Source organism: Notothenia rossii, assembly GCF_949606895.1.
Source record: "Notothenia rossii genome assembly, chromosome: 6".
NCBI classification, from domain to species: domain Eukaryota; kingdom Metazoa; phylum Chordata; class Actinopteri; order Perciformes; family Nototheniidae; genus Notothenia; species Notothenia rossii.
The window spans coordinates 25,937,977-26,223,413 of record NC_136909.1 but is presented as its reverse complement, the minus strand read 5'-3'; the positions used below and the strand labels follow the sequence as shown (position 1 = coordinate 26,223,413).

Below are 285,437 nucleotides of genomic sequence, written 5' to 3'. Positions count from 1 at the left end.
CCCCCTTTGAACAGGGAGCTCGTGTGAAGGGATAACCAGGCCTCCTCAGACACAGAGACGGAGAGGCGGAGGCAGAGTTGGATTTACTCCACTACCAGCAGGTTAATCCTGCCCCCACACTGAGTGAACGGAGGGAGGCGTTGTGTGTACGTGTGTGTTTCTGTCCGTGTGTGTGTGTGTGTGTGTGTGTGTATGTTTGTGTGTGTATGTTTGTGTGTGTGTGTGTGTGTGTGTGTGTTTGTGTGTGTGTGTGTGTGTGTGTGTGTGTGTGTGTGTGTGTGTGTGTGTGTGTGTGTGTGTGTGTGTGTGTGTGTGTGTGTGTGTGTGTGTGTGTGTGTGTGTGTGTGTGTGTGTGTGTGTGTGTGTGTGTGTGTGTGTGTGTGTGTGTGTGTGTGTGTGTGTGTGTGTGTGTGTGTGTGTGTGTGTGTGTGTGTGTGTGTGTGTGTGTGTGTGTGTGTGTGTGTGTGTGTGTGTTATTGGCGACAGTTAAGAATCGGCTCCATCGCAGTAACGACTCTGGGGGAACATCAGCATCTGGTGCTCAAAGTCATCCAGACCCCCAAAAGGAGCATGCAGATTGCTGCCATTTCTTTATTAGATTATAAATGGATAGAAGCAAGTGTTTGTGCTGATAAAAACCGAAGTAGCACACAGCAACCAGAACACAAACGGGCCGAGACACTGAAGACAGAAAGAGGGAGATAGTCCTAGAAGAAGCTCAATTAATTAAAAGGCAAGCAGTGATGCGAGAGTGAATGAAAAAAAGGAATCCCAAGGGCCTAAGTAATGCAGCGAGCTAATCATGACACCAGTTTGTGGCAGACATTGTACTTGTAAGTCGTAATTTAATTATGAACGGATATAAGGGCATTCATTTTGCTAAGGTAAAGTATTTGTTAACAATTAGAACTTCTTCTATGAAGACAAATTGTATACTCAATGTGTTTAAGAATGAGCCTCCATATATCCCACTGGAGGAGTTTGAGAATCCCAATACATTGAAAAACACATATCTGCTTACTATTACATAATATTGTATCATGAACAATATATTACTAGTGTATGTACTTTTGTAATTGCTAGAAAGGCAAACAAATCAGGAGGCAGTCTGTTGTGCTGAAAAATTAAGCAAATGCAAAAGTGCCCCTCGAGGCTGGCTCCAAAAGCGAGTCGCTTAACAGCAAAAATAAATATGCATGGGGAAAAACGAGAGGCTTCTATCCTCAATTCCCTGTCCTTTACAACTACGGGGATGAATGAGGGTTATACATAACTAAGGGTGTGGCCACTTTGTGTGACAGGTGGGTGCCGTCACAGGTTGCTAGATGCTAGCTGTCTTTTCTGCTTGGTAACTCGGGCCAACCTAAGCTATAGGCGCTTTCACACCATTACTTTTCCCAGGAATAGTCCCCGGAACTTTTATTTACTGGAACTATCTAGTAAATCGCGTTCACACCGAAATAAGTCCCCGAGGGAGCCGCTGACGTCACTCCTTCTTCTTCTGCTTTGGGTTTACTGGCAGGCCGCAAACAACTTCACGGCGTATACTGCCACCCAAAGACCCCGGCCGGAAGTCCCCGGAGTTGGAGTAGAGTTGGGGTAGAAGCAGGGGCGGACTGGGGGGGGGAAGTGGCCCTGGGATTATTTGACAGACAGGCCTACTTAATGCGCGGCATGTATCGGTCGGCCGGCGATAAAAGTATGTTACTTAACAAAAAAACCTATGCATTTAATGTTATTTTGGACCATTATTCATATAGTAATCACAATACCTGAGCCCTTGAGTTGCCTAGACCAAAATAGTTACAGCATATATTTAGTGATTTTAATGTTAACAGATCATTGATGCAATAACATTTGGACCCAATTTGCCTGACTTGACACATGGAATAAAACATGGGCGTAGGAAGCATCCTTAAAGTGGGTGAGTCAATGTGACAGGGGGTGTGGGCAGGTGGTGGACCTCACCTCCTTTAGGGGGGTCCGGGGGTATGCTCCCCCAGGAAGATTTTTTTTTAAATGTTGATGTTAAAAGCATCAACCTGTGGCACTTTGAGAGCAAAATTAGGGACCGAATCTATGGATACATCTCTCAACACCCATAATAACAGAACTGTAAACAGATTCACTTTTTCTTTCAACATTTATTTGAGGCAAGCGGAGGCAAAAGTGACTGCACCCAAAACAATAAACCTGCTAGCTAACTAGCCTAAACTCAGTAACAGAATGTGGGCAACACGTTCTCCTCCACAGCCGCGCGACCTCTAAATCAGACGTCACTTCCCCCTCTTCTATCCAACGGGTACAGCCACTCCCCCTGAACCCCGTTTCCCTGCCTCTCTCCGTTGGTGCGCTGGGCTATGCTATTTCTGGGAAATGTACTCCGGCGTGAAAGCGCCTTATGATGAAGATCCACTTCTTAGCCCATTTTTGGACATGGCAGTATAGTTCAGTATAATCTATCACATTCACAAGGCCACAACAAGGCTGCTAACTTTTCAATGTAAAAAGTCCTTGCCTTTGTCTGCTGTGCATAAGATTCTCGGATATGCAGTCAGACATTAAACATTCTGTCCCCTCTTCAGTCTAAAAGACTAATCAGACACTCTGCAGGGATCTGGCTGCTAACCAGGACTAATTCTGCCTCCTGCTGGCTGGTGACACACACTGGGACAGCCATGATTGGCTGTTTAGCACCAGGGGGTACACCTCTGATTGTCTGCTTAGCATATTTTCTCCCCTCATTCTGATGGCACATGCTAGCTCTGATCTGCATTGCATGGCACAAAGCAATCGAAAAGGGGAAGGTATACAGTAGATGTCCATGTTTGTATGCGTTTGTGTATTTGTGTTTTACCTATCATGCCACACGATTGTTTGTGAATACAAAACAAATGTCACCAAGCTGCACTTTCATCCTCCCATTACATGTTACTTGTTAGATGCTTTTATCCAAAGTGACATACTCAATACTGTGGACAATCCCCACAGGAGCAATTTGGGGTGAAGTGTCTTGCCCAGGGAGACAACGACATGCTGTCTGCAGTGGGGTTTGAACCTGTGACCCCCTGATCCGAACACCTACGGACAACCCACTATGCCACGTTCCCCTTTCCCCCCTCTTTCATTGTTCCCCCTCTTTTCTTTCTTCCTCTCTTTCGCTGCAGCACAGATCAGATAGAATGTCACCTCTACAAACTGCCGCGGGCTAATTAGCTGTTAGCCATGTTTGTGTTCTTGACTGATGACAGGATCATTTACTCTGGTCTCCAGCTGGCTCTGTTTGTCGGAGCCATCTCATTAGCATGGCAAATTAGTCCCACTCAGTCAGGGTCTGCCTCACCCAATGAGAAGTGATTGGAATGCAAATCAATCAAGGGGGCGGGGAAATGGAAATCACTCAATTGTGGTGAAGAGGGAAGTATAAATATTGTGTTAACTTTTATTTTGCAGTAGATTTACCAAAATGATGAGGACTTGTTTGCTGGAAATTAGAGACAAGAGTGGCAAAGGTCAAGAAGGAGCCAATTATCAGCTACATTATTAGAGAGAGAAACAAGATGCCTTGCACTGTTGCATTTGATTGTTATAGCCTGAGGAAATGGACAATAAATTGTAGGACATTATTTAGAATTTGTGAGTTTAATTCCCGTAAAAACTTCACTTCATTTCCAATACTGATGCCCATATTTATCAACAGCAGCCATTTATCAAATCAATGCCAGACCAACCAGGTACAGTATAAGTCTGGATTAAAAAAAATGAACCAATCCTGGGGGGGAATTTATATATATATCAATAAATGAACAAGGTTCAGCATATTAACAAGCAGCATTGCCTGGCAAAGGAACCTTGTTTGTCATCATTGCTTCGTAATTCTGCTAAGTGAGCCGTTAATACATTCCCGGCGTAAAACAATCTCTTTAATTTAATATTCTGTCATCAGGTTTTTCTCCTCCTCAGCAGGAAGTTATTGATCACGCTCAGGGCAGCTTTTACAACAAGACAGCTGCAGTTTTTTGCAAATCTGTAGGTGCATTTACATTCTCCTGTGCATGTAGACAGGGTTTACTGTATGACTGAAGTTGGAGAATGTTTACAGGAAGCATATAGCTTATGTAGGAACCCACACAGTCTTTTTTCTGTCCAACATAGAACAACAGATGATGGAGCCACTGGGGTTTTCTCTGTACATTTATGTTGTTAGAGGTGCAGGAGGTGTCTGTCTCGTCTCTTTTTTGTGTGTGTTTTACTCCTTCCAAGTCAATCTCTGTGAAGCTGCTGCTATCTCCCGTTTCATTTGTCAACAGGCCTGGCAGCAGGGAGGGAGGGAGGGAGGTTCGTGGCGGAAAGAAGGATGGAGGTGGAGAGAAGGAGGGGAGCAGTAATGTAAGAAAATTGGAGGATTAGACGGCGAGCCCTCTTCCTGTCTGCTGCAACCCCCCCTCTTGTTCCTCCTTCTCATGCCTCCATCCAACCCTCAGACTATAATAACACAGGCTGACATACTGACGCCCCCCCCCTCACCCTCCTCCCTCCTCTCTCTCCGTTATCCCTAACAGATCTATCATTCCTCCTCTTTCCCCTCTGCTTCGTTTCCCTCCTCTTTTTGCAGGTATCTAAATCTAGACTTTCTACCTCTTACTACCATCTTTTTTCAGATAAAAGCAGGATTAGCTCAATTTGTGTGTCCCTTAGCCTTTATCTCACTTTCACTCTCAATTACATTGCTCACCTGCTACCATCATCAGCTTATAGTCCCTGCCAAGACCTGTCTTTGCTATAAAGGATGTGTAAGATCTCTATATCAAAGTTTAAGGCAGATTGTCACTCTATGTTTGCAGTAAAGAGAGTGGAGATGTGGCGCTGACACGAAACAAGGCAAAGGGGTATAGGAGTGGTGGTGCTGGGGGAGGTGGAGGGGCGGATGTGAGCAATGAACGGGAGTTTCAGAGTGTACGTGCAGGGGTCTGAAAGGGCCTAAATGGATCTGTGACTGGACTCTCTGAGGTCGTCATCAGCCCAGATTGGAGGCCATTAGGGCCTATTTAAAAGAATTACTTCCAGGATGCAATCAAAAACCCTGATAGGTAATCAATGGCAACTAGATCAGGGCACAAAGGCAGTCCATGTGTCTCAATCAGCCACCATTCAGCAGGACAGGGAGATCAGTACTGGCCAGAAACGGCATTCATTTTCTGCAGTGCATGCACATGCACACGCGCGCACACACACACACACACACACACACACACACACACACACACACACACACACACACACACACACACACACACACACACACACACACACACATTATACAATACCTGAGATACATGCATGCACATAAATACACACTGTTTGAAAAGCTTACAATCACTTGGACAACACTATGCATTGCCAGCATATCAGCACACGCAGGTGCGCGCGCACACACACACACACACACACACACACATCACGACAGAAAGTTTATCTAGGAATGTTACTCTGATCTGCTCCCAGACAGCTACCAGGAGGCATATATGCCTCCAACACCACCCCCTGAGCTTTAGAAGAAGAATTACAAGACATAAAAGAGAAAAATGGAAAGAATGATAGAGAAGGAGAGAAAGAAGGGGCAAAAAGGCGAGTGAGAGGAAGGAAGGGGTAATGGGGGAATAGTAAGAGCAAAGGAAGGAAGGAGGCTGTGGACACAGAGGTTGATTTATTAGACCTTTCTTGTTAACGGAACCCTCACTACACATGCACACACATATACAGACACACACACACACACACACACACACACACACACACACACACACACACACACACACACACACACACAGCATCCTGTGAAAGTGATGAGTGGGGAGAGGTTGGTAATGCTGCTCAACGATGCGTATGGCGTTTAGTTCAGTATGAGTGCACCTGTTTCTCCAGCCATGCAGGCTCAAAATAGAGAGAGAGAGAGAGAGAGAGAGAAAGGGGACCAATGGCACAAATGTGGTCAATATGCCTTGTTCATAAGCAGAGCACCCGACACACTGAGGTACAAAATTAGCACCCACGTTCAAGCTGGAGGGACCTCAGGGTGCACACATACATATGCAAACAGAGACAGTCGCTCAAGAATGTGCAATAACTCAATTTATTACATTTTATACACCAGCACATATAAATGCGGGAACACATATACCAATAGGAACAATAATAGTCCTGACATGATAAAACACCATCAAGAAGAGGAGATGAGACACACTGCGCTCTCTGCAATAAGATTACAGCCCTCAGTAGATTTGCCAACGGGAGTCCCCAGTATAATAAAATCAGATTAAAGGACAATCATATTTATTTCTAGTATATACAATATATCAAGGTTGCTCAGTAGCTCTTATTGTGATAGGCTGTGAAAAGGCGAGCCTCTGTGTACTCTCCTTCTTCTAAGTTGACGTTAGGCTGTGTTTAATGAGCTTCAGGTGTCAAGGAGTCGGGAATATAACAGGATCTGTTGGCGAGGCTTATTGATTTATTGTTTTCAAAGAAGTTTTTGTACTTTTGTTATTGCCTGGCTGTCACCCGTAATGTCATTTCACAATCATTTCAGGTGAATAAAAGTTGAAGGACGGTGTGTAAATGTGAGCGTGTGATTGCTCTGCCGCTGGATAAAATATTAGAAAATAACATGATTCGGGGAGGTTAATCTGACTTCTGGCACATAAACAGATCTCCTGCTCTGGGAATAGGAAGAGGTGTGGAAACATATGCAAAGATTGTAATTCATAGGGATTCAGAGGCGCCTCGGAATGAAATTGAATCATTTTTGCCACCATTAAAACTACACAGGTCTACATTTGCCAACCCCCATACACACTGTACACAATTATGAAGGGTAAACAAAAAAAACATTAAACTGTTACTATAAAGAAGTATGTCATCACACAAGAGCTGGAACTACAAACATAGCAGATCAAGTAGCCTGAAGAGGTTAACTGTTGTATATAAATGCATGAGTAAAAACATTTTGGGTACAGATGTGTTTTCCTCATTAATAAAAAAAAATTAAGATAAGCTTCAATATTACAAAAAAATGGGATGCAAAACATTTCTATATCTTGATCAAAAATAACTTTTTAAAAACAGTAAACATAGTTTTAACTGAATGCCAGTAATTGCTCATGTGGCAAAGAGGCTAAACACAAAAGCTACTCAGCTACTCCTTTCAGAAGAATGAAAGTATGAAATCGAACGTCTAAATTACAAACATCTTTTATAAACACTGATGGCTTTAAAGCACCGTCACCAGCCATATAGGCAGATGGTGTATGCAGGGTTATTTCATCACTCTAATTCTGCACTGCAGTGTTGCAGGTCACCATAGAACACATTTACTCCGTTTGGAACGTTGACTGAGATTCTCTTTTCCCTCACTACTTTTGAATTCACTGAATAGAGGCTCTGTGCACTCTGCCCCCAGCCAGCTTTGAGCTTATGCAACCAGCTGTTTGCCTGCTTTGCTCATCCTGTCCAGGGGAACCAACTGTCTAAACAGCACTTGTATCATTGGACTGTTGAGGTTGTTATCAGAGCCTGATAATACAAAAGAGGTTAAAAGCCCAAATAGATTTGACTGATTCCACCGGAGGTAGGCAGTTTTTGCTAATCTAGGGTTCCCATGTCCAACCAAAATGTCTATCCATTTAGCTGCAGAATGCTCCATCATGTTCACAATCTAAGCGTTACCTGTGTTTGCTACTTTATTGTGCCGAGCAGCAGGAAGGGTTCAATTGGTAGTAGAGCTGACTTCTGCTGGTAGAAAAGAAGCAGATGAGAGTGCTAAGAATGAAACAAAACAATAGGGCTGCAAAAACCAAAACACGCTGAAAAACACTAAAACGCATAGATCTAAAAGGAGTTGCAGAGGCTAAACACTTAAAGCAACCATTTACACATGTTGATTTTACCAATGGTTGATTACAGCAGCTACGTATAACTATAATTTCCTGGTGTTTTTCAGGATTATCTGCAAATAGAACATGAAACAGCCAGAGGCGATTGTATTTATATCGAAATGTACAATGCATCTAAACTTAATATTATCAGTGCACTTCAAGTTCAGGGTGATTTCAACTACACTAATTATTCTCAAATAACTCAAATGCTGAACTGAGAGCTCAATTTTTCAGCGGTCCTCTCGCCCACACGACTAGATGTCCCTTCCCTCTGCGTAAATGCCACATAATTATGAGTGGCTCCAGGTTTGGCAGGCCAAGATAGTTGGGGGTTGTTGAAGAGTGCAATTCCATGCGTGAGTGCTGTGTGTTGGTGCGTGTGTACATTGTGTGAACAGAGAAGTCATCTTATTTACCCACCTTGGTGTTAGGGGTGGCCATCGCCCGCCCAGCTAAATGCCATGCAAATGCTGCCGTTGGCGTCAAGCTGCCAATCATAACGCTTTTGGCATTCACGGCATGCCGCAGGAGCATTTACAGCGTCTGTGATCTTTACTAAATGAGAAATAACCCTGGCCTGTCCAAGCTGGCCGCAGCGTTTAAACTACGCAATCCCCATATTCCCACTGGAAAAGTGCTTTGAAGTGAAGACATCGAATTGTGTCAGAGGAGTGATAAAGAAAACAAAGGGGGCTGGAGGGAAGGTGGGTAGATGTGTGGGTGGTAAGGGAGGTATCTTACTCCCATGGTACAGCCTCATTATGATGATGTGATTTGGTGGAATGGCAGCAGCGGCTCTCGTCACTAATACCAGCTCCCCTGAGCCACCAAACAGCGTTTTATTAAACTTTATGAAAGGCTTAGTTGTCCAATTTATGAGCCTGCCTGCTGAGGACAGGAGCGTGCAGAGACAGAGGAAACACTGCAGCACTACATCAAATGAGATTACACAGAACAAAAAGTTTTACCCCTGACAGTTTTTCTCTCGCTTTATTCTGAAATGCAAACACAAGAAATTATGTCAGATTGTTCTTACAAGAAGTGAAGGAATTGGATCAGCTCGCTTACTAAAAGGTGTTCCTTTCATCATGTATTTGTGGAAACACTTGGGTTAAATGAAAGGATCTCAATATCCTTTCATAGAAGTAGAAACATAAGACAAAATAATATGAATGATGTACACACGTAAGTCAGGATGATATTCAGGATGACATTACTGCATTATTATCAAAGTACTTTTATCCTACACATCAGAAATCAAGATGGTGATGGTTGTTTAAGATGAGCTGATACCCTGCGCTCTGATGAAGGCTGTATTTGGGTTTTTCAGAATTGTCTACTACTGTATGTTTGGCGAGTTAATTTTGGGTTTACCGACGGTGGTTGCGTCTCGGATACTGCATTATGGCTGCACAGATTACACATCAATCCTGATTACACACAGAAATAATGCCCACAGAGCTGTGTGCAACCCACGCCTGGTGACAAAAACGGGCCTCGTTAACTCCTGTGTCTTTTCTGACATTCTGTTATCAAACGCTGACAGACACACACTGATAAACAGGTGCATTAAGTATTCACTAGAGTGTTTACGTTGGCGAAGAGACAGCAAGGCAAACACACACACACTCACACAAACATTAACATAAATCCCCAGGCAGTAATTAGTCCTGCCCCCCCTCATGTCACTGAGCTGAAGGTGAAAATTCAATTTATGTGAATGCACTGTCTGGTCTCTCATCGTACATTAACATGTCGGGGTCACAGACAAAGACAGGTGTGCTCACTCACACTGACATACACATTGTGCACCAAAAACACAATGAAGAGTGGGTTTGTCCTCAAGAACCTTACAAACAGTGATTGACATGACTGAGGTTATAGCAAAGCTACAATCTGTAAGTGGGAACAGGAAGATTTTACACTTAGATATATGATTTGGTCAATGTAAGACCAATTAAGACAGCCTGCAATTACTTGGTTAATGTTTGATTTTCATTTTGCGGCATATCAATAAATATAATACACATTTAATTGTGTCGTACTTTTTGAACAGGTTCAAATAAATGGCTAAAAATATAATTATTAGACAGGTATTACCTTGTCTTTTTTCCTTATCAAGACCAGATAATGTAGGTCTTCTTCAGAAGGTTGGGCAAGAATCTAAATTGGTTGAATTAAAAAATGTTGCCTTCAGTCAGCTGATGAATGCAGGAAAGGTAGAAGCTTTAAACAAAGTAAGCATTAAGACAGCCCATTGATGAAGAGACGAACTGAAAGAAGATGTCACGATCACAGGTACAGATCAGAACCCAATAGCACGACTCAGATACAACCAGTTTTTAGCAATGTTCAGTTTATTCAGGTCTGGGACAGGCAGGGTCAAAACCAGGAAATCCGTGAGACAGGCAACCAAAACCAGACAGGGAGCAGGCAGGAACTCGAGATCCGTATAGAGGCAGGCAGGGATCAAAAACCAGGCAGGACAAAAATCTAGGCTAGAGAGTAACACTCACTGGAGAGCTTGGCGGAAACGACAAGACAATCTGGCAAAGGACAAGTGATAGTGAGGTGGTATAAATACTGTGGAGTGATGAGGGAATGAGTAACAGGTGAGGGGAAGGGCTGGGAAGACCAGGTGAGGGAAGTGAGCTGATTACAAGGGCCTGGAGGAAGGCGGGATCTGAAATGACAGGAGAGTTAAGATGAGCCAAACCAAACAAACAACAATAGATGTGTTTAACTTGTGACAGAAGAGCCTGAAGAATAAATATGAATGTAATCAGTAAACTGTGCGAAATAGAAAATGTTAAAGAGATATGTCAGGGGTCTTGAACCCCATGAACATATCATGAACCCCATTGTGATATCATGGTGTTTGATCCATTTTGCTTTTCTTTTTTAATTGAAAAATCCATCATCAAACAGGTAGGCACCTACTGTAAGCCTAATTATACTGAAAGGAGAGTCAAGTTATATTATGAATACACTGAAAAAACTGAAGCGTTGACTTGTTGACTAAATGGATTATGTCAACAAATATCCCATAACTTTATTAGGTTAGTTGAAAGCAATAATAATAAGTTTAACCTAATGTTTTTTATTTTTAGCTTAATGTTATTGCTTTTAACTAACCTAATACAGTCATGTGAAATCTGTTGGCATAATACATTTAATTAAAGTCAATGTTTCAGTATTGTCAGTGTTCAGTAAGCATAGTCAGTGACTCAGCAAAACACACAAAAAGATGGTGCAGTGATTCAATGCCACCTGAATCAGTTAAGCACACTTGTACCACAGCGGCGCTCAATGAATGAGTGTCAGTGGTGGCAAAATGACAAGTCAAATCAATGGCACTCTGCTGCTAATGAATGACAAGGCTAATTGCGGGAACGGCTTGTTGCTCTTTGGTTTAGATAAATACTCCGACAAGTGAAGTGCTTTAATTATCCCCAGTGTGTTTGTGCCTGAGCGCCGTCGCCACCACTGCACTCGAGATGCCTGCCGAATGAGACAAGCTAATTAAGAGCGATTTCCTCGCTCGCTACTCATTAATAACACAACAGCAATTAAAAGCAGCTAGCGGAACATGGTGCATTTGGTGCTAACAAGATTAGCCTCATGAAGCAATCAGTTTACAAGAGAGACAGACAGACACAAAAAGGTGAAGCTGTGGATTAATTGAGGGAGGGAGAAAATCAGATGGTGTTGAAAGGAAGGAGAAAGATAGTGTGCATGTGAGGAATTGAGAGAGATGACAAATGAGACAAGAAAGAGGTAGGTGAAAGAGAACAAAGCTAAATAAGAGTAGGAAGCGCAAGGTACAGAGAGGAAGGAAGAAAGAGACAGAAGACATTGGTGTGTTAAATGATGCTCTTCGGATTCAAACATCTTTTTTTCATTTCCCTGGTGAATCACCAGATTGGCCTTTAAATGAGCTGTTGCATAAAGGACATTCAGTTTCATGAGCTCACTGAATAATAACGGGGCAAGGGAGAGGACTGTGTCCCTCTGATTGTGACAGCGTTTAATTACCAACAATACTTGAGCCTGTGTTAGAGAGATTACAGTATGGAGGGCAATAAACACATTTATGATTCAGGATGTACAGAAAATGCAGTATGTAGGTTATGCTTACACTCAGGTACCAGTCTATTACACATAATCAGTAGCATACATGGCACATTAACATAGTGAATTAGATCACCTATGTGGTTTACTATAAAAAGCAGGCTGTGAGGCTTAAAAGGGATTATTTGCTAAATACAATAATTTAGGGGCCTATTCGATTTGGAGCAGGGTACAAATGTTGTTGATGATGAATTGCATGGGCTAAGAATAACAATCCATAGTCTGCAGCCATGCTGTCTCTTTGAAGCTGCATAAAGTTCCTTTTGGCTAAATGCTACAATGCTACTGTTATAGCAGGTACAATGTTTACAAAATGCACTATCTTACCAACTAAGTTTTTTAGATTAAAACGAAATACTAACTACAGTTAAGTCTTATGGGATCGTCATTAGTTTTTGCATTATCCATTTTGACCTGATATTGGCGCAAATAGGAGTTAAGTGAGCATCAAAGTTACTATAATTCATTGTTGAGGCATTTTACAAAATAAATAATCTATTTTTCAACCTCATGATGGACTTAGAGGGGCAATCATTGTGATTCTTCAACTGGAGACAAGGCGTGAAGATCCATCCAATGGTTAGTCATACCAATGTGGTGGACAGACCAAACGAACAACATGGCCTCTAGAGTTGCTAAAAAAAGAAAACATTTAAAGTGGACCTATCATGCTATATTTGAAAAATATATTGTAGGGCCATACCTATACAAAACATGTCTGTGAAGTATTTTTTTCAAAATACCAAACAGATCACCCATTGTAGCCATGCCTCATACTGCTCAAACCCCTCTTTTGCAGCCCTGTTAGAGAAACGCAGATTTTGGGTCCTTAGCTTGAAAAAAAAGAAAGAAGAGGAGGCGGAGCTAATGCCTGATCAGAATTCGAACGGAATTAAAGTTAAATTTGGTTGTGATAAAACGCCATCCTGTTTAAACCACGTCAAGGATTATTTCTGAAATAATATGAAGCTCAAATGCTTTTTCTTTTGCAGGTTTATCACAAGGTGAGTTCTTTTTTTATTTCCTGCTTTTTAAACCCATGTGCTCTTCAGTACAGGTTGGCTCTGAGTGTTAGCCAGGCTTGCTAATGTAAACAAAGACGAGATTACGCCCAAAACGCGTCAGGCATTGTTTCTGATAGCAACTTTCTGTGGGTCCGCCGACGTCAGTTCGGATGGACACGTCAATTCGGATGGACACGTCAGTTCGGATGGACACGTCAGTTTGGATGGAAATCTGTACACCCGTTTTTATAAAATTTGGGTACGGAAGAAAAGAGAGAGGGTTTTATTTTCTGACGCTGCGTGAGTTCCCCGACGCACCGGGGACACACATGTACTGTATAAAAGTCATCACAAAGTGCATTTTGCATGATAGGTCCCCTTTAAATAAGATAAAGGTATGTGGCTTTTTTTATGCCCACAGCATTGGAAATACATTTCAACATGAAACTCTATTCATGACCATTGTTTCTGAGTGGTTGAAGAAGTTCCAGCATTACAACATCTCTGAAAGTATTTACCGTATTTTATGTTGAAACTATAGTTGCAGTCTAAGTGTATGAAAGCTCTCCGCATATTGCTTGTGTGATTTCAAATGTCTTTGTAACAAAATCATAAACCTGTGTTTTTTTTTTTACTGCCTACCATGTCCCCTGTTGAACTAACCAGCTAATTTACAGTATGCCGACATTTTCAGGTAAGTGATGATGATCATGAATAAGGCTTTGTTGTAGAAAAAACTGAAACTTTTGTGTCCATAAGTAATAATTCTTGCAACAAAAGATGAATTGCTATGCAACACTCACAAGGAAACGAAAATGAACACGTATAAGAAGGAAGTCTGAATTGAGTATACAGTATATACAGTATCAATAGAAAACAGACAGAGAGCCAATGCAAACTCTATGTGTGTGTGTGTCTGTGTGTGCATGCGTGTGTGTGTGTGTGTGTGTGTGTGTGTGTGTGTGTGTGTGTGTGTGTGTGTGTGTGTGTGTGTGTGTGTGTGTGTGTGTGTGTGTGTGTGTGTGTGTGTGTGTGTGTGTGTGTGTGTGTGTGTGTGTGTGTGTGTGTGTGTGTGTGTTTGTGTGAAATAGACTGTATATAGGATGTCAGTCACAGTAACTTTTCTTACTGCAAGCATGGAGCCCTTGACAAGAGACTCAATCAGCAGCACTAAAGCCTGCTCTGCCTCTGCCACACTACTTTTGTGTCGACTAATCTCCACTGTAGGATGTAGAGGAGCCATTTGATATTGTCTTCCCCGGTGTTTTTCATTATCACCGTCTTACTGCAGCCTGCTGGTGGCATTACCTCCACATTAGTGAGCTTGACGGGACTAGAATCACCACACAATCCTGTCACAACCTCCCATCTCTGCTGTAACACCTACTCAAATTTCAAAGCCCCTCTGCTTCTTCTTATTTTTGTTCTGCTTTGAGGAGGATCTGCAGCAGGGTCATGGACAATATGATGTGGGAAATTGCAGATATGCCCATTGCAGTTTAACAGAATCCAAATTGCATTTTGGCTGAAAATGGGGTATAAAGAACTTGTCATAGACACAAAAGCAACATTTCCATTAGAAGACTGAAAATAAAATGCTCTATGTTTTCTCCTAAATCTTTTTTACTAATACCCCTCTTCTCTAAAATATTGAAATCAGCTTTATATCTCCACTCTTTTAACTTATTGTGAACACAATCCTTTTTTATCATCTTCCCTAAACACAATGGACTGTACAACAAGTCCAACAGCTTCAAAAACACCAAAATCAAAGCAGAGGGATTAAATGTTTCCCTATTAACCCTTCTTCTGAATTGTCCCTGTTCTCTTCTCTTTCTAGTTTTAGTTCCTCCAGGTCTCTTGGCCTTGTATTGAGAACTGTTCAGTTTTTCCCGCTTCAACAATACTAAGCTATGTAGGCTAAACATTATTTCTACTTAACTTTAACATGTTAACAGTGTTCCTGTAAAAACATTAGCATGATGATGTTAGAATGTAGTCCAGCTAAGCTTCACAGAGCAGCTATCATGGCTGGAGATATTGTTTTACAGTGGCGACCGGCCCATAGGGGCGCTAGGGGCGCCGCCCCCCCTCTTCCCACATGTCCCAAAACAGCAAAATGTATCCACCCTGTCATGGACAAAATGCAAAGAGCAAATACATTTTAATTACATAGTGATTATAAAATGTACATTTTCAGAAAGCTATAGTTCCTTTCTCAACAATATATTTCAGTTAATGGAAAAAGTATTTGGATAATAATGACATTTTGGCAAACTATTTGTACCAAGAGCAATACAAATACTTCTTTTATACATGTGTCCCCTCCATCGACTGTATAGAGTGGCGAAGTCACGCCCATGGGACCTTATTTCGGAAAAATTATTAATTTAAGTCAATCAAGAGAGAAAACGTATCTTTCGATCCCGTTTGAATTGTGCCATGGATTACACATATGATGTTTGTCAATCTTAAAAAATCATTTCCATGTCAAAAAAGTCAGTTTGTCTTAGACTATGAAAAATACGCAACTAGAAAGACTACAAATCTCAGTCGCGTAAGTGATGTCATAACTGTTTTCCTCCACTAAGAGATAGCTAAGATCAGCGCCATATAGATAGAATCTATCCATATGGCGCCATATAGATAGAATCTATCTATATGGCGCTGGCTAAGATAAGATAACTTTAACAAGATGCCTGTGTGCTTAGTACCAGGTTGTTATCATACCAGCAATAGGCTAGTTGCACAAGATGGCGTCTATCAACTTCCGGTTCATTGAGTGTGCGGTTGTAAACTTCCGGTCTACGGGTGGTTGAGCGGGTAGATAGCGATATACATACGATAGATAGAGAGAGAGAGAGAGAGAGAGAGAGAGAGAGAGAGAGAGAGAGAGAGAGAGAGAGAGAGAGAGAGATAGATAGATAGATAGATAGAGATAGATAGATAGATAGATAGATAGATATAGAGAGAGAGAGAGAGAGAGAGAGAGAGAGAGATAGATAGCAAGATAGATAGCATACAGATAGCGATATAGTTAGCGATAGATAGCATAGATTGATAGAGAGATAGATAGATAGAGAAAGAGATATAGATAGATAGATAGAGATACAGATAGATAGAGAGATAGAGAGATAGAGAGATAGATAGATAGCAAGATAGATAGATAGCATACAGATAGCGATATAGTTAGCGATAGATAGCATAGACGATGAGCGGTAAAGAAAAGCGATTGGCCTTCCTGTGGGTAAGAAAGTCGGCACGACATTGCTGTGTGACCCTTTGTACAAATTCGTCCCATTATAATCGGGAGATAAGTTTCCATTCATTTCCTATTGATGCTGAGGTAAAGGCTCAGTGGCTGATCAAGGTCCGTAGGGACAATTTCAGCCCCACAATCGAATTGGACATCATTCATGTTATCCAAAACACGTAATAGTACATCATTAAAATGCTTTACACTGTATCAAGACTGTCAAGTTGTCAAAGTTAGCCAGTAACTACAGCTTTGTTTGTCACTTACCTTCATAATTCTCGATGTAACTGGATATGTACATCTTGAACCCCTTTTCTCTTTTGCTCCTCGGGGCTGAGCTTGCTGCTTGTACCAGCCGATGTACATCACTGATGTTAACCTTCGGTAGGTCTTGGAGACATCGAGTGTAAAATAGTGCCATCACGTTAACGTTAGCCTTCTCACTTTGCTCTACCGCTATCTGTATGCTATCTGTATGCTATCTGTATGCTATCTATCTATCTATCTATCTATCTCTCTATCTATCTATCTATTTATCTATCTCTCTATGCTATCTATCTATCTATTAATCTATCTCTCTATCTATCTATCTATCTATTTATCTATCTATCTATCTCTCTATGCTATCTATCGCTAACTATATCGCTATCTGTATGCTATCTATCTTGCTATCTATCTAACTATCTATCTATCTCTCTTTCTCTCTCTCTCTCTCTCTATCTATCAATCTCTCTATCCATCTATCTATCTATCTCTCTCTATCTATCGTATGTATATCGCTATCTACCCGCTCAACCACTCAACACCGTAGACCGGAAGTGTACAACCGCACACTCAATGAAGCGGAAGTTGATAGACGCTATCTTGTGCACAGAGCCTTTGGGTCTTGCTCGTTCTTTCGCTTCCCGTCTGATGAGAGGACCAGGAGTGGCTGGATCAAGTTAGCTACCTATCTAGTAGCTAGCACGTTAGTTAGCATTACAGCCTTGTCATTTTTATTAGCCTTAACATGAAGTAACATTAAGTAACCCAACATGTTAAACAGTAAGAGTAGTAGTCATATTACGTGAACCCTTTGAAGAGTACTGTCACACCGGTGTGATCATTCTATAATACACAATTTAAGCCCGGGGGAGAAATGCTAACGCCACATTAGCATCTGCGATCTTTTCTACTTCACGCTATCTGCACAAATGGTTGACATTAAACATTCAAAAGACCAGGCAGTTCAGAGAGAATCAAAGGAAGGCAGGCAGCCAGGCAGGCAGCTTTGTATGACATTCTTCTGGACGTGTTTCCAGGGCTGCCAACACTCACGCATTGAGCGTGAGAGTCACGCAATTAACCCATATCTCACGCACTCACGCTACACATGCCTTTACTCACGCTAAGTTTTCGTACAAAATAAATGTATATAAAAATAAAGTGAATGAACAGCAAACCGAGCGGTCTACGAAATGAGACGGTCTTCTGGCTTAGTTCAGTAAAGTTGGAACGATATAGGGAGATTCGGATTTCACGGATCAATAACTCATGAACAAAACGTTATTCAGACACAAATGAGTCTCCTAAGTACCGTGGTAAGGTTGACAACGAACTACAGTCACCCTTTGATCCAAAAAAGCCAATACGCGCTGTCCACCGAGCTGGACACATTACATTGGTCTCTATACGCAGCCGGAGAAGAAACGAGTGCTCAGGGACCGTCTGCAAAGTGCAACTCCGAAAAAAGAGAATACAATAATATTCAAACACTATTATACAGCTTATTACTACCAAACTCACTACACACATCAATAGTCTCCTGTGTGTCATACTACAGCAAGGAGTTTGGAAGAATATGCTTTTGAATAATTTTGGGGAATATTTATCATGTAAAATCTTCAATAAATATGGCATCATCTTCAATAACTTTACTATTATACAGTATATTTCTACCAAACTCACTATTTGCATTGTTGTTGTTAGCATCTGGTTAGCTTAACGGATATTAAAAGCTGTTTCTGAAACAAGAAGAGGGAGAGCTCTGTCCTGTCAGTCTGAGAGAGATACAGCTCAGTGAGGTAAGGGACTCTCTGTTTAGATAGTTAACTTTAGTCTAGTTATCTCAGTGGGTCTCAAACGGTTTGGTCATCATTTATGAGAATAAACAGGTATGAAATACTATATGACAGTGAAACAAGAATACAGTTTAAAAGGGGAGTGATTTGTAAAATATCCATAAAGAAAAAGAAAATCTGTTTACAGTTCTGTTTCATATGGGTGTTGAGAGATATATCCATAGATCTCTTAATGTTGCTCTCAAAATGCACCAGGTTGATGCATTTAACTTCAATACAAAAAAAAAAATCTTCTTCCTCTTTTATATGCACCTCTGCTTACACCTATATGCCATTTTATATGCTGTGAGCTGATTATCGAGCCTTCATTGTAAGAGTCGCGGGTACACTGTGTATGTGCATATTCCACTGTGGCGCCCAGTATATTAATGGGAAACTCTAGTTTGTACATGTTCAATACATTTGTAACACTGTACAAATGAACGTTTCTTTTTTCGGTTCACCAAAAAAAAATCTCACTCCAAGCTGAACTCAAATGTTGGCAGCCCTGGTGTTTCATTGTGGTTATAGTAGAGGTTTCCCAATACTCTAATTTCCCCTCCTCGACTCCTTTCCTCGACTCCTATCCTCGATACTTAGTCCCGCCCACAGGAGATGCGAGCGGAGGACTGAGGAGGGGAACCGAGGAGAGAGGAGGGGAAGCAGCAGGCGGTTAGAGAAATGAGAACTCCTTTCCTCTCCTCCTCTCATAATAACGTAACACAATCAGAGACTGGATATATATATCCCCCCTATGGTCGCTGAAATGGGGAATTGAAATCACGGGCCAAAAGTTGTATTTACAAGTATTAAAAGTAAGCATAGGACACCAAACGAACTGAGACCCGTCTGTCCGCCGCATCTACGCATTGTACAACACACACACCTACACACTGTAGGCCTACGTGTTGTACAGTCTGTACCACACACACACACACCTACACACTGTACCACACACACCTACAGCTCCTAAAGCATAATCAGGCTACAGCCGTTGTGTATTTTATTATGTGAAGCACTAAATGGTCTTGGAAAAATATCGCGTCTTTTTTTGTAGATATCTACTTAACTACAGTATACAAATACAGAGAGTAATGTGGGCCTGTTATACTTAAGCAATAGCTCACGACAGGCCGTGGTATATGCTCATTATATCACAGCTAAGGGGCGTGGTTCGGCCCGACGCGAAGCGGAGGGTCGACAACCCCCTTAGCTGTGATATAATCACGGCCTGAAGTGAGCTATTGCTTTTATAAAACGGTTACCAAGTGTGGCAATATGAAAGAAAAATACACACTCTAATTTAAATAGTTTGTATTAGTAAATAATGATGTTCAAAATAAAATAGTCCCTCCGTTGCCTTCTGCACAAAACATAGTGCAAGGTGGTTGCTAATGCAACAACACTTGGCCCGTCTACTCTACAGGCATCGAAAAATGCTTTCAACGCTTCGCCCATTCACTTGAATGGGGTGACGTAGAAGATTTGTAATCTTCGCCGAACTGCATTGTGGGGAGCATGGCATGGCTTTGCAAGCATCACGAGCATCTATCGGCATCAAAAGTTGAACAATGTTCAACTTTTGAGTTGAACAATGTTCAACTTTTGAGGCTCGATGCTTGGCATCAGCCAATCAAATCCCGTTTATGCAAATCCCGCCATTGCAAGCGCTAGCCAATCAAACCGTGTGCAAGCTGGGAGAGCCAGATCACAGTTAATTTCCTCATATTCCAAACGAGATATTACGGTAGCAAATCACCCGGTTCTTTACGACCAGAACTATTTACCGGGATACAAACCGGAGGAACCAGGCATGGAGGGAGGTGGCAGAGACAGTGGGTGAAACAGGTAGGTTTTTCGCCTGTTTGGAGAGTTTATATCCAGTTTACTTCGTTTTAACATTGCTATTGCTTTGTATGTCGGGGGCGGGAGATTCACGTGATTGGTTGTTGGTCGAGTTGCTCGCAAAAAATCGCCAAGCTTCAGACACCCCCAACTTCAAGATTTTTTGATGCCTGTAGTGTAGACGGGCCGTACGTCTACACTACAGGCATCAAAAAATGCTTTCAACGCTTCGCCCATTCACTTGAATGGGGTGACGTAGAAGATTTTTAATCTTCGCCGAACTGCATTGTGGGGAGCATGGCATGGCTTTGCAAGCATCACGAGCATCTATCGGCATCAAAAATTGAACAATGTTCAACTTTTGAGGCTCGATGCTTGGCATCAGCCAATGAAATCCCGTTTATGCAAATCCCGCCAGTGCAAGCGCAGCCAATCAAACCGCGTGCAAGCTGGGAGAGCCAGACCGCAGTTCATTTCCTCATATTCCATACGAGATATTACGGTAGCAAATCACCCGGTTCTTTACGACCGGAACTATTTACCGGGATACAAACCGGAGGAACCAGGCATGGAGGGAGGTGGCAGAGACAGTGGGTGAAACTGATCGTTTTTTCGCCTGTTTGGAGAGTTTATATCCAGTTTACTTCGTTTTAACATTGCTATTGCTTTGTATGTCGGGGGCGGGAGATTCATGTCATTGGTTGCTCGCAAAAAATCGCCAAGCTTCAGACACGCCCAGCTTCAAGATTTTTTCATGCCTGTAGTGTAGACGGGCCGTAACAGCAAGCGAACATATTAGACAGAGAGCGTTGATCCATTATTTGGCTGTTTATTTACATTAATGTGTATGTTGCTGTTTATTGTGCATCCACTGAAAAACTGTCCAGCATCAGTAGCATGGCTTACGTGGTCACTTGTATAGGTTGAGGTTGTTCGAGGCTGTTGCTTGGCGTGGCGAGAATATTGCTCCACTTTCTCCGGTCCCCGAGATTGGGCTTCCAGTAGCTCTGGAGAGAGCTTTCGCACGTGTGGCCACTAACGGTCATAATTTCTCTGCTTTGTTTCAAGACCCGCATCAGAAAGCTTTTGAATGGTGGTACTTTTCCAGTTGGTCTACCTGCTCTTCACGTAGCTCCCAATGTCGTAGTTTAGGTGTTTTTTTTCTGGAGATCGGCACTGCTCAATCCACTCCTCAATACTATAGTAAGACCCCCCCAGAGGTCGAAGTTAATCTTAAATGTTTCCATTTTATGCTTTGTAAATTTGTTTCGTAACGGAAGAAATTTTTATATATTTATAAAACTGACAAGTCAAATCAAGCAATCTGATTGGTCGATAGCGTTTTTGCGGACCTCTTTGATTACAGATTTGAAAACATCGTTGCTTGCTTTAAAAGTAGCACAATTCATTATGTTAAACCTTCAAAAGTATCTAGATATCCCTGCCCTAAGGCCAAAGGAACTGCACACTGAATATGTTTTGGCGTTTGATGTCTATGTCTGGACCGCTGCGTCAAAAAGGAGGGCTTCTGCCCCGTTGCTTCTCCGCTGCTTTCTTGTTCCAGTCTGAAAAGCAAACTGCCTGCAGAAAAGCAAACTGCCTGCAGTTTGCTTTTCAACCCAACAGTATGTTTTTCTCAGACGCGGAGGGATACTGACTTGTTGTGAAAAGTAACTTAGAATTCTACCCGTGGTATACGCTTAGTATATCACGGCTAAGAACCAATCAGATGGCTTGATTTGACTTGTCCGTTTTATAATGAGTGATATATATTTTAAACACTGCTCTGCTTTCTGCACGGACCTCACAGCTGTTCTCACTGTAAACATCGCGTCGCCGTTCAAGCGGTTACTAAAATAATATCCAGGGGATGCATGCAGAGCTGTCATTGGCTGAGATAAGTCCGGCCGTGCGTAACGCTTCACCGCATCCGTGGAGGATTTATTTTTTTGACTTGCAAAATTATCTTTTAAATTGACAAACATCATATGTGTAATTCGTGGCACAATTCAAACGGGATTGAAAGATAATCTTTCTCTCTCCATTGACTTCAATACATAATTTTTCCGAAATAAGGTCCCATGGAGGTTCACCGGAAGGGGAGGGACTTCGCCACATATATAAATGGACGTCGTGTCCGTGACGTCACCCATAGGATTCTGCAGAGATGCCGAGAAGCCTGTCCACACAGCGGCGTGCGTTGACGCTTGGCGGTGGGCGTATCTGAAGCTTGGGGATTTTTTGCGGGCAACGCGACCAACAACTAGGGCTGTCAAGTTAACGCGTTAATAAAAAAATTAACGCCACTAATTATTTTAACGCGATTAACGCATGTGTATTTTTTGTCCTCGGCCGCCCCGTAGCTTCAGAGCGTATCGAGTTTAAAATACCATCTACAAGCTGATGCTGACACTTCCAAGGAGCTGTTTAAATGAAAACAGAGGAGCGACATTTCGCCACAACTGCGCCGAGCACTTGACTTTATGCAGGCAGCCAGACAGTGGGACATTGTCAACCTGATCTCACCAGAATGTGTGACTCCTCCACGACTCCTTAACACCGCATTGCGTGGTGGAGTCACGGAATCGTGGAGGAGTCACGCATTCTGGTGAGATCAGGTTGGACATTGTACGAAAAGTCAGCACACTCAGCACGGATAGTGCGCGCAACATGATTGCAGCGTCCAAGCAGCTCCCGTTCGAGCATATGCCTTGAGTTGCACATAGCTCCAACGATCCATCACACACACACACACACACACACACACACACACACACACACACACACACACACACACACACACACACACACACACACACACACACACACACACACACACACACACACACACACACACACACACACACACACACGTGTATTGTATTATTGAATGAGAGAGGTTCCAGGTTGAATTGAGGCGAATATTTGTAATGTTCAGAGGTTGTTGTGTTTAATATTCATGAGAATATTTGTCATTGTTCAAATGATAATAAACATAAAGCATATTTGTCCACTCATATGTTGATAAGAGTATTCAAAACTTGAAAAATATTCCTCTAAGGTACATTTAAAACAGATCAAAAATGTGCGATTAATTTGCGATTAATCGCGATTAACTATGGACAATCTTGCGATTAATCGCGATTAAATATTTTAATCGACTGACAGCCCTACCAACAACCAATCACATGAAACTCCCGCCCCCAACATACAAAGCAATAGCAATGTTAAAACGAAGTAAACTGGATATAAAATCCCCAAACAGGCGAAAACCTAAAAGTTTCACCCACTGTCTCTGGCTCCTCCGGTTTGTATCCCGGTGGATGAACAGAGACTGATCATACAGCACCGGGTGATTCACTACCGCTATAATGAATTTTTCCTCAATTTTTGGGAATATGAGGAAATGCCCTGCGTAGTCTCTCCCAGCATACGCGCGGTTTGATTGGCTAGCACTTGTACTGGCAGATTTGCATAAACGGGATTTCATTGGCTGACGCTTCTGCCGAGGCCCCAAAAGTTGAACATTGCTCAACTTTTGAAGCGAGCAACGCCAGCAACTATGCAGTTCGGCAAAAAGTGACGTCACCCCATTCAAAGTGAATGGTGAAGCTTCAACGCACGCCGCTGTGTGGACAGGCCGTTAGTGGCGGAGTCAGACACTAACGTCTCGACAGTGACGTCAGAGTCTAACTCCCGCCTGCTCCAGCCTGATCCAAATAAGGGCAAAGAGGCGGAGCCGAGGCGGGACCTGCTGCCACCGAGCTGGAAGTAACAGAGCTAGCTCAAGCTAAGAAGCTAAGCTAACATGAAATACATGCATACCAAGTTACTGCGTGGCACTTTGGTTTTGATAAAACAGTGTAGTTCCACTATATAAACGTTACATTCATAATGAAACGAGACAATCTGCAATAGAATTAGCTATTTTTTGTTATTCTTAATGCTTGTCATTCACACGTTAATAAAATAAAAATAAGCACCGATACATAGCAGAACAATTGGGGCGATGTTCAGCTTAATAAGACTTGTTCAACATAATTTATTTAGCTACTACTACAGCGAGCTGCAGGCGAACCAAGTCAGTGTTTCGCTGCATTCCTTGATCTCCAGTTATAACGCCGGACTCCGCCGCCCGGAGCTAACGGAGCCGCAGGGGGCTAGCTCCGGGACACCGGCTGGAGCTAGCCCCCTGCGGCTCCGTTAGCTCCGGTGGCCACCACTGGGATAATTGGGTCCCCTTTTAACATTTTCTCCCGTTTAGCATTATGGGCGTCATAGCCATAGACTATAAAAGTCTTACCCAAGGCTGAATCATAAACTAAACTGTATATGTATATACATGTATAAAGGGTTATGTCCTTAGCTGGCTAATAAGCTATATAACAAGCTAAGCTAACAAGCAAACAAACACCTGCTAATGGGGTTAACATGTATAATATTAATATTTTAGACTTCTTGAAAGTTGTGTTAGTACATTCAACCGCACAGCACAACATTTTAATTCTCTGGTATTTGTAACAACATTCCCTAAAAGGCACAATCACCACGAACACGGCTAAAGGGTCAAGTACAGTAACTACAACTAGCTAACGTTGTAGCCTAGCAGAGTGGACAAGTTGATGTTCGCTGACAGTGAGGCACGTACCTGTACAAAGTGACCACGCCCTAATTTATGCAAAAACGTTAAGCCCTTATATTAAAAAAGGGTTTCGTTATAAAATAATTCAATCAACAATTAATAATCATTGGTGGAATCTAACTATATCCCGAATAATTTTTATTGCATCCAGGGGTAAAAACATGTTTATTTCTGCTGTGAAGTTGGGCATTTTAACATGGGGGTCTATTGAAATTAATCCTTTCTGCAGTCATCGCCTATCGGCCAATAGATGTAATGTAGTTTGGGGCACTTCCTTGTTGGCCTCCCGGCTCTGCCCCAGAGTTTGCCGCTTGGTCCCCTCTGTGTAAATAGATTCTGAAAGTTTCAGGAAAAAAGATTCGCTCACTTTTTGTCCTGATCCAATTATATAAAAACCTGTCTGAAAATGAGCTGATCAGTTATTGGCCACTTTATGATGTCACAACGACAGTGGCGAGCCGTGACTTTTATAGCTAGGCCCTATGAATTTATTATCCAAAATCCTATGGAGAAATCCCATTGCTTTTCTGTCTTTATAATATAATTTTGAACAGTAATATGAACAATTAACATATATTTTTAGCATTTTTGAAGGCTACTTATGCCTTAATAATATTACATATAATATGCAATAGTAATATTAACAATAAACACATTTATATTCATATATATAAACATCAATATTTGCTACATCCGTGCTCTCATCCAGCTGCAGAGCGAAATATTCACTAGCTCTCACTGGCTCCAAAAGCTGAGTAGATACTCAGTTTCATTCTCAGTAGCGGCAGCTCGATTCTGATTGGCTTGAAGGGCGGTCGTGAGATTTAAAAACAATAAAATAAAATATTAATAAATAAAAAATATTAAAAGATTGGCATCAAAGGAGGACACATAGATTGATAGATATGCAGTTATTAATAACATCTAAAAAAAAATTAAAAAAAGGAAAAAAAAAAGACAAAAGATTCCCCTTTCCCTCAAACTTTGCGTGACCCCCCTGGCACCTCCTGGCGGGCCCCCGGGGGGTCGGGGCCCACACTTTGAAAAACACTGCCCTAGCTGGCCCTCTGTGAATTCATTGCTGGACCACCAATCAGCTCCTATCTTCTCAGTAACTCGCAGAGATGGCCAAAAGGAGCTTCTTTCATTTAACCCTTCACATTCCAACAGAAACTGAACAGGCAGATTCGAAGGATTTATTTCTTTGGAAATGTTATTTTAAATACAATTAAATCAAGTTATTTTGGTAAAACTAATGAAAAATATAACAACAAATATTTTCAAATATTATGTTTTAGAATATCTTAGGCCCTCCATAACGATTTGTTTGGCTTGTGTAACCATTAGCCAATAACCAACCAAGGTAACACCCCCCACCTTATCACCTGAATCTCCTCCGAGAGCACCATTGTGTTCTTTTTAACCAAATATCTCTCAGAGGGGCGTGGGGAGTAGCTCCTTATTTTTCATCTAAAGTAACAGACCCAGAATCAGCGCTTTTGAAACAGGGCTGAAACAGAGGGGTTTATGGGATGCTACAATACATGATCTGTTTGGTATTTCAGCCAAACACTTCAGAGTTTGTATATATCTGAGACCTATAACATATTGATGAAAAATAGTATAATAGGGGACCTTTAACATCCAAAGTTGCACTACACCTTTTTTCAAACACAGACAGTTGCTGAATATGCAGACAGCCTCATGTCTTGACACATTGTAGATGAGCCACTAAATCATGCTTCAGGGGAAATGGAGGTAAAGGAGCTCTAATGTGTGCTTAAGCCCCTGTGGCTCTAATGGGAGGTGGCAGAGAAAGGTTCACTGATGACTGAAGTTCCTGCAGCTGATGGAAGCACGAAGGCTTTTAGGTCCACCGTTAAAGACGACCACAAACTAACAAAAGCGTGGTACTTAAAGACTTAGAACTTATCAGATATTAATTTAGAGAAAGTGATGAGGCAGTTTCTTATCGCATGGACAGGAAACTCATCTGGCTTAAAGCAATACTTCAGTCTGGCAGAACATTTTCTCCTTTCAGCACACAATCTTCGCAGCAGGTCCAACCTCTCCCGCTCTGGGGATCCACAGTCAACACCAACATTCAGACTTCCCCCCCTGCTCTTGGTATTGATATTTGCTAACAGCCAAAATTACTTTTTGGAAAGAACCTTCTGGGATGTTATATAAAATAATAACTCTTGGATCAACTTTACCTTCTGTTTCATTACATTTCAAAATGAAAGTAAGAAAATAGCAAGACGTATTTTTTTAGGCTAAAAACACCCGTCTGTTTCAGAGGTAGCACTCCGTGATCATCTGTCATCTAGATATATTTCACAAGGTATATCAAATCTATGCGGTGAAAAAATTACTTTTTCACTTTGACTTAAATAATTGCAACATAATTCAGATATTTAGCCTGAAAAGATTTTGTGATGCAATGAGAAACAATATTCATTACCCTCTAATTACACCCATTCAACCATTCATGAACAGATATTTGTATGGCAAGAACGAGAAATGTGCTGACAAAAGAGTGCATCTTATGCATAATACACTAATAGCCTTTTTACATCTGTCTACATCAGGAGAGCTTTTATTTTAAGCATCAAAAATGTCGAGCTCCTGGAAAATGAATTATATCAAAAAACTATAAACAACATGCGGTTTCTGTGTGTGCGTTTTTAGTGCCGGTATTTTATTTTGAGAGGAGTAAATGCTAAAGATTGATAGAAAATGAAAGGCTGTTATTACCAAGCCCTGTCAAAACATAATGAGGGAGAGATGAATATTTTTATAGAGGATACTGACTTTGTTCTAAAGAACATACCATTTGGTGGCGAGTTGACCTTATCATGGGAAACCACACAAATCAGTGTATGTGTGCTTGTGTGTTTGTGCCATGTACATATACATAGACATAATACAATGCATTTGAGTCATTTGGAGACATAAGTATTTAAAATACATGTTTTGTCAATTATGTTTGTTAGGGGGAGGGTTTCCATACTAGATATTATTGGACAATTTGATCTACCATATGCTGTCAATCAATGATTGCATTATGCTAAGGCAAAATGATTAAATAAAAATGAGATGCCAATAAAGCCTTACTGAATAGGGCAGGCATGCCCACACATCACTGACAGGAGTCACCTCACCATATTGCAAACATGCGTTTCTTGAGGAACACTTCCACCTAGAGGTCTTTTTGCAGCCAAAAAAAAGAAGTATTTTCATCTTTTGTTCAAACTTGTCAGCAGCACATGTGGCTGAGACTCAAATATTTAGATATCTTATGGTTAATGCGTAAGTGGTTGAGTCTACATAGCATCCTTAAACAGTAACCTCTATTTTTTATAGAAAATCTATTCTTAATCTTAAATAACTTTCTATTCATCTATCTATCTTGTATTATTATTGTGACAAATGCCGGCCACAGCACTGTATACGCAGTGTATGACTTTTAAAAATACACACCAATATAAAATGTGAGGTGGGAAATGCCATCCCAACATACCAAAATGTGAACAAATTAGAGTTAATCCGCACGCAAGCAGTTGGTTATGTGGAGAAAAAAGTGCTCATATGATCTATGAGTCATACTGTAATCTGTCAACACCTTAAAAAACCTTTGACTGTAAACCAGATAAATGTGTTATGCTTACAATCAGTACTTACTACCTGTATTTAAGGAAGTGATGTCAGCTCCTACAGTAAGTGATGCTGTTCTCCTCTGATGCTCTGTGTGAGGCGAGACACTGAGATGACCTGTAAAACAGCAGATTGAGTGTTACATTATATTGTCAAATAATACAATCCATGTGTGTAACAGGAGGAAAAGGTTACGTTTTTTAAGTTATGAAAAACAGCATAAAAACTGTTAACGAGACATCTCACTTCATGTTACTCTGAGAACTGGGGTTACGTAAGTAACCTATAGGTTTATCAAATATGGAGGAAGAAATTGATTGTAAGAACATTTATCTTTCAGTTTGACTTGCGACTACTAGTAGTCTACCACTACCTAAAAGGCACAAAGCACATCAGCATTATTTCTGAAATGGCTTACAGTTTGAGCTTTTGAGCTATCTCTCCCAACTTGCTAAATGCAGTGCTTGTGGGGGGAGGGGGGGGTCTTATTTATATATGAGCATGTGTATCAGCAGGGGCACCGCCAGGGATTTTGTGCCCTAAGAAAATATATCACATTGGGCCCCACCACCAGGCACAGGCCAAGCCAACCAAGAACATTTGCTGTAAGCACACCTCCAGAACACAACCGACTCATTTATGCTTTAAATACCTCAATAGGCTTGCATCTATCTTGTAGTCCAATACTAACCTACACAATATTTACTGACACTGAGCTGTGAAAATATATGACTGTGCAGACGTGCAACATTCTGCTGCAGTATAATTCACAATTTGATATAAGACTAACATTCCTGACAATAGACCTCAATAGTCATCTTTTATGGTGTAAATGCCTTTTTAATAATAACATTTTTGAATGGAACATTCTCAACACAAATGCATCAATTAAAATGAATATAACTTAAATATGTGGAAAAATACTGTGTTTGAAATGTACAATTGAAATTAGATGTTAGCTTTTTGTTTTTATATATATATATATTGTATTCCAGTCTCCCTTCCCAGTCTCCCTCCCACATGTTAAGTGGCATGTCATTCAACACAAGGCTGCTCACCTCCTTCAGTTGGGAGAAAAGCTGGTTCAGGTTCAGCATTATGGGGGGACAGGGCTGCTGAGCCTAAAGATGGATCTGTTGGTCCTGGCACCAGGGGGAGGGACAACTGATTTATTATGAATAGCTGCTAAAAATGTACCTGCATTTATTAAATGTCAGCTAAAAGAGCAGTGGAATGAAAAACCTCTGAATTTTCTTTGAAGATATTCACAGTACTTAATGTCAGTTTAGTACAAAAAAACATTACAATTATTATTTACAATGGACTACACTTAGCTAACAGTCTAATTTCCACCACTCATGGACCACACCCACCTTTTATTTAAAAAAAACTGGGTGACATACTGTCGCCCTTTAGTCCCTCACTTGTCTTTCTCTCCTTTCTATTCTTTTTTGAAAGCCTGACTTTGTTAGTCGTTGAGACATCACACACGTAATAGGCTACTGCCAGTGACCACCAACTGGCGGCCCGCGGGCCACATCCGGCCCGCACGACGGGGGTGACAGTGCGTTGGCGGAGTGGTTACTATGGAAAGCCTAAAGTGCCACCATTCGCCCGTTTAAAACGCGTGTTCTTGAAACGCGCGTATATTCGCGCGAAAAACGCAAAAATACGCCCGTTTTACGCGCGTAAAAAGCGCGAATATACGAGCATAAAACGGGCGTCTTTTAATATGATAATGAGCCCCTCCTTCTGATTTCCATAGCCACTAAGTTTAAAGTGTCTGTAAGCAATCAGTGAAGAGTAAAGCCAGACCAAAGCAATCTGTAGATGAAAAGTTCCTGAAATTTTTAGGCTTTGCTGTAAATTGTATATTATTCCAGATTCAGGGGACCAAGTATTAATTTTCCTTTGAATATAATCAATAAATCAAACAATATAAAATATATATATATAAAAAATACAATTGCCTTACGCTTTTCCTTAACCCTCTGGAGTATAAGGATATTTTCTCGATATGTAGACGTCTCCTTAAATCACCTTTTAAATGTACTTCTTATAACATGGCACCATTATGTTACTTATCGAAATATTCAGGACACTCTCTGGTCTTGCTAGAGATGCAAGTCACTCACCTTAGAGCACTGTGAGATACTTATGAGATACTTAGCTGAAAATGAGAAATCCGATTTTTGGAAAACCTAAAAACTCTTGTGAAAACACATTTACTCATCTCGTCTATTTTTTGGGGCGTTTTAGATTTGGTTTACAAAAGTAGTGAAATAATTATATGAATTACACTATAGGCCTATATAGATGAAATGAAATGTTATTCATGTGTAAAATAGTTCCATCCCCCTGCTTTCACCACAGAAAAGTTACATCAGGACTGATTCATGACTTCATATTCCATACCAAGGTTCATGTGATGTGTACAAATACAAATTGAGCATTAGAACTTTTTTTTTCAACCAACAATTTATGTTAACATAAGAAACTGTAAAATCTCAATATTTACAATATCAGAACTTTTTCAACCAACTATTCATTATAAATGTAAAGACAGGGGGAGCAGTGTCATGGTCTTTGTCTGTCTTCCAGGACAGGGGGTCTGGCTGCTGTGTAGGTGATGGTGCATGGTCTGCTGGTGGCTGTGTCGGAGGGAGGTAGGTGTGATTGTCCCAGGTTGATGCTGGTGGCCGTGTGGGAGGTACGTCTCCTAGGCAAGACTTCTTTGCTGGCTGGGTTGATCGTGATGGCTATGATGGAGGCCTTTGTACCGAGGTGTATCTTAATCTTGTGGCAGATGGAGATGGAGGCCACTGTAGTGGTGATGGTCCTCTGGTCCTTGGTGGTGATGGCTCTGGTGAAGGCCCTTGAGCCACGGTAGATCTTGACCTGGGGGCAGGGACAAATGGAGGTTCTTGTTGCTGCTAGGCCCAGGCAGCTGTGAAATCTGAAAAAATATATAGGACAATAATTACTACTAAGTTTGTTAAAATAAAGTTCAAGTGGAATGTTTCTCAAGCACAAATAACAATGCACAACTAAAAATAAAATTATTTCTCTCTCTGGAGGAGGAGGAGGAGGAGGAGCGTGTGAGAGATAGAAAGAGAGACGTTGTTAGTATTTGGTGCTAGCTCGGAGCTAACGGAGATTAGAAGCTGTTTCAACAATAAGGAGAGGGAGAGCTCTCTCCTGTGGGACTGAGAGAGATAAGGTCAGCTCAGGGAGGTAAAGGACTATTAGATTGTAATCTTTAGTCTACGTTATCTCAGTGGGTCTCAAACGGTTTGGTCATCTTTGTAAACAAATATTTCCATCTATGTAATATTAGTTGTATATAAAATGAATTAATAAATCATTCCACTGTGTGCAATAGGTCAGTACAAAATAAAAAACACAGTTTGAAAGGGGAGTGATTAGTAAAATATGCATAAATAAAAAGAAAGAAGGCAGACTAGGTAAGATAAAGATAGGAGAGAGGAGTTGATCAAATATGTGTTATTGCTTGTGAGCATATTCTAATGGATTTTTGATGATTGAAATATATACTAGTAGCCCCCCTAGAGGATGTGAGGTCATCACAAATAAAACAGGTATACATGGATAGGATACTAGATAAGTGTGCACACTCATTATATATACACTACACATTTTTCTTGGATTTGTTAACACTATAATCCCTAATATATTTGTAGAAAGGCAGGAAATGGAATTAAATTGAGAAAATGTTTCATTGCAGAGGACCCCTGTTTTGTGTCCCCCCCACTTCTCAAACCAAAGTTACACCCTTACACCCACACAATGCAAGTACACTATTACTGTAATATTTTATTTTTTATTTTATTTTACAATTGTGCTGACTCCTTACAGCAAAGTCTACATTTCTGTCTGCTTTACCAAAGCACCACCTGGTAAATACACTCCCTTCCTGTCTACATACGTTTGTGTTGATGATAGTGAAAACTGGGTAATGATCACTTCCTATGGTATAGTCACTTTTACATTCCATTCACACGATTTAACTAAACTATCCGTCACAAGTGTGAGGTCCAAACATGATTGTGTCCCCCTATTCACGTCTATTCTTGTTTTTTGTCCATCATTAAGGCAAAACAGTGATCTTTCCTCTAACATTTGTTCTACAACATCCCCATTACTTTCTGTTTGAATGCTTCCCCATAGGCTGTTGTGAGCATTAAAATCACCACACCACACTTCCCTTCTATGACTCGTCCCTGCTATTGTCTGTAAAGTTTCAATGTGAAGATTTTTACACGGGTTATAGAAATGTACAAGCTTTATGCTTCCTTCTTTCATTGGGCTGCACATTTCTACTATGACACATTCCTTGTCTTCAGGGGATGGAAATATGCTATTGGGTAGTACATGTGCTTACAGGTCCTGCCCTCTGGCCATACACACCAGGGATTTTGGGCCCCATGAAAATATATCACATTGGGCCCCACCACCAGGCCCAGGCCACGCCAACCAAGCACAATTGCTTTAACCACACCTCCAGAACCCAATCGACTCATTTATGCTTTAAATAACTACCTGTACAGGCTTGCATCTATCTTGTAGTCCAAAACTAACTGCACAATATTTACTGACACTGAGCTGTGAAAATATAACACTTATGGGGGGACCGGGCTGCTGAGCCTAGAGATGGATCTGTTTGTCCTGGCACCAGGGGGAGGGACAACTGATTCTACGGAGCCCCCAAGGGGACATGGGGAAGAAAAAATAAATAAAAATGTTTTGCGAGATATCGCAAAACCTTTGCGATATCTCGCAAAAGTATTGCGAGATCTCGCAAAGGGGTTTTGCGAGATCTCGCAAAACATTTGCGATATCTCGCAAAACATTTTTATTTATTTTTTCTTCCCCATGTCCCCTTGGGGGCTCCGTAAGTTTATCCTTACCAGTATCACATGTGCTCGTTTTCCAAGTGTCAAAGGCTGGATAGAAGCGGATGAAGTCTGCTGGTTACGACGGTTACCTCTGTCACTAACCAATCTGCCTCCCTGCCCGATCTGTACTGCGCATGTGCGAGATGGACAACTACATACGGCAACCCAAATGGGACAATTGACACAATGGCCTTTGGCCAAGCAGAAAAAGAACACCCGACAATATTAATCTGAACGAGAGAGGTTAGTTAGTTAGTTAGTTAGTTAGTTAGTTAGATTAGTTATTGTTATTACAACGTGACTTCATATTACAACGTGACTTCTCTATTATTTAACAACTCTTGTTATTGGGTTCTTTTATTTTGGGTTAAGTAGATTGTCAGAATAAGTGAGAAATGGATTTAACTTCTGTTAGACAGCTATCATGCTGAGTAGTACGGAGCCCCCAAGGGGACATGGAGAACAACAAAAAAAAAAAATGTTTTGCGAGATATCGCAAAACCTTTGCGAGATCTCGCAATACTTTTGCGAGATCTCGCAATCTCGCAAAAGTATTGCGAGATCTCGCAAAAGTATTGCGAGATCTCGCAAAAGTATTTGTTGTTCTCCATGTCCCCTTGGGGGCTCCGTACTACTCAGCATGATAGCTGTCTAACAGAAGTTAAATCCATTTCTCACTTATTCTGACAATCTACTTAACCCAAAATAAAAGAACCCAATAACAAGAGTTGTTAAATAATAGAGAAGTCACGTTGTAATATGAAGTCACGTTGTAATAACAATAACTAATCTAACTAACTAACTAACTAACTAACTAACTAACTAACTAACTAACCTCTCTCGTTCAGATTAATATTGTCGGGTGTTCTTTTTCTGCTTGGCCAAAGGCCATTGTGTCAATTGTCCCATTTGGGTTGCCGTATGTAGTTGTCCATCTCGCACATGCGCAGTACAGATCGGGCAGGGAGGCAGATTGGTTAGTGACAGAGGTAACCGTCGTAACCAGCAGACTTCATCCGCTTCTATCCAGCCTTTGACACTTGGAAAACGAGCACATGTGATACTGGTAAGGATAAACTAATGTTAATATATATATATATATACAGGACTGTCTCAGAAAATTAGAATATTGTGATAAAGTTCTTTATTTTCTGTAATGCAATTAAAAAAACAAAAATGTCATACATTCTGGATTCATTACAAATCAACTGAAATATTGCAAGCCTTTTATTATTTTAATATTGCTGATTATGGCATACAGCTTAAGAAAACTCAAATATCCTATCTCTAAATATTAGAATATCATGAAAAAGTATACTAGTAGGGTGTTCAACGAATCACTTGAATCGTCTAATTAACTCGAAACACCTGCAAGGGTTTCCTGAGCCTTGAAAAACACTCAGCTTGGTTCAGTAAACTAAATCACAAGTATGGGGAAGACTGCTGATCTGACTGCTGTCCAGAGGACCGTCATTGACACCCTCCATCAGGAGGGTAAGACACAAAAAGAAATTTCTCAAAGAGCAAGCTGTTCACAGAGTGCAGTTTCAAAGCACATCCACAAAAAGTCTGTTGGAAGGGGGAAATGTGGCAGGAAACGCTGCACAACCAAGAGAGATGACCGCAGCCTTAACAGCATTGTGAAGAAGAGTCGCTTCCAGAATTTGGGGGAGCTTCAAAGACAGTGGACTGAAGCTGGAGTCCAGGTATCAAAAGTCACTGTTCACAGACGTGTCCGGGAAATGGGCTACAATAGCCGTATTCCCATGGTCAAGCCACTTCTGAACTCAAGACAACGGAAGAGGCGTCTGACTTGGGCTAAGGAAAAGAAGCACTGGACAGTTGCACAGTGGTCCAAAGTCCTCTTTTCAGACGAAAGCAAGTTTTGTATTTCATTTGGAAGTCAAGGCGCCAGAGTCTGGAGAAAGGCTGGAGAGGAGCAAAATCCAAGTTGCTTGAAATCCAGTGTGAAGTTCCCACAGTCAGCGATGGTTTGGGGAGCCATGTCAGCTGCTGGTGTTGGTCCACTGTGTTTCATCAAGCCCAGAGTAAATGCAGCTGTGTACCAAGAGATTTTAGAGCACTACATGCTTCCGTCTGCTGAAAAGCTCTATGGAGATGAGGAATTCATTTTCCAGCATGATCTGGCACCTGCCCACAGTGCCAAAACCACCAGTAACTGGTGTACTGACCATGGCATTACTGTCCTCGATTGGCCTGCAAATTCCCCTGACCTGAACCCCATAGAGAATATGTGGGGTATTGTGAAGAAGAAGCTGAAAGACACCATACCCAACAATGCTAATGAGCTAAAGGCCACTATTGAAGCATCCTGGGCATCCATAACACCTCAGCAATGCCACAGGCTGATTGCCTCCATGCCACGCCGCATTGATGCAGTAATCCGTGCAAAAGGATTCCCAACCAAGTACTGAGTGCATTAATGGACATTTTCAAATGTTTGATTGTGTTTTGCTGTTATAAATCTTTTTTTTTTACTTGGTCTGAGGAACTATTCTAATTTTTTGAGATAGGATTTTTGAGTTTTCTTAAGCTGTATGCCATAATCAGCAATATTAAAATAATAAAAGGCTTGCAATATTTCAGTTGATTTGTAATGAATCCAGAATGTATGACATTTTTGTTTTTTTAAATTGCATTACAGAAAATAAAGAACTTTATCACAATATTCTAATTTTCTGAGACAGTCCTGTATATAATATAATTTCACATACCGAAACGTTAACGCTTGTCTGAGTATATCTTCCGCTGACTCTGGCTGTGACTCTGACCGGCTGTTGATAGCCCTTATAAGCTAACGCTAGCATGCTTTATTCAGACATTAGCTTTAGCCCGCGTGGAGTTATGGGTGGCTAACGTTACTACAGTCCGGTAGCTCAGTTAAGAAAATGTAACGTTATTTATGGGAAACGTTAGCCTACGTGTGTCTGGCCGTGACTCTGACTGGGTAGGCCGTAAAAGCTTGCGCTAATGTTTAGCATGCGCTAACGTTTAGAATGCTTTATTTAGACCGCGCATTATCCAGTGAAGAACGCTCAGCACAGCAGAGCATATATTTCTCAACACAACATTAACTGTAACGTTAAATGTTCTTAACTGAGCTAGTGGACTGTAAAAACACTACCCACCCATGACTCCAATTCGACCAAAGGCTAAAGTCAATGTCTGAATAAAGCATGCTAGCGTTAGCGTTAGCGGCCTACCAGCATGAGTCATGGCCAGATTCAAAGGTAGATATACTCAGACAAACATTAAGTATCAACTTTACCTTTTCTTAAAGAGCCTGTGACACGATTTTCCCCCACCATCCAAACCCATCAATTTGAGTAAATATTATCCCCTTGAAAACCGTTACTGAACTGATTTTGGATATTTGTACTTTGATAACCATTAATCTGCCCTTCAATGTTGACCATTTCCTGGATCTTCTCGGGGATTCTTCAAGTCCCGCCAAATTATGGGTGACGTCAATGCGGGCAAAGCGCTCCAGCTGCACCGTTCAGGATCCCAGCATCTGCATGTAAACGCACGATGGCGCACACAGCAGCAAGCTCAGACAGCGATGACAGTTTAATTTTGAACGTGTCTGAGAGCTCATATGAGGCTGAAGGATCGGTTTATTTTGTATCTGTTAGAAGTTTAGGAATTAGGTGCGTCAATATGGGCGATCATACGGTCATGTAGCCAGTGGTGGACTGGGACTAAAAATCAGCCCAGGTCTCTCGACCGGCCCACTTCGGTACAACTAGTAAATTGTCAACGGGGGGAGTGGGGGATGTGCTAGTGACTTATCCGACCGGCCCACTTCGGTACCGGCCCATCGGGATTCGTCCCGATGGCCAGTCCGCCACTGCACCCAGCCCAGCCCACGTAAACTGTCAACGGGGGGAGCCTCGCTGCGGGGAAACGGTGGACCTAGTGTCCCGATCGGAGTGGGAATAATAATAATAATAATAATAATAATAATAATAATAATAATAATTCGTGCATTTTATCCATTAATTTCCCCAACATTGTGGTAAAAAAAAACATGTTTAATCCATGTTGGTGTACTACTACAACCAGTGGTGTAGTGGGGATGTTTAACTGGGTGGACGGGGTGGTGGGTGGACGGGAGACACTATGGATGTGCTCGTGAACTGTCAAGGGGGGGGGGGGGGGGCTTGGGGACCTCTGTGTCGCCTGTCAGCGCAACTTACATGATGCCGTTTAGACAATATAATAATAAAGGGCGGTGCCGGCTGTCAGCGAACCGATCCGGCCTTTCTGCGCGACTATCACTCAAATGCGGGACATAGTCTCAATGTGTGGGACGCGGGACAAATAATAAAAAGGCTGTGTGTGCAGTCCCGCACAGTGCGGGACACCTGGTCACCCTACAAACACAGTTCTGCCCCTCACACACACACGCTTCAAATCAAGTTGCATAAATGCTTGAGCTACGTTTTTATTATAATTACTGTGAAATCTGCCTATTATGTTTTCATCATTATTACAACAAACACACACTTGCAACTGATAACACTGGCAATGATTTTAGATGTATTAGACTATTTAAAAAAGAAATCATGCTTCAAATAAGTCCAACGCCCACTACACCACTGAGCAACTACAAAAAGCTAAGGTTTGTTTTCTCATCAGGAAATGCAGACCGGCTCAAACAAAAGATTTTTACATCATCATCCTCACGATCATTTAATGTGTCATATGTTCGCCGAATTGACATGAAAGCACTAATAAATGTAGTTTCATCCACTTGAGTTTACAAAAATAATCGATTTGTTTTTATATCACATCCGACGGGAGGAAATTCAGCAGCTCTCACTACCGATTTTTAATCCTAATTTAATCATCATCTTCACCACGATCATTTATGTTTATGTTCGCCGAATTGACATGAAAGCACTGACAAATATGAATATACTGTAGTCAACTTCATTAAAACGTTATTAACGTGCCTAAACTCAGTAATTCACCATTTCTACGCATGACAACACACTTTGTCTGTGTTTGGCTCTCTCGCCGCACAGTGAAGCGTTCCCGCATTGACGTCACTTCCGGCTTCCCCCAAAACCTCAAAATGAGTCGAAGGAATTTTCCCGCGATGTTCGAAATTATTGATATTTATCGGAACGGTATCGCTTTTTCTTTTTTAAACTGACGGTTCGAGATTACTAGTAGCCCACTATTTCATTGCACAACAGTTGTTGGGTTCGTGTCACAGGCTCTTTAACTGAGGCTTGGTGGCCTGTAAACAGTATGAACACCCCCTCAAGGCGGCCCCATGCATAGCGCGCCGTAAATAGCTGCTTCTTATTTTAAGTTTCATTGCCTTGCCTCTGTGGGGGTGGGGGGGGGGGTCCCAAGGTGGGTGGACCCCAAGGTGGGTGGACCGGCATACGCAACGCTCTGGGGGTCCAACGGCTCCGTGTGTAAGCCCAATATGATAATTTTCTGATAACGATGAAATAGCCCGCCTCCCCTCTCCCCACGTCTCCTGCTGCTGCTGGGCTGTCAGAAGAGGGGGAGAAAAAGAGAGGCAGGCACCGTTTATTACATATTATTATACAGAGAACAGAGTCGTTATCAATTTGTTTTAAAGCTCAATAAATAACAAAAAAGACCTCTGATCTGCACTTTTCTAATTTTGTACGGAAGATTTAAACTTTAACGGACATGTTGACCGACGGAACATTTTTTTTAACGGAAACTGCCGCACGGTTCCCTCGTCCCTTGGAAGAGGCGGAGAGGTGGGTGTTTTTCATCTGCTGGTGGACCATCTGAGAGATACAGCAGGAGAACACGCCGTCCACCGTGGAGAATAAACAGAAGGGCAACCAGGGCAACCATGCTCCGGGGTCTTCTTCACTGCTTTTGGTGTATTTTGTGGCGGCAGCAGCGCCACTTACAGGCCTGGCATATGTACTACAGCGTTTCCAGCATTTCCAGCGGACTAGTGTGAACGGACACATTAATGAATCTAATGCGTGTGAACGGAAGACTTTTTTGCGTTTGCGTTTTACCGTATGCGTCCTCGTGGGGCCGGGGTCTAAGCCAAACTATATCCGGTCACAGAGATCTGCTATTTTAAAGTAAAGTCAACACATATCGACCCTAATATAGTCTATATTAAGAACGAGAAAAGTCTTAACATATATATCCTTTTTTGTAAACATATGACAAATGTGTGAGGGTGATGACGTCAGAGCATCGTCCTATGTGCCAGGGCTCATCCCCGGACAGCCCCAGCCCAATTTAACCCCTGGGTATTTGTGAGGAAGCTCCTATATGGCATTGCCCCGCTGAAGCTCACCAAAGTTTAACATATTTCATAGTTCAAAGTTGTGTCAATTGTTTTGTTTATTGGTCAAATACTGGTTTCTAATGGTTTCTGAGGAGTTTTACTGGAATGAAAGAGCAGAGTACAGAAGCAACAAAGCAGCATACTGCATTAAACCTGACCTTCACAGAGAGGTTGAAGTTCATGTGGAGAGGAGGCTTCAGTAGTCTGTCTGCACTCTGTTTAGTTGTGCTATCTTAAAATCAATATAGTAAATGTGAGGTAAAGTGTGTAGCCAATGTAACCGGTTAGAACTCAAAGTTGCGATGAGGTCTTAAAATGTATGGAAAGGGTCTTATAAAAGGTATTAGATTTGACCTCAGGATTCCTGCATATACCCTGTAAAGATATTGTAAATGTAACTTTAGTTTACAACATTGTGTCTTTATATTTTTACATCACCAAAATGTTGACCACTGTCCTAAAATAAAGTATAGGCTTTGATTAACGAATTTAAGTTTAATGTTTGATATATTTTGAATATGTCAATGAACTTTTTGTAGCTTAGACACTTTGATGGCTAATTAAATACTAATGAAAGGTTTTCTCTTTTAAACTTCAGGGAAGCAGCCATCTATTCCTACTGTTCTACCCATGTGGATGATCCTGTGAATGGGCATTGCTTGTGGTAAGTTTAAAAAAAAAAAAAAAAATGTCATGGGGGTATGAATTTGTAAATTGTATGTTTTCTGGTTGCTCATACAAAACAAATCATTACGGAGCTTTCAATACTGACAAATGGAGGAAGCATACCCCACATACACTTAATGGTTTAAAGCCTGGAATTGTTGATGGGTATGATGTTTTAGAATAATTTGAAACGGGTACTACTAATCAGTTGAATTATGATTTGCCATCTTAAGAACTTCCTGATGAAGAATCAACAGTTTCAACAGATTTTGAATTAAAACTTGTCTCAGTCCTACTTAAATTAGAAAATGATTTTCTTGTATCAAGTGCAGCTGTGAATGAGCTTCGAGAAGAGCTGCAATATTTAATTGGTACTGCCTCTGTGCCAGTTACTCAAAAGACTATAATCCACTTCTTACAAGATCGCAATTGCCAAGTTGATGAATCAGTTGTGAAAGAGTTGGCCACTGAACTTTGCACTTCAAATCCCATTCAAGCTGCAATAGGAAACCGTGGAATTCACGGAAAAAATCCAGATGATTGTTATCAAGAATAAGCTGCTTTTCATCGTCAGAAAGCTGAGTGCATGGTATAGGGAACATTACAGAGCCTATGAACTGAAACTGTGTGCTACAAAGAAGGTGGAACTTCTTGACTCAAATGAACTGACTGATCCATACCTATTGGCTGACTATACAGTTGGGAGAATGCGGCTAATAACTCTTAAAAGATACATTCATGTATAAGGTCAGAATGAGTATATATATATATTAATGCTGTCAAAATTATCGCGTTAACGGCGGTAATTAATTTTTTGAATTAACTGCGTTAAAATATTTAACGTATGTGCAGAATGGCCCGCCCCATACATCCCACCAGTGGCAGCGCTGGGGTAGGCTACAGCCATGCCAAGAAATGGCTTAGCCCCACCATGAAAAATGATGTTAAAGTAAGCAAAATAAAGTCCGCCGAGTAAATTGCACAGACAACAGTTAGTAAGATTGATTTCAGTAGCCACTTGTCTGGAAATACCGAAGACCAGAAACGGTTTTGAAAACTTTTGTCACGTAGTGATCGTCTTCTCAATAGAACATCTTTGATAATGTCTTCTGGCCAATCAGAATCAAGATAACGGCGTGGTGTTGTTGCAGGAAGTCCTGACGGAGAATAATTTTGCTGTAGTACATCTCTATATACAACGATATAACATTACGTGTTGATAGAAATCAACACGTAATGAAATAAGACCCCACGGTTTGATGATTGATAGGTGTGTGGGCTGTCTTTCATTTTGACACACAGAACAATGTTATAATAAACATACATACTGTATGTTAAATGGATATACCCGCCTTCTTTAATTTATCTTTCCATTCCCACAACAATATACATAAAGAAATTGCATATTTTGGACATAGTTCGAATGGTGATTAATCATGATTAATTAATTTTTAAGTTGTGATTAATCTGATTAAAAATTGTAATCGTTTGACAGCCCTTATATATATATATATATATATATATATATATATATATATATATATATATATATATATATATATGAACTTTGTATGTAATACTTTGTAAAGTACAACACAATGCAATTTGAAAAGAAAGAATGTATTGAGTGTACGCCTGCATTTCATTAATTCCCTCTTCACATCTCTCTTTCTCTTAGAGCGCCATGGCTGATATTGGACCACCTGTTCGATTGCTGATCATCTTGAACGACCACAACAGCGTCAGACTGGAGCTTCGAAATGGGATTCCCAACTCAATGGAAGAGCTCGTTGAGGAGGTCAAGAATTCATGTGGATTAGAAGGTTACATAAGGCTACAGTACAAAGACACTGATTTTGGGAACACATTTGTTAATCTTACATCTACACTTGCGATTAAAGATTTAACAATGATCAAAGTTGTCAAATTAGACCCGGATTCTACAACTGTGGTCTTGTACCCAGTTGAGATACCATTAAATAGTACCCCTACAAGTGGACTGTACAGTGAAGACTCCTCCTCTGGATCTTTGAATACAGATGACACAGTACTATTTAGCGGCTCTTCCTCGGAATCATTAAGAAGACAGCGGTGGCCTAAAGTGTTTCCAATCCCGGTCTTCTCCTATGAGACAGAATGTCAGACAGAATGTCAATTACAGAGAGGAAATGCAGAGTACACAAACAACCAATCTAGACTGACACCAAGCTCAAATCATCTGCAGAGCTTGCTGTGAACTCGTTGAAGACCAAGTCTCAAGAAGAGTCCTACCCTGCGAAGAATTTAAAGAGAGCCAGGCGAGCTGAGGCCAACCATTTTCCATCCTTGCCGATTGGTGAGACTCCAGAAAGCATGCAGCAAGAGACAATTTCCCTTTTGGCAGAGCAACAGAAAAGAAACAACCGGCAATCAATAAAAGAAAAGATGGCGAAGGCGTTTGGATACCGAAGACAAGAAATAGTGCATCAGAGGCCAAGCATTGAAGGCCTCTTGGAGCGGTGGCCTGCACTTTTTCACATGGAAGAGGTCATTATTTTGATGTAAGCCTGTAGTGGAGAAGAAATGAGGGCCCAACTAACTAACAACTATAGACAGCCAAGGCAAATATGTTGACGTTTTATTTTTACAATATCAATATCACAATATAAGCTTTACATCTATTACTCTTAGTATCTTTATTTGGTGGTGGTTTTCAATAAATATGTGGATTAATTTAAATGTTACATTCATACAAGCTGACTTGGAGTAATTTTAATCAAACCGTTGGCTCTTTATAAAAAATATGTGTATTATAATTTCTCATTGTTTTTTGTTTCCTATGCTGCTATATTTTCTAGGTAAATGCTGAGTTCATAACAACAACTCCATTGGAGACAAAGTTCTTGGCGCAGTTGGACAAACACTCCACCAAACTGCTGCAGCTCATCAGGAGCAGGGGAGGAGTTGTGAAACAGAAGACCACCGGGATCTTGCAGGTTTTGGATGAGGTATCTATGAATGAGTTTATGTTTGGGATCAGTGGCTGAATCGTCCTTTTTTTTTGCATTTGATTTATATATATATATATATATATATATATATATATATTTAAAAAAAACTGTTCTTACTCAGACTGGACATCGCCATCAGAAGAGAATGCATCCACAAATCTCTAATGATCTACCTGGGTGAACCTGTTGACCATCTCATCAAAGAATTCCAGGTAAGACCTCCCACTCACTCACAAGAAGTTTTTTCATAAAAGAAAAATAACATATTTGTACTGCATGCAAATAACTGCTTGGTTAGAAAGCTAGTCATTTGTGATGACCTCCTGAGCTTTCCTCTTGGGCCGACTGAACTGAGAACTTTCCTTTTTTCATCTATCCACTATAATCTTGTATTTTTAAAAGGTAGCTGCAAACTTGGGGAAACCTTTGCGCCTCAGGCCTGTTGAACTACACTATGTGGTCCTCATCCATTTCCCTTTTTGTTTGCATGATATGCAGGACGCTGAGGCTGGAGAACTGGAGCAGGCAACAATGGCAATCTTTGTCATTGGGAAAGAGGATCAGTTTCATCGACCCAGACGTCACGGTTTTCATCAAAGGAACAGAGGTCCTCAGCGGCATGCCCTCGGTTGCGACAGCTTTTGCCATGCTCTTCGAGCTCATATACGCACTGAACTTAATATATCCGAAATAACTGCAATCCACTTTTGAAGTTGTGGAAAAAGTCCTGATGGAACTTGAGGGGGAAAAGATGAGCCCAAAAGTGAATAGACTGAGAACCCAGCTGTTCATCCCAGAGTAGACACTTTGTTGCACTCACTCACAGTTACCATTGTTACATGGTAAGGTTTCTAAAACCAAGGTTTTATAATAATTATGCATTGTAAAACATTTGCGAAAAATTGTTGTGTTCAGAAGTTGCACTTACAGTATGACCGATTTTCACTGTAGAAGTTATGCATGTCTAATCATTTTCAGAGATGACATGTCTCACAGGCGCAAGTTCTCAGTGTTGCTTTAAAAAAAAAAGTGTGCAGTAAATAATAAGGACACGTCTTTTTTCTAAGAGTTTGATGTTTGGAAGCGGCACATATTACTGCAACTAATAACTGTGGTACTTATTAACATGTCTAAGATCAGGTAATGGCTGCCTCAGAGGCCGAAGCTGGTTGTGTGAACAACTTGTTTTTCTTTCAAATAAATGTGCTCTGGAGTTAAAATATACAGATTGATCTGAAGAAATTGACTGTTTTACTTTTATTAGTGTACCTTTCAGTTGCATTGCACTCCTTAAATGTGTTTGAGACACTTTAGGTAACAATGTGGCTGTCATTTGATTAACTCTGAAAATACAGTTTTAATGAATAAATCACATGAAATGAGTTACAGGTGTCCCCTCAGCTGTGCAGATTTATTTAATAATACGGTAGGAAATTGTGGAGTAAAATTAATATCTATCTTGTACACACACTTTTCCTCTACTGATGAGAGGAAGACAGAGGGGACTAAAGTATTTATTTTTCTACATTGACCTGAATGTATTCTTTATTCTGTGTATTTGTGGACTGAAATATAAGTTTTTATAAAGTTTGTGATACATATATTTGCAGTCACTTTATTATACGTTAAATACATTTAATTCAAGCTAAGATACATTAGCTAGTTAGTGCTCTTACCTGTGTGCCTCCTTCAAACAGCATTATAACCAGACTGTATCTTCAAACGATAAGTACCAGTTATAGCTACTTGATTTTAGATAAACAATTGAAAAGACAAAATCAACCAGCTAATGTATTGAAAGACCAATCTTTATTTTAAGGTGCCTTTTCTTTAAACCTTCAGATGTGAGATATTAGTTATGCAGTAATAGTATTGACAATACAAAAATACTGAGTTAACTTTATATTTCTTATTGTCTAAAAAGCATTTATTACACATTTTTCCCACTCATATTCACAGTGTGTACCAATTGACTGTATTTCCCGTCAGGTGTCATCTCTAACCGGAGTACTGTTTTGGATGAAGCGGCTCCGGCACAAACATTACAACATACATCAGATTCCCCAATAGTAGGTGTAGCAGTACGTACAGCAAGTTGCATTACATAGATTGTTTTGAACACACCCTCTAAATAGCATTGTGATTATATTACTGGATGGAATCTGAAAGCACGGGAACATTAATAAACTACATAACAGAAAGTATGAATAACAATAATGAAATTGTGACTGTAGATATGTTTATACTTTATATTATTTACTGTACATGTTTAATTTAGATGTAATTATTGTGATTATTCTTTATTCTTTCTATCTATCTAAATCTCACAATGGGGTAGGTTACAGGAACTTTTCATCAACAGATTGCTTTAATCTGGTTTAACTCTTCACTGATTGGTTGCACACACTTTAAATGTACTGGCTATGCAAAACAGAAGGTGGGGCTCATTATCATATTAAAAAACGCGCGTTTTTTACGCGTCAAGAACGCGCGTAAAACGGGCGAAAAGTGGCACTTTAGGCTTTCGATAGGTTACTGCTTTCGCCCCCCAAACGTCTCGTGAGTAAGGTGCAGTACCGGAGTCCAACAGAGAGGCAGCAGCTGCGGGACAGTAGACTGCGTACTGCGAAACCTTCCCTTCCTTGAAGAAGTGATCCTTCGTTGTGAAAAGTCTGGTTAATGCGCTCCGCACCACAGCGTAGCCCCGCTGCGACAGAGTCCAACAGAGAGGCAGGAGCTGCGGGACAGTAGCCTAGAAGCAGGGTTGGGTTGTAACGGAATACATGTAACGGCATACATGTAACGACGTTACGTAATCAGAATACAAAAATCAAGTAGGCTAACTGTATTCAGCTGCCGTTACATTTGAAAAACGAGTAACCTGATAACAGTTACTTTCGTAAACCTGAAGTGAATACATTTTGGAATACTTATTGGAATTATTGGTGGAAAAGATTCCTCACAAAATGTAATATTCATTACCGGCAGGCACACTGCACAGCGCTGCAGCATGTCTGTGAGCAAGAGAGAGATGCAGCGTGTCTGTGAGGCCCCGCCCCCGCACGCAGATGAGAGAGAGAGATCTCTTTTTAAATATATTGAAAGTTAGAAACGGAGATGGATAGATAAAATGTACAAGATAACGTTTATGTAGCATTTCTTTATTTTCGAAATGATGACATTTCATAACGGGATAAAATCAAAGTGGCCTGCTGCTGCTGAATGCATGGGGCAAGTGACTGGAAAAAGTTTAAAATGTTTTTTCAGATAATAAATAATAATGATAATTCATTCTATTTAGGGGCGCCTTTCAAAGCACCCAAGGAAACCTTACAATTCATAACATATTCCAAGGAAAGGTTTTAAGACAGTACAAAGAATGCATTCCGGGTGATGTTTTTTATGCGGGGTGCAGATGAGAGAGCTGCCAGAATGACACCAAGATGTTGTATTTGAGTTCTTGATAAGCCATTAAAACAGTAAAATAAGTGTCTCCTGTTCAACGAAACATACCCATCTGTTATGGAAAAATAAAGTATTCTAAGAGTAATCTGAATATGTTACTTTTTTAAGACACGTAACTGTAACTGTATTCTGATTACTTTCAGAGCATGTATTCAGTCAACAACTTCAAAATTCTGGGCTATATAAAAATCGCTGGCCCGCGATAGTGTTGGATACATTTTGGCCCTTAGACAAATGTAGTTGGTGATCCCTGCTACTACCATCCCTCCACACATGCTCTCACTCTCTGCTAGAAAGCAGTGTTGCTAACTCCATAGTAAGGAAAGTAGCTATTGGCTGTCCGAAAATTCACCAGAAGTCCCTAAATGACGTCATCGCCTAATTTGCATATTGTGGTGCCGAAGAAAGGGAGTCGGAGGCGGTGTATTAGGAATGGAGTTCCAATCTTTATTATCCATTAATCTCCAAGAGGTTAGTACATGAACTGCCCTGTATAACAAGCTAGCAGGAATGGCAGCTAAAGCCACTCGTGTTCCCACTAAAGGGTCCGTGTGGCAACACAATAAGAAAAGTGAATTATGGTCCAACATGGTGTCACCACACAAGCCTCCCCAGAATTCACTCAAAAACAAAATCCGTATGGCGGGGAGGAACAACACGCCTACCCCCACGAGTCCTGCGCAACGGAGCCGGTACAGCGACTTCCGCCTGTGCAGCCCCCGTCAGAGGAGGGACCGGAACAACAGGTCCGCACTCCCTGACAGGAATCAAAGCCGTGGGGCGGCCCCATCTCGGCGGTCGAGCCAGCACCACCGGCTGGTCCACGTCCAAGTGAGCAGCCTTCACCCGGTCAACCGAGACGTGCTCAGCCCTGCCGCCCATGTTGAGCACCAGGTGCTTGTCACCGTGCTCCAAGACCCGGAAAGGTCCGTCGTAAGGGGGCTGCAGGGGGCCTCTGTGTGCGTTGTGACGGACGAAAACGTGCCCAGCCGAGCGTAGCTCCGCAGGAACTTGAGACCTTGGCGCACCGTGCTGAGTGGTCGGAACTGGAGCGAAAGCCTCCGCCGCGTCCCGTAGGAAAACCTGCTGGGCCGTGGCAGACCAAGGAGCTGATGCGTTTGGGAGGAAATCACCTGGAACTCTCAACGGCTAACCATAGACCATCTCCGCTGTAGAACACTGCAGATCCTCCTTAGGCGCGGTCCTCTGGCCCAGCATCATCCAGGGCAGCTTGTTGACCCAGTTACCGTCTGTAAGTCCGGCCTTGAGGGCCGCCTTCATGGAGCGATGGAAGCGCTCGCAGAGGCCGTTAGCCTGAGGGTGGTAAACGGTAATCCTGTGCAGCTTAACCCCCAAACCGCCTGCCACGGCGTTCCAGAGTTTGGACGTGAACTGAGAGCCCCTGTCTGAGGAAATGTCCGACGGGGTGCCAAAACGACACACCCAAGTTGCAATGAAGGCCCGGGCAACATCTGCGGCCGACGTCGAAACGAGCGGGACCGCCTCCGGCCAACGGGTCGTCCTGTCTACCATGGTGAGGACCACACACATCCCTGAAACTGGCCCTCCCGCTGTACTTCTCGGAGACTTCAACCTCCAGACAGGGAAGATATCTGAACTAACATCTCTTTTAACCACCTTTGCTTTCTCACTGTCTCCATCCCCACCACCTCATAACGCTGGCAATGTCCTTGATCTCATATTCTCAAGGAACTGCACTACTTCTAACCTCTCTGTAAACCCGCTTCACACATCCGATCACTTCTTCATTTCATTCTCTCTACCCCTTTCCAAACATAACAACCTAATCTCTTCTATCTCTGCACCTGTCCGCCGCAAACTTCGTTCCCTCTCCCCCTCTACCGTTGCCTCATCGGTGCTCTCAGCCCTCCCTTCCTCTGATTCGTTCCAACTCCTGCCTCCAAACTCTGCTGCAGAAACTCTCCTCTCTACTCTCTCATCCTCTCTGGACTCTCTCTGTCCTCTAACATCTCGGCAGGCTTGTCAGTCCCCTCCTGCTCCCTGGCTAAATGACGCACTGCGTGCTAATAGAACCATCCTTAGGGCAGCAGAGCGGAAATGGTGGAAATCCAAACACCATGACGACCTCCTAACCTATCAGGCTCTCCTCTCCTCTTTTTCTGCTTCCATCTCTCAGGCAAAAAGAATTTTCTTTCAAGATAAGATCCAATCTTCCTATTCCAATCCCAAAAAACTATTTTCTATCTTCTCCACCCTCTTGGACCCCCCCCCAAAGCACCTCCCCCCTCCTCCCTTCTGTCAAGCAACTTTGTTAACCACTTTGAAAGAAAGGTTGATGATATTCGCTCTTCTTTTTCTGACTCACCTTTTCTCACCGCTGGGTCACCAGACCCACCTTTCACCTACACACTGACCTCCTTCTCCCCTCTCTCTCCAAGTGAGGTTCTTACCCTCATTACCTCTGCCCGTCCTACCACCTGTCCTCTGGACCCTATCCCTTGAAACCTCCTTCAGACTATCACTCCTGATATTTTACCGTTTCTCACCCATTTCATCAACACTTCTCTAACTTCTGGTCACTTTCCAAACAGTCTCAAGGAGGCAAGAGTAAACCCTCTCCTAAAGAAACCCACTCTCAACCCGTCTGATGTTATAAACTAAAGGCCTGTCTCTCTCCTCCCGTTCCTGTCTAAAACACTTGAACGCGCTGTCTTTAAACAACTCTCCTGTTATCTCCATCAGAACAACCTTCTGGATCCGCACCAGTCTGGTTTCAAGGCAGGTCATTCAACGGAAACTGCTCTCCTTGCTGTCTCTGATGAACTGCACACTGCTAAAGCAGCATCCCTCTCCTCTGTCATCATCCTTCTGGACCTGTCTGCTGCATTCGACACGGTGAATCATCAGATCCTCCTTCGCACTCTCCAAGAACTTGGAGTTTCAGGCACTGCACTTTCCCTCCTCACCTCATACCTCAAAGACCGCACCTACAGGGCTACTTGGAGAGGGTCCGAGTCCGACCCTTGTCAATTAACTACAGGGGTCCCTCAGGGCTCTGTTCTTGGTCCCCTCCTCTTCTCCTTGTACACAAACTCGCTCGGGTCCGTCATTAGCCCGCATGGTTTTTCATACCACTGCTACGCTGATGACACCCAACTAATTCTGTCCTTTCCCCGCTCAGAGAACCAGGTCGTCGCACGCATCTCTGCTTGCCTAGCAGACATCTCTCGGTATGTCTGCTCATCACCTCAAGCTCAACCTTGACAAGACTGAACTGCTTTTCCTTCCGGGAAAAGATTGTCCCACTCTTGACCTAACAATCAACATCGGCACCTCTGTTGTTTCCCCGACTCAGACTGCAAGGAATCTGGGTGTGATCCTAGATAACAAACCGTCCTTCACTGCAAACATTGCTGCTACAACCCGCTGCTGCAGATACACGCTTTACAACATCAGGAGGATACGTCCCCAGCTGACCCAGAAATCAGCGCAGGTTCTGGTCCAGGCTCTCGTCATCTCACGCCTAGACTACTGCAACTCCCTCCTGGCTGGTCTACCTGCATGTGCCATCCGACCTCTGCAGCTCATCTAGAGTGCAGCGGCTCGTCTGGTCTTCAACCTTCCAAAATTCTTCCACACCACGCCGCTCCTCCGCTCCCTTCACTGGCTTCCGGTAACTGCTAGAATCCACTTCAAGACACTGGTACTTGCGTACCATGCTGCGAATGGATCTGGCCCTTCCTACATCCAGGACATGGTTAAACCGTACACCCCAGCACGTGCACTCCGCTCTGCATCAGCCAAACAGCTCGCTGCACCCACACTGCGAGGGGGACCCAAGTTCCCATCAGCAAAAACTCGTGGGTTTACTATCCTGGCTCCAAAATGGTGGAATGAGCTCCCCATTGAAATCAGGACAGCAGAAAGCTTACACATCTTCCGGCGCAGACTGAAAACTCATCTCTTTAGACTCCACTTCGAGCGATTGAATTACTAACAAAGCACTTATATACTAATAAAGGGCTGGCTTATCTAAAGCCAGTTGAGTAGCACTTGAAATCTTTGGCTCTATGAAACCTGATGTACTTATATGATTCTGTTTTCTTCAAGGTTGTATCTTCCTGGTCGAATGCACTTATTGTAAGTCGCTTTGGATAAAAGCGTCAGCAAAATGCAATGTAATGTAATGTAATGAGGAGGTAGGAAAAGCCCTGAGAGGAGGGCAATGGACCAACCAGGTTGATGTTAACATGGTCAAACCTCCTCTCAGGCACCAGGAAACGCTCCAAAGGGGCCTTCGTGTGGCGGTGCACCTTAGCGCGCTGACAAGCCACGCACTCACCAGTCCAAGTCCTCACGTCCTTTTTCAGCCCATGCCAGACGAACTTCGCGGCCACCAAGCGCACCGAAGGCTTAACGCCGGGGTGTGACAGTCCGTGCACAGCCTCGAACACAGGACGCCTCCAGCTGGCGGGAACGACTGGCCGCGACAGGCCCGTGGAGACGTCACACAGGAGGGTAACGCCCGCGTCGCCGAACACCACGTCCTCCAAGCGCAGCCCCGTGCCCTCCACCTTCAGAACCTGGACGCCGGGGTCTGTGACCTTGTCCGCCGCCATGCGATTATAGTCCAGGCCCAACTGGACGGCACCGATTACGACTCTGGAGAGGCAATCAGCAACCAGGTTCGACTTGCCAGCCACGTGCTTAATGTCTGTGCTGAACTCAGAGATGTAGGAAAGCTGCCGCTGCTGACGTGCCGACCAAGGCTCCGCCACTTTAGACATGGCGAAAGTGAGCGGCTTGTGGTCGACACACGCTGTAAACTCCCGGCCTTCCAGCATGAAACGGAAGTGCCGCACGGCCAAATAAAGACCCAGGAGCTCACGGTCAAAAGCGCTGTACCTGCGTTCTCTGGGCGTCAGCTGGCGGCTGAAAAAGGCGAGCGGCTGCCAAGCGCCCTCCACCCACTGCTCATGCACTGCGCCGACCGCGTAGTCCGACGCGTCCGTGGTGATGGAGATGGGAGCCGTAGATGATGGGTGTGCCAGCAAAGCCGCCTGAGCCAACGCAGTGATGTGCGCGGCCTGGGCGATGAAACGGTGGTAGAAGGTAAAGTTAACAGATATTGTTCTAAACTGTATTAAAGTAAACATGTATTATTTTAAACTGTATTGAAGTGAACATGTATTATTGGTGACTGTTTTCAAGTAATCCTATATATATAACCTTCTCACTTACACTCAGTGACCCAGATACCAGCACACACACATATTCTTTTCAAGGTTCTTTCTGGGGCCAATATAATCTCAAGCACCAATATATCTGTGTTCAATGTTTGATTGTTTAGGAAAGAATAGTTTGTGTGAAATATTCCTTGGGAAAGTAAAGGAGTATATCCAGATGCAAGATAAATGATTGACTCTGTCCTTGTTTAGTTCCGAAGCTCTCCCGCTCTGTTCAGAAGTAAAACACTTTTTTTGCCCCAGGAAATCAGACACCCCGAACTGGCACTTTGCTGGATTGATGATTAATCCGTGTTCGTTGAGCCGGGTGAAAAGGGCTCGGAGGTGGGACAGGTGCTCCTGCACTGTATGTCGTCGAGGTAGACAAACACAAACGGCAGGTCCCGCAGCACCGAATCCATCAGGCGCTGGAACGTCTGAGCGGCATTCTTGAGCCCAAAAGGCATCCGCAGGAACTCAAAAAGTCCAAAAGGTGTTATCACCGCTGTCTTGGGAATGTCCAGGGGGTGCATGGGCAACTGGTGGTATCCACGCACCAGGTCCACCTTGGAAAACACCACCGTACCGGCCAGATACGCCGAAAAGTCCTGAATGTGCGGCACCGGATAGCGGTCAGGCGTAGTGGCGTCGTTGAGTCGGCGGTATTCCCCGCACGGGCGGAACCCGCCGTTCGGTTTGGGGATGACGTGCAGGGGGGAAGCCCAAGGGCTGTCGGAGCGGCGGACAATGCCCAGGCGCTCCATGGTTGCGAACTCCGCCCTCGCCACAGCCAGCTTAGAAGGGTTCAACCGGCGGGCCCTGGCGTAGACAGGAGGCCCCTCGGTAGTGACGTGGTGCTCCACGCCATGCTTAGTGGAAAGCGCAGAGAAGGTGAGCAGCGACAGGTCTGGAAACTCGGCCAACAGTCTGAGAAACGTGTCTGCCCCCGACAGCGAGCCCGACAGCCCGTCGTACGCTGCGCTGCCAAGTGTGCACACGAGGGAAGAAAACGTTAAGGCATCAACCAAACGCCTATTCTTAACGTCCACCAAGAGTCCACGAGCACACAAAAAATCCGCTCCGAGGAGGGGAAAAGAAATGTCCGCCGTCACAAAATCCCAGCTGAAATGCTGTCCTCCGATGCACAAACACATAGGCCTCACGCCGTACGTGCGAATGGGACCGCCGTTAGCGTTCGTCAACCGCGGTCCGTGCCCACCACGGGCGATGTCTTCACTCGACGCGGGAACTACGCTCCGTTGAGCGCCCGTGTCACACAGAAACAGCCCCTCCATAACGCTGTCGCTGACGAAGAGGAGCCTGCCCGTGCCGCCGACGCTCAGGGCCACTACTGAGCGCCGGCCCCTCCGTTTCCCGGGGGTTTGTAGCTGCACGGAGCGATGCATTTCTTAGCCATTGTCCCGAAACGTGCGTGGTAAAAGCACTCTCCGGTGTCCCCACGCCGGCTCGAAACTGCCGTGTCCGGCCTCCGCCATGGTTTCTTGCCTGCAGATGGGCCACTGAGCGTCGCGGCTAACGTCTCTGCACCGGGCTGTTGTGTAGCCAGGAAAAAACCAATCCGCTTCCTCAGCCAAGGCACGGGACTCCGTGACAGGCGTGTTGGCCAGCGCCGTCTGGACCCGGGAAGGTAAGTGACGCAGGAAAATCTCTGTGAATAAAATCCGGGGATCCTCCCCCCCTAGCAGATTTAGCATCTTCTCCATTAGCTGAGATGGCTAGCTGTCTCCTAGGCCTTGAATGTCAAGAATCTGGCGGGCCCTCTCCTTAGCAGATAAGCTAAATGTCTTAAGGAGAAGGGCATCATATTTGCCATGGTGTGGGGGATCTGTGATAAATCCAACCAACCTGGACGATGTGGAGCTTCCCAGCGCTGCTACAACATGGTAGTATTTCAGGTCCCCGTCACGGACCTTGCGGCAGGCGAAGTGCGCCTCCACGAGTGCAAACCACGCCGCCGCGGCATTCTCCCAAAACTCCGGCAGCTTTACGAAAACATCGCAATTAGCCATGTTCATTGAGACTTCGGAAACTTTCTCGAAGCCGTCGGGGTCACCAGTGTGGTGCCGAAGAAAGGGAGTCAGAGGCGGTGTATTAAGAATGGAGTTCCAATCTTTATTATCCATTCATCTCCAAGAGGTTAGTACATGAACTGCTCTGTATAACAAGCTAGCAGGAATGGCAGCCAAAGCTACTCGTGTTCCCACTAAAGGGTCCGTGTGGCAACTGTTAAAATGTGTTCTTTAATCTCGCGTCCAGGAGAGAAGCTTTAAAATGAGACTAAATGGAGTCTCTGAAAAGATTCAAATGGGATACTTTAATTAAAAAAGGCGCAGTAGTGTTACAGACAGAATATTGTTCCGTCAGACAAACAGCTGTGGTCCGGTTCTCCTGAGCAAGAAGAAGACCCCGGATCTCTCCTCCGGCGCTGCTATATATATCCTCTGCTGGCTCCTCCCCGCCAGCCGGCTCACCTCGTCTCCAATGTCCGTTATTGCATTTAAACAGAGGATAGGTTCTTTTCACATTCAATATATGCTTAACACGCCGTTTCTCCTCATATTCTCTTTCATCACTTTTCATTTAACACATTCTAAACGCTGTAATCAATACTCTAAACAATACTTCTCGGCTCGTTTGGTTGCCGGTCATTCCGGATGTTGTCACATGCTACTCGTCTGTAAACAATAATGTATTCAAATAAACTGTACCTTCATTTAATATTCAGCATGGTAATATCTCGACATCTATCGTTGTAGTGTTAAATCAGTAGGTTTCGGTTTTCACCACACCAAGTCATTTCGCTCCTCAATTCACCTCTTTAGGAAATCGTATATTAACCACATGCTACATGCTAACCGTAGATGAAGGATTTTCAGAATAAAAGCTTAACTGCTTGTGCACAAGAATTTCTGGTTTTTCAGTATAAAAGAGCGTTTGAACTGACGGTATGTTTAAGCTACATTATACCATCAAAACATTGATTTTAATTTCTAACAGTCCCTCCTTACACACCTAAAAGGTGTGTATAATACTGAAATCAATGAGTTCTTCATCTGAACTTTGCATATCTCATATTAACAAACATACAATCAAATGGAATGGTTTCACAGCCGGCTTTACAAAAATACAAAATAAATTCTTGTCTGTGTTCAAACATAAAAGTTTTCCCTTGTGCATAACTTCTAGTGTTTACATTCAATATCATTCTTCAAAATAGCAGCAATGGCTTGGTATCAGAACATTTCTTCCTCCCTCCTTTCTCAGAAACCGTTCTCATACCACGCTCAGTGTTAAGGCACTTGTTTTTACAAAGTGAAAAGAAACAAACCATTTCAGAATAGCAATGATTTATACAACATGAAATCTACCATATTAGAATAGTATAAAGTAATAAAGTCAAATAAAATGGACTATCTTAGAATAGTGTAAAATTAATTGGAATAATAAAAATATTAAAAATATGCTATCTTGGAATAGTATGAAGTAAATTGAAATGGATTCACTCCATTTTAATTTTGCTCACTTCTTCACATGATATCATTTAAAGAATCACATCGGCTGGACATTCATTGATCAATCTCATCTCCGAACATCCATATCATTTAAACCAGGGGTGCCCACACGTTTTTGGCTGGTGAGCTACTTTTGAAATGACCAGCTAACCGAGGTCTACCAACCAAAAATAAAAACCCAAATTGCAAGGGTTGCTGAATAACACGTTTTATTTTTACATGGGATAACTACAATAGGGCTGCAACAAACGACTAATTTGATTATCGATTAATCTATAGATTAATGAAACGATTAATCGACTATTCGGACTACTACTGTGTGCCTTGCACAATTTCTCAAACGCTCTTATTTAGCCATCAACTTTTAGATTTAGTTTGAGGTTGTTTTAGGCATGTGGAAACTAACAATGAAGACAATAAAGATTAATACTTGATTCAAAAATACATATATTATTAAATTAACTTAACAAATTGTGAACAAAATTAACATTGCTTTTTATTTGAATTAAATAAATAATATTTCAAATCAAAAGAAACAACAATGTTTTAACAAATCTTATTAAATAATCTGATGACAGAACTGGAAACAGAATAGCTGAAACTTTAACAAAAATAAATAACTCAGTTACCTCTAATCATTAACCCATGTTTGTATAATGTAGTTAACTCTGTGTGTTGCTGCTAGCATACATAACACCTGACGTGGAAACGTTACTCGTGGATGGGGCTACAGTGCTACTCGAAAGACAGTCGAACCCGGTGCATTCCTCCGTCTGAATGTGGTGCACTTTTGCTAAATGTTTAGACAAATTGCTCGTGTTACCGCCCTTACATGCTAAACACTTTTGGTGACGAGCATTGTCCACCTCAAGACGGGTAACATGTAACCACACCTTGGAGTGCTTCTCTCCACCATCTCCTCCGTGTGTTGCTGCATGTAGCAGATGCGTGTGTGTAAACTGCCCCGCCCCCTTGCAAACAGACGGGGGAGAGAGAGATCTCTTCTGGATTGGAAAGATAGAAAATACGTCTTTTTGCATGTTAGAAAAGAGTTGGCGACACTAAGGCTAAGAGATAATGTTTGTGTAGCAATAATACATGACCTTTCTCTTTCTCAACTCGCTACTCGGAGGGAAGTCGCTGTCATATGCCTTGTGAACACTCCGATAATGCCTCTCCACGTTACCTTTCTTTGGCAGAGCGACGCTTGCTTTACAAATAAGGCAAATAACCTTTGAATGTGACATCACAAAAAAAGATTCTCCCTCCCATTCTGTGTGTAAGTGGTATGTCTTTAGCTTTTTTTCGCTCGTTCCCGCACTCATTTTGTTGTTTGTCTCTCCCGGCACTTGACTGATTTTGTATCGCTTTGCATTCTGTGTTAACAGACTGGAAAGCAATAGGTCGCTTTTTCTGTCAATCAAGTCAACTCCTGAATTAAGTGGCAGGGAGGCCAAAGGAGGAGGGATCAAAACCTGTTTTGTCTATTTTAACGGAGCTGGATTTTTTTAAATGTATGAATGACTCGCGATCTACCAGCATTGCCCCCGCGGTCGACCGGTCGACCGCGGTCGACGTACTGGGCACCTCTGATTTAAACTAACTCATCATTGTCATCCACATCTGTATACGGGGTGGGTCGTCTTGTTCTGCTAGCATTTGTAACCGTCTCCTCCTGAGAAATTTACCCTCCCTCCTTTCATACCATTTAAGGTATGAAAGTAATATGTTCTCTAGAGGGGGCCGTTGTGCGTTCTACTCTGGGGTACGGCATTCTAGACAGTCATTTCTGGGAGAAGATTTTGGTCAGTTACAACAGTTGTAGAGTTTCATCACTTAAAGGTTCCTACTCATTACCTTTGGGTGGTCTGTTCTAATGCAGTGATAAAGTCCCTGAAATGGTGTGAAAACCGGTGGAATATCAATAACTCATTATACTAATTTATTTTCAATTATGGTCTACTTAAATAACTATGCTAACCCCTTTTACAGTGTGTGGAACCTTGGGTGCCCGAGCATGTGATAATTACTCCCTCCTTTAACAAGGATTTTAAAAACAGAAGTCATTTCATTAATGGTTTGTAGTTTAATTCAGGAATTTACACCTATGGCAGATATGTTTCTCCTTTAAATAACATCTCTAAACGTCAGGTCATCTGGTGAATGGATGACCTTTAGGAGCTGGTGGCGCTTGTCTTTTAAAACTCATACTCTGGTGCCGTGCGCTCCCTCTGAAGCTGCAAGTAAGATTTAAAACATCTGCAGGGTGGGTTGAGCGACCCCTTCTCCCTAAACGATGTTTGTTGTAACAAATATGTACCATCACAATGAGTGATCCAAGGCCCCGCATGTATTACTCCCAACTACATTAGTTTTTTTTTTTTTAAATTAAACTTTGCTTTCGCTCTTTGCCCAGTGTCATTTTAAAACTCTACATCTTGGACGAAAAACAAATGTTATTTCCACCTTAATCTTCCCTCCTGAGGTAATAACCATGCTACAATGGAGAAATCAATACTCTAGATTGGAACACCATCTTTGGCTTGGTACTAGCTCTACCTTTAACATTTTCCATACAAATAAAGATTTGTCTGCTTTTATAGAGTGGTTACTAAAACCATCCCTTTAAACTGTAGGTCTATACTGTAACAAATTAAATCTTCCCCAAATTCACACATGAATAAAAAAACTCTTAAAGAATAATTTGTTCATATGATGAAAAGATTGAATAATATGTTCTACCCTCAGTGTGTTTTTAGGGTTATTTAATAGTTTCCTCTTTTTTCTTTATAAATTCACCAATTGATTAATTCATGGCTGATAAATCTTTTTCTTTACGTATTTCTCGTTGGTGAATAAGTGTGTTTATGTGTAAACTCACTCACTCCCGTTTTCCTTCTCTCCCCCTCTGGTTGTCGCCACGACCCCCTCACATTCTGCCGGACCATGCCAACTCCTCCGTTCTTTCCTCTCCTCCGTCAACCTTCTCCTCAGTCCATCCGCTCTTGGATCCTTCCGCTGTAACTCTTCTCAGTGTCCCATCTGCTTTGCTTTTCATCTCCTCCTTTACAGTCTCTACTTTGTTGCATGGAGGGCGTATTCCGCTCTCATGTCCCACACTCTGCTCTTGTGCCCAAATCTTGTGGCTCAGCTTGGAACTTCATGTCCTGTGGGGGACCGATGAGAGTGTGCCTTTTTATGTCACCTGGTTTTGGTTCTTGGTGCCTCAGGTGGAGATGGTTCTGGATGCAGCGTTGGAGTTGTTGGTTCAGCTCTGGTTCTCTGTCTGTTCTATGGAGGAGGAGGAGTCTTCCGTGGTGAGGTCTTTTGTCTGCTTGGACGATGGGGTCGTAGCGTTCTGACAGGTGGAGAGAGAGAGATCTCGGGAGGCATTACGTATAGTTAAATTCTAACACACTGAGGTAAAATAAATCCAACCTTTTCCACTCTATTTTCCTAACCATACTATCCATCTTAGTTGTTAAATGCCATCTAAACACAATTCATGTCTACTAATAATTTTACCATATCCCTAAACATTGCCTTCACCCACTGTAACATGTTTATTCCAATTAACTCTTTCAGGAAACCATTTTCTTCTATACATTTAAATACCTAGATGTTTCAAGCACCACATATTTCACACACTATAAAAGAACGTCTCCATATTTTCTCCATCACTTTAAATCTCACTGTTATTTAGAACCGTAGTAACTTTTGTGACTGGACATATCTGCAATGTCGCCACTATCTGCTGGGGAATCTTGTTCATAGAGTTTGTACGTACAAAGCTGTACTTGTGGGTTAGTAGCCTGTGTCTAACAATCATTTTCAATAATTGTGCTCAGGTCACCGATCGGTTGTTCATAGCTTAACAGGGGGTGTTTCTGGTACAGACTAAAACATGGATCCAGTGTATTTAGAGATTCCCCTAATCTGTAAATCCCCATCACTTACATATCCCAATCACTTAAACCCATCTCATCATTTGATACAAGAACTGCATATAAGGGGGTGAATCATCTTGATTATAACCGCCTCTTGTTTGGGACCGAGTATTTCTAACTCCTCCTCTTGTTGCTCAGCTGATCTTTTGGCTCTGGGGATAAGTGAAAGTCTCTGAAACCCAGCTGGAGTCTTGTTAGTGATGTGGGCATTCTATGAGTGAACTAATGGATCCATGCCTTACATAATATTGTACTCCCCTTCCAACCAGAAAGGTGCCAAGTGTAATGAGCACAATCAACAATGCTATTCTGACTCTTATCCCTAGGGGACCCCACAATTGGTTTGGCTTTGTTCTCATCATCTCTATTTTAAACCTGGTTGTGTCCGTTACAGAATTTAAATAATGAGTACAAAAATAACATAACAAATTGGACTCTTTTTACAGATGTAAAACAAAAAATAGGTATTCACATTAATGTACAATCTATAAAAATCTATAGACAATTTGTCTTTTGAGCTGTTTCTATCTTTATCTTATTTCTATTTATTGTTTTGTTCCAGCTCTGCCAAATCAGTCCTAACTCCCAATAATGTTCTGGAAGTTGCCAGTGAAGGGTGACAATGTGTGAGGTGGTGTCAATTTGCTCCTTTTTCTTTACCTTTAAACCGGAGCGCGTGTGAAGTTTGTTACAACCTTTCACGCTTCCGTCCACCGGGGATCAGCCCACTGTCTTTTGTGAACTTTCACCCTCACCCAATCACCTGGCCGAACAGGAGTCTCTTCTGGTGTCTCGTCTGGTATCTCTGTAGTTTTCCTAGCCTGTGTAGACAAAACTTGCATAATATTACTCAGAGTTCTGACATATTCATCCACTTCTATTTGTCTAATATCTAAAATTGGACCACTCCCTCCTTGGAGAAGGCCCGAGCTTCGGCATACCTCTTGTTGACTACATGTTATTATTTATTAACTACAACGTCACTGAAATCAACATATCTGTATAATCATGACACTCCCTCCTTTGAGCATAAAATGCTCAATTAATATTGCAATGATTACCCTATTCTGTACAGGACATGTAAAACTCATAACGTTGCATTAAATAAATATAACTTCTCCGTGTACCCACAAGGGGTACAAAAATATCGTATGATTTATGGTTTTCTGATGGTATAAATGCATATTCACTATAAAAAAAATCAGCAATTAGCACTTCTAATAGTTTACTTGTTTCAATAATGGCTTTTGTAATGGTATTATGCGTCATCGTTGCTGCGAAAAACAATACCCCTGGTGTCGCTAATGCGTCTCAATAACTCTAGGATTAGAGGATTGGTTGACACTGCTGAACTAACATATGATAAAATAATATTTCTCCAAACTGGAGGGAAAATATGAACTATTCTCTCAGAGAGTGACCTGCATGAAGGGCTGGTGCCCCTCACTCAAATGAGATATTGCCTTACGCACAACACCACAAATCAGTAAAGTTACTCAAGAATAAATAAATAAAGACTGATTCTTGAAACTGTTAAAGCATCGGATCTGATTTTTACCCTTTCCTTGATATCTGCAGTTGAGCCTGGCCCTGCGTCTAGTCTCAACTTAGTTTGTTTTGGTGACATGTTCTCTAATTATTTATTAACCTATCAAAGATGAAGCACTAATCTTCTGACTAGCACCGTCGTTGCTGTTCGTCCGAACTTTAATTTTTTTTTTTTTTTTTTTTTTTTTTTTTGCTCAAAGTTTTATTATTTTTATAGATGTCTTTTTTTTTTTTTTTTTAAGTTTAAGGTAAAATATTAATAAAGTTAATTAATATATAAAAAATATGCAAAATTAAAATATGAAATGTTAAAATAAAGTTGTACCGTGTATGGTTTTGACTTTGAAATATGAATTTGGTTCAAAATCACAATGTTATGGTGTTTCCGCTATTTGGGTAATAATTCTGTACTACCACCAGAGTGCGCTATTTTAAATTCCAGCTTAATCCACTAGGGAATAGCTGTTTCAAAACTGACTCGTTTTTGACAAAGGAGAAACGTAGTTTCCTCAAAAATATCTTTAAAATAGGAATTTACACTATGGTTAAACAACACAACACATAACCGCCAAAACACATTTGCAAAGAAGAATATTCACAATGTTATGGTGTTTCCGCTATTTGGGTAATAATTCTGTACTACCACCAGAGTGCGCTATTTTAAATTTCAGCTTAATCCACTAGGGAATAGCTGTTTCAAAACTGACTCGTTTTTGACAAAGGAGAAACGTAGTTTCCTCAAAAATATCTTTAAAATAGGAATTTACACTATGGTTAAACAACACAACACATAACCGCCAATACACATTTGCAAAGAAGAATATTCACAAAACCGCCAATACACATTTGCAAAGAAGAATATTCACAAAACCGCCAATACACATTTGCCAGCAGAAGTACTTCCAATAGTTCTAACTCTAACAAGAAGTATGATGTTCTTTAGAAGATGGAATGCCCAGCCTCAGTGTGTTAAAGCAAACAGAGTACTTCAATTAGCATTTCATGAAATGGTGACTGCCGTGGCTCACCGTGAACATGAGGTCAAGACAAAATGGCAACTGGTTTTCCAACCTTTGACCTGAAGAACAAAGGGATTTGAGAAAACACCTGGAGTTGAAATTGGTGAGGTGATATTTTGTCTAGTAAATTCAACACACAACACTGTAGTTTAAAATAACATTTCCATTTAGTTTACAATGATAAATGGGCCTCATACCCTTACGTCATAGCCCTCTACCCATGTACGTAAATGTTTTGACTTTAAGAGCCAGTATGGTCATTTCTTCTGTTTAAACACGCTATTTATGGGACAAATAGGACGCTAAGCAAACACAATTAGAAGAATATCGTCTATCTAACGCACGAATGTCGCACTTCCTGCCGTAATCCACAACGCAATGTCTTGAAAAACAGAATGGTGTAACCACTGAGAGCTTCAAACTACTCAGGCCTTTTCCTTGAAATAGGACTTTTTTAAAACAGCCTCACGCTGTTGTTACACAAAACACTCACTCCAATAACCTTAGCTTCAAACTTTGGCTGTGTCTTTCCCTCAAGCAGTCCCGACTGCTTAATGGCCTAAAACCATTCACGTAAAACGTAAAACGCCACAAAAGACACATATAGTGATTGGCCTCTAGCCGACATGTACTAACAGACAAACGAATAGCATGCAGGGTTAAATAGAAAAAAAGAAATTGAACTCACCCTGCCTGTAACAAAGCAACGCCACGTGGTAGGCTACCAATATTTATCAATTTAGGCTTGTTTTAACTTAAATTGCACAGCTATTTTCAGGATCCGCTGGCCGCCGTCAAACACACAGAACTAACATTGTCCTACATTAACTATTGAAGAATTCGATATAACAGGTTTCTCCATACCTAGTTGATTTGAGCTCTCTGTGTGCTGAACGGATGCCAGCGGGTCCAGCAAGCAGCCTGCTGTAGTCTCTCCCGGTTTTGCGAGATCCTGGCTAGCTCGCCAATTGTTAAAATGTGTTCTTTAATCTCGCGTCCAGGAGAGAAGCTTTAAAATGAGACTAAATGGAGTCTCTGAAAAGATTCAAATGGGATACTTTAATTAAAAAAGGCGCGGTAGTGTTACAGACAGAATATTGTTCCGTCAGACAAACAGCTGTGGTCCGGTTCTCCTGAGCAAGAAGAAGACCCCGGATCTCTCCTCCGGCGCTGCTATATATATCCTCTGCTGGCTCCTCCCCGCCAGCCGGCTCACCTCGTCTCCAATGTCCGTTATTGCATTTAAACAGAGGATAGGTTCTTTTCACATTCAATATATGCTTAACACGCCGTTTCTCCTCATATTCTCTTTCATCACTTTTCATTTAACACATTCTAAACGCTGTAATCAATACTCTAAACAATACTTCTCGGCTCGTTTGGTTGCCGGTCATTCCGGATGTTGTCACATGCTACTCGTCTGTAAACAATAATGTATTCAAATAAACTGTACCTTCATTTAATATTCAGCATGGTAATATCTCGACATCTATCGTTGTAGTGTTAAATCAGTAGGTTTCGGTTTTCACCACACCAAGTCATTTCGCTCCTCAATTCACCTCTTTAGGAAATCGTATATTAACCACATGCTACATGCTAACCGTAGATGAAGGATTTTCAGAATAAAAGCTTAACTGCTTGTGCACAAGAATTTCTGGTTTTTCAGTATAAAAGAGCGTTTGAACTGACGGTATGTTTAAGCTACATTATACCATCAAAACATTGATTTTAATTTCTAACACAACACAATAAGAAAAGTGAATTATGGTCCAACATGGTGTCACCACAATATCATGTAATGGCGGATGTAGGAGAGACAGCATGGGAGAGAGGAGTAAAAAAAACGTTCCACCCCCTTCAAGGATCAAAACTTGAAACCACCAGAGTAAATCCAGATGACAGTAGATCAGAAATGTCTCTATTAGAAAAAGTAGAAATAGTTTTAGTAGTTTTTAGTAGAAAAATCTCCCTTACAATAAGGGCAATATGCCTGTTTGTCCTCTCCAATAAATGGCTTCAACCATCCTTTAAACTCAGGGTTTGATTCCCACTCCTTTCTGTACTTTTGTGAATACAGTTAACTTTAGACTTTGACATGATGACCTACGTGGATGTTTAGCTTGTCTGGCACACACACAGTGGACGAGGTGATTAAGTGACTGAGGCTGTGTGAGGCAAAGCAAAGGCAGTTATTTATTATAGTGTGAAAGTGAAGAAATATTTACATTTAAATCCCGCTCAAAACCAGGACGGATAATTAACGTTTGGAAGAAAATAAGTTAAATTAATCGTAAGTTTAGTGAATACACTATCAATATAACTACTGTTAATTACTGATGAATGATGAAAGGTTACTAAAATTGTTTGGGCCCCTGTCAATCACGGGCCCTTAGAATCGTCCTAACTTTTCACCCCCTTACGGCGCCCCTGTGTATCAGTAAACCATTATTACATGTAATAAGAAGCAACATCCCTCTCAGTCTGCTCTTGGTTTAACTACTGCCCTTTATATAATAGAGGTCAAGCCCTTCACAACTTAAATCAAATAGTGTAGTGCGTACAAAAGAGATGAAAAGATTAGATCAACTATATCATACTCAAAGTTAGCATACTTAAAATTAATGTTACTCAAGCAAAACAAAAATGTACATAGAGAAAAGTAAAAACTATACATAAAATAATTCAGTTTTAATGCACTTCAAGAGTTGTGATGAGGTGCTGATCTGGAAGTAGAACTTATTTATTTGGATCTGTTCATTTTTGAGAAGGTCTGGGTCCTACAACTGATGATACATTATCAAGAAATGCATTCCTGAGTAATTAATTAACTAAGCATTAGGCTACTTGAAGAAAAATAACCTGCCACTTAAACAGCAGAATAAATAAAACATCAAGGTGGCAAACACAGGTATAAACAATATAAGCCCCATTGCACCGGCAGCCATAGTCTATGCCACAAACAGTCTTTGCAATACTTTTCTAATAGTCTTAGCCTAATACTAAAGCTTCTATGGTGTTTTACCTCCCGGTAATGACTTGGCTGACGCGTGATACTCTACTCCTGTGTGGATATTGTGTTGTTGTTTTAATGGAGAACAAGTATAGGCTCGTGATCAGGTGCAGCAATATAATCCATTTATGGTCAATTGTGTGCATCGTGAAAGTATGAGTACATCTAACAATCAAAAGTGAACAACCGGCTCTCTCTGAAGATACGTGCATCGTGGGCTGACCCAGGCCATTTCACAACACAGTTGGTGATGGCAAGGTCAGCATCTCCCACAAGTTGCACATTGATGCTGTGCCTCCCTTCCCTGTTGACATATTCCCACTCCCTCTGACGAGGCGCTTGAATATGTACATGGGTGCAGTCGATCACCCCAATGGTGTTGGGCATGTCTCCCAGAAGAGACTTCTGCTTCACTTTGGCAATCTGGCCATCAGTGGCAAAAGTCACAAAGTGATCCAGCAGGCGAGCCAGTGCATCAGACACAGCTGTCACCACTTCACCCACTGTTGTCCAGTGGACTCCCATGCTGTCAGCTATAACCTCATAGAATGTTCCACATGCGTAAAAGCGCAGGGCTATGAGGACCTGTTCCTCTACAGTCAGAGCATGACTCCACCAGTCATGACCAGATCAGCAAAGTAGTTGATGTCATCAAGTCCAAATCGAAAACAATTGTACAGTTCTTCTGTTGTGTACTGTTGGAGAAGTTTGGGGCGCTCTGTGTGGACCCTTTGGCGGTAACCTCTCCTTCCAGCATGGAAGATGTGAACAATCCCTGCCATGACTGTGTTCTGACTGTTGTTTCAGTCAGTAGGCCTACATTAGTCTCTGAATAAGAACTAATTGCAAATAGACTCCTGGGGCCGTATTCACAAAGGATCTTAGGGCTAAAAGTAGCTCCTAACTGGCGAATTTAGGAGAAACTCCTAAACATAATGGGCGTGTCAGTCTTACATTTATGAATCCTAATTGTATTCACTAAGAGCAATTCACAAAGTATTTTAGGCCTAAAAGTAGCACCTAAGTTTAGGAGAGCTTAAAAGTCCTCGAGAGGACTCCTAACTCAGTAAGACCTATTCACAAAGAATCTGAAAATGGCTGCGAGACGAAATGTTTTGGAGACAATGGAAGACTGTGAATTGATCAAGAGATATAGGCTAAATCGTGAGGGTATCACACTTGTTGTGGAATTAGTGCGGGATGCAATAACATCCCCGACTAACAGGAATAACCCGATTAGTCCGGAAATAAAAATGTTGGCAACACTGCGATATTTAGCAACAGGGAAAATGCAACTTTGCAATGCCGACGATTTAGGAATATCGCAACCATCAGTCAGGCGTGCCATAAACCAAACCATCAACGCGCTCTCTAGACCACATATCATCCAACAGTTCATCCGGTTTCCTTTGGACAATCAACAACTACACAGGATCAAAGCCAACTTCATGGCAATTGCAGGTATGCCCGGTTTGGTCGGTGCTATTGACGGAACGCACATAAAAATAATTGCGCCATCAAAAGATGAGGACGTGTTCGTCAATAGAAAGAAAGATTGTTTTCCTTCATCATGATAGGGGGACTTGAACGGCGGTATGGGCTGTTATTGAAAGTGTTTAAGTGCTGGAAATATGCTCATTGGATAATAGTTTGCAGGGTGCTTTTAATTGTCTCCTTGATTTAATGCAATTTACGTATTTGTATTATTTGCTCTCTCTCTTTAACGTGCATATACAACGTCATTATCGTGGTCTGCACAAACTTGTCATCATGCGTGTATTCTGCTAACTGCACTGTCCATAACTATTTGATAGGAATACATTTCTAGCCTAGGCTATTTCCTTGTTTTTCGGTGATTTGGTGGGCTCGTTTGTGGGATGTTGCGGATGAGTTTCACAGAGACCGCCTGCTCTGAACAACCAATCACCGTACTGACCGCTTCTAAACTCATGCACGAGAATCGACGTAATCCATAGCAACGGCGTCGGCGCGTCACTCTTAGTTCACTCTTAGTGATTTATAAACCAATTTGAGACATGAGCTTCATCCCAAGTCTCATAAAAATTCATCCTCACTTGTGTTTTTTCCTTGTGTCTTAGTCCCTCCAAGCAGGGAGTTATTGAGAGATGCAACTGTTTGAAGAGCATGGAACGTCCTTTCCTCTCAGGCAGGGGTGTCCAAACTTTTTCCACCGAGTATATAAAATATACGAAGGGCTGGGCCACTCACTAAAGGTATATTGCCTCATAAGTTCAGTTATAAGTTAACAAAATCAATCAAATGTAGGTTAATTGTGCTTGCGAGTGTTGGCAGATCATCCCTTAAAACAGAACCCTCAGATTGATTATAATACGGAGAAATAGGGAGGGTGTATTTCAAGCTGGTTATATGAATAATTCATTGGGCTATTCAACTAAGATATGTTAGAAAATGTTTCCAACTTTAATTGACTGAATTTATTTGAAAAGTGGTCTTATTAACACATGAATACTATGTGTAATATATTTTTACATTTATAGTTAAAAAGTACAATACAAGACAAGCACAAGTTTCATTTGTGGGCCATATTCCATTATACTTTTTTAATTTGCTGAGGGCCGATTCAAAATGGTCTGCGGGCCGCATTTGGCCCCCGGGACGTAGTTTGGACACCCCTGCTATAAGGCGTCAGGTTAAGCGACTTCAGTTTGTGATGACAGCCGCAGCTGACCCCTGCTGGTTCGGCTGTCAGTGGCTTGAACAGCTGCAGTCTTGATGGAGTTTGTGTCTGCAGACATGTGAGCTGTTCATACAGTAGCCTATTAAACCCAAGAATTAGCCTGAATGAAAATTACGATAAATATAAATGGGAATATAAAGTGTGTCTTGCATAGACTGTTTGGTTTCTTGCTGACAAACTCATACTCTGTCTAAATTGAATTGTTTAATCAAAGGTAATGGGACAAACAACAGATCATATAATAGCGATTAACAAGTCATTTAGACCTTTCTGTTTTTAATTATTAAGTTGTAATTGCATACGTTTTGATATATTCATCTTTGAGATATTCTACTTTAACCCCTACCAACGATGTAAAACTGTTAATCACATTTTTTTTTTTTTTTGGGAAGGAGAAATTTCAGCCATTGATATCTTAAAGCCTGGGGAAAAAACAATCGTAACTGTTTGCATGGCTAAATGCCACTAGAAATGAGAAAACATGTTTTCATATGTTTTCCCAATATCTGTGACGTCACCTTTCCTAACATAAATTCTTAATCAAACAAAAAAAAAGCAGGCCAGCCTCACACAGCTCAGTTTCGTTGAGTTACATTGCCTCTATGTTCTTATAAGTGAAAAAACTATCACTCTTTGATATACATTATTATTATTGAAATAACAAAATGTGGTCCATAAAACAAGAATTCACACTGCAAATGTCAGTATTGCCAAATTCGATTTACTGGAATGTTAATACAATTTGAACAAGTAACAAGAATTACCTAGTGTATGTACATCAACGTACTGTTAGTCAACATGTTCATTAAAATAATAACAGATGGAATTAAGAAATAACTGGCAACAGGAGTTATTAATAACGAAAGGGTGATACAAAACATGTCTAAAGGTGCACCTTCCAGATCCAACATGGATCTCAACTACAGATAAACCAGAGGTACTGCAGTAATGTACTGCTGTGTGCCATATCAGCTAAATGTAAGCATAGCCGACTTATTAGTGCTCTTTCATGAATGCTTTCATATAGGTGCCCAGGGCTTCAGCGTCCTCCAGTGTGACAGCGTTGTAAAGAGAGGCCCGAATTCCTCCAACTGACCTGCAGGGGGGAACAAAGCGCCATTTTAAAAGTCTAAAAACCTTACATCACAAGAAAAAATGTGATTAGGTATCAAACTGCTGTTGTTCATTTGTAACTTGACCATACCTTTCTTGTGGGAAACTATAGGAACTATTCGCTGTAGTAAACCACAAAATACAGCAAAAGGTAGGCATTAATGCAACAACAGGAAGCTTGTTTCACTAACCTGTGTCCTTTAAGCGATATCATTCCACGCTTTGAAGCGCCAGCCAGAAACTCCTTCTCCAAGCCTTCATCCCCCTCTTTACTCCCGATGTGAAATGGTACATTCATGTGGCTTCGACAGGTTTCATCAACAGGACACCTTCACACAGTGATAAAACATTCTAAGTATTTCATTGAAATCTGATTTTTTGTTTCAGTCATTGTATATAAATAACCTTTAGTATGGTCCAGAAGCCTAGACTCAAGGGTTTTCCTCTTGTTATTATGTTTTTAGTTCCGATAGGATACCAAATCATGTTAATGTTTTTGTCTTGTTTTCTTATTAGCTTTTTAACATTTATCTGAAGTTTTGTGATACATACTCATAGAAACCGTTAGAGGCGTTGATGATGTCGTAAATCATGGAGGACTTCTGCTTGTTGAGGGCCTCCATAGCAGCGCTGCCGCCATTGTTCTTGATCCACTCCAGAACCAGACCCATGATGTAGATGCTAAGCGAAAAACATTAAGTAATGAATAATTTTTCAACAAGATGATTGTGACATGTTATTAAATATCTGTAAAGAATATTTGGGGAAATACACTTTGCTTTCTTGTTGAGAGTTAACGTCTGTGACATGCATCAAGGACAAAATAGCATTTTACATATCTCACATTAATATATTGAAATCCCTCACTCTGTATTGAACATGGGAGCTTCTAACAGTAAACCTAGGTGAGTCTGTACCTGAAACATGGCGGTGTGTTGTAGAGGGAGTTCATGTCAGCCTGCACCTTGTAGTTCAGCACAATGGGACAATCGTTCAGAGCGTGGCCTAGCAGGTCCTCCCGCACGATCACCACAGTCACCCCGGCACAACCCACGTTCTTCTGGGCTCCGGCGAAAATCAGCCCAAACTACACAATGCAAGACAGCACATTGAAATATGCCTGTGCATAACCACAGACTTGAATGGATCAGCAAAATATATGGCTGTGTTTATAATCAAGTCAAAAGGGCTTTCTTATGTAGTGGACATGTAAAGTTAGCATGCTGTTAACAGGTCATCATTTGGTCATTTTTCTGTTATAACCTTTTATTTTGTAGTGTTCTTTTTAACATCAGTATATCTCAGGACCTGTTGTGACTTCAATGGGTGAACTTACAGTATATTTAAGTATTTTTCTCACAAAAAAATCAGATTATTATAAACATTTGGAGGAAGAGGGCCCGGAAGCAGAAGAAAATGTATTGGGTATCCTTCTTGTCCTCACCTTTGACACATCCACAGGTCGGGACAGGAAGTTGGAGGACATGTCGCTGACAAGGGTCACCCCGTTAGTTTCGGGGGTGAAGTTGTACTCCACGCCGTGCACCGTCTCGTTGCAGCAGTAGTACACGTAGGAGGCTGAGGGGTTCAGGGTCCAGCTGCTGGGGTCGGGGATTTCTGAGGCGGGGGAAAAGCAGAACAAAGTTAAACCAGACTACAATGGTAGAGGTGATTAAATCTTACTTTCAACATAAAAAAAAGATGAATTCATGAATTTGAAATGTGTCATGTATTCTAAGAGATGTCTTGATTTACTGATCACCTGACCTGCTTGTCAATGCAGTTTTCTTCTTTTGTTAGTACCAGGGGTGCGATCAACTGGAGATTCCCAGTCGATCGCGAGATGTGTTTAAAAATAGAACAACAATATTCTGTTGTATCGTTAATGTCCTATAACATAATCTTCCTGTGCCAGAATAATGCACTTGAACGCGTCAAAGCTTCGTGATTGGCATGACCCCATGTGTCTGGGCGTGGCTGGTGGGCAGTGGGTACTAGTTCGCTGACGTTGTCCGTGGCAACAGGAGTGACAGTTCGCACACACACAAGACCACGGCAGAAGCAAAAAAGCCCAAAATATATCATTTTCACTCCGAGTGGGAGGATGATTATTTTTGTATCTATTCCAATTGAAAGTCCATCCGTGTCATCTGCAATGCGAGCGGCATTTCAAAACAGTGCACTAACGCTACGAGACGGAATTCCCTCCTAATTCTGCCCTACGCTCCCAAAAGGGGAGGGACCTGAAAGGACAGCTAAATGCACAGCAGTCCATTTTCACCAGGCCCAACAACAATAGCAAGGCTGCTACCATAGCATCTTATCGTGTCAGTCACGTTCTTGCCAAACACATGAAGTCTTTCAAAGACGGCAAAGTTGTGAAAGAAGCATTCCTGGAGGCTGCCGACGCGCTTTTGGGGGAAAGTAAAAATAACAGTAGCATTTCAACAGGTTTTTGATTTAATAAAAACTCAAGTTGGATACCGTTATTAAATCAGCTGTAAGTTTTTGTTTGTTTGAACTTATTCATTATAATTATTGTACAAAATGGTATAAGAATGCAAACTTAAATTGATTATAGTCTATTATCAATTCAGGTTAAGAAAATAGTGTTGCTTTCATCCTATTTTAAAGGCATTTATTTGTATACTCTACTAAAATGCAACAAAAAAAGGGTTTGATTCTATTTTTAATTTTGTCTTTTTTATTGCACTTTGGCAGCAGATTCCTGTGTAGCTTCAGATCTGAGTTGTCTTATTAGTAAGCCTAATTTATACTTTTGTAGCAACACTATTTTTATATAATGGCAAAGAAAGGGTTCAGTGTCTTTTCTTTTTTTCCTGTGTTATGTGTCAGCACTGTTCAATGCTTCTTGAAAACATTACCCACTGTAGTGTGTGACGTGTGAATAAACTCCAACTCTTTATCAACAACACTGTTGTGTAACTTCAGTTAAATACTTGTATGTGTGTAGATTATAAAGAGGTAAGATAAAGGACCTGCAGTATTTTATGAAGTATTCATCGTATAAAGGTCCGTTTTATACAAGTAGAAGTGTGTATTTACCTGGTAGTAGGCTGTCAGTAATGGCTACGTCTCTCTATTTGGACTGGTAGATCTCGGCAGACTGGCAACTTTAAAAGTAGCTCTCGGTTCAAAAAAGGTTGGGCTACCCTGGTATAGACAATAAAGACGAATTGGACTGCCTCAGCAACAACACAACATTCACACAGACTTACTCGTGTAACTGTCCAGCTTCGGGTGGACAATGTTGACTTTGCCGTATTTCTCCGCTTCTTTTGCTGCTTTTTCTGACCATGTGCCGGTCACCAGGTAATCAGCACATGTGTCCTCTTTGAGTCCAATCAGGTTGAGAGGAACAGCACTGAACTGCCCAGATCCCCCGCCCTGTAGGAACAACACCTTATAGTTGTCCGGGATGGTTCTGTGTAGATGAAAGGTCACTTTGTTAAATACTGGTCCCTTGCAAAGTAGTATATCATTATTTGACACATTATTAACGCTGCACACTATTTTCCATTGTTAAGCTTTCTGGTGTACTAAATTCAAGTGGTAAAGTACATACATGTTAGTAGATTACAACTCATTTGAAATATAATTCATAAATTGTGGAGAGAGAAAATCACAAAAATGAGAAACATTTTGACAAAAAATATAAAAAGTAGAGCAAGGTTGAACTCTTCTTGAATAATCTGATGTTATAACTACTTGGAGAACATGCCTGTTGATCGACAAAAACTATGTTTGCAGCACGGCCCAACCCTAAACCCTTTTTGGCATGCAGCCACCAGTAGTCTAAGAAACAGACAGTTAAAGTGAAGGACTTGAAGGATCATGAAAGAGAATGAACCGGTATACTTTATGTGGCAAATAAATTATTCCTATCATATACTCTGATATTCTTCTGTACATAGGTTTTGGGTGTGTCGGTTTCCCTTGGTGATGCTCTATTAAAAATAAGTCACCACAAAATTCCTAGCCACCTAAAGCCAAAAAGTATGTTACAAATACTGTACATATTGTAAATATTGAAAGTAAAGTAAGCAGGATGTAAAAATATAGGTAATACAGTAGATGCCATGTGAAACAACAAAAGCAGCACTTACAACAACTCCCGCAAGAGACTCTCTGTTTTGGTGAGGATTTTGTTAAAATCCGCAGATCGGTGACTCATCTCTGTAACAACAGAATCACATTTTTTTTTAAATGTACTAACCTTTAACGCACATTTTTTTCTATAATATCTAGATTCTATAATAACATTTAAATGTGGAGAACATCTCTCAATCGGATGGGAACCTTTTTGAACAAAGAGCAGACTGTGGATTTTGTATCTAAGCACTTCCACTGAAGGCCCATTATGAATAGACCTATCAATGATCAGTATGAAAAGCTAAATTGCAGAAAAAAATGCTTTAAAGCAACATTGTAAGCAGTCTTTTAATGCGTTAAGATTTTCAATTACATATGTATCGATCACGAGTAATACAGTAATTATTTCCTCATAAAAAACTGAAATGCACCACATTTTTTGTTTTACTCACCGAGCACGCTTATACCCATACCACTGTAGCTGAGGAGCTCCTTCTGTGCTTGAAGCAGCACCTGCAATATAAAGCAAGGTGTTCAGTTTTTCTTTAAAATGTTAAAACAACCATTAACAAAAAAAGTCTACAAGTAAAAGTGTAAGCAACAACAAGAATTAGAAGTGTCTACAGCCATTAGGGTTGCAAAGGGGCGGAACATTTCCGGTAAATTTCCGGAAAGTTCCCATGGGAAGTTAAGCGGGGAATTTTGGAAATATTCAATGCAAATTATAATTATTATTATAATTATTAAAAAAACATGACATTTCAACAGATTTATTTATTTTTTAACTTTTTTTTTTAAGTAGAACAGAACAAGTTTTAATTATTTTATTGAACAATTATTTGTTTCATTGAAGAACGAAAACAGGAATGTTGAGTAAAATATGACTCATCCCCCCCAACCCCACTCATTAAAAAATGAACAAAAATGCACCCCCCATCCAAAAATCCCCACAAAATCCCATTCAAAATATTAAATGAAAAGATGTGGCTTCGTTTGTCTTGTGCTTTGGGCTCAAAAGTGTGATTCACTCTTCTCGAAATCATTTGTGCATGTGATGGAGGAATGCACAGTGCATGTTGGGTGTGTGGTCTAGGGAGCTATTTCAGGGTCATACATTTTGATCATTAAAAAAAATACAATTTACAATTGAAAGTTCAAGTTTTTATCCTGAACTTTGAAAAATACAATGATGTATTCAAAATAAAAATCAGTATTTGAAATCATTTTTCAGGTTTCACATTGCTTTTCACCTTCAGATCGTTTTTCACAGAGCCAATGTCAACTTCACAGATGTGAATGAGACTGAATTAAGCAGTAGGAGCCTGTGACTGCTACTCTAACTAGGATAATAAAACACAGAAGATTGCTTTTGTTATAAAATCTGAAAAGTGGGATTTATTTCTGACATGTAAGATGTTTTACTGCCATCTAGGGGATGCATCTGCTCCTGTCATGAAGCACAAAGGAGCTGTTTTCCACATCAATGAACGAGGCTGATGCAACTCCACACACAATTGTCATTGTAGCCTGTTGGAGCTGCAGACAGCAGCACTGTCAGCCAACACACATTATCTCACATGACTGCTTGCAAGCCTCTCATTGCAAGGAAAAAAACTGGCCAACAGATTCATTCACAGTTAAATATGTACATGCTGAGTTTTCATGTTGCATTGCATTACAAGTTTTCTCGTCTTATGCAACGTTTTTATTAGACTAATAAAAGTGAGTATTTTTAACTTACGGATTGGGGGAGTTTTGCAGGTCCGGCACCAAAGTTGATGGTTTGTTTCTGCTCCATGATGTAAAACAATGTTTATTGATGGATGCTTGCTCAGTTTGGTTCAGCGATGTGAATGATCTTCCCTCGGCCTCAGTTATACTTCTGCTCTCTTCCTGCACTCTTTGGCTTGTATAGCAATTATTTCGCTGTGTATAAAATGCTGCGTTCAAGTCCTCCTCGTAAACAATAGAGATCGAGGAATGAACATAGCGAGTGAAAACTGCAGAATGCAACTTTTGAAGACGTCCAGACTGCTGAAGCCTCATAGTTTATTCAGATGAACTGTGGAATAACCTTATACACAAAACAACACGTTGTATTTTGTCCCCCCTCACTTCCATTGAATGCAAACCACGAAGGGTTAATGTGTGATGTGTGCAGGACAGGAGGACAGGAGGAATGGTTACAGCTAGGAAAACCTGTTTCAATGTTTATGGCACATGCCTTTTGTTTTAAGAAAACTACCCTTTAACCCAGTTTTACCCCGTTGATAATCCAGGCTTGTAATAGTTTGCTTCGTAGTGTTTTATTCATTCATGAGCACGCAGTGGAAATACTACCAAAATCGGCATTTCCTGAAGGCAGCACAAGGATCCCACATTTTCTGAAAGCCATCTTATTGGCTGGTGTCACATGTCTATTTGGTAAACGGCTGTCATTGGTTAATATCGATTGAGATCTGGACTGATTGGCTCCACTGTTACGCCACAACAATGTGGGCGCGGGCCTGACACGCACGTGACAGACAGACAAACAACTTTCCTTAGAAACGGTTTATTCAAATAAATGTAAACTTCCATGAGTGAATGAAACTCTGTACCAGATGGAGGCGTGTGGTGCAGTGGGTTGTGTGTTGGTGTTCGGATCAGGGGGTCACAAGTCGTTGTCGTTGTGTCCCTGGGCAAGACATTTCACCCCAAATTGTTCCTGTGGGGATTGAGAGGCGAAGTCCCTCCCCTTCCGGGAGCCTCCATGGGACCCCGGAAGCGGAAAATTATACATTGAATTCAATGAAGAGAGAACACGTATCTTTTGATCCCGTTTGAATTGTGCCACGAACTACACATATGATGTTTGTCAATTTAAAAGAAGATTTTGCAAGTAAAAAAAAATAAAATGTGTCGTAAAACTGTGAAGTAACACATTTTTTTGTGTTAAGCCGCTCAGTGAACTACATGTCTCTGGTCCCGCACAATACGCGTCACCAACACAAAGATGGCCGTCACGTTTGCACATTTCACCTCATTCTTTCAGAATGAGAATAAAAGTATAAATCGAGGTGAAAATCACTATAAGTCTGGGCACGTTGAGAGCTGTACATACACGAAAGGGGAGTTAGTCGGTTCTGTAAGAGCCAGCATGCAGAACCGGCTTTACAAGGTTTCGGTGAGTAACACAAGTGCAATGTTTAACGTTAATGTCAGTCAATAAGGAGGAGAATGAAAAAGAAGATGATGAACCACAGACCCGGCATATAATGACTGCAGTGTGCAGGGCTGTGTTAATTTATGTTACTGTTATCAATAGCATTAGTTGACTGAGAAAACCGTCAAGAAAAAAAGTTTAGCGATGTTACGAGTCGACTAGTATAATATGCCCACGGCTGTGATTGACAACCTGGACAGCCAGTCAGAAGCTAGAATGCCAACCTAGAGAGCCAATCAGAACCTAGAACGGGTGTACTGTATACGGGTGTGTATGCTGTGGATAACATTAGTGTTCACAAGAACAAGGTACACTCCCGTGTTTTGTTTTAGTTGCTCTTCAGATTGAAGCGGACAGTTTTATATCGACTATACTGTATGTGTCCTTTTACATCTCGTTGTGTCATTTGAGTTTATTTGCTGTGTGTAGATTCAAGGATTTTGGTTATCTTGTCAATTTGTTTGGTTATCTAGGCACAGCTGTGTGTGACTCCCTCTGGTACACTGGTATGTGTTTTCCTAATGTAGAGAGCATTGATTAATTCATAAACTACACACTGAGTCTAGATCCTGACCAAATCCTTTTTTGTTGATCAAATGTTTTTCAAAAATGTAATACACATTTAAAAAAAATACAATGTACAATCACAACCAATACAACACAAATTACAAAAAATTCAGAAAAAACAAACAATAACAACAATCAGACAAGAGGACAAAACTATGGGAAAATAAACCCTCCCACCCTCAGATCTGGACCATCCTTGTATTGCTCATTCAATCTATTATAGCATGTTAACAAACATGGTACTTACTTTATTTGTACAGATCTACATGGGAGAGGATGGCACGATGCAGAGCGCTGTCTGGTTATGGCTAGAAAGGATCCGTCTAATGTAAATATGACGTCACGTTCTCGTTCTAACTCTCGTTGTAATCGGAGCGGCTCGGTTGTAATCGGAGCGGCTCGGAAGCGCAGTCACGTGGCTGAATGTTTACGTTTGGGATGGCGAGAAACTAAACTATATTAAATATGTAAATACTTGTTAGCGGTCTTGCTGTTGAAAGAAGAATGACAACACTGTAGATCAGCAACACTATGGTTTATTTTGTATTCACAGGCAAGTCAACGTTGTTGCAGTAAAAGTCCCAAGATAGCTCCTGGTGCAATAAAATGTATGTTGCATGTTACTGCTGTAGATGTGTTTACCTCTTTTATATCCCGTTGGGTAGTTTAATCTGCAGCAATGCACCATATTCTATAATATCATCATATATGTGTAGCTTTGTCTCGTCATATCTTTCAAAAGTAAAGTGAAACAGCTGTTTTCAGCTTTGTGATGATGTATTTTCCAGCTGATCCAAGAGGCTTTTTAAACACCTTACTTGGCTTAAGAGGGAGGGGAATTTTCTCAACACATAAAGGAACACTTTATCCTTCAGTTTATCACAAACATTACATCAACACATTTGGAGATCCTAATTTGAATCCAGTCTGTAATTTGATATTAAGGTTTTAATAATGAAATGAGGTCATGAATCGAGTTCAAGGTTAAGATCATCTTTATTATCCTATGTACAAAAATGAACATACAACATTAATATAACAGTAACGAATAAAACAAAATAACATTATGCAACTCTGATCTTCTTGCTGATACTTTTCAAAGTTAATTTGACATTTGCTCTACTTCTCCTGCTACTGTTTGCTCTGCTTTCAACTTCTCTTTCAACTCTGCTCTTTACTCTGCTTTCCCTGTTTCCTCTGTTCTCCTCTCCTCATCTTCTCCTCAGACTATCCTCGTTTTGCTGTATCCTCTCCTCTCCTGTTCTCCTCTCCTCATACTCTCCTCCTTTTGCTGTCTCCTCTCCTCTGTTCTCCTCATCTCCTCTCCTCCTTTTGCTGTTAGATATTTAGACTGTAATGACAGCTTATGATATACTTTTTATAACTACATCAATCACATTCAATGGATTCAAAAGGTTGTTTTACTTACCACCTCTTTACAGCTCCATTCATCTCCAAGCTTCCAACATTCACCTGGCGGTGGTGCCTTGGATGAAAACAACTTTTGATATGATACAATACAACAACAATAGTTAACACCTATCCACAGCAATAAGCACAATGAGAAGACTAATGGTCTCTTTTATATCAGGTTCTATTGGAGTGAAATGAACTGTGCCATGTCACATAGGATTGGAATGGATGATTGGCTGTGTTTTGTGAATATAGAGGAGATGGCAAAAGTAAATATACTTTGTTCTTACCTAAAGCATCTATCCTCCTCTTCGTACCCCTGCCTGCTCCTCCCGCATTAGACTGGGGACTTAGCTTTTCAAATCTTGTTCAAGCTGTCCACTCTGTAGTTGGATCTCATGACCTCAGCTTTATGACCCACCCGGCCTGAAAAAGGGTGTCTACGATGGCTGGTACTGAGAGGTGTTATGGTCCTCTTCTGCCTTTTGTGTTTGGGGGGGCGTGAAGGTGAGAGGAAGACTACTGTCATGTGGGGTGTGTTGCTTTACGTCCTCCAAAAGATCATTTAGTCTTGATATCACTGTACACATGAACGTCTCATCCTGTAGGTGGTATGTGTGCTCAGTAATTTCCCGCAATAAGGTCCCACACTGCTGTCGTTTCCTATCTCTTGAGGACTTTGAGTGGTTACCACTGCTCTGATTACAACAAGAGTTAGAACGACGTCTCTTCTCGATGTTCCCGCGATCTTCCCGCGTCCCGCCCACCCCGACCCTTTCCGATTACAGCCGAGCCGCTCCGATTACAACGAGAGTTAGAACGAGAACGTGACGTCATATTTACATTAGACGGATCCTTTCTAGCCATAACCAAGGAACCGGAAGTCTCACAGTAAGGTTTCAGCATGTGTGTTGCAGGACATGTGTTGGACACACAGACTGTGTGGTTGGTTGGACTCTGTCTCACAGGCAGGTTGCAGTGTAACATCAGAGGAGACTGGGCCAATTGTACATTCTCAAACTGCACCACTTAGAACTAACTAAACAATGCAGAGATTATTTTTATATAATTTTATTCAATAACCATAAGAAATTAAACAGCATTAAGTGATTTGTAAATAGGAATACAGATTTGACTTAATGTTTTCATAAATATATTTTTCTCCCTGTTTGTCATGGGACTTATTTTTACCCTCTCAAAGAACCGGAATCGAGAACCGAAAATAACTGGAATCGAAAAGCAGAACCAGAATCGTTAAAATCCAAACGATACCCAACCCTATGTGTGATGCAGTAAAATATTACCGCTCACTTATGTTAGCGGGGTCGTAAAAACCGTGGGAAAATGTAAAATACGATGGCGAAGAAGAAGATTCCAGTGGTCCCAATTCTGGACAAGTGAAAAATGTATTCGGACAAGTAAATTGCCAAACTCACTTGTCCATGGACAAATACTCTCTAAAAACTTTTTCTCACACTGGTCATACGTTTTACAACATTTTTACACATTTTACAATACAACATTATATTTTTCAAAGTTCCGGATGAAAACTTGGACTTTCAAATAAATTGTATTTTTTTGAATGATCAAAACTTATGACCCTGAAATAGCTCCATAGACGAGGTGATTAAGTGACTGAGGCTGTGAAGCAAAGCAAAGCAAAGGCAGTTGTTTATTATAGTGTGACAATGAAGAACATTTACATTTTACATTTAAATCCCGCTCAAAACCAGGACGGCTTGGCGCATGCGCAATTCATTTACAGTCTCGATGCGGGAGGGTGTGGCTGTCTCCTCTCTGCTCTGACTGCAGCTGAGCTGCTGCGGGAGGCAACTAGCGTCTGTGAGTACTATAGGAGGGCAGCAGGGGTAGAGGAGCTCACGGCAGCACCCGCGGCTCGTTAACTGCTGAACAATTCGTGAATCTCCAAACACCAGAAAAGTCCCTAATAATAGCATTACAAGTCTTTAGATTAGTCGTTAGTCGCTTTTGACAAAAATAGGTAGCCGGAGGTTTTGGAAAGCCGCCGAATTTAACGACAAAGTCGCCAAGTTGGCAACACCCCTCTGCTCTCCTCCTGCACTCTTTGGCAATTATTTCGCTGTGTGTAAAATGCTGCGTCCAAGTCCTCCTCGTAAACAATAGTAATCGAGGAATGAACATAGCCAGTGAAAACTGCAGAATGAAACTTTTGAAGACGTCCACTTGATTTGTCTTACCCAGACTGCTGAAGCCTCATAGTTTATTCAAATGAACTGTGGAATAACCTTATACACAAAACAACACGTTGTATTTTGTCCCTCCTCACTTCCATTGAATGCAAACCATGAAGGGTTAATGTGTGATGTGTACAGGACAGGAGGAATGGTTAGAGCTAGGAAAACCTGTTACACTGTTTATGGCACCTGCCTTTTGTTTAAAAAAAACTACCCTTTGACCCAGTTTTACCCCGTTGATAATCCAGGCTTGTAATAGTTTGCTTCGTAGTGTTTTATTCATTCATGAGCACGTAGTGGAAATACTACCAAAATCGGCATTTCATGAAGGCAGCACAAGGATCCCACATTTTCAGACAGTCATCTTATTGGCTGGTGTCACATGTTTGTTTGGTAAACGGCTGTCATTGGTTAATATCGATTTCGATCTGGACTGATTGGCTTCACTGTGGGCCTTTCTCACTTCTCTTAATTTTCATTTCCTCGCTCCTGGGTCTCACCGGAAGTTGATTTGTCTGCGCCCTCTTGAGTAGCGCCTTATTTTTGTCGGAGGAGCGAGGAGCGATAATGGAGGAGCTATAATCGAGGAACCACCAGACCATCCTCCGATGAAATCCTCAGATACTCGCCCCGCCCCCTTACTGTGTATCGCTCACTGATTGGACGATGCAGTGCATGCACTGATGTGATGCTTCTTGACATGAGAGCAGTTTCCAGCGGAGTGAAGAAACTACATGAACCTCACGGGAGTCACTCCTCAGCTTATACCGTCTTTTGTGTCAATTAATGTATCATTTAGTTACAAATGTGATATATCTGAACAACAAAGTGGTCAAATATCATTTTATTCATTTTTTGGAAACATTTTCATGATAGCTTTTTTCGTTTTACATTTTCATTTATTATCATTTCCATTCAGTCAGTCATTAAGTGCTATTTAAAATGTTAATTTGCTACATATCCAAACAAACAAAAAGTGTGCAATCCAATGAATGTTAATCTAACTGGGTTTTGATAGATAACACATCTCTTTTTCTTCTCTCTTATTTTATTTATTTTGTGCACTCAATATCAATCAAACTATTGTTCGTTTATACATTTTAAGAATGGCGTTTATCTTTTTTGAGAATTAGTTCTTATTTTATTTTTTATTTATTTGGGTTAACAGATGATACAAATGTTTGTGTCAGTAAATGTGTACTAACAGAGGCGGGTGTGTGTGGAAATAACGGGGACAGAGCTGGCTGCTGTCAGACGATCAGCTGTGCAGCGTCATCACAAACGGACGTCGCTTCACGACGCTCCGGAGGAAAGGACGTCCCATTGCTCTTAAAACTAATTTCCCTCCTTCTCGTGGTTTCCTTGCGTCCCTCCATGCTTCCCTGGTGGGAGGGACTTGTCACAGGGAAACGACGCAAGGAATCCATTTAACCGAAGTGAGAAAGGCCCTGTAACGCCACAACAATGTGGGCGCGCGCGCCTGACACGCACGTGACAGACAGACAAACAACTTTCCTTAGAAAGTGTTTATTCAAATAAATGTAAACTTGATTGAATGAAACTCTGTAGCAGATGTAGCCTTGCATTGTTTTTCTTCTTTTAAAAAAAAATTGTGTTCATGTTTATGGATGCCATCGTGTAAAATGAACAGTCTTAAGCGAGCTATTTCTGAAATAATTCCTTTGTAGGCTACCAACCTATACTTAACACTGGAAGAAATGCATTACATCCTAACTCTGACATTGTCCTTTCTCTTACAAGTAATTCAAAGTAAAGTAGTAAATACAAAATCATCATTTCAAAATCAGTGTTGTTCAAAGTGTTTCTGTAAAGACACAGGTTGCATGTTTAGTAAGAAAAGGAGATAAAGGAGAATCAGAGGAGCAGAACAATCTCACAAAGAAAATCTCAGCTTCATATTTGGCAATCCAGTTAACTTGCCAGAGTCAGCAACACTGAATTTAACAAAACAAAAAATGCAAAAACATACCAACTCATAATATAATTGTTTTATTATTTACTTTATAAACAGTTTATATCCATACTTAAAAGCCTGTTGAAGTACTTACAGATAGAAAGGTAAAGCTCAACTGATGGTCCCAAATATATACCTAATACCTAATATACCAGTGGTGCAGTGAAACCAAGTTAAAGAAACAAAAAAGACCAAGCAGAACTTGAGCAGGCAAAGCATAGTGTTTATCCCAGATTCTTCATACATTACTAAATCATTATATTCAACAAGGCTGCTGTCCATAAAGGACAGTTATCTCCATGAAATAATGTAAAGACAATAAAGCCAGAGCACAAACACGTTGACCTTCAATAAAATAAATTGGAAACTAGAAACGTGTGACGTGTTTCAGCAGCTTGTGAAAGTCACAATATGCTCCTGACTGCTCTGCTCCTACGAAGAGATTACATGGCAGTTATTATGGTTTGGATGTGTTGGTTTAAACCTGTTACTTACTTTTGTTGTTAGTATTTTCTATATGAAGCCCACATTGAGTCAGGATGACCAGTGTACATCCAGGGTGCTCTCATCTCCAGAACAAACTATAAATAAACAATGAGGGCACAGTGTAACCTTTAGGACACAGATGAAAGAAAGTTCAGCTCTGCTCCTCCTTTGGGTGCCTGGCGACCCATGTCTCCCCTGTCCTCTGTGTCCATGTTTCCCACCCTGACTCGCCCCCTTGTGCGCCACAGAAATACGGCGGGGAAGGCGTGCTTGAAGGCCTTCCTGAAGTTGTTGCCCATGAAGGCGTAAACGAGCGGGTTGACGGAGGAGTTGGAGTAAGACATGCAGTGACCCCAAATCTTCAGCTGTGGATGCAGAATTGAGACTGACTGAGATCAAAGACAATCAATCTGTGGCCGTTTTAGAACCAAGACAAGCATCCATTTCTGTCCCTAAAGTCTTGTCATTCACTGTCACTACCAGGAACTGCTCAACTCAGATTGATTCTCAGTACCTTTCAAAGAACATTCGAACATTATAGATCAAGGCTGCCCAAAGTGGGGCCAGCTGGCCGAAAAAGTGTACAACTATAAGGTTTGATTCAGCCTGTTGTTTCGAACGACAACAAAAAAAGGATTAAACCAAATTAAAATAGACTATATCATAATTTGAGAATGGCACACAAACATGACTTTGCACAAGACAGCTTGAGGTGAGCGAGGTAACAAGGAAATGGAGAGGCAGAGAAAGTGGTACACAGATTATAAGGCATTTCAATTTAGGGATGTTGGGATCCTAGTGTAATTTTGCATTTTAGCAATACGCTCAAGTAAAATATGTATTTGCTTCTGCCCTGTGGCCAAAGATTAGGATTACATTTATTTTCATCGTTTGCATTTTCAAATCCAGGTTGCACAATGAGGGGTTAAATATGACTGCACCATTTTGGATTATCTGTGCATATATAATAAGTCCCAAAATATGAATACCAAATGTGTCACCTTGTATAGAAGATAACTGCGGAGGCCAAAAGCTTGCAGGAGGATGCAGACCTGGATGGGGCCCCAGCAGATGAGGAAGAGAGCTACCATCACCACCACCATCCGGGAGATGCGCGCCCGTACGGCTGCTGCTCGCTCTGCATGAGCCTGGAGCTGGCGTTAGAGAGGCTTTGTAATTATTTGTATCACAATTTCTGTTTTGGGATTAAATAAGAAAAGTAATTCCTATATCTTTCTCTTACTTGGTAGCTGCTGTCGATGGGATTCACGCTGGCTTGCCCAATGCGCTTTAGCATGAAGGCGTAACAGGCGGTGATGGTGAGCAAGGGTAGAAGGTAGACGGCCAGGAAGCTGTAGATGATGAAGGCTCTCTGGAGGCTAGCAGAGGGGAAGACCTCACTGCAGTACGTCTGAGGGCCAAACCAGTATCCTGCCTCCAAACGCTGGTACACAGCGACAGGGATCGACAGAAGCAAAGAGCCTGGGCACGACAGAGGACAGGACAGTGTGACTCATCATGGTGTTCATAAAAACTTTCATTACTGCCACTAGATGCTTAACCTGTTGTTACACAAAACCATCTTAGAAGCTGTCGTTAGGCACTGTTTTAAAAAGGGCTTTCAAAAAAAGGAAGGAAAGGGAAAATGTGTGACTTTGTAGTTATTTTAAAATGTCTTATTTCATTAAGAAGATATTAAGCTGACAAGATGTTGATAACAATTTAACCTAAGTTAAAAACGTTTAAAATATCCTTTTATACACTTATACCTTACAGTCAGTCAATCAATGTCGATATGACAGCAAGGCCTAAAAACCCAAAAGAAAGAGAGGCTATTAAAAAATAAATGTATTCCGAACAATAATCCCAAATAAATTGCAGAAAGAATGTTTACTCCAGTCTGCATTAAATGTTTCTTTCATGATTTTTTCATTTTCAACACAACAGCAAAGGCAGCAAGCTCAGCTGCTTCAATATTTCGACTTAAGTTCAATACAGTGAATAAACTGTGGGGTTTTCTCCTTGTACGATATGAGGGTCTAAGGACAGAGGGTGTCGTTTTCTCATACTGATATTCTGCACAAACTGTGCTGCTGTATTAACTAGGTTATTTTTTCATTATATGTACAGCACTTTGGCTCGACCAAAAATCGTTTAAAAATGTGCTATATAAATAAAACTTGATTTGATTTTGATTTGATTTGAATAAATAATAACAATAATAATAATAATAAGAGTGATTAGAAGGTAAACAGAGCACCGTTAGCTGATCTGACTCTCCCATTGTCATTGTGTGCATAATGTGTTTGTTTGAGTGATACCTATCCAGATAGAAACGGAGATGGCGAGGGCCATGCGAGGCGTGCGGTGTTGCAGCGACTGCAGAGGGTAAACGGTCACGTAGCAGCGGTCCACACTCATGGCTGACAGAGTGATACATGTGGCCTGAGCAGTCACCTGAAACATGAAGGTCACAGGGAAGATTTGTTTCAAGGACACAAACACTTTTCCCCTTTTTCTCTGAGATTTTCAAGTAGGTTTTATGTTTTGCATCTAGGTTGAGTCGCATAGTTTATACAACTTAACATCTAAAATTGTTATTTTGCACATAATAGAATGTCAACATGGGATACAATCAGTTGTTATGCCTTGATAATAGAAATAATGGTCTCCAGAGGTTCCAGACCTGTTTGAGTTTGTGTGTTTATTTGTGCATATCTCTCACTTGCTGCAGGTAGTTTACCAGTCGGCACATAAACTCTCCAAAGATCCAGCTGGGCAGTGGGTACAGTGTGGCAGTGAAGGGTACGCAGCACACCAGAAACAAGATATCACTTGTGGCTAGGTTTACTGGAAGAGGAGGAGAATAGCCCAAACAGAGACATTTAATTCAAGACATGTCAAGTAGAAATGCACTCTTTCAAAAGTTCCCCAGCGCACCTGTGTTCAGCAGTTTGCTGCTTTTATTGATAAAGGTATACAATAATACACTTTCACTATGAATCTTATAAACTGACTAAACTAAACAAACTGAGAGCTTTACGGTTCCCTGTGGAGGGTTTGATCTTTTAGAAAGACTGTGGAACGCTTTTCTGTGAGTAGGTCACAACGATGAACGGATGGAGCATTATAATATTGTACTAACGTGAAAGTATTGTACAACCAGCAATGTGCCAACAAAGGCAGGACAGAAGAATACCACTTTTAAATTGAAAGTACCTAAAAAAAAAAAAATCAGTATTGCAAATCTTACGAGGCGGAAAATGCACTCAACATGTTTGTCGGACCTTAAACGTTTTGGTGAGTAAAACTGATTATGAATAAAACCTTTACTTATTTAAAAGAAAACTAGAAGGCACCTTACATTTTGTGCATTACATTACCGCCTTGCAGAAAGAGTCCCCTCATCTCTTTAGTTATCTTTTGTTGGGTTTAGATTTCCTTTTTGTACACAATCTATCGTGTTGGGCATCCCTCTCCCACATTTCTTTCACTTGACACTGAAAAGACACAATAAAAGAGCTGCTGTGCGCATAAACAATGTTACCTATGTAAAAGTTGGTGACGGTCTTCATCTGCTGGTGCTTGGTGACCACATGGATGACCAGCGAGTTCCCGACCAAGCCCACCAGCATGATGAGGCTGAAGAAAGTGGGGACCAGCCAGGAGTCCACCAGCACCGGGGGCCCCTGGCCCTCCAGAGCTGCAGACTCGTTGCACACAGACTCGCAGTCTCCCAATGTCATCTTCACAAACCACAGCCAGGTGGAGATCTGTGGTACAGACAATATTTAAATGTGGTCAAATCTGGGCTGATGTTATTATTATAATCTAAGCAAATGTAACAAAAAAATGATGACATCAAATTATAAAGACATGTTATGCTTTTTCTGAATTGCTTCTCTTACCTGTGCTGTTTGCTTCCACAGTGCTCCTCTCTCTGCTATACAAAGCTTTTGTCCCGCATTGGTCAGTGATGCGCTGCTCTTCTGTTCACTGCAGGTCTGAGATGAAAGCACTGTAACCCCCCACCATATATGGGGAGGGGGGGGGGGACTGGGGACATTTTGCTCTGAGAGTGTTTTTGAGAGCAAAAGAAAGAGCGACTGAGGTAGCTTTTAAACCTAACCTCCTTAATTAGCTGTAATTGCCCAGGGCCCGGTGCCCTGTAAAGTGACTGCAGCTAGATTGGAATCCTCTGAGCATCCAGAAGTTGCAATGTGTCTGCAGCTGAACAGTAAAATAGTGTAATGTTCAACATTGATGTCACAAAAGCCCCAGTTTATCCTTAACTCTTTTCCAGTTAAAGTCTGTCTGAATAATTAATTCCTTTGTCTTCCACTTCCTCTTTAAATGTGCGTATGTCAATCTACTAAAGGTACAGCCTAGAGGCTCCCGTACCTTCGCAATTAATTTCATCAATACTGAAACATAGTGGTTCAAACAGGGAAATCATAAAAACAGGTACTTACCTGCAAACAACATGAACGTGAATCAGTCAGCTGGAGGTTGTGGTGACCGCCAGACGCCACAACAACAACAACAACCCGTTTTTATAGCTATCATTACATCCTTCATGAGATTTGCTGCAGAGTAGCAAGTGCCAATTACACAGCGGTACACAAGTGGAGATAAAAAGTGTTAAATTCAATGTTTACAGTCTGTTGTTTTTTCGATGTATAGCTCTGGCCTTTAAACAAATAAAACATGTACTTTAGAGAACCTGTCTGTGCATGAACAAATATATATATTTAGGTTAAATATGTTGAGAGCTGCATTGCCATCCACGGCTTATGAGTACAGTTGCTCCTACCTATTCTTTCCCTTTGGTAAAAAAATAACAAATCTAAAAAAAGTTAACTGAATGTTACAAAAAATGTACCACAAATAAAAAGAAATCTGTTTTACATCTCTGCAAAATACCAAATTTAGACAGTGCCTTTAGTTTGGATTTGCGTTAGACTTAGATTATTTTTTACATGCTGTGTTTCTAATATTTGAACGTATGTCTCCTTAAGAAGTAACCATGTGTAACACATGTTTTGACTTTGTAAGTGCTATGTAAAAAAGTTAAAACAACAGACAAACTATCTCTTCTGGTTCCAGTTTGAGTTTATCGTTTCTGTTGGTTTGGATTAGTCGTCGCAAGCCTTTTTCCCAGCTGCTGCAAAGTTCCTTGCGACTCCAGACTTCTTTGAGGCACCTGAAAACAGCTTCCTCTGGAGGTCTCTCAAGTCCTCAAAGAACCATGCACTGGTCGGCCCTGGATCAGGATCAACATGAAAATAGTTATAGAAGGATCTACAAACGATCTACTCAATGGTCTATGCACTAAAACATGGTCATTGTTTGAATTGCATTTGCTCCATATTGTAGTAGCTTTGTTTGCCATGATCATATCATTATGCAACCCCAGGAAAATGGTCTGTCTTCAGAATATTTATGTGTATTTATGAATGTTACGATTATTATTGACCGGATTGGGCATTCTGGTCAGGCAGTGTCCTCCTGGTCCGAACCTGCCCCCCGAGGATGTGTGGATGCATCTCTCGCTCTTCAAGTCGCTCTCCAATAGAGCCGCCAGAGTCAGAGGGCAGCCTCTTTTCTACCAGGTGAGCAGGAAAGACACATGTCGAGGATGGTAAGCCTGGCTGCAGATGCTCCTCCTGAGAAGAGGCCACTGCAGTGCTGATGGGCTCAGGAAGAGGGATTGGTAAACTCACTTTCAGGAAGTCCCGACTCTTAAACTGCCGCCTCGACAGCCGCCTGATGTTTTCAGGGAGGGTGGCTCTGGATCTAAAGGTCCCATTGGTTTTAGAAGGGCCTGCCCCTGTGTTGGTCAGGGTGGAGAGGGAGGTGCTGATGTTTCGGGGGTCTAAAGATGGAGATCTCCTCTCAGCCAAAGCCGCTAATAACTCTGACATCTGAGAGAATAGCAGACACAGGTAGAGGGGGAGTTTCACAGAAATCTGACATAGAGATGAAATATTTAGGAACATTCTTCTGAAGCACATCAACCTCCAGCGACTTTTCTACTGTAATTCATACATCATAGTTCCCACAGAGGGTGGCTGTGTGTGTGTTCTTCTTCTTTTTTTTTAAAGCAAACTTGATCTTATTGTCTTTGTCAACATATTGGACTTCATAGCTCAAATTGAACAAATCTAAATATATGTAAAGTAAAAGGGGTCCGTTGTAGTGAAAAACCAACATAGGACTATGACCGACTGTGCATTTCCAGTCTCAAGATCTTGAACGTCTTTGAGTTGTTTTGGTTCTCCGGCTGCAGCTTTACTCTTTTGGTTCACTTTCATCTTTTTATGAGCACAATTTCTGCAAACAACTGTTTAGTTTTCTGAAAGCAGCTGGTTTAGTTTCTGCAAGTGGCTGGTTTAGTTTCTGAATACAAGGTTCTGGAAACCACCTCTTATCACTAAAACAAAGTTAGTGAACATGCTGGAGCTTTTAGCTGCTAGATAGAGCTGTACGTGTCCCTTAGGAGTTGGTGGAGACCAATTATAGTGATACATTTAAATAGATAACTGGAATGCCAAGAATCAGATGGAGAGTGCTTCTCTATCTTTAAACTTTACATGAATGCTAATATTACTTGGATGCAGCTGTAACTAACATCTCCATCTTAACACATGTCAAAGTTGCATTCAAAGCCTGTTCAGCAGTCCTTAAGTGGAAAAAGCAAACCTAATAATATTATTTTCTAGATAACTTAAGCCAACACAACAGTATAACAGTTAATATTAAATAAATCTGCACATCCTTCTTTACTCTAATTGATGATATCTCTCTAAACTACATTTTAGAGTTCACTTGAAAATGTGGCCAAATTATAATATAGCAATAAATACTGTGTGTTCATTTTTTAACTACCTTGAGCTCATTAGGCTCTCTGTTGTCCAGCAGATCTCCATCCTTGTTTTGATTGTCCATGACCCCGAAGGACCTTCAAACATCGAACAGAGCAGCCACATGTTACTTCAGTGAGATGAACACCCTAAAATATGGGTTATTAACATATATATTTGAAAACCATGATACCTGCTTGTCCTTAGTTACTTCCCTGTTGACATTTCCATTTGGTTCCAACACTTGTGCTCTCACCATAACAACTGAGCCATCTCCATGACAACTGGCCTGGTTTCTCCAATGATTAAGTTTTTTCTGGCACAAACTCAAAAGTCACCCTGTCTCTTCATCCAACACTCTCTCTTTAAATAAATAAATAAACTCAATTTGATTTGCAAAAGTAAATGCCATGATTTAAAAAAGGAACTCAGGTTGGAGAAGTAAATGTGGCATGGAAAAACTAGATTTCATGGATGTGAACGTTACCTTCAATTTCAAATAAACAAAATAATGAAATGTTGCAGAATATTTTTTGCGCATAATACCACATTTTTTTATTAGAAAGACTAGCCTACATATAATTGAACAAAAATAACCTGAAAAGTTGTTTTAAAGTCATGAAAGGGTATTTTCAGCAGCAACAATATTCTTTATCCACATTTTCTCCCCAAAGAATTATTATATGGAACAAAAACACATAACCATCGCAGGAATCTACCATTGTTAATACCAGAATAAATATTTAAAGTTAAATAACTACTAATTAAAATAAGGATTATTTTACTTGTTACATTTCACATTAACAAGCTAAGCTCCCAATTAACAGTTCATCTGAATAATGAAAAATAACAAATTTATCATTAATATAATACGCTATGAGATTTTTTTTAAAGAAATGTGATTTTGCCTAACTTTTTTAAAACTATTTTATATTATTTGTCACAGTTCACATTATGTCCATATGCTACCCCCTTTTTTAATGTGTAATCTAAAGAATAGAGTATAATCTCATATAATGATCTCAAAGGTTTTTTCGAGTTAGCTAAAAATCTGATTCAAAACTTAAAAACAGCGGTCACACAATTTCACATGACTGTATTTAGCTATTTATTATCACATTTGTACAGAGACATATTGCACAGTACAAACACAAAGTCCTGGCTTTGCTCAAATAATGAAGAAACCAACATAAACCTCATGTACTCCTATATGAGGGAATAATGTATTTTGTGCGTGATTTTTTACTTGTGTGCGTGGTTCAAGGGAGATACATTATTTATATTTACACAGAGAGATAAATATACACTTTACAAACTCATAAAAAGCTTTTCCACTTTTGCATACTGCTGCTAACTTGCCACTGGGTGATAGAATACTGTCTTACAGCATGAAAGTTTTAAATTGTAGCAAATCACTTTTAATTAAAAAAAGTCCTGCTATTGAGGTCTTATAAGGTTTTTTTTAGACTCAGAGCCAAGCGAAAAAAGAGAGGTATCTGAACCTAAAATCAACAAGTCAAGATAGTTTAGACTACTACACAGATGGTATTAAAAACCTCCTCTAAAAATGATTATGCAATACTTGGCCTCCTCAAGTATGTGTGTGTATGCGAGTAGTCTGCAGTCAGAGCGGTATAAGAGGAGCGCAGGCACGTCCACATCTCAGATGTCCTCATGTCCCACTTCCTCGCCAACATTCAGTGTCTCAGTCTTTATGGGCAGGACAGGGTGCAGGAGCAGGGAGGTACAGGAGCTCCACCACGCTCATATGTTGAAGCTCTCTCCACAGCCACACGTGCCCTTTATGTTGGGATTGTTGAAGACAAATTCACTGGACAGCTTGGACTCCACATAGTCCATCTCAGTGCCCAGAAGGGTCAGCTGAGCCTTCTTCTCTATGAACACCCTAACACCTGCAAGAGAAGCACATTACAGCCGTCACAACTCACAACTGCTTACCTAAATGTAGTATACGATACGACGTTACAATACGATGATATTTAAGACAAGATAAAAGGAAACAGACATTAACATAATAGCAAAGTCTAGTATATAGACTGAGTATGACACGTTCCCATCAGTAAAACAAACCTTAAAATTCAAAAAACACAATTTGAAATAAAACCTCTATGTGTAAGAATGGAAATAGGTCTGGCAATTGATTAAAATAAAAAACAATTCTAGTGAAACTCCAAATGTCTCAATCCCCTGTTTAATACCAAATAAATGAGTGTATATTCATTTTAATATTTGATTTCATAAAGAAAAAAAAAAAACATCTCCCTCACACAACTGTACATATTCAAGTTCCTCCAAAAACTACATTTTATATTATTACGTTAGAACACATCATTTTAAGATGTACCTATGATTAGTACTCTTTTTGATTTACTGTAGACCTTGAAAGCCTCATCATGTTTCACCATGGCAACAACAGCTCATGTTAACTCATTCTCCTCTGCCCATGCCAATGAGTCAAACAATACAGCGGCAATAAAACGACTTGCAGACATTAAAGGGTTGCCTTTGACAGCCCTAATTTGATCATTTCCATCTTTAGCAAACCTAGTTTTAGTATAAATAGAAAAATTACGGTGGCAAAAAGCAATTTATGCTGTAATTCATTGTAAAAAAAGAAAGAGAGTTTAATGTATTAGATCTTTGTTCTGCCAGGCTTCCTTACCCCAACTTTTACATTTTATTACAAGGATAGCAAAACAATGACATAAGGCTCACCATCTTGCAGTACTTCCTCATCAGATTTGTCTTTTTCCTTGGTGTAGTCCAGTGTGTACGTCAGTCCATTACAGCCACGCGTTCTCACTCCGACCTTCATAGCAATCTATGAAGAACCAAACACAACGACATCACCATTCATTGTCAGGTATCCATTATGAATCACTGCTTACAGTACCGCATGAGACATTGTCTGACCACTGGCGAATGTGGCAAAAATAATAAATTCAGTGTGGAATAACAGATGTTTAATGATCATCTGCTGCCACTTGATATTACTAAAGTTCTTTAAAATCCTACTTCAAGAGATATGTTGCCTAAAAAACACACATAGGAAGGGAAAAAGGTGATTAACCTAATTATTCCATTATATATAAGGTTAAGATAACACAGTCCGATACAACTATTCAAAGAAGATAAGTATACATTATTATTTTTGATTTATTGTAAATTGAAAATGTAATCCTAAAACCACACAGCGCCCTGTGGCAGCACTGTTTGTCTGACAATATGATGTTCAGGGTCAGTTACTTACAAATCCAGGCTTGTTCTTCAACAGAAGACTGATCCTGTTCACAGCTGATGGAGTCTAAAGGAAACAGAATAGAAGATGAAAGGTTAATACAATATTGGATTCAGATGGAAGCAGTGCTTTGTTTAAAAAAAACTAACTGTTTTTTGTTTGTCATACTTTTGCTCAATGTGCTTCATACAGTCCATGGTGCAGGTGTAGGTTTCTATGATTGTTTTGAATAGTTTTGCTCCCCACTGTGAGAATGTTCTATTGCCCAGGCAAGTACCAACACTATAACAATATAACACACACCCCTGTAGCCCCTTGTGCAATTGAGTGGACATTATGTAAATCTATTTAACATGTTCATACAAATGCTCAACTTTTTAGTCTGATATCTTGTTTCAATAGTTACTTTCTGTATTATTATTTGTATACTATGTTATCTTTACCTTGTGTGAATCCTGTTTTTCATTCTGACACTGTTGCTGCTATAAACAAATGAATTTCCAAGGGGATAAATAAAGTTTCATCTTATCTTATCTTATTAGTCACACAGTGCTAATGAATCCCTTAAAGCTGAGTGGAGCTGCTGATGCAAATGTACAGCAAATCTCAAATGTGTGACAGCCAGTTGTATAATGACCAAACTGTCAGCCAGTATTGAAAACCTAAAATCTCATTGTATACATGAGGTGTAATATTAACCATTATATCATGTGGTATGAGTATAATTATCTTTAGTCCCTGACAGGTAAAGAAAATAACAACAGGACCCTATAATAAACACATGCTCTGCTGTGTCATTGAGGGACTTCTTAACAGTTACCTCGGCACTCTATCTTTTATCAGCTCGGACCACCAGTGCACACATTATCTGGCAACAACACCAACAGCAGAGCTCGCCAGGCTGATATTCAACACCAGAACAGTTTCATCCCGCCCATTATAACATTAATGTAACAAACGGTCACTGTGCACTGACAAATTGCTACCCTGAATCTATTCGTTTACATTTAAAAACAACATTGTGTGATCTGCCACAAACGATTATTTCCTTTAGTCGTCAGCTAACAACAGTGAAGAGTGACAGTAAATGTGGGTTTGATGAGGGCAACATGCAATGATTGAGCGGTTTTTGTTTTTATTTTACTTAACCTTTATTTAAGAAGGAAGGTCTCGTTGAGATTTTCAAGAGAGTTCTGGCCAAGATAGGCAGCAGCACTGTTACATAACAAACATCTAAACATCGTAAAAAGCATCTACAGACAGCATTTTCTTCTTCTCGGTCATTAAGCAGCACTTTAAAAGTGTTAAGAGACACCAGCTCCATGAGTTTACCATAGGATTAACATAATATTGAATATTGAGGAAGCCCTTGTGGCCCATGGCATCTGTGCCTCAACTCGTTTACTCTGAAATTTAATAAATCACCCATCAGATCTTCTCACATCTATAACATATTGCCCACTTGGATGCCACAAATGCCCTAAAGATTTATATAGATGTCAAAATATTAATATGCGGCTAACTGTAGCTGAACAAAGGTGTCCAAAGTACATTACCCAACAACTTAGCTTAGCAAAGGTTAGCATCTAGTTCAGCCAAGGCCAGTTATATTCTTAGGACCGAGTGATTGTATAACCACCCTTGTGTGAACATCAGCTAAAACAGATATAGGAACATCAACAAGCTGACATGTGTTATGTTGCAGGAAAGCTTGGTAAAGGTTGTACTTTACTGCGTGGAGCTTTTAAGTGACAGAAGGTTAGCTAGCTTACCTAATGCTGGATCACGTAACGTTCACGGGCGCAGGATGTTAACGCCACACTTTGTGTATTAACATGTATTACATGAAGAAAACTGTTTAATGTGCGTTTATTAACAAAGCTAATGACTTACCAGTGTCAGTGCGGCTCTTGTAGGCAGAATCTTTCTTTTGCTGACCGCTCGGACGGTCGCACGCACCATGGAGGCAGACATGTTGCTTCAGTACAATCACAACATTGAATTGCGTAAGCGCGTCAGAAAATTACCAACCGTCCAAAATAAACAGACCGTCAACGATTGGCTAAAACTATGACGGACAGATGTTTCAGCCAATGGGCTCACTGATAAACATCTATTCGTTGTGTAACTTACTTATATGCTACTTTATGCGTGTCTGAGCACTTGAATGGATCGTTTCGTTCAGCGCCATATACAGGACTGTCTCAGAAAATTAGAATATTGTGATAAAGTTCTTTATTTTCTGTAATGCAATTAAAAAAACAAAAATGTCATACATTCTGGATTCATTACAAATCAACTGAAATATTGCAAGCCTTTTATTATTTTAATATTGCTGATTATGGCATACAGCTTAAGAAAACTCAAAAATCCTATCTCAAAAAATTAGAATAGTTCCTCAGACCAAGTAAAAAAAAAAGATTTATAACAGCAAAACACAATCAAACATTTGAAAATGTCCATTAATGCACTCAGTACTACTTGGTTGGGAATCCTTTTGCACGGATTACTGCATCAATGCGGCGTGGCATGGAGGCAATCAGCCTGTGGCATTGCTGAGGTGTTATGGATGCCCAGGATGCTTCAATAGCGGCCTTTAGCTCATTAGCATTGTTGGGTCTGGTGTCTTTCAGCTTCTTCTTCACAATACCCCACATATTCTCTATGGGGTTCAGGTCAGGGGAATTTGCAGGCCAATCGAGGACAGTAATGCCATGGTCAGTACACCAGTTACTGGTGGTTTTGGCACTGTGGGCAGGTGCCAGATCATGCTGGAAAATGAATTCCTCATCTCCATAGAGCTTTTCAGCAGACGGAAGCATGTAGTGCTCTAAAATCTCTTGGTACACAGCTGCATTTACTCTGGGCTTGATGAAACACAGTGGACCAACACCAGCAGCTGACATGGCTCCCCAAACCATCGCTGACTGTGGGAACTTCACACTGGATTTCAAGCAACTTGGATTTTGCTCCTCTCCAGCCTTTCTCCAGACTCTGGCGCCTTGACTTCCAAATGAAATACAAAACTTGCTTTCGTCTGAAAAGAGGACTTTGGACCACTGTGCAACTGTCCAGTGCTTCTTTTCCTTAGCCCAAGTCAGACGCCTCTTCCGTTGTCTTGAGTTCAGAAGTGGCTTGACCATGGGAATACAGCTATTGTAGCCCATTTCCCGGACACGTCTGTGAACAGTGACTTTTGATACCTGGACTCCAGCTTCAGTCCACTGTCTTTGAAGCTCCCCCAAATTCTGGAAGCGACTCTTCTTCACAATGCTGTTAAGGCTGCGGTCATCTCTCTTGGTTGTGCAGCGTTTCCTGCCACATTTCCCCCTTCCAACAGACTTTTTGTGGATGTGCTTTGAAACTGCACTCTGTGAACAGCTTGCTCTTTGAGAAATTTCTTTTTGTGTCTTACCCTCCTGATGGAGGGTGTCAATGACGGTCCTCTGGACAGCAGTCAGATCAGCAGTCTTCCCCATACTTGTGATTTAGTTTACTGAACCAAGCTGAGTGTTTTTCAAGGCTCAGGAAACCCTTGCAGGTGTTTCGAGTTAATTAGACGATTCAAGTGATTCGTTGAACACCCTACTAGTATACTTTTTCATGATATTCTAATATTTAGAGATAGGATATTTGAGTTTTCTTAAGCTGTATGCCATAATCAGCAATATTAAAATAATAAAAGGCTTGCAATATTTCAGTTGATTTGTAATGAATCCAGAATGTATGACATTTGTTTGTTTTTTTTAATTGCATTACAGAAAATAAAGAACTTTATCACAATATTCTAATTTTCTGAGACAGTCCTGTATATTCCTGTACAATGAGGTACTTCATCATGACACAGTGACTAGCTTGGACTAACTTTACTACTTCTGACAAAAATATAATAAAACTGAATAATGAAATAATTACTCATGTAATAACACAGAACCAGTCCATTGTAAAATATATTATTGTGACAGTTGTGGTGTTATTTAGCTGCTGTATTGGCGAAAATGTAGTAAGCAAAGACGTAAGGAAAAACAAATAGTTACCATGGTTCGATATCAGTGTTGCCCGTTTTATCAGAGGTTGTGTTCTCCAAATGCATTGACAGTTTGATATCGAATAATTTTTTTGAGATAAAACAATTTTATTCAAAAAATATTCCACACTGGGTTTGGATTTTGAGTTTAATGAGTTCTTTGAGACACAAACTGGATTGCAAGCCGACTTTTCCTGGCAGGATTGGGGTTACTTAAAAACAAACTAAACCTCTCATTGAGTCCCAACAAAAGATATCCAATAAAGATGGCATTTAAACAAAGCTACTTTAAAATGAGAAAGTTTGATTACAATACCACCAACAACACATTTCTTCTAATAAAATTTAGCCATTATAGGACAACAATAAAGCCAGATAGTCCATCTTTGAAGTTGAATGATAAGCAGGTCTTTGAGACATTAAACTAGCAGCAACATAATTGAAGGGCATGTACCCTCACACAGTGCAGCTACCAATATGTGGCACCATAACAACAAAATGAAGCTTTTGTGGTAAATAAATACATGTATGTCTTCACTTAACTGAGATTGCCTCTAGTTTTGTGTAAGCATGACACTTTTTGTCATGCTCTCTCAACGTTATGTTCTTGCACTAATGTCACAACGCTTCCTAGCATTTGTGGTGGCACATACAGGTCAGGATAAGCAGAGGACAGCACGGTTTCACTGTCCTTCTGTTAACATGGGCAGTTGGGGGGCATGTATCTATGTAATAGGGGTGGATCAGCAGTCACCAAAAATAAAACTATGATCCTGAAAAAATATGTACAGGGTGGTTTCTCCAACATAAAAACTTTCGATAGATTTGCTAGGCTGAAGGACAGACGGACTGATGGACGCCAGTGCAGGACAAATAAACAGGATTTCAAAGAAAATGTGGTTAAAAAAATAAAAAAGATCCTTGCCACTACGTACACTGCCAATGAACATTTTCACATAACCTTTACTGTAATTTTTTTGAGTTGAATCTCAAACATTTGAGGTGAGCTAAACTGAGCTTAAGTCGCTTTAAGGTAGCAGTCAAAACACTAAACCATGACCATGATGTTACAGCTGTATCAGTGCTTACTTACTTGGTCTTACCTTACTGTGAGGAAATGCCAATACTGACAAAAAAAGGTTAGCATCAACTATAACACAAATGTATTGTAGTCTGCAAAATATGGACTATTACGTTGAGAAAATTAACTATTAGACATGAACTTGACACCTCTAAATAACTTACTTATTATAATTTAAGAGATTCTAAAAACTAAATCCGCAAAGTAACTGTTTGAAAAGTAATAAGTATAAAACAAACTTGACTGGCAGTGTAGGCAAACAGACATGAGGTGCATGCATAATGGCTTCTCTTGTTAAAACGAAAGCTTTAAAAAGCTCCTCCAGGGAGGACAGCTTTGGGGTGGGGTAGGGGGGGTGAAACACATAAAAAGGCCCTATTTGGCTTCAAGTCAAGGCGTCCTGGCTTTGGCTTTTAACAGGCTCCCATTGGCCCAACAGTCCCATTGAGATTCAATGGTTTCTGAGACTTTGGGTTGCTTTCTGCCTGGACAAGAGTATAACCTTGTGGCTTGTGTAGCCACAGCTGCAGCTCATTCCACCGGACTCTTCCTGTGACCAGAGCGACCCGCATTTCGGGAGGCTAAACTACCTGAAACAGACCAGAAAGCAATTGTCAAAATTGATTCAAAAACATATTTTCAACCTGCACCAGAGCACCCGTTATGAAAAAAACATCCATCTTATGACATCTTAAATAACAAAACAGAACATAATGCCTCAACCTAATAAACTGAATGCTGGATTTTTGTTATTTGACGCTTTATTTGCAAAAAAAACATTTCAGGTTACAAGTTAGATCGCATAAAGAATATGTTGACTATATAAAAAGCAACTGAACACAACAGGAACAAAAGCCTAATCTTTAGCAACTGGAGTTCAGAGGAAGATAGATAGACCTGAACCTGCTTCAAACAATTCTTGCTTTCATTTTCTCTTCTCAACAGCCCTAAGAAAGTGGACCAAAATAAAAAACCAAACACTGTCAACAGTTTTTATTGAGACCAATATCTGCTCAAAGTACGTCTCCCTAAATTAATCACCGGGGGTGTAAGAATAAAAATAAAGCAAATATGGTCTGACAATTTGTGCTCAAGAGAAAGCAGCCCCATAATGTGTTCTGATGGAAGAGGAGTACTTCATACATTTTCCAATCACTGTTTAATTAGTTAGCCTATGCATTCACACATTGGTACCATCAGAATGAAACGTTGATTCCCTAAGGATCTAAACATGCAAGCAATTTCTTTGTACATACCCGCTTGTGGACTTAATATCACATTCTGTGGTTTTCTCTTATTTTTCTCTTCTTGTAAAGGTGAACCCTGCAAAAGGGGAGATAAACAGAGGCACAGGTGTAGTAGTGGACATAAGCTGTCTCTGTTAGAAGAAACACGTTTCAAGAATATGAATCATTGGCTGTGACAAACTGATATCATACCTGTCTCTCCTTTTCTCTCACATTCCTCAAGTGGCCTGAAGAGGTGGAAGAAAAGCCATCCATCCTGGCATTTCCTACCAAATGAAAAGAAGAAGCGTAAATTGCGCCCTTTCAATCTTTATTAACCACATCAATGCATAAGATTTGATATTTCTTAATGCAATAGAAACCAAAGGACATTAAATAACAAGTTCAACTATGGAGTTAAAACAAAATGTATTTTGGAAGGCCTTAATGCCATAGAAAAAAGAATCATACCTGCAGGGCTTCTGTACAGCTGACAGTCTTTCTTGATGTGGGAACTTGATCCACACAGGAAGCAGCAGCGCACTTCCTGTGCATCCCTTTTCCTCCAGTGCTCACCCCTGTGTCTGCCCTGGTCCTTGCCGTCCTCAGCTGTGTCTCTCATGTGATCTGGCCTTTTCTCAGAGTCTCTTCTGTGCCTGGACCTGGGATACAATTATCCAAAATATTATAAAAACCATGTAGCATGATAGATGGTGAAGAAAAAACATTTATCATCGCAGGGCCAAATCAGACATTACATTACATGTCACTTGTTAGACGCTTTTATCCAAAGGGACTTACATACTGAATACTCTGGGCAATCCCCACAGGAGCAATTTGGGGTGAAGTGTCTTGCCCAGGACGACATGCTGACTGCAGTGGGGTTTGAACCTGTGACCCCCTGATTCGAACACCAACGCACAACCCACTGCCCCACACGCCTGTGTAGACATGTGATTATACATACTTTTTGCGCAGGGGACAGTCTTTCATGAAGTGGCCGATCTTGCCACAGATGCGGCAGCAGCGGTCATTTGGAGCCACTTCTCCCTCAGTGAGAACTTCAGGATCAAAGAAATACTCCTGGGAGGAATAAGAACAAATCATTGTGAGACAAATCTGAGGCAAGTGCACCAAAACCTGCAAATGTGGTGTTCAGACAGCAAACACTAACCATCTTGCTGGGGTACGCAGGAGGGAAAGCTTTGACTGGTGTGCCAAACACTGTCCTGCCGTTGATGAAGGCCTTCATGATGAAGTTAGTCACTGATTTGGTGAAAAAAACCCATTATATTAGATAAGCACCCAGAGACAAAGACATTGAGACAACAGTAGATACAAACAGACAGAAATAAGCGTACTTTTCCTGGACAGGCCAGCACCGAGATTATGATTCAGGTCAAACGGATCTGGGATTTGAACAGAGAAGGGAAAGCAAAACAAATTAGAAGACATTTCAAAGAAGCCTCTAGAACCTTTGAATTCAGAAAACAAACTCCACAATACTAATAGGTAATAGTGATGTGGAGTTAACAAATTGGATAGACAGCAGGATGCATTAATGATTCCAAAGTGACAAAACTATTATTTACACTTGATGGTGTTTAAGCCAGGATAAAAACTCCCTTGTATCCTCCCGGTGGAATAATACTCATATGATTCTGTGTTATAATTTAATTGTACAAGTCTGGACCCAGAGCTGACCTTCAATGACGATGTATTTGGACGTCCACTGCTTGTTGAAGGTGGTGAGGCAGTTGTGCAGACGGTTACATATCACTTGCTCTCGGAAGTCGAAGTCCTCGGTGTAAAAGCGGAGCAGGCCGAGCCACAGCTCCCCCACCGTCTCAATGTTCCTCCCACCCTGTGGCCAGCGACTGGGCTGCAGGTGGCAAAGGACAGGACTGGTCTATATTTAGGGCACGCTGCGATATGCATATTGACAAAAATGTTCACAGAGGCACTAAGACACAATATGTTAATATCCAAAACACTCACAAGCGTTTTTAAATCGTCAAAGAAGTACACGTTCCAGTCATCAACTAGCACCTCCGGCTTCTTCTTTCCATCGTAAATCTGCAACAAAAGTTGAGGAATTGAAAATGTAGAGTGTCTTGGGAATAATGTAAGAAATGCTTCAGTCTAGCTTGAAAAAAAGCCTGTGGCTTTTGGGATGCAAAATATCAAATGATTTCAAACGTGTGATTAAGTCTACGATTTGAGGTAGTTTAGATTCCTACACATTGATCTAAGTTTGTGGGATAGGGTAATAAGTAAACATACATTTTAACCCATTTCTTTTTTTTTAACAAACATGTCGCTTGTACCTCTTGCAGCACTGGTATAACTGGTGGGTTTCTCTGCTGTAGAAAGAACAGCACCATGAGGGTGTAAGCGTAGGAAGAGAGACTGCCGCGTGAAGCATCGCCAATGTCACACATCTGTAATGGGACAAACAAAAAAGTATGGTGATACAGTAAAACAATGTCATATTAATATATGACCCTGGAGACATACAAACACGTCTTCGGCACACTCACCTTGGCGAAAACCTTCATGACATAACAGAGGATCTTCACTCTTCTGTCGATGGCAGCATAGGAAGCCAACAGGTGTGTGTTGTGCAGGGCCTAAAGAAAAAGGTTGGCAAGCCATTATTTCAATATAAAAGTTATTCAATAGCAAATGTATACAGGAAACAGATGGAAAGAAGAAAGAGCCCCACCAGAGTGTTGTAGAGGCTGATGTCGCCCTCCAGGCCGGTGCGGACATGGTAGAACTTCACGATGGGCACTTTTGCTGTGGTGATGGGCAGGATGTTCTTCAGGCCTGGTGACGGGGTGCAGATATGGAAACGTGTAAAAGGATGCATTGACACTCTGCATTTTGAATTCTGAAAATGGTTTGTTAATATAACCTCACAATAGAAACTAAAGTACCGTAATTTTCGGACTATAAACCGCGCCTTTTTTCGACGCTGCGGCTTATATAACGGTGCGGCTAATCTATGGATTTTTACAGCTAACGGCCACTAGGGGACCTCCTAAATCTATGGATTTTACAGGTTACAGTCCACCACCTTTAACTCTATGGGCTCTATGGCCGGTCCGCGCCCCCCACCTTTAAGCGGCGGGCTCCAGCAGGAAAAGCTGGAGGCCGGAAAAGAGTGAGACAGGTAGCGCGCAAAAGTGGAACCGAGTGGTACGAGAGACAGAACGAGAGCAGGACAGACAGACATTACGAGAGCGAGACAGTTTGTCCCCGTACCACTGGTTGAAAACCACTGCTGTCGATCACTGCCGGTACGTGCGCTGGGAGCGCACCGTTTAAGTTTAAGTCTGAAACGCTATGTGATACAGTACAGTTTACACAGCACAGTACATGTTCTGTAGCTACTATTGCACTAAATGGTAACACTTGAATATGTTATGCAAATATGCAACTTGTTTGAGGAAGCTCCCATTTATTAACATTTCAACAAACAGCCATCTCTTTCCCGACAAGCCCCTCTGTGCACGAACCCTTACATATGGTAATTAAACATTAAAACACCTGCGGCTTATAGTCCACTGCGGCTTATATATGTACACATCATTCAATTTAGCTGCTGCGGCTTATATTCAGGTGCGCCTTATAGTCCGAAAATGTCAGTACTTTATTGACCAAATTAAACATAATAAAATAAATTAGCATCTTTCTAACCTGGGTGTTTCCTCAGCATCCTCGCCAAGCTTTCGATTATGCTGATGCAGTCAATGTCCTGTGGAAGCAATTGATGAAAATCATTACTTTTTGATGGATTTAGAGATTACAATAAACCTCATGACAATTCACTATTACCAATAACTTCAACATCCACCAACCTCATCGTGTTTATTCCTCAATGATTAAAGCAGAAACACTGTATACCAACCAACATTATTTGTTCTGTTTCTATCCATTAATGAACTACACTCATGCAAGCATCTGAAAGTAGGACATTTGTCATGTCACCACACTTAAATAACTTTCAAAAATGACATCCCATAATTAAACAGATAGCTTACATCCATTGTCTCCTGCCCCTCCAGCACCATGCAGATGTCTAGGTCACTCTGCCTGAAGCCATAGCCATTTTTTGATGATCCGAACAGTTGTAGCCGGGCTCCTGTCCATCAGAAAACATGTTGAGTTAATCGTCAGTGCATTCTGATCCAAAATACGAGTTGTTAATATGAAAGTAAACAAAATGCAGTGTTAAATTGTAGAAAATGAAAGACGCTGAACAGTAAAGACGGTGGTTTCCTTCACCTGCATACTGCCGCCTGACAAAGGTCTCCAGGTCTTGAAGGATGTGCTCTCTAACACCCACTTCCAGCTCATCAGGGGCGAAGTCAGCTAAAAATTTTTTTTTTAAAAAAGAGTCATCCTCAGATCGGACCCAAGTCCTACACTTTATTTGAATGATTTCCCCAAAGTGAAATGAAGAAGATGTCATAGGAAACATGTGCAAACATCAATAATACGTTTGACTTATTTTATATGAATGCAACTATTTACTGAATCCGACTCAAACCTCACCCAAAAGAAGACAAATATTTGGTACCACAATCAAATCTATCCAATAATAATAATAATCTCATCATCTCTTCATATTTCTGAAATCACATAATACTCACTGAGGCACTGTTCACAGACTTTGTTGAGGACAACAAGAAACTCTGGTGTCATTGAGGGCAAAGGATCCAGCTCCACTTTCTTGAAATCTTCGGGACAGTCTTTCTTCAGATGTCCGTCGCGCTTGCACAAGTTGCACACGACCATGTGGGACTAAGGGAGATTGGGAGAAGTTAAGCCTAGATGATGGACACAAGCTCTTAAGTTTGAAAAGTTCCATTGATTTTCATACATATTAAGAATGTTGCTTGCGAAAGTGGAATGTATTAATACAAATGTAAGACCTACCTTTCCCCTGGTGAACACTTGCTTGGTAAACACATAGGTCTGCTTCTTCTTCTGTTGGTTTTTATTTTCTGCGCTCTGATCCTTAACTGCATCCTCTGATAAAGTTGCTGGTGAGGGGCTCACAGGTTCCATCTCCACCTCTTCGTCATCCATTGAACCCGGTGTGTCCAGATCCAGACCCTCCTCATCAGACAAAAGCTCGTCCCCTGAGATTTCGTCCACGGGGAAAATGTCCTCATCCTCTGTAGTGAAGCTGTCCAGGTGATGTCTGCTATGTGCGCCCTCATTGTTATCCTCATCCTCCTCAGAGAGACTGCTCTTACCCTGGTCAACTTTTTCCTTCTCTCGTTCTTCATCCGAGTCACTGAATTCTTCAACTTCCTCTTCTTCTTCAATAATGCAATCGGAGTCTTCAGGGCCGTTTTCTCCAGCTTTAGGTTGATCTGCAGGTTGTGACTGGACGCTGAGCTCACTGAAATCTGATGTGATATCCGATGCATTGGAAGCCTCTGCGTTTGCCCCTCCACGCTGTGCCTTGGTCTTGACATTAGCAGCTGGCGTGTTGAGTGGCAGGGCAAAGTACTTGTAGGTGTTCTTGAGGCAGTGGACGATGTACTCGTACATTTGCTGACTGTTCACGGTACGAGCCACATTCCTCTTCACAGAAAATGGGTCTGAACACAGAAACAGAAATAGTACTGAAAGTTAAACCTTGTAAGAGTTATAAATAGTAAACACAAGAGTTGTTAAATGTTATAGAATCATAGTAACAACTCTAAAGTCAACAAAATCCCAGAACCACACTAATAATCCACAGTGGAATATATTTTACTCGCTGCTTCTTTATTTCAACCACGGAATTAGCGTAGCTCTAATAGTGATTTTTGTGCAAAAACCTAAATTCAGACTACAAAATAAGAAAGATTCTGACCCTCCACGGCGATACGTTTCTTTGGCCAGTCTTTCAGCTCTCGAGAGAGGACAGGGCTGGTCCGCACACTGATTACTTTATCAGCCAGGTCGAACTCCAGTGAGTAGAAGCGGAGCATTTCCACCCAGAGAAGCCCAACTTCCACTGGCGGGTGAGGGCTCTGGAACACCAGGGGAACCTGCAAGAAATCACAGATATTACACACTTTCAGGTGTCAGTGAGAGCAGATTAAAAACATCATACTATGAAACCCATGGTTATATAAAGTTCTAGCCTTTACAGTAGTGAAACAATGATAAAAAAAACTTATAGGAACAGCATATTCATCATTAAAACTATACAATTGTTATCACAAACTTCAAAAAATAAGGAAGTGTTGTCATGATTACCTTTCCTTTAATACAGGAGCCCTCTGCTGGCTGTTCTTTAGAGGCAGGGGTGTAAGTCCAGTGTACGTGACCATCCTCTGTGTGTGTGAGGTTGAAGTCCGACAGCCTGCTCAGTGAAAACACCTTAATCTAACAAATGAAGAAAATCAGGTGATTAGATTAAACTACAAAAATGAACAATACTGATATTATTTCTCTATATTCCATTTCAAGCTCAAGATGAACATAAAAGCAGACCTCTTGTTTCAGGTAGGTTGGCAAGAGGGACTCTTTGCGCTGCTGTAAGAAGTAGATAACCATGAGGGCGAAGACGTACGGGGGCAGCCCACCTTCCTCTGCACGGTCGATATCACAGATCTAAGCCAGAAGAGATGTGATGTTTTACCAAAGAATCTTAGGCTTAAAACACCATTATTTTCTGTTGTGTGTATAATATGAGCCAACAGTGTCACAACTGGAGACATACCTTTGCCCAGCGTCTTAGGCCCAGAACCAGTGGGAGGAGAAGGGGCTCCTGACTGGACAGAGCAGAAAGATAGGAGGTGGTCTGGAACGCGTTTTCATTCCCAGCACTCACTCTGCAGGTCAGGCCACTGTTGAGAAAAGATTAACAGTTTCAATGTACTGCTCATGTGTGTGTTGTGATGTAACCCTGATATGAACAGTTGTCAATCCATTTTTTTTCTTTCTTTACATGTAACAAAACGCATTCCTGTAGTTTCTTAACGTCCTGAAAAAACGGAATAACAAAAGATCATTCAGAGTTTAACACATGAAGTGGACGAGCAAATCTATACCAACCTCTTTTTCTCTTTGCACACGACCACAGGCACCCTGGCATGGAAATCAGCTTCCATATCAATGAAAATAGCTGAGGACACAACAAGACATGTTCCATTTAAAACTTCCATGACAGTCTGGCATTACATTTTATATGGTTTTAACAAAGACAAATATTGCGCTTAAATAAAAAAAGAGGTGACTCACGGCTCACAGAGAGGCTCTCTTTGACCAGCAACAAGACGTCTGGCTGATGCATCTGCAAATACATTCCACTTTAAGTCTTAATACAGATATACAATATAGAAAAGGTGCAAAATAATAGCGATTTAAATATTTTCATAACCATACAATTCTCTAATTCATTATCATGAAGTGGTGTTAAATAAATATCCAACAGCAATATGAACAATTCTGAACCGCTGCAGTCTTTTCAAACTGCACACACAATATTCATTCCACTAATTTAAAGTGTGAAAATAAAGTTAGATCATTTTCTTATCATTTGAATTGTGTATCTTTATATACATAACCACTATAGAGGACATTAACAACATTAAGGATGTTGGATAATATTTCAATTTTTGTACACAATTTGGGATAGTTTCATTTTTCAGGAAAATTCTTTAAAGGGTTATTCTAGAGACTTGTTTAGCAGCCTTCTATGAGCTGAGCCAAAAAACTGAAAGCTAAACAAAAAAAATGCAACATGACCCGTTGCACTTCTAATTCACACTGTTGAAATCACACTGGGCTACTCACATGAGGCGGATACTGAATGTCAATATTGACATCAGCATCCTTAAATCCAAACTTGGTGCAGGAGGATCCATATAGCCTGAGCCTGATCTCTACAGATGATAGAAAGAGAGGGAATACAGTTGTTAACATTAGAATGTAAATCACAAAATAATAAACTTAAGTAAAGCATAAGAGCCAACAGCTTGCTTTCTACAAAGCAAAATCCCCACTCATGAAGGAATCAGGTCACGTCTCATGGCTACCTAAGACATATTTCATCCCCAGGTGACCTACCAGGCAGGACGGACAGAAGGAGGTCTTGCATCATGGAGACAACACATTGTCTCATCTCAACATCCTGGTCATTCATCCCATGTTCCCGGACAACCTCCTCTAATGCTGCACTCACTGCACTGATCAGCTCTGGACCAGGAGGCAGAATCTCAGTGAGCATCACCTGCTCTTGCCTCTCCTATAAACACAAACAGGAAAAAAAGAGCATCAACACAATTTTAAGGGCAAAAGAATATTGTCCCATGAGAGTACATCAGCATCACCCACCTACAAACGTTTACTGTTATAATCATCACTGTGATTTGCATAATAACACTTTTTCTTACCCTGGCCCTCTTCTTGTGCCGTTTGTCTCTGATATGTCTGTAAGCGTCAGACACAGACTCCAGCAGAACGTCACACAGAGAGCAGGTGTAAAGTGCACTGGGGTTGCTGTGGGACCTCTGAACCATTAGAAAGAAGGAGAGAGATCAGACAAAGGCTGCAATAGTTACACTTTCATGGATATTCTTAGCTCATCTGTGCCCCATAAAGACTTCACACATTCTTTATGAAACAATTCAAATAAACTAGTCCTAGTCATGTACAAAAAACAAAACTATCAAAGCACATTATTGCTGCAACTTCTGCATTGCCTGTTCGTTTGGTATAAATCATCACAAAACAGGGAAATACGCCAAAACACAACTTATGTTAAGGCCTGTCTGACCAACAGTTTAATAACCATACATATCAAAATGTGCAACTCTGCAATATCAAGAAAAGCAGCAAATTCTCACATAAGAACTGGGGAAACCCCATTTTTTTTTGTCACATCCGCTCAAATTCTGACTGGAGCATAGAATCAATCATCAAATATTTGCGGATACATTTTAATCTATTTATAATTTCAGCGAAAGCGTATAAACATAACACTTTATTTGTGGGTTAGCACACAGATCCTGTACCTTCTTCAGGCTGTAGATCTCATCTTTGTTAAGCCGCTTCTCTGCCTGTCGAAGGGTTTGCAGCTCTTTGGCTGAGAGTGTGGACTCGTCAATCAGAGGGCCCATGTTCTCTTCAGCATAAGCTCTATTCTTGTTTCTGTTTCTCCGTCTCCTCCCTTTGGAAAGAAAAAATACACGTGGTAAACAAGTTTCGTGGAACTTATCATTAATGTGTACAGTACATCATTGATGATGGAGTACTAGCCTTCAGTCAAACTCAAGCTTTATTAGCACTGATCATTCTTAACTGGATCAGGAAGCACCTTATGTTAAGGTGTCAATAGAGACGGCTGCTTTATAACTTGGTTAAGTGGGGATAATCTTAAAACTGTCCCACTCTGGCTTATTAAACCACACCTGCTTTATGAGCATTACCATCATTTTCATCTCTCCCTCCCTGCTCCCGGTCGTCCCTTGGCCCTTCTCCCTGGTTACTTCTCCTCCATTGTTGCTGGGAGCGCTCTCTCCAGTTTTCTTCTCGTGTCCCACCACTGTTCTCAGGACCCGAGGACCACCGAGGGTCATCCTTTTGTGAGGGGCTGTGACCACCTCTGAATCCACCAGGGGAATAGCCCATGGGCCCCATTCCTCCCTTCTTGGGACTGGCCCGGTAGGGTCCGCCCTGGTTCTTGCCTCCCTCCGATCTGTAATTCTGTCCTCGACCCTGGTCCGGGGTCCTCCAGGGTTCTGCTCTCTCTGCTCCTGGTCCTGATCCTCTCTCCCATCCGCCTTGCCTACCCCGGTAAGGCCTGCCTGAATTTTCCATGGTTCACTTTTGCTAAAACTGCTGGAAGAAATGTTCAGTTAATGAGAAAATCCCGCATTTTTTAAAACATTCCGACATGCACTTTATTTTGGAGAAGAAGCCAGTATTAGTTGCATTTGTATTTAAACTGCTCAAAGCTTTCACATCACATCGTGTATTTCAGACCAGACTGTTGCACAACTTTGCAGCTAAATAAAACACAGATACAATTTCAAGCTTATTAAGTGGAGCCAACAGATATATCTGATGATAGATTGTGTCATTTTAGCCCCGTGTAACTTGATTGTCCCACTGAAAACTCAGGTTAACCGTTAACTAACTTTTATTGTAGCTGTGACACATGACAGTACTAAACTACGGATGTGAAACCCGTGGAAAACCTAACCTTAATAGCATGAAGATTCTCATGTTACCAAACATCTATCTTACTTGTATAACATCACCGCAGGGTTGATTGAGGTGACTAAAGTTACATTGCAAACACTAAGGTTAGCTAACTAACTTAACACAGGCGGACTTCGGAAGCTTGTTTTGCATGGTGTTAGCTCAAGCTAGCTCACTAGCGTATGCATTCTGATTTCCCAGTAACCTTACTTCTTCTTATTTCTTTAATTAACGGCGTATCACTTCATCACGCATGTCGCTAACCCACCGTCAACAAATGAGTGTTAGTCACCTTATTTAACGTTAGCTTACATATAAAGCGCAACCAGCTCACGTTACCGTTGCATATTTAGCTTACCAGCTAGGACAGCTAACGGTAGCTACACAGCTAACAACAGCTAGCATTAATGTTGATTTCATAGTTTCCTTCAAACTGCTCAATCTGCAACGGCGTCAAATGCAGCGATTAGTAAAATATAAGCTAAAATGATCTGCAACGAATAATAAAGTCATTAAAATACCTTGTGTACGTCTGCAGAGGGCATACTTGAAGCGCTCGTCTTGCACTGGAGTTTGAAAGATGACGTACGTCTGTTTTGTAGTCGTTTTGTAATTCCGCCCACAGCAAACCCAGGACAGGTCGCTCTGAATTTTAGTAGACAATATAATTTTAACTGTTAGGAGTATCACTAATATTTAAGTAGGCCTACATCTCTTCAGCAATCTGAAGCAAAGTCCAGAAAATGTCTGAAACCAGTTGTGGACGAGGTTACTGGAATGCCATTGTTATGGATAAACAATGACACGGTTGTTTTCCACTTGGCTACTATTTTGAGAATAATAACTCTGAATAAGATAAAATAGTTTGGTACAAAAATTGTAGGAAAACCATATTTTTACAAATAATACATTTCAATTATTTAACCACATGTGGAACACCTCAACATATTTATATCATGTGCAAGTAGCCAATGACACTACAACACCATTTCACGTGTGTATTATGTGCAACTAACAACACCATTTCACTGAATCATAATAACAATCTGATTACAGCGCAAAAAACATTGTTTTGGTTTAATACATATCAAAAAACCTAGGCCAAAATTAATGCAAACAAGTAAAGTAGCCTACATTTTAAAATAGCCTACATTTTAAAATCCAAAACATATAGGCACATATGGTTTTGAGTTATTTATTGAAAAATATGAGATAACTCCTGTAAAAAAAAAAAAGCACAGCATTTCATATTTCAAAAAGTCACACAGGTGCTACATTTTTGTGAATGTACATTTGATATTCATGAAGTGAAACATCAGGGTATAGCCAACATGTGATGCATAGTTGTTGTATTTTTACATTTTGACATTGCCCAATCCTTTGTGTAGCATGAAATAGGCCTGCAGAGAGCAAGCAGTAACATATGGTTCAAGGTTTAATTAACTCTACTTGGAATAAGTGATTGTTTAGCCTCGGTTGCCCAGGCGACAGGAGAAGGGTGCGCTGCAGGAGCGGGGATGGCCCCGGGAAAAGTGATACGCAAACCAGACTCCCCTCACCCAACACCTCCATCCCACAAATAACATCCAGGAGACTGCTGCTCTGTCAGACCTGGCCTCAGTTATGCAAAGCCAGTAGAAGCTCCAGTTAGAGATCGATTATATTGGACATGGTGTCATTTGTGAACGGATCCAAGACTGTTTCGAAACGGAGACGCACCATTTGCGCATCTCCTTCAAAAGAAGCGCTCACAGCGGCCCATCAGAGGCAGCCTGCCCGCCACAGGAAGCAGACATTCATGTACAAGTTGAGTGACTCCGGGTTCGAGGAAGATTTAGGGTCCTCCCCGATTTCATCCCCGGCTCGGATAGATGTGTCTCCTCTGCGTTCAGACGAGCCTACTTCTGGTCGGCTGTCTAACTGGTGCATGCAGTACGGGGACATCGGTTTCAAGATTCAGATGGACAAAGAGGCGCGGTTTTATTCCTGCAAAAGCTTGGCACACCAGCCACAAGTATGCTATTACACATGTTTGACTTTATGCACTGTTAGTATATTTTTGTCTAGCATATTGCACTTAAATTCAGCCAGTTATGGAAACCATTACTCAAAACGTGTAATTTATTTAACCAATTGTATGAGTTACTTGTCTGTCTCTATTTATTTTTATTTGTTTCTAACAACCACATGGTAAGCCTGTATTAACTATTAACACCTGCAATCCTAAACAAAATATGTTGCCATCTGGCTCATATGCCCCTGAGATAACAGCCTTTAAGTTTGTTAAGACAGACAATATGTCAACGTTATATATAAGTTTCGTTATGTGGCACCAACTTTGACAATTGAGATTACTTTTTCATTGCAAACCATAGTTTACCAGGCTACTTAATATCTCTGATTATGCTGTCAGTATAATCATAGTCTCCTGAAATGAACACAAAGTTGCTGAATGCAGGATGAAGACTTGTATTTAAACTAAAGCTACAGAAAAGGTTTCAAATACATTTATAAGGGACAATCAGATGCAACTTCAAGTCACGCTCACTAAAATCCTATTTTCTTTCAGTTTCTAAAGGAGTCTGTGTTTTACTTTCAGTTGACTACAGAAGCACGCTGTAAGCTTGTCAGCTGGCTCATCCCCGTACACAAACACCTCCATCTGTCCTTTGAGTGCTGCTGCCTGGCGGTGAACATCATGGACAGGTTCATGGTTACCACACCAGTGGCTGCTGACTGCTTCCAGCTACTGGGTGTCACTGCACTCCTCCTAGCAAGCAAACAGGTGTGTATTTTAGTTGTAGAAGCTTTAAGAACTAAAACTTGGGGATTTTGTTTTATTTATAACATTTATTTTCTCCGTGCTACCCAGGTAGAGGTGTTCTCACCGCGGATCAGCCATCTCTTGTCAATGTGCTGTGACGCCTTCACTAAGGAGCAGCTATGCAACCTGGAGTGTCTCATCCTCCTCCGTCTCAACTTCCGCCTCTCTGCACCTACACTGGCCTTCTTCCTAGACTATTACACCAACTGCATTGAGGATGCCCAGCTTGAGTCTGAGAAGACAGGTGGTGGCAGATTTGAAAGAACAAATACAGACACAAAGAGATCCGGGCAGTGCAGCAGCCTAGCACAAAAAGTGTGCGAATTAAGCCTTGCAGACTATGCTTTCAACAAATATCCACCATCTTTGACTGCTAGCTGTGCACTGAGGATAGCCAGTGAGTTATTGACAACAGAACAAGGGTTTTTTGAGCATGCAGCCATCCAGCTACAGGACAAGTGGGGCTATTTTGTTGATGAACTATGTACCCAACCATCTGACAGCCCTGATCTATCTGAGGCAGACTCTCTGGCAGTAAAGGGCCACTTCTTGTATGTGAGTCAGGGGAAGCACACTCTAGCCCAGGAATGCAAAGAGAACCTGTTGCTGTTGGTGTCATTAAACCAGGAGACAATGGAAATGATGTCTGCCATGTGACAAGTGTGCCACCAGTCAAATGTTACCAAAATCACTTATTCCCCTCCTCATTGGGATTTATATTCTCCGGGCGGGTTGTATGAAAGTTACTATTTCAAAAGTGAAGTCTGATGTTTATACAATCAAATCATCATGTTTACCTCATTATGTTGATCTGAAGGAATGTTAATGCAGCATAATAGTTTGATTTATTTTACTGATACGGGTTATGTTTACCAATAAAGTATATTATTATATTCTGTTCATTTTTATTCTATCAGTCACCGTTTACTGTGTCTTTTTGCTATTGAAGATATGTTACTGTTGCAACATGAAGGATCTGGAAAATTGTACTGTGATTCATTGTTGTGTTGTATTATGAAATAAAATATCAGTAATTTTATCTGCGTTTTGTCTCTGAATGGATTATAAAATGTGGAGCCATAACTCACATATGATGAAAAACCACAAGGCATTTATTTGATATAACTCTGGCCATGGATGACACTGACTGGCATGAATGAGAGATCATGCAATTTAAATATACAATCAACACTTAAAATGGAAAGTTGATGATGTCCACTTTATCTTGATTAGGGGGTAAACTCACTAGCATAAATTATTGCTCTGTAACATTTATGATCAGTATGACAAGAGCCCATTATATCAGATTGACATATATCCAAATGCAAATCTTGTCTATTGTAACTGTTTGCTCGGACCCCAGTTTACCATCCTCTTTACTTGACGTTGCATCACTCTTTACTGACCTGTGCCAACACAGCCTGGTCAATTGAGGGGGCTTTCTCTGATAATCCATTACGCGTGGCATCTCGACCTGCTGACACAGAGTCGACCACACAGGTGCATTCAGCGTTAAGGGTCAACAAGGCTAGTCTTGTTTGTTTACTAATAGAGGTATTTGTCACGAGTGTTTACTAAGCTGTCTGCTATAAATGTCCTTTTCCTTTTTCCACTTTGCTTTAAATGTTGCAATAGACCTTGACCTAAATACATTTTACGCACAGCGGAATAATAATTACGCACTGAATTATGTAGCTATAAGAGACAAGGCATTGGTCTCTATTGTGCTGGCGGGCTGGTCAGCCTTGTGAGGCAGGCAGCAGTGTGTTGTTGTATAAAACAGACGTGGATAAATTAAGCCAGGCACTATTTACGCCTCTGGCTCGGCGCAGGGTATATTTGGCCGCAGGAGGAGGGAGAGCAGGTCTGTAGAGAGCACCTGCTGTAATGGCGCCGTTACGCGCGGTACCAGTTACACTTCACATCAGAAAAAAACCGTTAGTCGGCACCAATTCAGTCTCCGAGGACGCCATCGCTCCCTGGAGACCAAATAAGTGCATTTGATTGGGCCAAAACTATGAGGCCGCGGCATGGAGAGACACAAACCGGGAGAATTTCGTCTATATTAGCTTTAAATCAAACCACGAACACTCAGTCCTGCAGAGCTGAGCTGATGAAGATGCAAAGAGACATGAAGTTGTTCGGTGCTGGGTGCCCAAACCAAATGAGCCAACAGGGGAGGAGGGCAGCAGGAAACAGAAAGGTATGACATTCTTCTCTTTAGAATGATGCACACAGCTCTTGAAAGTGGCGTTAACATACGTTCTATCCCTGCAGGATAAGATGGTGCCAAGAAGCAGCAGTCCAATCAATGTGTACGTCGAGCTCCCCTGCATCATTGAACAAGGTATATGCATCTCTGTTTAACTTCATGCACTTCCTTAACACGTGTACTTATAATTACATCAGGTGCTCTCGAGAGTTCACTCATGGATCATCCCTTCTTTTGTTACAGCTTTATCCACAATTGCATGGAATGATTTGGAAGACTGTGCGTCTGTGGTGAGACGGCAGAGCGACTCCCTCTGCTCTCAGGTGAGGAAAAACATAGTAAATAGTATCAGAAATATATGCGTTATTGTTATTTAGAAACCTCATGGTTTTGTGACACCTCATTTATCATCGCATTTACCACCACATCGATCATCCAGAGAAGGTTGATAAATCAGATGCAGATCTGCATCAGGATACGTCTGTTAATGTTTGACACGATGTGCTGGAATTATGCACGAATGAGATTGTAGTTTGCTCATGACACGCAGACTACCGCTAATTGGCCGGACCTCCCATATTTTGTTCACATGCTGCCTCTTTGCCACAGCTCAACACTAAAATCACAACACGCGACGGAACACTTACCGAAATGATGAGCTATACATGTTCTGCCATACCGCCACATTACCCTGCTTGGTCGTGGTGGGACTTTCAGGTTAGGGGCATGAATGATTTCTCTGTCGACTATGTGTTTAATCTACAATTTGTCATTTAATCGTACATTTCAATTGACAACAGGTAAATGAATCTGATGCAGATGACCAAGACTTCGGAGATTATGCACTGGATTTCATGGCAGGTAAGCAAAGAAAATAGTGTGTGGAGATGCAGCATTTATATATAATCCTAAATATGTGCTAGTGTATTTTCATCTTAATCCTCATCATTATTATTATCGTATTTTTAAAATTGAGGAAATCCTTAAAATTCTCCCATGTTGTGTGTTTTTCTGTCAGATTCTCCTGCCACGCTGGAGAGTAATCTGTCTCCAGCTGAACTGGTGCCATTTCTGGGATGTGTCATACCTCTCCTCACCCCTCAGCAGTATTTCTCTCCAGTGGAGAGTCTGAGCCACTCTTTCACAGAAGCGAGCGACCCATCTGTCCAAGATGGAGCTCCCTGGCAAGGCATCACCCAGTGCCAAGGCAGGGCGTTCGGAGACTCTATGGAAGTCAACAATCAGGTAAAACTTCACTGTGGCAACTATATGCTCCTTTTTTACTTGATAACTGTGGTGCACATGATAAGGTAATAGTCATATGTGATTTGTGTTATGGTGGATCTAAATGGTGCAATGGTAATATTTTAGATTTGATGGATGATTACACACAGCCCTGCTAATGAACATGATGAAATAAATCAATTGACAGGTTTCTACTCAATCATGGTCCTTCTGTTGTGTAAAGACTTTATAACATGATGCTAGGACAAGACACTATTCTTTTTTTATTTTTCCCAGTTGGTTGATATGTGTTTACAGGAGAGTTTGTGTAAACCAGCAATGAGCAAATGTTATGATTCAAATTACATAAAATAAACATCAATAAGGCAAAACACAACAAAATGCATATACATGCACAATTAAGTAAAGACCTCTGTTTGAGTAATGATTCCCTTCAGCATGACTCAACATATGTGTCTGTGTGCCTGCAGCTCCACGAGACTCTACACCGGCAACAAGAAGAGATTGACTGCCTTCAGGAGAGAAACCTTCATCTCAGACAGCTGGCCAGCCGAGCTAAGCACCTGGCCTCAGTGCTTGAGGTGAGTTCATGGCTGAGACAAGCACAGCCAAGCACCCTTTGCACAGTTTCATCCTGGACCCATGTTTAACCCTGTAGTAATTAATCTCTATATACGTGTGTCTTCAGAAACTGATGACAGTCAGGGACCAAAGAGAACAAGTCATACCTTGCGGTGATAAAACTACACTGAGTCCCTGTAAGCGTCAACGACTGGATGAAGGATATGACACAGAGTCTTCTGACACAGTGGAGGACATGCTGAGGGACGTCAGCACACGCTGCAATGCCGTCCTGCACAACGCTGCTACTGGAACAAGACTGCCACAGGAATCAGAGACAATACGCATGTTTGGTGCATTCTCAGGCCTAAAGACTTCTATGTCAAAAGACAATAGCATGACGATGGATGCATCAAAGCTTCAAGAGAGTGTCTCATCCTTCAGAACGTCTGTGAGAGAACACAGCACCATAAGGACTCAGGTGTTTCCTCATGGACGTGCTTTCACTTCGAGGACTCAGCAAGGAGGATATCGGTTCCGCTGGCTTCCCAACGACAGCTGAAATGATGGTTAAAAGATATACAATTACATCCATTAATGTTTCTAATTAGTGATGGAAGGAAGTGTGGGTGGCAGTTACTGTTAATGCCTAACTTATAATCTATAGGGAGATCTGTAAATGATTCAATGTCTTTCTCAGACAGATTTGGCCTGTCAGCCAATCAGTCAGCTGCCTAACAAAGGAAATGATACTGCCACAGCTTTTGTTTTCATTGTGTTTCTGTTTACACCACTCAAAATGTTATAATCGAGCCAAACAATGCAGCAATTCAATTTTTTCTACACTTCACAACATGTTTTGTCTTGAAAATAACAAATGATTTTATAAGCTTTGAAATAAAAGTTGTGTATTATAAAGCTGTATTGGAGGGATTTTTTATCACAGAAGGAGGTGATGTTCAAACAAATGGAAAGAAACTGTTTTCAATGTGAACTTACCTTGTTTGAGCAGTGAAGCAAATATGACCCTGTGACCTTAAGGACTTCCTTTCCTTTTGTCTGTGTCTGGGTGACTGTGTGGTCTGAAAAAGGGCACATGTCATGATGCATTGCAGCTAACATCCTTGTTTACATCATTCGTTCCGGAAAGAAAAATGTCTTCTGAATTCATGACTTCTAAATCTTGTTGGCAACAGGTGTATAAAAAGTATTCCCCATGAGAAAGGTTCACAAAAACGTTGATTATAAATCATAATTTAGACAGTTAAAGGAAATAAGAGGAAATCAAAATATGAAGAAGAGATTCAATTATTTTAAGAGTATGTGACCTTCTGACCTCTGGTATATGTAGGCTGCATGTGATCCTTCTCTAACCTTACAGTTGAAGGCATTAGCTGTACAAAAAAAAATGGGATGGTGCGAGGCGGGCCAATCCAGAGGATAATGTCAAACCTCAGGTCAGACACCTGTTTAAACTCCCCCAAACCTGAGCCTTTTTACTTTAGAGCATGAAGGCAGCACTGCAGCCCTGGGATGGCAACACTTGACAGTACTGTCATGAAATAGGATGTGACAACATAAACAAAGATAAGAAGAGCCTGATAAGAGTTTGTGGCCTGATCTATCTGAATTAACATACAGCTTATGTCAGAAGAAAGTCTTTGAAAGCTGAATGACTGATTAATTAAACTGTGCAACATGTAGCAGTTTGGTTTATAGGCTATTGAAAACAACTGTGTAAGTCCTGAAGTACTCAGCTCTTACAAATGCACAGTGTAAGAAGGTTCTTCAATAAAATATTGGTCAAATAAGATAACACAAGGATTAGCACCCCTTTACATACCAATATTAAAGCATTCATGCTTAACTTCCCATTTCAGTTTAATATATATCAAAATACTGTATATATGAGGCTTTACTTTATTGTGCCAGCTGACAAAATGTGTGTGGGGGGTTATTTTTGCTTGGGTAGTTTGTGATTTATTAAGGTCTTATCTTGATCAATAGAATTCAATTGTACCATCATAATTGTATTTATTTAACTGAATCTTTGAAGTTATAATATATAAACGTATACTAAAGTAGCCTATTAAAAAGTGCAATGTTTCATTCTGAATTGCAGTAGACTATACAAGTAGCTACAAGTACCTGAAAATGCTAGGCTACTTGATTAAATAGTAGGCCAACTTTCCACCCATAAAATCGAGGTACAATGGTCAGACTAACCCTGACCACGCTGGTTGACCCGACAAGATTATTGTTAACCATTTAACTCCCAGCTGCCAACGTAAACCACACTGGACGCTTGTTGTCATACCTCAAACCTTCACACCCAGGCGCTCCTTGAGCCACTTTTACTGCAAACAAACAGGTCCGCGTGTCACTGACCAGCAGCGCCGGGGAGAGCGGGCAGGCCGGCCTTTGTTAAACTGGTTGTGACACATTTGACCGGTTAAGCTACCGCCAAACTGCGGGGGACAATAAGGGAGGGGAAAGGGAAAATACACACACAATGAGTTTCTAAGGTGACTGAAGCCAAACCTAGAGGGATTGGGTATACCATTCAGACAAAGTCCCGCGGGTAGAAACATATTCATATTAGTTTTTCTGTGGAGGGAGGGATGTTGTTGACTGCTCAAAGTCTCTAGGCAAATATAACTGGAAAAAAAAGAATTATTATTATAAGTGTGTATTTTTAACGCAAGCTACAATAGGCTATACTTTAAAGTCATAAAATGAAGAAAACATGCCATATGGGCAATTAAGACAAACAAACTGCTTAACACACCCACAAATAAAGCAGCATTTAGCAGTGTTGTCTGATTATATTAAACAGCACTATACGATTGTTTATAATATAGCAATACTTTTTAATAAATGTATGATCAATCTAGATGTGAATAATGGCCTTTAACATTATACATTGATCTGTGTGGATAAACTTAAGGTGGGACAATTTCAAAAGTAGACTTATGTGATTTGTTATGACTGCATTGTGGTTGCCTGTTGAAGTAGCTCTGATGGATGTGCGTGTGCTGCTTAATGCACGCACCTCTCGCACAGTCAGGCTCGAGCCCGGTGTGGGCGCATATGGAAGTGGCAGATGGCGCGAACGTGCGTTCCTCGCGCCGTTCAGCCCACTTAGCGCCAGAGCAGATCATCATTAAAACGTGTGGCCCGCGGACACACAGCCTTTTCCCGCAAAAACAGATTATTGTAAAAGAGTAGTTCCATGTCTTGTCTATCCAAAACATACTAATTTACCTGCATGCATTATTTATTTTGTTGTTGTTTTTATTCTGAAAAGTTACACATAGCCCATTTGTATTATTATATTTGTATTGTTAAGTAAAATGTTATTCCACTTTATAATTGTATTACCTTATAATTGCAGTGAAGTTGTAATAAAACAAAAAATATTTATCCACGAATTTTATTTTATTTATTACGTTTTTACCATTTGCAACCTATAAACTGCTAAAATGTCTATAATTTGTTAACAAGACGAAATAAACAATACTAGAATATATTGTTACTATAAAAGGATTTATTTATTTTTCCCTGCCCATTATTGAGGAAAATCTTATTTTGAAAAGGCCTATAGCCTTCCTTCGTATTTCCCTTTAAATATTTTATCACGATTCATGCTTTAAATGGCTTGCCATCAATGTATTTCCCTTATAATAATACCAACTCATTAATCATTATTTTTCTCACGACATAAATCTGGCAGTTAGGTTAAAATCTGTAGAGGTTGACAGACCTAAAGAAATAAGTTTGTCCTTGTCCGGGTCATTAACTGATAACATGTTGCCGCCTCCACCTTGAAAACATTACTGCGTTGTTCTTTTTCAATGTGTCTATTGGTATCCAGTAGAAACCAGGACGCGGAGGGAATCCCTGACAAGAACTAATGAAAAACAAACTCAAACCTGAAGCGCCAATAGCAGAGCAGAGGAAGGGGCTTCCCGCTCCACCGTGCGCCCGGGGAGAGTATTTAGGAGCAGTCCGTCCAGGAGAGCAGCAGCAGGTGCACCAGGCAGGACAGAGACAGGACCTGCTGCTTTACGCAAAGTCATTACAACTGGAAATGAAGCCAGCAAGCGAAGAAGCGAAAGACTGGGTGAGTACAAACTAATATAAAAATAGCCTGATACATAAGCTATGTCCTTAATCACATTATGCTCTGTTGCTACCAGGCAACCCCTTAAAACACAGGGCTCTAAACACAGGGCGGTGTCTAAAATTAAGCTTTTCTTTCAATATTGATTAAAAAAACACATTGACTTTGATCCATTGTATAATACAATAATCCACGACTTTATTAATAATGGATTGAAAAACAAACAGATTTCACCTAAGGAAGTTAATCGAAAGATATTGTTTTAGCATCACCTTGACGAAAGTCTTCTTGTTTTTATAACCAGGACAATATGAGAAGAATGCTGCGAGATTTTGCCAGAAAGAGAAGCCATTGTCCCTTCAAGGTAAGAGGGGAAATGTTGAAGAAATTAAAAGGTTACATGTTGTGGCAGCCTCTGATCTGGTGGTGACAGTGTGGCAGTGTACTGCTGCTGGCTGTGCTACTGACTGACAGCTGTCAGCTACACTCCTCACTGCTGCTGCAACTCAACTCAAACAGCACACCTCATTCACCGGGGAAATGAAAAGTCAACAGCCGGGGAAAGGTTGGAGGCCACTGAATGAAAAAACCCTGAAATTGGACATTCAGCACAATGTCAAAACATTCAACTCAACATCACTTCAACCTAGTCAAATCTATTCATTTGCATTTACAGCAGGATGATTGGGGAGTGGTGGCTGGTCGGGAGGCAGTGTAATGTTAGCTGATGTTGCTTTCAACAGCTCACACTGCTCTGCTACCTTAACAGTTACATTTGACTACGTCTATCACTTGTTCCCTGAACGCTCATGCACTTTATGTTAGCAGATCAGGATTTTAGGAAGCTTTGCACAGGAGAGGATGTCCAATAAATGTTGGTATTTTTATACTTGAGCTTCTGGAATACAATGAGCTAGAAATAAATGATTAAGGAAGATACAAAAAGAAAAATGCTCATATTGTGGGTGGTTGGTAGGCAGTGTCTTGTTAGCTGGTTTGTTCTTTGTGTGCCAGCTTACCTGCTGCTGCCCTCCAACTTTCCATTCAAACCCACACCAACAAGCCAGGAGATGCTGCAATTAATGTACTTCAATTTTAAACAGCAAGTTGGGATTCAAAGTTGCAGGTGTTGATTTGTGACTTATAGCAGACATTCAAAAAAACTGTTTTAAGTAATGTCAAATAACAAAATCACCTTTAGAATACAAAATAACAGTGACACTATGCATTTCTATTGCAATACTTGCAAGTTAGCATCCAACTTGGCATCACCATTCTGCATTCAAAATGTGGATTTATTTAAACTGAACAAAGTATCTTCAGCTCCCCAATCAATTAACTATGATGACGTAATCCTATCACATTACGTCATCAATGGGTGATTTACAATTTGAGGTCTCAAATCAGTCAAAAATCGGCTAAAAAGTTATGCTTCACTTAAGAATTTGATTTTAATGTAAACATTTGAAAAAGATGGTACAAAAACGCAAACTGAACATTTGAAAAATCAAACACTTCAATGGCTAAGCAATCCTTTGGCTGCAGCAGTGGTCATTATAAGGAATGTTCATCATGATTGTCATTATTATCCGATGTTTCCCACGCACCAACACACACTCCAACTACCTTTGAATGACTGAAAATTGATATTTTCATTCGGCAAGTTTCTGGAGCCAGACTTCACTAACCACCCTCACTGTAGCAGCTCAGCGTTCAGTCATTCATTGCTATCAAAGCAAAGGGAATATGGGCACAACACACTTAGATTTGTCCCGTATCCATCTCCATCATAGCTCCACCCGTTTCTTTACGATGATTTCTCGCACCAACGCCGTGGCCTCTTCTCGAACGCTCTCTATAGGCTCGTCTGTTCGCCAGAATCGGACCACGTTACCCTCTGGATTTACTAGAAACTTCCAGAAGTTCCACCTGGGACTTTTCTGCACAGAATCTGAAACACAACACATTAGTATGCACTCATTAATGATGCATCTAACCTAAATATAAGCAAGGAACGCTGATGACGCTCTTCCCTGTCCAGTGCTTCTTATTAATAAACTGTAAAATATAGATTATTGCTCCGGATTATGTCACACTGACTTAATTTAATGTTGTAAAGTATCAAATAAAATCACACCTCACAACAGCAACTTTGCCACATAAGTAATTGTTCTCAACTCAAGACACCTCATTGCATTGATTCAAAAATCAAAGATAATAAAGTGACAGCTACTACAATATAAACGGTTTGACAAATAATTGTATTATCGTAAGGTCGATATAACTCACTTCACACACTGAATAATCAGTACAGTTTGACATAGATCTCTCTGAAGTGAATGGAATATACAATGAGTAGCTGCTTTATTGTTATCTATCATTACAATAAATTAAACATGTATACAAATTAATATTAAGCCCAAGTCTATTTAGTTTTTATAAATAGGTAGCAAATACATTTCAATAACCTCAGAAGTTCACAGGCTAGTTTTCCAGATGTTCTTTAAGATGCACGCACGACTACATATAAACTTAACCATTAGGTTTTCCCTATGAGGAAGCATAAATATGTTTTAGTTGTATATTTAGTTTGGGACATGACAGTTATCTATAGAAGTCAGGTGTTAAAACTTGTTGCAGCTTCATAATGCAAAGGCTTCCATTATAAACTGAATACTATTGACTAAAATTGAGTTGCAGCCATGGGTCATTGTGTTGCAGTGAAAGTAAGGTCCAGATTGCACTTCCTGCCAGACAGCTGGTAGGGTCATTCCATAAATCATTCAATTATCATCTTAACCCAAATAAAATGTGATGTGATGTGACAGATGTGGTTATGCCCACCTGTGAGGAATTTGAAGGCAGGGTCCGCCTCTGAGCCCATTATTTTGATCCTGCTGAAGAAGGGGAAGGTGACTCCGTAGGTGGACTTGGCAAAAGCCTCAATGTCCCGGCTGGTCCCGGGCTCAGTGTCCCCGAACTGACCGCAGGGGAAGGCCAGCACGTTGAAGTGAGAGGTGCCCAGCTCCCGGTGCAGCTCCTGCAATGAGAGGTAGTTCATCTCCGTCTGCTCGCTGAGACTCGCCACGTTTACAACCAGAGACGCCTGTACACAGGAGAAACACGGTGTAACTGTTATGTGCTAAAACTACAATTTCAATGAAAAACACAACAAACTGACACTGGATAACTTAGAGTTTGCACAGATGTTGTTTCAAACTGAAATGACTGGTGATGATGTGGACTTACTTTCCCTCGGTACTTCTCCAGAGACACCGTCCTCCCCTTCGCGTCTTTCACCTCAAACGAGTAAAAATCAGTTGTTTTCCTCGGCTTCACAAGCTGAGTCTGCAGGAGAAACAAACACCCGACCCCGACTGTCATGCTCAATAAAACCGTCAACTTTTTCGCATTTGGGTTGGAGGACTTTGTGCGGTAGCCCCCTAAGGCCTCCATCTTGGAGGGGGAAGAACAAACCGAGGAGGGTTATGGCTAGAAAGGATCCGTCTAGTGTAAAACTCTCGCGAGAGTTTTCAATAATGCTGAATGTTTAAGTTTGACAGGCAGCCTTTCAGTTACAATCGTTAACATCAGTGGGCCACAGTAAATGATGGTGAGAAGCTAAACTATCTAATAATTATGTCAATTACAGGGAGTGTGATTGTTGAAATAGGGTGTTAGCGGTCTTGCTGTTGAAAGAAGAATGACAACACTGTAGATCACCAACACTATGATTTATTTTTTATTCACAGGCAAGTCAAAGTTGTCGCAGTAAAAGTCCCAAGATAGCTCCTGGTGGAATAAAATGTTCCCTTTCAGTGTTTCACTATTATCCTGCTGCATTAATGTGTATGTTGCATGTTACTGCTGTAGAAGTGTTTCCGAGCCGCTCCAACGAGAGTTACAACGACAACGTGACGTCATATTTACACAAGACGGATCCTTTCTAGCAATAACCACCGAGGAGTTAGCGGGGGCTCCTGCATAAAATCTCGGGGCGGACCAGCGGAAAAGGAACACAGATATAAGTTATAAAACACTAGCACGATACCGGAAGCCAACAGAACCGCAGTGACGCGTCCAAAAACCCGGAAGTAAGTTAGCATTTTTAGCACTTCCGGTTCCTTCGTCAAAAAGCAATGCATTTTTTCCATAGGGTTTTGGAAAATAGCTCGAAATAAGGTCTGTGGTTGACACAAATTTAAGAGATAAATCACGTTTTGTTCTACGACATTAAATACATCAGCAGTGACCCCACTGTTGATTTTTGAAGAGTTTACGTGTCTGAAAAACGATGGTTGTTACCGAGTGGCTGAATAGGACTACAGAAATTGTCGAGGCCGTTGTAAGTCATTACGCCTAACACGTAAACACTCCCGCTACATTTGTTTTCCCCTGTGTTCTGCTTGAAAGCAAGTACATGCCTATCTTTAGTATCTGTATATCTATATCTGACCATTAGAATCTGTATTTTTGAAATTGTCGTTTTAAACACCGTAGTTTTACAAATGATAGAATAATTAATTACCAATGTTTTCCAATTTTACTCGGCAGTTCGTTACGTTAGCTAAAGCTAGCGCTACTAGTTAGCTACGCAATGGTTTGTTGCTTTGCTCCGGGTTGCAGCCACAGGTCTTCGCATGAAACGTGCTTGTTCTTTCGTTTCCCGGCCAATGTTTTCCAAAGGAGAGTCTGGATTCGTGCCATGAGGTAAGCTGACGTTACATTTTTGTCCATGTCACGGTGAAATGTAAATGATGGGTAGTGACTGTATCGCCGTTTTAGAGATGGCGCTGCTGAAAAGACCGCAACACAAGTAAAGATAATGAATACATCCTATTAAAACCTTTGTGGCTTATATGATAAGTCTAATTAGTACAAGCAGCATAACGTTTCACCATGTAACTAAATATTTTAGTCAGGGAAATCAGTTTGACATATTGAACTAATAACAAATCACCTCTGGCTGGCAGAGAACTCTGCTCCATAGCTTCTCTTGGACGTAAAATCACATGTACATTTTACATTTATATTCAATTTAATAATCCCATCCCTCACATACTTTTGTATATATAATAACTTATATATTTTGTTTTTCTTGTTAGGCTGCTGCAACACAAACATTTCCCAAATTGGGATCAATACAGTAATATCTTATCTTAATTAATTAAGAAATATAACTATTATAATTAGTGTAGCAGCCGACACCTATGGATTAATCTACCACTTATTTCTTTAGTTCAAATTTGATCTATAAAAATGTCAAAATAGTGAAAATGTTCACGAGATTTATCAAAGTGCAAGGTTATATCTTTAGATGTTTTGTTTTAGCCTATGTACTGTATGTCTTAATGCTCTTATATGTGACGGGGGGACTTCCATGAAACTAATATTTTATATCTTCCCAACAGACGAGCTGACAGGAAACCTAACACTCTAACAACCACAACATTGCAAAGGCGAGTAAATGTTAATTAAAAACGATTCACAATTTTTTTATTTCTTCTTCTTTCTTGCAGTGAGGTGAAAATACTGCTGCTGTTTATAAAGCACTGAATGGTTTAGGCCCAAAATACATTTCTGACCTCCTGCTAAATGATGAACCATCCAGATCTCTCAGGTCTTCAGGGACTGGTCAGCTTTCTGTCCCCAGAGTCAGAACTAAACATGGTAAAGCAGCGTACAGTTATTATGCTCCAAATATCTGGAACAAACTCCCAGAAACCTGCAGGTCCGCTGCAACTCTGACTACTTTTAAATCCAGGCTGAAGACTTTTCTTTTTGTCGCTGCTTTTAATTGAACTATTCATATCTTAGACTGCACTGTAACTTTTATCCATGTATTTTTTCTTTTAATGTTTCTTTTATTGGCTTTTCTTTTTAATGACTGATTTTAAATGCCATTTTCTTAATGTCTTTCATTTTTTGTAAAGCACTTTGAATTGCCTTGTGTTGAAAAGTGCTATATAAATACACTTGCCTTGCCTAATAAAGATTTCATGTGACCCATAAAATGGATTTGTTGATGGGAATTAATGTGAATAAATTAACTCTAGGTTAACGGTACTCTTGCTATCACTACTCACCGACACTATAAACCTTGTCCCTCGTGCTAGCCCTGACAACACCGGTAAGCACACCTTCATCTAGGCTGCACTGTTACGTGTCCTGACTTGTAGTGGTTCTCTCCTCTATCTACACTCTTCTTGTCATCTTTGTAAAACGATATCAGACTGGTAATTGACACAGCCATGACTTCTAGTTAAATTCAGTGTGGCTAAAAGGAAAAGCTTTGTTAAAATATGCAAGCACACGAAAGTCAAATTCAGCTTTATTGTCAAAAATTCTACATGTGTTTATAAATCCAGAAATATCTAAATATCGTTTCCAACAGTGTGACATGTATACATAAAACAAATCAAAAAGGGCCTTGATAAACGTGGTATACATTAAACAAAACAAAACGGGCCTAGATAACCGGGGTATACAGTTTAATTTAGTTAATATATTTAAAGTGTTCAAAGTGCAGTTTCAGTGCAATCAGTTGAAATGATCTTAAGTTGGCGTGACGTTGAAGTCGTGCAACCCTGTTGCTGTACTGGCTTGTAGTTCGTCTATAGCATAACGTTAGCATTTCGCTTCTGGCGACTAGATTTATGATTCAAAAATTATAAAAGTAGGGTTGACATGTGGAGATTATCCGGCTGAACAAAACGTGATCCCTCTCTTAAATGTGTGTCAACCACAGACCTTATTTCGAGCTATTTTCCAAAATCCTATGGAGAAATTGCATTGGTTTTTGACGAAGGAACCAGAAGAAGTTTACTTCCGGGTTTTATGACGCGTCACTGCGGTTCTCTATACCATTCCAAATAAGAACAGTAAACGTGATCCACTCAAAAAGCATTGTAAGTGCCATCGTAAAGGTAATGCGTTTCCATTGCGACATTAAACCTCTCAATCCAAAATAGTATTTTCATGATTCCGTTTGGTATGTTTTGCATCGTTCCCCCTAAAATATGAAAAATCATTTCATTTTCATTAGTATTAACACATTTGTGCAACTCTTTTTATTAGGGTGTTCCGAGTAAGATACTGCTGAACATTAGGTTAGGCTACATTTATATATTAAATAGGCGTAAAGCAGAAATTAAACAAATCAATAGCTCTAAAAGTTAAATTAGCCTATGTGCTTACAATAATGTGTTATAAATGGTCGCCGAAAAGCGGACGCTTATAACCTGACTGCGCCTCCCAGCGTGAGTAGCCTTCTTATTTCTTCTTCTTACACTATATTCGCAATTAAAAGGCATTTACCATGCTTTTACTTGGAAACGTAACCGGACGTCATGTTGTGAACACTGCCAGCTTAACACTAGTAAAGTTGTGGTATTTTGAGTTTGCAGAAGTAGGAAGTTGGTGTCAGTTCGCAGTATTTGAGATGTTTAAGACTTGCATTTATTTCTGTTAAAATCATGTTTCTGTCTCTCCAGGGACCAAACGATGGCCATCACGTCTCGTACAGGCGGTTCAGGAGAAGGATCATCCAGAGGAGCAGCAGTGAGGGTCCAGCTGCGAGCACACCTCTGGCCACTGGGGGGCAGAGGGAGCCCAGGTTTGATCTGGAGGCAGTCTGCCAGAGACTGGAGCTGGACTCCCCTCCGAGAGACCATGAACCAGCACAGAGACATCTGCAGGGAAACATTCATGGTATTATTCAAACCCCAAGCTAAGAATGTATAAGACACACACAAATACTTATATCAGCTTTTTCCCCTCTGCTACCGGCCTCACGAACAAGGCCCATTGACAATGACTTTTATCCACCCCACAAATGTTATGCATTACAAAACTGTGAGCCATGTTGATGCTCAGCACTCTGAATATATTTTTGCACAATTCTGCACAGCCCTCCCCTTTAAAATATAATACACTGTAGTTTGTCACATAGTTGTTGTCCTTGTTTTAGGTCCAAAGGCCCAAATGTTTGTTTAGGGCAACACACACACTCATGTATCAACTCTTTGTGGTTTTCACCATTATGTTTATCAGTCTCAAATGGAGTGTGGATTCAGAGCAGCATTTTTTTGGTGCTTTTATGTTTTCTGATATCATCTTTCCTATTCAGAGACAGAGCTGGCAGGAGGCGTATCGTACTGTGGGGGTGTCACATCTCCAAACACACAACACACCTTCACTGCCAGGAAATGGACTGCTACAAAGAATGCCCCAGAGCAGGTTTGTTTAAGGAACTTGTACTACTGGAGTTTGATTTTTTTCCAGTGGGTTGTGAGACTTTTTAACCTATACTTTAAAAGGTTCTATGTAAATAAAGTTATACATTTAATTTGGGATTTATTATACCAATGGAAATGTTGAAAAGTGAGCAACAAGGCAGGAACCCTAACAATGAAAGTTATTTGGACGCTTCAGTTAAAAATGGCAAAAACAAACATTGTTTTTTTGCTAAATTGATTGAGGTGGAATATGAAGCCATGAGATCACTAGGTCAAACAAAAAAAGACTGTAAAAGACTAAATATTGTAATAATTCTAACTTTTCTTTTGCAGGGATTGGTCTGGAGAGCAGCAATTCATGAACATGGAAATGTTCAACAGGCTGGTACAGCATTAATTTTTTCTTTGGCTTTCACTACATTACTACAGCACTTCAAGGTCTACAAAAAGATCTGATCTGAATGACTTGTAGGGTGATGCATGCTGCCATACCAGTAAACAAGAAACGTGCAGAGATGTTTTTAAGTAGCAGAGACTGTGTGCAGCCTGTGGGAGGTCTGTTTATGTTCCTGTTTACTGATATCATTGTATCTGTACATCATCACTAGTCCATCTTGTAGAGTTTATGAAGTGATTTGATTTCAGTGAGTGAAAATAAATGCAATGGACATTATCAGCAGTAAATCAAAGTAAAATGCTGTGTGTGTGTGTGTGTGTGTGTGTGTGTGTGTGTGTGTGTGTGTGTGTGTGTGTGTGTGTGTGTGTGTGTGTGTGTGTGTGTGTGTGTGTGTGTGTGTGTGTGTGTGTGTGTGTGTGTGTGTGTGTGTGTGTGTGTGTGTGTGTGTGTGTGTGTGTGTGTGTGTGTGTGTGTGTGTGTGTGTGTGTGTGTGTGTGTGTGTGTGTGTGTGTGTGTGTGTGAACTCTGTTTTTATGTAACATTTTTCCATGCAGGTTCTGATGAGAGGATACATGCTTTGCAGCCATTTGCTGTTCTGGACAGTACTTCTGTCAGTCAGTGTGGAAAGTCAGTGCTGAAGTTGGCGACACCGTCACTGCTGAACGACTACTGTAAGAAAACATACTAATCCTGCGAAGTGTTATTATTTCCTAAAACACTAAGACTGTAGTTTTTAGCAAATGATAGGAGGAAATAGTGTATTTGTTGAGGTACTATTTGCAACGGTGGATTAGCACATGGTTCGCCATTGAGTTTTCACTTCACTTTTGCCCAAGTAAACTGTCATACGTCAGTTAGCATTAAAGACACTTCAAGTTTAAGCAACAGTATGAGCTTAACACATATGACCACTTTTGGGCTATCATAATAATAAAGAATAAAGTCGCCAACATTTACTACTACTACTCTTGCCAATATGAGGACTTTTTTGAAACATGATATTCACCCTCAAGTTGGGAAATAAAAACAATACAACAGTTAAACCAGTAAACACAATGTGAAAAATTAAAAAGGGAACTTTTAGTGTCCGGTCTAAATTATCTGATGGTGTGTCAATCAGCAGTTAAGTTTGTCAGTATTACTCCTCAGTAGCCCTTCTCTCTTTTTTCCATCTTTTCCCTTCAGACACTAATCTTCTCGACTGCAGTTGTGATGGTATAATTGCTTTAGCACTGGGCTCTTCTGTTTACCTCTGGAATTCAGAAACTCGTGCTCTGGTGGGACATTTGGCCCCGAGTCCACAACCAGGACTAGCGTACCTTCAGACCATCTCGTGTCTGAGCTGGAGCAGAGATGGCAGAACTCTCTGCATCGGTACCAGGCGAGGGGAGATGCAGGTAAATGCCTTGGAGCTTAAAGTAAATGAGTACATTTGGCTTAGAAACTGGTTTGTACAAATTGTGGTCTGGGGGGGCCTGTATGAGGGAAATGTCACACCTAGTTGAATCAGCAGAATGACTGTTTGTGGTGTCTCTTTGACTTTTTAGTTGTGGGATGTTGAACAAAGGAAGAGTATGAGGCGTCTGTGGTCACATCAGTCTGTGGTGATGGCTCTTTCTTGGAAACAGCAGTTACTCAGCAGGTGTGTGTTTTAAGTACCCAAAATGAAAGTTAAGGACTGAAAAATAACGTATTATCTTTAAACTCCAATAAAGAAGGAATGACATTCGTATTCAAATCTATATTGTTTTAATGTTTAAGCAAAACGAAAATTAGCTGTTGTAAAAAAGGGAATCACAGTTTATATCAATATTAAGTGTGTAGTATTCACGCATTAATGACAGTTTCTACAACCCTACAGCGGCTCAGTTCTCGGGCATATCCATCACCTCGACCCTCGGGCTCCTTCACCTCTCGTGGGTGCCGTTGTGCAGAAGGAGGCGATCTGCAGCCTCCAGTGGGCCCCAGGAGAGGACTGTCTGGCCAGCGGCTCCACAGAGGGCCTCCTCTGTATATGGGATGGAGACATCGCAGGGGTCACGAGGTCACACCAGCCAATCACTACGATGACACAGCCCAGCGCTGTAAAGGTCAGTGTAAGCTAAACTCCTGCCTGTCAGATGGGAGGAGAAGCCTGATTATTGTAGTGCTTTTAATACTTAGTAATTCATTTAGATCAATGTGTAGAGTTGTATTTTGTAACTTTGACACTGGCATTGGACTGTTCACTGTAAAAAAAGAAAGAAAAAGGCTTGTATATAATGTTGTAAAACAATAAAACATGAATACTTTTTATTTGCACTGTATCTTATCTACCTAATGAAATAGGGACGGAGGACACATCTTCGTACGCTTTTATAATATAACGATGACTACAAGTCAACAGCCATACTAGTGGCTCTCTGATGCTTAAACCCAAAAGTTAATGGCCGGTTGTTTAATACGCTCAAAATGGCAATGTAAACATGCTAACGTTTAGCAGGTAATGTTTTATCTGTTTTCCAACTTCATTTTGTATGATTGTATGATAACATTGCAAGTATTAGGCCATAAAGTATTGGAAATTGAAATGTTGGAGTGATAGTATCACGAGACAAAATGTCATAAGACAACCAATGTTAATGTATCCTTAGGGATTCATAAATGTCTGTACCAAATGTCACTTGCAAAAGAATACCTGCATCATTTACAGGTGGAAGACGGGTTTGACACAATCACACTCGTACATTGTCAGCAACTGTGTGTTCTGCTGTATGATTTGAGGATGACTAATAATAGCTTGTGCAAACTTGAGCACCATGCTGCTAGTTAAAGGATGTTGTTGTTACAGAGGTTTCAAAAACACAGTTGATCCTGCAACCATTCAATAGTTGGTCTGCTTAAACAACCAGACAATCTGCTGACCTTTGTGTGTGCTTTCTTATATCTTGTATTTGTATGTTAAGGCAATGGGATGGTGTCCATGGCAGAGAAAGATGATTGCCACCGGAGGCGGATTGAAAGATGGAGAGCTGAGAATCTGGGACACAGATTTGGGGACATGTGTGACATCAGCTAACACAAAGTCTCAGGTACTTAACTCTCAACGTGTAGCAATTGACTGGGTATAAATATTGGACAGACTGTTTTTAATGGCTCAAATTGCAGATCTGTTCTCTACGTTGGGCTGAAAAGAAGAGATATCTGGTCACAGGTCACGGTCTGCCTCATCACCAAGTCACCTGCTGGTCGTCAGAGTTTCCCTCCCTCAGCCCCCTCTACCAGCTCAGAGGTGAGAGAATATGAAATATGATTAATGTGCAATAACATCCATAAACACATTTACGACAGCGACATAAGAATACATGTATTGCATCAGATGCTGAGTAATATAGCAGCATCAGTGTGACAGTTGGACCTGCAGCTCTGTCATCTATGGCTGAGATATTTAAGAGCCATTTTGAGTCATTCATATCCTGGGTTTCCAGTCAATGTGACATTTGAAAACCATTCTTTTAAAATCCAATAAAGATTCTTTTGAATTTCTTTGTTTTCTAAATGTTAATTAATTGTTATTTATCAACTTATCTGTTTGTGATTTATAGCCTGAACATCTTTGAGCTGCCAGTCTGTTTCACTTCATTATTCAGTAGCACTTTATGTTCATTTTGGCGTTTTTTTGTTCAGAAACCAATCAGTAGTAACTGACATTTCTGGTATGAGTTTTCACATCAATTGAAGATATTAGGCATTCTTTGAAACTACTTTAAAAAGGTATAATGTTCCAAACTACACAGTGATTTACTGTTAAGTGAATATGCATCTTTGCATTGATGGCTGCTAAAATATTGTACTATGTGACACAAATTATGACATGCAATTGAAACCAGACGTAACACCTGTTTATCATAATAACGTATTTAGATGTCCTAGTTTAATACCGTTTCTGAATTTTTTTCAGCTCATTCTGATCGAGTCTTGCACTTGGCCATAAACTCTGACAGCACTCCGATTTTCTCTGCTGGAGCAGACCAGCACTTTCACATCTGGGACATGTGAATATTCACGTCACCAAAAAATGGACATAATGGTGGTTGGCAGGTGGTTGGACCTGTTCTCTTTTTATTCACATCGTGTCAAGAATTCACATTTCCTGTTCCCTTTCCTAAATCCACCACAATAAGAAGCTGGCAAACCACAATCAAACCAAGGTGGTTCATACCTCACAATTTAAGGGTAGAATAAAACACTTGGAAGATATTCTCATTCTGTACAATATATTCCTATCTTTTTTTCATTTTCCAGATACCAAATATGGATACCAGGGCAGTTATGTGATAATATTACAGATAATATACCAAAACAGGCTGCTGCTGAGGACTCTCTAGTTAGTAAGAGATGACCAACCACGCCCCTAAGAAAAATGTTTTAATGTGATTAGTTGTTTTGTCTATAATTTTGCAAGAAGCGCAGTCCAAAGTCAAATACTTTGCACATTAAACATGTTCTGTTATGTATCAATGTAACTTGTGATAAATGACATTTAATGTTTGTTCCATGTTTATTTTCTTTGTTGCCTACACTTAAATAGTTACCTCCAGTCCTTAGATATGCAACTCGATAACAAATTGTTATATAGAACAATTTAAATTAAGGCTGGGTTTATTCTTTTCTCTATTTATCTAGCTTATGTATTTTAACTTGACATTTGATGATGATGTGTGTAACTTCCTATGTGGAGTGTATACTCTTACTGCCATTACTTTTACTACTTCATTTTAGCCAACAGCCAATTGCGCATTTTACAAGACAATAGATGCAAATAAAGGTACTCTTCGCATATACCTGTGGGTTGAAAGCTTGGATAGTAAAAGTATGCGACTAGACAAGATATCGGAGAAGTGTGTTAAGACTTCCTTTTAAATGTTCACATGCACAAGTTTTTCACAAGATAATGCACCATGTGAGGTTTGTCACCACAGATGTCTGAGGACTGTACCACAGCAGTTTAACAGGTTATAATACAATGATACAGATTGTCATATAGGATTTCTAGAAAGGGTTAATTTGCGAAAAACACCATCAGTGTGCTAAAAACTTTAAACTACACTTTAAACTCCAGGCTTATGAATCATGACATGCAATGACAGTATGTAATGGAGGCAAAGTCTCAGCTACGTTTGAGTAGAGTCTAATTATTGGCGTATTTCTTAAAATGCTTTTAGCTCCCTCCAGTAATAGACACAGGGCCGGGGTCTTCATTAATATACAGGGTTTATTTTCATACAAATCCAACCCGTGAGAACTGGGTTGAAGAACAGAGAGAAATTGAAAGTAAACAATAAATAGATATGTATAAGCGATGAATTCCGGCAAACTACACAATAAACACCACAAAGCTAACGCATAGCATGTAGCACACGCTCAAACAGCTAACGCATAGCATGTAAATACTTGCCAACCTTTAGACCTCAGAAATCGGAAGCATTTCAAAATGCAAAATTGGGGGGGGGGGGGTTCTAGTGGATCGCTGGAGCTGTTAGATTAACATTAACATGCTTATTGTAGTTGTAAGTGCACTGCCTTTGCGGCCTGTAGCACCGTCCTTGATGGAGCATATGCAGGGCTCTCAAGTTTTGAACAGAGCTCAGAGTGAGATTTTGGCAGCGGTGTTTGGTACTCCCAACTTCTGGCTCCCCTCAAAGTTCCCATGAAGCCCTCTGTACCGCGAATGTCAACGGGGGGGGGGGGGGTGCTAGTGGAGTATGAAGCCCTCTATCGCGAATGTCAACGGGGGGGGGGCTAGTGGAGTGCAGTGCACGCGTCTCAAACAAGCCTAGTACAACATTGCGGCGCAACTTGGTGGGCGGTACCCTGGAAAGAAATCTCTGCGTGAGAAATACAAGGTGTGGCGTGTGAACGTGTGAATGGAGTGAAATGCGTGTGTCTCACGCCAAATGCGTGAGACTTGAGAGCTCTGCATATGTGTGGGCTGGACCTGTATTTTACAGGAAAGGAGTGAACAGAGAGTAGAGTAGTTGTCGATTCTTGTTCTGTTTCCTGTGAATATCTGCCTCACCCTCTCAGACTTTGAGTTGCGCGCGCTACTAAAGAGACGTGTTACCATGGAAACCAAACAATGGTGTAGCTGTATTAAAGTCCGAGTGGAAACAGTCGTGTGTAAATCGGATTTTGTCAGAAATCGGGAGAAATGCGGGAGAAATATGACCCCGGGAGGAAACCGGGAGAGGGCAATGAAATCGGGAGTCTCCCGCGAAAATCGGGAGGGTTGACAAGTATGAGCATGTAGCATGTAGCAGACGCTAATAATAATAATAATTAAAGCTGTAAGCAGCTTTGAGCGGGTCTTCTACGTTCCACAGGCTGTTGTCCGCACGTCGACGTGTGTGTCTAGGTGTCTCGAGGACTCGGACGTTGGCAAACGTGGGAAGTTTCAGGCCGATCGGACAATGTCTTTGAGTTACAGCAGTAACACAAACATTGTGTTTGATGGCGGGTGATCTGTTGCCATGGCAACGGCATTTGATGACACCCCATAATACGCCTGGATGTGTTGAGGGCTGCATCGTTATCAAACCTGTGAAGTTTTGTAACGTTTGGAGCATGTTAACTGGAGTTATGAGAAAACCGTGTTTCATGGCGAGAATTGTGTTACCATGGCAACGGCATTTGATGACACCCCATAATACGCTTAGATGTGTTGAGGGCCGGACCATTAGCCATCATCTGAAATCTGGTGCCGTTCGGACGATTTTCCATTGAGTTAGGACAACACCGTGTTTCATGGCGAGGGATCTGTCGCCATGGCAACAGCATATGATGACATCCCATAATTGGCATAGAGCTGTTGAGGGCCGGACCATTAGCCATAATCTGAAGTCAGGTGCCGTTTGGACGTTTTTCCATTGAGTTAGGACAACACCGTGTTTCATGGCGAGGGATGCGTTGCCATCGAAACGGCATATGATGACATCCCATAATTGGCATAGAGCTGTTGAGGGCCGGACCATTAGCCATCATCTGAAGTGTGGTGCCGTTTGGATCATTTTCATAGGAGTAACAGCGACACCGTATTTCATGGCGAGGGATCTGTTGCCATGGAAACGGCATATGATGACATCCCATAATTGGCATAGAGCTGTTCAGGGCCGTACCATTAACTGTCATCTGAAGTCTGGTGCTGTTTGGACGATTGTCCATTGAATTACAACAACATGGTATTTTTTGGCGAGGGATACGCATCCCATGGAAAAGGCATACTGTGAGATCTCAAATTTCACGTAGAGCTGTTGAGGCATGGACCGGTGATATAAAAGTGAAGATTGGGGGACGATGGGACCGTGTCCATTGGAGTTACAACGACAACGTGTTTAATGGCGAAGGATCCATTGCCATGGTAACGCCAAATTAAGTAACATCAGATTTGAACCTAGAGCTGTTCAGGGCTGCAGTGTTCACCATCACGTGAAGTTTGGTGGCGTTCTGAGAATGTCAGTTTGAGTTATGACATCATCGTGTTCCATGGCTAGGAACCGCCTAGCATCGAGCGAACGCGAACGTTGGCGCCAAATCACGGCTGTGCCGTGCGAAAGAAAAAAGTTTGCGTGATAACTTTAAATTGCCCATGTCTCGAGAAGTTACCAGACGAATTTCGAATCGTAGGGATAAAGTCCCTAGGAGAAGATAGATTTCGTACGGAGGACGAAAACGCCAAATTCCAAATGGCCGACTTCCTGTACGTTATTTTATACCCCTCCAAGAGGCTTTTTGGTTCGTCTCCGCACCCTATATATGCGTAGCGAGTTTCGTTCGTTTACGTGAAAGTTAAAGTAGGGGGAGTTTACGTTAAAAATTGAAGTAGGCGTGGCCTACGCAATTTTTTACGCAAAGTTCCGGAACCAATTACATATTTCAAGTACGCCCACCTCACTGTAGTCGCATGGGCTACCTACTGTCATGATTTAGGCCACTTTTAATGTGCTTTTGCCCCTCGTTTTCTCTGTTTTTTGTGGGTTTTGCATGGAGCGACTAAATTGATCGTAACGATATCAACTATGGAAGTTATGAGTTACGTGACTGGGCTCGCGCGGCCTATCAGCCGTCATGATTTCCGAACCTTTTCTGTGCTTTTGCCGATCGCGCGACCGATTTCAATAGGGTCTTCGCCGACCTAGGTCTCAGACCCTAATAATGGGTTTAATTTATAACGCACTTCATATCTGAGTGCAGTTCCATGGATACACTGGTGGGTGAGGAGGGAGAGCTTGCTCCCCCGGGAAGATTTTTTAAATATTGAAGTTAAATGCATCAACCTGGTGCATTTTGAGAGCAAAAATGAATTTAAGGATACATCTCTCAACACCCATATGAAACAGAACTGGAAACAGATTTTCTTTTTCTTTGTGGATATTTTACAAATCACTCCCCTTTTAAACTGTATTCTTGTTTTACTGTCATAGTATTTCCTAACTGTTTTTCATGTATTCTCATAAATGATGACCAAAACGTTTAAGACCCATTGAGATAACTAGACTAAAGTTAACTATCTAAACAGAGTCTCTTACCTCACTGAGCTGTAGTTATCTCTCACTCTGACAGGAGAGAGCTCTGACTCCCTCTCATTGTTTGAGAAACAGCTTCTATCCGTTAGCGCAGCTAGCTAACCAGATGCTAACAACAACAATGCAAATAGTGAGTTTGGTAGAAATATACTGTATAATAGTAAAGTTATTTAAGATGATGCCATATTTATTGAAGATTTTACATTATAAATATTCCCCAAAATTATTCAAAAGCATATTTTTCAAAACTCTCTGCTGTAGTATGACCACCGGGAGACTAGTGATGTGTGTAGTGAGTTTGGTAGTAATAAGCTGTATAATAGTGATTGAATATTATTGTATTCTCTTTTTTCGGAGTTGCACTTTGCAGACGGTCCCTGAGCACTCGTTTCTTCTCCGGCTGCGGATAGAGACCAATGTAATGTGTCCAGCTCGGAGGACGGCGCATATTGGCTTTTTTTGATCAAAATGTGATTGTAGTTCGTTGTCAACCTTACAACGGTACTTAGGAGATGTCATTTGTGTCTGAATAACGTTTTGTTCATGAGTTATTGATCCGTGAAATCAGAATCTCCCAATATCGCTCCAACTTTACTGAACTAAGCCAGAAAACCGTCTCATTTCGTAGACCGCTCGGTTTGCTGTTCCTTCAATTAATTTGTATATACATTTATTTTGGACGAAAACTTAGCGTGAGGAAAGGCAAGTGTGGCATGAGTGCGTGAGATATGGGTTAATTGCGTGACTCTTACGCTCAATGCGTGAGTGTTGGCAGCCCTGGTTAAACACAATACCGTAAAATAGTTCCACCTCTATTAAAATTGTACCTTAAAGGTACGAACCAAAATCAGTGCTGTATTACGAACAAACAGGGAAAGTGCTAGTGTAGCCTCGCAGCGGCAATACTGTAGGTGCGCCGCGTTTGGGGATGCGGGTGCTATTGGAGCCTCGCAGATGGGGGTGCTGCAGCCCCCTCTGCACCCCCCCCTTCCCGCGTCCATGGTTGTTGTGATGATAATTGTGGGGAGTGGTTGAAGTCTATCAGCTAGAAAGTTACTTGGCAGTTTACGCTTAAATATTTTCACTGATTAAATAAATTAGATATAATGTTATTGAGCTTTAGAGGTACTGGAAAATTGACTTTGTTACCTTTAGAGTCCCAGGGGTCGGCAACCTTTTTGATATGAAGTGCCATTTAAAAAAAAAATCGATCGAGAATTATCAACGGGGGGGGAGCCTCGCTGCGGGGAAGCAGTGTGTGGATCTGTCAACGAAACTTACACATTTACCACATTTAAATAATTTGTTTAAACGGCATAATAATAAGGACAATCGTCCGTTCTGTGATTCTCCAGAACACACATGTTATGATATTAGGGTCATGCAGAGTGAGATGAGATCGCTGTCCCTTTAAGAGAGAGAGAAAGAGGGGTGTGGCTTGTGCATGTGTGTGTGTGGATGGTAGAGCGACAGTGAAGGAACGTGTATGTTTCTGGAAGTGAAACGAGGCAGCAGAAAAACAGAGGTCTGTGATGTATTTTGTGAAACAGAAGAACAGCTAAATAAATGCAACGGCCTCCCAAGAAGAGCTCGCCTCTCTCCAGTCATTTAAGCTAAAGTGGGTTATTGAACCTGAAGCTTGTTGCTTCTGCCCTCCTCGACTACGGTCTGGGGGGAGCCGACAGGAAAGTTCAACACACAGGTGTTCAGTCCGCCCCAAATTTGTAGCATATTATTTCGATGAGCAGATCGCCACTGGGCTTTCAACTAAATACACAGCCACGCAAAAACTGCGGCATTTGTACAGCTCCTTATGGGTACTGCAATTAGCTTAGTGCTTTCCTCCGTGGTGAAACGATCAGCACTGCACCACGGAGGAAAGCGGCAGAAAGTCACCTGGAGTTAAAGAGAGCGGGCTGCGTTGCGTGCATGGCTTCCTTGTGCAGGTAGACGCGCTCTGGCGGCGGTCTCGTTCAGGATCCGAAAATACAATTTAAATATTATTGCACACTTGTTCCACTTATTCCTAGTGTGCCACTGGTTACGGTGTCGCGTGCCAATGCTGGCACGCGTGTCAGGGGTTGCCGACCCCTGCTTTAGACAAAGCCAAGATGCAGTATTTATTTTCTAGTCTCGTAGTTTGTGCTAACTAACCAGCTGTAGCTTACAGTATTTAATGTAGATACAAAAAGGGCTTCTGTATTCTATTCTAGCTTGCAACAAGGAAGACATTAAGTGAATTACTGAATTATACTTTAAGGTAACATAAAATAAGCATCCAATTCTCTTTATAGTTAACCCTTCCTCTGAGTTATGTCTTATTGATCATGTGTCTTTAGTGTCACTTTAGACGACATATTCCACTTTCTCATTAATTCCTTTGAATCATTTTTAACACACACTCATCACTGTAGCTGAAACGCTTGACAACAGCCTCCAGTTTTAGCTGATGCGGTGGTCCCACATCTTCAACATCACCCTGATGATGTGACCTGCTTCACGTAAATAAAAAGCCTCCACCACGCAGACTATCACATGCTAATGAGTGGGAAATGACAAAACTGTTACCACAGGCTTCTAAATGAAGACCGAACACACCAATTCTCATGTCTTGCTTGCGTCCATTCTGCTGACTCATGCATTTCCAAGGTCAGACCACATCCTTCAACTGCAACACATAAATACGAGTGTTTGCTTCAAGATAATGTTGAAGAGCATTCAACGTCACATCAGAGAGAGAAGGAAAATGTTGTGCCCAAGGGATATCATTGTTTTTATCTCTTGTGTGGTCCTTCTCATTGTCCAATCATGTGAGTAAAACATTCTTTGTATTGTAGGCATTTACTTTATGATATCTACCTCACTCATGTAAGCATGCAGAATGCATAGTCATGCGTTACTTTCAATATTACAGTGCAGCTGAGGCAGAGTGTTGCAATTTATTTGGTTTACCATTTATTGATTCATTTCTACACTTTTTTCAAAATTATTGAACTGTTATTATCGAATTATTGTTCTGTTTAAGGTCATGGTTCTGAGATTATTGGAGGGAAAGAAGTGGCTCCCCACTCTCTGCCTTTCATGGCTCTGATGCAGCCTCCGCACTGTGGAGGGACACTGATCCATCCAAAATGGGTCCTGACTGCTGCCCACTGTAAAAAGTAAGAGCATGATACAAACATTCCTATACACTAAAACTATTGTATAACCTATACTGATGATATATGTTTTATATAATATTATAATCATTTTCATCTCAATGAAGAAATGATTCTGCACTTTGGTAAAACAGTCAAAGTTAACCTGAAATACTATTCATGGTAAAAAAAGAAATGAAAAAGGAAACTATTATTTATACTGGGGTTCATTTTCCATTTCTGATAGCAACCCTTGAACACCCACAAATAACAGACACATGAGTCCAACACAGACGTAAACAAACGTACTTCAAGACAGAGACTGAAAGGTTGTGAGAATAGGATTGCCCAAGTATTGGATACAAAAGCAGATTTATAAAAGCAAGTATGAATTTAGCGCTATCGAAGATACATTTTAAAATGGAATGTAAACTCTGTTTTCTGCTTTCGCAGCTTTACGAAAGTGATTCTGGGAGTGCACTCAATCAAAGGAGATGTAAAAGATTCCAGGCAGGTCCGCAAGGTGAAAAGTTTTCCTCATCCCTGCTATGATGCAACAGACCACATCAATGACCTCATGCTGCTCAAGGTAAGTTGTAATCACAAGTAACCAAGTTGAAGCAAAGGTGCAAAATATGCAATCTAGGAAACAGTATAGATGATTCAGGAGCATATTTCGTTGAACTTAATATATGCTTTTTGGTTTGGCAAGGCAGGAGAGCCTGTCTTGTTTGTTTTTTCTTTCTAACCAAGTGCAATACAACTTGTTTTAACTTGAAGGAAGTATATTTAGTGAAAGTGGAATCATTTTCAAGCTTTAAGGTTGCTATAAGTACAATGACACCAAAATAGGGAAATGGTACAAAACATTAAAAAAAGAAAGACAAAGAGCATTCATTTTATAAGCCTTACATTTCTGAAAGACAACATACAGCTGGTCAGCATCAAACATTTTTTTTTATCTCAGCTTGACAAACCGGTGAAGCAAACCAAGACGGTGAAATGTCTCCCGTTGGGGAACACCATCAAATATCCAACAGCTGGCACCAGCTGTCTGGTGGCTGGATGGGGAAAAACAAACAACATCGCCAAGACAGTTTCAGATGTCCTGAGGTCTGTCAATGTCACCGTGATCGATAGAATGGAGTGCAACTCTCCTAAGCATTACAACCTGAACCCTTTTATCACCAAGGGCCATCTATGTGCTGGTTCAGTAGTGAAAGAAGCGGCTGATACCTGTGGGGTGAGTGCATTTCGATTTTTTTGTAAAGGAAATAAACTGCCTGCCACCCCTTAACTCATGCGTATGTGTCTTAATATGTAATGTTGTATTATTTATTATCTCTCCAGGGGGACTCAGGAGGCCCACTGTTGTGCAATGGAGCCCTGGTCGGTGTCACTTCTTTTGGAAAGAAATGTGGCATGAAAGAATTCCCGGGTGTGTACTCTTTTCTCTCAGAAAAACAAATAATCTGGATCAAGAAGACAATGAAAAAGTCTGAAATATAATCTACCCAGTTCGTTAACATCTATTTATGTGCTAATAGTATGCTACGTTCACTTTATCCTCCTTACTGTAAAAGGAAGAAATGTACATTATATGTTTTCTTGAGGGATTTTTCTAAATCTATGTAGAAAAGCGCTATATTTTCTTCAGGGGAAAGCAAAACTCCAAAGCAATCCGCCAACCAGACAGATTCAGAAGCTTAAATAGACTATAGCTCAAGTCATATGGATATATTTTATAATTAGGTTGATTCTCAGGCATGTCCCTTTTTTTCCTCGTCATTACAACTGCATGAAAACCCAAAACCAATTATATTTATTCTTAAACATCCATATTTCTTTCTTTCTTATTTTCAAGATCAACATTGAGATTCAAGGCTTTTATTGTCATTTGTACATAGCTATGTCAATGAAAATCTTAGGTCACAGGCTCCTCCAACGGTGCAACATATTCGTAATTTTGTATTACTATTAGAATAGGTTTCCATTACAGAAGCTCCTGTAGTTTCATACGTTCATGGCATCAAAGATTTGTGTTTCAGTTCTCTGTTCTCAGGTTGTGTGAGCTCTGTGTCTAAATAAAAAAAATGTTGATGTTTCAGTAAGCATGACAGCACATGTTTGTGTTTTTCTCTCTTGCTGCTCTTGAGATTGTCATAATGCCGAAACGCTTCCTGCATGACAGTATTACAGTAATTTCAATGCAGAGAACATGGAGTTCTTAACTATAAAGAGAAAAAAAAGCTCTACTGATGGTGCACTTACTTAGACCACACCACAAGAAACAAATTCACACGGCATATCTTAAGACCCCCACAGGAAACGTTCAAAAAAGGGCGCATGAGTCTTGCAACATGCCTTCATTCAAATGCAGTGAACACATAATAAATATGTCCACATCCAGCAAAATGAAATATTTGCTGTGGTAATCAAAGTGTGCACAGTCATATTTCGAAAGGATTGATCATCAGCTTCTTTGTCTTTCTTATCTTAAACACTGTTGTTCTCTTTTATTGCTGTGGGCTGAAATCATTATGTGCTCTCCTAAATTCTTGTGGGTTTATCGTTTCACACACAAATCAGCAGAGTCATACACCCGGCCGGTATGACCTGCGAATGACTGTAAATGTTGCACTGACGCTCAGTTTTCATCACCAGGTGGTGCTCTCTACTGCATTTAGTGATGCAGTCATGCTAGTCTTTACAACAGTTCAGTGGAAATGGTTAAATCTAGTATCTAACTTACAATTGATACAAAACTGATGCAAAAAGTTAAAGGCAATACACATACGTGGTTGTCTTTAATACAACCACATTAACAATAAAGGTTGTTTTTAGATCATTTTAAAATGACTGAAAAGTCATTAATAAGCATAAAAATGCAAAGACATTTTATCGTAGCATGTTAACATGCTGACATGTGCTTAATTGCACTAAGTACAATCTAGCGAATGAAACTAAAGTTTTAAACTAATTAAAATATTAAACTGATAAAAACGCCAGAGGAAAATTGTTATATTTCAACCTGAGGAAAACATAACGTGTATTCCAAATTTCAGGGCAATCCATGAAACAGTTCAGACAGTCAGAGGATCATAATTTGGATTCATCCGCTGGGCTCCATGAATGTCTGAAGCTAATTTAATGGACATTGATCTAATAGTTGTGAGGATATTTCAGTTTCTAACAAATTGTCGGGCCAACTGACTCTGCCCTCCAAGGAGCCACATTGCAAGCATGACTGAATTAATTTCAGTGCAGGAAGTCAAACAAACAACAGAAGAAATAAAAAAGTTCTCGCCTTGGCAACTGACCTTCTCTTGTAAAGCTGAAGGGGGGAAATACGTTACCACACCCATGAATTTCCAGTTGGTTTTTATTTGAAGTGAATTATCACTGACCAACCATCTGCCCGTTTGTTTACTCTGTTTCCATGGCCACCAACAAAAGCTCAGGGCCCACCTCACTGCCGACAAAACTGTATCAAAGCTCACCACGCCCTTATCAACATATTTTGTCAAGTGGATGAATGCAAACGTGTTTATGTATGTTTTTGATGTGTTTGGATAGCAATTTCTTTGATAGAGATAACTATCACACGCACGCACGCACACACACACACACAGTAATTGTTTACCGATCTGCTTGCATCACCAGGATGGGCTACCCACCTTGCCTCACCTTTTCCCTCATCACTAGTGACGCAACGCCACACAAACGCTTAGTGAAACCTTGTTTTATAAAGGTGACTAGAAACTGTTTTATCCTGGCAGGTGAGTCATAGTCATATTTATATGCTAATCTCTGACTTGTATCTTTTTATAATCAGAGGCTATAGTTCAGATATTTAGAATCAGTTCTACTGATAAGCAGTGTTGGGCAAGTTACTTTGAAAAAGTAACTAATAATAGTTACTGCTCTCAAAAAAGTAGTTACTTTATTAGTTACTAAATTATAAAAGTAGCTAGTAACAAGTTAATTTACTTTAAAAAATAATAACAATAAAAATACAAGTTTTTGTGTTGTTCTGTGGCACAAGAGAAAAGACAACTCTCCATCATTGTAGCAATTATCATTATGAAATGGTGGAACAATAAGACATAAAAACATGGCTGTTTAGATGGTGTTGCTCCATCTGGGTCACTGCCGGTGGTTGAGACGGTGGGGTCTTTGGCGACTAGTTTTATAGCCCCATGTACATTACTTAGGTGCTTCAGGAGATTGGCATTGCTGTTTTTCGATGTGGACAATGCTTTCTGTCCTGCAGTTTACATTTTACCGTAAGTTTTTTTTGCGTCCTTTATCCCCACAAATTGAAAATAGTGGTTATATTTCCAAGTTGCTAATGCGCTGCTGCTCTCGCTGGTGTGTGTGTGTGTGTGTGTGTGTGTGTGTGTGTGTGTGTGTGTGTGTGTGTGTGTGTGTGTGTGTGTGTGTGTGTGTGTGTGTGTGTGTGTGTGTGTGTGTGTGTGTGTGTGTGAGCATTAGCAGTGTTCTTGTGTGTGTACTTTCCCCATAAGGCAAGACCCGCCCAACTCTGTCTCTGATTGGCTTACCCTGAAATGTTACCCCGCGTTAACCAATCATCACTTCTCTCTGGTTACTTTCAATTTTCCATGGTGATGTGAGAGGACATCGCTGTATTCGCCTGTAAATTACATCCGCAGGGAGATGGTCCTCACCTCCTCTAGGGGGGTCCGGAGGTATGCGCTCCCGGTAAGATTTTCTTTTTAATATTGAAGTTAAATGCATCAATCTGGTGCATTTTGAGGGCCACATTAAGAGATCTATGGATACATCTCTCAACACCCATATGAAACAGAACTGTAAACACATTTTCTTTAACTTATTATGGATATTTTACAAATCACTCACCTTTTAAACTCTATTCTTGTTTTACTCATATGGTCTTTCAGAACTGTTTTTCATTTATTCTCATAAATGGTGACCAAAACGTTTGAGACCCACTGAGATAACTAGACTAAAGTTAACTATCTAAACAGAGAGTCCCTTACCTCACTGAGCTGTATTTATCTCTCAGTCTGACAGGACAGAGCTCTCCCTCTCCTTGTTTGAGAAACAGCTTCTAATATCCGTTAGCGCAGCTAGCTAACCAGATGCTAACAGCAACAATGCAAATAGCGAGTTTGGTAAAAATATATATAAGTTATTGAAGATGATGCCATATTTATTGAAGATTTTACATTATAAATATTCCCCAAAAATTTGCAAGTCATATTCTTCCAAACTCCTTGCTGTAGTATGACACACAGGAGACTATTGATGTGTGTAGTGAGTTTGGTAGTAATAAGCTGTATAATAGTGATTGAATATTATTGTATTCTCTTTTTTTTTAGTTGCACTTTGCAGACGGTCCCTAAGCACTCGTTTCTTCTCCTGCTGCGGATAGAGACCAATGTGTCCAGCTCAGAGGACGGTGCTTTTTTTGGATCAAAATGTGATTGTAGTTCGTTGTCAACCTTACCACGGTACTTAGGAGACGTCATGTGTGTCTGAATAACGTTTTGTTCAAGAGTTATTGATCCGTGAAATCAGAATCTCCCAATATCGCTCCAACTTTACTGAACTAAGCCAGAAGACCGTCTCATTTCGTAGACCGCTCGGTTTGCCGTTCCTTCACTTTATTTTTATATTTATATACATTTATTTTGGACGAAAACTTAGCGTGAGGAAAGGCAAGTGTGGCGTGAGTGCGTGAGATATGGGTTGATTGCGTGACTCTCACGCTCAATGCGTGAGTGTTGGCAGCCCTTTGCTAGGCCAGGGCTTCCAACATTTGAGTTCAGCTTGGAGATTTTTTTTGGTGAACCGAAAAAAGAAACGTTCATGTGTACAGTGTTACAAATGTATTGAACATGTACAAACTAGGGTTCCCATTAATGTACCGGGCGCTACAGTTGAATACGCACATATACACAGTGTACCCTTGACTCTTACAATGAAGACTCGATAATCAGCTCACAGCATATAACATGGCATAGGTGTAAGCAGAGGTAAAGTGCTATTTTATAAGTGGGGGGAGTCCTCACCTCCGGGGGGTCCGGGGGCATTTTTTAAAATATTGAAGTTAAATGCATCAACCTGGTGCATTTTGAGAGCAAAATGAATTTAAGGATACATCTCTCAACACCCATGAAACAACAGATTTTCTTTTTCTTTATGGATATTTTACAAATCACTCCCCTTTTAAACTGTATTCTTGTTTTACTGTCATAGTATTTCATAACTGTTTTTCATTTATTCTCATAAATGGTGACCAAAACGTTTGAGACCCACTGAGATATTGCTAAAGTTAACTATCTAAACCGAGAGTCCCTTACCTCACTGAGCTGTAGTTATCTCTCTCATTCTGACAGGAGAGAGCTCTCCCTCTCATTGTTTGAGAAACAGCTTCTAATATCCGTTAGCGCAGCTAGCTAACCAGATGCTAACAACAACAATGCAAATAGTGAGTTTGGTTGAAATATACTGTATAATAAGTTATTTAAGATGATGCCATAGTTATTGAAGATTTACATTATAAATATTCCCCAAAATTATTCGAAAGCGTATTCTTCCAAACTCCTTGCTGTAGTGTGACCACCAGGAGTGTGGTGTGTGGTGAGTTTGGTAGTAATAAGCTGTATAACAGTGATTGAATATTATTCTATTCTCTTTTTTTGGAGTTGCACTTTGCAGACGGTCCCTGAGCACTCGTTTCTTCTCCGGCTGCGGATAGAGACCAATGTAATGTGTCCAAATCAAATCAAATCAATTTTTATTTATATAGCATATTTATAAAGGATTTTTGGTCGAGCCAAAGTGCTGTAATAAAAATAGTAGAGACACTTTACAGCTAATACAATAGCACAGATTGTTCAGAATATCAGTATGAGAAAAAAAAACGACACCCTCTATCCTTAGACCCTCACATCGTACAAGGAACAACTTCCGGAGAAAACCCACAGTTTAAAGGGAAAAAATGGGAGAAACCTCAGGGAGAGCAACAGGAGGGATCCCTCTCCCAGGACGGACAGACGTGCAATAGATGCCGTGTGTAAATCGAAGAGATAATACATTTTACAGCATAGGTAGTCCAAATGTTAGGAAGGCAAGTGTGTCGTGAGCAGTGTTGGGCAAGTTACTTTTAAAAAGTAACTAGTCATAGTTATAGTTACTTCTCTCAAAAAGTAACTGGTTACTTTATTAGTTACTAAATTATAAAAGTAACTAGTAACAAGTTACTTTACTTTAAAAATAATAACAATACAGATACAAGTTTTTGTGTTGTTTTTTGCTGACTAGTTCTCTGAAGGCAACAGACTCGAACGTTGCGATGGGCAGCATGTCCTCAACAACATACCTGGTAATCTATTTAGTTGACTCTGGGTGACATGTGGCGATTTGAAAGAATCCTTTTTTGGCTGTTTAGATGGTGTTGCTCCATCTGGGTCACTGCCGGTTGTTGAGACGGTGGGATCTTTGGCGACTAGTTTTATAGCCCCATGTACATTAGTTAGGTGCTTCAGGAGATTGGCGTTGCTGTTATTTGATGTGGACAATGCTTTCTGTCCTGCACACAGTTTACCGTAATATTTTTTGCGTCCTTTATCCCCACAAATTGAAAATAGTGGTTATATCTCCCAGTTGTAAATGCGCTGCTGCTCTCGCTGATACTTGCATCTGCCATTGTGTGTCTGTGTATGTTCCCCATAAGGCAAGATCCGCCCAACTCTGTCTCTGATTGGCTTACCCTGAAATGTTACCGAGCGTTAACCAATCATCACTCCTCTCTGGTTACTTTCACTTTTCAATGGTGCTGTGAGAGGACATCGCTGTATTCATTACATTACATTTAGCTGACGCTTTTATCCAAAGCGACTTACAATTACCAATTACAGGGACATTCTCCCTGGAGTAACTAAGGACTAAGTGCCTTACTCAAGGGCACACTAGTGGTGGTGTTCCTGGCGGGATTTGAACTCACAACCTTCCGATCTTCAGCCCACCTCACTATCCACCATCACATCCACCATATTCACCACCACTACACCTATATATTTGCCTGTAAGTTACATCTGAAGGGAGATTCAGTTCAGTTCCATCACATAATGTAACGCAGTAACACACCCATTTAAATCACAGTAACTATAACGGCGTTACTTAATGGGAATAGGTAACTAGTAACGCTATTAGTTATCACAGCAAAGTAGTTGCGTTAGAGTAACGCGTAGTCCCAACACTGGTCGTGAGTGCGTGAGATATGGGTTAATTGCGTGACTCTCACGCTCAATGCGTGAGTGTTGGCAGTCCTTTACTAGGCACCAGCAAAAAGGAGAACAATTGCCACTAAACATGGATGCAAGCTATTTTTACATTAAATTACATTGCATTTAGCTGACGCTTTTATCCAAAGCGACTTACAATAAGTTTACTTTTTGAAATTACCTTAAAAAGAATCTCCATTGAAACATGTGAGGAAGGACATTTAGTCAACACGTTTGTTAGACCTCAAGAATGTAGCTACAATGTATTTTGCTGAGCAACACTGTAAACACGACTTTTTTCAAGCTGCAACCTCCATGGCTGAAAAGAGAAGCCAATGCAGTGCAAGTAGCAACGTTTGCTAAACCATCTTCTTTTCATGTCAACGACATGCGCTTAACATCTTATTATTTTTGTTCTGGTAGCTATGGCCTTTTTCACTAAACTCTGAGCTGCACTTCAACACTTGTCTTTGTGTGGAACTGTGTCGCCCTCTTTTTGCTCAGGCTATTCAAGGCTCCTTTGTCCTGACGTGAAACATCTAATTATGTTCAAGTATGTGTTTGTATATGCGATAGGAGATAACTTCCAAGCTACCTGGAAATATCTCAAAATAGATCAGACTGAACACACCCCCGCTTCTTGTCCCAATGCACCTGTCTGTTGTCGACCCATTCACAAAGCTTTAGGCGTTACTCCGCTGTTAAAAACACTTCAGTGCTATGGCAACACAATGGTTAATGAGTTGAAAAGTGCACACACACACACACACACACACACACACACACACACACACACACACACACACACACACACACACACACACACACACACACACACACACACACACACACACACACACACACACACACACACACACACACACACATACACATACACATACACATACACATACACATACACATACACACACACACACACACACACACACACACACACACACAAAAATACTTGACATGCTTGTCATGATTATCTGAATTCCTCCCTGATGTTACATTGAGCTTCTCTCAGGGTTATTCCTGTCTACTGATCTGTGTTGGCTCAGTTGGCTAAAAGGCCGAGGTGTTTGTGTGAGCAGGCTGCAGAGGAATGGGATGCCTCCACAGATGGGAATGTAAACACACAATTCAGAGGCATAGATGCATAAATAAATAACTCTTTCATATAACACTGAGACACTTTATTGGTGAACAAATCCCATCCCAGAGAGAGATGAGGAGCTTTTCTCTGACCTATAACAGCAGTAAATAAATAAAACCAAACCGCACTTTTTCGCAAGTCCACAGTTCACAATAGTCCAACACTCAATCATACTCATACAGTCATAAGCAATAAATAATCACACTAAATAAATTACATTCTAACAAGTTCTGGACAATGTTTTTTACACAACATCTAATAAAGCTGTCTATTCACTCTACTTCTTCTGGTCGGCTTTGTCTTTGAGTCACGCAGCTGGCTGAGGAGAGATGGAGAGAAATCAAAAGTCAATAATTATGTGAACATAGAAACGATGCAACGCATTTTAAGTCAAAGTAAAACTATTTTCAAGATAAAATTAAAAACTGCTATAAAAAACGTTTTAAAGGAAGTACATGTCAGCATATACAGTACAGTGTAGTTACATGTTCAATTTAAACCTCTGTATGTATGTTATGTGCACTTTTCTTTAGTACAAAGTTTGATCATTTACCATTGGCCATTATGCATATAATTAAAAATTATAATCTTAGAAATTAATCTGATTGAATAAGCCTACAGACTTATTTGCTAGTTCAACTATGACCTACTGTACTTGCCATGGTTTGATAATTAATTCTTACTCATTCAAAACCTGTCAAATGGTCTGACCGCTCCTTTCTTGTCATTTGTTGAAGCTATGTCGTTGACTTCCCCTATTTCGCCAATGGCTTTGGTGAGTAAACCCTTATCATAACTGATTCAACTGATTGGCAAATAATACCCAGGCCATAGTTTTCACCTTAATTAAACTATTTAAAGCGAGTGAGAATCAAGGCTGGGGTGCTGATCCATTCTCAAGCCAGCAAGGTGCAATTTGAAAGACACATTTATTGAGAAAAACTGAGTGACACAGCTTTTAGGAGAATGCTGCACAGCCTCATTGTTTGTCTGGAGGCTAAATATTTCAGTTTGAACATGTGAAGTCTGCAAGCTGTGCGTGTGTTGCTCAGTGAGATCTGACCACATGTATGTGGAGTAATTAAGCTGTTACTTCACGGTCATTTACAGTCAGTGTGTCAATAATGTTATTGTTTGAGACACACATGGTGAATGTGTTTGAACAAATGTGTGGTTTCTGTCTTTTCGCTGGTATGCAGTGCAGGGATGGGGCAGGCTGATACATCCCCAGGCTAATCCAAAATAATTCTTCTGGTGGGGATTCCTCTTTGCGTGAGGTTACTTGCGTGTTAAAAAAACAACAACAGGCGTGTGGCTCTCTGTCACTCTCTGAGCCCACTCTTTCCTGTTTGGCTTAAGGCTCACGTGAGGGGAGTCCTGACGACACCCTCTGAGGACTTAAGCAAGACTTTTGGCGGTAATACATCACCAAAATGTACACCACCGGAAATGCAGGAGTGCCTGATTGGATGTCCATCTTACGGCATCTAATATGGCATTAACAAACCATTGGCTAGGTAGTATGCCTTTCAAAACATAAACTCTGTATATGGGGTCCTAATTATTGAATGAAGAAATAGTATTTTAGAGCTATACAGTAGATTGTCCTATAGTATTATAAGTATGATATGGATTTATGTAGGATTAGGCTGTTCTTTTGATCTAACATACTGATACACCTGTTCAGCTGCTCAGTCAACATACTTAAACATGCAAGACTGAGGTTAGATTTATTATTGTCTTATTTTTAAACAGTATGTTTCACTTTATTTTTACAACAGAAAATACCTTTAGGTGATGGACTAAAATATGTGTTATCCCTATCTTAGCTAGATAGGCGGACATGCTAACGCTCGCCGCTTAAGTTAGAACAAACAACGGAAAAATGTGAGACTTCACCCTCGTGTTTTTGGTTTTGGAGATGGTAAAAAGGGACAACGGCATCCATCTCTTTACACACAAAGGATCAGCCAATGAACACTACTTTAAAATAAAACAGCATGTTACAAACATTAGCAATTAGGGTTGCTAAGCTTTATCACAGGGAGGAAGTTAAGCGAACATTTTCAAGTTTGGGGTATTGAGATATTTACAAATTAAAAAGCTTTACGATGTAATCTATTTAATGCAGTATGAATTCTTGAGCACTATAAAAGCACAGTAGAAGTGACAGTCAGAACCTCAGCAACACTTACCTCATGGTAACTTTATGCCCTCACACCATAACATCCCCGATTGTTTTCTGTAGCTTCTCCTGCTCCGTCCCAGTTCCCAGGTAGGATGCCAGGAAGTTTTTATGTGACCTGTAGCTACAAAAGACATTCAACGTGAGTATGAAACTTGGACACTTCTTATCAGATGATCACAGTAAAGTCATTTTGAAAGGCGGGAGTCAGTTACATGGCTTTGATGCTGTCTGGACAAATGAAATGTAAGGTGGCCTTTTGTTGTGTTTTGGCAGCAATTTATATAATTGAGTACAGCACATTAAGTGTATTGAATATTAAAAGTGTGACTGTTAATTTTCAGGCTGTTTTGATAAGAAAATCATTTGTAGGTTTCACTGTAATAAGTTTTACTTTCTCTCTATCCACTTTGGCTATGATGCTGCGAGCAACGGACTTTAGACTTTGTCCTACATTCCAACAATAGCTGTGATTTAGATACATATTGATAGGGAGCTGTGAATAAACATCAAATGACTTGGACACTTAAGATAAAGTGGGTGGCAGTTTCAAATAAAGAATGAGTAACACATTCATCAACATGACATAGTTCACAGTGAAATGAAAGTCTACGGTAAAAGTAAGAATGAGCCATGAGACAGGTGGATCATGGAGTCCTGTTAAAGTCATGAGCAATGCCTTTATAGTTTGGGTGTGTTTGGGTGTGTTAATGTATCAGTGTGTCCAAATGCTACGAAGGGTTTCTGGGTATGATATGTTGGTTTTCATGGGTTTTATGAGGGTGTTTTGCCCTGAGGCCTTCATGCTTAAAGCTTCAATAATCTCTCCATTCCAGGAGATTAAAAGTGTTGTTATAGTTCCAACTATTGTGAAAAGTGATACTAAAGAAGGACAGAGAAGCATGCCACTCTGATAACCGGTACACTGTAATCCAGTGGTGTTGAATTTACTTTCTACAAAAGGAATGAGCCAGCAAAACAACATAATGCTGGTGAGTACCGCCTTGTTATGGACACATTTAAATTGGTTTAAGTAAGATCACAGTTTCATGTTTCTTTGCGTGTTGTACAATATTTTGTCATAATCTTTCTTATCTATATGGAATTGGCAACATTCCCATGTCTACAATAATGCTTATCACTTCTACCTTTGTTAGCTTAAGCAGGGTTAAGTTTGTGGGTGAGGTTCACATGAAGTCTCTATGCTAGCATCTTTGCACATTTCATTAAGAAGTTTGAACTGGTTTAACCACAATAATCCTCACTGGCCTTCCACCCACAAAGTACTGATGTGTGTGTCTTGAATACTCACTGAGCACAGGTCATGAGCAGGATGGCGGTGCAGCTAATGACCGACAGGACCACAGCGATGATCACCAGGACCGTCTGCACCAGCTCAGTATTGTTGATCTGATCTGTCTGGTCTTTAAGTACCTCCAGAGACTGGATTTCACAGCGCCCCCCGTCATAACCCTTCTGACATCTGAGTGAAGAGTTTACAGAAGGAGGAGTGATTTTCTTTTCTTGATACTGAAAAAACTGAACCGTTGACTTAAGAAAGGAATTATGTCAACAGATTTCACATAACTGTATTAGGTTAGTTGAAAGCAATAATATTATGTTTAAAATATTGGGCTCAACTTCATATTACTGCTTTCAACTAACCTAATACAGTTATGTGAAATCTGTTGACATAATACATTTAATTAAAGTCAATGCTTCAGTTTTGTTAGTGTACAAAAATGCAACTACACAAAGTGAAGTGATGCTGTACTCACATACACACAGGCTCCTGTAGGCCCTCGATGTAATTGCAGCGGCCATAAATGCAGTAGCCCACGTGGCTGGAGGTGCAGGGATTCTCCGTGGTGGTGTGTGTGGACGTGTACCCGTGAGTGGAGAACATGGGCACGCGGTTGAAAGGAGTCGTGCTTTTACTTTTGTGCTTGTTCTTCTTCTTGCCTTTCCTTTTCTTCTTCTCCTCTTTACTGGGGTGTAACTCTGAAGCAGGAGAAACTGCAAGTGAAATGGTAGCTAAGTTTTTTGACATGATTTGAGTTTCTACAATGATAGGTTCTGATAAAAGTGTTTCATGTACTCCAAATCAAAAACAGTTGATGTTATCATCAATCTTTCTACTTGTGTGACAGTAAAACAAAGTAAAAACAAAAGTATTACATGATCAACAAAGATATCCTGAATACTGTCGCTTTCATTTACTGAATTGTTTACAACTTGAAAGGTTCATTTTGTTGTTACATTGGAATGTGAATAATCTGATTTTGAATATATTGTCTTTTTATGTCGACCCAAGGAAAAAACAAATAGCTAATGCAGATCCTAAATAAAGTACAAGAGAATTTTCTTCCTACACTTCTAAAATCATATTGTACTAATGGCATATTTAGTTATCCTGTTTAAATTTACAAATGAGCCTCAAATCACATAACCCAGCATTTTCAAAGAAATTAAATGCTAAAAAAGTAAAGGCCTAGAAGAAAATAATTTCTCATACCAAAAATGCTGACATTTTCTTCGTCTACTTCCAGCTCGTCATCGTCACTTGGCAAACTCTGGAGGCCCTCCCCAGAGGCCGGATCCGTGGTCACTCCAGATAGTTCACCAGAGAAAGTGGCCTCAGAACCCTGGGCACCTAAAGCACCGGAGACTAGTGGAAAACACACAGGACACAAAGATAAAGGGAATGTCAGGACGATCACATCAAATCTGCATATGGATATGGATACAATTATTAGGGTCAAAGTTCATATCACATGATGTCATTTATTGTCGAAACTCAGTAAATAGGAACATAGATAATGCTCTTTTAAAGCTATAACAGTTTAGAAACTAAACTAATAGTAGAACTGTGAATAATTATATTTATCTGATATGTTTAATACTATACTTAAAAAGCAACAAGGAAACAGACAACAGTTCTCCTTTTTTTCTATGATGAACAAAAACTAAAGGTTCCTTACTTCCTTTTACTATGTAATGTAGACTATAATCATGGACCACATACATCTGAGTCATCCATTTATCTTAAAATATTGACATCTTGTTATTTAGACAAACTGAAACCAGTACAACCAGTCCACATCCAGAAATGCACTGTACCTGAACGCACCATTCACATCAGACAACAACAATTACGAAAAACATTCAATCAAAGCTTTATAAGTAAATATGTTGACACTTCTGACACAAATAATTATTTCTCTCAAACAAATGAATATCCTTTTCCTGTTCTCACTTGCAGAAACATCTATTTCTTCCTCTACAGTAGCTCCCTCCTTCTGCCCTCATACCATTTTACTTTTATCTTTCTTTCCATTTCATCAATTCACACTCTGCACACAGAATATCCAGTACATGTCCAGACTTACCGAAGCAGAAGAGACAGGTGATGATGAGAGGGTTCATATCCCAGGAAGATTGTTGTGTGTATGGCAGCTAATCTGTGTATCTGTGTGTGCAAGTGTGTGTGTCTCCCCTGCTGATAGAGGTTGTTCTTTGCTCTCTTTACCTCCACTGGGTGCAGCTTCAGCTTTTATAGACCAACGCCTGCCTCTTATATGCAACAACGAAAGGGCGTGTGTGTGTGTGTGTGTGTGTGTGTGTGTGTGTGTGTGTGTGTCGCCTGGGGCAATCGATTAAGCATCCTATGCCCTCACATATAAAAAGGCTTCTGACTTGAATAATTTTCCTGAACAAAACCAAGAAACAGAACATTTTAATGTATTCTGTAATTGTTATTGCCTCCGCACGTCTCCCTCTATGCTCAAGAATCAGGCCAAAGTTACCAAGTGATTCCATTAGCTACATAGATACACACTCACAAAAAAACACTCACAACTCTGATACAAGTGAAGACCTTGTTTCAACTTTACAAAAACTGAAAAATAACTGATTTCATAGACATATTTGTATTTTAGTTTGGGAATATTCAAAGTGTGAGAACGTTTAATGAGTTTAACAGATGATAAACATACGCTTGTGTTGGTAATAAACTGAAAGTCGAGGTCATCACTGATATTCTACAATATTATATGGTCCGCAGAAAGAAAATACATGCATGAAAAGCAATAATCACAATCATAAATTGCTTGCTCCACCTCGTGAGCCACAGATGAAAGATGTTAATCAGGAACAATGTGAATCAAATTCACAATTTTTTTGTAACCTTCTTTAATGTTTTGAAAGTGTGTGTGTGTGTGTGTGTGTGTGTGTGTGTGTGTGTGTGTGTGTGTGTGTGTGTGTGTGTGTGTGTGTGTGTGTGTGTGTGTGTGTGTGTGTGTGTGTGTGTGTGTGTGTGTGTGTGTGTGTGTGTGTGTGTGTGTGTGTGTGTGTGTGTGTGTGTCTGAGGTCTGAGGTCTGATTAAATGATTTTAGTACACTGTAACCAAGAGGAGACCTTAAGGCTTGGGTGGGGATGCTGCACAGATGGGTGTGTTGGTTATGTTGTTGTGTCTGCACTCAGAGCATGACCCATCCTCCAGCTCTGGTGCGATCCAATACAAACCTGCCAGGAATGCTGGGAACGACCAGAAGCTCCTTACTGGTTTTGTTTATGAAGGCTTTGGAATTTAATTGTTTGGATTATGTGTGATGGCATTGGGGATATGTGATATGAACGTGTGGAAAGTTTGATACAGGCCAGGAGAGAAGTACCTCAGAATATTTACATTGTAAACACACTGCTACTTAACTAATGAAGGAGGAAAACTAAACGACACGCAGACACACAGATACAATCGTTTCTATTTGGATATGTTTGAATCATGCATTGTAACAAAACAGTTACAGGTTTGAATCTGTCAGAATTAAACGTCTGTTTGGTCTCAACCCTTCCTTAGATTAGTATTTTAATGTTATTTGAATGCTTTGTATCACCTGTATCAGTTTGCGAAACGCCTTTTCGGTGACAGCTGTATTTTATCCTGACGAATGCATTTTCTGTTGATCTATTTTTGTAGCGATATAAATTTGGAACTTTCTCAATCTTTTTGTTGAGCCTAATGCTTATCAACATGCTAACGAGCTGATATTTAGCAGGTTCACCATTTTACGCTTGCTAATATTTGCTAATTAGCAATCAATCACAAAGTAGAACTGAAACTGATGTAAAATCAAATCATTGGGGAAGAAATGTTAATGTTGGTATGGTGTTCGAAAATCAGGGGATCACCAAAGTTACTACAATTAGAGTGGTCACTATGATTCATCCTCTCAGAATCATGAATACCTGTACTAAAGTGTGAGCCGATTCATTTTAAGACGTTTCACTGAATAAGTGAAAAGTTATGGCAGAAGCACCAGAGGAAAAGGCAGTCTTGAGTATTCCTCCTCTGGAAATTATGAATGTCTATGTTTCATGGCAATTTATCCAATAGCAGTCGAGATACTTCACGTGTGACACAAGAGACCAACATTACCACCCGCAGAGTGTTAGTGAGGCTACAGTTAAATATTAGAGCCATATTTGAGCTGCAAAAATATGTACATGGTACACGTGGACGTTTTTGTCTTCTTAAATGACACACGAGGTTGCAGCTTTACGGGCTTCCGGTAACCACATTACTCACTGCAATGAGCAAACTACTATTGCTTATGCAATAATTAGGTAATAACCGTTACACAGAATGAGCACAGTAGAGATTAGCATAGCTATTCTTGAATTTCGGATATGCACAGGTTCTTTATTTAGAATGAAATGAGGGCCACTTAATGGGTTTGTTTGGGCCTTTGTGTGTGTAACTTAATGCTTATGTGTTTTTAACTATGTCTTAAGTTATGTTAAGAGAGTTCAAGTTTATGTGTGCTCACTGCTAAAGAACATTCAAGACAGCTCATTGACTCGGGGCGAAGCACTGATGAGTAAGAGAGTAGTGTTGAAGCAGTTACAGATTAGCTCAACCCTGCATCCAGGACATACAAACGTAGCTATTTCATAGCATTATTATAAGTGCAAGGTAACCTTCAAACCCTAAAGTCAGATTTAGCTAACAAAAATAGTTATATCATGTAATAATACGAATTTGGTTTGATGCAATAACTTTCACAAGATCAGATGAGAATCAATCGATGGAAAAGGAAATAGCCAGAGGCGGTTCTAGACCAATTTTAGGGGGGCCAGGCTGGGGCCAGCTATTTCTTGAGAGGGGCAGAATAAAAGTGGGTTAAAAAGACAAAAACAGTATAAAGTAATTGTGTAAAATAAACATAAAATACAGTAATTGGTATTTGTTTTTGTTTTGGTACATTTAAGTTACAGAACTTTGTTTCAGTCGTTTTTTTCATTTAGAGTATTTGTTTTAATAACTTTAAGTGACAATTTAATAAAAAAGCATAAACAGTATTTGCTTGTATAAGGTAATGAACAGTTTAATCTCCATTGTACATCCGGGTCTCTGATTTTATTTATCCAATAAATTGTAATATTGTAACCTTTTTATTTTTGGAGGGGGGCCACAGGGGGGTCCCTGGTATATGAAATATGTCTCTCCAAACTTCTACTGATTTTCTAGTGACTTACTTTGATCACTGCTTTCTGTGTGTCTCCACTGCAGTATCTTAGGTGCTTCCGTTTTCTACTCTTCTCTTTTTCCCTGTACACTTTGAGCAGGAACATTACAGGTGCAACTGGTAATGTTTCAACAATGGCTGGTCCTCGAAACTCTCAATCAAAAGCAGCTGTTGTTAATTTAATTAATTACACCTGTCATAATGTGAGTAGGTGTTTATAAGCCTTTAGGTTACTGAGCTCTTTATTAGATTGTTAAAAAAACAGATCAGGACTCAGAGCGTTGACCGACCAAGCTCCCTTTCTCTGGAGTGTCCAAACTTTTAAGAGTGAGTTGAAGACCTTCAGTCAGGGCTGGCATTTTATGGTATTTATTTTAATTTTATGTTGCTTTATTTTATTGTTTGAAGTATTTCTATTCTCTTTGGTTGTATGTTATTTTACTTTGTTTTATTTCTATTTGTATTTTACACACTATGTTGTCTTTTCATTTCGCTGTAACTGTATTGTTTGCAATGTTGTTTGTTTAACCTATAAAGCCCACTGAGACAAACGAGTTGTGATATTGGGCGATACAAATGGACTTTGATTTGATTTGTTAGAGATCTAAAGTACAAGACTCTGATTCTGTCTCGTAGCATCCTACATTAGGAAAGTTATTTTACTTATCTGATGATTAACTTTTACTAATAAAAGCAAAAACACTCTAGACTTGAAAGAAATAATTTAAATACAGGCAATATAAGCTGGAAATGTGAAATGTTTTTGCTTTAGTTTTTATTTTATTAAACATATTTTTCTGGTACATTTAGAGCTGATACTGCAATTTAAAAATGTAATATAAAAAAGAAAAGAGGAATGATTGATCACAAAGGAGAACAATGTGAAAACTGTATACATACGTGAGAAAAAATGTGAAGACTCTTAACCCTTCAGACAAGAATGGCATGTGAAGTGAGACCAAAGTCAATGAGACACAAAATAGTTTATTTTTGTAACAGAGCTTCCAAAACAAGACAAGAAACCATTTTACACATTAATACTTTATAATAAATTATCAAAATTCTTTCTCACTTAGCACATTTCATATAATAAAACATAGAAATATTAGTTTAATTACAGTTTTTGTTAAATGTATATATTCATCATGACAACAGAAGACACAAAAACCATAAATATGAGCATAACATTGCAGAAATGGTAGAACTGTGAATAACTTTACTGTAGAAAATAATCAGCAGACAGAAGGCAGCTAGATGGTTAAGACAGCATTATCAAAAAAATTATAATCTTAAAAACATATCTCACAGTGACTGCTAACACATAGGGCTTGGTGTAAAGATGCTACAGCTTAATCTTTAATGGCAATGATTATTTTTATGTTCATTAGTCAGTTAAACAATGGGTTGCTGCCATAGAAGCATAGACCCTGGACAAGTGTTCAGAAATTACTGTATGTTATGTAATTACTGTATTACTGTTGCATTATGCCTAACATTTTTTTCAAATTTGGGTCATAATTTATCCATGCCCCACAATCATTGTCACCCAATGAAACGGTCTTTGTGCGCTTCACCATTCATGTTTCAAACATTAGGGCAGCCGGGGCTGTAACACTAGAACAGGTGCAGCTCTAAACAAAAGCTATTACACATTTTTAATCTCTTTGTGCCGATTTTCAGGCTTTATGAAGTGACATCCTGTATACCTGCTCAGTGTGAGATGACCAGGACACAAAGGTGTTTTAAAATGTTATTTTAGGAAACTGGGAAAATACTGGTTTGCCTTTTCTGGCAGTGTGTGTGTGTGTGTGTGTGTGTGTGTGTGTGTGTGTGTGTGTGTGTGTGTGTGTGTGTGTGTGTGTGTGTGTGTGTGTGTGTGTGTGTGTGTGTGTGTGTGTGTGTGTGTGTGTGTGTGTGTGTGTGTGTGTGTGTGTGTGTGTGTGTGTGTGTGTGTGTGTGACTAAGCTATCTGGACTCCTTTGTAACCTTGCCGCTTCTGTTGACGTCCACATTTGTTTTTCTTATACCTGTTACAAAAAAAAGAACAGAACATCATTTATTTCATCTAAAAAAAGGTTGCTAACCAGATCTTTTACTTTGAATTCCAAAATCCAAAAAAAGAGCAGGGGAACAAGATTAAATGTCTTAAGAACTATCTTTCAAATGTAAAAAAATAAGCTTGTTGTGTATTTGCCCATCCCTCAGGATTGTAGTGCCTGCCTTTAGACCATGAGAGGCATGATTTGAAACGGGCTACACCTGTAGTTGCTGGTGGTTTGACATGATGACAGTTTAAATTCATCTTTTTGTAATTCGTCTAAAAAAATGACAATATTTGCTTAAAAACCTAAGCAGAGTAGGAGTATGAACTACCACAAAATAGACAACTAACTGTGTCCCTGCTGGTCAGGTATTGTAAGGTATTATTTAGGGCAGTTTTACTGAAGAAAGCTGCTTGTTGAAGCTGATGAAGATGTATGTAAGCTATGAGAGTGAACAAAAAATTCAATACATAATTATTTTAAGTTGATCACATTATTTACACCTCAGTAAGTTACTGAAGTTACATTCCACCCCTGGTTATTTGCTTTTTGCCCTATCTCAATTATGAGTTTCACACAAAACTGTGGTGTTTTGAGAAATCTGGACATGAATGCTACTTTAATGGAAGCTGTGATGCTGCAGCATAAACACTGGTTTTTGATCATTTATGACATCAAATCCAGGAACACAGACACACACAAAATCCACATTTACAGAGTAAAGCCTTACCATTTGCAGAAGAAGTACAGTACCCCAGCCAGACCTATAATCAGCAGAGTCACACAGAAAATTATGACAACTATCTGATCCTCCCCTAATTTCTGAACCACAAACTCCATGTTGCTACACCTTGGGCCGTAGAAGCCTTTCTCACACCTGCAACACAAAAATAACCGTTATAACTGAAAAATAACAGGAACTACCACACACACACACACACACACACACACACACACACACACACACACACACACACACACACACACACACACACACACACACACACACACACACACACACACACACACACACACACACACACACACACACACACACACACACACACACACACACACACACACACACACACACACACACACACACACACACACACGCACACACACACACACACACACACACACGTACTGGCAGTGGTGTTCGTTCATGTCCGCCAGCAGCATGCACTGGCCATGGTTCATGCAGAAGCTGTCAAACGTGCTACCGCAATTCTGTGTTGATCGTTTCACCACATGAGGGCGCTCTTCTCTCGGTCCTGAAAAAGCGAATTCAATCTATGCATTATTCTTGAGACACAACATACAGACCTGATTTTCATAACTAGGCCGCAAAAGAAAACCTCTTATCAAGAGACCAAAAGTCAGAGATCTTTACCATAATTCAGAGAAAAGCAGCACATCCTGATTTCTGACAATGCACTACTGATTCATCCTCACACAATATCTTATTTTTGAAAGTTAATGTGATTTTGTCCAGGCAAATACCTGCAGATAGAGAGGTGCTCACGTCTGCAGTCTGAAGTCTGGAGGAGACACTCCTGGTGAGAACATTCGGCCAGAGCAGCAAGACAACTGTTGAACAGAGAATATTTGTCTCATTTAAGATCCCTTAATACAAGCTGCATGGTTGACATTAAGCTGGTTTTCATATTTGATATTTTAAATCACAGTTGACATTCTTACATTGAAAAACTGAAATGTAGACTTTAATTAAATGTATTATGTCGACATATTTCTGCAAATATATTAGGTTTAAATTTAAAAAATATTAGATTCAACTTAATATTATTGCTCTCAACTCACCTAATACGGTTATGTGAAGTTTGTTGACATAATACATTTAATTAAAGTCAAAATTTCAGGTTTTTCAGTGTATTTATTCATTTATTTAAGATAAGGGAAAACAAAAATCATAACCTAAACATGTTCTCCCACATGAAAACTTTGATGTGACTTCTACTTGACTTGACATTATAAATGACTTTCATTCGACATTTAAACTGAGAACTTGATTGGAATAAATGAAATATTACATGCAAAATAAATGTGCTTTTGAAATATGACATTGTACATTACAAGGGGGATTGTTATATTAATCATTAATTGCCAACACCCCAAATTGATTTACATTTTTGTTAACTTTTTTACAAAACTTGCAAGACTAAAACCAGAAGTAAAAACTTTAAGGAAAATGTTTTTTTGCAGAGAATAAACAGATGTCCTGCCTAGCTAGAGCATGATGATGATTTGATGCGGTGTGGCTCATGGTGCCCAGCCCCACATGCCTGTAGCAGCCTGCACAACTGTTAATGTGCTGAATCTGCAGAACGCCCACATTCCTGCAGGCAGGAGAGAAAACTTGAACCTGGAACCTGAATCTGGATAAACTCGCTATAAAAGCCGGCCCTCTCTGGGTTTCTGTCCGTTGTTATGGATGCACAGATATTTTCAGCCCGGTTGTTGGGTGTTTCTGATTCGGATGATTAGAGGAAAGAACTTAGGGAACTTTTGCCTATTATTGTTTAGTCACTGTCTGATCAGCACATTAACATCATTAATGATGACTCACTCTAATCTCACCAGAGCCAATGTGACCATGACCCCCTTCTGACCTTACCGCATTCATTTGGATACAATTTTCACTTTTTTAAAAGTATTTTGCACAGCAGCTGGATTTGGACTCTTCTGCCTTTGTGAAAAGTATAATATGCAACACAGAACTGGATGATAAAAATGTAAATTAATATAGGGTAAAGTGGACAGTGGCACAACAAGCTTACTTTATACAGAAGGAAGATTATCAGGGCAGACAAGCTACTCGTATCATGATGGATAACTGGTTTATCATAAAAACTCAAGTGTGCTTACACACACAAAATAAAAAAGAGGAATACAAGTAGGTTTATTAGACGCAAAAAACTTCCAAATGACACATTTTTACAATTATCCTGTAAGGACTTGCAGTGTACATGTATTGAGACATTGACACACTCAACCTCAAATGTGTGGTACTTTATTCAGTATTCTCAGAGGAAAATATTCTATTTTTACTTCACTTTATATGTTTTACCACTACAGTTAATGTTATTTTGCCATTCACAACTAGTTTGTTTTGTGAGTCCTTACCAATAAGTAGTGTCTAGTTGGGACCCCTTGCCCCGTTCCAGATGTCTGTGAGTTGTGATTAGCAGATTTAATCTCTAAACGTCTCAGTGGTTAAACGATGTACAGATCTATCTGCCTCTCAAAGCAAATGTCAAACACTCACTACAGCAGTTGATGGACTGCTTAACAGAGATAAAGTCCTGGCTGAGCAAAAATGTTCTCAACCTCAACGAGAGCAAGACTGAGGTCATCTTTTTTGGACCCCAACCTCCAGCCTCTCCGGTTGATATTCTGGGCTCTCTCAATAAAAACATCCTCTCCTCTATCACGAACCTTGGAGTGACCTTCACTAGCACCTTTAAATTCGTCAAGCAGGTCAGCACCGTAGTCAAGTCTTGCTTTTTTTTTTCTTTTTTCTTTTTTAAATAAGACTATTGGCCAAGACCAAGTCGTATTTATCTTTTAAAAACTTAGAAAGGGTTATTAATGCCTTTGTTACCTCAAGACTGGATTACTGCAACGCTCTATACATGGGTATGGACCAGGCCTCAATCAAACACCTGCAGCTAGTCCAGAACGCAGCTGCACGTCTTCTGACTGGACACAAAAAACGTGACCACATCACCCCAATTCTGGCCTCACTGCACTGGCTTCCAATTCGGTTCTGAATTGATTTTAAAATCCTTTTATTTGTTTTTAAAGCCCTAAATGGGCTGGCTCCTGCCTATAAAGCTGAACTCCTCCAGCGCCACACCCCAGCCAGAGCTTTAAGGTCGGCTGACCAGCTGCTGCTGATAGTGCCCAAGACCAGGCTCAAAACCCGAGGGCACCGAGCCTTTGCAGCAGCTGGCCCTAGGCTCTGGAACACTCTGCCCCTCCATGTGAGGTCGGCCCAGACACGAGGGGGTTTTAAATCTACTCTTAAGACTCACTTCTTCTCCCTGGCCTTCTAGTCAGAGCGGAGCACGACTGCTGACTTTTCCCTGTGTTTTTTATATAGCTGTTGTAATTTATTGTCTTTTATTGTGATTGTAGTAATGTGTTTTTATTACATGTACAGCACTTTGGCTCGACCAAAAATAGCTTTTAAATGTGCTTTATAAATAAAACTTGATTTGATTTGATACATGTTTTATATCAGCACAATGCCCAAATGAAGTATTCAATATATTACAAAAAGGCAAAAGCATAAATACAAATGTATGCAGCAGAATGTTGTTGTTAGAAGAAGAAGGAAAAAAAGGTGACAAACTGTATTTCTTTATGTTCTTCATGGCTCTTCGACAAATGATCTCATGACCCCTCTGATTTGTTTTGTAGCACTTTTAATTTAACTATAACTTAAAAGAGGGACACAGAGGACATTTTATCAGCAGAAAGAATATTTTTCCTGATTATTCAAATACATTTTGATGATCTAAGTTGAATTTTAAATGCAGTTATTGTAATTGAGTATTTAGAATTGGTGCATTTACAAAGGATCTCTGTACTCCTCCACCACTGGGTACGCATCAGTTTATATAAGCCAGTGTAATAAGTGTTATGGACAAAAATGACAGGATATGACAGATTTATTCAGACCGCTTGTGATTTCAAATAATAAATCTTCCATTCCCGGTTTGATTGCCAACATCCCTCAGGCTCTGAGCTCAGCTTGTGCGTCAGCTCTTTATCACAGGTATGTGGCAAAGACGTTCAACGTACTCCAAAAAAACTTCCACTCCATTTCTGATTACTGAAATAACAGAAAACTCAGGAAACAGGCCTTCGATTTGGTGATAACTCATCATATTGCCTAATTTAACAAATAATCCTATATTTTACTCATTAAATCTAACCTAGAATACTCACTACGCAAAATTCAAACTGCTGCAGTATCTTTATCTCATTAAAGATTTGATGCAAAGGGGAAGACATTATTATTCCTTGAGAGATTCTTTCAAATTGACATTAGCTGCATTTTAGAGAAGTGGACACACTTTTCAGATATGTTTTCATTAGAAGTTAAAACGTATATCTCCTTAATTCCACATAAATGGCAATAGAAAAACTTGAAATGATTGTAAAAGTATTCATTACACAGCAGGATGGACCCTAACATAAGTATGTTTCGTAGGTCTTGATCTTCTTAATAACTGCAGTTTACAAAATATAGTGTAAAAGGTAGGTCTATTATATTTCCTTTGAAATGTCTGTACAGCGCTGCTCCTCAGAGGCAGGTTACATTAGCCTTTAATGTCCCGCTTAGAGTATGGTTTACATCCTACCTGGAGAGCCACCTCAATGACACGACTGACAGATTGAGTTTTCAATCTCACTTTGACAAAAGCTAACTTTGCATATTCTTACCCTGGTGTTTTTCCTTTCTCTTTAAATAACTAATAACTGTAAATGTACCTTGTATGAACCCAGTAAAAGAGTGGAAATGCTGCCCCCTAATTATTTGGCGGATGTGGGCAGGAATTACACATTGCACCTTTAAATATTAAAATGTTTATTTCTGAAAAAATGGGCTACATACAACCTTATTCAATTGAATGAATAACAACGTGTTTATTGTTATTTTAATATGGTCATAGACCGCCCATTCGAGTATGTGAAGACGAAATAGTATAATCCAATTTTATATTTTATTTAAATAAAACATACATATGTGGGAGATTCTGATGATATTGTGTTGTTTACATTTAGGTTTTTATTTTAATTTAGTCTCTAATGGGTTTCCATACCAGGTTACTTGTTGTGCTGGCAAAACATGTCCCCTAGGAGTGTTATTATGTTCTTGATTACCAATACTGATGCATTGATGTGAAAGTAGTATATTACTGATTCAGTGTGTCTACATGGGACTTATTTTAACACATCTAGCCTGAGTGGGGATTTTAAAGAGGTTTGGATTTGTACAATTTGAATCTGAAGTAGTTTGCCTAGCCTATAGCATAACACACACTGAAGTAAAGTAACATTGCGTCAAACTGCAATTGATAATAGTAAGGTGTGCTTCTTTGCTGCTTCTTATATAATATCATGGGCTTCATTGTCATTTCTTATTAGCCTCCTTTAAATGTAGCTTTGTGTGACGCTGCGTTAATGATCCCTTTAACTGCACACACCTGAAGCCTGACAATCCTAATCCAGACGTCAAATCAGCGTCAAACAAATGTGTTAAAATTACTTGTTAAAAAACAAAACAAAAAACGTTACCGATCATTGAGAGGATCGCCGAAGGGTTCCCCATGTTGAGGCGCACAGGTCGCTGACAGCAGGCTCGGTGCACCGCAGGTGTGGAGCAGGCTGGATCAGAGACGCTTCCGATTTGTCCAAAAAACTATTAGGAAGAGGGCGAAGGCGATGCCTCTCCTGACACATATAAACTAAAAAACCAATAGGCTCATTCCTGAGGTCTGGGTGTGGTGAGAGACTCCTGTAATTTAGATAATTTCCTACTTCAAACGTCCAATTCAAAAAGCGGATCCTGAAGGCACCGATTTACTAAAAACAAAAAAAGGAGGAGCTGCTTTCGTCATCATTTGATCACTGATACCCTTCTTCAGATCCATGGAGCTTCACCTTTTTTTGTTGAAATGTACAGATCATACTGTATGTTGTAGGCCTATCATAACAGATTGTAGGTTGCAATATAACAGGTAGAAACAAGGTAGAAACTGGTAGAAGTATTCAGATCATTCACGAAAGTAGTAAAAGGAGATAATATAATGGATTTACATTCATTTAAAAATTCAACTTAAGTAAAAGTGAAAATGACCAACACAAATGTACTTAAAGTAGTTTTTATGCAGCATAATAACCCCTGTCTTAGTTGAATTATTATATCAAAGGTTAATATTAATGCAAAAATAACTCCTTGAGCACTTCACTGTTGTAGCACTATCATCTGGATCTATTAATATGGAGTAAAAATATCTATTTAAAAAATGATAATATTTCTTACTCAAATTGCAATGAAGTAGTATAATACGGAACCATCAAATGCAGAGCTGTAATGATAGTCAACCAACATGCAAATAATAACCAACTATTATAATAATCGCTGAGTTTAAAGTAATCTAATGTTTTTAATGCAAAAGTCTGCTTTCAGCCTCTCACATATCGAGTTTTATATTTATCAAACTGAATACATTTGGGCTTTGAATTGAAAATAAAATAAAATGTTAAGAAATCAACTCTGACTTTGAGAAACTGGGTTGTACATTTTTCACTTATTTCTAATATTTTATATTTCAAATGATTCCTTTGAATAACCTAGAAGATAAACGTCAGATTAAGCTTGCTGTTGTGGTCCCGTTATTCAAAGGTGGTGACCCTCTCATGAAATCCAACTAAGGGCCCATCAGTATCTTGCCCATGGTATCCAAGGTATTTGAAAAACTGATCATCAATCATCTCAACAACAGCTCCTTCCCACTGCATCCAATGCAATTTGGATTCAGGGCTAATCACTCAACAGAGTGAAAGTTAAGGCATCAATGGACAGGGGTGGGGTTGTGGGTGTCGTGTTCCTTTATTTACGGAAAGCTGTTGACACTGTTAATCATAACATGGTGTTGCAAAAAATGCTCAACTTAAATGTTTCTATAGAATTCACCAATTGAATTGAAGTCGTATCTTTCATCCCGCTCCCAATGTGTTAAAATTGAGAACCATAAGTCTAGTGCGCTATATCTGGCAACTGGAGTACCGCAGGGCTCTGTATTGGGCCCAATCCTGTTTAGCATGTACAGTGGGGCAAAAAAGTATTTAGTCAGCCACCAATTGTGCAAGTTCTCCCACTTAAAAAGATGAGAGAGGCCTGTAATTTTTATCCTAGGTATACCTCAACTATGAGAGAAAAAATGAGAAGAAAAAAAAAATCCAGAAAATCACATTGTCTGATTTTTAAAGAATTTATTTGCAAATTATGGTGGAAAATAAGTATTTGGTCAATAACAAAAGTTCATCTCAATATTTTGTTATATACCCTTTGTTGGCAATGAAAGAGGTCAAATATTTTCTGTAAGTCTTCACAAGGTTTTCACACACTGTTGCTGGTATTTTGGCCCATTCCTCCATGCAGATCTCCTTTAGAGCAGTGATGTTTGGGGGCTGTTGCTGGGCAACACGGACTTTCAACTCCCTCCAAAGATTTTCTATGGGGTTGAGATCTGGAGACAGGCTAGGCCACTCCAGGACCTTGAAATGCTTCTTACGAAGCCACTCCTTCGTTGCCCGGGCGGTGTGTTTGGGATCATTGTCATGCTGAAAGACCCAGCCACGTTTCATCTTCAATGCCCTTGCTGATGGAAGGAGGTTGTCACTCAAAATCTCACGATACATGGCCCCATTCATTCTTTCCTTTACACGGATCAGTCGTCCTGGTCCCTTTGCAGAAAAACAGCCCCAAAGCATGATGTTTCCACCCCCATGTTTCACAGTAAGTATAGTGTTTTTTGGATGCAACTCAGCATTCTTTCTTCTCCAAACACGTCTAGTTGAGTTTTTACCAAAAAGTTCTATTTTGGTTTCATCTGACCATATGACATTCTCCCAATCCTCTTCTGGATCATCTAAATGCTCTCTAGCAAACTTCAGACGGGCCTGGACATGTACTGGCTTAAGCAGGGGGACACGTCTGGCACGGCAGGATTTGAGTCCCTGGCGGCGTAGTGTGTTACTGATGGTAGCCTTTGTTACTTTGGTCCCAGCTCTCTGCAGGTCATTGACTAGGTCCCCCCGTGTGGTTCTGGGATTTTTGCTCACCGTTCTTGTGATCATTTTGACCCCACGGGGTGAGATCTTGCGTGGAGCCCCAGATGGAGGGAGATTATCAGTGGTCTTGTATGTCTTCCATTTTCTAATAATTGCTCCCACAGTTGATTTCTTCACACCAAGCTGCTTACCTATTGCAGATTCAGTCTTCCCAGCCTGGTGCAGGTCTACAATGTTGTTTCTGGTGTCCTTTGACAGCTCTTTGGTCTTGGCCATAGTGGAGTTTGGAGTGTGACTGTTTGAGGTTGTGGACAGGTGTCTTTTATACTGATAACGAGTTCAAACAGGTGCCATTAATACAGTTAACAAGTGGAGGACAGAGGAGGCTCTTAAAGAAGAAGTTACAGGTCTGTCAGAGCCAGAAATCTTGTTTGTTTGTAGGTGACCAAATACTTATTTTCCACCATAATTTGCAAATAAATTCTCTAAAAATCAGACAATGTGATTTTCTCTATTATTTTGTCTCTCATAGTTGAGGTATACCTAGGATGAAAACTACAGGCCTCTCTCATCTTTTTAAGTGGGAGAACTTGCACAATTGGTGGCTGACTAAATACTTTTTTGCCCCACTATACATCAATGATCTGCCTTCTGTGTGTGGGCAATGTGATGTCTGCTGATGATACAGTTGTTTTTACTCATGGCAAAACCGCAGAAGAGGTTGCAACCTAGGAGTACACATTGACACAAACCTCAGTTTCAAAACCCACATCAAAAAGGTCTGCAATAAAGTGAAGTTCAACCTGTCAAATTTCAGATACATTAGACACTTCCTATCAACTGCAGCAGCTAAGCTATACCTTCACTCAATGGTTCTCTCCCACATCAACTACTGTCTGATAAGCTGGTCTAATGCACACTCTACAGCTCTAAAACCACTGGAATCATTATATATACAAGCTCTCAAAACACTAGACAAAAAGCCATTCCGGTATCATTATTGCCACATTGTTAGAAAGTATAATCTGTTCAACTGGGAAAATCTGTTCAGCTGGGAAAATCTCATAGTATACAAAAATGTCTGTTTAGTTTACAAGATCATGGCTCCTCCTCCTCTGGCTGGCTTCATCAGCCTAAAGCCCACCTCAACCAGGGCTACTAGAAGTGCGGCGAGGGGAAACTGCACCATCCCATTTAGGAAAAGTGCATTTAGCCAGGCTGTCTTTTCATTCAACGCATCCCATCAATGGAATTCAATACCACAATCTATAAGAGAGTCCGACTACTCATTCAAGCAGTGTTAAAAAGTGGCTCATTGATAACCAACAGTGTCAGCACTGATGTGTGGGTGTAGGTGTGTGTATGAGTGCGTATTGTGAATGTTTTCTTTATTATTATGACTTGCTCCTTACCTGTATTCAGTGATATCATCTATTGTAAATATGTACTTTTTATTTTTGTATAACAATGTAGTGGTGTTTTTATTCTTGCTTTTAGGATCACCATCATGCGAAGGGACTATCGGTGAAAACTAGCATTTTGGCTAATTCGAGTACATTTATATTTTTAATAGTTGATTAATGCACACTTTCCCTTGTTTTAAAGAAATCAATAAAAAAATTATGAATTTAGAAAGTCATTTGCAAAACCCAACCTAATTTGGATTGAAAAAATTATTAGTTGTTTAAATATTTTATTTTGAAATATTTTAAAAACAACCAACACAAAAAAGACTTTAAAGTTCATCTTTAGATCAATGTGTATTTTCCATTCAAGGGATTAGTACATGGACCGTAGCAGACAGCATTTGTAATAGTTGTTCAATCGCTCAATATTTGGCTACCAATATATGGGTAAAATGAGTCATAGGGACACTATTTTATATTTCTATATATGTTTATCTTTTATACTCCAAAATGGTAAGTTCAAAAATACGTGTTAAGCTTAAATCCCCATCTTCTTAAGTTACACGTTAATAATGGTGTGTGTGTGTGTGTGTGTGTGTGTGTGTGTGCGTGCGTGCGTGCGTGTGTGCGTGTGTTAATCCACCTTTTACCCAAAGTAATTTCAGCAACACATACATTTGTTATTTACATTTATTAAAACATTTAAAATGAATGCTATCAATAAATACATTTCTATGTTACAATAAATAATCATATTTGTTCTTCCTGCACCTTTTACAAGACAATGAAGTGATTGATATCTTAACATGTTACAAATAAATAAACAGTTTACTGAAAAGTGGTCATCTTTTTGCACACCAAATGTCCAATAAATGGGGAAAAAAGGTCCATAAAGTCTCTTAATTGTTCGTGAATAATTTACAATGCTGTATGTTTGTACAGTAGGTTAAAAAGTGGTGGTTTATGGTTCATAAATAGCTGAAAAGATGGTGACGATGAAGAAGACGACAAACAGATGAGCTGGTAGGGTTCACACTGACGACTGAGACGCTGCAGACTTTAGGAGCGGGGCAGATTTTCTACACCTGATAATAAGAAAGATCTGGGTTAGTATACATTTAATTATGCTTGGAAACAATTCAAAACATTTTAAACAAATTATATAAAGCAATATATAAACTACTGTGGATACACCAATGCTAATAATTTGAAGCAGTTTTTTTTTTAACATAATTTAATCAAAGGGTTAGGGTTGTAGTGAGGGAGAGACTATTATAATTTGTCAAGAGAAAAAAAAAGGTAAATCTGTACAGGAATTTATAAGATAAACGTCAACCTAATCTTATGAATTAAGGGGGAGGGGTTTCAAATGGCAAAAGTTGTATCTAATCTATATTTTTAATAACATAATTTATTTGTATTTCCAATGTTTCGAGGCTTTATTTACCCCTGATCCTACAGTCCCCTATTCTTTAATACCAGTGCATCATTGTATGGACAGAGATACTCACCTCTTACGAGCAAAGCAGTAAAAGATGATGGCCAGAACAAAGATGATGAGAATGGCCCCAAAACTGACGCCGATCACCTTCTCTAACTCAGGTAGAGTGTAAGTGGGTGAAGTGAGGAAGAGGCAGCGTGGCCCGGTGTATGAGAACTTGCAGCTGCAGAACAAAGAGAAAAACATAATGTGAGTGCATTCCAGAGCCGACACGCACCAACATGTGCATGTGGAGGAGAAGCCTATAGGAACCTTTTGTTAAACGTATGTGAGATACAATGTCTTACATGCAGGCGGGCTTGTCGCTGTCTTGGGGTAACATGCACTCCCCCCCGTTGGCACAGTAGTTTTCATCTTGACTTTGACATGGTCTTTGCGAGTGTGAGACTGAAGGCTTCTCCATGCTGCCTGGAGAGAGAGAGAGAGAGAGAGAGAGAGAGAGAGAGAGAGAGAGAGACAGAGACTTATATAATGACCAACATAATAACATAGATTTCTGCATATGTGACACTAATTAATCACTGACTAAGTGAGAAATTAGTCAAAGGGGAGCTTTAATAATGGGTAGGTAATCAAGAAATAGTTTTAGTTAATAAATAAAAATAAAGGCTTTTCTTTCTTGATTTGATTAGTAAAATAATATTTCTAAGAATAGATTATTACAATTTAGGATTTTAAATCGCTTTTGATTGTTTACCATGTAGCAGGAGGTAGGACCTTAACACATGTCAATTATTTATAATTGTATGGGTTAATAAATCAATGGATTATTGCCTCAATCAGTAATCTGTAGGCAGCTATTCTTTCCAGGGTTGTTGGGGGGCTGGAACCGATCCCAGTTAATCCTTGGCAATTACGAGTCGCACAATCGGACCACCGTAGCGACTGCTGTTCCCCACAGATCTTTCTAAATGTTTGCAATTTAAATCTTATATGAAAAAGTTAACAATTTGTGTTCACAAGATAGATGTAGAAAGCCGGTAAACCAGTTGTAAAGACAACAGCTGAGAGACATCTGCCTCCTTTGAGGACACTTACTGTTGGGGAGTTGTGTGGTGGGAGAGGAGTTTAATGTAGCAGGTGTTGCTGTGGTCTCCACGGTGACAGTCAGCATTTCACATCGTCCTGCTGTGGCCAGAAGCAGCACTGCCACTGCTGAGAGGAGGGCTGGATACATGGAGGGAATTTTTTTTTAATTCAGATTTATAATCAAGTTTTGTTGTTAATATGCTGTCATTCTTATACTCCTTTACTGGTGTGATCACACATCTATGACAGAATAGTGATTTAAATTGAAATATTGCTATTCTAGTTTCATCACCAAAACACCAAATCGTAATAAAGTTCCTCTGATTAAGGTATCTTATATGAAACATAATGTTATTTAAAACTTGACTAAAGTAGAACCTTACCATTCTCCAGGTATTTCTGTCTCTGTGTAACCATCTTGTCTTCTGTCGGTGTGATGTCTGATTCTCAGCTCAACTCCCTCTGTGTGATCAGCACAGTTCTCTGAGTTTATATACCAAACTCCCAACCACTGAACCCGCCAATCAATGAGCCGAAGATTTTTTTTTTTTTTTAATGAGGACTCTTTTCTTCATGTGCACCGACTCTGCAAGCAGAGGCAAAGCTGGAAATGTTTGATGCTGCTGGTGGGGGCACGTTATTGCCCAGAAGCTTTACTGACGTTTCTTCTTTGAAATTGTTGAACCAACGCAATCCTTTGGCAGGTTGATAGTTCACTCAAATGCCTTCTTTGCAGGTTTTAGTGGTTGCTTCATTAATTAAGCCTGACAGATGTTGTGAAAGCCTCAATATCTTCAAAACGAAGATTACAGAAAGGTTTTCACAAGTAAAAACGCTGCCTCTAGCTTCCTGTATGACAGGTGAAGAGAACAAGTATTGATAAGACATAAACCTAAAGGCTAAATGTTTTAAAGATGATGAATTCTTGAAATGCCATAGTCTTTAGTCATTCTTATTTTATTGCAATATCAGTACCCCTTAGAGGGTTAATGAGCCATAATTATAACCTTAATTAATGATTAATAAATCACCAGCTAATGTTTTTAGATCAGTCATACGCCATTAATATAAACTTAAGACTTTATGTACTGCATCTCCAAATGTGTACTATTTTAAATGTCACTAATGGATAAACAGCTAGCTAAGCTTTACGCCTTATTAAAATAAATCCCCATTTTTCAAGTGATAAACGTGAGAAATTCAACATGCATAATCAGGTAAATATCATTCCTTACAATAGCAAGGAATGTATTGTAACAAATTAACATAGCTCAGATAGAACAAACACCAATAGATTAAAGCCAGAAGTTGTTTCTAAATGTTCATACCTAATATATAAAGTACTATACATTTGTATTAATATTACTAAAGTAATTTATTACACCGTATAAACCCTTTCTAAAGGGTGCCTCACTTTGCTTTGACTTATTTCGATGCATAACATTTCTTCTATCAGTAAAATGACTGTGAACCGAAGTAGAAATCATTAGATCTTGTATTTAATACCTCGTGTTCACAATGTCTCTGGTTTGATTCCAGGTGAGGATCTGTGTAGCGTGTCAAACTTCTCTCTTTCTGAAGAGTTCACTCTCCATTAAAGGCAAAATGTCAACAAAGGGCATCTGTGAATCAGAAAATAAAGACAGAGATTGTAGTACTGGCACTGCATTGTTTTTCATTTAATATTCCTTTTCCAGGGAATCTGGAATGTTCAAAAATGAACCAAAACAACTTCAGTAGAAAAAATATTAATCTTAAATCTTAAAAAGTGAACTCTGAAATAAATAACCCAAATAAATGAACAAATCCAACATATAGTAAGTACATATCAAGTAAGTTTCCCAGCAGGTATGGAGTCTTTAGTTTATGTATTTAAATAAAAGTGTGTTTGATGGTAAAGTGTGTGTAAACCTAAATGAATCAATGTATGTGTGTATAGTTGTACACTGTTTGTACTACAGATCATTCAATAAAACATGTGTGTGTGTTTAATGCATCAGTGCGTTTCTGGCAGCGGTCACAGTGTTCTTCATCAGCATGGCGACGGTCATCGGACCCACGCCTCCGGGAACAGGTGTGATGAAGGCTGCCTTCTCCTTCACTCCTGCAAGGCAAACCAAATGAGCTACTTCCAAGAACCAGCGCTAAGATTAACAGGTAAATATATGCTTAACAACGTATTCAACATTGCTTACAGTAAACCTAACAATACTATTCTTATCTATCACCAGAAGCCTGTGAGGTCATTTCAATTAGCAGTACTGTGGGGAGCCTGGATATTATCAGAGGCACAACAAATAAAACAAAGAGCGAAAATTCAAAATAATAGAAACTGTTGCCAACGTATGATATCCGTCTTAATTGTTATAAAACACAGTTTGCTAAACAATTTGGTTTTCTGTCCCCATATGAACAAAACTGATAACAAATGATGTAAAAGTTGCAGCTTTAGTCACCATTTTATCAATAAATTCAACTTAATGTTTGGATCGCTTACCCTCAAAGTCCACGTCACCAACGAGCCAGAGTTTCCCCGTTTTCGGGTCCAGAACGCGGTTTATGCCCACGTCAATGACAGCCGCGCCCTCTTTCACCATATCTGCTGTGATCAGCCTGGGAACACCTGGACACACAGCGACCAACGGGGGGTTAACATTTACCAGACGCAAGGTGACTTAACTAGATGTTCCAAAAAAATGATGTTAATCGCAACATTACAATGAGAACGTCAGCTAGTGCAACCCATGGATACATCATGCCACTTTGGGGAAATGAGCTACCCTTACTCATTACCCTACCTTACCCTCATTCCTCCCCCCTCTCTGTGCATTGAACATTCCTGGAGATGGGTTTTGTGGTAATCTATTTTTTTTTTTGTAATTATCTTTTTATTTTTCATTCCTTACAGGTTAACGAACAGACATATATGTAGACAAGAAAAAAAAAAACACAAATAAAAACACAAAAGACATCACAACAGGGCTATGTATCCCTTGCTCGCAGGCAAGAGCTCTTGAACAGTCATTAAGCAATCCTCCTTTTTTTTAAGCCAAACAAAATCTGGCCTTGTGGGCCTCACCAGGTCCCGCCATCCCTTCCACCTCTTCTCAAATGTTCCACTCTGTAGTCTCAGTGCATATGTCAACTTTTCCATTATATATATCTGATGAATCACGTCCATCCACTCTCCCTCCGTCGGGACCACTTGGCTCATCCACTTCCTTGATATAGATTTTTTGGTTGCCACCCTTAAAATGTTAAAAATGTACTTATTGTCGTTATCCATTATATCGAAGTCTACTTTCCCCAGGTACATTACTTCAAATTTCAGTGGTACTTTTGCATTAAGCATTTTTACCATATAATTGTGGGCCTGGGTCCAAAGAGGGATTATGGATGGGCATTCCCAGAACAGGGGAAAGTGGTTGGCATTCACATTACCGCATTTCCTCCAGCAGTCTGGAAATCTATTTAACACAAATCCTTTGATATGCAGTTTGTAAGCAAAGTCTCATTACAAATCATTTAGATCTTGAGAGAAGATTTCAGCCCCCCTTCAAGACAAGGACCCACCCTCCTCACCTGACATTCCTATACAAATGTAAATAACCAATGTTGGGACACAGATAAAAGCTGTGCCAGTTTATTAAACAGCAAGTGGATTCCTTTCTGCTGTCATCTCCTTTTAATCACAGGCTCTTTGGGACAAACGACGACTTTATCTTGGACCTGAAAGTCAGCACAGCAGAATAAGACGATACCTCAGCTGACTGTCTAAGAGGAAGGAAATAATTAAACGTTATGTATTTATTTTGGTCACTTTGAAGTTGGCTGCCAGACAGACTGTAATTATAGCTCTTCTGCAATAGCATCATGTCTGAGTCAAATAACAATTAAGTACCAAATGTGAGAATACTCACTGTATTTAGCATGCGGACATTGCTGGAGCTTATTGACACGCTAATGTAAACCACACCCTGAGTATAATGTCCAATTAAAATAATTAAATCCCAAACGCTCACTCGATTATCAACAATATAAAGTGCAAATGAATTTCCCAGTGACATAAAAACAGGTGTCGACAGATATGCTGCAGTTCACTTAATCATACAGTGCAGCGTAAATGCAGTCTCTTTTTTCCAAAGGTCCACCCTGACAGTTGGATGAAAAGAAAATAAAGTGCCCTTCCCCGAGAGCTGCTTTTAGTCATCAGGAAACATCCTATTCATTACAAAGGAAGTGTCACACAGCCCCCCCCAAAGGCCTACACAGTCACTTAACAGTCTTTCAACAGAAACTCCTGCCCTGCACAGAGTGATTGTCTCACATTCTAGCTGCGACCCACAAACACAATTGTTAAACAGTTAAATATACAGAAACTCCAGTGTTGATTATTATGATTTTCACACACACATATAATTGCCTGTATGGCAATTCCAACATGTTGAAACCTCTTTTGACACATGTAAAGTTCCCAACCAGACACATTTGAGAGTGTGCCACAACACCCTGCTTTCATTCATAGTTTGTTAAGCTTGGATTACCCACATCAAAGGCAACGAGAGGGAAAACAACATGAGTAGTTTCACATATTAGTAACTCACCAAGGTGAGAAAGTGAAAACAGATAAACTTATTACTCAGACAAATTTGATTTTGCATGATATAATTCATCCATAACCTACTGTCTGTTCTGTAGTGCTGCTTACAATACAAAGGACATGTTTAATGGACATGTAAACATAAGAGGAAGTCGTTTTGGCAAATCAAAAATCTAAAATACAAGATCAAAAATCGTTGGACAATTCAAATGTGTCTTCACTTTTGGACCGAATAGCCTATTACACATTTGTATCTTTGATATGAAAGATTGTAAGTCAATATTAAATGACAAATGATTGTGAGTTGCATGATCTTGTGCATTGATCAACTTGACATACTTGTATCCATATTAGATGTTTAACTTCATTTGTTAATCTGTAAATGATTAGGAATGTGTGTTAAAGGTGTCATTACAGGGTGTCTGGGCTGTAGTTATACCTGCAGCTGCTATTATGATGTCAGCCAGGCAGGTGAGCTCCTTCAGCTGCTCCCTGGGTGTACATCTGTGGGCGATGGTAACCGTGGCATCACCTGAGAGGAAACACACATTTTTGCTTAATTAAATGACGTATTGAGTGCTCAGAGCAGTGACACATTATATTTCAAACGTTTCTCTTTTTGTGAAGGGTTTTCTTCAGGAACATTTTGCTTATTAAAGAAACAGTCTCTCAGAAATCTGTGGACGTGACAGTTATCCTAACTAACAATGACATGTTTTCAAATCTGCTAACGTCAGAAAAACATATATCACATTTGTTCCTGAAGGTTTATCAATATTTTGTAAACCTCACAAGCTTTATTATTTCATTTTAGGTATCATTTAAACATTAAAGAACCTGTTGATGAGTATTTCAGATGCACTACATTTAACCTGAACATATTATGATGAAGACATCTTGGTGATTTGCAGCTACTGCATTTTTACTTTTGTCAGTTTTCACAGGAGAAACAATTAATACAAATATATGATTGTTTTTAATAGTTTTATGCATAACTTGATCGATGATGCCACTGCACATTCACAGAGAATATTCAGAGAAGCATGCTACAGTATGATGGAAAATAGTCAGTGTTTACAAGCTTGAAAGGTAAAAGCAACAGTATTTTATATATGTTTTGGCCAGAGGTGGGAGAAGTACTCATCTTGTGCTTGAGTCAAAGTAGAAGTACCAAAGTGTAGGAATATTCTGTTACAAGTCAAAGTCCTGCAATCAAAATGTTACTCAAGTAAAAGTAGAAAAGTATAAGCATACAAATATGCTTAAAGTACCAAAAGTAAAAGTACTCCTTCTGCAGATTGGTCCATTTCAGAATCATATATATTATATGTTTTGATTATATTTATTGACCATTAAAGTGTTATCACAGCTGGTAAAGGTGCAGCTGGTTTTAATCACTTTGTATACTGCAGGGTAGATTGTGAATGTACCCCAGGTTTTACTAAAGTCTGATTTAAGTGAATAATATTTCACATCATTCATCCAAATCTTCAAAGTAACTAAAGGTATAAAATAAATGTAGTAGAGTAAAAGTACACTATTTACCTCTGAATTGTAGTGGAGTAGAAGTACAAAATAGCATCCATTTGCAATACTCAAGTAGAGTACAAATACCTCAAAATTGTACTTAAGTACAATTTTGAGTAAATGTAAATACTTCCCACCTCTGATTATGGCTCAGTAGCACAGGATAATTCAAAGATTATTGAAATAGTGTGTACACATCGTAGTATGTTTATTATATTAGTATTGGGGTATATGACGCATAGTCAAAAATTACACAATGAGGAAAGTCAAAATGAAGAAAGTAATCCTTATCTCAATCTTAAATATGTGAGGACATCCTGCGTAGTCACAACTGAACTGTGACCAGGAGAAGGTGTGGGGCGGGACGCAGAGGATCGCTCAGAGAGGGCTTCGAGGAAGATAAGAATGAGAGGCAAGTCACAGCACATCAAACCTGCAGGACACATACCTTAAGTGATGCGTGTGTGGGCGTGTGCGTGTGTGTGTGTGTGTGTGTGTGTGTGTGTGTGTGTGTGTGTGTGTGTGTGTGTGTGTGTGTGTGTGTGTGTGTGTGTGTGTGTGTGTGTGTATGTGTGTGTGCGTGCGTGCGTGCGTAAGCAAGAGAGTGAAAGAAAACAAAAGGGAACTGTCCCCTAAATGTTAATGCACTCACTTATTAAAACTCAGTTAAACCTGAGGCTCTGTAACTGCGTCATCGTGTGATGCTGCACATTTAGTTAGCCTCGTCTTGCTAGGAATAGAAGGTTCAAAGGGACGCTGGAAACGTACCGTGTAAAAGCTTTAAAGAATAAAAATGCAAATGTGTTCAAAAGCTCAATAGGTTGTCTTTAATGTAAGAGTTCCCTTTAATTCTTAATAAATCTGATTGATCACATACAGTTCGACCACACATAAGATAATAACATGTTTAATTCAAATGCTTTTTCACTACTTCCATATTTCCTGTTCCTCTTTACTGTTTAAAACTCAACAAAGGGAAATACAAATGAGGATAGCGTCATGTATCAGAAGCATTACATACCCCAGCTGGTTGAGATCAGCGTGGCCTAAGATCTTACACTTTCACCAGCTAAGCTACCTACATTAATGACTGGGCCCTCAAAGTTATGGACAGCGGGGACTGCAGCTTTGTTTCTGCATGTCTAGTGACCTTTATATCTGATAAATATATCTTCAGAACTGTTACAGGATGTGTATTTTGTGTAATCTTTTTAATTTTTGTATCTTTAATATTTTTTTATGCATGTTTCTTAGTTAACATTAAGCTGTGTTTGGCTCTTTTCTGCTGTAACAAATGTAAATGTCCCCTCTGTGGGACGAATAAAGGTATTCTGATTCTGAAAGGTGCGGTGTGCAAAGATTGCTTTTAGGGGGCCCACTCCTTTGATTTATAAGAAAACGCCAGGTAAGACAACTTCAATCAATCTTCCCTGACATCTGTAAAGGGCAGTTATTACACATGACGATACACATTGTGTTTGAATGTTATTGAGTTGTTTGCACCTTTGTGTTGATTTGAGCGGTAATAATGCTACACTTTGACAGCTCAAACAGATGTTGCTTCATCTAAAAAGCAAATTTAATGAAATACCTTTCCAAATCCTCTCCGTCCTTCCTACACCCTTATAAGGACACTTTATCCGTCTGCCAAAAGTCTCTCCCTGTGTGTACTCTTACTTCACCTGGATCTTTCCTGTTTGAACTCCTCCCGCAGGATGTGCCTCAGCATTTATTGTTTGATTAAATAAAATCCACTTTTTGTCGGTCACTTCCTGATGACAACAACGTCAAATATCTTTCAGGGAAAGCCAACATGGTGCAATATAATATGCATACAAAGAGAAGCACTCGAATCATTTTACAATGCATTGATGACTCACGAAGTTAAAAGCGCACAGACACACTCACACACACACTTACCCCCGGGGCGTTCATGCTTGCGATCAGTGTGCAGCAGCATTGCGATAGGCATTCCAACATTTTTGGAGCGACCCGCAACAAGCACATTCTTCCCCACTGTCTCAATACCTGCAGAAACACAGTTTTCAGGAAAGTGAATTTTTGATAATGAATTAGGATTGATTCAGTCATTTGAAATAAAGGTAAACTTAAGTGTGCAGGAGGCCAAAAAAAATTATTAGCACAAAATACTGAACTTTAATAAAGACATCCAGGGAGCCCGGGGCGACAATTCACCTTCACTGATCAAACAGGCGTGCGGCGGGGGATTGTTTCGGCTGCACCACAGCCTGGCACCACAAAGTCGCGTCAGTAACAATTACTACATCTATTGTCACCAGAGTTGTTCAAATGATTGATAGAGGGAGGACAGGTATGCATGTATTAGATGGTACTTCAGTTGGTTCATAAAGGCTAAACTGAATATATGAATGTTGTCCAGTCGTGTCGTCAGTTGACACACACACATCTAAAGAAAACAAGAAATGTATGGAAGTAGGAATGAAATTGTATTATTTATGTAGATTTTCAGCTTAGTTCTTTAAGTTTTGCATGTGTTCTCTTTCTAGAATGTATCCCAACTTCCCCATCAATATGCATAAGGGCCCTTTCTCTTTGGTCTACATAAGATTGCTTAAAGAAGATTCATACACATACATTATTTGTTTCTACATGCTATCTCAACATTCTTTCCGGCCCAAAAGCCAAGTGTGTCTATGAAGCGCGGAGATCGAAAAAATAACCCTTCACTTTCTCATCCTCAATACATGTTTTAAGGGGCAGCAGAAAAAGCATTCTTTAACCCTGTCTGGTATGGGAATTGCAAAAATCCCTGATAGCTGGTAGAGAAAACCGCCTTCATGGTCTCTGTCGCCTACAAACATGGCACTTATCATCAATCATCATACACACTGCATAAAATAAACAGTCAAACATCGCGAAGGACCCTCCACATGCTCTCACATACTCTGGCTTTCTAAACTTTTACTGACAGACTAAAACACTCAGCAGTCAGGCCTCTCAGCCACAACAGTAACCTAAACTGCACAAATCACCTTTTAAATGAAGGTTTAGCTCTGCTCTGCTTATAATTGATCAACAACCCTCTAGTTGGTTTGGTAAAGCAACATAGGAATACTGTAGCCAATGGCAGCCAATGCTATCATACTGAAATGTTCTTTGTATTTCAAAGTACAGTCAGACTCTAAATCCTCATTTGGAATGAAAATGTCCTCACTAATAAACTATTGACTTTGTGTCAGTTTACAAATATTAAATTAAACCAGCTTTGAAGGGTGATGGGCTTATTTCAAACTATTGCCAATTCATTCACAACGTTTTTTTTCCTTTCGGAGATTTTGAACAATATATTTTGTATTTCATTAGAAGTGGTTGTAGAAACCTCACTGAGAGTAATTTGTAAAAAAAAAAGACCCAATACAATACATGTTCATACTTATCTACATTTTGCACCAGAGCATAATAATTATTGTATTGTCCAAATATTTACATCTTTACTTGGTCAAGAAGCTGACTATGTTATCAAGTGCATTTACCAATGGACAGATTTGAAGTACAGGTGGGGAAAATGATGGTTGGTCGCCATCTAGTGGGATGTGAATACACAGGATGATGTACTCGCACCTCCCATTGCCTCCAGAGTTGACTTTATAGTTTGATTAGCAGAATATGAATAAGATGAGGAGTCAAATAAAACCAATAGGGCTAACAATGCAAGAAGCTCTTTGGGAAGAAAGTAATTTACTATAAATGTTGCTTCAACATCATAGTTTAATGATTGAGAAAAAAAAAAGGTTGAACTAAATGCAACCTTGCTGTTGAACTTTATTAAACTTGCATTTATTTAGATCATTATTGCTCACTACAGGACTTTTTTTTGCAGCAAAGTAAAAAAAGACAAACACAAAAACACAATTGAAAGCACTAAAAATAAAAGCATTACAAATAAAGTTGGAGAATGAGTGATGGAGCTGAAGAGGTTTTAGTGGTTTACCTGCTCTTTTGATAATCTCCCACACGGCTGCAGGTGTTGCAGGCACCATGGATCTCTGGTCCAGACACAGCTTACCAATATTCACAATATGGAAGCCATCCACATCCTTCTCTGGAGCGATGGCATTACAAACTGCTCGCTCATTGATGTGCTCTAGAGGGGGGAAGGAGGAGAGATTTTTAATTATTTATTTTATTGGGACTATGTGCTTTTTTTGGGGGGAAAAGCAAAGGTCCAAATAATGGAACTAATGATGGCTGAATCCAAAGAGGTTCGCTGTCTCATCCATGCTAACTCACTGTCACTCTTACTCGAACACTTGAACAGAGCCAACTCTAGTGTAAAGATTAATAACGTCAACATGTCAGTTGTTAGAAAGGCCTATCAGGGTAAAGTAAGGTCATTCAAAGGCAAGCAACTCTTCTAATTAACATCATTATTATTGTCAAAGCAAGTGGGAGAAAAAAACCCTATATTTTTCTACAATGGAAATATATTTATTTAACTAAAGCCATCGAAGTCTATTTGCATTTAACTTCCACATGTGTCTAAAAGGAAATAACCATACAGACACAATCACTGCAAATTGGACTGTACAGACTAATCGGTTTAACTTTGATGTCAGTGAGAGGCAGCTGTGGGGCCTGTGTTTACCGGGAAGTGGCAGCTGCACCAACAGGCCGCTGACCCTCCAGTCCCGGTTCATCTTGTCAATCAGCTCCAGCAACTCCTCCTGGGACACCGAGCTGGGCCGCACCACAGTGTCACTGGAAATACCTGGAGAGCACAAACACATTACACACACTCCGAGGCTGTGGTCAAAAAGTCACAAATGTACTGTTACTAAACCTAGTTGGATTATGTCATGAGGTCATGGAGAGATTCATAGGGAATTAGGAGAAATAAACCGCTGTGTTAAGACAATCTGACTGCACTATGCGAGGGCTGATATTTTTCTGAAATTGTATTCATGACGCATACAACATTTTAAAATGGACTATTTCATCGAGTAAGGATTCCTATCCAAGAGAGAAATTAAACCTCTAAAGAATAATTAATTTCATTGTATCAATAGTTTATAGGACATCAGTGACAGTAGAATGGTAAGTTGTTCCTGCAAGGATTTGTGGGGCAGCGTTATCTCTTTTCCTTCTGTAAGGGATGGTTTAGTGTACCCTATGCTAAAGGAGATAAGAAAAGAGCATTAAAGCACTTTTTTTTGCTTTTAAAGACTCAAACCAGCCCTTATTATGGCTGCCACTAAGGAATGGCTGACACTAAGAAATATTTTCACACAGCTAAAACCTTACTGCAGCAGCCCATGTTCAAAGATTGCCAGCATGGTAGTTTGCAGGTGTGTGACTTTACACATTACAATGATTTTAATTTCGAAAAGTGTTTATCCATGTGTAGCTATATGTTCATGCCTGCCTATGAAATGTGATGTGCAATATGTAATGTTCCTTGACCTGCATGATACACATTAAGCATAAAGTGATCAGGAATACATGCAATGCTCATACCCAGGATACCGGCTGCCCGGGTCTTGTTCTTAACATATGTACGACTGGCGGGGTCGTCTCCCACCAACACCACTCCTAGATGGGGTCTCATGTTGCCCTGAGCGACCAGCTCTTCCACATCACGCTGGATTTCTCTGTGGAGCTGACGGGCCAACTCCGTCCCCGAAATCACCACAGCAGCATGCCTGGGAGGAACATCATAAAAACATGAATTAATGAGCAGCCTTTAACACATCACAGAACATCTATAATATTATTCCTTATGAAGCTGTTACATTTCGTCAATTAATCAGAAAGTCAGAGTATTATACATTTCATCAGCAAGACTTCTGATGAACGATTAATCAAAGTTGTGGTCCTTAAAAGATTAATGCTATTGGCTCCTCAGACTTTTCATCTAGAACCACCATGAGTTTAATATGGTTTAAAGTAAATTAATTGGATGAATTCATTTGAACTTTATTTATTTCCTTCTAACGATGCATTGCATACCCTTTTGTAATCCCTAAATGTTTAACATTGGTTTATGAATGAATACATATAAACGTTCCAGTCAGTTGCAATTGTGTAGGCTATTACTTACTTAGTACATTGTAAACTTTTAATTCCAGTTTTTTTTTCACCAGGCCAAGCTAATGAACATTTCAGATCACTGCAGACAGAAACGTTTAATGTTATGCTTCTAATTTAGGCAAAAAATGTAGGTAATTGTGGTTTTACAGGATTTAAAAAAGAAAAGAAAAACGGTTTGACCAACGGTAACGGTAAAGTAGGTAACCATAGTAACGATTTAACAAAACTGTTCTCTTATCATCTTACTATAGTTAACTTATGATTCTGTTTTTGTATTAATTATTGCAGATAAGAGACCTAAGTGTTAAGCCTAATTACAGCGGATACGTTGCAAGGTCCTTAATGGTTGATTCCCATTGACTGCAGTAAACCGTCCTCCAGCACCACACATGATGCTTAGCGGTGTTACGTTAAGCTAACCACATCCAGGAAAGCAGCGTTATGTTGGCAATACCTGACACATTTAGTGGCATATTTGTTTTGATTCAGACCTGGATTTGACATTAAGCCTGCCCTCTCTATCGTGAAAGGTGAAACCTGCTGTCAATCACCATCCTCCGACATGTGACCGGTACACACGCCTCACCGGTGCTGAAACATAGCTCATCCCTCTGCAAGGTAATTAAATGATACAAAAACAGCGGTGTTTTAAACTGAGTGACGTTTACCTCGTTGCAGAGTGCTGAAGATGTCTCCTTTGACTCTCGCATTTTCTGTGCATCCGCAGTTTGGCCCTGCAGCAGTTATGTTGTAACGTTAACGGGCTACAAATCCTGAAGGAGGAGCGTAGCGGTGAAACAGAGGCCGCCATGTTTGTGTGTGTGTCGTGGAGCGTGTGTACGTAGCGCGTGTGTGCATGCGTGCGCGAGAGGGAGAAGGGGGGCAGGGCAGTATGTGGACTGTATAGATGATGACTGAATGAAGGCTGAGCGTGTACGTTGCTTTATGAGGAACAGGGATTGTACCAATGAAAGAGTGTTTGTCAGTATAACAATGGAGTAGTTTGCCCCTTATTTGAGGTATACGAATATTGACATTCTTTCTGATATTCATACCACTGTCATCTAGGCCTATGCTTGCCATTCATCTTAATTTCACATGAACACAGGGAAACTGAAGGCATCTAAAGGTCACAAAATCCATCGAACAGCATCCCTAGAGCGTATCTAACACATATCCATTGCAATTTAATTGTGGTATGTTTTTAGAAAGGATAATTTATTATCAGTATATGCAACACAGGATTGCACAACAATACGCTAGTATCAATTCATTAGGCCACACTTGAAAACCATCACAAAACAGAAAAACCAAAAACAGCTGTGCTTTCCTGAAGTGCATTGTGGAATTTGCAACATGGAGGAAGGTAAGTAGACAAAAACAATAGTACATTCTGTTTGCAGATAATCCCTTTATACCAGAGTCCTGCATCCTGTCTGGCAAGTTTGAATGACATTTATTTTTTCTGACTTCTTTCTGATTTGGTTTCCAGATTCATAGCCTCATAGCCATTGAAATATTACAGTAGAGTAGTAACCAAAAATAAAAAGCATTCAGGGTCACACATCCTCTTTGCCACAAGAGGGCAGGAGCTATTTGGGGCCTTAACTTAATGTGTAAGGTCCATCCTAAAGTAAAATGTATCATTTCTGAAATTCAAGTAAAAATAAGCATCAAGTAGGTTGTAGCTATGAAGAATAAAAAGGCTTTTATTATATCTTATAACTTGCTGGTTTAACCAACACAAAAATAGGGACATGGTAGACAATAAGGGCAAGAAGATATGTCACTTACACACACGTTTCTGCTACAAGTTACATTCACATATAACTATGAGAAAGGTGCTTGCTGGGTGCACAAAGCCCATGAATTTGACCCTTGGGACTGAAATGTATATCTAACATACTTCATTTCATTGTTTAGTTTTTTTAAATCTTTATTAAGAGCACAATCTTATCCCTATCCTGAAAAACAAGTGTTAGTTGTAAATAAACACTATAATAGTGAGGTAAACTACAGGGATGTGGTTTTGGTACACTTGACTTCAAATACACATTAACAAAAACCACATATGTCTACACAAAATATTTGATCACATGAAATTCAATTTGACATGATATGTGAAGGCACATTTCCGTAAAAACTGCATTTTATGTACGCTACTGTATATTGGTGGCTGTGTGAGCTGACAAATTAACATGAACCAGATTTATTTACAGTCGCCAGTGTAAGGGAGATATGTACGAAAAGTAACACTATGGTAAGGACTAAGCTCTCAAGGTCGCAGTACAGTGGGTTATGTAAATGGTCCAGCATATTGATGGTAAAATGTTAAAGAACAGAGTATCGGGCATAAAGGCCTGCGAAAAGAAGAAAACGTATAACTTTGTCATACAATTCAGATTCAACCAAGCATTCAAAAGTTCGAACAAAAAAACATCATCATCATTGACATTAAAGCAAGTTGTTGATTGGAGGAAGTCATAAAGATTATCGTACAAATGGCACTGTTAGAATAAAGGTTTGTTTGAGTGGTGGGAGCGTATTTGGAAAATGTGGTAAACACTGCACCCAGCAGGCTTGCCCGTACACAATACTTATACAGAATGTTCTCATTATCCCTTGTGACAAAAGCTAAGCTGCAGTTTACTTAATTGATGGCTTTTACATACTGTTTGCCAATACATGGGTTGATTGCGTAAAGTACACCAAATGCTCCTGAAAACGTAGTAACATGCATGCAAATTGCTGCAAAACATCAGTGGATGTAGAATCTTCCAATCTAATTCTTTTTTATTATAGCAACACAGACTGTACAATAATTATTACAGGAGTAGCCAGACCTCCTGTAATGGTCTGAGCAGCACGGTCTGAGAAGACTCCAGGAAAGCAAGAACAAAGAGCATCAATTTCCTGTAACTATGATGAAACTGTGATATTTGTTGTGTGACTGTTAAAAAGCAGACAGTACATCTGAGGTACAAGATTTCGACAAGTGGGTTAACAAGTGCTGCTGTCAAAAGCTTCCTTACTCAGTTGCTACAACTGAATGAAGTAAACAAATCGAATGTTCTGTTTTAACTTGGATTATTGAATCTTAAAAAAATGTGAAACTTCGGTGAGAAGACGAAATACATATGACATAAGAATCAGCCATTGATATGATCCTTGGTAGTGTCTGTATAAAGTAAAAAAGTATAACCTTGATCTTAAAAATATAAAAACATAAATTAATAAGTTAATAATATGTATATATAATGTAAATACTATTGTGCCACTCAATGGTAACAGATTCTCTCTCTCCCTATACCCTTGTCTATAAATAACGTATATCATTTTAAAATAGGCCTTGCTGTGTAATGAGTACTTTTACTTTTGGTAGGTTAGGCTATATTTTGATGCTGATACAATTTTATATTTATCTAAGTATATTTTCAAATGCAGGACTTGTACTTTGGCTGTGTACTTCTGCACCAAAGTATTGCTACTTTTACCTAAGTGCTCTGATATTCAAATAAAGTACAGCACTGCATTGATTATACTGTGCAAACATCTCTTAGTTTACTTTTACAAATATCTGAATACTTCTCTACTTCTGGTGATGCTTCATCTGAGGTTGGAAAACTTTAATTCACTATATACCCAATTAAAAAATGCAATGAAGTAACGCAATCATTTCTGGACTGCTATGGGAATCGGTAATTGAAATGAGCAATATGCCTGTAATTGATGACAATGCTGTACAATTATTAAAAACATTTCCCGTCATTGTCAAGATTAGTATGACTCACCCATGATGTTTGTGTGTTTTGTGTTAGGATGGGCTAGATGGAATGGGAACTCGAGGCTATGAAAATATTTCTAAATGTTTGTAAACCCAATAAATCATGCATACATATTCCTATGTTATCCTGGGGGTGAGATTTAAAAAGTCATGAGATTTTCATAAGATTATGATGAAGACTTACTGGATTTGGGAGTGTGTGTAGAGATTGGCCAACAGGCTAAATACTTTTGGTTTTTGTTTTGCAATATGTTAAGGCTGTGAACTTATGTTGGTTGAGAAAGTGTAAATGGCTGTGTGAGGTCCACTGTGGAATAATACGGCAGGGAGAGCTAGACGTGGGTGAGTTAGTGAGAGTCAGTTGTTCCACCCAAACACTGGCTGAAGAAGCAAGTCATTTCTCTACAAGCATTTACACAACTGAAAAGGGAAATTATTTCTCAGACCACAAACAGTGCTCCTATAGTTATACATTTTCAAAAAGTAGCCTATTTTTTTATTTAAACTGTTAGGAAAAAACATTCCAATCGACCGAGTGATCACAATGTTCACACGAAAAACGCATTTACCTCCGAGGCATAGAGCAATTACAAGGTCATGGGAGATAACCGAGTTTTTCCACCACAAAGACTTGCGAAGATGAGATGGATTCCTTCATGGGCACGTCTCAACCATAACAAAAATACACACTAAAAACAGCTGGGGAGGAAACAGGCAGCTCAATGTGTTTTATTTTAACGAGATGTGAAGGTATACTCAGTCAGTTACTGTGCTGTTTCTTGTTGTCGTGTGTTTGGAGGAAATGCATTAATATATATTTATTTTATTTATAAATTAGATTAAATACAATGTGAGAATTATTATTAAGTACATTCAATCATATCTTCTTAAACCATTCATCTATACATAATTAAATTGAAGTAGAATGATAATTTTTCTTTGATTGTTTCCACACTTGGTCTTAATTATGCAATAATTCTCAAAACACATTAATGGTATTAAGTGTATGTTCCTCTCCCCCTACATGGTGTCACCCTGCCCTCAACAGATTATACACACACACACACACACACACACACACACACACACACACACACACACACACACACACACTCTCCCCCCCTCCTTCATCCCATAGCTGTCATCCAGAGCACTGTTGAGACGACGGCTCAATCCCTAAACGCACGGATGAGAGCAGAAGGCGACATTCAGGGCAACATGGTCGCATGACTCGTCCGAGCCGAGGGCAACCATTCCGGGGGGACGGCTCCACTGCTGGAATCTTTGACATTTCCGACGCTACCCACGGAGAGCGCGGTTCTGGGAAAATTAAGTCAGAGATAGAGGCGTGGAGGCGAAGAGGGAAGGCACATTTACCCCCCTTGCGGTGTCCTATTTCGTTGGTAAGTACATTTTGTCTAGCAAAAAAAGCGCTGCCCATGTGTCTTTCCCCTTCCACGGGGTTTCGAGCCTTTTTTTGCCACTTTCCTCGCGCATTTCTTTGTGGTGAGACCGTGAGGGGCTGCATTTAAGGGAGGAGGAACGGGCCTGGTAAGTGAGAACACAGCGTAAAATAGGAAATGCCTGTGTATTTAAATAGGATGCAGCTCATAGCCACGCAGTCTGAACACTTGTACTCATGTAGCGTTGACTGGCAGCGTTGAAAATGTTGCATTGCATTTTTTGTTGGCGTACTCGTGATATTGTTGCCACTGCTTGCACGCAACTACAACGGGTGAATGGAGCTGCTACACGTGTGTGACTCTACATCCGATATAGTATCACAATAGCAACACTACAGATGTACTCTCGTGTGGTCTACACCGGTCTGCGCCAGTGCGGGAAACTGTAGAAAAACGAGCACTTTGCTCAGAGCTTGGCTTTCAGCCTGCATCTAATCACTTCGCTGTTAATCACGCGAGTTTATTTCACTCAGTTGAGCTTTCCGTGCACCGAGCAGCCACTGTTTGACGACAAGGCGGGTCGACAACTGGGCATGCGCAATGTGCACTGCCACTACCGCCCCAAATAATCAAGAAGTTATAGAACTAGCCTATGCCAAACATCTCAGAAGTGCCTCGGGTCACTTCACTGAGTTTCGAGCTTTTGTTGTCACGTCATTTGTGTTCTAGTTGGATATTTAACCGTGGATGATCTTATTGTGTTAGTAGGCAGCCAGCCACAAAACACACATGGATGCAAAACCTGATATGCACCTACAGATATGTATCTGGCTTAGTAATCAAGACAATTATCGGGACAGTCCAGAGAGTACAGTCTGTTCCTCCAACTGGTTGGGAACTTCTTTTTTGTAGTTTGACACCATGACAGAAAACTATTTTTCAACAAGAAAATTCGCTTAAAATTGAGATTCTAGATGTTTTCTTGTCACTTTACAAGAACTATCCTGTTAAATGCTTTTCCTTTGATGACCCAGCAAAGACAACCAATATAACATATAATACAATATGCATGCATGAAAGAAAGAAAGACATTTAATTTGTAAGGAAAACATGAAATGAAAAAGTACTGCATGCAAAAAAAGGCCTATTCTGGGTATTATTATACTGCATTAATGCAGCCTTTTACTATTTCACATGTTGGAAACAAATACAGCAATTCCCTCTACAAGAAGAAGCATAAAGCAGAATACAACAGAAATACATCAAATGTGTACTTAAGTACAGTACCGATGTATTTTAGCATGACTACATCAGTATTTGCTATAGCATGCATGATAGCTTGCACTTTGTTGTTACGTGTCCCAGTTATTCTGTTCACTCCCTTTTTATTTTCAACAATATGTCAAATGCAATGTTCATATCATTTTGGTTATATTTTACAAACCCAGACACTAAACCTAAATCTTATCTTATGGCCTAATAGGCAGGGGAAGTCACGCAGCCAGAATGGAGTTTGTAAGTTAATGATTAATGTGCATATTACGATAAGAAAGAGTGAGGAAGAAGTGAAAGAATGCTGGGGTCTGCCACTCCTTCCTCACATGCTTTTCTTTTAGTTGTTTTTCTCTCATAAAAGCTTTGCCGAGAAAATGTAACATCACAGCAGGGCCTCTTAAACAAGAGGAAGACTGATTGCTGTGTCTTGTCTAGCCATAAAGATTATAAAAAAGATATGAACCCTTTCGTGATAAGATTAATACTTTCCTGTTTTTACACGCCTTATATGCTTGATGTGAACAAACAAGTGCACAGCCAGGGGTTCTGTTGACCAGCTCCAATGATGGGGACCATGACAACAGCCTCTCTCATTCTAAAAAAACATACCCATCTGTCCATCAAAAAGTAATAATGCATGGCACTTAAAATGAGTTAACAGCTGCTTAAACTCTTCACTTATGTTTATAACTTATATACACGTTTTGTAGTACTCTTAAAAAATGATTTGTTAAATGTTATTGCATAAAATGTAAACTGCTGTTTAGCATTTTGAAGCAATCTGATGAAACATTTCCGGTTAACTTGTGTGGGGAATGCACAGAGTGTTGCTGCAGTGATGCTGTTTGCTTTGGCAGAGAGGAACCAACAATAATACCATTGTTGCCCTTATTCGGACTAAGTCTTATTTTTTCTATCCCCACCTTGAGAATTTGTGGTTTCTCTTAAAAGTTGGGGGCACATTCAAGTTATATTTTGACTGTATACTTTGACCTGAGGCCTGTACTACGAAGCCGGATTTTCGCTTAGCAAACTAACTTCAGGGAAAACTCTGGGTTTCCGGTCTTACGACGCTGGTTCACTTCTTAGCGGGCTAGATCTCCATGGTAACTTATGCTGAACGGCTAGCCTGGTCCGGAGCAGGTTAGGTTCCAGGATCTGACCAATCAGAGCTCAGTGTGCCGAGTTTAAAGCGATCAAGTCATATTACAGGAGAAAGGAAATACAGTTTAAACTGCCGTTGCAGGAAAGACGGCCGGCAAATATCACAGACTGTGAACGTGAACATTAATAGAATATCACCTCCCATCTTCAGAGCAATCTGACTATTATAACATTAGCGTTAAGAAAGCTTACTTAAATATCTGCCACAACAAAAGTAACCGGATCAAAGCAACATTACGTACAGTCCACGGCACTGTGAGTTCAGACTTCGATTTGTCCCATTATCATTCATATCATATCACATCATAATGTATCATATAGGCCTATTTTCTTATGAGTCAGCTTCTTGAGCCATATCTGCAACACTTACAGTGTCACATACTGTATACAGAAGTATTATGTTAAGCAACACATTAAGTTGACAAAACACTCGATTCAAATGTAATTAAAGTCAGATCCACTCGTGTCTTATACGGGGCAGTGATATCATAAACCTGTTAATGTACGCATTCAAACACTTTTTCTTTTACCAGCTGTATTCACCTTGCAGGTGCAACTATGTGGCTTTATCCTGGATAAAAGTCATTGATGTTTAAAGTCTAACGTCTTCATATTTGTTTAATATTATAGTTGAGTTTTCATTCAGGAAGTACGATGCGCTGAGCTGTCAGTAGGCTTGTCCATGTTTGTGATTGGTCGAATGCTCCAAATACCACCCCTGTCATGTGAACGCGCACCTAACTAGATAGGACACGGCTGGCTTGAGTTAACAAGTTGATAACCAGCGTCGTAGGACCGCTTAGCGAGAGCGCATTTGTTTTGGATTAGGTAAACCGGGTAACTCAAACATATCCAGGTTATGTTGAACCGGCTTCGTCGTACAGGCCTCTGCTCTTTGTGAGTTTAATCCTTCTGGGGGAAAAAAACAATTGAGGCAGAGTGATTCACACTAAATTGGCAGTTCCTTGACGACAGGGTGCAGCCACAGCTTGGACCACACCGTCAACAGAGACTCTCTTTTATGTTCAACCATAACGCCAAATACTTCATAACACGGAGCAGTGCATATTTAACCTGCAGATAAGTCAGGCAGCTTTAGCGTGTGTTTTGGAAGTTCTGTGTTGAAGCTGGTTGTGGGTGGAGGAAGAGAGGTATGTGTACATTGTGTAATGTTTTCATGTTCAACACTATCCTGCGAGAGCAGAGTCAGACCAGTTTTTAGCGAGGTGTGCCATGCTTTCCGAGTACATCGGCACTGGCATTTTTGTTTCTAAGAATTTTATACCATTTTAACTCCACCTTTTGTTCCAGGTCAATGTTAAATCACTTCAGGCCTCTTACTCCGTGACAAGAATTTCGTCCATGAGTCTGCAGGTCACACCACATTACTTCACAGCCTGCTTCGCTCTGGTGTGCCTTTTATCAAATACTTTATATGCCATGTTTTCTCTATTTGACAAACGGTATGACAACATTGATCTATTGGGATTCGTGAGTTGCAGATCGGAAGCTATATCTTTATAATCAGGGAAATCCTTGGTAAGAAATCCCACAGAAAAAATGACAACGTATGCTCTTTCTGGATTCTGAAGTATTAGGATTTGCAGCATCTTACTTTCTTATCTTAAATTTATCTTGGATACATTTTCTGACATAGTTGGCAATGGCTATTTCTAAGACCAGTGCTGATGTCAGGTGGACACACTTGGACATAGAGACTATTTTTAATTCCCCCTGCTTGCACTGCAACGTCTTGTTTCTTATCTTCTGATTTATCGGTCTAGCTCCAGCTTTGATCTGTTTGTCATAAAAACAGATCTCTGTTTTGTTGACATTTTGAGGGATAGCCATAGGAACGGCAGTGTCGGGCAGTCCCTCACTAAGGTTCAGACGAAAATATCTCCCCAATTATCGGATGGATTAAGATGACATTTTGTACAGACTTGCATGATCCCCAGAGGATGAATCTTAATAACTTTGATGATCCCCTGACTTTTCCATTAGCAGACTTGTGTTTGGTCTCATGCCTACCTCAGACTGGCCTCTCAAGTTGAATACCGTGAGTGCCTGTCCCAGTTGGTTCAAATGCTGTTATGGGGACTGCTATATTTTATCCTGAAAAAGAGAGTGCTGCTAGTTAGATCTGCATTAGTTTTCCCATTTTTTCCTACTCTAGCACCATCAAAACATTTGGGGTTTTGAGTGAAATATCTCTTATTGTCCCATTGTAGGAAAATAGTTTATTATCTAATACCTGCTAAACCAATGACATCCCTACCATCGTCAGTTGTAGTTTGTGTTTATTACTTAAAGGCAAATGTTAGCATGCTAACCTAAAACTTGTTAGCATTTACCTCATAGGATCATTATGCCTTCATACAATATCAGAGTTGACCGCATGGCTGTAGACATTTAGATAACATGATAAACTGAATAATAAATAGGTAATTTAAAGATTAATTAATATCTGGTTACTCCACAACTGTCGTAACATGAAAGCTGCTAGCACAACTGATTGATGATTATTTTATATTGTATGTTTTTTATAAGTAAAGTTGGGCTCAGCATTTTAAAGTGATTTCGCATTTTCTAAGCAGACATAACCTTGGAGTTACCTGAGTCATGAGAAAAGCAATGTATGGGAAATGCAGTCGGTTATGGTTCCCATGACGGTAGGGCCCTGTGCAGGTCGTTCCTTCTGCCAGTGGGTGTGTCCGTCTCTCTGTGGGCGGAAAGACAGTCGGCACCGGGCTGGCAGTGTCACAGGCGGAGAACAGTCTGTCTCTCTGATCGCGGCCCACCTCGCCCTCAGAGCACAATCACACTGTTATGTCTGAGCCATGCTTCGCCATGAAAACATCACGTGATAGCAAGGAAAGTGTGTGGATCTTCAATGTGTGTGTGTTTGTGTACACGCTTGTTAGAGTATTGCTTAATCCATGCTTTTGGATTAAGCAATCCAAACTGGTTGATCATGTGTTGATAACGTTTGAAAAGGTTTGCATGCAAAGATTGTCGTTGTTTAAGCAAAATTTCACTTTTAAAGAAGCTTACATTTCAGCACTGCTTCAGGGCCAGGGTACCGTAAAAGCTTGGTAAAAGAATCAAGAGCATTTCAGACTTTAAAACCACAGCTAAAGTTTTGTCCAAGTATTTAAACAGAACCAAGTTGCCTAAATACATGAAATACTTAGGGCTGCGTTTATACACTTAGATATTTGTGGTTTTTTACTCCATATATGTATGCTGGTTTCAGGGAACTTCTGGCTAGTGGCAATCTTACAACCAAAAGCAATGCTGGCATCCCATAATGCTCCTCTATTCTACTATTACCACTGTCACGTAGGCCAGCATTCTTCTTTGACCAAAAAGTGATCCCTAATAGCTCATAATGCTTAAAATCTTTACCGACATGCCTTTGCAGAATGAGTGTGGTCTTTTTCTTGCTGTCAAATATCAGCATTTACAGTTAGCTTAGACTCTGTTATTTAATTGCGCTGGCAGTCATATTATTCCAAGCAGCTTTCCCATCTTGTTTGCCTTGAAGCAAGAGACCTTACTTTAATTTTGAAAGAAGATCTCTTTTTTTCTTTCGTTGACGCCTTCTTAAAGGTATCTAGATCCTTTCCTGAAACTCATAGGATCCTGCATGTAAATAATTAACCATTTATTACCCATCTAGCCTGTGACTGCCTATGCTAGTTGCATTGTTTCCCTGAACTGTTGTGTGTTTTTGGCCGAGTTCGTCCTCTCCACTGGGGCCATGAGAGCCCTGTTGTAGAGTTTCTGGTGGCCTTCTGTAAGCGGCAGGGTCTGTATCAAAGCGCTGTCACACAGAGCGTCTCTTGTTTGGGTTCTGGCCTGGTGTTAACTATGCTAATGACAGGCTTACTGCTGAACTGTGAGCCATTGTGCTTTTTAGTTATGGAAGGTAGAATGAACATTATTTTCCTTTTATTCTCACTCATTCGTTCAGAAGCACCCAGGACTTGTTTGACTTAAATGAGTCATGACTTTGCCACCAAGGCCTTGGGTCAGTTTTTAGGCTTCAGAAAACTATAAGCATTATAGGAATTACTGGGGAAAAAATGTATTCTTGGCATTGGAAATTATCTGTCCAGTTATTTATTTGTCTGAAGGATACTTGTACATACAGAACTAATCCACATTTCCAAAGAGCTGGTATTCTCTCAGGAAAAGGATTGGCAAAACAAAAAAAGTGGTTAATTCTTTAATTACTAGGAAGTGGGAGTTTTGGTGAAAAGTGTTTATTGTGATTTTCTTTCTCCTGATTGTTTCAAGAATATATATATTCTGGTATTCAATAATATGATCTGTGAAATGTGCACTTTCATGGAGTTTGATGGAGACAATTTGTACTGTGACAAGTTAACAAACTTCTTATGCGTCAATATTCTCGCAATTAAATGTACACGCATAAACTCATAAATAAGGCATTTCTTTGTTATTGTCCCTCATGGGAAAAGGGGTTTATTTTATCCTTGTGAAAGTTATTTTGCATTTGTAGAAATCTATAAATGTTTGAACAGGTGTGAGTTCACGTGTCCATCTTTACTCTGCTCTCTTATGGTGCATTTCCACTGCGGCGCGTAGCATGGTTTAAGCGTGCCGTGCCAAACCCGGCCCGTTTTTTGTTGCGTTTCCACTAGGGGTAGTTCCGGCCAATGGGTACTGTTTCACAGTTTTTCTGGCCATCCAAAATCCAGGTTCTTTCTGGGCCGACAACTGGGCTGAATATGCTAAACTAGTGAGAGAATCGCTGGCAAGGGGGCTACAACAACAAAATGAACATATTTGACAGTGATTTAATTGTAATACACGTTTCAATATGATGCCGAAGTAACAACATACAGATACCGGTTAGTAAAAACCATGAATTAATGCTTTGACAAGTCTGCAGACAGACGGCAGGCAAAAACCTTTTAAAATGCGTGTTTTCTGAATGGAGATCGGCTAAGCTAACGCAGTATATGCTCCGACCGTCCACACTCACAACAACGGCCTATACATACATAAATAAACCAGCGACTGTATTCGCCATGACACAGACAGTCTGTGGTTTGTACTTGTTTAACTTTTGTCTAGTTTCTGAACAGATATGAGGAGCTGTGAGCTCTGAGTGCTAACAGCTAACGGCTGATGTTGGTTTACCCTGGTTCGCATTGAAGATGACGTCACGGCTCCACCTACACTGCATTGCTATAGTTACTGCCCCAGCTACTAAACTGTAATGGAAAGGCAGCATAAAGTGAGCCTGGCCTACCAAGGCCTAACTATACCGTACTAAGCCGTGCGAGGCCCTGCAGTGGAAATGTGCCATTAGTGTGGCGAGGGGTGGGACAAGTCTTGTAGATTAATCATCGACCTGTGCGAGCCCGTCCACGCTTTTGTGTTGATGATGTTACTGCCTGTTTGCATTTGATTGTACGGATGGGGCCGGGCTCCATGTAAGGATGAGCAGCTGGCTCACTGGTCACTGCACACACTCATGTGACACTGCTATTTCTAGCCAAATCATTCCTCCTCCCTACTGCCTTTAGCAACAAGAGTGAGTGCTGGATATGTGACACCTCAGAAAGCAGCTCGGCTGGAAGTCGGAGTCAGTTTGTCAGAAAGAGTGAAGTGGTGTCTCAACAGAGACAGAGCCACTTTGTGTGTTTGGGGACATGCTAGGTAGAACAATGGCACGTATGAATGTGAATCATTCTGTTTGAGATGAGTGAGATGAAGGTATGGCACGTATCTGACATAGCAATTTACATGATCTCAGGTGATAGCATTGAGTTTTCCGAGTTCTGGCTTGGTGGCTTCCTTAAAAAACCAACACTTATATTGGTTACTATAGTTTCTGTGACATGTTAATCAGAAAAACAGCCCTCAAGACTCCTAAGTTCTACTGCACGTTCATACTGTAATTAATCTTTACTGACAATTTTAACGTTTGGAATCTATAACCCAGGTTTTTCCCAGTGTGCTGATCAGTGACATTACCCACTTCGATGACAGGCTAGAAGTAACTCGTTCACACATTGTCAACATCTTATGGTTCAAGGTTTCTGGGATGGTTTGTCGTCATTGTGGTAAATGTTTGATCACGTTATAAAAGCAATATTGACCCCCAAACTGCCATTGCATCAGTGTGTCAGTTATGGTGACATCTCAAATATTATGCAACATCTTTGGTACTAACGAAACTGGTCCAATACATATCAAAATGTGGATAAAGTTCCTATTCACAATGTTTATTTTACTGAATGATTTCTCCAAAAGTGTTTGTTCAAAAACAGAACTACTAAATGATTTAAAGATATCATTTGTCTTTACTTTGGAGACATGTAATTGTATAGTGTACAGGGAATAATATTGTAATCACATATTACTGCACTGAATCATAGCATTACGCTTAACAAGGCAGAAGGCAATTTTTCAGTTTAAGGGGGAATAATCAGGGTATTCAAACTGAGTGGAGTAAATGATAAGTAGTTTAATAACGGTCTTGTTGCTCACCCTTTAATAATTATAAAGTGTTTAATTGGCCCTCTTTAGATCTATAATAGTCCAAACAGAGAAATGAGCACAATGTTGGAATGGAGCATTCCACATTGGAAAATGCACTGGTACCAAAAATACATCTGTACTACAAGAAACCCTGGGGAGAACTCTGAAAGTGGAGCGTGCAGAACGAACAGGTCCTCTGCCTGAGCCAAGATGCTTTTTTAGGGTAATCAGGCCAGTAAACTATGAGAGACGAGGATTAAATACCATTTAAACTCTCCAGGGTCGCCAGCACTGAACAGGTGATGACATCTTCATAATGTTTCACACATTCCTGTAAGTGACCCCAGCCACCAGCACCCAGTAATGCTGAGAAGGCTTACCCGTAGAGATGTCCCGATCCGATCACGTGATCGGGGATCGGAGCCGATCACGTGATTTTCAAAAGATCGGAATCGGGAGGAAAAAAATCGGGGATCGGGATTTCTTTTTAAAAAAAATGTTTTAAATATATTTTTTAAAATTTTGTATTCAGTGTTACAAAAACAAAAATGACCAAGTTCAAGTCTTAAAGTCATCCTGAGGCCTTAGTTTTGGTTTCAAATTACAGAACATCATGTATGTGTTGCTTCTTTGGGGCTTGTTTTCATAGACCTGGTTGCTTATTTCTCTCAAATCTGGCAACAGAGTGGGCAGGGCGCAGTGTCTAATTGTAGCAGTAAGCTAACGAGTACTGAAAGCTTTATTTTGTTTTGATCCAATGCTGCACAACTGAACTGATCCAATGCTGCTGTGAAAGAAAGAAGCTATATCCATGTTGGATAGAATATCCAATTTAAATAAAAAAATAACCTTAAGGGACAACTTGAATGCTTTTTTTTCCTCTTAATGCATTGCATAAAGATCGGATCGGGAAAAATCGGTATCGGCAAATTGTCAAAATCAAATGATCGGAATCGGATCGGGAGCAAAAAAAGGTGATCGGGACATCCCTACTTACCCAGTTTTAGTCTGAACTGTGGTCAACAAACTTGTCAACATAATCTTTATACATACACTCTTCTGTTTAAGGCTGGCAAATAAACAGTGGGTGATTTTTCTTCTACTTTTGTCTAAGGCGGAACACGTTTTATTACATTTGAATATTGAAATATAAAGGAGTGCAAGTGCCTTAAAAACTGCAAAGTGAAAATGTTAGGAAGTGGAAGGAACCTTAAAGAGCAACTTGCAGGTTTTAAAAATAGATTTATGCTTAACCTCGCCTGAAAATTACAATTAAAAAAAGTTAATGCAGGATTTGATATGTTTTACAAAACATAAGGGCAGGAATTCAGAGGAAAAGGAGCCGTTTTGAGCTCTGCTACTAAAAACTGCTTTTTTTTAACGTCAACATGGGGGAGCAACTTTCTCGGACTCGTTCTCTGCCCAATCCGCGGTAGTAGTTTGTAGTGGTTGTGATTTAGTGAGCTGGTATTTTTTCGGTAATTTTACATTGCATTTCACAATTTTTAATCATGGTGAGCTGGAGTTTGTGCAGGTTGCACAAACTCCAGCCTGTCAGGACATCGAGTCCACAGTTTCCCTCACGGGAAAAGGACCCGGAGCTAGCTTTCGTTCCTTGGTGCATTGTGCGAGGTGCATCCACCTCCCTGCAGCACATACTCTCCACAGCTGAAGCCTATCAAAAAAACATTTATCAGGAAACCGTATTACATCTCTCTCTCACCCCTCCTTCGCTCCTCTCTCTCTCCGGTACACAGCACCCAGAGTCATATAATATATATGGCGCTGACAGCACCGTAAGACGTAGTGTGGAGTTGCATTAGGTAACGCGAGATACGGCTGATACTTGCGCATTCGTTTCTGTTATGGATTAGTGTCAACAGTCCTGCCAGTAACGTTACTATATTATCAATACTACTTTAGTTATAGCCTGATATATGATAGCTAACTTTACAATGTTGTGATGTGACCGACGTTAGCTAACAGCTGTCTGTAGCTAACGCCGGTCACTCACCAAGACAGCTGCCCTGTTCTCCACTGGTTCTCCACACACCAAAGCTCCATTTCTCGCCGATGGCCGTTATTTCTTCTAATCCTTGGCTGCTCCTGGTCTCTTGGACGCATAGCAGGCTCATAATTATAATCATATGCATTTGAATATATATTTTCAACTTCTTCTGTGTCAAAACTAGCATTGTGATCGATGTTTATTACTACGTTAGACCGGCCGCTCTCCCACATGTTACGTCACACGGGAGGTCACGTGGGGAGGCTTTTTGTATGCGGAAGTAAAAACGTCTTACAAAAACGACGCCAGATGTCACTGTAGTGTATATTTCTGTATATGTTTTTGAAAATCTAGTGTATACATAATTTTCCTACACATTTATTCACTGGTGTGTCTAACCTGCAAGTTGCTCTTTAAAGGTTGGGTAGGTAAGTTTGAGAAACCGTCTCGAGATACACTTTTTGTTATATTCCATGGAATGCTCTTAACATCCCGATAGCAATGAATATGTAAGTGCTCTGACAAAAAATCCATAAAAAAATGTCATCTGTGGAAGCCGTAGTACTGTAAAAAGCACGACCAATCATTTTAGCCGGCCCGGCTAAAATAGCTGGATGGCCTACCTGCCTGTCAGCCTTCCATCTGTGCACAAACTTATCTCGTGCCCTCATTGGTCATGTGCGCATTCGTGTGTGTTGGAGGAGGGGCTCTGTAAGGAAGTGGCAGATTTTTTCCGGCTGTGTATTTTCAAATTTTAGCGCAAATTCGAGCTGGTTCCTCCAAAATTACCTACCCCACCTTTTAAGGTTGGAGCCACACAAGGACAATAACGCAAACGGACCGAAATCGATATTAAAAAAGTATTCCGTCCACACGCAATAGGCACCAGAAATGTGCCCGTTCACACAAGACCGCTAGAAAGCGCTGGAGACGCTGTAGTACATATGCCGGGCCTGTAAGTGGCGCTGTACTCCTGCCACAAAAGCAGCGAAGAAGACTTCCCGCGCATGGTTGCCATGGTTGCCCTTCTGTTTACTCTCCACTGTGGACGCTCTGGCTCTTTTTGTCCCTCCCCGAGGCAAGCGTTTGCTCCTGCTGTATATCTCTCCGGTAGTCCACCAGCAGATGACAAAACACCCACCTCTCCGCCTCTTCCAAGGGACGAGGGGATCGTGCAGCAGAGTTTCAGTTAGATTTGTTTTCGCCGGTCAACATGTCCGTTAAAGTTTAAATCTTCCGGACAAAATTTGAAAAGCGCCGGTCCGACGTCTTCTTTGTTATTTATTGAGCTTTAAAACAAATTGATAACGACTCTATATAATAATATAAGAATACAAAACGGAGCCTCTCTTTTCCTCCCCCTCTTCTGACAGCCCAGCAGCTGATCTCTGAGCAGGAGAGGTGGACACGGAGCCGTTTGCCCCCCCAGAGTGTTTCGTTTGCAGATCTACCCACCTTGGGACCCATTATCGTTTTCTGCGCTTCCATGTCGGCCTCGTGTGGCCAAACCGTGTATCTGATAGAGAACTGTAGCAGATACAACCGTTATCGTCCTCGTGTGGCCGGGGCCTAAGTCTAAAGAGTGTGTTGTTGCTGTTCCTAAGGGACCAGCAGGGTAGACTAGTTTGTCTCTTTGTATAACAGCTAGCAGGTAGCTGGCAGTTGTAGCGACACACAGCTGATGGACAGAGGTGTCTGAATCTCCCCGTTTTCACCACTTTTTAAAATGTAAATTACCAACAGTGTGTCATTATGACTATTAGTGGTCAAATAACAACTTTATTGACCAAAATAAAGCTAATATGCTTTAATAACTAAATTGGTCAAACTACAGCTATAGATGGATATAAAGCTCTAGGGAACTACTAGTTTAACTTGGAAATTGACCACAGAAAAATAACAAATACATGCATGCATGTCTATGAAAAAGGCTGAACCCATCTGACCTTGTTTTACTACAATCTGCAGCTCTGGCTGTTGGCTCTACTGCAGCTTTGAATACCCCCTCATTATCATGTTTTGCGTGTTAGCGAATATGCAAATTGAAACTTGAGGTACAGAGGATGCATCTCGCTGCAGACACAACGTGATCTCTTAAGGCCCGGCCCGACACACCGGCCGTATTCGGCCGTCGATAGATGTCTGGCTGTCGATAAGCGTCCTGTCGCCCTACTCAGATTGGTGTGTCCAGCACCGTCGTGTCTTTTCGGCCGTGCCGACAACTTCCGCTCCCGATTCAACATGTTGAATCGGGAGGCTGTCTGCAAAATAAATCACTCTGATTGGCTGTTCAGCTTAGCGAATCAGTGCATGAGAAGCGAAACGGAAGCGAAGAAGGCACACACAGACAGCAGTGTTTCCCACAGAATTTGATTCTATTTGTGGGGGCACCACATCCACCCCCCCCCCCCCCCCCCCCTCAATTAAGAAAATACATGCGAGTTCATGGTTACTGTAGACAACGTTCTTGTTGCTCTGTGTTGCGTTAAAATGTAATAAACTATGAATGTGTCATACTCACATAACGGGAAGAAACTAAGCTAACTGACGATATGAACAATTTTTACCGAAACAAAACACAAGTCTCACAAGAAGCGTCTAAATGAGCCCTGAGCGGAAATAAATTAACGCACTTAGCACAGAACTCTAGGTATAAATCGATCGATATACTTATCGGATCTGCACAAACGAGCTTTGCTAGCAAGCTGAGTTTCCACAGATTCTAGAAATAATTATCATCACTGAGCGATCAGAACTTGCGACAGGCGAAGCAAAACCAGACAACACACGACGTAGTTTTAGATAGCAAAAAATGGAGATATGCTCACCTTTTGCTGTTATTCTGATCAAAAGTTGTGTTCAATGGCATTAAAACGAGAAAAACGCGGCTGAAGGTTAATCTAATGTGTCTGTCACTTTGACAAAATTATTGATAATCCATAATTCCATTTTTATGTCAAAAACTGAGTTTTCATATTAGCTGCTAATGATAGCTTCCAGAGTGTATGACAGCTTCCTGTTTTGGGTATTCTGGCTACGCGTCACTCTCACTCCTTATTTGGTAACGTGTGTGTGTATGTGGAACTTCCCCTCAATTCCATTGGCTCTAACGGTTAAGAAGAGATGTCAATCATCTTGTTTTGCATCAATCTTGATACAGGGTACTTATTATATGTTATAGTTTGGATTCCTAAAGCTTTTAGTCTACTATTCCATCATTCAAGGGTGGTTTTCACTATAAGTAATGTTTTTTTTTTGGACGGACGCAATAATTTACATTTGTTTTCTATGTTGAATCTGAATTTACTTAAAAAAAAATAAATCTATATTGATTCTGACTCTTCTACATCCAACTCACAGGTTTATCATTGCTTTGAGAAAAAAGATTATTAATTTATCCCTTTTAGAAGTGAAGTTATTGTCATTTGTTCTGGGAATGTCATTTTCGAGCCTGAGACCTGAAAAACAGGCTCGGGGCTTGCATATTAAGAGAACACCTACCATTTAAATGTTTGTGGCAAATGAGAAAAACACAAGGGCATTTGAGTTTAACTGTGCCCCCTCCTGGTGGGGCTAGACTTTGTTCTGATTTGAGGCAATAGGTGGAAAAGGAAATTATTTATCCCAAAAGGATTAGAGGTGACCCAGACAAACCCACCCTCCTCATTGACCCTCCATCACCGGAACACCAGCAGACCACTTGTCACAATGACTTTCCTTCAGCGTCAAACATGCTGCGACAGCACTCGGACACAAAGAAAGTAGCACATGCCACACACAGCCTCAATCTGTGCTTCACCCAAAAATATCTCCCCTTCCTTAGTCACTTTAACAGCTGTATTAAAACATGTTCCTTAATAGCCTGAACTAGTGGCATTATGTAGGCAACCGTTTGAGTTAACAGACAGAATTAGAGAAAAAACAATATCAAAGGTCTCTTCTTTCTCTACTTTGATAGCTGCATTCATAGCAGGATAAAAATCATTCCGTTTAACAATTATCATAAGTTCAGTCTGGTTCTAACCAGATTTGCAAACTTGCCACACGAATGCAAAAACGAGCACCTGCCCTTTTTAAGTCGAAAAGTACAATCTGTGAGCGTGTGTGCATGTGCTGTAAGTGTGCTCCACTACTGGCAGACATGTTATAGATAACACTGGTCACACAGTGTGTCATTTTAGGATTAACTCATTCATGCTTCCGAAGTAGTGAAAGCAGCTGTACCCGAATGGATCTCCTGCCAGGCAATCTTTCTACTATGTTGACGATAAAAGATTGTGACTTTGGTAGTACACATATTTGTCCAAGCCTCCCAGCGGACTGTTCAGTTTTTCTTCATCAACCTTTTGGGAGGAAGACTTTATATAGTTTGGAAAAGATTCAGCTAGACTGGATCTGGCTTTTGACACAACACAATATCTTGTCGAATCTTGGTTCACTGGCAAATTTCAGTATCTTGCCAGAGAGAATTAAAATCTCTTAGGTTTACAGTGTACACTATTGGTGTCAAATGGGACAAGATTCCCTCCCTCATGATATTTAAAGAACATAACATAACTTGTTTTAAATTCTACAATATTGAGTGGTAAATGCATTGTAACAGGTGTATGTATCGTTCAAACTTTCGATAATGGTGCCAATATACATTTCAACACAACTCAAACTTAAGCACTGTGTTCACTGTAGTGAGCAAAACAATTATCTTTGTGTTAAAGTGCACATATCATGCTATTTTTAGGCATTAGCATAGGTCTCAGATTATACAAATATATAAAAAACATGTCAATGAAGTGTTTTGCTCAAAATACCAAACAGATCAACCATTCTAACCATGCCTCATATCCCTCTATTTCACTTCCTGTTTCAAAAGTGCTGATTTGGGGTAGGCTATAAATATATAAATATATTTATACCAAACCAGTGTGTGTTGTTTTTTTCAGATCAATTGCAAACTTTACAAAACAGGTTAATAAGATTTCTTACTTCAGTTCATAAAGTCTCCCTTGGTAGACCCCTTGATGCGATTAAAGCCTAATGCTTAAGTCGTCATGTGAAACTCCACTCCCTGTTGTGACCGGTCTAAGTGCCAGTTTCTCAGCTCGTTCTACGGCCTGTCAGCCGCGGCTAATGCTAGCAGCACGTTTTCCAGCATTACTCTTCGTTTTCACCGAGAATAACAGTGCAGGGCTAATCCACTGACTGACTGATTTGCAGGCCTAATCCAGCCAGCCTTGTGTTTTCCCTCTAGCTGTGTGCACAGAGGTTGTGTGTGCACCAGGCCAGGCCTCTCAGTTGCGCAGAGAGGCCAGGCCTTCCTGCAAAGCGGTGGCGAGGTAAGGACCCCGTGTCCCCCGCTGCCGCACCGTCTTCCACAACGTGTGCGCAGCAGCAGGTCTAATCAAAGCACTCCATAATACTGTTAGCTGGGTCATGTGCTGGAAGCCAGGATTGAGAGCAAGAGGGCACAGGCCACTAGATCCAGCTTAGGAGGGGCGTTCTCTCCCCTTTTCCCTCTCTTGGTCTCCCCCGCTCCGGGGGAGACCCAGAGAGGGAAAAGGGGAGAGAACGCAGAATGCTCTGCGGTTCTGTCCTCACAGGTGGGAGATAACCATCCAAGGTCAAAAATGTCCGTTACTCACAGAATGAATAGAAACAACCATGCATTTTATATATAGCATAGTATACTATGTTTTAAAATGATTCAAAGGTGTATAATATAATTTGTTTGCCTTACCAACTGAATTACTCCTACTTTTTTATACATTTTGCAAAGCAAAGTAGATACTTCAAACCTTGTTCATTAAAAAAAGAAATTCCTTAGCCTTTCATCACCTACTGTTCCACCTTTAGTACTCTAGCACTATGTAGCATATTTCACAGAATGCTACTACCATGAAAAAAGACACGGACAAGAACATTTAACATACGTGTTAACCGTCAGTCATTGTGGTCATTTGAAAAATAAATAAAAGACTTGCCCGGAAAAAGAACGAAGTTAACTGCACAGCTGAGCTCCTGGAAATGTTTTTTATAGGGCTGTCAACATTAACACTTTTATGGTCGCAATTCATCTGGAAACCGCAATGCATTAAAATAAACAATTGTACGATGTAATTGGTCAGTCGGCACCTTAGTGCAGATGGAAGACCGAAACGGAGAAGACAAGATCAATTCCTCCCTATTAGTGTGGACGTAGCTTCAAGCATCATTAGTCATGTTTTTACTTCTCCTTTCTCACAGAATCTCCTGACCTTTTCTGTGCTGTGTTTTCCACACTCACTAATACCCTCACCCACTTTGCTCCAGTAACACATTGTAATACCGCAGAGCATGCCAACATTAGATTACCAGTCTCAGCATTTGAGAGAGAGGGGGGTAAGTTGGAGGTCCGTCAGTGCTTTGCAAGTATCAAGCCAGGTCAACATTTCCCAGCTTCTAAGATGACGAGAAACGGGAGGAGGAAGCAGAGGAGGATGCTCAGGGGTGAAGGGGGCAGGTGTCGCTTTTGGGCACCTGCGCTGATTTGTGGAAGAGAACTGGAACCGTCCGGCTGAAGCTGAGTGCAGGAGGGGGGTGATGAAAACAGAGAGAGGGTCAAGGGTAAGATGACTCCTAAACACAGGAACATTGAGGCAGATGGTTGAAAGAGAAGAAAGGCGGACTTCAACCTCCAAAAGCCTTCTGTGTCGATATAGTCATATGATATGATATGATATGAAGGCTAGCCAACAAAACGAGCTCCCTTATTGGTAATAAAGCAGTTGGCTCTGTATTCATCTTTCAAGCAAATTTGATTGGTCAATTAGGATCCCTGTTGTGAGCATGGTTTATTCTCAGAGGTGATTCATAGTTTCTAAGAGCCCTATTTTGGGAGCTGCATCCTTTGTGTTGCTACTATTTTAACCTTGTGGTTTAAATGCATTATACTTGTTTGTGTGTGTTTACTTGGATACACACGCTGAAGACCTTTTTCTAGATTATCACATCAAATCCCAAATGTATTTAATATGTTGGAAATCATGAATTTTGTATCTTTTTAGATGTTCAAACAGTGTAAGCACAGCTCAGTTTCAGTTGTTTAAAACGGTTGTACAGGGACTTGATCAGGGAGGAGTCGCTTCAGTCACTTTGCCATTTCAGGGTGAGGGAGTCAAACCTGTGCACAGTCTCCCCTGAAACCAGAGAGAGCTGACCTTACAAAAGTATTTAAACATAAGACTTACTCAACACTGAAAGCCAGAGGGGGGGCTCAATTGTTTGCTGTTGTAACACGGCCGGCTTTAGTGTTGCTAAAGGCTGATATGTGTTCAGTTCAGGAGTGTGAGACCAACATTTCCCTGATTTTGTCAGCCCTTGAAACTGGGTTGAAGAAGGTAACTGCCATATTTATGCTCAGAAGAAGACTCGAGCTGCAAAGACCTACAAATAATTCACAATAAACGGCCTTGTGAAAGACGACTGTTTAAAATATGTAGATGGTTAACTCAGAGTTATTTATGTGTGCTGTTTATCTTTGTTGTTGGTGGTGAGTGCCAATAACACAAAGCCTATTCATAAATCTATGTAATCATCAACTGTGTTTACAATATAATTATTCTACTGAAGGCATATACTACTACTTATTAGTCCTGTGTTTCTACACATACATATATAGGTGCACATTCGAAAATGACATTTGAAACTGACGCCACATGTAGTCAGTTCTTGTGTCAAACCCAAACTATGAAGAGAAAAATAAATATTCATAAAGCCTGGAACAAAGTGTTGATTTCGATTGTGCCATGAGAGTCAGGCAAAGAGTCATCCTGAGGTTATAACTCATCACTATCTGGACAAAAAAAGTGTTCTAAAAACGAATGATTTAGCTGCAGTCCCACATTAGTTTTTGATGGATTGCTTGTAATGGCCGTCAGAAGCAATCTGAAGGATTTCCACAGTCACTTGCTCTTTGACAACCTGACTTAATGCTGAAAATAGAATGAATAGTGTGTGTGTGTGTGTGTGTGTGTGTGTGTGTGTGTGTGTGTGTGTGTGTGTGTGTGTGTGTGTGTGTGTGTGTGTGTGTGTGTGTGTGTGTGTGTGTGTGTGTGTGTGTGTGTGTGTGTGTGTGTGTGTGTGTGTGTGTGTGTGTGTGTGTGTGTGTGTGTGTGTGTGTGTGTGTGTGTGTGTGTGTGTGTGTGTGTGTGTGTGTGTGTGTGTGAGAGAGAGAGAGTTAGAGAGGAGTCTTTGAAGAAAGTTGTGAAACTACATGCTCTTCTCAGTCATGCACACAGTTGTTGTCATTCTTAAGAGACCCCCGTCGTGGTCATGGAGGCTGACTGGTCCCGACACTGTTGTCCAGTGTATGTGTGTGTTTTGGTTGTATGAGAGAGCGCCTCCCTGCTGTGAGCGCAGAGTCAGAGGCAGCAGGTGCAGCTGACGCACACAGGCTTTTTAGCAGGCAGGGCCAGTTGGGGGACAGAAAGGGAGAGAATGAGTGAGAGGCAGAAAGCCAGATCAGACCTCTGAGTGTTAACGGACCAATGCATTTATCTGCCCTATTCTAGTCCTCGCACAGTATGTGACAACCAAGGGAACATGACCTGAACTGCACAGAAATGTCCTCAGCTTCAAAGGTGTGCGTGAGTGTGTTTTTTTTTTAATGGTTTTATAAGTACAAAGATTGTTTGGAGCTCAAGCAATAACCTGGAAGACTTGAGGAATGTGTGAGGTGCGTAGTTTTTTTTGAGCGTTTACTTTTTATCAGTTTACATTTTTCTTTATGAAGATACAATAACTGTTCAAAAAGTCAAGAGTGTTGTGCTGGGATCATGGTTAACAGCAACATATCAGGAAGCTTTTACTCATTATACTCCTGCTTTATCTACCTGTTAAAGGGGACTTATTAGTTATTCCTTATACTCATGTTATCTGAACATGGCAGCGCACACAAAACTGACCAGGTTTACAAAAATGTGTTTTTTTCATGATTGGTCTTTAATATACTAGCTATATATACCAATGCTTCTTGTAGCATTATGGGTGAGTGTTGAGAAACTGCTGAAGAGTTGTGGACTCTGTGACTCTGCAGTGAATGTGGTCCTCACTCTCCAAGTGTCAAAGAGCCGGCGCGGTCTCCGCCTGCTGAGACCAAGTCACATAAAGACATGCTGTTCAGCATGTCTTTGAAAGGCACAATTGTGGCAGAGAGAGAACGGCGGAGAAAGTGATGGGGGGATCGCAGCCAAATCACAGTTTTGAGATAGTGTGTGCACTTGTGTGACAACTGCCTGGTGTTACCAAGACCCGAAGTGGCTCAACTAATTTCATTATGCCCTAATGAGCATTATAGATGATTGTGTAACCCAGACCTCACACTGATCAGGTCTTTCACTATGTAGTTCCTCAAGTGTGCATATTATATTGACCAAAGTAACCAAGGGAATGCTCCCAATGCCCTTGATCCATCGGCATGCTTTTCAACACAGCTTCTCCTCCTCTCCCTCATTTCTCCCCCTCATTTGTTATCCTCCTCCGCCGCCATTGGCTGCCTCCTCTCCATCTGTCCGTCCCCCCTGCTCACGGACAGCCAGTCAGCGGTACACATGTCTCTTCCACATTCGTCATTGGTTGGCGTGTGCTGTGAATGCGGATTCTTTCCTTTAAGAGGCAGTCTAGACTCAGCTGGCTGCACGGATTGCTCTCCTCTCTCTCGTTCGCTCGCTCGTTCCTTTTCTTTCCTGCAACACCACTACAACCTGCTGATTTATCTTTTTCCTTTCTCTCCTCCCGCCATCAGCCGTTCTCTTCCACTGTGATAATTTAATTTCTCTTCATATCACATGTTCACCCTTCAGTTTTAATCCTGGTCCATTTGTCTTTTTCAACCGAATATTTCCTTTCGTCTGTTTCTATCCCCAATACTGTCATTTCTGTCTTTGACATTATTTCATGTCCACCACTTTCTCTCTCTCCGTTGATGTGAGAAGACATGAAGGTGAGTGGAGCTGATTTACAGGCCTACTCGTCTCTTTTTTCTGCTTTTTGTCTTAACCATAGCTCTTAACTTTATACGCCATCTGGTAAATGACAACTGCAGGACAGTGTCCTTGTAGGCAGAGAATGCATCTGTGTATGCTTCAGGTGTAACAATTAGATAGTGCCGGTAGTGATGCTACTGTGAGTCATCCTCTGACGCTGCATGTATGTTCTCTTGTCCTTTCAGCATGTGCCTACAGATGAAAGGTTAGTTGATGAGTGGAGGATGGGGGGGCTTTAAAATCATTGCGTGGAAAGTGTAGCCGTATGTCAATGCAGCCTGTAGATCGTGACAGTGTTTTGCAGCAGCTGTGCTGCAGTGGCATCTGAGGCAGATTAATGAGCACTGTATGGCAGCGAGTGATCAAAGGAAGTTTCTCTTCAGTCAGGGAACATAACATAACAAAAGCTTCCAGAACCCAGTGCCGTAACAGGTTATTATGCTCTGTGAAGTAGCTGGATAGTACACATTATCTTCCGTTTGTAAAATAATGTCAATATTCTCCACATGGTTTGAGCAACTTCCCTTAAATGTGTCCTCATCTAGGCATCTTGAAAAATATTCAAGCACAGATCACTTGTGGACCTAATTTAGTCTTGTTTCCCCACATAGTGTTTTCTGTGTCAGTGCCCTCATTATGTTTGTTATGTTTTGCCACCTGGCACCCACAGGAAGAAAATGTGTCATCCAGAAATAATCGTCAAGAGCATGTAGCCTCAGAGAGCATGTCACTCTCAAGTGATTTTATTTAGAGTATCTTTTTAAATGGGAAAGCAATTTAATTCTGGCTGAGTATGAGATGGTAACATACTGCTTTTAATGTATTATGCTTTTCTAGCTCAGAGGAAAAATTGCCACACACACACACACACACACACACACACACACACACACACACACACACACACACACACACACACACACACACACACACACACACACACACACACACACACACACACACACACACACACACACACACACACACACACACACACACACACACACACACACACACACACACACACACACACACACACACACACACACACACACCATTGCCATTCCAAGACGCTGGCCTGCCCATTGGGAGCAATTTTGGGTCAGTGTTGACTTGCGAGAGTACACTTAGACATGTGGAACAGAAGCAGTGGAGGATTGAGCCGGCAACCATTAGTGGATGACCTGGTCTACCTTCTGGAAAACAGCAATCCCCAGATAGTAAAGTTTCATACAACCATACAAACTCGAAGAAATCTCCAATATTAGAAAATCTCATCTAATGGCAGTAACAAATGGTGGGAATACTTGGATTTAAAGTTTTCTAAAAGAGAGTTGCATATGTTTGTAAGAAGAAAAACTTAAACTAAATATTCTCAACTTGTCCATAAATTACCAATCTCCCATTTTCTGGAGTCATGGAGATGATTCCAAAAGTGGTAGCCACGGTTACATCAGTTTAACAACATCACGAAAACATCATAATGAGTCGTCAATTAAAATCCGCCTGAAATTAATTGGGCAATTATAATCCAAAGTAGCTGCGCTCAAATATTGCTAGCTTTCATAAAATCAAGAGCAATCACCTCGGACAGCTCCCACATCCCTGGTGGTCTCCGGTTCAGCACCCTGGACAGCGGTCCTGAAACACTTTAGTGCATAAGGTTATAAAAGATTCACCTGAGCTCAACATGGAAGCTGTATGTGACTGTAGGATTATCTATTTATTGTAACAAACATATATCACAGCTGAACATAAAACAGTTACTCGCAATAGTGTTCTTGGTACTTGGATTCCTGCTGCCAGATAAAGTCAATTAACCTGAGCCGCTGCCCCTCGAAAAGAAAAAGGTGGGCTTTAAGAAATAAATGCAAGGCTCTCTGACACATTATCAGTATTTCATTCCATGTGGCCTTTTAAACCAACTCTATTTTGTTGTGTAGAAATTGGAAATTCTGCATGTCATATCAACACACACAATCCCTCCTGTGATACAAAACCTACCCACCCACTCCTCTACCAGCCATTAAAAATGTCTCGTAAGCTGTGACAAGGGGGGACGATAAAAGAGGCGAACAAACCAAAACGGAAGAGATTGTTTTGAGGAAGCAGAGACACTGACTGACGGCGCAATCTTCACGGGGGGGAAAAACCCTCTATTGGCTGCACGGAAGCTGGTGCTCGCTGTTTCTCTCGGAAATGTAATTAGAACGCCGGTAGGCGCCGACACTTCCGGGTTGGGAGTATAGTCAGGGAAGACGGCATAAAACCCGGTCTGGACTAAATACCCAGACCTGACTACACGAAGCAGTGTAATCTGTATTTATTTAAAGTGTTCTGTGGGAGGATGGGGAAATTAAACGAAGATGTGTTTTCTGTGGTTGGTGAACTGAACTGAAACTAATACGCTATGTGGATTATTGTTTTGGGATAGCCGTGGACTGTACAAAGAAAAACTGGAACGGAGTTTTGTGGATTATGTTATTTTTGTTGGACTATTTTTCATGAACTATATTGATTACACTTTTTTCACTCACATGGGACTCATTGTTTTTTAACTATTGAATATATATATCATTTGTCTGCATTTAAAGAGATGTGTTGTGTGTTTTTGTTCAAAGGTATTAATTTACTATATTGAAAATATAGAAATATTTTACTGGTTAAGAGGGACATGTGCTCTATATTTTCCTGTCGGTAACATGTACCCTTTGTAGGGTTTGACTTGATCTTAACTCTAAATTGTCAGGCTTGACCTGACTGGCACCCAGCAACTATAGTCAAACCGCTACAACTGTATGTAATATGTGCATGTCTAAATTTAAACACTTTATCCTTAACAACTATTAAAAACATAACTTGTCCCTCTGAGTGAGTTTCTGCACCTCATCTCAAACATCTCTCCTAAATTATTCTACTTGGCCAAAAAGTCATTCCTTCCCTCCGGTATCAATGGCTGTGAGTTTTCCATTAATTCCAGCATTTTACTGTTTCATCTCCAGTTTATGCTCTGCATCCTAATGATCAGCAATACAGCAACATACTCCTGTAATGCATTCTTACCCACTTGAAAACATAACCTTCAGAAAGGTTGCATAACATTATATGCAACACATTTTATTAAGGTATTGAAGTCTTTAGTGGTTTCGCTTTCAAAATGCTTCAAAGCTTCAAGGTCCCAATGAATCATTCATTAAAGCAGCGTGAATGCTCACAAGTCACACAGCTTGATCGTGTAGCCTGAGGTGGTGAGGACCCTTACTAAAGATCATAAAGCCAATCTTTTGGCAAGAAATCTGTTTTATAAAAGCTCTGTTTGGCTTGTAAGACATGCATGAATCCTGGCACATACTGTGTTCTCTGGATATTTGCTGTATGTACAATAGGGCTGAACGATTAATCGATTTTAAATTGAAATCGCGATTTGAAATGATGCGATTATCAAATCGCAAAGCCAGCAATTTCTTTTAGCATTTGTTTTGTTTTGTTCTTCTTGTGTGTCAGTCATCCACACCAATCAGAAGTGCTGTGCTCCACATGTACCAGCCATTGTTAACCAATCAGAAGTGGCCCGTGATAGAAGGTGATAGACAGATTGATCCATTCACCTGCCAAGTATTTTTGAAAGTGCCTACCCATCGAAAAATCGATGAAACTAGACATTTCACAGATTATAGGGTAAAGGTCGACATGTACTTCATACGGCTTTGTCTGGGCCCTCAGGCTGTCACTTTAGTCCCTTAACATGCTGACTATTTCCTGTAGCGCTGACGAGGCTATTGAAGTTGGAGCACATGTTTTTATTCCATTTAAACAAGGACAGAGGGACTGTTTTTATCTCCTGTGTAGCACAGCAGTGAATTAGAGGACTCCACCGGTTACCCCTAGACGACTTGGCCCTGGAGAAAAATAGTTTTTATGTGTGCAACTGGGAGAGGGGGCATGTGAGCTTGTGGTTACAGCAGGACGAGGTCTTCAGACTAGACTGAGCGTCAGCTGCAGCTGTCATATTGAGTTTCCCTGTTTAGAAAATTGTAGACCTGATTAAAAACGCCTGGTACGTGTGAATACGCCTACACTAGAGTCACTTGTGATCATCTTTCCTCCTTCTCTCACTTCAACGATGGACTCCCTGCTTTGTATGGTGTGGCGTCAGACTGTTCCCTCTGTGGAGCTGTGTTTTGTGGAGTGCCGTGTTTGACTGTGGTCCTCTGGTGGCTGAGGTGTTCCCCGAATTAAACATTTACACAGTGTCTTGTTTAAGTCCTTCAAGGTCTGCTACTGTGACTACATTGACTGTGAAATATGTGTTTATACAGCACTTCTCAAAAGAGATTTTCAAACAGTAAAACCAGATTATGAAACGAGACGTATACACAAATTATTTAGGGTTTCTCATAATAACGTGCCTGCTGTTGCAGATTTAACAGCATTTTAATGTTTCTGATAAACCAGTCTAAATGAGAACCAGCGGTACATCACATGGAGCACTTAAGGAATTATTTTACAGATTCAGATAAAGATCAGAGACCTACTTAGGATTTTATTGTTATGTTCGATCATGAATTAATAACTTAGGTAACCTTTTAGTAGACTTGAGCAGTATAAAGGTATTACGGTATACCAGGACATTTAAAATTCCCAAGGTGATGTTATTCAATACTTTTTAAAAATGCAAACACTCCTCTTAAACTTATACAGTCACGGTTCTTAACAGCATATTTAAAGCCCAGCAGGACAAAGTTAGCTCCCTGCCGGGCATAAGCATCAGGGATTTCAAAACAAGTACAGATAAATACTATAATATACCGTATACCCAGGTGAAATGTCAGGAAGGTGTGAGAAAACACAGACCTTACAAGCCTTCTTTTTTGGCAGCAATACTCATGATGGACACAATTGTATGACTTGAGGTTATGGACTTTTGGCCCAGAAGTCTCAGACCTCTCTCTAAAGACTCTTTAAGTCCAGGAGCTGTGATCCTTTCACTCTGATCCTGCGCTCTGATCTCTGGAAGCGGTTGAGAAGAGAATTTTCCCTCAAGGATCAGTGAAGTACCACATATTTTTATCTCAATTCTTTCTGGGATTTCGCAAAACCCTGAGCTCTCTTTTCCTGATAAATGTCCATTGTAACTTTAGGTACTGGAACCATATCTTTGAGGGTCTTACTCAGACCTGATTAAAAACAAAGTATTGTCTATATTCACATGTGTTGTGGTTTGATAATAGGATAAAGCATAACCGTATGTGACCTCAACTGTTCCAGATGGGGATCTTGGTTGGGAGGAGGGAGCCATAACGTGCCGCAGGTTATAAGAAAACCTCACCCCCCCGCGATGGGGAGCACAGTCGTGTTCATGCTGAGGGAATGTGCTACTCCGGCCTGCAAGCTGTTTACATTTAATGCTCCCATTAACATTTGGCTTAACCGTAGAAGGAAGTGTGCGGCTATTAACCCCTATGAAATGACTGATTATGTGACATAGTCAAAGTTAAAAGAGGAGAGAGAACCCAGACCAAGTCGTTTGTGGCGTAGAAGTTTCTCAGGGACCACCAGAGGCTTCAGTGTTGGTGGCCTTATTTCTGAGGCATGTTGCCATTGTTGTGATGTGAATAAGCCTTGTGGAACTTAACAGGGACGTGGGAAGCTGTTGCCTGTTGTTTTTGTGGATCTGATGTTATCCTCCTATCAAATAAATAGGAAGGAAGTGCAGAGCCTAGCTTTCTAATCACAGCAGAGTCAGTGGATCCCCTAACAACCACAACTGCTATTTTATTATGGTTACAATTAACAAGTATTTGATTCATCAATTAATCATTCCATCTACTAAATGTAAGAAAATAGTCAAATATGCTCAATACAATCACGTTAAAATATCTTGTTTTGTCCAACCAAGTCCAACAACTGAAATTATTGAAAAAAAACGTTATGAAACCAAGCATCAGATATTTACTTTGCTATAGCTGATGAAAGGTTTTATTTGTTAAAAAGGATAGGACTTTTCTTTAGATCAATTAGTCATTTTAGGTCTATACTTTATTATTCTTTTATCATCATTATTCAAAACACTGATCAATTCACAGGCATTCTGCTTATTGTCAAATTTGACTTTACAGTTTGATTTATTATTAATATCTTTTAGAATGATCTTTTCACCCCTTTTCAACGTTTTTTCGTTTCATTGACAACAATTGATGCAAGCAGAACCAGGGAAGTTAGTGTTTCTACTATACAATCAGCTTACTTACCTGAGCCCAAAAAGTGCAGTTTTGTGAACTTAGCCCCCCCCCCCTGCAGCAGTGAAACACACTGCTGATGTTCTTACTGCATTGCAGTCTTAACTTTTTTCATTTTGTACTGCAGCAAAGCCTTCGATTTGTTTGAACTTGTACTCCAAAGCCTGTTACAAAACGTGTGTGTACCTTTGACTGTCACCAGCACCATAGAGTCATGCTCAGGCCAAATGAGCAAAGATTAGAAAAGTGAATACAATTTTCTGAGCAAACGTCCACCGACTGTATTTCAGTGAAATCAGCGTCATGTGATTTAAAAACATGTAATACCATTGATAACTCTGCCTAATATAAGTGTATGCATTAGTGTGTCAGACATAACAATGATAGTGGTCAGGATAATCTGGTCTAATATAAAAACTAAATTATAAATGAATGTCAAAGGCTATCTGGATGTGGGGCAAAGGGAAAAGCTGTGAATAAAAGTAGGTAGTCATGTCAGCTGCCCTGTTGTGTTGGGGATGAGGTGTTAATAGTGTACTCTTCTGTTGGGAGAATTGCTCACCTCTCACTCTGGATACTGTGGTCTTATTATAGCCTCAGCGCTAACAGCAGGCTCTCTGGAAGGTCTGATTTGATTTCTTTGAAGTGCAGGCTTCAAGTGATGTCCTGATGTGGCTATCTGAGATGTTATCAGCTTTTCCCTCATTTCATCAAAGCCCATTCTGCATTGTCATCATCCATACTGAATCTGTTTTGTCTTCATAGACTCCCTCCTTACTCTCTGGTCCCTCCCCCTTTTATTTTCTCGTCAGGTGTTGTCAGATGGTTGATGCTGTTGAAAAAGGGTAATCACGGGTTTTAACACTAATCTGTTCCTGTGTCTCTTGTCTCTCTGGCAGGTGAAGGATTGTACGGACACCCCGTCTCACACTAAGCTATGGAATGCTCCCTGCACCCACCATCACTAGTCTCCAATCTTTGGACTGAGCTCAAAACGCTTAGTTAGCGGCTGTGCTTCTCCCCTCAAACTCTTTATAACCAGGGGACGAAGAAAAAGGGGCGGACTTACCTCAACCGCTATAAGCGCACAGAGCACTTTTATTTTTTAAAGAATCAATAAGCTATTTTTGTCTTTTTCTCCACTTGGATTTTGCCCCCCGTGAAAACATACCAAGATGGATCTAGAGCCGTATCTGTGGATGGTGATCCTTGGCTTCATCATTGCCTTTGTTCTAGCCTTTTCTGTGGGCGCCAATGATGTGGCCAATTCTTTTGGCACAGCAGTGGGGTCCGGCGTGGTCACATTGAAGCAGGCCTGCATCCTGGCGTCTATCTTTGAGACCCTTGGCTCAATGCTGCTGGGGGCCAAAGTGGGCGAGACGATTCGGAAGGGCATCATAGACGTCTCCCTTTACAACGAGACGGTGCCTACACTCATGGCAGGGGAGGTCAGCGCCATGGTCGGTAAGTTTGGCACATTTTTACATCAAATATGGAGCTGAAATGATATGTTGATTATTCTATATTCAAGAAAAATGCATTCTCTGCAGTCACTTGAATATCTTTCGGTTTTTGAAAAAACATGCAAGAAAATGTCTCCTTGGGTTCTGGGAAATCAAAGCCACCATTTAAAAAGAAAAGTGTAATCCAGGGAGTTGGGTAATTGCTGCTTATGACTCACTTTAGAAAGTCACACTAATGAGTAATAATTACATGACATATGAAACAATTAGCAGACCATGAAATGAATTAACCTGTAACTTTCTTTTGATTTGCCAAGTTTCTCTATTTACGGTTCAGGTTCAGGTTCTTTATTTGTACCCATAGGTAGATTTTGTTTGCAGAGAAAAAGGGGATCCACCCTGACACACTCTAAAAACAAACACAAACAACAGACACATCTCTAATGAAAGGACTAATAAAAAGTACAAGTACACCAAGTACAAGTACATCCTGCTCTGTCAAATCTCAAAATATTTCTAAAACATTTAAGAAGAAAAACACAAGTACAATCATGGACATTCAAAATTCCTAATTAAATAATTGAATAGGCATCTGTGTGACACTCCTATGATGTGTTCATTTGTGCAATAGCTGCTTGGATAAAACAGTTTTTATACCGCTTCGTTCTACTCTTTGGGACAACTAACCTCCGGCCCGAAGGAAAAAGCTTAAATTCTGTCTTAGTCAACTGAAAATATTTTTGGATTTGTACAGTTGGTCGGACTAAATAATAGATAAAAAAATGTTGTACAAATAATCAACAAATTAATCTGATAGTATATAGTTAGTTGCAGCTTTAAAATATGTATCAACAGAAACCTCTGTGATTACCACTGTAAAGATGTAGAACGTGTTTGAGTAAAATACTTCCATAGGTTACTATGCTGTTGACGTTGTTTGGGATATTTGTTGAATAGATGAATTTTAGGACTGCAACAGATATGGAACAGTGCCTATCACAAGTTCTACAGTCCATTATCTAATCGTTATTTGCAATTACATAAAAAAGAGGAAGCCAGAAAATCCTCTCATTTGAGAAGCAAGAATTCAATGTTTGGCATGTCTGCATGTTGCTCATAATTTATCTACTTTCAGATAAACCTTATGGGAGGTTTCGCTAATGTTAATCAAACTGGCAGCATTTAAACATTTCCAGAGTAAAGCCTGCCATTGTCCTCATATTTAAACACATTTACAGTAAAACACAAGCCAGTACTGTTGTGTATTCACAGTGGCTTTACACATCAACACCAGATTACCTTAGTGAATGAATGGAGCAGCACAATGGGGCTCCCATTGAGACAATGCCATTTTAATGACAGAGTGACTGCTCGGAAATGCTGATAAATAAAGGCAACATTATGCACGGGGGATTCCTGTGTCACTGGAAATGTAGTTCTGTTGCCGCCAAGAGTTGGGAGTGTTTGGGAAACACTGACCAATTTTTTCTTTATCTCAAACACCATTATTGTTTATACAAAATGAGAATTTGTACCTTCTTAAACAGATTCACTTAAATCAGGAAAATGCATCCAGAAGGTTTACAGAAAACAAAATATACAGTATATGTCAATTACTAATTTAGTGCTTTAAAGAAAACCTCCAAGGCCTGACAAATGATCATTCAAATAATGAACTGTGTTGCCCGATAAATTGACCTGTGGGAAGAGATTGTGTTAACAGATCCTTTGTGAACGATGTCTTGTTAAATCAATGTTTGTCATCATTAGCTCCTGGCTACAGATTCATTTTGTGCTGCAGGCTTTCAGTAAATCCCATAAAAAGTATTTATTAGAGAACTAAAATCCCATTAAATTACAAGTTCTACATTTACTTTATAATCTCATTTGGCAATTATACATTTGAGCGGTTTTCAAGATTATATTTTTTAACTACTCTGAAAAATAATGTCTCTGCAGATTTCATTTATACTGATACAGACTCATCTCTGCCAACTTTTATAAACAATTCAAAATGTATTAAATCCAAGAAAGTAAAAAACAAACTGTAGATAGATTTCACCATTTTATATTTATTAGCACAAAATTAAAACAATTATGCATTTTATTGATGTGGCATTATTCCTCTAGTTTACAGCATATTAGTGTCACTGGTCTCCCAGAACAACATTTTGTTTGTGATAATGTTGGGGGAAAACTAAATAAACGATGAAATGCCTGAAAGATGTCTGAGATTTGTGCGTCTGTTTCCCAGGGTCGGCTGTCTGGCAGCTGATCGCCTCCTTCCTCAAACTGCCCGTCTCTGGGACTCACTGCATTGTTGGCGCCACCATCGGCTTCTCCATGGTCGCCATCGGCACCAGGGGCGTCCAGTGGATGCAGCTTGTCAAGATTGGTAATGACTAAGATCAGTTTGTGTGTGTTTTTACAATGTTTACAATTGAAAAATGACATCATGTAAACGAAACCTCGCTACAGTGAGATATCCAGTACGGTCACAGACAGTTCTCTGTTTGCTCTGAAAAACATAAACCAAAATAATTAGTTTGATTTAACAAGGATGTCTCCCTCGACCATTTTACACAGCGTGTAATCTCTACTACAAGAGGCAGAGTTCACAATGTCTCCACCATTAGTGGTCTCAATGGACCAGGATGCAGTGCAGTCCTGAGATTTACTTTAAAGTGAAATAAACTCTCATTTACCTCAGCTAAAGGGAGAACCTCTGGCTATTGCAAACACAATAATTTTAAGAAATGTAAAACAATACTGAAGTTAATAAGGAACAGAGGTGAATAATTGGAGCAAAAGGACAGCTGTAACCCTGAATAATGGCTTCCTGATGATCCTGTATCAATGGGTGACTGTTGTCTGCTCCTTTTTTTGCTGATTATGTTCTTTCTCCTCCCTCTCCAGTGTCATCATGGTTCATCTCCCCTCTGCTCTCTGGACTCATGTCTGGACTCCTCTTCTTGCTCATCCGACACTTCATCCTCAATAAGGTGGGTTAACAAAAGGGCATGTATACTCCCTAAAAGTCTTTTGGCAATGTTGTAACACTAACTGTGACTTTATCATCATACCAAAATTGTAGCTTCAAAGAATTAAAACCAAAATATCTCTTAATTTTCCTTTACTAAAAAAAGAGGAGAATCAGAGTTGTTTCCTGTGCTTCGCCTGCTTTATCAGGAATAGACCGTCGGCACACATCAAGCCCAGTCTACTTAATCAAACTTACAACTACATGGTTTGAAAGATAAAAACTAGGTTATATTTGGCTTCAATAGATTGACTAAACTATGCTGAAATAGTAACTGCTTTCTTTGAGTAAGATAAGACTAAAATACCCAAGTTAAGTAAAACCTAACTTAAAAAAAGTGGACAAAAGAAAAAGTTTTCTAATTTGTATTTTTGGTTAAATTATATTTTTAGCCCAAAAGTATGTTGTAAACATGTATGTTTTTAAGCTTTTAAACGAAGGCACTGGAATTCTTAATTATTTTTAAACTAAATACTTTCATAAACGTCCATGAAGTGTAGGGTTAGAGTTTATCGGTCCACACATTTTAGTAATACAATCTAGATGCAAACAAACATACACGTGTACACACAGACCTGTCCACAGGAGTTCAGCACAGCTTGGCCAAATCTCCATTTGGAAACACTCGCAGATCTGTTGTTGTGTAACAGGCCATCTCTGGAAGTGAGGAAGAGAAAAGTGAGGTAGATCATGTGGAGGTCAGGACTGCAGGACCCTGTGTCAATGACTCCTCCTCCAATGTGTTTAATCATATATTCTTTTTTTTCCTTTTCATTTAATCGTTTATTTGAACTGGGACAGTGCAGATTGATGAACACTTTAAAACAAAAATAATGCTTACAAGTGTAAATGAGCCGTATTTTAGCTTTGAGCTAATTTCCATCCGTAGTCCCGTCACATACAACATTTAAGAACATGACATTTATATACAGCAAAAATAAATACATGATATGCAGAAAGAGCATGAGCAGCATACAAGCATTTACCACATGGCAGTACAATGTAGCAGCTATGATATATAAAGTGCAAGATAAGATAAAAGTGCTACATAAAGTGAAAGAGGAGATACCCCTGTGTTAAAGTGCATTGAGCGGTGATTACACGTCTGTCTGTTGCTCAACCATTCTTTAAGTTGACCTTTGAAGCTATTGAGAGTGGGACAATCCCGTATCTCAGTTGGGGGGCTATTCCAGAATGAGCTGCCCTTAATGGAGAGGACATTTTGTCCAAAAGTGGTCCGTCTATGGTGGACTTCACAGTCTCCTCTGGTTTCTGACCTAGTGCAGCGTCCAGTGTGTTTTTTCCACACAAAAAAAACACTAAACATTTACAGAAAAAGCATATACTTTTAAAAGACTTAAAATGGTCAAAACTCAAGAAATTGTGTTTTTCAAGGATGGCACAGTGGTGGTATGAATATGGCTTTCTGTCAAACACCTGGATAGCTCTCTTGAACAGCTGTTCTATGGGTTTCAGGTTTGTGGCACCAGTAAACGACCAGTTTGTCAAACAGTATTCAATGTGGGATAGAATCATACAGTGGAGGTATGACTTTGCAGCATTGACAGTTAAGAAAGGTCTAATTTGTTTAAAATTTTGCAAGTTGAATTTAATGGTATTGGATACTTTCTTAATATGTTTCTTAAAAGTCAAGTTCGAGTCCATTATGACTCCAAGATACTTGAAGTGGGGGACTAGTTCTATTTCTGCTCCGTTTAAAAACACCTTGGATCCTTCGATTTTGACTGGTCATTTACTGAACATCATGCATACTGTTTTTTTTGCATTTAACTGAAAACAAATGTTGTTCAGCCAATGTTGAACCTTGTCCAAAGCATTTGAGAGACAGGATGAGATCATTTCAGTGTTTTTCCCATGTACCAAGATGAGCGCATCATCGGCATACATTTGCACATTCAACGCAGGACATACATTAGGAAAGTCATAAATGTACAGTGAAAACAGTAATGGTCCAAGAATGGAACCTTGTGGAACCCCCACAGGGTTCACATGGTAGGGAGATTTGACTCTGTTGACCAAAACACACTGTTTTCTGTTTGATAAGTAAGACTTAACCCACTGTATTGAAACTGCAGAAAAATTGAAATACGTCTGCTTCGTAAGGAGCACTTGGTGGTCAACAGTGTCAAAAGCCTTCCTGAGATCAAGGAAGACAGCACCTACATATTGGCTTGTGTCCAACATACATTTAACCTTTTCCACAAAGACACAGTTAGCTGTCTCAGTGGAGTGGTGAGCACGAAAACCAAACTGCATTGGGTGGAGTGGAGCGAAACCTTTCTCTAAATGTTTGGCAATTAGTTTTGACACGACTGTTTAGTTTGTGGAGGTGAGGCCCAAAACCTCTGCAGGGCGTTCATATTGCACTTTAGATCATAATAGCAGTAAACAGCACATTGTGAAATAATTAAGTGTCTTACTTCGACACTGACCTAATTTTCTCTCCACACATTGAACCTGTTCTGAATATCTCACTTCCTTTTTTTCACTTCCCAAAGAGATTACATTTTTAAATCGTGTATTACAAAAGAACTAATCAGAACCATTGAAAAGCTTAAGTTCACAGAATGTTTTGCGCTTTTGGTAAAAAAAAGAATCACTGAAACTATTTACAGGTTATCAAAATAGTTGCTGATCAATGTTAATGTGTTTTGCTCCACAGGACGACTCTGTCCCTAATGGCCTGCGAGCGCTGCCTGTCTTCTACGCGTCCACTATTGGAATAAACACTTTCTCCATCTTGTACACTGGAGCCCCAGGTAATGATACTGAGATACCAACTCTGTTCAAACCTTCAAAAATTCCTTTAAAGTTGTTTCGAGAGCTTGAGAAGATTATAATACTTCAAAACTACTTTCAAAATGTTATTTTCTTACATTTTCTTATTGTCTGTCCATTTATTGCAGTGCTTGGGATAGAGATGCTCCCGGTGTGGTCGATCTTTCTAATTACTTTAGCCGGGTCGCTGATCTGTGGAGCTGTGGTCTGGTTTTTGGTCTGTCCCTGGATGAGGAGGAAAATAGCGGGTAGGTGTCTGCGCCTGTGTGTATGTGTGTGCTTGCTTGTGTCCAGTCTTTCTCACGCCATCTAAAAAGCCGGGCGCTCTGACCCAGGCCTCACAACGGAGCCTCAGCGTCTGTTTGCCCACTCTGTGCTCCAACACCAAACAAGGGATGCCAGCGGATGTTTTCTCTCGCTGCCTTCTGCCAGAGACACTGAAGGCACCAAAGAAACTCTGTGAACTCTGAGGAGTGCTCCTGTTGCTTTCCTTACACACTTTGGAAATCCTCTAGCTTCATATTTCCTTGGCCTGATGCAGGGGTTCAGATCATGGCCTGGAGCTGGAAAGCTTTCGGAATTATTTCTCTAATGGAAAAATCAGCTTGCAGCACAGCAGACGACGCTGTAAAACATGACACAGTAAATAAAACAGTGGAAACAGCAGCTGCTGGATATAAGCAAGGCAGTCTGTCTTTGAATGTTTTACTTAATGTCATGCAGACAAATAAGAACTCTTGTTTATTTCCACAATCCAAAGACTAAGGTCAGTCTGAGTAATACTTCCAAATTAAGACATTATAAATGCTGATATGAAAATATAATCTAAGATAATATGAGATAGTCTCACAGTTTGACAGACCTTAAACTAAAGAACTAAAGAGCTGCTCTTATTGAGGCAGCAACATTGAGGCTTAAAATAGAACGATTGTTTGTCAAACTTTCCGAGCCTGCACACGGCCGATCTGTTGCTCAACGTGTTGCGACCTCTGAATGCCGGTGAGGATTATAGGTGATATTATCGCTCCTAATCTGGATATTGCTGCATCCGTCAAACTGAAGCAGGTGGTGGCTGACTTTATGTGTGTGTACTGAGGGGTGTGTGAGGAGTTGTGGGGCATCAGGTCAGTCAGCACTGGGATTAGTCAGGATCAGCTGATGGCTGTACTTGTGTTTGTGGAATGTTGCTGCATAGTTTTCTCAACCAAAATCAGGCAATTTATTATTAATCATTATTGATATTATTTCAGAGTAACTATACACTTTCACTAAAGAGGCTTTGGAACAATTTAATTTAAAAAACGATCTGAGTTTCAACTTGCCAAATTATTGATTCACTTGTTGAACTGATTTCATCAGACGGCTCTAATTGGAAATAGTCCAAAAAAGCTTTACTGTAAAACCTCAGTCTTTACTACCCCCCGTTTGACTTTATAATGTTCCACTTTCATACTGTAAATGATTACCTAGACATATCAAAATAAAACCCTCACATGTTAATACTAGGGCGGTCAAGTTAACGCGTTAATAATTATTTTAACGCGATTAACGCATGTGCATTTTTTGTCCTCGGCCGCCCCGTAGTTTCAGAGCGCATCGAGTTTAAAATACCATCTATACAATCCAAGCACACTGCTGATGCCGACAGCCCCGCTCCTGCCGCCCGCTTGCAGCAGACCACACTTGAAAGTGTGCGGGGGAGACGCCCGGACACGTCTACGAGCAGCAAACTTTCAACAAAGATCGCTAAATGGGTGGCAACAGCTTGAAGGCCAATTAACATTGTGGAGGACGAGGGGCTGCGTGATATAATTCGGGTAGCATCCAACGAATGCACTTATGAATTGCCTTCCAGAGCCACCACTGTGTCGAAAATACACAACTTGTATGAAGTCCAAGCAGCGAAAGTAGAGGAGGATTTAAGAAGACTATTGGACTTCACTCAGTAATACAGTCACCTCGGGGTCACAGCGCATTATTTTGACCCACAGTGGCAACTTCAGTCTCATGCTTTGACAGTTATGAAAACAGAGGAGCGGCATTTTGCTGACAACTGCGCCGACACACACACACACACACACACACACACACACACACACACACACACACACACACACACTTTGTATTGTATTGTATGAGAGGTTCCAGGTTGAATTGAGGCGAATATTTGTAATGTTCAGAGGTTGTTGTGTTTAATATTCATGAGAATATTTGTCATTGTTCAAATTACAATAAACAAACATTTGCATAAAGCATATTTGTCCACTCATATGTTGATAAGAGTATTCAAAACTTGAAAAATATCCCTCTAAGGTACATTTAGAACAGATAAAAAATGTGCGATTAATCGTGATTAAATATTTTAATCGACTGACAGCCCTAGTTAATACCTCTTAATAGTTTTAAGAGTTGAATTAGTATACAATGCCCTGTAAACTCTGTTAGCATTTGTAGCGAGCGTTTTCAGTTTTATCTGGTGTTGATAGTATGTCCAACTAAACCCTCCTTTGCTTGATTTCCTCCAGGTCGCCTCAAGAAGGAGCAGGCTCTAGCACGGATCTCTGATGAGAGTCTGGACAAGATCCCGGAAGAGGAGGAGGAGAGCCCCGTCTTTAGGGAGCTCCCAGGGGCCAAGGGCACAGACGAGGCCGTGCTGCCGCTCACCGGGGGGGGCAGTGACCGTGAGTCCAGCGGAGACCTCAACAACCTGGCTAATGGAGGCAACATCCTGCCAAACGGCAGGGCGTACGGTAAAACTGAAATAATATTATTTTTCAAAGACAACATTGATTTGGAAATGTGTTTCTAGCTTCCTTCTTGAAAATTGATCAATATGTCTTGTGACTTTCGAGAGATAAAATTAAATCAATCAATCAAGATAGTTCATCCCTTTTCTTCCTGCAAAAGAATATTTATTATTTACATGTCTAGTTCCCTCTCGGTTTCTCTATGTTTAGGGAAACCCGATGTCAATGTGCTGTGATAGTGTATCTCTTAACTTGCAAAAGTTGTGCTTCTACAACAACTTTTTTTTCAAACTCTTTCTCCTTCAGGCCGGACCAACTCAATGACCAACGGCTGCCTCAAATCCCCCATCTCTAACGGCAGCTTCACCTTCGATGGCCACATGCGCAGCGATGGCCAAGTTTACCACACAGTGCACAAGGACTCTGGTCTGTACAAAGACCTGCTCCACAAAATCCACGTGGGCCGCATGGACGAAAGCGACCGCTCTGGCTCCAACGCCGGCCCGGCAGACAACAACTACCGCCTGCTGCGGCGCAACAACAGCTACACCTGCTACACCGCGGCTATCTGCGGCATGCCCGTCCAGCCGCTCATTCGCTCAGAGTCACGCGACGACAGCGAGAAGCTGGTGGGAGAAGGAGGTGGCAGAAGCAACAGCGTGTCCTACACCAAGAAGAGGATACGCTACGATAGCTACTCGTCCTACTGCAACGCTGTGGCTGAGGCTGAGATTGAGGCCGAGGAAGGTGGGGTGGAGATGAAGCTGGCCACAGAGCTGGAAGGAGTGGATGAAGATGGGGCTCCCGCTCCGGTGCCTCTGGAGGACCTGGCCGAGGAGGAGGAGAAGGACAGGCCTGAGGTGTACCTGCTTTTCCACTTCCTGCAGATCCTCACCGCCTGCTTCGGCTCTTTTGCCCATGGAGGCAACGATGTCAGGTACTGCCTCCTGCTGCTCACAGGACATACAGCATCCCATACAAACACTGCACTCGTCTCCCTTGTAGCAGCTCATCTATTTCAAATAAAAATGTATTAAAAAAACTAAGATATATGTTATCAGTTCCAAAATTCACACATTCTTTTATCACCTTACAAACAATTCTGCTTCATTCCATATTTGTTGGTGTTTATCCTTTCAAAAACTAAATTGTCACTGATGTTCTGAAAAGTTAGCTTACCAATTACCGTACCTAAAGGGAGGTCCACACCTGTATGAACAATGTTCTCTAGAAGCAATCTAACAGCACCATTAAAACATTGATATCCCTTTTTAATAACAAAAATATATATATAACAACGAGGTCTTCAAGACTTTAAGACCCTCAATAGAAGCTTTGAATACAAATAAAATAACAATACATGAAATACACCCCACACAAGGCCTTGTGTAGATTATTAACAATAATATTAATTGTCACCAACAAACGGTGTTCCATATCTAACACTAAAATAATTATCTTTTTATTCTCTCACCTTCGCAGTAATGCCATCGGGCCCCTGGTGGCGCTGTGGATGATCTACGATCAAGGGGGTGTGATGCAGGATGCTGCCACCCCCCTCTGGCTGCTGTTTTACGGCGGTATAGGCATCTGCGTTGGCCTGTGGGTGTGGGGCCGTCGAGTCATCCAGACCATGGGAAAAGACCTGACCCCCATCACCCCGTCAAGGTGAGAAAGCCACCACATGGGGGGGGGTGGGCCAGGGGAGTCTAGGGCTGTATTTTGTAAATGGGTGAGAAAAAAAGTGTTTATACGGAGGAGGTCAACTTTTCCACTTGTTTCAAAAAGCCTCGACTTGCTGACACACACAGGTCCATCCAGTGAAACAGCGTCCTTGGTGAGTGTTTGGTGCACACAGCTCCTTTAGAATGCACACACACATTTTAATAAAGTAATTTAATGTCATTGCAGTTCAACAGTTAAATCCATTCTGCTGGCAGCAAATTGCAGCACAATCATGATTAGAGCCCCTGCTCTGTTTCCTCTGGTGCTCCCTGTTATAGGTACAGTAAACTTGTCTGACTAATCAAGGGCGTTTGTTTGAGCATGCACTGATTATCCACTCTCTACTCCCCAAGCAGAGCTGCCACTGCAGGAAAAAGCATTTTTACCACACATGCGTTTTGCAAGTACAATGTTGTACTTACATTATCAGTTTGATCTCTTAAGGCTTACATAATAATTATATAAAAATATCTATATCAAGAGGGCAGACCTTTTTTTTATATTTTAACAAAATGTATTCACATATTACCGGACAAGTAAACAGTATTTGATGATAAATATGAACATCTATATAATATAAATGTAATTGAATCTGTTGACAGTAATCACAGTCTTCCTACTTGAACTGTTATGTATAGAAATCTGCTGTAATCATTTCTTCTGCAGCAGCCCTTTGTATAGAGAATGAAGTAAGAATGATTCCTTTTTCTTCAGACCTTCTTCACCTCTTACATAATAATTCAGAATAAATAACAAGTCTTATGGGCGACAACACATGAAGCCCTGGGGCAAACTACATCCTACAACCTTAGCAGCGGACATCACGCAACATAAACCCTGCTGCTGCTCTGCCCTTTAGATTGATCTCTCGTTCTCTGTCCCCTCGTCTTCCCACGCAATGAAGACTGTGTGTGTGTGTGCATGTGTGCATACCTCAAGGATGTTAGTGTGTATCGTGTCAGCTGAAGAAAGCTAGGCTCTATGCCTGCAGGTCGCTGTGTGTGAATGTATCCATGCACACATATTCAGGGATAATTGGTCCAGCTAGTGTGCGTGTGTGCTCTGTTGCCTGTCAGGAACATCACACTGGGTTACAGGAAGTTGTTTGGCACTGTGGATGAGGAGAAGTAGAGCAGGAAGGGTGAGGGAGGGGCCACAGTGGGAACCCTGGCCTCTCTTCTCCAACCGCAGCGAGGGCCGCCAGCCTGGCTCCTTCTCTGGCACTTTCCTTTTTTCCCCTCTGTCTTCCTCCTTTTTTCATGCTCTTTCCTCTCCTGTAAATCTTTTCCTTTTTTCATTTGGAATCAACCCTCTTATTATTCTCCTTTCCTCCACTGCTTCCTTTTCTTCCTTCCTTTCCATTTTCATATCCTCGCTGCATCTTTGTCTTGTTCTTTATCGTCGTCTCACCTCTAAATCTTTCTCCCTCTTACCCAGAGTGCCCCAATTGTTCTCACTCTCATTATTTCTCCAACTTTCTTCATTTCTCCTCCTCCTTGGCCCCTCTCTCTTGCTGTGTGCCTCCTTTTCTTTCTTTCTTAATCGCCCTTCTTTCCATCACCAGCTTAGTCTTTAGCGGGGACTCAAAGACAGACAGATTTGCTCTGGTTCCAAGTTCTAAAGGCTCTCTTCCCTCCACTGTCTGTTTCCATGCATCAATCTGACAAAGAAGTGTTTTTGGGTCGAGGGTAGGAAAGTGTGTCAGACTGTGGCTGCCTAGCATCCTAGCAGGCACAGTGGACACTTCAACATGGCAGTGTATCACAGCAGTAAAATGTATTTTTATAAACGTGAAATATGGATTTCCAGCCAGCACTCTTGTTGAACCACCACGGGACAGACTGAGATGGTGACAAAATGTGACCGGTCCTCTGGAAGATGAATTGTTACAAAAGACGTTTCTCTAAAGAACAGGTGTAAAACATTATATAACTGATGGCTTGAACCCATTCATCTTTCTTACTGCCTTGATGTGCGACATGCCGTTGTTTTTTCTTTGCCTTTTGCTCGGGAGCATTTGGTAGCTGAGCGCTGACAGGAAAAAATGTAGAGAGAGAGAGAGAGAGAGACAGATAGAGACAGATAGACAGATAGGGTATGACATGTGACTCAGTCCCCCCTGACCAGTCTTGAACTGGGTATGATGCAATCACATAGTCTGCTTCCTAAACCCCTCCAGCCCACCAGGATATCACACACCAGTCTTAAATATTTCTGCACATACAGTTGGGGCAAACTTCCTTTCACAGATGGGTTCAAGTGTAGTCCTGATTTGTATCTCTCGTGCTATTTTTAAATCCTTAATTTACCTCCCAAGTGAATGGCCAAATGTTTCTTTGTGTGATGGGTGTGTGTGTGTGTGGGGGGGGGGGGGGGTCTTTTCAAGTGCGCCCACTGGTCTGGTGTCAAAGTGTGAATAATGTTATGGAGAATTGGACAGAAGTGTCTCCTGATCAGCACGATTTAGATGGTCTTTATTAGTTGTGAACAAACATATAGGACTTGTAGAAACGCTGTGTATATTGGGTGTGGGTGTATGTGTGTCAGAGCGATGAAATGTTGTTTCTTTTGTTCAAACTGCTCTATTATTGTGTTACTATGAATGTGGGCCGTGCCATCAGCAGCTCAACCCAGATATTACAATGAAGGATGTCTCTTTGTTCCCCCCTCCCCTCCCTTCTCCACAGTGGATTCACTATTGAACTGGCTTCTGCACTCACAGTCGTGTTTGCTTCCAATATCGGAATCCCTGTCAGTACCACGCACTGCAAGGTATGAGCGAGGGGCCTCCAGCTGGTCTCTCAACCCCCCTTACAGGCATTTCCAGGGGAGAGGGAGTTCACACTGCCTCCCAGGGTTCTGGGCTGGGAAATACTCTTCAACTGAGCCGTTGAATTAATATTAAAGCAATCTTTGTACATCACCTTTTCCCTGGTCGAGTACGCAAAGATGCCCAGGTCAAAATGCACCTCAGGGATGACAACGTTTACATTATTTTCACTTTGTTAAAAGACAATCAAAACATTTGGGTCAGTACCCAGCCCCCTGCAGCAGTGTGCAGCCCCTCCCCCCTGTTTCTTTGCAGGAACATCGGATCCAGGCTGGAAGACGTTGCGGACCCTTCCACCAACTCTCTCCCATTTTGCCCTCTCAGCACTGGCATGGTTTGGTGTGTGGGTTATCCGCCCTCCAAACACCCTTACCCATAGCATCCTCTCCAACCCCCCCTGCCACACTTGTTTTCCTCTTTTTTACCTCTCCCTCTCCATCTTTCTGTCTCTCCACTCATCTGTTTTTACAGCGGATTTTGCATTGAAGTAATGAGTGCGCTAACAGTGCTTGTTGCATCAAATGTGGGCATCCCAATAAGCTCCACCCACTGCAAGGTATTGGTGTCATTGGTAGTGAAGCCCCTTCATCGCTTCACCTGTAGCTGTCAATCGTCAAAGCCAATCACAACTCCTGAAGGTGCTGTTTTGACTTCTGCAGTTCTCCTTCAGCAGCAGACCCTACACAAATGTATGACATTTTATGCAAGATTGTTAGACACAGAGCAGTATATTACAAGTGTAAAGCTATTTAACTAATTGAAAGCAAAGAGACTCGTGTATCTTCCCGTGAAGTTTTATAATTTATTTCACATTCTTCCTGTAGCCATATTTTTGATCTACTCTTTAGGAGTAATCTTTACCGTCGCAGCATTTTATGTCAGACACTATTCTGCTATTCTCAGTGAGCCTGAGAGGGGCTGTTAGGTAGACAGGGAGGCGTGTGGTGCAGTGGGTTGTTTGTTGGTGTTGGGATCAGGGGGTCACAGGTTCAAACCCCACTGCAGTCAGCATGTTGTTGTGTCCCTGGGCAAGGCACACCCCAAATGGCTCCTGTGGGGATTGCCCACAGTATTGAGTATGTAAGTCGCTTTGGATAAAAGTGTCTAACAAGTAACATGTAATGTAGATTTTGTTGGAAAAAAACAAAAGAGCCATTTGCTCTTCCTTAGTTTCTATGTACAGCTACGCTTTCTGACTAGCCTCCTTTCCCAGAAAGTGTGGTATTGATCTTCTAGTTTAAAACGAATAAGCAGATAACCTTTAAACTGGTCGCCTGGTTTTACGCTGCTTCACAACATAAAAGTAAAATGAAACTTGTCTCTGTGATAGAGATGATTTTGTCTAACAGTATGCTGAAGGGGAACTGCACAGGACTCAAAACTGGTATTAAATGACTGATAATTGATTTGTCTAAACTTCATCATCCATACATTATTTTCCCTTCTCACCTCCACTTACCCCTGTCTCTTCCTCAAACCACGGATAATCATCTGCTTTGCATAAAATGCTTAATCTACTAAAGGTTAGAAGTATACTGTCATGATTTAGTGACTGTGTGAGGGAGATGCCCAGATGCTGTTGGAAGATATTAGAGAACTTGTGATACAGATTGTTAAAAGTGACTGAAGTTTTCGAAATTATCCAACAACATCCGTGAACATCTCCCAGAGGGAAGGTGGGCTGGCATCCACTTGGTTTTATCTAAGCTAAGAGCAACTTCTTTTCATTTGGCTTTTTTAAACTAATGTGCAGATGAAACTGAATGGATGACTTTATGTGCAGTGACTCGTCGTTCCAAAAGCTCCACAGGCAGGCAGCAGCACAAACACTGAGGTCACACCGAGTTCCGGCTACTGCTGCATAACTGAAATACTACAATTGGCTGCAAACACACCTCTTGATCACAAAGCTTACATATTGTTCCACACAGGCTTTAGTAAGACTGCTTTGAGAATTGAATCATCCAAATGAAGGAAAAAAAAGACTTCATGCCTTCCCTAAAGATATTGTTGTGTCGTCTAGTCTGGCACTAGTGTAACTTTGAGTAACACTGACTTATCGAACACATACTCTGCTGGTAGGCTCTGTTGACCTTCCACATATAGTCTCGAGTGTGACAGAAGGTGTCTCGTGTTTCTCTGGCCGTATAAGAGCAGGCACGGTTTAAGCCCCGCCCACCTGCAGCGTCACTAACTGAGCTGAAACCAAGTCACTGCACATGCAACTCTCCAACACACTGAAGGACTGGAAAATGTGTTCATGTGTCTTCTCCAAAATTGATTCTTACTCAGTCCTATACTTAACTGATAACTTGACTAAAGGTGAGAGAAGTGTGTATTGGTGGACGAGTGACATAAGCAGAAATTATTGAATACTCTATTAATAATAGAAAACTCTAAACGTAAAAAGAAAAGGTTGATTTTTATTGCACCATAACTTCTGATTTCACGCGTCCACCCTATATTGTAATTTAGGTAGCCCTAACTTACAATTTAGCTTGCTCTGACTAACACCTACAGTTTAGACCCAAAAGGTCTTGAGGAGCTGCAGGCTGATTACAGGCTTTTTTGTTTTGATGTGATTGTTTACCTTACATATGGATCTCTTACACCTTTTCTACATTCATTCACTTCATTTCATACTTTAACCTGACATCTATAATTTATATTTACATAGTTTTGTATGATTTTTACACATAAGTAATGTAATCACCTTATAAAATCTGAAACATTTCTATAGTTATGAACAAATATAATTGACACGAAGTTGTCATCTAAAATAATACATACCATGACTGTGAATAAGGGTACTATGATACCTTTCCACAGTACATTTGATAATACTAATGTATTTTTACAAGTCCATAATATCCATATGGACATAAAGATTTAAAGGTGCCTGTAAAAACAAGCTGAAATTATCTAAAATGTTCAAAATAATAAAAAGCCTTAACAGCCTGCAGCTCTTCAAATTGAATTTGTCTCGTTTAAACATTTTGTTCCCTACCATCCATGTTCCTGATTGTTCTTCTTCCCCCCCCTCCAGGTGGGCTCGGTCGTGGCCGTTGGTTGGATCCGCTCCAAGAAGGCAGTGGACTGGCGCCTCTTCAGGAACATCTTCCTGGCGTGGTTCGTCACGGTGCCCGTGGCCGGCCTGTTCAGCGCCGCCGTCATGGCCCTGTTCGTCTACGGCATCCTGCCCTACGTCTGAGGGCCAGGAGGGAGAACATGGGAGGAGCAGAGAGTCAGAGGAAGAGATAGAGGGAACCTTGGGTAAAATCAGAGCCTGAGTGTCAGGGGTTCAGATAAAGGAGAAGGAAATAAGGAGAGGGAAGCTGCAGAGGTTTACACATGGACGTGGTTGTACTGTGGATGTGAGGAGGGTTGGTTCATACGCTGCCTGGCTCCGGAGATATGTTTTTGACTCCTATGGGTTTCTGATTGTTTTTATTTATTCTCTTCTTTTGGGTGCATAAGAAAAAAGTGTATTACAAACATGTTCACTGTACCATTCAATCTGCTGTACATATGCCATAACAGAGAAATATCCAGTAACTCTTAAAAAAACTAAAAAATCATGAGTTTAAAAAAAAAAGACGGCACAAACCTTTAAAAATAATAATAAAAAAAGGTTAAATCTGCCGACTTTAAACGACATCATGCTGCGTGCTATCCCAGGAAGCAGACCCAAAATGCCAGAAAAACCCCTGTACATATTGTTGTATTGGAGTGTGATTTGTTGTACTTTGGCTTGCTTTAAAGTTGAAAAAGAAAACGACAAAAAGAAACAGATGTGCGTGTGGAAAACCAACCCCTCCATCGTCTCACCTTTAACATGCTAGCCAGGTACAACTAGGGCCAAACGGATAGGACGCCTCAGAGGGGGGCGGGACTGTCACTCTGCTTTATTTTCCACATGATACCACAGAAACCTGATTCGCTAAAGAGTTGATTTTTGTCAAGAGCTCCTGTATGTTTTTAGAGATGGATCTCATATTTTTTAAAGATGTAATATACTGTAATTTGTACTGTAAATACTATCCTTAAAGAGTTCGGGGGCGGGATGGGGATCATATGGTTTGTTTTTAAACATAGTAAGGATATGGGGGTGGCTCTTTACCTCTTCATGATGTCATGTCCCAGAGTACACACACACTCAGTGAACACACACATGCACTCAGTGAACACACACACTTGACAGGCTGCTGTTTTTCCATAGGTTTGCAGAAGTATATTGATTGGAAAAAAGTATTACAAATTGGAAGTAATGAAGCCAGAACTGGAGATATGTAATCCTTCTGATTTTATCATGCAAGTTAATGTGACAGTATTGGCAGAAAGATCTTTAGCTAAAGGTTTGAGCAAAGGTTTAGATGGTTACCATATATCAGTGACATTTAAAGGTATAGGTGCCGCAGAAGCCAAAACACTAAAACTGAACCAGGACAAAAACACTAAAATGGTCCCACAAAATGTTCACATACTGTATCTTCATCCGTTTGCCTTTGTTTTCATAATAGAATTCACCTACTGGAGTCAGTGTTTTACATTGAAGGCTCCCTGCCAATGATGGACCTCGACACATGTTTCTGATCCATCGCCGCTCAGATTACATTTCTTAGTCCGGGACGTGTCTCTGTAGCCCTGACCCTCGGCCTCATGCTCCTGGGCAGCTTCGTCATGTCAGACGGCGATTATGTGTCATATCACTTGGTATTATAACTCCAACCAGTTATGCAGAAGTGGGAAGAAAGGGGATTTAACCCCCAGCCACACGTGTAGCTCCTCAAAATGGGCTGGTTGTTGTTTCGAAGTGTAGAAGCATTTAGTCTATTGATCACCTGTGTTTCAATCAAAGTGCTAAAGGCAAGCTAGATATCATAGGCACCAGTTTTGGGCTCAATCGAAGCCAGAAAACTATCACGAGACTTTTGTCTTAGGATCATTATGGTATGGTAGTGGGGGGGGGGGGATAGTACTGATCATCACCAGCTTTTTAACCAGGTCACCTGACCTGTAGATGAACAAAGTTAAAAGCTTTTTTTTATTTGAACAAACTCGATGCCAGGTGTTGCAAGTTCTTTTTTTTTGTTCTTGTGTGTTTCCTAATTTCATTTATTTTTCTTCTCATGAACAAATCTATGCTTAAGTAGCCACTTGCCTTGTAACATTGTGTTTTACTTTGTGCAGATACAGTGAAATAATTAAGTACTGTGGTGTTTACATCGTAACCATATTGTAGACTATCTGAAAAAATAAACTGTTGCCTAATGATGCCAATGAAAGACAAACTATTAACCATGACTTTTTAAGTGCAAGTAAAACAAATAAAATAACCTGTAGTGTCTAGAGAGAGAAAGAGAGAGAAAGTGTGCGCGTGATGACTGTTTTTATGTTGTTGTAGCAGTATTGCTAATCATGACCCCGTCACTTTACACTGCTAATACAAAGCATTGACACTGCATGTATGGGTGCAATTCAGTAATGAAGAGAATGACTAGAGACATTTCATCAACTATATATTTTTCTACCATATCTGAGTTTTAACCTGGGTGAGCTTCCTGACACTGGAGGGCACACAGTGGGCTGAGGGGGAAGCGAGGACTATTTGTTCAGAGATCTCTGAGAAAAGATCTTCTAACAAATCACTATCCCTCCTCGCTGGTGCCATGTGCCGCACCTCCTCTATACGGCCGTGTGTTCTTTGTAACTTTGGCGTTGTGTCGGTTGCCAATAGATCAGATTTTTAAATTACATTTTTATTTTTGAATTTTAGATGAAAACTCTTTGTAATTGTGTTTCCCTGCTGCTTATAATCATGAGAGCAGCTTGAAGTCTTGCTAAATCAGGACGACTGCTCTCCGTAGGTAAACTAAAATCTCTGTAGGCAACAGAATACATCTTATAGGCCTACTCTGTAACTGATAACTGGACTATGAGGACATTTGTTTCCTTGTTTTGGCAGGTAACCACTCTTGAAGCTCATACCCTTTCACTCTTCCACAGGGTGTGTGTTACACAGGGGGCTGCACGGAGATGGTGTGTGTGCAAACTCAGTGCTCTGGTACAGTAGAGCTGGAGAAAGAACATCTATAACCAAGATCAGAGTTTACAACCATTTCTTCAAAGTGGCCAAAGTAACTGGAATATTTTATATATTATGCACATGTTATCACCTTATAGAGAACAACAGCTAAAAAACACTTGTTTTTTGCTTATTCTAAAATAAATAGGCATGTAACACGATTTACTTTAGAACTTTAGAACTTATCATTTATCCAAGAAAAACCTTATTCGTTGCCAATTGCACAGTTAAAGACATGCGTTAAAGGCTAACAAAATATCCATTCATGTTTTGTTTTTATGTTGAGAACATTTGATATGATGGATATAGTGTGCTCGCAGCTGGTAGATGTGTGTTGCTCTCTTGTTCAGTTGGTACAATAAAGGAGACTGAATCCACTTTCCTCAGGTTGGATTATGAGGTTTACTGGGCTGAGGTCGGCCAGGGTTCAGATATCTGGTTTGTGCTGCATCACTGCGGCCCCTTGTGTAACCTGTACTGTCCTTTTCTGTTTTGTTTTTCCATGCATTCTCAGTCCTGATAGGCCAAAAGGGATGCACTGCTCAAAAGAGGGGGGGAAGTGAAAAGAAAACCTAATATTAATGGCTTAAACTCTAAAGTTTAGGAACCATTGCTCTATCAATATTAAAGCCCTAGACAATTTGGTTTCAAATATTGTGTATTTCTTTAAAACATTAAATACAAATTGTAGGTATGAAAAGTTTAGCTAATAGTATTTGATTGGCAAACATCTAACGACTTTTATCACATGTTGATTCAATGTCTCTGATTGGTGCATAAACCATGTGACGCCTCTAATTTCCAAAAGAGCTTCGCCTATTTAAAACCAATGAGAAGAGCAAAAAAAAGTGCAGAAATCGCTCCCGTAAAGATAACCAAAAGTGTGCTTTAACAAAAATAAATGTAGTTTCTATATTGGAAACAATCAGCCTTTTAAAAAAAAGCCGATTGAGAAAACAAGTTGTCAGGGCCCTTTAAAGAGTAAGTTGTAGATGAAATTGCCAATAATTCCAATAATTGTGCAGGTAAAATCAATGATACTAAATTCAACGCAGCCACTACAGACACTCTTCCCCCCCCCCCCCCCACACACAGAGACGGACAGCAGTATTAATGGACGCTGCAGTGTAATGCCATTGAGGGAGTCACTGTGCTTCTATTGCATTAAACCTATTGTGTGACCTTCGTAGAGAAACAGCAGGCGCCATTTCTTTCTCCCTGAACACGCACATGCAGTTTGTTGTGAAGCTGTAGCTCCACCTGTCCTGCTGAAATAGCGCCCCCTCCAGGCTGTATTGGCACAGTTGGAGGGGTCCTCATCTGGATGTGGCGTGCTGTCTCTAGTTTTCTGCTCTGTTTTGTAATAGGATGTGCTCCTTGGCTGGCCTGCAGGCTTAGCTCTGTGTTGTCTGTTTACTGTTTACTGCTATTTAACTGTCCAGTCCTTCAAAAGTAAAAAAACGAAAAAAACAACAGTAATGAATAAAAAAATCAAGAGGAACTGTAGCCTGCTTCTACAACATCTTAAAGCTCTTCTGATTTGCATATATCGTACTGTAATGTTTATTTAAGATTTTAGTGGAGAAAAAAATGTCTGCATTTAAACTAAATTGTGGGAATTAAAATTACAAAGGAAATTGAACAGAGTTGTGTGTGTTATTTTTGAAAATATGTGTAAGAGTTGAAGACATGGTGCTTATTGCTTTCATTTCTATGTTACACTCATCCTGAACAGCAGTACCGATATAATTTAGCTTTTTATCTACATATATTTTTGTTTAATCAATGTATAGAGTGGTCAAGGATTTATGTATGAGAAGTGGTTATTCTCATTTACTCACTTGTTTTGTACCTATATATCTGAGTTACAATGCTGTCCCCTTAAACCCTTAATGTTGTGCCTGCTCATTTCCCCCCACTTTGCATGCATTTGGTTTCCAACAGCAACCAGCCTCTTTAAAGACTGAATGAATGTGTCAGATCTTTTCAGCCTGCTCTTATTTATTTCGTTTTTTTTTTTTAAAGCTTGGATAATAATTCAGTGACTTGGCACAGATTGCGCTTTTAAGTTCCCAGCACTGTGGCTCTCTGTGCTGGCTTTCATTTGAGAAGTCTCTACAGAAACACTAAAAAATGCTGGTTTGATGCTGGCACACAGCGAGTGACACCATTTACGTTCAATGGTATTGGTTTCCATTTCATGTTGGTTAAATCAGTAACCAACAAGCAATGGAAACCATGGCCTCCCTGCAGTCACAGCAGGGTTTCCCTAACATAGTCATTGTTCTCTCAAAGGTATTTCACTTGTGTTCATCTTTATTGAGCACACTTAAACCCGGCCTGAGGTCTTATATTTAAAGATGTGGTGTAGTCCATTTAAGTTCACTTTTTCTCACGCTGGGATAATGTGCATGTGGCTGAAACCACTCTTAAGTTAAATCTATCCAAGTGACATGCCTTCTCTACATTCACGAAGAACACAACACAAATCCAACCTTAGATCAAATACAATTTCAGATAATAAATGTTTCTACTGCTTAATTTTCTTTTGATGAATTCAGCACACCTTTTTTTTCCTGTCTACATTGGCGCAAAGCCTGCTATCACACAGCCAATCAAGTTGTTTAGTTGTAAAGTGCCTAGTGAATGCTGAGTTATTCCACTGCAGCCTCTCCGTTATGTCCATACACAAGTTAAATATATTTTTATTTGGTATTAATATTTTTTGGTATGCCAATGTTTTCATGGCACACAGTAAATACGCAGCTTAGCTTGTATAGTGTTTGTGGCCTTAATATTTTAGTATAATGTACTCTATTGCCTTAATTACATCTGACATGCAATTCTAGCATCTTATGTAAACAAATAACATACACAGGTGGTGTACTTTTTTCAGTCCAGACTAGTCGAGGCTTATGTGTATTTGTGTACATATACATTCATGTATTTTATCGTATTATGTATTATTTGTACCTTCTGGTGAACTGCAGAGCAGAGACCAAACACATTTCCTTATGAGGACGATGAAATATACAGCATTGTATCACCTTCAGTTTCCAGAAGGCCAAAAAAGAACTCCAGCAAAAATACATAAAAGATTTTTGGATATCATTTTCTGTCCTTCTTGATTCCAGTCCGACTGTGAACTGAGCCTCGCATGTTGGTCTGGTGTTGCTGCTGCTGACAAGAGGAGATGACAAGACTAATTGAGATTAAACTTGACCTGTAAGATAGGTGTTTATTTTTACCATATACTGTACATGCTCACCAAGAAGTTAGCAAATGAGAAAAAGAAAGTAAAACACAAACCAGAGCGCAGTATTGGGTTAGTTCATTTCCATCCAAAACATTTTATTGTCCTCCGAACTGAAAGGTTTACCCTGTGGTTTGGCCTGGTTCGCTGAGCCAAAAATCATACATTGCATCTCTTCAGGTAGCAGCGAGGCATACACAGATCTTTCTGACTGAGAAACGATTGGAAAGAGCAACGCAGGATCCTCTCCTTCAAGTCACATGATGAGTAATCTTTGAATTCATGAGTAATGGAGAGAAGATTAATTTCAGATCACGGGGCGCTTGAAGAAAGAAAGTAGGGTCTGGTCTTCCATAAAAGAGAGAGGAGGGGAGGGAACACAACAACAGTTTGAAGACCAGGTTGTGTTTCTTCCATGTTAGAAAAGGCCTGAAAACGGTCACACTGGGGAGCTTCATCGGTTTGCCTCCAAGTTGTGTATCGCCTTTACGTAGAGCATCTGTAGTGTACACCAATGGACACTGGATATGTAATTCAAAACCAAAGTGCCCACAGTCGATATAAAGCAAGGTCACATGACCCAAAACAGGTGATGACACACAGGGGATTGGAAAGGGGGTTGAGACTGGAAATGAATGTACCAAAACGCTGCCGTCAGTGTGTGTGTGTGTGTGTGTGTGTGTGTGGCACTCAGCACCATTCTTTACAGTTACTCAGGTGTCTGAACCAAAGAGAAAGACCCCTCCTCGTGACTGTGCAGTTCAAAATGGGCACATGGTGATTTAAGCTCATGCTTGAGTTGTGGTAAACCATCCAAGCACTTCTTTAATTAATAACTATAAATACACAGCAGCGTTTTTACCGGAAAGGACTGTGTGCCTCTCCCTGGGTGAGTGTGTGAGGTGTTCGTCTCTCTCTACACTACGCTCGTCCGCTAGAGGAAACACAGGGTTATGTGGAATTGATTATCAGCTTTCATATAGATTTTTCTATAATATATTTATATAGTTATTTCTTTCTCTCACGCACCCACCACGCTTGCTTGCTTTCACATTCTCTCGTCTCACTACTTTTATTCAATGTACACAACGTAATAAGCATGGGGTGGAGTGGGGCGCAACAGAGCTGAAATGACAATCACTGACAAAGAAAATAATTAAAACAAAGCCAAAAAGAACTGCAGTCTTTTTTGTCATCCATTGGCAGTCAGCCACGTACAACGGTGGTTTGAGGTGAGGGGGGGGCCGTATCATCAAAGGGGCGGTGCGGGGGGCTCTTTCTTCGTTGGCGCTGTTTTAGACGTTGTTTTCATCGTCTTGGTAGCCGGGGTCATTTCCTTGAGGTTGAGGTTCTCCAGCGCCACGTCCAAGGTCATGACCTCTACACAGCCCATGGCCTCGAAGTCAGCGAAATTCCGCAACGAGCCGTGACAGTCGTCCTCGTCGGAGGAGGAGGCTGAGGCGTCGTCGTCAGGCAGCAGCGTGGACAGCAGCAGCTCCGTCACGAACAGGCTGCGGTCGGCCCACTGCGCCTCGCAAGCCTGCCGCTCCGCCTCAGAGAGCCGCGGTTCGCTCAGCCTGAGGGAGAGGCGACAGAGAGGAGACAAAGGTCAGAGGAACTGTGGATTTCAAGAGATGGATGGAAATCACCGTAGAGAATCAAATGAAGTTTAAAAGATCCTCTCCAGACGTGTTTTAAGGCATAAAGATTCTTCAAAAAGGTAAAATCAATCCCGATAGGCAAATAGTTTTCCTTTGAAAGTTTAGCATGGGTCACAGAAACATGCTTGTAGATAAACTACAATACACGCAACTCATTTAGGTTAAAACACTGAATGTTAACAGAAACTACATCCACAAACTACCTTTCAAAAATATAGTTTAGAGAGCCTGAAGGTGAAACATCCAGTGGACTTTGGAGTAAGCAGGCGTGTCAAACTCAAGGCCCGCGTGCCAAATCCGGCCAGCGATTTCATTTTATGTGGCCCGCAAGGAACTTGCAAAGAATATAATACGTTTATTATACAGTTACATGCCGCTTTACAGAAGCACGTTGTCCATAAACTACATGTCCCACAATGCATCTCATTTTTTGGTGCACTGAAGAGACTTTCAATTATTTGGAATTATTTGCCCAAGACTTCTGCTTTCAGACGTAGTTAATTATGGAGTTATTACCCTATCCAATAATAATAATAAGGCAGTTGCAATAATGTAACATATAATACATTATTTTATATATTTTAATATCTGTATATTTATATAGTCTTAAAGTTACAACCGGCCCTTTGAGTGCAACCAAAATGCTAATGTGGCCCGGGAAGAAATTGAGTTTGACCCCCCTGGAGTGAAGACATTGAACAGTGCAGGAATGAGAGCCCACCTGCTGAGTAGGAACTGGGAGCTATGTGCAGGGTGCTGTGTGTTGGACTCCGGGGGTCCCGGGTTGGGGCTGGGGTTGGAGTTGTGGTTGGCGCTGGGGTTGGGGTTAGCTGCGGCTGAGTTGCTGTTGAGGATAGCGTTGGCACGGCCCCCCCCCCGGGTGGCGTTCCGGGCCGTCTCCAGCTGCTGCCTAGCGGCCTGGGCCTGCTGCCGCTCGAGCTGCAGCTGCATCTGGAGCTGCTGGAGCTGAGAGGCCGAGGGGCCCGAGCTGAGCTGCCCCCCCGCCGAGCGCCGCACCCCCGACAACTGGGACAGAAGCTCTGGAGGAACAAGATGGAGAGGATAAGGGCTTGGTGTCAAAAATAAAGATTGAACGACGAGCAAACACTTGTTGGTCCATTAAGCTGCACCAATCACTCTGGCTAGTATCAGACAGCAGGATCTCATGAATACTCCTGCAATGACGAGTCAATAACAACTGAAAAGTACCTCACCATCTAATGTGATAATGCCTGAATCACTCAACTATGGTGGCATCCTCCATTTCTGTTTAATTTTCAAACAAACAATTTATCTTTGGATTTCAGACAAAACAACAATTAAAGACCGACTTGGATTTGAGAAACTGGAGTAGATGATGCTTAATGGTAGGGATGCTCCGATCGGGAATCTTGGGGCCGATCACCGGAATCAGTATCGGCCGATACCGATCGGATCGGGTGGGCGGGGCCTATGGGGATCTTCCATTTAAAGTGATATGTAAAACTCAGTTAATGGGGCTCATTCACTGGCGCTTCCACAAACAACATCATTATTACATTCAAATAAAGTACATTATTCAAGTTTACATTCACTTTGGATAATAACAGGGGAGAAATGAGCGGAAGCGCTCTCTTTTCCTCTTTTCCTCTCTTCCCCTCTTCCCCTCTCTCTCTCTCTCCTGACAGTCAGTATCGTCTCATGCAGCTCGCTGATCCAGTAACGAGTGACCCGACAGTGAAGAATAAACATATATGTATAACTAGTTTAGCTTGTTCCAGAGGTAGATAAAATAGCTAAGTGTGTTGGGTCTAACTCTTATTGTGTGTGTTGCTCCGCTCACCGGTCCGTCACAGCGGGTGGAGCTGCAGGATCTCTGATTCACACACGTTGCATACCGCTTTTTTATTGTCTTTTTCGGACCCCTTAAATACTGCCAGACCGGTGAAGCCATTTTGGCGAGCTTGTTTTGCCGCACTGAGAAAAGTGTCATGTATTTGACGTCATGTGATCGGCTCTCCTGATCGGCCTTTATAGAGAGCACCGATGGTTAGTTCATATTGATTAATGTTAGGAATGGTTTAAATGTGTTAAAGAATAAAACCTTTTTAAGTAAAAAAAACATAGAAAGTATCTGAAAATAAGACGCCTCGTTTTGTTGTTTTGCAATATACTGTCATGGAACAACAATCGCGCAGGACTGCTGAGCAGCATCTGATCCAGTCAGAAGTCATCACTAGAACACAAAAGACACACGTTGAGCACGATAAGACCCTCAGCGGGTCAACGTCCCAGCAGGCAAGGCGGGTCGTTAGTGAGGCGGCTGTTTGTGAGGCACTGAGCAGGGCCGCTCATTACCGCACAGCTGGAGCTGACACGGTGGATGCCAATAACTGAACCGGACTACCATCAGGAACAGGATGAACAAGGAAGGGTCACTGCAACGGCTCTGCGGACATGTTACTGTTTTATATCAGGCACTCGTAAATCTCTGCAACTGCATTTAGTTAACCGTTGAGAGAAACAGTTTATATTCAGACAACATGCAGGATTTAGTACTGAGCACCATTGTTTGTGTGTCAGACCTGCTGCCGTTGTTGCTGGATGATATTCAATTGAATGGTTTTATGTTTGAATGTATAATGAGAATATATACGTTTTTATTATCTGAACTACATCAGGATCCACAGCTGTGTGTCTCAGAGGAAGCCTGTATCTGGTGTGTGTGTGTGTGTGTGTGTGTGTGTGTGTGTGTGTGTGTGTGTGTGTGTGTGTGTGTGTGTGTGTGTGTGTGTGTGTGTGTGTGTGTGTGTGTGTGTGTGTGTGTGTGTGTGTGTGTGTGTGTGTGTGTGTGTGTGTGTGTGTCTCTGACCTGCTATGGGGTCCATGGCCTCTCTGCTGTAGTTGGAGCTCTGTGAGGAGCTCTGGCTGGTGGAGAGCCCCCCTGTGGTGCTGCTGGTGAAGTGCATGTTGGACCTGCGGGCTCGGGGACCCCCCAGACCGCGGCCAGGGTGGAACATCCGCCTCACATGCCGCACCCCACTGGACTCATCGTGAAGAGCGCAGTTAAGAAACACATCGGGAACAAACAGCGATCCAATTCATCTTCATTTTTATATTTGATTACACTTTCAATCTACAAACTGTCTAAACATTTTAACATAACTTTGTTTTTTTTTGTTGACTTAAAGTCTAGGCAATGTAGTCTTTACTTAGGCAAGAAAACCACATATAATCAATTTTTTTCTAGAATGAATATTGAACATTTTGTCATCTACTCTGACCAACATATAAACTTGCTTGTTTCCCCCAAACCCTGTGCTGTCATTGTTCACTGTAAGTTGAGTGAGTAAGTTACTTCAGTCATCCTGACTTTACTCATTGTGTGTTGCTAGTGTAGTCCAGATAGTGTGCACAGAACATTTTACTGCTGCATTATGGGAAAATGATTATACTCCGACAACCAACTGATGCACACTGGGTAAGCCCACAAACAGACAGCATGGTACTTGTTCCATCTGTATTTCATTAAACTAGGATTTTGCATTTCAATGTTCTCAAAAGCTGTAAATCAAAGGACTCTATAAATAGTCAGCAGCCCTCTGAGGCTTTCAGACACAAACTCACAGCGGGTGTTTCAGACGGCTCTGACAGGCAGATGCTGCCATTTCAATCCTTCACACAATTTGATAAATAACACATTTTTGAAATGTTCTCCGTTCTGAGGCTCCCCTGAATAACTTGTGAAAGGTAGCTTCTGTAGTCCAAGAACATTGACTCAGAGCCTTCCATTTCCAAGGAGTGAATCACATGAACCTCTTCTCTAATAAAACATCTGCAATAGGGCTGAACAATTTGGGGAAAAATAACTAATTACGATTATTTCGACTACTATTCCAATCGCATACTATTTAGAAAATTGGAGGGATTGATACATTTTGCCTCAATGTTGTCATTATCATTGAAAGATCTATTTTTAATGATGATTTGATTTTTTTTAAGAGAAAATAAAATGTATTGTATTAGTTTCTTAGAATGCAATTTGTAGGCAGGCATCTATGCAGCACCACAACCCTTCATTCAGAATACTATTAACACCTACTTTGCCAATATTGTGTCTATTGCAATTTAGATCTAATTAAATTAATTGTGCAGCCCAAGTCTGCATCGTTTACATGGTTTCCCGTCTTCACTTTTAGAGACACACTTATAATAGTTGTTCCCTGACTGCCTTCTGCAGAAATGTGCTCCATCCCTCCACTTTGATGAAAAACAATGCAAGCTACGAGGGATGCAATGATACAGAGTCTGCTCTCCAGATAAAGATTCAAATACTTCAACTCATGTCACCTGTCCACACTCATACCAGTGTCTGACTCAAAATCTCTACATGGTACTGGGTAAAACTCATTGGAAACATTATAATGTTCAGTACCAAACAACCAGGCATTGTTGCGGCAATAAAAAAACTTGTGTCCTGGTGAGCATGCTGCGATGGCAGCAGGCACATCATTTAGTTTGAAAACAGCCATGAAATCATAACTGCACATATTCTGTTATTATACTCCGCTATTCAACCTCATCTATGTTCACTCACCACCATGGTGATTGGGTACACTACCACAGGAGGCTTTAATGTTATCAGCAAAATGTCATCAAATGTCACTTCCAGTGAACAGGCACTACCCTGGTGATCTCTAAAATGATAAAGCAATCTGCATGACACAAAGTGCATCGTTTCCACACAGAAACCTTCAAAGTCTGCTTCTTTCTTCCCAACTGACTGCCAAACAAATTCAACACATTTGACAGTCAACATATGAGATGAATATGGTTCGTCTGTGGAAGAAGGATTACTGTTATAAAAGGATATCAAGTCTCTGGGCGCTCTGTGTTCGAGTGTGAGATGTGCAGCAAAGTCATCCGTCACGTGATTCGGGTCGCCACCTGGCAGCGCTGCACATATGGGGCAGATCTGGGGGAGAGGAGGAGAGCGTACGTTAATGTCAGCACACTTCACTAGACACTCAACGTTCAGCAGTTGTGCTGCGGGGCGCTCTTGAACAAACACTGAGATGGGAAAATGTCTTTCTGCTGTAGATGATCTCTGATCTCAGGGAGGCTCCGGACACACAGAAGGACATATGGGCTGGACCGTGGTATCATGGACACTGTGAAGAGCATCATGTCCTTTTCTTAGGTTTCTCCATTTAAAAAAGGCATCAAATCAAAATGTGCTAAGCTATAAACTTATAGTATTGATTTGGATGTGAAGTATTTGCCAAACTTCCCTTTTTTATTTGAAAAGACAATAACTCATGACTGCGATGCCCTATAAGGCTGTCATAACATGACAAACTAAAACTATATTTGAGGTCATGAACTCAAATATATATACATATAAAAGGTTTTCCTGCTATGCTTGTTGTGTTTGAGTGAAAACCGGCATCATGGTTTTGATTATCATAAATTAACTACACAAACAAAAAAACTTTCAGAAAACTATTGTTATTACTGTGGAAAATACATACAAACCAAAAGCAGTTTGTGTCAAAATGAACCCTTATTCAATATTAGGTACATTATTTCCAATCATTGGCATTGTGATATATATATTTTTTTAAATCCTCTGGATCAGAGAGATGAGCTGTGGATTATTGTTATTGATTATAGCATCAGTGTTTCTTAGGGTCAAAAACACTAAACTCACAACTTAAAATGAAAGAGTTTGGTTTATTTAATAAAAGAGCACATTTTCAATGTGAAAAGTGACCGTAGATATAGATTAGTTGCAATTTGGTGCTATATATATATATATATATATATTTTTTTTTAAGACCTTGAATTTCAGGGGGGGGCGTGGGGCTCCGTTGGCGGGGCGCAGCACCCCTCCAAGACATTGGTAGGGGAAACACTGCACGTATTATGCAAAATCCCCTTTTTCATGTCTTTTATACATAAATATATGTCCCCTCTGTTTAAAAATGGGACTTACAAGTTCAGAAAGAGATTCAGAAGTTTCAGGAAAAAAGATTATCTCACTTTGTGTCCTGATCCATTTATATAAAAACCTGTCTGAAAATGAGCTGATCAGATTTTGGCCACTTTATGATGTCATAATGATAGCCAATCACCAACCAAGGTACCCCACCTTATCACCTGAATCTTCTCCTAGAGCACCATTGAGTTCTTTTTAACCAAATATCTCCCAGAGGGGCGTGGGGAGGGGCTCCTTATTTTCATCTAAAGTAACAGACAGAGAATCAGCACTTTTGAAACAGGCCTGAAACAGAGGGCATTATGGGATGCTACAATGATCTGTTTGGTATTTCAGCCAAACAATTCAGAGACATGTTTTGTATATATCTGAGACCTATAATATATTGATGAAAAAGAGGATGATGGGGGAACTTTAAGATCTGTGCAGTTATTAAAGGGTGTCATAGAGGTGGTGAAGCTTCAGCCCCCACTCACCACTTCTGTGGAGGTCTCTGTGTGCTCCGCAGCCACGTGCTCCTGCAGGGAGATCTCTGTGTAGCCCATCCTGCCACAGTAGGGACATGTGAAGGCCTGGGGCTGCTCCACTGAGAACGCCTCTCCACCGTAGTACAGGTCTGAGGGAGAATCAAGATGGACATTCAGACTCAATGTTTTGGCATTTCTTAACTCAAAGGCAATGTCAGGTGCTGTGATTGCAGTGTTGCTCATACGTAGGATCAACGTTTTATCACATCTGCCACAGAATCCAACATGATAAAGAAATCCTGGTGACGGGAGTCGGACAAAAACAAAGTTGAAGCTGCAGAAGTATTTTTAGAAGAGATTTTTAAGCCTATTTGGAAAATATCAATTAAAAAACAGGTTCAATCAACATGCTGAGAAACAGCTTATGGTCAGGAGACTGTTAATTATAAAAGATTATCTTGCCAACTCGCATAACATCAACCTGAAGGCAGTTTGAAGACGCTGTTAAAACGAAACTGACAAATGACCACATTATTAAGTTGTTAGGATTCATTTTGAAATTTTAAACATCCAGTGGACACAGACACACACCATCAGCTAAAGGAGTAGCTTTCGTCTCAACTTGAATTTAGGCAAGTCCCATTTCCAGATTCCTGATAGCCCTGTGTTGATTTCCATACATTTCTGAGGGACATTTGAAATTATGTAATTGATAAATGCTTCACGCTGTTCGCCAGCTAGTCCTCAACGCCATTTGGCTGTCACTCGCTGTTGGTCAAATTAGACTATGTAGGTTTATCTGTATTTATCTTATATACATTGGGGTGGTCCTTAGTGCCATGTACATTTTCAAATTCATTCAGTGTTTCCCCTACCATTGTCTTCGCGGGGCGCTGCGCCCTGCCAACGGAGCGCTGCGCCCTGCCAACGGAGCCCCGCGCCCTGCCTGAAATTCAAGGTCTTTTTTTAATTTTGTATTATTATTTAAAATATATATAATATATATATATAGCACCAAATTGCAACTGAAGTAATCTATCTACGTTCACGTTTCACATTGGACATGTGCTCTTTTATTAAATAAACTAAACGCCTATGTTATTTATCCAATGTGCATGTTTCAGTGTCCACTGCCTTGCGTATTCACATTCTCCCTACGCTCTGTTTCTGAAGGGCGGGGCTCCGCTCCGCTCCCCACCCCCCCCCCCCCCACACACACACACACGCGCGAATGCACACACTCACAATCAGAGACAAGAGCGGAGGAAAGGAGGAGAACAACAGCTCTACTGTCTGCCCGTTTGTGTCCCCCCCCAGTTTCAAATTCGTTTATTATTATTTTTTAACCGCAAGCCGTTATCGTCACGGGAGAAGGACACAAACAGCCTGCCCAGGTGGACGCGCTCGAACGCGACAACGAACGTAGCGTGCGCATTCTAAAAATAGCTCACAGGTGGTGAGCAGGTACCGCGGTTTTGAACTACAGTATTGAATTTGACAGAAAAAAACAATGAAACACCAGCAGAAGAATAGTCTAATGAGTTGGGTGAAAAAAAAGACAGGAAATGTGAGTTGGTTTGTTCAGTAAATTAGCTCAGGATAATTGGATGTTCTGTCTACACCTGTTGATGTGAGGCTAATGCAGGATTTGATGCTACCGGCATTTAGCGGCAGTGACTTAACAAATTGCCACTTAAAATATATCGTCAGCAATGTATGACAAGCAGACTGCTTGTTTAATGTTAGACTCACACCAATAGCTCAATATGATCATAACACGATTGCTTTCATATCAGATATCAGATGAGGTGGAGCTGCCTCCAGCAATAGAGGATGAGGCAGAGAGAAGCAGCAGCAGCACAGGGTTGCAGCAGGTATGTTATATGCTGTAGTCAGGTGATTTAAATGTATCAATGAAAGGAAGAAGTGTAGGCTACATGATAAGAAGGAAATACAGTTTGAATTAAAGTAATACAGCACAGTGTAACACTGTACTTTATTACTTTTTAATGTACAAATACTTTGTTACTGTACGATGTCAATAACAATAATCCACAGCTCCTCTCTCTGCTCCAGAGGGTAAAAAAGATTTTTCGGGGTACCCGAGCAGCACCCTGCCAAGGCAGTAAACCTAGGGGAAACACTGTCATTTATTTTAAGCTCCAACCACCGGAATTCGTTATTAGACAAGAAAACTCTCCTGGTGAATTGTATTCAGATTCCAACAACATTTACCCCTCCCTCATCAACCTTGGCCTTAGTAGGGTGGTCCTTAAAATTGGAAGTCAGAAAGTCTAAGCTCCAACCCCCAGAATTCATTCCATTAGTCAAGAAAACTCTCCTCAATCCGACAATATTTAATAGACTTTCCGACTTTCAATTTTAAGGACCACCCTAATATACATGTCAATATAGTCAAGAAAACAATGATTATTGCAGTTTTAAGGAATACATTTTGTAATATGCCTCTCCTGGCCTACTGTATCGCCCATAACAAGCCAGCCTAAAGCAAGAGCTATTAACAGCTAACAATACAACCACTCATTTTAAACAAGTCTGACATATGGCTCACATTACAGCTTTTCAAAACAATCGCTCTTTTAAATTCCTGCGATCAAACTGTGAGGGTAAATAATGATATCCTCCATCAAAACAAATAGTTCAGTTCAGTGTATTTTCACTGAAATTACAAAAACTGCAAGTCTTTAAGAGCTTGCACCTTCATCTGGGTTCTCAGCAACAGTTTGTATTTTTTTTTAACAGATTGTAAAACTGAATTTATGGTGTGTGAAATGCTGAATATGAACAGATTTCACAGTGGCAATGGATGACATAATAGTACAAGCGGTTGTAAAACAGCAAAAAAGATGGTCCATTCATCAAACCATTACTTACTCCTTACAGAAGATGGCAGATCATGCTAACCAATAAATAATAGCAATTGCATTAACAGTACATCTAGACTAGTCAGGATTGAAATCTCTCTATCCCCATCGCTGCCGCTTATTTAATGTAGCAATAAATCATACCAGAACACCCAATAACAAACTCCCAAAATCTCCTCATCAGTCATCACTAAACCGTTTGGGAGCAGTCTCCATGTCAGACAACAGAAGCCAGCGGCAGCAAAAGATAACATTCACTGTAACAGTTTAACTTCTGCAGGCTTATTAAAGCCACCAAGGTGGTTTCCAAAGACTGCCAGTATTAGTAGTTACTTTTATGAAATGCCAAGATATGCAAACTCTTGATTGTTTGTGACCCACTGCTCATCTTTGAACAACCTATAAACATTCCTGATGATTTGCTCTCAAAGTTTTTCATTGTGTTCATTTTGGCATCCTTTTCACAACAGTCCACACACACATCCTTCCTTTAAATCACATATGTCAAACTCAAGGCCCGGGGGCCAAATCAGGCCCTTGGTGGATTTAATTTCGGCCCGCAGGATCATTTTTAATTACTATTAGATCTGGCCCGCCGGTATATTGCACGCACACCTTCACTCCATCCTGAGGGTCTCCTCAGCTCAGAGCCTGACCCCAAATATTGATGAACTTGCACCCGAGATGAGATGCCAAGTATCTGGCTTGAAATAGCATCACAGAGCAGCACACTGAGTTTACATGGATGTTTCTTTCTGCACTTTCGTTCTTGCGACAACAGGGCATGTTTGGTTTTTCTTGAAGCTGTTGTTGGCCTGTGGAAAAATTTAATCATAAGAAATGACTCCGGAAAAGCTGCATATAGAGCCATAACAAATGAATGCAACTAATTATTTAATGTTTAATGTTGTTTTTATAGGAAATAATTTAAGCTTTGTTAGTTCCGGGTTTAATATGTGCAATAAGTTCATTTCAATACGTTTTGCAATAAACATTGAACCCTCGACTAGTACCGATGTGGCCCACTGTGTATTTGAGTTTGACACCCCTGCTTTAGATGCAGATACAAATCATACTTACTCTTATATTCAGGTAATAAATCACTATTAAAATCAGATGATACTGTAGCTACTGTGTGTCTGGTTTAGGATTAACTTTAGAACTGATCTGTAGAGACTAGAAAGCAAAATGTTCACACATTATGTTCAACAGCTGTATGTTCTTGTCAGATTGTCAGTGAATTACCAATATCCTTTTACCATTAAGTATTACCAAATATGTGAACCACAATAACGAATATCATATTAATGAGTGAAAGGCTGCTGTTTTTCCATAATCTGGAATACATAATTAGCCTGATGTGAACATCAACTCTACTTACCAAAGTCAACTCGGGTTAATATACACTGCATGGGATGCTCTGTGGTGTGTCTGGTTGTGGTTGCACCGCTCTCGTAGCACGATGCGCACAGATCGTAGTCATAGCAGATTAAACATTTGTATCGTCGACCTCTGAAGTTGCCTTTTAAACATGCATCGCAGCTCACGCCTGAGGGGAGAAACATCATACATGACAGGAGAAAGAAGGAAGAGGTTAGATTTTGTTAATCTAATATTATTGTTAATCAGAGAAAGTAGTATGTCTTTTACATTTACATTAAATAACATGTTTCTGCAGGGATTTTCTTAATCAATTCAGTTTAAAATGACCTAAGAAGTGTATTCCTATAATTAATGCATTATGTACAAAGACTACAAGCTATATAAATGTAACCTTATTCAAAAATGTAACTTCAAAACATATACAAGTATTACAAACAGGATCATTTTTAAAAGAATGGTAATGACATGCTTGGGGGTTTATGCATGTGGTGGACAGTACATGAACACCTTCTAATGCAATCTAATACAAATCCCCACAGTAATAACTACATCCATATGTGTTCATGTTAAGTTTTAAATGAGGCTGTGACAGAAGTTGGACTTGTATTTTTGTCCTGCGATAGTGTACTGGATTGCATAATGTGTCAAGAGTTACTGTTTTGTTGGACTTGACTGTACGTTTTGTATTCTGAGTTTGGTTGAACATTGCTTCTTGTTCTAGTGGTTAAGTGACAAGGGTGAGGCGATTACCTGTGTTGTTATTGTTAAATTATTGGAAGTCTATGTTAAAAAAATATTCAAAGGAAATGCCCTGCCACCTAAAAATAACCATAGAATAGACACAACACTGATTTGACAAATTACAGGCAACACAGAATATTAGAAATTGTCACTGATATTTAATGCATCATGTATGACACATATGTTACTGTGTCCATCCTAACAGGAGACATCCTTCTCAGGAGTGACCAACAGGCTAGTGTCCAATTCACATTCTAATAACTACGCATGTCATTCATACAGACATCCTCTCCACTATATTCATTCCAGTTCTATATTTAACAGGCCTATTTAACCCTGTGTGTCTCTGGGGGTAAGGGACCCTCTCTGTTCAAACCCAGGCCATTCCTGATTGACTAGGACAGTCGTGCAGTTGTGGTGTATAGTATGACACCAAGCTGTCTAAACTCCATCATATCTCCATCTATAGAGCAATGCTCTGTGATCCTGTTGGGCAGCAGCTGACGACTAGCCCGTTAACGACACTAACAACGATAACCATCAGACACAACTTGATGATGTCTGACAGTAAAGCTGGCCACAACGACAATATCAACACAAACATGCAAACTAAAGGCCGCTCAGGCTAGATTAACCTTCGCTGCTGAATAACCATTTCAGAAATACACCGGAGCGTTAACACTAGCTTAGCTCAAAAGCAAGACAGCTATGGAAGACTTTAACTAACTAAACGTTTTACTGACTGATGAGCTCAAACATCTACTGACGTCTTCTTGACACCAACAGCCAACTTCAAGCCCAACAAGGTTGGCCACAAGGACGAGGTGGATGGGGATTTGCTCAATGTTAGCTGGCGAAACTGGAATCTAAAGGCCAACTGTTACCGTAAAGGCTAAAACATGCTAACATGCACAGGAAGACAGGCCCCCACAACCCCGCAAAGGCACCTGGGATTCCCTGCTCTCGTATGTTTCTTATTCTCGGCACTCCCCCTCGCTCCACAGCTTGTTAACGTTAACCTACATAACCAGCTAGTGTGCAGGCTAGCTAGCACACTTAGCTAACGTTTACTAGCGTCTTCCGCCTGTATGACAGCGTTGTTTTGGTCCACTAACAATGACTGGTGTACATGTTCCAAAACGTAACATTATGTCAGATGGATTTAACACACATTTTGTGTCCGCCATAATGCGTCCTCACGAGATTACACTGCAACCTTGCCGCTAACACTACCCGACGCTAGCTAGGATGGGCTGCAAAACAAGACATTCTCGGCTAGCTAACATTAGCTCACGGTGCTCTGTCAACGTTTTTAACACACATCCCGACATGCTCACACCTTGGAGTTTAAGCCTGTTTTTACCTTCATGGCGGGACATCCTACGAACACTAGCGTAGCCCCCTGCTCGGGCTCCGTAGATTGCAATACAGAATATTATTAGTGAAGAGAAGAGAAGCCGGGGTTGGTTGGCTGTCCCTGGCCTCTTCCCTCATGAAGGATCCGGTCTGGCTCGATGCCCCCCCTCCGCCTCCTGCTGTGTCACTGTCCGGTGTGCCGCTGCTCCGTCCACACGGTGGCGCTGCTGCCTCATCCGTGGAGCGAAGGGTAGTTTAGCTGGTGAGTGGCTGTGGACATTTAAATCGTTGTAATAATTGTATTAAATGCAGAGGTTGAAGAAGTACTCAGATATTGTCCTTAATTAAAAATAGAACTACCAGAGTGTAGGAATTCTCTGTTACAAGTACTGCATTAAAAAATGTACTAAAGTTAAAGTACAGAAGAATAAGCATCGCAATATAGCGTACTTAAAGTACCCAAAGTAAAAGTACTCATGATGCAGATTGGTTAAAATATAATATATGTCTGATTATAGTTATTGAGGCATTTATGTGTTTATCAAAGCTGGTAAAGGTTTTCAGCTCATTTGAAATACTTTGTATACTGCAGGGTAGCTTGTGGAGGTGTAACTAAAGGCTTATTTGAGTGGTGATTATATTTCACATCATTAATCCTTCTGCAAAATAACTTAAGGTATTACATTTATTTAGTGGAGTAAAAGTACACTATATATACCTCTGATTTGTAGTGGGGTATCTACAAAGCAGCAACAAATGGAAATACTCAATTAAAGTAAAAGTCCCTCAAGAGGGTACTTAAAGGTGGGGTAGGTAACTTTGAGAAACCAGCTCGAGTGCGCTAGAATTTGAAAATACACAGCCGGAACAAATCTGCCACTTCCTTACAGAGCCCCTCCTCCAACACACACGAACACGCACATGACCAATGAGGACACGAGATAAGTTTGTGCACAGATGGAAGGCTGACAGGCAGGTAGGCCATCCAGCTATTTTAGCCGGGCCGGCTAAAATGATTGGTCGTGCTTTTTAGTACTACGGCTTCCACAGATGACATTTTTTCATGGATTTTTTGTCAAAGCACTTAAAGAGCATCTTGCAGGTTTTTATTTATTCTACATTTATGCTTAAACTTGCTTGAAAATTACAATTTAAAAAGTGAATGCAGGATTTGATATGTTTTTACGAGACATAAGGGCAGGAATTCAGAGGGAAAGGAGCAATTTTGAGCTCTGCTCTTAAAAACGGCTTTTTTTTAAGGTCATACGTCAAACGCGTCATATTACATCACGCAGGCGACACATCTCCGCTCTCTGACCGCAGGTATAGTAGAGTTGCGTTGAGTAGAGCGGTTGTGTTTTAAGGAGCTGGTATATTTCGGTAGTTTTACATTGTATTTCACCATTTGTAATCATGGTGCAGTATTGTGTTTGTGCAGGTTGCACAAATACCAGCCTGTCAGGACATCGAGTCCACAGTAAAAAGGACCGGAGCTAGCGTTGGTTCCTGGGTGCGTTGTGCATCCACCTCCCTGCAGCACATACTCTCCACAGCTTTATCAGGAAACCGTATTACTTCTCTCTCCCCCCCTTCACTGCTCTCTCTCTCTCTCTCCTCCGGTACACGGCACCGTAAGACATTGCATTAGGTAACGCTGTGGTGGCTGTACTGCTCCAGCTGTCTCCTTTGTGTTTGTTTGTTTCCCCCTGTCTGTGTTGTTTGTGTGGGCGTGGTGGCTGTCACTCCTGGCTCCCGGCTCAACCTCCACTCACCTGCTGCAATCAGCTGTGCACCCTCCCCGACACCTGCTCTCCATCAAGCCATTTACAACGGCATATCAACGGAGGCTCCACAACCTTTCTCCGCCAGATCGTCAAGTATCAGCCGTATCTCGCGTCTCTCCTCCGGTACACAGCACCGTAGTGTGGAGTTGCATTAGGTAACGCGAGATACGGCTGATACTTGCGCATTAGTTTCTGTTATGGATCAGTATCAACAGTCCTGCCAGCAGTGGCGGCTGGTGGAAAATATTTTTGGTGGGGCTGTTGATATTGGGGCAGTGTGCTTCCAGAATCGGCGAGGACACTATCGATACTGACTCAGCAATCACTGTAAGTTATATTCTTGTTTAAATAGACTTCTCTGTTTCATTTATTCTACTCTGTATAATTGTTCTGTAGTTATTGTAGCTAAAACGGCGATTTCTGAGAGATTTTAAAATCTCAGATCTGCTCAGGTCTCAGTGAGTCACGCCCCTCAAGTGTGCATTTCAATAGGCAGGAAGACTCTGCTGATTGCGGGAAGTGCAAAAACATTTTAAATAGCGCATTTCAAATCAGAATAACTCAGTGTGCTTCCAGAATCGGCGAGGACACTATCGATACTGACTCAGCAATCACTGTAAGTTATATTCTTGTTTAAATAGACTTCTCTGTTTCATTTATTCTACTCTGTATAATTGTTCTGTAGTTATTGTAGCTAAAACGGCGATTTCTGAGAGATTTTAAAATCTCAGATCTGCTCAGGTCTCAGTGAGTCACGCCCCTCAAGTGTGCATTTCAATAGGCAGGAAGACTCTGCTGTCGCCCATCAGCAGAAAATAGTTAACTAATTACAGGGGCGTGCCCCCAAAGCTGTGAGAACTGAGCAATCTGGTATCCATCTTAAGTTGCATTTTCCTGGAGCGTCAGCTTCAGCGTCAGCTTGACGAAGACTGACAAAGACATTAAGAGTCCTGTGTGAGTCACGTGGGAGGCAAAGAGGAGGCAAATCCTACTCTGATTGCGCCAAGTATCGCTGGTGTTATTTAGTTTTATTCAATTCTCTTGGGTTCTCTAGCCCCTCATGCTTTAATCATGTGTATTTTCTGCATTCCTGTTCATGTGTCTTCTCGCAATTATCACTGGCCCCGTGTTTCTCCTAGATCTCACCGGCCTGCTCTCGTCTATCCCACATGCTCCACTGAGATCCAACATCTCGTTTCAGGGGGCCTGTGGAACTGCCAGTCAGCTGTTCCTAAGGCTGACTTCATCTCTGGCTACGCTTCCCTGCAGTCTCTGGATTTCCTTGCTCTCACGGAGACCTGGATCACTCCATCCAACACATCCACCCCAGCAGCTCTCTCCACAGCATATTCCTTCTCCCATACACCCAGACCCTCTGGCAGAGGAGGTGGCACTGGTCTCCTGCTCTCTCCCAAATGGAGCTTTTCCCTCTTCAAGCTACCTAATTTCACTCCTTCCACCTTTGAATTCCATGCCGTCACAGTAACCCATCCTATACAATTAACCATTGTTGTTCTCTACCGTCCACCAGGCGCCTTGGGGGACTTCTTGGAGGAGTTAGATAATCTCCTCTCACACATCCCTGAAACTGGCCCTCCCGCTGTACTTCTCGGCGATTTCAACCTCCAGACAGGGAAGATATCTGAACTAACATCTCTGTTAACCACCTTTGCTTTCTCACTGTCTCCATCCCCACCAACTCATAAAGCTGGCAATGTCCTTGATCTCATATTCTCAAGGAACTGCTCTACTTCTAACCTCTCTGTAAACCCGCTCCACACCTCCGATCACTTCTTCATTTCATTCTCTCTACCCCTTTCCAAACATAACAACCTCATCTCTTCTAACTCTGCTCCTGTCCGCCGTAACCTCCGTTCCCTCTCCCCCTCTACCTTTACCTCATCGGTGCTCTCAGCCCTCCCTTCCTCTGACTCGTTCCAACTCCTGCCTCCAAATGCTGCTGCAAAAACTCTCCTCTCGACTCTCTCATCCTCTCTGGACTTTCTCTGTCCTCTCACATCGCGGCCGGCTCGTCAGTCCCCTCCTGCTCCCTGGCTAAATGATGCACTGCGTGCTAATAGAACCATCCTTCGGGCAGCAGAGCGGAAATGGTGGAAATCCAAACACCATGACGACCTCCTAACCTATCAGGCTCTCCTCTCCTCTTTCTCTGCTTCCATCTCTCAGGCAAAAAGCACTTTCTTTCAAGATAAGATCCAATCTTCCTATTCCAATCCCAAAAAACTATTTTCTATCTTCTCCACCCTCTTGGACCCCCCCAAAGCACCTCCCCCCTCCTCCCTTCTGTCAAGCGACTTTGTTAACCATTTTGAAAAAAAGGTTGATGATATTCGCTCTTCTTTTTCTGACTCACCTTTACTCACCGCTGGGTCACCAGACCCTCCCTTCACCCACACACTGACCTCCTTCTCCCCTCTCTCTCCAAGTGAGGTTCTTACCCTCGTTACCTCTGCCCGTCCTACCACCTGTTCTCTGGACCCTATCCCCTCAAACCTCCTTCAGACTATCGCTCCTGATATTCTACCATTTCTCACCCATTTCATCAACACTTCTCTAACTTCTGGTCACTTTCCAAACAGTCTCAAGGAGGCAAGAGTAAACCCTCTCCTAAAGAAACCCACTCTCAACCCGTCTGATGTTATTAACTACAGACCCGTCTCTCTCCTCCCGTTCCTGTCTAAAACACTTGAACGCGCTGTCTTTAAACAACTCTCCTCTTATCTCCATCAGAACAACCTTCTGGATCCGCACCAGTCTGGTTTCAAGGCAGGTCACTCAACAGAAACTGCTCTCCTTGCTGTCTCTGACAAACTGCACACTGCTAAAGCAGCCTCCCTCTCCTCTGTCATCATCCTTCTGGACCTGTCTGCTGCATTCGACACGGTGAACCATCGGATCCTCCTTCGCACTGTCCAAGAACTTGGAGTTTCAGGCACTGCACTTTCCCTCCTCACCTCATACCTCAACGACCGCACCTACAGGGTTACTTGGAGAGGGTCCGAGTCCGACCCTTGTCAATTAACTACAGGGGTCCCTCAGGGCTCGGTTCTTGGTCCCCTCCTCTTCTCCCTGTACACAAACTCGCTCGGGTCTGTCATTAGCCCGCATGGTTTTTCATACCACTGCTACGCTGACGACACCCAACTAATTCTGTCCTTTCCCCGCTCAGAGACCCAGGTCGTCGCACGCATCTCTGCTTGCCTAGCAGACATCTCTCGGTGGATGTCTGCTCATCACCTCAAGCTCAACCTTGACAAGACTGAACTGCTCTTCCTTCCGGGTAAAGATTGTCCCACTCTTGACCTAACAATCAACATCGGCACCTCTGTTGTTTCCCCGACTCAGACTGCAAGGAATCTGGGTGTGGTCCTAGATAACAAACTGTCCTTCACTGCAAACATCGCTGCTACAACCCGCTGCTGCAGATACACGCTTTACAACATCAGGAGGATACGTCCCCAGCTGACCCAGACATCAGCGCAGATTCTGGTCCAGGCTCTCGTCATCTCACGCCTAGACTACTGCAACTCCCTCCTGGCTGGTCTACCTGCATGTGCCATCCGACCTCTGCAGCTCATCCAGAATGCAGCGGCTCGTCTGGTCTTCAACCTTCCCAAATTCTCCCACACCACACCGCTCCTCCGCTCCCTTCACTGGCTTCCAGTAACTGCTAGAATCCACTTCAAGACACTGGTACTTGCGTACCATGCTGCGAATGGATCTGGCCCTTCCTACATCCAGGACATGGTTAAACCGTACACCCCAGCACGTGCACTCCGCTCTGCATCAGCCAAACAGCTCGCTGCACCCGCACTGCGAGGGGGACCCAAGTTCCCGTCAGCAAAAACACGTGGGTTTGCTATCCTGGCTCCAAAATGGTGGAATGAGCTCCCCATTGAAATCAGGACAGCAGAAAGCTTACACATCTTCCGACGCAAACTGAAAACTCATCTCTTTAGACTCCACTTCGAGCGATAAAATTACTAACAAAGCACTTATATACTAATAAAGGGCTGGCTTTCTAAATGCCAGTTGAGTAGCACTTGAAATGTTTGGCTCTATGAAACCTGATGTACTTATATGATTCTGTTTTCTTAAAGGTTGTATCTTCCTGGTCGAATGCACTTATTGTAAGTCGCTTTGGATAAAAGCGTCAGCTAAATGCAATGTAATGTAATGTAATGTAATGTAATGTAATGTAATATAGTGACAAATGAGTACAACATTTTTTTTTTGGGGAGAAATGACCCCTTAAATTGGGACTTCTGGTGATGTAATGGCCCCATAAAATCGTGGTTCTATGGCCAGGAACAACCAGGCTGAGTCGGGCTGAGTATGCTAAACTAACTGCGGTCAAGCCAGCCTCCACTCGCGAAAACCTAGTCAAGCCAGCCCTCACGTGATATTGCGGTGCGTGAATATCCTATGCATTACGGTAGAGTCAAAAAAATCATCCCTCTGTGTTTAGATGAGAATAAAACAAAAACTGTCCAGTGTCAAAGACTCATTTCACTTCAGGGTGATAGCAGGACATCCCATCTAGTCACTCAGAAAAAAGTCAGGACATTCTGATGTAGAGTTTCAAAATAAAAGACCTTTGAAATCTCTATTGTATGAGCTATCATCCCTGTTTTTAGATGAGAATAAAACAAAACTGTCCAGTATCATAGATCCATCTCACTCCAGGGTGATAGCAGGACACCCCATCTAGTCACTCAGAAAAAATGAGGACATTCTGATTTAGAGTTTCAAAATAAAAGACCTTTGAAGTCTCATATATGAGCTATCATCCCTTTTTTTGGATGAGAATAAAACAAAGACTGTCCAGTATCATATATCCATCTCACTCCAGGGTGATAGCAGGACACCCCATGTCGTCACTCTGAAAAAATCAGGACATTCTGATGTACAGTTTCAAAATAAAAGAGCTTTGAAGTCTCATATATGAGCTATCATCCCTGTCCCCAAAGGTCTTTTATTTTGAAACTGTACATCAGAATGTCCTGATTTTTTCTGAGTGACTAGATGGGATGTCCTGCTATCACCCTGAAGTGAAATGAGTATTTGATACTGGACAGTGTTTGTTTTATTCTCATCTAAACACAGAGGGAGGATTTTTTTTTTTTTACTCTACCGTAATGCATAGGATATTCGCGCACCGCAATATCAAGTGAGGCTGGCTGGCTTGACCGCAGTCTAAACTAGAGAGAGAATCGCTGTCAAGGGGGCTACAACTACAACAAGATGAACATATTTGACCGTGATTTAATTGTAATACACGTTTCAAAATGATGCCGAAGTAACAACATACTGATACCGGATAGTAAAAACCATGAATTAAGGCTTTGACAAGTCTGCAGACAGACGGCAGGCGAAAAACCTTTTAAAATGCGTGTTTTCTAATGGAAATTTGGCTAATCTAACGTTGTAAATGCTCCGACCGTCCACACTCACAACAACGGCCTATACAGCCCTTTTGCCTCACGGGCAGCGGCGGCGATGGCGTGGCTCGTCACCATGAAAGACCATTACGGCACTTCACAGAGAAGCCTCTCCCCCCAGCAGTTCCATGGGATACAAGAAACACTCCTGTCATCCCAGGAACAGTGTCTTGCGCGGTTTTTACCCCCGCTATGTTTCTAAATCTCCTCTGTCCTGTGCGCGCGCTGTCTTGCTAGTGGCGTGCACGGCTGCCTTGCGCCATTCTCAGCGCCTGTTTGTGCGCTATAGAGAGCGCTCGATCGGGCAACCTCTGTCTGCACAGCGGCTGTCACACAGGTTGTGTGAGGCTGTGTCACAGGCATGTCTCCTCTGGGGTGGAGCTCCCGGAGAACGTCAATGCGCACTCCACCAGAGGAATTTCCTCCTCCACGGCTTTGCACGGAGGAATGTGGAGTGGAAGATATTTGCACGGCTGCATCTTGGTCTTCCCCCTGTTCGTTTATTCAATTTTATTTGAGGGATGTCTCCCATTCCTCTCTGACACACCCTGTACTGGGTGTCCTGTCGGAGTGAGTGACGTCAGGGAGCCAGCTGTGCGCCTCTCCTGCCTCTCGGCACGCGGAGAACGGCCCTTTTACCCTCTTATAGGAGGGATGTTCCTTTTTCCTCTGACACACTTTGTACGGAGTGCCTGGTCAGAGTGAGTGACGTCAGGGATCCAGCTGGGCGCTCTCCTACCTGTCTGACACGCAGAGAGCTGCTGTTCCCCCACTACGATCGCAGGACGAGGTGGGACTTTCGTCTCTACTTTCTCACAGCGGCCGGTATTGTTCCCAGCCTTCACCCCGTCGGGAAGATAGGCATGTTTTGCTATGTTCCAGGTACGGTGATGAGCCATTACGCATGGCACATCAGGCAGGGGGGTGTTATTGAGCAGGTATGTCTGTGCTTCTAGTGCCGGGCGGACCCAGTGGGGCGCAGACTACATCATGCTTCGCCCTTAACCAAATAGCGATAGCCTTAGAGGGCGAAGCCATATACGAAATAGAACTGAGGTTACCTACTGTAACCCCAGCTTCTATGAGTAAATGGCGCAGCCCTCTAAGTGCGGGGCCCCACTGGCTCTACGAATAGCTGAAGAAAAGTTATGTAGTATGGGAGCAGATTGCCGGGCCACCTTCCTATTTATACCGGAAGGAGGCCCGAGGGTGGGGCCCACCTTGCGGGTGGGCGTGGACTACAAGTGTTTCAGTGCTGCGCGGGGGCGCAGGGGGATTACCCAATAGCGATAGCCTTAGAGGGCTGCGCCATTTACTCATAGAAGCTGGGGTTACAGTAGGTAACCTCAGTTGCTGCTGTTTTACTCGGTAATGATAAACTAATGCCAAGGGCAAGGCCAGGCAGGAAACATGTGACTTATCAGTAACTTTAGACATCGTAACACAATTTTAAACAAGATTTTATTGTAGATTATACTTTTTACTGATACCAATTGTATGATATTTACCTTGTTCATTAAAAATAAAAAATAAAAAATATATATATTTTTGAAATATATATATTTTTTAATATTTTTTTTTAATTTAATATTTTTTTTAATATTTTTTTTTGTATGTGGGAAGAGGTGGGTCGGCGCCCCTAGCGCCCCTATGGGCCGACCGCCACTGCCTGCCAGTAACGTTACTATATTATCAATACTACTTTAGTTATAGCCTGATATATGATAGCTAACTTCACAATGTTGTGATGTGACGTTAGCTAACATTCTGTAGCTAACACCGGTCACTCACCAAGATAGCTGCCCAGTTCTCCACTGGTTCTCCTCACACCATAGCTAAATTTCTCTCCGATGGCCGTTGTTTCTTCTATTCCTTGGCTGCTCCTGGTCTCTTGGACGCCTAGCAGGCTCATAATTATAAGGTTGTGGTCCGTCATATGCATTCGAATATTCATGTTCAACTTCTTCTGTGTCGAAACTAGCATTGGGATCCATGTTTATTAATACGTTACACCGGCCGCTCTCCCCCTTGTGTCCCCCGTGTTACGTCACACGCGGGAGGTCACGTGCCGAGGCTTTTTTATGCGGAAGTGAACATTTCTTACAAAAACGACGCCAGATGTCACTGTAGTGTATATTTCTGTATATTTTTTTGAAAATCTAGTGTATTCATCATTTTCCTACACATTTATTCACAGGTGTCTTTAACCTGGAAGTTGCTCTTTAAGATATTCATTGCTCTCAGGATGTTAAGAGTTAAGTGTATCTCGAGCCGGTTTCTCAAACTTACCCTTTAAGTGGAATACTTGAGTAAATGTACTCAATGTTGACAGATAGAATAGAAAGTTCCTTCTCCATCTTTCTTAACCCACACTCTTAGATTTGTTTCCCTGTTTCCTTGTGAAACGTATTGACTCTAGACATTTTGAGAATTCTCACTTACAAATAAACCTTGCAATTTCTTTTAATTAACCTACAGAGGAAAACAGTACTGTTTACAATCAAATCCATTTTAAATTGTATTTAAAATAAAGTTTTAAAATACTTTTAATCCCTGAATGGCATGTAAGTAACATAAAGAATAAATAGACCTTTGAAACTCAAGCTTTGTTCACACGTCGTGGCTCGTATCTGAAGTTATTTGGACAATAGCAGAGTAACTAAATACATGAGTACAATGGTACATTAGATAAATATGTTTAAATTACACTCCTTCTGCTATTCCCTCAGAGCCTGCGTAGGTGATCGTTTTAGTATTTAACAGTGCCTCATTGTTAGGTCTTGCCAGGCAGACTGTGAAGGCAAAAATCAGAATAGGTCAGCAAAGTGCAGAATCAAATTGGCAGTCAGAGCAAGCAGCTGGCTGAGGTGTGTGTGGATGGAAAGACTAACTATTCCTGAACAAGAAATGCTACATTTGCTTTCTAACAACTATGAAGGCCAACGTCTGTATTCGTTTTGGTCAAACAGACTTATTCTGGGAAGTGGTTGAGTTGAGTTCTGCTTTTTAGATTTTGGAAGAACTACAGAATTGTTGTTAAGCTAACTTTTAAATTAAGAACAGATAACTTCAAAGGCTTTAATGCCATATGCACAATAGCTACAGTTTAGAAATGGCAAGTCCCAAGATAACATGAGGATGGGATGTCAATTCAACTTGTATTTCAGTATTTTTTGTCATAAACCAGATCGAATCCTTCTAGAAACATAAAAAACGATTGGTTCATCAGTCGTAGGACATAGTGTTATTTAGTACTCTAAGATGTTTGATATTTTAAGCCCCATTGTGTGCTTGAGGACAGGTACAGTATATCATATTCTTCAAAGACCTTCCTTTGTTTCAAAATTCAGAATACACTCCATGTCCTTCATTGCGGCAATGATTACAGCCCTCCAGAGATTCCTGATGTCCGTGCATGAATCATCCTATATGAGTGAGCAGAATGGGCCTTCACACGCTGCATTGCATCATCTGATTATTTGAACTCCAGTAACCTCTCAAGATGCACCATCTGCCTTGTTTCCACAATAATACAGTATGGCTATAAATACATTAGTAAAAATAGGACAAGTTATTTTGGACGCTCGTGTATCACACCATACTCTCACATTCCTTTGAACAATACATTTTAATTACGGAAAACGTTTGATATAAAAAAAATGGAACATTTCTACGTCATGGTGAAGCCGGAATAATTCATTAGATTTCTTTTTGTTGCATTTCACATTTAAAGTACATTGTTGGTTAAAAAGAAAACACAATACACTAATGGCCTATTATTTATATTACTGTAATAGATTAAGGTACCATGCAATCACTAAACAGATTAATGTCTTATGGCTCTTGCACCTCATAAAGTCAATAAGCCCACTGACCTACTGCAGATTGTCACCATTAGCAGGACATTGTTATCAGAGATGCTAAAAACTGTTTCAGGTACCAGGGGCTGCTGGGATGGCAGGTGACACTTCCTCCTGACTACTGTCCAATGATGTATGTACACAAAACAGTGGTGTTATTGTTGCGGAGAGCCTTGCGTGAGTGCGTTCATTCTTCCTCTCATCAATTCAAACTGGTCGGTGAGCTAAGCTGATGGTTTGGCTGCGCGCCAGGCACAGGGGGCGATGCTTTCAGGGGGGAGGGCGCCACACACACACACACACACACACACACACACACACACACACACACACACACACACACACACACACAGCCTTTTAAATGTTCCCATTAACGAGGGGGATTGTCGGTTTCCTACAAATTACACTGACATTGCCAGTGTTTATAAAACTGGTGTCTCCTCACGTCAGTGCGTCTCATTAGCTTTGTGACTGTATATTGATTATTTACACATTATTTTGGATCCAGTTAGGCAACAAAATAAGCTCTCTGACCTTCATCCTACACGGCTACTGGAAACGTTTTATTGCAGCTTGCGTCAGTACACACCCACAAGGGTTAAAGCACACTCAACGTGAGGAGCCTACTACGAATTCATTCAGCTTGCCACGCCTTCAACGTAAACAAATGGGGGCTTGACCAATCAGAATCACGATAGATCAGCCGATGATCAGATGACTGGAAAGGGGAACTATTTAAAACTCTAATGAGACACTTGATGCAAGTTTATACATTTCTTGAGCGGTGTAACACAGGCGCGCAACAAAACGCACCACGGGCTCTGTTGCTCTTTGTCACAACTGGATCTAAACTCAGTCAACTACCTACCCTCCGCGCAGCCACCGGCAATACAGAAAGATATTAGTATTTTCCCAGGAAGATTTAATTCCACCACACTCGTCTGTGACTGAGAAATGAATCATAAAGCCCTTTTACTGTGGATTTCCCTACAGTGTGCTTTTACGCTTTTCTCTTCGGCTACTGGGGAAAACGCTGTTCCTACAGGTAAGAAATGGGCTTTGTGTCTTTTGTTCATTCATTTCTATAATATATTTATTTTCCAGCTTCAGAGGGAAGTGTCAAAATCTAACATCGTGTATGTAAAGTAAGGCCAACAAGCGATTTTGTTAAACATTTGAATGAAAAGATATTATAGCATAAACGTCCCATTTCCTCAAATTCTCCCCGGAACCCCCGCTTGATTTATCTAAATGTCTTGGCTATTAGGCGATATTACAAAAGCGAGCAAGTGTTGCGGGCAGAGCGAACCAGAAAAGCGGGGATGGATTTAAAGACTGCGACGTGTCCTTTTTCGGAGCAGCAGGAGTCTTGACGCAAAGCTCCAAGTGGAGGACACACAACGCCACGTCTGTGTGAACTATTTGGAAAGATGTTCCGCTGAATCCGCGTTTTACCGAGCACCGCTCACCAGCGTTTTTACAACCCAGCTGAAGACACTTTGGTCTGTTTGGCCCACTACCAGAGGGTGTCGGGTTTATTTAAATTCAGATTGGACGTTGCTGCTATAGAGGCACGATTAATCCAGACGGGTTGGAATGAATGCTTCTCCTTTATCAAACACAAAGAGACCAAATGATAACTCTTCAGTTTGAAACCCCCTTAATGACCGACATGTCTATAGGCTAATTAGAATGTTGATCAACTGCAGCATCCTCTGAGCTTTCAACGGCTTCATGCATTTGTCAAATGCTTTCATTGTACCGTTTTAGCCTCAGGCCTGGGAGCACACTGTGTTAAAGGCAGAAATAATTAAACCAGCTCTGGCTGCAGCTGTGTTAAAAAGCGTGTGAAATTAGAGAAGAGAAGAAGGGTGGCAGTGAGATTTGGGCTCTGCGCCTGCGTCTCGGGTACAACTTACACTTTACCGGCATTATAGTACCAGATGTTGGCTGCAACGGCCAGTTGATTGGTTGACTCATTTCACTTCCTGTATGTGTGAGGCATGATTGGCTGAGTGCATTCAGAGCTGTGTTTTAAAATAATATATATTTGTTAAGTAGGTTACTGTTTTAAAAAAAATTATTAACAAGAAACAGGAATCAGAAAAGCGAAAGAGAAATAAAGTTAATTTTAAGCATATACTTATAATAATTTAATCTCAAAGTCCTGTGTAACTTTTTTTTTCAGGTGAAGAAGGTGGAAAAGATGAACAGCCAACTGACAGCAAGGTTCTTGATGGCTCCGTCAAGTACAACATGAGGAAGAGTTTAGATTTTGACCATGAAGGCTGCTACCTGCAGACTGGCAAGATGGAACGTCTGGAGGAGTGTGGCTTCAACGCCACAGCCAAGACAATCTTCATCATCCATGGCTGGACGGTATGAGCTGAAATAATTGTGTATCGTCGCTATATCAGTCCCTCTCTTTCTCTACCTGGGTTTCTCTTGATAAGCCTTTCTTCTTACTGAATGAAGGGCATTTATGTGTTGGGTCTGTATCCAGAGCACTTTGATTGTTGGAATTTATCATGTGAATGTGAGCTAACTGAGTGCAGAGCGTCCAAGAGGTCATAAAGAAGTCTTGCTGACTGACTCCTGTTCTTTTTCTCTTTTCAGATGAGTGGGATGTTTGAAAGCTGGATGCACAAGCTGGTGTCTGCTGTGATGCAGCGGGAAAATGAAGCCAATGTGATTGTTGTTGATTGGATATCCCTGGCTCAGCAGCTTTACCCGGATGCAGTCAATCACACCCATGACGTCGGCCTCCACATTGCTAGCATGCTCAACTGGCTTAAGGTGTGTACAGTCAATTATTTATTGCCAATGTGTGTAAAACGCACTTGGTTTGCTTTTATAACTGCTATTATGCTCCTTGTTGTGCTTAACCTGAATGATGAAATTGGGGTTCTATTATGTTTTTTTACTTATGGTGGAGTGGGTCATCTGATCTATCTTGGCTGTAAAGTCAGTACAGCTGCGTGACAAAAGAGCAGCCGAGTACCAATAAATCAATACAATCTGCCCCCCTTCTGTCTTACCATTGGAGCGATTTTAAGAGACCACAGCATGCTTTGTCAGAATGACAGTGTGTTTGATTAAATTATTATTTTCCCTTCATTTTGGATGTCTTGTGATCTCCCAAGTTGCTCCAAGGCCGTCGCTAAAGTTCTCTCTGGCACTTTGTCTTTACAGCTAATAGAACATAATGCTTGATATTATCTAATGTGGATCAGGTTCAATTTAGTACTCTTGCGGCCAGGACAACAACTTCCATAAAGAGCACACTGTCACTTAATTGGACCAGTTCACACATTGCAATAGAGAGAGATTCAGGCACCCTGCCATGTGGTTGTAAACGTTGACAAAGAGTATTTCACGGGGGCAAACTGAGACAGATGGTGGAGGCGCTGTTGCATGGAGGGGACTGTCAGTATTTTCTGTCCGGGTTAACTGAGCCTTGCTCAGCTGCAGGCACGACTGATCATCACTGGCTCTAATCCAGGATTTGTTAGGTGTTTGTGGTGTTCAGCTGCTGATGTGAGTGTTATGTTTTTATCTTAACAGGATGAGCAGCAGCTGCCTCTGGATAAAGTACATCTGATTGGCTACAGTTTAGGCGCTCATGTAGCTGGCTATGCAGGGACATTCGTACGAGGTTCCATCGGCAGAATCACTGGTAAGTTAGGTGAAACGTGATTACTCAATTAAAACTCCTCAGATATGCAGTTGTCCTGACCTTTTGTCGCTTTTATTCCTAATAGGTCTAGACCCAGCAGGACCAATGTTTGAGGGTGTTGAGGCACAGAAGCGCCTCTCCTCTGATGATGCCGACTTTGTGGACGTTCTGCACACATACACTCGTGAGGCTTTGGGTGTAAGCATTGGGATTCAGGGGGCAATTGGAGACATTGACATCTACCCCAATGGTGGAGAAGTGCAGCCCGGCTGTGCCCTGGGTGACGTCCTGGCAGTTGCTGGAAGTAAGTGCTTCAGAAATGGCTCTTTGTTTGTTTGTAGCCCTAGCTGTCCACAACAAGAGCTATCAGTTACACCACATCGGCAGAAAACAGGATTGACTTCACTTGACTTAGTGATTGACTTAGTTTATTTGGTTTATATAATTGCCATCTGCATAAAGGAGTCAATGATACTTTCTTAGTCTATATTCTAGTCTCTATTAATCTGTTTAAATAAAATTCAACATAGTCTTACTCTTTAACTGTAGCCTAATTTACCTGCCTTCTCCTATTTCTCAAGATTTCATGGAGGTGATGAAGTGCGAGCATGAGCGTGCTGTGCACTTGTTCGTGGACTCCTTGATGAGCAAGGACCACATGAGCTTTGCCTACCAGTGCACCGGCCCTGATCGCTTCAAAAAGGGCATCTGCCTCAGTTGCCGCAAAAATCGCTGCAACAACATCGGCTACAACACCAGAAACTTGCGCAAGAGGCGCAGTGTTAAAATGTATCTGAAGACAAATGCTGACACTCCCTTTGGAGGTAAGTCACAATGAGATGCTTTGTGAATGTATTGCAGGTTTTCTCTTTTACATTTTTATGATGATTACTTTCTTCTCTAGAACAACTACATTATTTTACCTCCATATCTAACACATTTGATAATGCCGGTGTAAACTACTACTGTACACAGTTACACAATGGATCAAACATGAACTCTGTTTTTATGTTTTCTTTAAGGCTACCACTACCAGATGAAGATGCACGTGTTCAACAGAAAACAGGCAGACAATGCCGATCCCACTTTCCATGTCAAGTTGTATGGAGCCCATAATGATACAACAAATATATTTGTTGATGTGTAAGTATAAAATGTAAAGCAAAAAAGCCTTTTATTCGACTTGCATGATGGTACCTTAAACCGACATGCACTGGTTTGGCCACTGTCTATTTGCATGCACAAACTGGAAGCCACACTTCATTTTCATATTTATAATTACATACACTGCCGCGTTATAAATTTGGATCTTGAACTTCCCTCCATTTTTAAACTTCCAAGCACATAGTCTTTTCTACTTTCAACTTTCATTTCATTTCACCGTACCATAGATGCAAATGCTTACTTAAAGTCTTTAAAGTCACAACCTTTGATGTAAGAGCAAGACATGGCATTAGACAGGCAGATTCTGTCTGCTGAAGTCATTCACTGCACTTTTTTATATGTATTTTTTGTTTTAATTTAAAAGTTGATTTGAGCAGACGATGCTATAACTTCAGTTTGCTGGGCACCTGACTTACCCAATATCTCTTCCCTTTTGTGCAGCCATGATGAGATCATTGGTCTGAACCAGACCAACACCTTCTTGGTGTTTACTGAGAAGGATATTGGTGACCTGCTGAAGATCCGCCTGAGCTGGGAAGGAGATACTGAATCCTGGAACTCTGTCTGGAAGAGCCTTAAGAAGAATATCTGGGCGTGGAACGCCAAAGCTCCCAAACCTGTGCTGGAAGTCCGGCGTATTCGTGTAAAAGCTGGGGAAACTCAGAAAAAGTAAGTAACCACTCTTAAAAAATAAAAAAAATAAAACTTCATTTTATATTTTTTAATTGACAAATAATAACTGAGATTTCTTTTTTACGTTGTCCCAGGTTTACATTCTGTGCCGAAGATCCTGAAAAAACCCACATTTCACCGGGGGACTCTATCACTTTAGTGAAATGTCGTGATGGCTGGGAAGTGAAGCCAAGAAAAAGGTATGAAACGTGACAATTGTCTTGTCGTATGTCTTTTCAGAGTACTGCTTTATTATTATTATTTTTTTATTATACTGAATGATCATTACAAATGAGTAAATTAAAATTGCTTTTGTTTAACAGGCTTCTCATGTAACAACTTAGCACCTCCAACAACCAATGCACCATCACCATGGGGGACCCAACATGGAAATGCCGGAAACACGGCCTTCTCTTTATTTGAGCACTTTTCTAGGAGGAAGATTGATCGTGGCACAGTGGGAGGAGCTAGACTGGACTCTAACTGCGCCTGGAAGGTTTCTATTGGTTTTTGAAGACAAGGACTCCGGGTTATGGCCAGCGCATACGAGATGGCTGAAAACAATGCGTAGGCTGGAAGCAAGGAGCAGTCCTAAATGTGTTCCAGAAAGTTCCTTTGTGACTAATGTCGTAGAATACAGACCTGTTCCAGTGGACAAACACCAGCAAATAGTTACTGTATTGTACATTTTTAAATATTTTTTATTTATGAGAAAAATGGAAGCACTGCAAGACCAACGTAATTTATCAGAGAACATCCCATAATGAAGCATATGTTCAATGCATTTCTCCTGGATGCAGTATTTGTGTGTTTGTTTGTGTGCATTAATGTGTTTGTTTGTGTCTGTTGTGACCAAGAAGTGTGCCTTTCTGCTGAGAGATTACTGATACACTGTATAACTGATGGAGATATCTTATCTCATTGCACACGATCTGAGGTTTTGTCGATAGTGTTATTGTTACTGTATGTGTCCCTTCTTTTAAGTGGGGTGGGGGGGTGGTTATGTACATAATGTAAATAACCTTTTTTTGGAAAAAATAAAATCACATGTTATTTGTAGAAACTATTTTGTTTGCTTCTCATTTCACCCACCACATGTTGGTCTGAAATCATGTTTCCAAGTAACTGGCATCTCTATGTACCCATCAGAATTGCAAGCCAATTTATTGTTTACCATCCATTTACCAACTTGGGAAATGATGGAGTTACAGTTGAGAGACAATGATTTCACAAAGGAATTATTTTTGCAAACCAGCTAATTGTAGTATAAGTGCTGTCAGATTACAGCCGATGGATCCTGAAATTGCATTTCGACCAGTGTTCTTGGCCTTTTCATTCTCTAACCGCACTAAAAACCTGCATACAACCTGCTCAATCTGGATTGGCCAAAACCACTTGGATTACAAACTGAAAATAGAAGGCTCACAATACAATCTTGAGATTAGCTGTCATTCAACAGAAACTCATTTATGCTCCCACTCAACCGAAGAAAGTCTGAATTAAACACTAAATATTAACACCCGTTTTTAATCCAAAAGTATTTGTGATCACTCGGGTTTACACATGATCTAGCAATATACTTATCTATCTTATTTCAACATACAATGTCTCTCTTTATAACACATGGTTGATTGTGAGTGGGGGTATGTCATGTAAGAACATTCCTGAGCTGACAAATTGGCATGAACTTCATGCCAGAAAAACTGGATCATTGAAACTCAAATATTTTGTGTCCCACCCTCCTCTGCCCTGTCATGCAAAACTGAAATACCTAGAAGATTAGTAAGGGGAGATTTGTCTTCAAGAATCTCTGAATCACTTAACATCCGGTGTCAGTGTGAGTTTTAGTGATGAGTTGTTTTGCCAGCTAAAACAAGGCAAGCTTTAATTTTTCCCCGTGTATTCTGGTTGTAGATCTCTTTTGAATCTCATTACAGCAGTTTCCCTCCAAGAAAACCTGCAGTAACCCCACAAGTCTGTCTGTTACTGGAGCTTTCGTACCTCCACCTTAATAAACATACCACTCAGTGTTGGTTTGGTGACTCACTTGAGTTGTTTAGTCATGTAGCATCTTAACCACCCTGATGCCATCTGTCTAATATGACCAACATGACATCTTTAGGGCAGCGCATGGTTGCCCAGTCAAGCTAATTTCCTGAACTGCAACCTGTGCGTCAATATTAGGGGAGTAGTAGCTATAAGGGTTTTGAACGCTTTAAATGGTTATTTGACAAGAATATTTTTGATTGAAGGTTAATTTACTATTTTTGTTATGATCTTGAAGGACCTCTCAAAGTCAGATGGGGTTTGCTAAGTATCACATTATTTTAAAATGGAACTCTGGTCAAATGATTTCGGGTTGTCAGCGGAAAACTTGTGAAATGATGGATATTTGATTAAAAATTCTTTATCTCTTTCCGACAGTTCGTTCCTTCTTGAGGACATTGACGCAGTTGTTCCTGGAACGGTTGTTGGTCTAGAGTTCACACAAATCCACTGTCTGTTTCTGGTGTTTATTTAGGCTTGTGTCCATGTTCCACTACATGTTATGGATCTACTGTCCTTTTACATGTTTGTTTAAGGTAAACACGATTATTTGCACGTCACTTTTATGTCTAGTTGCTAAATATGAAGCTATCATCAGATACCATCTAAATTAAAAACGCACAAAAATGATAGTTCAGTGAATAAGGCCCATTTCTCGGGGGAAAACCGACAACATCTCTTGAGCTCAATAATTCAGGTTTACATTTCATTTGGTTAAACTGTACAAAACAACGTTGTCAATTTACAGTTTACCTCACACAATTTCATGCTTCTGAGTTAAAGGCTGGACATGTGTTAGTACATCAATCATTTTTCATGATTGAGGCTGTCCTTGATTTCAATTAGCCGCTATCAAGAAATTATTTGAACCAGCTTCTTGGAAGTTGGGCTTTGGTGGATAATTTGTTAAAAAATGTAATCCAAGATTCAAATAGGAACAAAAGTCTGAACCCAACTCCAACCAAAATTCAGATTCTGTACGGAACCCAATCATATTCTTGATTGACAGGTATTCTTGTAGATCAAGCAAAACTAAATCTACATTTAAAGTTTCTGTTGCTGGTAGAGCTTAGTGCAACACGACAATAAATGCATTGATTTCAGGTACCATGATGAACTTCCATTAATAGACACACAGGAATGTTTCAAATGTGTGTCGCAAAACAAACTCTTAAACGCAGCTTTTGTGTTGGCTGTGTCAGGACCTCGACATAAACTGATGGACCCAAATGCACGACCCAGGGACAAAGTCTTAAATGTAAATCTTTAATTTCAAAGATCAGGAAATTCCTTTTAACAGAGTACGTACTGGAATTAAGAAAAAGCGCTCACAAGGAGGAAAAACTATGCATAACAAAAAGAGAACTTAAGAAAGAAACTTAAAGGTGGGGTAGGTAATTTTGGAGAAACCAGGGTTGCGTTCCAATCGTCCATTTAGCTTAGGATACTTCCTAACGGAGTGAAATGACCCGGAAGTACATCAGTGGCAGCCATGATAAGTGCCGTTCCAATTCTCCAAATGAAAGGAAAGGAGGTTTCAAACTTCCTTTATAACCTCCTTTAGCTTAGGAACCACTGGACCTCCCTTGACGAAAGGAGAGGAGAAAATGCTGCCACACAATGCATTGCAGCCGCAGCATTTGCCGTCACTCAACAGTCGGCCGTTCACGGAAACAACCGATTATGACCGAGAAATTAAATCATGAACGTTACGGTGCTTATTAAGGTTTTTAAAACGTATGTGGTAAGTTGCAAAAGTGCTTTGTTCTGAACGTTCATCAGTATTATAATCAAAAAGAGAAATATGAACGTTAGTTTTTACTGGAATGATCAAATAAAGTCAACATTTCAGTCTTTACTGAGCTGTGTGGGGTTTGTTCAACTTTTAAAAGATGTTTGAATGGTGATATACACAGTGATAGATGTTAAGGACTAACGTTTATAATAAATACATTTGTATTGATTTTAAGATCTTTTCATAGTTCATACAATCATATTGGGATCATTTGTATTAATGTGGACCGGAGGGAGAGGGTGAGGAGCATAAGTTTCACTTTCCTTTTTTATTTCACTTCCAACTTTGGTCATGAAGAATATATTTCTCTGTTGTCCATGTTCATAAAGCATAAAACAACAGCATCAGAGCACGGTGCAGAGTCTCTAGATGAGTTTACAGTAGTCTCTCCTTCTTATTATACATCCATGTTGTAGTCCGCTATAGAAAACTATAGTTTCCGTAGTTTCCCCACAGCAGCAGACGCACATTCATGACGTCCGCTGGCGCATCATAAATACGTCGGATAGTGAAAGTGCATTCGGATTCTCTAAAGTACCGCGGTCTCTTCTCCTAAATCCTTTTGAATTCTCCTATCTACTATCCCTTAACCCCGTGACGTTTCACTCAGAGGTCAAGGAATAGGAGATAGGGTTAGAATTTAGGAGCTGATTTTTGGATTATCGGAACGCAACCCAGCTCGAGTGCGCTACACAGCCGTAAAAAATCTGCCTCTTCCTTACAGAGCCCCACCTCCAACACACACGAACGCGCACATGACCAATGAGGGCACGAGATAAGTTTGTGCACAGACGGAAGGCTGACAGGCAGGTAGGCCATCATGTTATCACGATTGGTCGTGCTATTTACAGTACTACGGCTTCCACAGATGGCACTTTTGTATGGAGTTTTTGTCAAAGCACTTAAGATATTCATTGCTATCGGGATGTTAAGAGCATTCCATGGAATATAACAAAAAGTGTATCTCGAGCCGGTTTCTTTAACTTATCAGGGGCGGGGCAGAAACTGATGATGGCGGGAAAAACACACAAGGGGAGGAAGAAACAGGGCCTGAAATTATGTCTCTGGTTCTGACGAATTACAAAATTCATGGGAACTCCACCAACTACAAATGAAAACTGATACCTGGCAGACAAAGATTTAGGGGGTTTTGTTAGCAGTAACCACAACGCCACATAACTTTCATCACATGATCGAAAGAGTTATATGACAAACCTTTTCTACCCAACAGTGGGTTCATGTCGTGAGAAGAAGAGACATAAGCTTGAATGAGGTTGCATCTAAATGTTTCTGTTTCAAGGTCCTTGATGCAGTGTCTCAATCATTGCTTCCAGATTTCTTAGTGCAGCAGGCCATGAGCGGCTCTGTGTTGCCGGTTACCCCGGTGCCATGTGCCTGACAGATTAAATGGTGGTGGTGCACACATGTTGGGATGTTGGCTCAAGCACACCGCAGTCGAGACCCTACCCTTAGGTTCAACAGCAATGTGGGGGAGGCGGGGAAGGTCACCTCACCAAGTCCCTGCTGTCCATGCACACACAGAGAGACTAAAACAACAAAGGATGTTTCTCAAATGTTTCATGACATCACAGCAGTCACAGTGGAAAAAGCTTTCAGCTGAGCCGGCTGTCAAGCTGTACTGTACTCATACGTTGCCAGCTGAGTTATTGTGGCGTGCCCGTAAGTGTTTGGCGAGAGTTGAAAGCAAGGAGGTCACATGGACTTCTCTGTGTTTCCAAGAAAGTCGCGCTCTAAATCCTTTAGGAATTTGCGAGGCGAAAGGGTTGAAGGTGGACCTGACATTTTTTCAGGGAATATATTATTTTAAATATGATTGAACAACTCCATTGGATAATTGATATGAACATTTTTGTTTCATATATAACGCTGATAAAAAGCTGGACCTGTGGAGGGTTACACAGGTTAAGTTTGCCTTGAAATGTTAATTGCACATTGGCAGAGGGAAGTAGTGGCTTTTCATTTCCTTAAGATTATTCAAGAGATAAAAGGGCAATGATTATATTTTCACACCTTGATGTATTCGTCACTCCACTGAAAACAGGAAGAACAACAGTTAGACCTGACAGCCATGATCTCAGCACTTTGAGTCCGTGCTAAACATTAACTTCCACTTCCACGATTGGCAATGCAGAAGCGAGAAGGCTGGCAGTTTGAACTTTTCTCTAGAGCTCTTTTATACATTTTGGTGTAAAACAATTGCAACACTATTTTTGAGATATTTAAACATATATTTGCTCACCATCATCTCACATTCTGTTTTCATTTGGCCTTCAAGAGCCATTTCTGAACAATGGTAATCCATTTGATTTGGGTTGGATAACCTTCAACCATTTATTTTTCAGTGAAACCTTACTCGTAGGCACATGTTAATCCTCTAGTTTAGCGTCTTAGCATCCAAACAATTGTAAATATAATGTAGTGCTGAAGCTGATGGCATTTTGAGGTTATTTGATTCCTAACCAAACTTGCTCAAATTGAATCCAGGTGATGGTGGTAGATAAAATGTATGAATAACCACATTTTGTACAATTCAGTCAAAAAGGGACATGAATGTTGGTACCAAATGTCATGGCTAGCCATCCAATAGTTGTCAGGAACATTTCACTCAAAATCCATCTCCTGGGAACTATTAATGTATTTACCAAATTGCATGTGATCCATCATATAGCTGTTTAGATATATCAATTTGAAGTCTTAGATTGACCTACAGTATTCCCTAGTGCCAGCGAGTTAACATTTCATCTCCTTTTACACTTGAAAATAGCCTGAAGTTGATGACAAGCTTAAGGTTTACATTTGGATGTACCTGTTCTAAATAGTTGTTCTAAATATCTCCCTGTCATATTTATCGTCGTGCCCAATGATGTCATGACGTCAAAAGCAAAGTACAGCACTGAGTTCACATGCAACAGAAATGCTGTTTGCATATTATTATTAACCAATCATAAATAGTCAACCAAAATGAATATCCAATCAGACATCACATGTTTCAAGGTCTTATGTTTATGTTTCGACCATGCATGCCTTGTTTGTTTACAGGCGGCTATAATTACACTGTCACCTTCTTCTATTTATGTAAGGGTGGGCAATTTTCCACAAGTCCCTTCAGCTGCTATTGGTGCAAAACTTGATCCCACTGTTATGGTGTCACATACGTTTCCTTTTTGTTAACCTCTTCTGTCCAGTGAGTGCCGTGCTATGGGATGTTGTGACGGGCTGAGAGGTGCGTCACGCTGTCAGCTGTTTTTCAAGACGTCAAGTCACCTTTTACGACTTCCAGAAAAGAGTTCCTATAATAAGAAGTTACATTTTTGTATAATGTAATGTATATTATATTTATTATTCGAATAATGTTTTCGGGTATCAATTGGATTTGAATTCAAAATAATGAAGCACGGCTTTGTACGCAGACCAACCAGATACATATTTTCAAAACTGAAATTTTGCTTGCAGGGGATTTTTTAACAAGCTGGCTTTTTCTGAATGTTTAATCAATCAAAAAGCAATAAGGCAATACAGGCCCATAAGCAGTTGACATAAAAACAAGAACAATAAATAACAAAAAAGAACGTTATAACTCAACCTGAAAGCCAACACAGTCCAAAAGTATTTAAAGTGCTAAACAAATGGATAACCCGCCAGTGAATTATACTGCATGACTTATATTAGGAAACTTTGAAAAGTTAAAGTTTTTCAGTATTTAAATATTCTTAAACATACCTAAATGTTTTTTTTTATTGGGTTCCTGGTAGTTAGCACAGTTAACAGACAACATGTTATACTAGTAGCTGAGTTTGTGCTGGGGAAAGTTTAACCGCCAATTGGCACAAAAACATTTTTGGGGGGAATAACCAAATCAATTCTTACTTGAAATCATTTACTGGTATCATGGAAGAATTGAAAAAGTGATTGGCCGAAGGAGTTGACTGACTATTGTGGTACCTGCTTTCACAATCGACATATAATTGTAATAACAACAACATATTGATTTAGTTAGTTATTTCTAAAAAGTTCATTCACGTCCTCTGATTTTGTATTGATTTGAATGTTATCTTTCTTATTTAAATAATATAGTAATACAAAATAATAAATAATAAAAATAATGACTATTTCTCTCAAACAGAAAAAGAAATGGAAGAACAGGGCCGGGGTCAGGCTGCAGGTCGCTGTCCTGACATAAAGCTCCCACACTGCTGGACCTCTGCCTGAATGAGCGGCCCACTTCCTGAGGTCCTCCCTCACCCCCCAACAGGGAGTTACTGTATCATACCATATCCAACCATGAACCCAGCCCCTATCAGCGCCAACAGAAGCACAACTGGAGAGACTGGCGAGCCAATGGTGGAAGAGCTGGCCATCTGGAAAACCCATCTGACCCAGTCAGCTGTGAACATCAGTTGTCAGGAATTTGTTCCCGTGGGATTTCTTTTAAGGAGAATTATTGGCTGTGTCCGGATGTTACATATTTGCCTCAACTTTTTGCTTACAAATTTCAAAAGTCAATTATACAATGCGATGGTAAACAGAGAATTTTCATTTGAAGCGAAATCCAAAACCTGATAGCTTTCCCATGCAAAGCTCTATTGAAACTTTCATCAACATGATTATGGTGGAATAGTTTGTGCTTTTTTCCCAGCTTTTTTTAATGTGTGGTTATACAATTCAGGAAAAAGTCTTATTTGTGTTATCTACCCGAGTAAGATCAAAAAGGAAATAATTTCGCAGCTCCAGCTGTTGCACCAAATTGACATTGTTCATCTTACTGTCAGAGATAAAGGTCTAACGTTTATTCCTCAAAGATGATTCCTGTAAGTTATACGTTTCATTATGATTGTGTCACTGTGTCATTGTTATTATGTTTAACAAATGCATTTCCGGCTTTAACGCCTTTTACAATCCGTCTGCCAGAATTCCTCCTCACAGGGTCAAAGGGTCAAAGATGAGTAGGTGCTACACACTTCCTTCTGTAGTTCAGGTTACTCAGAAGCTCAGGAAACCAAACTGTTAACAGAACTTCTGCATGGTGTCAAATTGAGTCATAGCCGGTCTAGCCCAAGACAAGAAAGTATATATACAACATAGCAACATGTTCTCTGACGCCTCCATTCCACAACAGTGAGGTCCCTGTGTGCCTGAACATGTTCCTATGCTCAGGTAAATAGTGACTATTACAGCATCCCAACAAGAACTATGTAGAAGAGGAAAACCTGAAACATGCTCAATGACTGCTAGTATCTGTTTTAATATCAGATAGTGGCAACAAATGATTCTACATTCTTCTGAGATAATTATTTGCATCAACGACAACAAATATTAAGACACTGAAATGTTGCTATTCAGGGTGCTCTATCCATACATTTATTTTACCTTCTTTGGATTTTTCATTTTTCATTCTTCATTTAACTCAATTTTAGTTTGTACAACCAGGTGCATGAACACCTTCGAGGATGGAAAGTATGTAGCATCATACCCTTTTTTATTTTTTACAACATTTAGAGAGATACAGATACAGGAGATTGTGTGATGGCTATGAAGGCGTGAGAGTTTATAAATTCCCCTCTCAATTTAAACCTAATCCTAAAATGATTATAAAAACCAAGTGATATCCCTCGAACAGCTCCTAAAAGAAGGATGTGAAAACATTTGTAATCATCATAAGTTTAGAACACTGGATAGACAGTCAAATTCAGGTTCTGCATGAAACCCATTTAAGTATTTTAATTTTAATTTTATTTAATTTTTTTGCCCAGGAGTGTAACTGGCTCCTCCTAGACTCTGGTTTCCGGGACTTGAGCCTCAAGGCTAAAGCCAAGTGCCTTCAGATCGAGCTATTGCCATCCCATTTTTACCGACGTCAAATTTTGACACTTTCCAAATATGTTTTTAGTCCAATTTCTTCAATGTATTTGACAAAAGTTCAATAACTCAAACACAAGCACAGACCTGTTTCCTTCTCCTTACTCTGCATAAAATATCCATAACTCTCCCACACTATCACAGAGAACATCACTGTTAATGGGACAATATCAGACTCAAAGGCACACACACACACACACACACACACACACACACACACACACACACACACACACACACACACACACACACACACACACACACACACACACACACACACACTGCTTCTCTGAAGGTCACAGCATTTCTTCTGTTGCTCTTTTTACCATTTCAGAAGCATAGGCTGAGACTTTCTCATGCGAACAAGCCAGACGGAAAGTGAGGAATGCAAAGAAATGCCCGTCTAGCTGAAAGAAAGTGAAAAAAAGTATAATCTGCTGTGAATAGGATTTATGTAATTCCCACATGTTGCAAAAGGATAGGTCCGAAGACTCTGTCTGTTAAGGCAGGCACGTTGATTTGGCTTAATTTATCTTAAAATTGAAACCAGCTTGACGGTTGCAAACAAAGTCTGGGCATGAGAAAGGAGGTTATCAGATGGGGTGCTGTGTTGCAAAAGTATACAGGAGAACATAGACAATTCTGGTTTAAGCTTTGGCTTACAGGCTTTTTTTACTTTATTTGTCTTAGTTGGTGTTTTTGAATAACATTTTGCGGATTTCCAATTGGCTTAACTATGTTTTTTTGCAGATTTCGAGAAGGTGAAATGTAGCAGTACGTTTTTGCAGAGCTGATATGCATTGACCTGACTAGCTCCTGTGGGTGTGTGTATATACAGTATTTAAACTATCAGCCTTCTAACTGTTGGTTTTTCACAATCTAGACACAATCTGATACTGTGAGTTTGCGGAACGAATAACACACCATATAGGCCAGTGACTTATAGAACTGTATAGGACACTAAAAAAACTCAACTAGACGTGTTTGGAGGAGAAATAATGCTGAGTTGCATCCAAAGGACACCATACCTACTGTGAAACATGGGGGTGGAAACATCATGCTTTGGGGCTGTTTTTCTGCAAAGGGACCAGGACGACTGATCCGTGTAAAGGAAAGAATGAATGGGGCCATGTATCGTGAGATTTTGAGTGACAACCTCCTTCCATCAGCAAGGGCATTGAAGATGAAACGTGGCTGGGCCTTTCAGCATGACAATGATCCCAAACACACCGCCCGGGCAACGAAGGAGTGGCTTCGTAAGAAGCATTTCAAGGTCCTGGAGTGGCCTAGCCAGTCTCCAGATCTCAACCCCATAGAAAATCTTTGGAGGGAGTTGAAAGTCTGTGTTGCCCAGCGACAGCCCCCAAAACATCACTGCTCTAGAGGAGATCTGCATGGAGAAAAAAATACCAGCAACGTGTGTGTGAAAACCTTGTGAAGACTTACAGAAAACGTTTGACCTCTGTCTTTGCCAACAAAGGGTAAATAACAAAGTATTGAGATGAACTTTTATTATTGACCAAATACTTATTTTCCACCATTATTTGCAAATAAATTCTTTAAAAATCAGACAATGTGATTTTATGGATTTCTTTTCTCATTTTGTCTCTCATAGTTGAAGTATACCTAGGATAAAAATTACAGGCGTCTCTCATCTTTTTAAGTGGGAGAACTTGCACAATTGGTGGCTGACTAAATACTTTTTTGCCCCACTGTATTTAAACTATCAGCCTTCTAACTGTTGGTTTTTCACAATCTAGACACAATCTGATACTGTGAGTTTGCGGAACGAATAACACAGCATATAGGCCAGTGACTTATAGAACTGGACACTAAAACGCTGGCGTGTTCTGCTTGTGCCATGATTACAGCACCTTTTTTGACTGCGTAACGCAATAAGCAGCTTTATCACGAGAGCATGAACCTAAACGTACTGTTGTGAGAGTTATTATAATCTGCATGTAGTTATCTGCTTGTTTTGTAAACATGGCCAAATTAACGATTACTTACCACACTCTACAAACAACCGCCTGCCAAAGGACGTTGGTCTTTTATGTGATTCGACTTGAAAAAACGCATTGGGCTGCTGCCAGGCCAAATCCATAATGTCCATATGAAGGTATTATGCTTTGAAGTCACATGGTTTGATTCATATGATTTG

General features: G+C 40.7%; 17 protein-coding genes, 4 long non-coding RNA genes and 2 pseudogenes across 42 annotated transcripts; 9 read left to right on the top strand and 14 right to left on the bottom strand.

The window, feature by feature from the left end:
- Positions 1-31,007: 31,007 nt before the first annotated feature.
- Positions 31,008-37,510, bottom strand: LOC307042391 (uncharacterized protein). The gene is made up of 2 exons (XM_079686251.1): positions 36,774-37,510; positions 31,008-31,524 (listed from the first exon to the last, which is right to left on the bottom strand). The coding sequence occupies exons 1-2, from the start codon at positions 36,821-36,823 to the stop codon at positions 31,146-31,148; spliced, it is 429 nt and encodes a 142-aa protein (XP_079542377.1). The 5' UTR covers positions 36,824-37,510; the 3' UTR covers positions 31,008-31,145.
- On the top strand, positions 34,376-44,689 carry LOC307042392. 4 transcript variants are annotated; one of them, XR_013809097.1, is made up of 6 exons: positions 34,376-34,550; positions 40,408-40,473; positions 42,154-43,015; positions 43,313-43,462; positions 43,587-43,677; positions 43,964-44,689. It is a non-coding gene; the product is annotated as an uncharacterized lncRNA (long non-coding RNA). The 4 variants fall into 4 exon arrangements; XR_013809098.1 differs by having other exon boundaries at positions 34,386-34,550; positions 42,154-43,075; XR_013809099.1 differs by having other exon boundaries at positions 34,392-34,550; positions 42,154-42,273.
- A 20,670-nt stretch (positions 44,690-65,359) lies between these two features.
- On the bottom strand, positions 65,360-65,976 carry LOC307044553 (putative nuclease HARBI1; annotated as a pseudogene). Its single transcript has one exon. The product of its transcript is annotated as a putative nuclease HARBI1 (transcript).
- Positions 65,977-68,618: 2,642 nt separating this feature from the next.
- Positions 68,619-75,102, bottom strand: psat1 (phosphoserine aminotransferase 1). Its single transcript, XM_079686250.1, has 9 exons — positions 74,881-75,102; positions 73,592-73,652; positions 73,154-73,223; positions 72,266-72,471; positions 70,471-70,643; positions 69,944-70,113; positions 69,579-69,707; positions 69,218-69,355; positions 68,619-69,009 (listed from the first exon to the last, which is right to left on the bottom strand). Exons 1-9 carry the CDS (start codon positions 74,935-74,937, stop codon positions 68,910-68,912), a joined length of 1,104 nt encoding a protein of 367 aa, XP_079542376.1. The 5' UTR covers positions 74,938-75,102; the 3' UTR covers positions 68,619-68,909.
- An 808-nt stretch (positions 75,103-75,910) lies between these two features.
- Positions 75,911-77,534, top strand: LOC307042393. The gene is made up of 2 exons (XR_013809101.1): positions 75,911-76,305; positions 77,172-77,534. It is a non-coding gene; the product is annotated as an uncharacterized lncRNA (long non-coding RNA).
- A 5,000-nt stretch (positions 77,535-82,534) lies between these two features.
- On the bottom strand, positions 82,535-87,530 carry kiss1rb (KISS1 receptor b). 2 transcript variants are annotated; one of them, XM_079687414.1, is made up of 8 exons: positions 87,474-87,530; positions 86,910-87,005; positions 86,549-86,774; positions 85,727-85,851; positions 85,323-85,458; positions 84,245-84,483; positions 84,003-84,155; positions 82,535-83,366 (listed from the first exon to the last, which is right to left on the bottom strand). In XM_079687414.1, the coding sequence occupies exons 3-8, from the start codon at positions 86,745-86,747 to the stop codon at positions 83,130-83,132; spliced, it is 1,089 nt and encodes a 362-aa protein (XP_079543540.1). In that variant the 5' UTR covers positions 86,748-86,774; positions 86,910-87,005; positions 87,474-87,530; the 3' UTR covers positions 82,535-83,129. The 2 variants fall into 2 exon arrangements, with proteins under 2 accessions (XP_079543540.1, XP_079543541.1); XM_079687415.1 differs by lacking the exon at positions 87,474-87,530 and having other exon boundaries at positions 85,745-85,851; positions 86,910-87,056.
- A 606-nt stretch (positions 87,531-88,136) lies between these two features.
- Positions 88,137-90,114, bottom strand: LOC307044552 (uncharacterized protein; the record flags this gene model as incomplete). The annotated part of the gene is made up of 4 exons (XM_079689863.1): positions 90,058-90,114; positions 89,890-89,962; positions 88,478-88,925; positions 88,137-88,264 (listed from the first exon to the last, which is right to left on the bottom strand). Exons 2-4 carry the CDS (start codon positions 89,947-89,949, stop codon positions 88,137-88,139), a joined length of 636 nt encoding a protein of 211 aa, XP_079545989.1. The 5' UTR covers positions 89,950-89,962; positions 90,058-90,114.
- An 845-nt stretch (positions 90,115-90,959) lies between these two features.
- Positions 90,960-95,167, bottom strand: isca1 (iron-sulfur cluster assembly 1). The gene is made up of 4 exons (XM_079686467.1): positions 95,017-95,167; positions 93,136-93,189; positions 92,601-92,706; positions 90,960-91,777 (listed from the first exon to the last, which is right to left on the bottom strand). The coding sequence occupies exons 1-4, from the start codon at positions 95,095-95,097 to the stop codon at positions 91,629-91,631; spliced, it is 390 nt and encodes a 129-aa protein (XP_079542593.1). The 5' UTR covers positions 95,098-95,167; the 3' UTR covers positions 90,960-91,628.
- A 2,113-nt stretch (positions 95,168-97,280) lies between these two features.
- On the bottom strand, positions 97,281-110,330 carry tut7 (terminal uridylyl transferase 7). 3 transcript variants are annotated; one of them, XM_079686457.1, is made up of 30 exons: positions 110,194-110,325; positions 108,898-109,309; positions 108,484-108,638; positions 107,863-107,979; positions 107,537-107,714; positions 107,264-107,352; positions 106,709-106,760; positions 106,523-106,592; positions 106,188-106,314; positions 105,959-106,078; positions 105,722-105,850; positions 105,333-105,510; positions 104,402-105,075; positions 104,116-104,266; positions 103,748-103,834; positions 103,504-103,604; positions 103,160-103,217; positions 102,183-102,286; positions 101,998-102,087; positions 101,785-101,898; positions 101,456-101,533; positions 101,162-101,339; positions 100,819-100,866; positions 100,632-100,723; positions 100,425-100,540; positions 99,929-100,119; positions 99,671-99,744; positions 99,488-99,554; positions 99,135-99,178; positions 97,281-98,821 (listed from the first exon to the last, which is right to left on the bottom strand). In XM_079686457.1, exons 2-30 carry the CDS (start codon positions 109,286-109,288, stop codon positions 98,813-98,815), a joined length of 3,882 nt encoding a protein of 1,293 aa, XP_079542583.1. In that variant the 5' UTR covers positions 109,289-109,309; positions 110,194-110,325; the 3' UTR covers positions 97,281-98,812. The 3 variants fall into 3 exon arrangements, with proteins under 3 accessions (XP_079542583.1, XP_079542582.1, XP_079542581.1); XM_079686456.1 differs by lacking the exon at positions 99,135-99,178 and having other exon boundaries at positions 108,898-109,306; positions 110,194-110,330; XM_079686455.1 differs by lacking the exon at positions 99,135-99,178.
- A 257-nt stretch (positions 110,331-110,587) lies between these two features.
- ccno (cyclin O) lies at positions 110,588-113,389 on the top strand. The gene is made up of 3 exons (XM_079686464.1): positions 110,588-111,686; positions 112,272-112,457; positions 112,545-113,389. The coding sequence occupies exons 1-3, from the start codon at positions 111,342-111,344 to the stop codon at positions 113,151-113,153; spliced, it is 1,140 nt and encodes a 379-aa protein (XP_079542590.1). The 5' UTR covers positions 110,588-111,341; the 3' UTR covers positions 113,154-113,389.
- Positions 113,390-113,531: 142 nt separating this feature from the next.
- mcidas (multiciliate differentiation and DNA synthesis associated cell cycle protein) lies at positions 113,532-117,488 on the top strand. 2 transcript variants are annotated; one of them, XM_079686462.1, is made up of 7 exons: positions 113,532-114,699; positions 114,774-114,843; positions 114,952-115,031; positions 115,509-115,569; positions 115,727-115,953; positions 116,424-116,534; positions 116,642-117,488. In XM_079686462.1, exons 1-7 carry the CDS (start codon positions 114,514-114,516, stop codon positions 117,074-117,076), a joined length of 1,170 nt encoding a protein of 389 aa, XP_079542588.1. In that variant the 5' UTR covers positions 113,532-114,513; the 3' UTR covers positions 117,077-117,488. The 2 variants fall into 2 exon arrangements, with proteins under 2 accessions (XP_079542588.1, XP_079542589.1); XM_079686463.1 differs by lacking the exons at positions 113,532-114,699; positions 114,774-114,843; positions 114,952-115,031 and adding an exon at positions 115,040-115,425 and having other exon boundaries at positions 116,642-117,486.
- Positions 116,935-124,228, bottom strand: gpx8 (glutathione peroxidase 8 (putative)). 2 transcript variants are annotated; one of them, XM_079686466.1, is made up of 4 exons: positions 123,887-124,228; positions 123,482-123,743; positions 117,514-117,596; positions 116,935-117,072 (listed from the first exon to the last, which is right to left on the bottom strand). In XM_079686466.1, exons 1-4 carry the CDS (start codon positions 124,091-124,093, stop codon positions 117,031-117,033), a joined length of 594 nt encoding a protein of 197 aa, XP_079542592.1. In that variant the 5' UTR covers positions 124,094-124,228; the 3' UTR covers positions 116,935-117,030. The 2 variants fall into 2 exon arrangements, with proteins under 2 accessions (XP_079542592.1, XP_079542591.1); XM_079686465.1 differs by lacking the exons at positions 116,935-117,072; positions 117,514-117,596 and adding an exon at positions 122,070-122,588.
- On the top strand, positions 120,270-134,355 carry LOC307042527 (cell division cycle protein 20 homolog B-like). 4 transcript variants are annotated; one of them, XM_079686458.1, is made up of 12 exons: positions 120,270-120,637; positions 120,942-121,001; positions 128,131-128,347; positions 128,766-128,875; positions 129,208-129,259; positions 129,826-129,942; positions 130,457-130,668; positions 130,819-130,913; positions 131,133-131,361; positions 132,217-132,342; positions 132,419-132,542; positions 133,212-134,355. In XM_079686458.1, the coding sequence occupies exons 1-12, from the start codon at positions 120,428-120,430 to the stop codon at positions 133,307-133,309; spliced, it is 1,650 nt and encodes a 549-aa protein (XP_079542584.1). In that variant the 5' UTR covers positions 120,270-120,427; the 3' UTR covers positions 133,310-134,355. The 4 variants fall into 4 exon arrangements, with proteins under 4 accessions (XP_079542584.1, XP_079542587.1, XP_079542585.1 ...); XM_079686461.1 differs by lacking the exons at positions 120,270-120,637; positions 120,942-121,001 and adding an exon at positions 124,108-124,250 and having other exon boundaries at positions 133,212-134,346; XM_079686459.1 differs by lacking the exons at positions 120,270-120,637; positions 120,942-121,001 and adding an exon at positions 124,803-124,982 and having other exon boundaries at positions 133,212-134,348.
- Positions 134,356-140,496: 6,141 nt separating this feature from the next.
- LOC307043518 (granzyme A-like) lies at positions 140,497-143,088 on the top strand. Its single transcript, XM_079688015.1, has 5 exons — positions 140,497-140,642; positions 140,858-140,993; positions 141,423-141,558; positions 141,937-142,212; positions 142,320-143,088. Exons 1-5 carry the CDS (start codon positions 140,537-140,539, stop codon positions 142,476-142,478), a joined length of 813 nt encoding a protein of 270 aa, XP_079544141.1. The 5' UTR covers positions 140,497-140,536; the 3' UTR covers positions 142,479-143,088.
- Positions 143,089-150,419: 7,331 nt separating this feature from the next.
- Positions 150,420-156,119, bottom strand: areg (amphiregulin). 2 transcript variants are annotated; one of them, XM_079686141.1, is made up of 6 exons: positions 155,976-156,119; positions 155,102-155,254; positions 154,365-154,602; positions 153,899-154,069; positions 152,597-152,710; positions 150,420-150,720 (listed from the first exon to the last, which is right to left on the bottom strand). In XM_079686141.1, exons 1-5 carry the CDS (start codon positions 156,010-156,012, stop codon positions 152,617-152,619), a joined length of 693 nt encoding a protein of 230 aa, XP_079542267.1. In that variant the 5' UTR covers positions 156,013-156,119; the 3' UTR covers positions 150,420-150,720; positions 152,597-152,616. The 2 variants fall into 2 exon arrangements, with proteins under 2 accessions (XP_079542267.1, XP_079542268.1); XM_079686142.1 differs by having other exon boundaries at positions 154,365-154,587.
- A 3,961-nt stretch (positions 156,120-160,080) lies between these two features.
- On the bottom strand, positions 160,081-167,782 carry LOC307045145 (proepiregulin-like). The gene is made up of 5 exons (XM_079690680.1): positions 167,484-167,782; positions 162,660-162,746; positions 162,304-162,430; positions 161,887-162,033; positions 160,081-161,141 (listed from the first exon to the last, which is right to left on the bottom strand). The coding sequence occupies exons 1-5, from the start codon at positions 167,515-167,517 to the stop codon at positions 161,075-161,077; spliced, it is 462 nt and encodes a 153-aa protein (XP_079546806.1). The 5' UTR covers positions 167,518-167,782; the 3' UTR covers positions 160,081-161,074.
- Positions 167,783-172,067: 4,285 nt separating this feature from the next.
- Positions 172,068-174,383, bottom strand: epgn (epithelial mitogen homolog (mouse)). Its single transcript, XM_079690872.1, has 5 exons — positions 174,305-174,383; positions 173,931-174,059; positions 173,180-173,300; positions 172,903-173,055; positions 172,068-172,476 (listed from the first exon to the last, which is right to left on the bottom strand). Exons 1-5 carry the CDS (start codon positions 174,336-174,338, stop codon positions 172,422-172,424), a joined length of 492 nt encoding a protein of 163 aa, XP_079546998.1. The 5' UTR covers positions 174,339-174,383; the 3' UTR covers positions 172,068-172,421.
- Positions 174,384-175,576: 1,193 nt separating this feature from the next.
- On the bottom strand, positions 175,577-186,987 carry LOC307045305 (bifunctional methylenetetrahydrofolate dehydrogenase/cyclohydrolase 2, mitochondrial-like). The gene is made up of 8 exons (XM_079690871.1): positions 186,786-186,987; positions 185,545-185,729; positions 184,676-184,798; positions 184,022-184,174; positions 181,969-182,076; positions 178,961-179,053; positions 176,419-176,544; positions 175,577-176,025 (listed from the first exon to the last, which is right to left on the bottom strand). Exons 1-8 carry the CDS (start codon positions 186,926-186,928, stop codon positions 175,910-175,912), a joined length of 1,047 nt encoding a protein of 348 aa, XP_079546997.1. The 5' UTR covers positions 186,929-186,987; the 3' UTR covers positions 175,577-175,909.
- On the top strand, positions 186,714-240,859 carry slc20a2 (solute carrier family 20 member 2). Of its 7 annotated transcripts, none has more exons than XM_079690868.1 (11): positions 186,714-186,735; positions 219,428-219,992; positions 222,246-222,386; positions 222,908-222,993; positions 225,715-225,811; positions 225,959-226,078; positions 228,356-228,580; positions 228,884-229,514; positions 230,060-230,245; positions 232,990-233,074; positions 236,179-240,859. In XM_079690868.1, exons 2-11 carry the CDS (start codon positions 219,704-219,706, stop codon positions 236,341-236,343), a joined length of 2,025 nt encoding a protein of 674 aa, XP_079546994.1. In that variant the 5' UTR covers positions 186,714-186,735; positions 219,428-219,703; the 3' UTR covers positions 236,344-240,859. The 7 variants fall into 7 exon arrangements, with proteins under 7 accessions (XP_079546994.1, XP_079546995.1, XP_079546989.1 ...); XM_079690869.1 differs by lacking the exons at positions 186,714-186,735; positions 232,990-233,074 and adding exons at positions 191,011-191,304; positions 233,604-233,688; XM_079690863.1 differs by lacking the exon at positions 186,714-186,735 and adding an exon at positions 191,012-191,304.
- On the bottom strand, positions 222,377-225,702 carry LOC307045307. The gene is made up of 3 exons (XR_013809844.1): positions 223,873-225,702; positions 223,607-223,688; positions 222,377-222,509 (listed from the first exon to the last, which is right to left on the bottom strand). It is a non-coding gene; the product is annotated as an uncharacterized lncRNA (long non-coding RNA).
- Positions 240,860-242,423: 1,564 nt separating the features above from the next.
- On the bottom strand, positions 242,424-257,176 carry LOC307045304 (E3 ubiquitin-protein ligase KCMF1-like; annotated as a pseudogene). The gene is made up of 7 exons (XR_013810674.1): positions 256,948-257,176; positions 254,842-255,009; positions 250,585-250,724; positions 248,984-249,085; positions 246,983-247,163; positions 244,853-245,171; positions 242,424-244,047 (listed from the first exon to the last, which is right to left on the bottom strand). The product of XR_013810674.1 is annotated as an E3 ubiquitin-protein ligase KCMF1-like (transcript).
- An 11,598-nt stretch (positions 257,177-268,774) lies between these two features.
- Positions 268,775-274,550, top strand: lipg (lipase, endothelial). The gene is made up of 10 exons (XM_079686454.1): positions 268,775-269,091; positions 270,235-270,425; positions 270,663-270,842; positions 271,611-271,722; positions 271,808-272,026; positions 272,304-272,546; positions 272,745-272,865; positions 273,328-273,555; positions 273,654-273,758; positions 273,882-274,550. The coding sequence occupies exons 1-10, from the start codon at positions 269,001-269,003 to the stop codon at positions 273,892-273,894; spliced, it is 1,503 nt and encodes a 500-aa protein (XP_079542580.1). The 5' UTR covers positions 268,775-269,000; the 3' UTR covers positions 273,895-274,550.
- A 3,035-nt stretch (positions 274,551-277,585) lies between these two features.
- On the top strand, positions 277,586-283,549 carry LOC307044702. Of its 2 annotated transcripts, none has more exons than XR_013809665.1 (3): positions 277,586-278,209; positions 280,606-280,740; positions 281,544-283,549. It is a non-coding gene; the product is annotated as an uncharacterized lncRNA (long non-coding RNA). The 2 variants fall into 2 exon arrangements; XR_013809666.1 differs by having other exon boundaries at positions 280,606-280,643; positions 281,544-283,548.
- The last annotated feature ends 1,888 nt before the right edge of the window (positions 283,550-285,437 follow it).

What these genes read in the sequence shown, in the direction of transcription:
- gpx8 (XM_079686465.1), bottom strand. Translation starts at nt 124,093, where the DNA reads ATGGAGGCCTTAGGGGGCTACCGCACAAAGTCCTCCAACCCAAATGCG. An exon ending in TGGAGAAGTACCGAGGGAAA is followed by an intron (nt 123,744 to 123,886) that starts GTAAGTCCACAT and finishes TCCTGTGTACAG; the next exon opens with GCGTCTCTGGTTGTAAACGT. An exon ending in TGCCTTCAAATTCCTCACAG is followed by an intron (nt 122,589 to 123,481) that starts GTGGGCATAACC and finishes GTTGTGTTTCAG; the next exon opens with ATTCTGTGCAGAAAAGTCCC.
- LOC307045305 (XM_079690871.1), bottom strand. Translation starts at nt 186,928, where the DNA reads ATGGCGGCCTCTGTTTCACCGCTACGCTCCTCCTTCAGGATTTGTAGC. An exon ending in CTTCAGCACTCTGCAACGAG is followed by an intron (nt 185,730 to 186,785) that starts GTAAACGTCACT and finishes TGTTCCTCCCAG; the next exon opens with GCATGCTGCTGTGGTGATTT. An exon ending in CAAGCATGAACGCCCCGGGG is followed by an intron (nt 179,054 to 181,968) that starts GTAAGTGTGTGT and finishes GTTTCCTCTCAG; the next exon opens with GTGATGCCACGGTTACCATC.
- LOC307042391 (XM_079686251.1), bottom strand. Translation starts at nt 36,823, where the DNA reads ATGGGTTTGGATGGTGGGGGAAAATCGTGTCACAGGCTCTTTAAGAAA. An exon ending in CACAGGCTCTTTAAGAAAAG is followed by an intron (nt 31,525 to 36,773) that starts GTAAAGTTGATA and finishes ATATTTTTTCAG; the next exon opens with ATTTCACAGCTGCCTGGGCC.
- slc20a2 (XM_079690868.1), top strand. Translation starts at nt 219,704, where the DNA reads ATGGATCTAGAGCCGTATCTGTGGATGGTGATCCTTGGCTTCATCATT. An exon ending in GACACTTCATCCTCAATAAG is followed by an intron (nt 222,994 to 225,714) that starts GTGGGTTAACAA and finishes TTTGCTCCACAG; the next exon opens with GACGACTCTGTCCCTAATGG. An exon ending in CATGGAGGCAACGATGTCAG is followed by an intron (nt 229,515 to 230,059) that starts GTACTGCCTCCT and finishes TCACCTTCGCAG; the next exon opens with TAATGCCATCGGGCCCCTGG.
- isca1 (XM_079686467.1), bottom strand. Translation starts at nt 95,097, where the DNA reads ATGTCTGCCTCCATGGTGCGTGCGACCGTCCGAGCGGTCAGCAAAAGA. An exon ending in CAAGAGCCGCACTGACACTG is followed by an intron (nt 93,190 to 95,016) that starts GTAAGTCATTAG and finishes TGTTTCCTTTAG; the next exon opens with ACTCCATCAGCTGTGAACAG. An exon ending in TGAGGAAGTACTGCAAGATG is followed by an intron (nt 91,778 to 92,600) that starts GTGAGCCTTATG and finishes CTTCTCTTGCAG; the next exon opens with GTGTTAGGGTGTTCATAGAG.
- LOC307043518 (XM_079688015.1), top strand. Translation starts at nt 140,537, where the DNA reads ATGTTGAAGAGCATTCAACGTCACATCAGAGAGAGAAGGAAAATGTTG. An exon ending in CCTTCTCATTGTCCAATCAT is followed by an intron (nt 140,643 to 140,857) that starts GTGAGTAAAACA and finishes GTTCTGTTTAAG; the next exon opens with GTCATGGTTCTGAGATTATT. An exon ending in ACTGCTGCCCACTGTAAAAA is followed by an intron (nt 140,994 to 141,422) that starts GTAAGAGCATGA and finishes CTGCTTTCGCAG; the next exon opens with CTTTACGAAAGTGATTCTGG.
- mcidas (XM_079686462.1), top strand. Translation starts at nt 114,514, where the DNA reads ATGAGGCCGCGGCATGGAGAGACACAAACCGGGAGAATTTCGTCTATA. An exon ending in GGGCAGCAGGAAACAGAAAG is followed by an intron (nt 114,700 to 114,773) that starts GTATGACATTCT and finishes CTATCCCTGCAG; the next exon opens with GATAAGATGGTGCCAAGAAG. An exon ending in CTATGGAAGTCAACAATCAG is followed by an intron (nt 115,954 to 116,423) that starts GTAAAACTTCAC and finishes GTGTGCCTGCAG; the next exon opens with CTCCACGAGACTCTACACCG.
- tut7 (XM_079686456.1), bottom strand. Translation starts at nt 109,288, where the DNA reads ATGGAAAATTCAGGCAGGCCTTACCGGGGTAGGCAAGGCGGATGGGAG. An exon ending in AGAGAGCCTCTCTGTGAGCC is followed by an intron (nt 106,593 to 106,708) that starts GTGAGTCACCTC and finishes TTGTGTCCTCAG; the next exon opens with CTATTTTCATTGATATGGAA. An exon ending in TGTCAGGCGGCAGTATGCAG is followed by an intron (nt 103,605 to 103,747) that starts GTGAAGGAAACC and finishes TCTGATGGACAG; the next exon opens with GAGCCCGGCTACAACTGTTC.
- areg (XM_079686141.1), bottom strand. Translation starts at nt 156,012, where the DNA reads ATGAACCCTCTCATCATCACCTGTCTCTTCTGCTTCG. An exon ending in CTACAGGAGCCTGTGTGTAT is followed by an intron (nt 154,070 to 154,364) that starts GTGAGTACAGCA and finishes CTCTTCACTCAG; the next exon opens with ATGTCAGAAGGGTTATGACG. An exon ending in CTGCTCATGACCTGTGCTCA is followed by an intron (nt 152,711 to 153,898) that starts GTGAGTATTCAA and finishes TGTCTTTTGTAG; the next exon opens with CTACAGGTCACATAAAAACT.
- lipg (XM_079686454.1), top strand. Translation starts at nt 269,001, where the DNA reads ATGAATCATAAAGCCCTTTTACTGTGGATTTCCCTACAGTGTGCTTTT. An exon ending in TGCTGACACTCCCTTTGGAG is followed by an intron (nt 272,547 to 272,744) that starts GTAAGTCACAAT and finishes GTTTTCTTTAAG; the next exon opens with GCTACCACTACCAGATGAAG. An exon ending in GCTGGGGAAACTCAGAAAAA is followed by an intron (nt 273,556 to 273,653) that starts GTAAGTAACCAC and finishes ACGTTGTCCCAG; the next exon opens with GTTTACATTCTGTGCCGAAG.
- epgn (XM_079690872.1), bottom strand. Translation starts at nt 174,338, where the DNA reads ATGGTTACACAGAGACAGAAATACCTGGAGAATG. An exon ending in CACCACACAACTCCCCAACA is followed by an intron (nt 173,301 to 173,930) that starts GTAAGTGTCCTC and finishes CTCTCTCTCCAG; the next exon opens with GCAGCATGGAGAAGCCTTCA. An exon ending in AGCGACAAGCCCGCCTGCAT is followed by an intron (nt 173,056 to 173,179) that starts GTAAGACATTGT and finishes TTTGTTCTGCAG; the next exon opens with CTGCAAGTTCTCATACACCG.
- ccno (XM_079686464.1), top strand. Translation starts at nt 111,342, where the DNA reads ATGGTGTCATTTGTGAACGGATCCAAGACTGTTTCGAAACGGAGACGC. An exon ending in GCTTGGCACACCAGCCACAA is followed by an intron (nt 111,687 to 112,271) that starts GTATGCTATTAC and finishes TTTTACTTTCAG; the next exon opens with TTGACTACAGAAGCACGCTG. An exon ending in TCCTCCTAGCAAGCAAACAG is followed by an intron (nt 112,458 to 112,544) that starts GTGTGTATTTTA and finishes CGTGCTACCCAG; the next exon opens with GTAGAGGTGTTCTCACCGCG.
- psat1 (XM_079686250.1), bottom strand. Translation starts at nt 74,937, where the DNA reads ATGGAGCAGAAACAAACCATCAACTTTGGTGCCGGACCTGCAAAACTC. An exon ending in AACACACCGCCATGTTTCAG is followed by an intron (nt 69,708 to 69,943) that starts GTACAGACTCAC and finishes TTTTTCGCTTAG; the next exon opens with CATCTACATCATGGGTCTGG. An exon ending in ATATCGCTTAAAGGACACAG is followed by an intron (nt 69,010 to 69,217) that starts GTTAGTGAAACA and finishes TCCCCCCTGCAG; the next exon opens with GTCAGTTGGAGGAATTCGGG.
- LOC307045145 (XM_079690680.1), bottom strand. Translation starts at nt 167,517, where the DNA reads ATGGGGAACCCTTCGGCGATCCTCTCAATGATCG. An exon ending in GGCGATCCTCTCAATGATCG is followed by an intron (nt 162,747 to 167,483) that starts GTAACGTTTTTT and finishes TCTGTTCAACAG; the next exon opens with TTGTCTTGCTGCTCTGGCCG. An exon ending in CTGTACTTCTTCTGCAAATG is followed by an intron (nt 161,142 to 161,886) that starts GTAAGGCTTTAC and finishes TTTTTGTAACAG; the next exon opens with GTATAAGAAAAACAAATGTG.
- kiss1rb (XM_079687414.1), bottom strand. Translation starts at nt 86,747, where the DNA reads ATGACATTGGGAGACTGCGAGTCTGTGTGCAACGAGTCTGCAGCTCTG. An exon ending in CCATCGACAGCAGCTACCAA is followed by an intron (nt 84,156 to 84,244) that starts GTAAGAGAAAGA and finishes CTCTAACGCCAG; the next exon opens with CTCCAGGCTCATGCAGAGCG. An exon ending in GCAGTTATCTTCTATACAAG is followed by an intron (nt 83,367 to 84,002) that starts GTGACACATTTG and finishes CTGCATCCACAG; the next exon opens with CTGAAGATTTGGGGTCACTG.
- LOC307042527 (XM_079686458.1), top strand. Translation starts at nt 120,428, where the DNA reads ATGAAAAACAAACTCAAACCTGAAGCGCCAATAGCAGAGCAGAGGAAG. An exon ending in GAAGCCATTGTCCCTTCAAG is followed by an intron (nt 121,002 to 128,130) that starts GTAAGAGGGGAA and finishes CTGTCTCTCCAG; the next exon opens with GGACCAAACGATGGCCATCA. An exon ending in TGGAAATGTTCAACAGGCTG is followed by an intron (nt 129,260 to 129,825) that starts GTACAGCATTAA and finishes TTTTCCATGCAG; the next exon opens with GTTCTGATGAGAGGATACAT.